The following is a 260,620-nucleotide window of genomic DNA, read 5'->3' on the forward strand; positions in this document are numbered from 1 at the left end:
GCTGCCCCTTCTCCTGCCCTGGGCCCCCAGGGCTTCCCGTTTACTAGACGTTATCTATCAAAACTATATTAACCCAGAAGCCTGTTTCCATCAGAGTCTCGATTCCAGGGACATTTCTAGATAAGCCTTATCTTGTTGCTGGTGCATTAGCCTCGTTGGTCGGGGGGCCTGCCAATCACAGCCGCCCCCTGCTCAGCCCGTGGCAGGGTGCCTGTCCATGACTTCATTCTCCATGGCCCCTGCCCCCACCCCACCCTGGGCCCAAAGCAGGGCCCCAGAGAGTACCTCTTCTCCAAGGACACACCAAGGCACTGGGGGGCGTGGGAGGCTCTAGAATCAGAGTCTGGGTTCAAATCCCAGTTCCACTCCACGGCCCCTGTGAAGTCGGCGCGTAACCCCCACCTGCACAGATATGGTGAGTTTATCCAGTGGCCGTCAGCTCCACCCACTGTGGCTCTCTTCCTAAACCATGGGTGCCCGGGGCTGCCCGGGTTCCCCAGGCGCCACCCTCAGGGCCCCAAGGGCCAGGCAAGGGGTCACACATATCCATGTCTCGGGCTCCCCTTCTGAGGCTGTGTGCCCCGGCCTGACCCTCCTAATGGGCGCTCGAATTTCCCCTGATGCCAGGCCCGATAGAACCTCTCCTGGAGCCGCCTCTCCTGGAAGGCTGCTGCGGCTGCTCCAGCCGCACTGGCGGGCCCTTGCTCCACACTCGGGGGACCTGCGAGCTCCTAAGAGACACGCAGGGGGTTGCCCTTCTGGGTGTCCCCTCTCCCCGAGCCTGCCTCCTTCCTGGGGATTTGGGGAGTGTTTTTAGGTGAGATGGAGAGAGGTGGGGGTTGACGTGCCTGGACAAACTGGCTGACATGGGCCTGCCTGTGTCTCCTCCTGAGGGCTGTAGGGGCCTCCAGATGCAGGGGGATGCAGGTGACACGGGGGCCAGCACTGTGCCTGGCAAGTCCCACGACCCCAGAACAGCCCCGTGGCTATTCCCATTTTATACACAGAGACAGTGAGGCACAGGGTTAGGGACTTGACCACGCTCACGTAGCTGGGCCAGTGGCCAGGACCTGAGCTCAGGCGGGGGCTCCCAAGTGTACTTTGTGTCTGCCCAGCCCTTTCTCCCCTTCGACACGTCAGCTCCCGCCCCCCACCCCGCTGTGCCCACCATAATGGCTCCCCAGGTCACACAACTGTACAGGGAGGACCTGTGACTGAGCCCAGGGCTACCTGATGTCCCACCTCCCAGGGACACTGAGAGGGTCAACGTCTCACCTGTTGGTCAGGGAGGATGTGGCCTGGAGGTTGGGGGAGACTGAGGTTACGGGTCGTGCCCCACACCGAGGATGCCAAGGGGCCGAGGTCCCCCCACCCAGCTCTCAGTGCTGCCTGCTACCCGGGTCTGGGCCAAGGTGGCCAACGGTGGCTGGGCCAGCTGCCATTGCTGGCCCTGGAAGTAGAGGGACGGGCTCTGTTGCTGGTGTATTTAATTAGGGGCCTCCTGGCTCCCCGGCCACCGCACACAGGGACGCTATGTTCCACGGCGGTGGCGCTCCCTTTTCCTCTCTGCCTTCGGCTCTGGGGCTTAACAGCCCCAAGTCATTTGATCGCAACCTGCCTCTGTTAATATTTTTAATGCCATTTTTGCAAATTAAAGCATAATGCACCGATTACCGGGATAAAAGGGAGGCCTCTGCGTCCGTCTGGAGGCCAAATAATGGAACGCCTGAACATCTGTTCACTGCACAAATGTCTTTAAAAGCTTTGATTTCCCCACAATCAGTCGGTTCCACCATTTCACCCTTTCTTGAGTGTCCACAGCCCCGAGCTGCTGGGTGGTCTGTGGGTACAGGTCAGGACAGAGGTGGACACGGGCAGGGCCCACGTTTCTGCTTCCTGCCCAGCAACTGGTTCTGCACTGGGCACTGCCACCAACCACCCTTGCCTCTGCCCCTTGGGGAATGTGTGTTCCCCGAACTTGAGAGAAGGGGCCCAGGGACTCCTGGTGTAGGGAGGAAGGAGCATTCTTCCACCTTACTCTGCCCTGGCTGGGAGCCCACTGGCCCCCAGCACCCACCCCAATTCTCCTTGGAGGCCCAGGATACCCCAGGAGCCACTTGGTTGAGTTGAGGAGCCCGATGCCCTGCAGACTCCAGTAGCTCCCTGGGGAGCTGGGGGCCCAGCCCTGCCCGCAGAAGCCCTGGCGACGCCTCTGACACCCCCTGGGAATAGACCTTGGGCAGGGCATGAAACCAGAGAGAGAGCAGCAGAGCAGGTGGGGCCACAGGACTTTTATTTGCAGCTGTCCAGTGCCTGTCCACAGACTCGGGCTGAGTCTGGCCCCAGATGGCCGACAGCTGGGACAGCCTGGGAGACAGACCTTGGCTGTCTCTGGCCAACGCCCTTTCCTAGCTGGGCCTGGCCGCTGTCCTGGGAGGAGGCTGTAAGCGTGCAGTGGCACAGCCTCCCAGCCCTGAACCAGTATCATTACTCCCCACAAGCCCTGGCTTCTCACTGGGGCCGAACACCAAGCCCAGGAGCTGAGGGAGGCTGAGGCACATCTGGTTGGGCATTTGGCACTGCAGCGTGGTGTGGGCCTCAGCAACGTGGCCCTAGGGGAGGTCACTGGGCACTCAGGGTGACTGCACCATGCGCTTGTGGGTGTCGAAGACGTAGCGCTTGAAAGACAGGCTGAGTGCCACGTGCTGCGTGGGCTCGGGCCGCTCGGCCGCCTCCTCCTGCGGGGCCGCCTCCCCACGGCCCGCCCGGCCCCGCTTCTTGACGGCAGCCGTCAGGATCTTCTTGCTCTCGGGGCTGAGGCCACCTGCGAGGCACAGAGGACACTCTGTCACTCCACCACCCCAAGCGAGCGCCAAGTGGTCCGAGTCCAGCCCCCCCAGCAACACCCCCACATCCCACCAGCCTGAGTGGGGACCGCAGGGCCAGAGCACACTGGTGGGCCTTATGTCAGCCAGACGGCGGGGCAAGTCATCCTGGCCACCCTTCCTTTCACAGGGGAGAAGTCAGAGGCACAATAAGGGCGGGGGACGGTGCAAGGCCCCACAGCAAGTCGGGAAGAGCCAGGATCTGAGCTCAGTCCTCACCCGATGGCAACTCTGGCTCCTGCCCTGCCCAACCTGCTGGGCCGGGGACTCTGATGACAGTGGCTCTGAGCCCTGGAGCTCTGGATGCTTGGGGAGGCTGGCCGCAGACCCCATTGCTCCAATGGCCTAGTCTCTCCCCGTGGGTGGAAGTGAGCGGCAGCGGCCGTCTCAGAGCTTCGGTCCCCTGGGAGGACGGGACCTGCTGCTGACACTGACAGAGCTCCAGGGGCCATCCTGCCCGCCTGTTGGGGGAGCAGGCGACATGGCGGGCCTGAGGGGCTGTAGGCAGGGGAAGGCGTCCTCCTGCAGGCAGTGCGCCCCTGTGGGGGCCCAGCAGCCTCGGGTCCACAGGCGTGGAGAGGGCCCTGTGCCAGTCCTCCTGAGCGGGTGCCAGGCCTGCAGGTATCTGAGTCCCTGAATCAGAGTCCCGGCCTTCCTTCTGCCAACAGAGAAGGTGGCTGGCACCAGACCCTGACAAATGGCCTGGGCGGCGTGTCTCCCTCTGGTGCCAGGAGGTCTGACGGCGCGTCTGGGAGACAGGCGTGGCCCAATCGGCGGTCCATCTCACCCGCGATGGCTCTCGTTACACACAATGCATACCTTGCACTGCCCAGAGCAGGCAGAGCCGGAAAATCTATCTGGCGCGGGTGACGATGTGGCCATTTAATTGCTCTTCTGGGATGGCCAGGTTGTTTACCTCTGCTCCATTCTGGGGTGGTCTGTAGCCATGCCCAGAAAGCCTGGCTGACATAGGGCCTGTGCACATGCTGCCTGGGCTACTGGGTGGGTGGCCAACGTCACCAGGAGCCGCTGCTCCCCCAGTGGCCTTTTTTAAAAAAAGTGAATGGTGAATGGGAGGAGGTGAAGAGCACACCATGGTGCCGGGAGCTGGGAGGTGGGAGCTGCTACCCACTCGACCAGACGTGGTAGTGCAGGGCCTGGGGTCACACCAGGGAGCACTGCAGGACAGGGAGACATGCGGTGGGGAGCACACAAGCCAGGGCCTGGCTCCTGTGCAGTTTGCTGGTCTAAAAAGCAGCAGGCATGGGTGCTTGGCAGCACAGTTGTGGCACTGCTTGGGACAACTACAACCCATACTGGAATGCCTGGGCTCAAGTTCTCACGCTGCTTCTGATTCCCGCTTCCTGCTAATGCAGACCTTGGGAGGCAGGAGGTGATGGCTCAAGGACTTGGGTCCCTGCCACCCATGTGGGAGACCCAGATGGAGTTTCAGGCTGTTGCGGGCATTTGAGGAGTGAACCAGTTAATGGAAGGTCTCCCTCTCTCTCTCTCTCTCTCTGCGTCTCTCTGCCTTTCAAATAAATTAAATCAAAATATAAATAAATAAAAAATGTAAAATTACACAAAGGAAGAAGGGGCAGACAGTAACCAAGTCAACGAGAGAACTTGGACGGCAAAAGTGCAAGCAAGGAGAGGACATCGCTCTCGCCGGCAGGGAAGGCGCTGCAGTGAGCTGCCCCCAGGGCCCCACTGAGAACAAACACAGGGAGCAGCCCCGGGGATCAGCCACAGGGTCTGAGCATGCCCTTGGGGGCCCACACGCTGGCTTTGCGGGAGCTGGGCTCTAACGCGGGGTCCCAGTGAGAGAGGGAGGCAGCAGGTGAGCCAAGCGCAGCCTGCCCGGCACCCACATCCTGGGCCTGCTCTGCTGCCCTCCATTCCCCTGGACCTTGTTCAGAATCATCCCAGGGAGCCCCACAGCATGCCGCTGGCCTCTCCCTCCACGCCGGCCTCCTGCAATGGGGCCTTTGTGTTCCCAGTCCACCGCCTGCGAGTCACTGTCCGAACGTCACCTCTCAGTGAGGCCATCATGACCACCTGCTTTAAAACCACACCTGGCAGGTCCCCGGCCCCTCTCCCCACTCTATTTACCACCTGTAACATCTGCGACAATTTCCTGATTTCCATGCTTGCTGTGACCCTGGTCAAGTGACCAGGGACTGCTATGGCCCTACCACCGGCAGCAACTTCTGTGAGTGAGCGAGTGGCCGAGCGGCAAACCTCTCTGGCCTCCCAGGAACTCACAGAGCAGGTGTTTAACTCCGGATGGTAAGAGCCCGAGAGGGACAAGCTCCCCAGTGTGAACTGAGAAATCCACCCCCAGGATGCGATCCAACAGCAGTCTGAGAGATGGCTAACAGTGTGCCCAGAGCGGCCAGTGCAGCACGGGGGACTAACCCTCCTATCACAGTGCTGAGAAACTGAGGCCCGGAAAGGTGAGCGGCTTGGCCGCGGTCCCAGGGCTGCTCCGAGGCTGAGGTGGAATGACTGATGCCGAGCGTATTCACGTGAGGGAGCCGCAGGGCTTGCCACACCCACCCAGTGTGCACACACAATCAGCTGTGCAAACAGTATGCACACACTCAGGTGTACTCTTACACACACACTCAGCTATGCTAACACACACATCCAGGCATATGCACACACACCCAGGCATGCTCACACACACACGGTGTGCATACACACTCAGCTGTGCACACACACACACTGTGCACACACTCAGACTCTCACACACCCAGCTAAGCTCACACACACATACAGGCATATGCGCACATAGCCAGGTATGCATACACACACACGGTGTGCATACATACTCAGCTGTGCACACACACACACACACTGTGCACACACTCAGACTCTCACACACCCAGCTAAGCTCACACACACATACAGGCGTATGCGCACATAGCCAGGTGTGCATACACACACAGTGTGCACACACTCAGGTGTACTCACACATATACACTCAGGTGTACTCTCACACACATCCAGGTATGCTCACAGTGTGCACACACACACTCAGGTATATTCATACATACACACTCAGATGTGTTCTCTCACACATCCAGTGTGTACATTCTTACACTGAGTTGTACTCACATATACACACTCCGGTGAACTCACTCTCACACACACCCCCAAGTCTCAGGTGTACTAACACATACACACTCAGGTCTGCTCTCTCATACACACATCCAGGTGTGCACACACACACATATACACTCAGGTGTGCTCTCACACATACACAATCTCAGGTATGCTCACATACACACCCAGGTGTGAATGACAGTCGAGGGAGGAAATAAACCGACAGAGCCCTTGCATCCAGGACAGGAAACCCCTGTCTGTGCGTGATGGCTCGGCTCAGACACCAGGCCGCCCCCGCCCCACCCCTGTGTCCATTATTCAATAGGTCCTTCTCTCCTCCCCAGCCCTGGGGTTCCTGGAGCTGCTATGCACCACTTCGAGTCTGGACCCCAGGATGCAATGGGGGAAGGCAGCCATGACCCTGGGGTGACATTGCTACTTGTGGCTTCCCCTGCAGACACTCTCCCAGGGCCAGGCTGGCCCTTTCTCCCTGAGTGCCAGCTCCACACCAAGGCATGACCGGCTGAAGGCTGCTCCGGCTTGGCCAAGGGTAATCAGGGAAGAATGTGGGAGACTCAACTGCTCCCCAAGCCCTGGTGGCGGCTGCCGCCCCAACACAGCCATCAAAGGCTGGCCAACTGCCTCCAACTGCAGGGGTGAGGCTAGAAGAGGGGCATCCACACAGGTGGGTGGCTGGCACCCCCCAGTGGACACTGAGCCTTTGCAAGCAGTGTGGGGTCACTGTTCTCGGAGGCCCACACAGTCCTTCCCTTGCTGAAAGCAGCTTTGGAAGGGCTGCAGGAGCTGGGCGGAAAGAGAGCCGGGGCAGGCAGCAGGAGGCCGCTTCCGGGCTCGGCGCCCTGCTGCGACTGTCAGGCTGCGGAACTCAGAGACACGCCTGGCAGCCGCGCTGGGGCAGACACCGAGGTGGCCAGGCTGGACGAGGGGCTGCAGAGCAGGTGGGGCCGCCTGGAGGAGGTGACCTCCCTCAGTCAGGTGGCGGCACAGTTAGCTGGTGGGCTCTAGGACTGAACACTCCCCTCCCCCAGGGTGAGGAGCTGCCCTGCACAGCCCACGGGTCTCAAGGTGTGCAGGCAGCAAAACATCCCTGTGAGGTCGCCATGGCGGATCTGGGGGCTTGCGGCAGCTGGGAGGAGCTGGGCCTGAGACCAGGGCCAGGCCGATGGGAAAGGGGGAGAGCTGACAAGGTGGGAGTGGCCCCACCTCACAGGTGACCACAGGGGCCCAGCAAGACGACCCTAGCGGGGCAGGAGAGAGACAGCTCCCTGCCCTCCTGGCCTCTGAGAACCTCTCTGTGAGCAGCCACAGTGCCTTCAGAATCTGCCCCAGCCTTTGTCAGGCGAGCGCTTCGGTGCTCATCCTGGGGAGCTGAAGCTTCTCCCGGGGCCCCTGCTAGCTGGGGCGGCTGCCTCCTGGCTCCTCCTCCTTCCTTCCCTGCTATGGATCCCATATGTAAACAAAGATGCAATTTGCTAGAAAAAGATAAGGTGATTAAGTTTTTATCAGACCTGGACTCCGCTGTCCCCGCAACAAAAGGAATTAGGGGAAGGCGGCGGCGGCACGGGCCCTTCCCGGCACCGCGGCTTTCCGAGGCTCTCCAGCGCACACTCGACGGGCGCACGCGGCCCCTTTGATTGGACGGAAGCGCAGGCAGCGGGCGCCCGGCACCCCCATTTTGATGTCTTAATGTTGCCTAATTCCTCCTTTAATTTGTATTAAGCTTCTTAGCAGCGATGATGAATTCTTCAAAAACAAAAAAGGGCCCTTTGCACAATCTCTCCCACCCCACGTAAATTGAAATTACCATGCAGCCAGAGCTGTGCAGACGGGGCTGTGCGGGGAGGGAGGGCCAGAGCACGCTGCCGAAGGAAGGATCCTTTTTTAAGGCAAAAAACAAAACCGCTCTGAAACAGGCAGGAAATGCCTTGGTCTTGAGAATCGCAGCGGGCTGAACTGTTGGAGAGAGGGGCGGTTGGGGCAGAGGCCAGGGGCAGCGCCACGGTCTCCTAGAGGGGTCTGAGCCACCCCAGGCTATGGTCTGCGCTGGCACCATGGCCGCCCAGAGGTGGCTGTGAGGACTCCACGAGGCACAATCCAGGGCGGCCAGGGTCTCACGGCCTCCCCTAGCCCTGCCTGGCAGGACGCGTGCCTGCTGGGCAGCTGGGCGCCCTGGAAACGGCCCAGAGGGAGGCTTGCTGCAGCTCCTGCCACAGGGCCAGCACTGGCCTCCTACACACAAGTGGCCAGGCTCCTCTCTTGTCATTTCCCCTTGGTGCTGCTGCCAGAGATCCTTCTAGAACAAAACCCCATCATTTATCCCAGTGCAACCACTTACAACCACTCAGGCAGGTGTCCAAACTCCTCCAAGGCACCCCTTATGGACAGACTGCCTACTGCAGACACTGGCCTGTGCCTCTAGCCTCCTCAGCCTGGCCCTCGCCTGGCTGCCAGCCTCCCACCTCATCCACACTGCTGGCTCACCCCTCTCTGGACTCTCAGCCAAAGGCTAACCATAGCATCTTAGGTGGGCCCCCTTGTCCAGGGGCAGAGGCCCTACCTTCAGACCCTCAGTCCTCAGAGACAGAGTCAGGGCCTGCAGCCCAGCGACTGCAGGAAGGGGCACTACAGCGGCCTCAGCCCCGGTGTTCTGTCTGATCTGCCTGGGCTGGCCCTGAGCTCCTGCTCTCTTCCTAGGGCCACGCTCCCTCTGCTGGGGTCCAAGCTCCCCTGCTCCCCACAGCACCGCAGCCTCATCAGAGCCCTGTGGGTCCCCAGAGGTAGGGCCGGGGGTCCAGGAATGCTCTCCTGTCAACATCTTTCCCTATGAGCAGCTGGCAGTGTCCACCCAGACCTGGAGGCCAGCCCCTCAGCCCCCGCCCCTCCCCATCAGACTCCTCATGCTCCCACCAGACTCCCAGGAGCTGGCTGCGCCCAACACCTGTGCCCACGAACATGAGATCCCTGTCCCCACAGACCAGGGCTTGGTGATGGCAGAGGCCTGACCTCACTCGACGCATGGGGAAGACTGGAAAACCATGTGCTAGGCTGCGAGGATGGTGGCGCAGGGGAACCTGCAGCCCAGTGGTGCAGAGACCCACCCAGGTCAGCGAGTGACACGGCAGACAACACAGATCCTTGCTACTGCCTGGGGAAGTCCAAGTTCCTCTCTGCAGGGGAGCACGGAAGCAGGGCGAGGCCTCTGCACACAGAGCTCATTGCCGCTTCTCTGCCCTCCTCTCCCTCGCACCCGAGGCACAGCGAGACGTGGATAGAGATCGCTCCTGATGGCAGTGACGAACACTGGGGAGAGGCATAGCTCACAGTGACCCCGGAGGATTCAGAGAAGGGTGGGGGAGGGAAAAACTGGCGTTGGGAAGATTTTCGTGGGAAAAGTGCCATTTTCCCTGAGCAGGACTGACGTGGGCAGTGTGGCCTCCCCGGAGCAGTGGGTGGAGCTAGGAGCAGACCCCAGCCTCCCTGCCAGGGTCCCGCTGCAGGGCTGGGTTGGGCCTCCTCACGGTGGGCTGGCTGGGCAACAGGTGCTGTTGTCTGCTGCAGCCACCTGGCCTTGCACTGCGTGGCCTCGCACAAGCCAAAGCCTCCCTCTGTTCACCTGTAGCTCAGGCACATGGTCTGCCCGACCCTGTCACGCTGCGAGGACAGCAGGAAGGCTCCGGAGTGGGAGACGGGGTCTGGTTTGGGAAAGACAGAACTCTAGGGACACAAGATGACAGGTGCGCCTGGCTGTCCGCAGGGAGGTCACCTCCCCTGTGCAGACAGCTGTGGAGATTCACCATGTGCTAGGAACTCCTGCAACCACGGGGTTTGGGGAGTGGCTGGTCTTTCCTTTCTCGCTGTCCCAAGCCTGATGGCTGAGTGAGCAGAGGGCCCTGCTCTGCCAGGGCTGCCGGGAGGTGGAGGAGGGCTGTACCAGGTCCCGTGCTCCCTCCTGAGAGCAAAGGCTCTGACCAGGGGCAAGGATGGGTCTCCTGCCGGTGGCCCCCTCCTCCCCAGGCAGCCCCTGCAGGCTGGCAGGCGGGGGCATGGCTGGCCCTGGGGGCTCCCTACGGAACACAGCCGCCTCCACCAAGGAGCTGAATCTTAATGCTCCAAACGCTCACTCCCTAAATGTGTACACTCTTTAACAGCAGTTAATCTTCAATTAAAATACCTAGAGCAGAAACTAAGATAACTGGTTTAAAAGGTAGAGCTTATTGACAATAAACGTCTTCTTCATATTGCTTTTCTTTAAAAAAAATTCCACATATTAAAAATGTCATTTTTATGACTTGGGGGAAAAAACTCATCCCGAATAATGAAGGCGAACAAAGGCCCAGGGAGCAGTCATTTTCCAGGGCCATATGTGGCGTCCTGATTACTGTATCAGAGCGTGGGGAGAAGCGGGCGGCACGGCCGTGGCTGTCCTCTCTGGCGACAGGGAAGGGCAGGGGAGGCACGGCCTCACCAGGCCCCAGCGAGCTCAGACACGTCCCTGAGTGGTAGAGGCATGCAGGCTGGGGGTACTGTCTGCGTCCATGCCAATGCCAGGGGCACGGGCATAGCTCTTAGGCCCAGGGGAACAGGCGACTGCCGATTGGGAAAGCTGGCACCTCGCTTTGCTGGCGCCCGGCACACCTGCCAACACTGGCTCACCCTTACAATAGACACGCACTGTGCGTCTGCCATGTGCCCGCCTCAACCTTCGTGTCTGCATGCTCCAGGAGGTCCCCAGTGCCTGGGCATGGCCTGGCACAGAGTGTGTGCCCGTAAGTGACCCTGCCTGGGCCCCCTCCCCCAGCACCTGTCCCCACTTCCTGCTCTGTGACTGCCTTGGCTCATGTCCACTACGCATAGCCCAGGCCCCCTGCAGCGTGAAGGAGGTCAGAATCCACAGAGGGGCCAGTGCTGTGGTATAGCAGGTAAAGCCGCCACCTGCAGTGCCAGCATCCCATATGGGCGCTGGTTTGAGTCTCAGCTGCTCCACTTCTGATCCAGCTCTCTGCTATGGCCTGGGAAAGCAGTAGAAGATGGCCCAAGTCCTTGGGCCCATGCACCTATGTGGGAGACCCAGAGGAAGCTCCTGGCTGCTGGCTCCTGGCTTCGGATTGGCCCAGTTACGACTGTTGTGGTCAACTGGGGAGTGAACCAGCAGATGGAAGATCTCAATCTCTCTCTCTGCAACTCTGACTTTCAAATAAATAAATCTTAAAAAAACAAACAAACAAACAAACAAAAAACACTTGCACAGAAATATGCCAATGGAGGACAGTCTCTGACAGGAGCTGGTGCTAAGAACCAAACCTGGAGAAGTGCTGCGAGTAGGGAGCATTCAGCCTGGTGGTGAAGGTACTGACATCCCATGTGGGAACATCTGAGTGTATTCCAGGCTCTGGCTCCTCACTCCAGCTTCCCACCACTGAAGGCCCCCGGAGGAAGCACCGATGGCTCAGGTATTTGGGTTCTTGTCACTCAAGCTACAGACCTGGATTGTATTCCCAGCTCTTGGCTCTGGCACTGCCCTAGTTCTGGCCATTGCAGGCATTTGGGGGAGTGCACGAATAATGGAAGTTCTCTGCCTCTTACAGAAATAATAATAATAAAATGAATAAAAAGTAAGTACTCTGGGAGAGAGGAGCCCGTCCTGGGGACAGTCGGAGAACAGGGGCTTGGTGGGTTCTGAAATAACTGACTCCTGCCAGGCCTGGGTCCCCCGATGCCTGAGGTGGCCCTGCCAGGGTACTGCCACAGCCAACAACCGGGGCTGGGTCCTCCCACCTTCCCAGGGCATCCTGCCCCATGCAGTCACCAGCCAGCGCCAGTTCCTCGAGGCTGGAGGCACTGTGGGGGTCACTTGGGGAGGCGACCACTGCACTTCTGACTGTTTGAAGCCGTGGAGAGGCTGCTGGGGGTCCTGCATCTGCTCACTCCTAACCACAACCCTGACTGAGCATCTGCTTTGGGCTGGGGGCTGTACTGGATGCTAAGGGGAATGGATACAGAACAGCAATGGCCTCCCTTGTCCAGACGCTGTAATCCAAACGCATGGAATTCTGGGGTGGGGGGCATGGTCATTTGACAAAGGTGACACACATCTGTCTCACCCCCTCTCTGGTAGACCAAGCTTGAACTCCCACTCTCCCTCCAGCCCCCCCCCAAATACAGTGGCCAAGGGGAGAGAGAGGTGCCAGGACCTCAGACAAGCAGCTGCAACATTTCTGGCCTTGCTCCAGTCCTGCCCCTCTCCTGTCCCGGCTGGCTGTCCCTGGCTCCTGGGCACTAGGGGCCAAGCCACAGCACTCAGGATCAACATTCATCCCTCCCACCCCCCAGTACCCGCCACTTCCCCAGGCCCTAGCCCCTCCCCATCTCACCCCAGAACCAGGGAGCAGGGAGGGGGTCATGCCTGCCCACCCAACACTTCAGGCCCCTTCACTGAATGACCCTAGAGAGCACACTTTTGTTTGAACCATGAGCTTGCATTGTTGAGAGGACATAAATCATATCTGAGAGTAAGAGCCCTAAGTCCATTTCCATCAGGAAGAGAACTTTGATGGGACAGGGATAAGTACACGTGAGGCTGGTTCAGGGCCTGTGCCCTCTGTTTGCAGCCAAACTATTTGGGGGGCAGCACACCTATACACCAGGCCCCCATCTCTGGGACCAAACCTGATCACACTGCACCTGTGCCCACCATACAGCTCCATACCCCACCTGCCTCTCAGCACAGGAAGGAAAAGTGGTGATACTGGATTCACACGGGGCCTGGCCACACCATGTGCTCTCTCTCAAGCTGTTCACCTGTTTTCTCATCTGTAAAAGAGTCACAGTCCCTGCTGGGATGGAAGATTTGAGGACAGTGTAAGAAGATTCGTAAGGCAATAGGCATGGCATCTGGGAGAAGCCACAGATGCTTGGCCGTCTTTCCCCTCTGGTGGCCACGTGGCCGTGGCTCTGTGAGAAGCCGAGTCAGGCTCCCTGGGATCTTGAGCTTGGGATGCCAGCCTGGCTTGTTGAGGCAGCTGATGAGACGCTGCTCTGGAGGCGCTGGCCAGGCACCTGCTCACACAAGGCGAGCCCCCAAGTCCTAGGTGGTGGTGCAGTGTCCTTGGGCCTGGGTCATGCTGGTATCTCCAGGCACTCCTTGCCGGTCCCCTGCGTGCTCTGCCAGCCTGCACTGCTGCGTGTGCTGTGGACCCAGCAGCCCCAGAGTCACACTAGACTGGAAGCAGCCTCTGGGGCCTGCCTTTCCCACTCCGGCTGCAGTGAGGGGCAGGCCCTAGTCCAGGCCCCGGCTCTACGTCAGCAGGGGACGAGGTCCTCAGGGTTAACCCAATGCCTCCCATTCTGCTGAGGCTGAGCATGCCACGCCCCTGTCAGGGCACGTCCGTGAAATCACCGTGTCAAATGAAAACCAAAACCCTCCCAGTCTTCCTGTAACTGGGCCATGTTTATAAACCAGGCTTCCTGTGGCCGGTCTGCCAACCCCATGCTGCCACCATGCAGGCTCTGGGATGCTTGGGGGCTGTCCCCAAGTGCCCAGGTTGGGCCCATCCCGGGGGGATAGAAATCTGGGCTCTGGGCCTGGCTTTGCACTACCTGCTATGTGGTGTGGAATGGTCAGGTGAGTTTCTGGGCTAATGACTCATCTGGCAACTGGGAGTACCATCCGGCTGAGACAATGCCAGGCAGATGGTGACCGGGATGTGCAGATCAGATGTGTCCCCTGCCCCTCTGGGCCTGTTCATACCACATCCAAAGTCCCTGCCAACATGGAGGACAAAGGTCGGTTTCTGGGTCTCTTTCTTCCACTAGATGGTGTAGTCCTGGGCCAAGTGTTAGCCCTCACCTCTCCAAGCCTTAGTCCTGCCTCCGTAGAGGGTTCCTCCTGATGGCTGGTCTTGGTCCAGCCCCCATCCTCACCACTATGGGCAGCTGGAAGAGCAACTCGAGCCGACTGCCCTGTCCTGGCTCTGCTAAGCTTGTGGGAGTCGGCACCCGATGAGGCACAGATGCAGGTGGGATCCTGAGCTCTCACCAGAGAGGAAGGTAGAGTTGGGGTGCTGGAGAGGGGCCCTGAAGGACCAGGTGCAGAGCAGCAGCTGGGGCCAGGGGGAGGTGACTCTGCACCTTTAACCAGGAAAGCAAAATGACACCTGCCCCTCCTGTTTCATGTCTTGGAGATGGAGTTTCAAAGCATGCACACTGAAAGGATGGCAAGGTTGTGGATGGACTGCCCTGGGGAGATGGGGTCCTCATGGGGCAGTGGCCCCCCAAAGCTCGGGGAGGCCTAGGCCAGGCTGGTTCCTTGCTGGAGAGCAGTGAGCCCATGGTGGGTACTGGGTTGGGTAAACACAGGGAGACACGTCCATCAGATTCTAGGTCCTGGGGGCCTGCTGAACTCCACCCAGTATGACATTAGGGCCTCATCCCTAGGCCAAGACCTCTGCTGGCTATTGAGGGCCAGTGACATACCACTCCTGAGAAGGATCATGGCCAGAGACAGACCCCAGAGAAACTGGGGGGCATCGAGGGGCCTGCAGATTGATACCAGGCAGAAGTGACGTGTGCCCTTCCTGGGCTCTGCTCCAGAGAGTGGGAGCCGGGCTAGGGCAAGCTGAGGAGAAGCCCATGGCCACCTCCTTGTCTAGCTTGGTACTTGCTCTCCTTGGCTGGGAAAGATGCTCTCACATGCCTCCCTACATGGCACTCTGAAGAGGATTTTACTTTTTCTATTTTTGTAAAAAGTAGCCAGGACAATGAGAACTGTCTGGGTACACATTATTTTTCCTGCTTTGTTACACTTTTTTTTTTTTTTGACAGGCAGAGTCAGACAGTGAGAGAGAGACACAGAGAAAGGTCTTCCTTCCGTTGGTTCACTCCCCTAATGGCCGCTACAGCCAGTGCTGCGCCGATCTGAAGCCAGGAGCCGGGTGCTTCCTCCTGGTCTCCCATGCAGGGACCCAAGCACTTGGGCCATCCTCCACTGCCTTCCCGGGCCACAGCAGAGAGCTGGACTGGAAGAGGAGCAACCGGGACAGAATCCAGTGCCCCAACTGGGACTAGAACCCGGGGTGCCGGCGCCACAGGCGGAGGATTAGCCAAGTGAGCCACAGTGCCGGCCAGGATTTCATTTTTTTAAATGGCTGAATAGTGCTCCAGTGTGTACATGTACCACATTTTCTTAATCCACTCAAGTGAGGATGGACACCTCGGCTGGTTCCACATCTTGGCTATTGTGAACAATGCTGTAATATACACGGCAGAGCAGGTGTCTCCTTAATACAATGACTTCATGCCTTTTGGGTATTTACCCAGTGGAGGGACTGCTGCATCAAACGTTCTAAATTTCAAAGAAATCCCCACACTGTTTTCTACAGTGACTGTACTAATGGATGAGAGCTCCCCTTCCTGCACATTCTTGCGGGATTTCCCACTTTTCTGTGCTTCAGGGTTCTTATCCAAGAATTACTGCCGATACCAATGTTGTGCAGTGTCTCCTCTGGGTATTCTAGCAATTTCACAGTTGCAGGCCTTCCGTTTAGGTCTTGGGTCCATCTCGAGTTGATTTCTGTATACGGTGAGAGGCAGGGATCGAATTTCATTCTTCGATATATGTATGGCCAATTTTACCAGCACCATTTATTAGAAAAACTATCTATTCCTGGCCGGCGCCGTGGCTTAACAGGCTAATCCTCCGCCTTGCAGTGCCGGCACACTGGGTTCTAGTCCCAGTTGGGGCGCCGGACTCTATCCCGGTTGCCCCTCTTCCAGGGCAGCTCTCTGCTATGGTCCGGGAAGGCAGTGGAGGATGGCCCAAGTGCTTGGGCCCTGCACCCACATGGGAGACCAAGAGAAGCACCTGGCTCCTGGCTTCAGATCAGCGAGATGCACCGTCCGCAGCGGCCATTGGAGGGTGAACCAATGGCAAAAAGGAAGACCTTCCTCTCTGTCTCTCTCACTATCCACTCTGCCTGTCAAAAAACAACAAAAAACAAAAAACAAAAACAAAAAAAAACAAAAACAAAAAACAACTATTCCTTCCATGTGTGCTCAGGACATTTTTGTCAAAACTCAGCTGACTGTAAGTATCAGGCAGGCATTTTATCGAAGGGAAATTCAAACATGCATGGGGAAGGGGCACCTGACCCAAGGGACAGCCACTGCTGCTCTAATGAGAGAGCAACCAGCTCCTGAGGCAAATCACCTTGGTGTTCTTGGCCGTGTGGCGGCTCAGCACTGGTGGGGGAGCCAGGGCTCAGGGGATTGGTCACCAAGGGCCACCAGGCCCATCCCCTTCCCTGGGTCCCCACAGGTGTGCACAGGCAGCTCCGGGCTTGGCCTACACACAGAGCACCTGGCAAGCCCCTGCTGCGAGGAGGCTGTGGAGGTGAGGGAAGTGGGCCTGGCCTCGCTGACCACAGCTCGAAAGGCTCTCTGCCTGCCTTCAGCCAGCAGGGCTGTCACCTGCTACCACGCGTGCCCTCCTGCCTGTCTCAGCTGCCACCCCGCGTTCCCCACTCAGGGCTGGAGGGCTGAAGGGAGCTGCAGGGGAGGTGTGGGGCATGACACAGCACCCTGCTTTTCAGAAAAACTGGTTGGGATTTTTACGCAAAAAGTCAAGCACACTGCACGGCCCAGGCAGCCAGTATGGTTCGCTCCCCAGGTAAATTTCACCCTCCAAAGGCCAAGTGAGTCCACTTCCCCTCACAACTCTCAGACGCATCCCCAGATGTCCCAGCCCTCCCCTCCGGGTTGCTGCTTCTGCCATTCCCACGGCTGCCACCCCTCTTAGTCATTAAGATTTCCCTGAATGAACTCACGGAACCCCATGAGTGAACACTGCATGCTGAGTGGAAGCCCAGGACCCTAGCTGTAAACAGAGCACATCTTTAAACTACCCACGCCACCACGAGCCCCCCACAGGTCTGCATTCCACCTGCAGCGTCTCTGCCTGCGTGGCCCCCAGGCTGCTCCCTCCTCAGCAGCAGGCCCCTTCGGGCCACCCCCAGCTTCAGCCTCTGGGGTGCCCCCGGGTGCCTGGAGGACGCTCCTGCCTCTTCAAGCTTGGCTAGGGCCAGCAGGGCACTGGGACTCAGACATCCACGGGGCCAGGCCTGTCAAACAGCCAGCGTGTGCCTGGCGCGCAGCCAATGCCAGCGGCCACTGCTGGCACCGTGGGGCTGATGCAGGGCAGGGCAGGGCTCTCTGAGCTGCATGCCGGTGGTAGGGAGGGGTGCCCTGCAACTCCAGGCCTGCAGCCATCACAGGGTGGCCTTGGGGACAAATCTACCTGCGATGTGTTTGGCTTGGCCCCGCAGATTGCTTTAAAACCAGGGATTAGTTGTCAAACCTTAAAACCGTGGCCCTGCATTCCCGGGTAGCGCAGGCCAGAGTGAGCACTAGCTGCCACCCTCACCTCCCCGACAGAGCTTGTGGTCTCCGCTGCCTGACCAGTCACAGGGAAGGCGGGCCTTGGCGCTGTTCTGGAGAGGAATCCGAGCTGGGGGTGGCCCTGGACGGGCCCCAGAGGAGGAGGGGCAGGGCAGGGCCAGAGGCGCCTGGCAGCTGTGCCCTCAGCACTCCCTGTCCAGGGCCATGGAGCCCAACAGCCGGGGCACCTGCTTCTCTGATGTGTGAGCTGGCGGTTTTGGAGAAATCGCCATGAAGGGTTAGGACGGCCTGCGTGCACTGTCTCCCACATGCCAGCCCAGGATGGCTGAGAGGTTCCCTGCCTTGTCAGTGCTGCACGCACCTCTCTGGCCCTCAGTTGTTTCCTCTGTGAAATGGGGATAACACTGCCTCCTCGAAGAGTCCGGGGGAGCTGGTCAGACGCTTGGGCAATGGCAGGGGACAGAAGAGGCTGAAGCTCCATTCTAGTGCTGCCTCTCCATAGGCTCTTGACCTTGGACATGGCCCCTCTCCAGCCTCAGCTGCATTCATGGGGTAGGGAAGCTACAGCTGCCCTGGAACCTGTACCTGTCCCTGACAACTGGAGCTCCTGTGTGTGTGTGTGTGTGCGTGCGCAGGTGTACTACTTATGCATGTACACGTGTGTATGTATGTGTATGCATGCTGGGGAAGACGGCGAGGGTGACACCAGCGCCCCCTCACAGGGCTGCTCTGAGGCCTCTCCCTGGCCCCAGGTCTGGTCATCTCTCACCACACCCCTCCACGCTGACCCTCAAAGTCCTCTCATTCCGCACCCTCCGGCCATGCAGCCCATGAGCCGTTCACAGGCTGCCAGGCTCCTGTTTATGGCTCTTCAGCAGACCTGCGGTCCCTCAGGGGAGCCCTGGCCTCTCAGCTGTCACTCGGTGCCCCCAGCTCAGTTCTTCGTTCTGTGCACAGCACACCCTTCTCAGGCCCTCTCCCCCACCTTTCTTCAAGATGGGCTCAGCACCACCTCTTCCAAGATGCCCTCCCAGCACAGCTGGCCTAGGAGGCTGCTGTGCTCTGTGCCTGGGCCTTCCTTCAGGGCTCACCACTCTCCCCAGAGACCAAAGAGGAAAACAGCAGACCGGCAGTGCAGCGCAGAGCACGTGCCAGTTCCGCCGTGCCCGACTGCTCGCTGACGGTGAGGACAGTGGCAAGCATTCTGGATTCCCAGGCTCATCGAAAGGCCAGAGGACACCCAGCCCTCCATGGCCCGACACTGGTTCCCCTCACTCCTGTCACCTGCTGGCTGCCTGAGTCACCGGAGTGTGAGCCCCTCCTGTCCCCAGCACTCCTGGCCAGGGCCTGGCACTAGGTCAAGGATGGTAGAGGCGCCCACCAAGTGCTGGGCGCCGTCTGCAGGGCAAATGCTTATCCCTGGCCAAGCCACCAGATCCATGCAGGCTGGGGCGGCCTGGAGCGGCACGAGCCCTTGTTCCCGTCCTCCTACAGGAAGTCTGCTGTCAGAGCTCAGGCTCCGTGCCCAGGTCCCTGGCCCTCAAACCCCGGCCTCTGCGTGCAGGTGCAAGACATCTCATGTGTCTGGGCCTCAGCCTCCTCACCTGGAAACTGGGCACGGCGGGACTTCATAGGGTGTGGAAGGCCCTTTTCAGTTAAGATGACCCAAAGTTAGAATGGCGTCTGGCACCAAGCAATGTCTTGCCAATGGTAACTCTTTCTTATCATTCTAGAATCACGTCCGCACTTGGGGTTTCTGCCACAGATCAGCCATTCAGCACACATGACCGAGATTCACTGAGGCCCTGGTCCAGCTGAGGAGGGCAGCAGCGCATGGGCTGTGCTGCCAAGGGGGCTTGCCGCAGGGAAGTCGGCAGGGCGCGTGCTCCTGGCAGTGGTGGGTGCTGCCAAGGGCGGCCTGGGGGGACCCTGTGGGAGCCTCAAGGACAGGAAGACCAGGGACAGGAGCCCAGATGGCCTCCTGCAGGGCCTGTGGCTCCCACCCCCACCGGCCATGGCAGCCTGCCCTGTCGGGGGCAGAAGGTGACTGTCCTGACCACTAGTGCTGGATGGAATTTCCCTGCGGGACAAGACCGGGGGGACAGCAGAGGGAAGAGCAGGCCTCCTTTTCCTTCCCAGCATGCCCGGGGACTGTGCGGGGAGAAAGGGCAGGAGTCGAGCGTGGTAGGGTTGAGTCATGAGCCCCGAGCGCAGGATGCCTTCGGCGGGGGTCGCAGAGGGGGCTCCCTTTGCCAAAACAATATTTAATTTTTTTAAAAGGCAGCTACAAAGCCACGATTAAGCTCAGGGCCCTAAAACAAGCCCATAAAATCGAACAATATTTATCTGGAAGGGTGGCAAGTCCAATAAAAGTTTTACAAATGCTTTACAACTGCCCTGTCAGGAAGCTGGCCTCTCACTCACCTCCCTCCTGCCGAAGAAACAACACACACAAGTGCACGCAGGCACACACGCACACACGCATACAGGTGGACACACACACACACACACTGTGTACACACGTGGAGGACGCCCACAGTGCCACCCACCAGTGAAGCCCACGCAGCTCCTGCCGTGCCACGGTGCCTGGCTGGGCAGGGAGGCTGCTATGGACACGAGCAGAGAGGGTGCCCTGTGTCTCTGCCATAAAATCTGCCCTTGCCCCAGCTCCACGCATGCGGCCCCTGCCACACAGCCTGGCCCACGGGGCAGGAAGTGGCACGGCCTCTGCCTGGGAGCTGGGAGGAAGTGTCTCTGATCGGTGCCCTTGGCAGCCCACAGGACTTAAGGGACGCCACTCTTCAAGACCACCTTGCGAGAGGGTGCTAGGACCCCCACTTCAGAGAGGAAAAATTGGAGACTCAGACAGGTGAGGGTCTAGCCTCAGGCTTCCCAGTGATGCGTACTCAGGCCTGGCTCCAGGGACTTCTCTGTCCTGAGGTTGGGGATAAAGTCACCCCCAGCCCAGGGCGCTTTAGCTCCCCCTAGCTCCCACTGGCTGCTCCAGCCCCAGGGCTCCCTGGTGCTCTCACTGGGCTCCTGGCCCCCCTCAGGGCCTGTGTCCAACCCTAGAGGCTTCCACGTCTGTCACCCGACCAATTATTCTAAGCAGTCAGCCATCACCCTTTCTGCCCAGGCGGAGGTGCGCAGGTTCTCCCTCCATGCTCTCACTCACCCCCCCCCCCATGGCAGCGCACAGCTGTGAAATGACGCCTGGAAGTGTCACTCGAACCCGAGGCTGTCTGACCCTAAGCTAGGGTTAGGATGCATCTTCTAGCAGGAAATCAGGGAAGAGCAACCCAGGGGCCAGGACCTCCAACTCGTCCCCCTGGCAAGAGCTGGCTAGAAGCCCCCCTCTGTAAAGGCCTGCCATCTTGGGCTGCTTCTGGGCTTCCCAAAACCAAGCTGAGCACCAGCTTCTGGGAGGAAGCCGCTCTGAGGCCCCGACGGCGGCACCCTCCACGGTCGCAAGAAGTGGCACGTCAGAGGGTGAGGGTGCAGGCAGGATTAGAGTCCAGAGAGCCTGCACCACCACCAGGCCGACCCCCATGCCTCCCGGGGAGTGCTGTGTGCAGTGAAGAGGGGATGACCCAGCTGTCCTTGCACAGTGGCAGGGTATGAACTGGTCTGTTCAGACCACGCGACGACAGAACACGCAACTAGAGTTCAGCAGAACTGTTGAGCCAACAGCCAGGTCTCACGAGAAGCAAAAGCACAAAACCTGCTCGAGGGAGACAGCGAGGGGCACCTGCAGGGAGGTGGTGGGGCGGGGCTTCTGCTGCGTCTGCACGGTTTACTTCTTTCAAGAGAAAGAGGGAGAGCGGTTTGAGGTTCACGTCTGTTGGAGCATGCCAGATACAGGGCTGAGCATTCTGCTCTGCGTGGGGAAAGCTTTTCACAGTTAACAACGTTCACTCCCCGCCCCACCCCGAGAATGGAATTCTGATTACAAAGCAGACAGGAGTACAGGACACAAAACATGTAGCCATCTTCCCGCGCTCCTGGGCAGGGCCTGGGGCGGCCATGATGCCAGCCTCAGAAGCTGCCACGGAAGCTGCTCCGGGTGCCTTGTACCCCAAGTGTCGGGTCCCGCTGGGCTCTGTGGTCAGGCCCTGCAGAAGCCACTTGCTACACGAGGCGTCATCTGCATCGTTCTCCTGGGCCATAGGTATCGGCCTGAGCAGGCACAGGCACCCAACACGCGGCACCGAGCAGCAGAGCTGTCCCCGAGAGAAGCTGCTGCGTGCCCCATCCACAGGAGGCCCTGGGTGGCAACCTCAGTGCTGTGGCTGTGGCTGTGGCTGGTTGGGGGGAGGGCAGTGGGTGCTTGGGGATGGCTGATGGGGGTGGGGGGCTCCCGGAGGAAGCACTGTGTCAGGCCTCAGTGGACTGTGCCCTTCTTTCAGACTGCATGGCTCTGTGGCTGGGGCACATGCCTGCCAGACGGCCTCTTCCTGGGGCCACAGCGAGAGCCCCTGGCACCAGCCTGTGAGGACGCATGGGCTCCTCCCCAGGGAGGTGGTCAGCAGATGGTTTCTGTCCACGGCGCTGTGTTTCTGTTAATTGCAGATATTTTTAACGTATTGTGTTACTCCATCCATCTTCGTGAACGGTCCGTCTTGTAAAATTCTTTTAATTATGTTATTTTTTTCTGGCCTATCTTCATCATCTACAATTATTTATAATATCATTGTCCTGGTTTCAAACGCTGGGTATAAACATTGTTGTAACAGTTCTTCGATGGGGTTCGTATAATTTTTACAATGGCTTTGAAATGCTTCGATGGCCAAAAGGGGAGGCAGCCGGCTGTCCCGGGAAAGAAGACACCCCGAGGTGCTCCCCTGCCTTGGTTAGGGGCCTCCTACGGCAGAGTGGCTCCCGGCAGAGGCTGCCCACGTGGGTGGGGGGCTGGCAGAGCCTGGGGCGGCTGGATTGGGTTTCAGAGCCGCAGTCCCCGAAGACACCAGGGCCAGATCCACAAAGGGCACCGTCGGGGTAAGACGCCGGGAGAAAGACGGATGGTTTGTTTTCATTTTTATAGGGATTTTCTGAAACCTCAACTTTCACCCCTCACCTCTCTTCAACCCTCTTCTCTCTCAATCGAGCTGTCTTCCAGCGCCTCCCTGGCTGGGCGCCGGCCATGCGGGATAGAACCCAGCAGAAGGCCTGCGGAGGCCACCCTCACTTTGGGGTCAGGGGTGCCCACGCTGTCCCCAGCAGGGCTGGTTTCGGGCCTCCCTGTGGGCTAGGGTGGGAGGAGTGGCCGGAGTCAGCATAGAGAGGGCACCTGTGCCTCTGTCCATGCTGGCTGTCCTGGATTTACCAAGGACTCTCGGGGGCAGCTCGGCATCCCCAGGGTGCGGCATCTACATGTCGACAAATGCCTCTCGGTGCTGGCCTCCTCCGCCACACAGCCTCGGGGCTCCCTGCAGCCTGGAGGCCCCTGTCCACTCTCCTCCCTCCTTCAGCGGTGGTCAGCCCAGAGGATGCAGTAGGCACAGACCTAACTCAGTCCCCGCCCTCTGGGACTCACAGGCCATCCTAGAGTCTAGCGGAGGGCAGCTCCACCCTGAGGGCTCCGAGAAGCTGCCCCACCACCCTGAGCCATGGCTGCCTTCTGCTGGGTCTCGGCTGAACCTCCCTCCATAGCCCGAGCATATGGGTGATGGAACTGCCTACCTGTGAGAGGGCCCAGCCTGGGGCTCTGGGTTCAGGGCCTGGCAGACAGCTTGGCACAGAGGGCTTTTGGCCCAGAGATACAGGTCCATGGAGAACAAAAGGTCACCTTGCTTGACATGGCTTTGGGCAATGAGTTGACACCCTTGGGATCTGTAGGTCAGACACGAAGAGGGCTCCTGATCCTGGGGTAGCGGCTGTGAGGTGGAGGATTTGGGCAGACAGAACGGTGCCAGCCTGTCAACTGTACCTCTTCTCCTCCTAGCTTCTTCTGGGTATCTCAGAGACATGCAAATGGCAAAACGGTTGGCTTTACTCAAGAAAAGCAAGTGAAGACATGGAGCTGCCACGTGCCAGGCATCCCCTACCTACCAAGGTAGGTGCCCCAGGGAAGCCCCTGCTGGTGAGGCGTCGAGTGCCAGCATAGTGCGAGGTGACATGGCACCTGGCCACAGACTCTCTAGAACTGTTTAAATTCCAGTGATTTTCTTTCTTTCTTTTTTTTTTTTACAGGCAGAGTGGACAGTGAGAGAGAGAGACAGAGAGAAAGGTCTTTCTTTGCCGTTGGTTCACCCTCCAATGGCCGCCGTGGGTGGTGCTCTGCAGCCGGTGCACCGTGCTGATCCGAAGCCAGGAGCCAGGTGCTTGTCCTGGTCTCCCATGGGGTGCAGGGCCCAAGCACTTGGGCCATCCTCCACTGCACTCCTGGGCCACAGCAGAGAGCTGGCCTGGCAGGGGACAACCGGGACAGAATCCGGCGCCCCGACCGGGACTAGAACCCAGTGTGCTGGCACGGCAGGTGGAGGATTAGCCTATTGAGCCGCAGTGCTGGCTTTTTTATTTTATTTTTTTCCCCAGTAGTATTTTCTAAAAATAGGCACAATTCAATTCCTCAGAATCCATCTTAAGAAAACACTATGCACATGAAGACAGAGACCAAGATGCTCCCAGCCGTGCCTTTTAGAGAGGGACACTTGGAACAGCTGAGCAGCCAGGTGTCACGGCCTTGGCATGGCTGTTACACTGCCACTAAGAATGAGGGCAGAGTGACAGCCGGCCCATCCACGGCTCTGTGTGTCACTGTGTGGCTTCATATTTTGTTCTACACATTCTTCCCATTTTACAGATGACAAAACTAAAGATGGCAGAGTTCCAGCTGCTCACCAGGGTATTATGGGTGTTAGGATTTGGACCAAGCTATGTCTGAGGCTAGAACTGAGCTGTTAACCTCCCCCACAACTACAGAATAAAATGGTAAAAGAACAAGAGAGCTTATATAATTATAGGAGGGGCCGACACTGTGGCATAGCGGGTAAAGCTGCTGTCTGCACTGCCAGCAACCCATATGGGCACCAGTTCGAGACCTGGCTGCTCCACTTCCAATCCAGCTCTCTGCCTGGGAAAGCAGTGGAAGATGGCCCAAGTCCTTGGGCCCCTGCACCTGTGTGGGAGACCCAGAAGAAGCTCCTGGCTCCTGGCTTTGGATCAGCCCAGCTCCAGCCATTATGGCCATTTGGGGAGTGAACCAGCAGGTGGAGGATCCCTCTTTCTCTGCCTATGCCTCTCTGTAACTGCCATTCAAATAAATAAACAAATCTTTTAAAAAATAATCATTGGGAAGTAGCAAAGCAAAGAACTGCATGCTACCTGCATAATCTGAACCACAAAAACAGAAGCCTTCGCAGAGAAATACAGAAGAAACTAAGTCAAAATAGCAGGGGTGGAGCTATGGGAGCCTCTCTGTGCTTTTCTTCACCCTGCAAACCTCCCCGAACGAGCTTTACTGTTACTTTTAGGCTGCAAAAAGACTGGTCTCTGATTTCTTTTTTAAACTGCCTAAAACATCTCAGTTGGAAACACAACCCCGGGGCCAGCAAGAGGCCTGGGGGCAGGTGCAGGGTGAGGGTCTCACACGTCCCTGGGTACAGGATGACCTGTCCCTGTCCAGTGACCTGTCCTGCTGCAGCTGCCTCAAAAACCCTCAAAACCACCTCTTTCCAGGTGGGGAAACCAAGGCTCAGCACGGCAGAAGCTCTAGCCAGGAACCCACTCGGGTCTGGCTGACTGTAGAGCTCCTGTTCTCCGCGGGTGCCCTGCCCCCAGCATCCCCACAGTGAGCCGATGCCCAGCAGGCATGGTGGTGTCCTGCCAACACTTTCAGTCCAAGCCAATTTGGTCCTGCAGGGCCCACTCTGAGGCAGCTGCTGAAGGACAGGTCCCAGGGGTGGCCTGAGAATTTGCAGTCGTGTGGCTGGGGGGCATGGTGGCAAGGGACGTATCTTAAACAAAAGGGAAACCAGTTTTGCCCCAGCCCCAGCCCCAGCCCCAGCCCCAGTGGGAGCACAGCCTGCTGGCCCAGTCTCCCGTTCACGGGAGCACGGCAACACACACAACCCGGGCATTCCCACGGAGACTGCGGCTCTCACCTGCAGGTACAGGAGTCCCCGCTGGGGCACAGTGGGCTGGGTGCTCGCGTGGCTCTCGGAGCCCGAGAACTGACCTGGGCATGTCCTTGGAGACACAATGAGCATATCCACAGGGTAGTGCCACCCCCACTTCCAGGGGCAATGGGATTGTCACTCATTGTAGACCCCAGCACATCACTTCCTCAGGAAGCTTCTCGATGCTGGACGTGGCCAGGGCCCTGCCACAGCTCCCATGGTGCCGTGCTCTTCCTGCACAGCATGGGTGTGTTGCCTGATGTCAAATGCTTGAGGGGTCATCTGTGTGACACCTGACTTCCCACCTGCTCCCAGCTCAGTGGTGTCTCCCATATTCACGTGCTGAAGTCCTAACCCTCAGTCCTTCGGTAAGGCCCTGTATTCTGAGGCAGGGTCTCTAAGAGGTAACTAAGGTGAATGAGTTGGTTAGAGTGGTGTGACCAGTGTCCTCCCGGGAAGAGATTACGAGAGAGACTTGCACAGAGCAAAGACCACAGGAAGAGAGATGCCAGACAGAGCAGCTTCAGAAGAAAGCACCCTGCCACACCTCATCTTGGATTTTCAGCTTCCAGAACTTCTGTGATATGCTCTTACGGCAGCCCAAGTTGACCAGCATGCCAACCAGGCCATGAGCTCTGTGAGAACAGGGGGCAGGCAGGCTCACTGTGGCTGCTCTAGAACCATGCACATAGCCGACATGCGGTGGGGCTAATGACCATCGTCAAGCAGATGAGGAATGGATTGGCTGGGTGCTCAGGTAGCAGCAACTGAGTCTTGAGCTGTACACCCAGAGCCTAGTGCGGCACCTGACGCCAGAAAAGCTACTTGCCACACAGCAGAGACTTGGTAGAGTGAGGCTGGCTAAGGGAAGGGGTCCTGATGGGCCGGGGAAAGCTCACAGGTGGCCGCATATGCCAGAACCTTCCTGCCTGCCGCTGACCTTGAAGGGCAGGAGCCACCACAGGGCTCAAGCTCAGCTCCTACTCCTCATGGGTGTCCTTATGCTGGCTGCCTGGACAGTGGGGCTGGCCTGGGTTCTCGTGCAGAATGTGGGTGAGGACAGCTGGCCAAGGGGGAGCAGTGGCTCACACTGGGCATCTGCCCAGCACAGGGTATGGGTCTGGAGCGGTAGCGGGCCGCGCCGCCTTCTCAGCCTTGGCCTTGCCCGCTCCCTCCCTCGTGCTCAGGCCAGCCCATGCAGACCCCAGTCCTTCTGGTCAGCAGCCAGATCAGCTTCAGACCAATAGCTGACCGCCTCTTCATACCCAAGTCTGCAGATCTGGGGACCTCACCGATGAGGAGAAAACTGGTCCCCTGAAACCAGAGCAGGAGTATTCCCAACTCCTGTAGCCCAGCCTGCACAAAATGGCCCATAATTCTAGCACCGAGAGCAGCAGGCGCTTAAGCCCTGCCAGGACTGCCACCTTGTGGACCTGGGCCTGTGGCCAGCAGAGGGGCTCAGACCCGGACTGAGCCAGAGCACCTGTTGCCCTGTCCTGCACCAGGCCTGGGGGAATGGTGGCCAATCACCAGCCCTGGCTGCATGGGGCATCGGGGAAACGGGGGTGATGTGCCTTCCCTTTAGTCAGGAGGGAAAGGTGCGATCCTTGCTTCTGACCAAATGCGAAGTGTCTTCCATGTGCAATAACTCAGAGGGGTCCTGGCGGCAGAGCCTGTCTCTGCTTGAAGGCTGGCTGTTTAATCTCCTGTGGAGCAGCCTGCCGTGAAGGCAGCATGGGCGGCTGGCATAATTTCCCACTGCTCTGCTGTGGGGGCAGGGCCTGTGTAGAGATCAGGACACAGGGCTCCTAGTGGACACCTGAGCTACCCGCTGAGAAGAGGGGCTGCCAGGCGAGGGGTGGCTACACACAACCCAAAATCCCAGCCACCATTACTAAGCCCTCACGGCTGGTCAGACATGGTGGGCAGCCCTGGACAGGGATTAAATGACTTAATCTTTACATCCTTCGTGAAGTCAGAGTTATTAGTCCTGTGGGAGGATTGAGGAAACTGAAGCTCAGTGGGAGGGGCCTGTCCTGATCAGAATGGAGCCTGGGCCAAGCCAGGAGGCCCTCTGTGTACACTGGACAATGGCCCATGGCCTTGGCCCGGCCTAATCTTTCTATGCTCCTCGTGGGCACACAGGAGTATTGCTTCCCTTCCATGTCCAGTGCTCAGGGAGCTGCCTCCTGCCCACACTCCATCCCTCTGATCCATCTCTAGAGCCTAGGCAGGCCTGGCACAGACAGAGGCTCAATCAACAGAGATGGAGGGAGGAGATGATGGACTCCACTGTTTCCGGGGACATGAGGGTGGTGCTGTGCCTGCTATCTTGGCACATGGTCTACAAGCTCGGGGAGAAAACCTAGCTAGCAGGGTTGCCGCCTGGGGGAATAGGTGCTCTGTGCCCACTCACTCTGCTGGTCACTCTGCTTAGTCTCCCTGAGGCCTGGAGAGGCAGCGGGAGACTCCTTAGGGCCCACTGGCATACTGACCGCATAGGCCTGAGCAAGGAGACCGACTTTTCACCTGTGGAATGGGGACGATGCCTCCATGCAGGCCATGGACGGCAGCAATAAAAGGCAGCGGAGGTGGTGGCCTGGGCTTGGGAGGTGTCCCCTGCCTTTCCGGTTCCAGCCTCCTGCCAGGATGGGGCCCAGGGGTCAGGGTTAGGGGCACAAGCAGCAGAAGAGGAAGGATGCTGAGAGGCCCTGACGAGGGGGAGAGACCGGAGCTCAGGGCAGGTATCCGGGCTGAGTTCTCCAATCCCGTGGTCTTTGCCTGCATCCTCTCCTCTCCCTGAGCCTTGACAGGCAGAGCCCGAGGCTCCAGTGAACACCAGCCCTCAGCTTCCAGGTGGTCTGCACAGGCTTCCTTCTCCCCACACCGCTCCTGCTGGGAATGCTGTCCCCACCTTTCCCTTGGCTGCTGTCCCCCAGCCCTGGCCACACAGCCACAGGCCACCGGCCACGACGACCTCTCTCACTGGTAAGCACCCGGGGGCAGGACTGTGACAGCGATCTTGGTGTCCCTGGCCCAGTGCCTCCACTGCAGTTTGCTGAGCTGGAGGGATGGGCACCCTTGCTTTAAAGAAAAGGGAGGCAAGACCCTCGAAGCTGTGAGCTGGGCAGTGGCCGCTCTGAGGGAGTCTGGCAATGCCAGTGCCTGCCTGCCTGGCTGAGTCCCTCGGGGCCCCGGCACAGGTGGCTGCAGAAACAGCACTGGCTACCCCCCACCAAGCTCCTCCACTCAGTCACACAAGCAACAGCTCCCCATGCAAGAAGAGTCCCCTCTCGCTTGGTTAACGTTACCAGATGGGGAATTCGGCAGTTACTGAACCCCTGTGAGAGGGCACAGGGTCAGGAGCTGAAGCCAGGAGGGGCCACAGACCCTCCTCAGAGCTGAGAAGAGTGGCCCTCCTAACTCCAGCCACGTTCCCAGGGGCCACAAGCAGAAGCACCGCACAACTCCCTTCTCCCACACACTCTGAGCAAGAAGCTGCACTTCCATGCCTCCCCTAGCCCTGTGCACGAGGATACCAGGCCCAGGGAGAACTGCCGATGGTTAGGAAGGGTCTGGGTTCGAATCCCAGCTCTGCCTCCAAGTCTCAGTCCCTCCACTGTAAAATGGGGAGCGGCTGGCGCCGTGGGCACACACGTTCCAGCCGGCCTTTTGGGGGGCTCACGGTCAGTGCCCTCTTGGGCGCTTGCTCCTCCTTATGAGTACGAAACAGAAGTTCCTCCTAGGTTCCTAGCCACGAGATGAGTCCACAAGTCTCTTTTCTTGTCTGCCTAGTCTATTCTGTCGTCATTAGCAGGAACCAAAAGGTTACTTGAAGGTCACCAAAAGCCGAAAGCCAAGTGAAAATGAGAGTCCTGAGAGCTGTCTGTCAGGGTTGGAGTGACAGTTCTGGCTACCACAATAAGACTGCTCCTGACAAGGCACTGGTTTTCTGGACCTGCCGACACGATGGCGCCAGGGCTGTGGCCTTTGTGGACACCGCGGCCGGTCTATTCATAGTGAGCGCTTGTGGCTTTGTGCCAGTGACAGCTGCATGGTTACCTAGCGAGGAGCCATGATGCGTGTGCACACGGGAGGTCCTAGGCATGGAGCATCCCCAGTGGCCAGGATGAAACTCCAAGTGTCCCCTACTGCTAGCGTAGACACATACTGGGCTCCCCAGTTGGCTAGTTTAGGAGCATGGGGGGAGACAGGCCACACCCAGTGACACTCCAGGACTGACACCACGTGCCCTCTTCCCACCTGGTGAAAGGACTCTGCTTCTCAGGGACCAGTCTCTTCATCTTCTCACCTGGCTCTCTAGTTGGAAGTCACCAAATAAGAACAGGGGGTTGGCGTGAACTGTGTCACCCCCACCATCCATCCAGGCTGCCTCTTAGTGCAGGCACCAGTGTCCAGGGAGAGGGTGGGGCTGGTAGGATGCCCCCTGGCCAAGGTGAAGATGGGACCACTGGGCTGCCCACTTCACAGGCATCCTGGGCATGGGCCCAACGCTTGGAGCTCTTTGAAGACATCGCTGCTCTGTAGGGGCACGAGGCCAGGGAGAAGTTATATACCCAGCTCCACTCTACAGCCCTTGCAAAGCACAAAGGATGCCGGGACAAACAGGCACCTCACCTATACCCAGGACCTTCCTCCCACCACACGCTATCAGTAGCAAAACTGCTGCGTGGCTCCCAGTGCTGCTCACCAGGCCTCCTGTTTGCTCAGGTCTCAGAGGGTGAGGTTTTGTAAATGTGGGGCTTTTCAATCTGGAGTTGGCCAGGCTCTGTGGGAAGGCTCCTCAGGCGTCAGGAGCACAGGGCTTCACCAGCCTTCCCATTCCCAAGGGTGTCTTCTGAGGAAGCCGTGGCCCCGGGGGCAGGACCCCAGCCTAAGGCCGGAGCCTGCAGCTCTAGGAACAGCTCAGCTTCCGTCTGAGCCTCAGGCCTGGGTAGCTCTCCTAAACGTCAAACGGGAGTTCAAGCTCAAGTCGCCAGCGGCTGAACCAGCCCCAAGGCAGGTTCTGTTTAGCTCAGTCCGACATTTTAGTTTTTTTTAGATCAGGGACTTTTACATAAAAGCCAAATGAGAAAAGAATGCGACCTGGGCCCACATTCTGATACAGTGAATCAGCAGGCCACCGAGACTGCACTCCGGTTCACCAAAGTCCCCGCCTCTCCCTACCAACGGCCACGCAGCCTTGGCCGCCACCAGACCTTGGAAGCCCAGGTGATGGGCTGCTGGGCCATGCTGCCCTGCAGAGCCAGCAGTGAAGCCTAAAGTCCCATCCACAAGCCAGGGCTGGGTCGGGCCCCCGAGACGCCCCTGCTGCACAGAGCTCTACTCCAGGAGCTGTCCCATGGCTAGCACGCGGGTCCCCATCGCCCCCTGGTGCTGCATGGCCCTGGCTTTCGGGAGAGTCTTTCACAACTGGGGCACTTCGGAAGGTTACAAGGGAGGCGCTGGAGGAGAGTGGGGCTGGGAGGCAGGGCGGGTGGGGGGTGGGATGAAGGAATCTGACCAGTGGTGTGTCATAAAGAACTGAAACGCCACAAACAGGAAGCAGCTGACTACGAGGCAACACTGACCTGACAGTGGAATGTGAACTCCGGGGGCCTGAGTGGAACACGCACCCCTCTGCCTCCCTAAGCAACTGGTGAGTGGTCAGTGTGGCTATGATTCTTGCCTCCCAGTGGCAGCCAGGGCCACCACCCCACCCCTTAGGAGACTCTCCCCAAGAAGCTATAACCCAGCACTGCCTTGCTCACCTGATCCAAACCTCCCCCTTGTCCCCCATCTCTCAGAGAATGAACCAGATCCCGGGGCTACACCAAAGTCAGTGACACAGTGATGTGAGGTCACGGCAGTGACAGGGGTCACGGTAAAGTTCTTCAATTGGGCTGTATGTTTGACAATTCTTGTAATACAACATGAGGGGCTGAGAGGTGGCAGATCATGGCGTGTTGACACGAACCCACACCTGGGAACCTCCCACACTGCCAGGCGCCTGTGGCGGGCTGGCTCATTCCCTGGCAGTGAACTCCTGCCAACACAGGCCTGCAGTGGCATAGGTAGCTCAAGGTCACCTCAGGGACTGTGTGAGTCCTCCCTGTTGGCTCTCCGCCAGGGTGTCAGGCTTCTTCTGCATCGTCCTGCCTCCCGAGTTCCTGTCCTGAGGACCCCACCCAGAGCAGCACACGCTGTGCCCATCTCCGGCCTGCACAGTGCCCACTGCCCTGATGGGCACGGATCCATTAGGTGGACTGCAGACCTCGTCCATGCCTGTGAGCCCCACAGCCCAGCACTGAGCACAAATGCAGGCTGAATGAAGGGATGACCGCATGGGCTGCAAGGCCATCTTCCAACAGTAAACGTACACTTCCGACCCAGCTGTGGGCAAGCGCGGAGCCCAGCAGTAGCTGCTGGACTACAGAAGGTGGCAACTCAGATTCCTGGAACCACCCCAGGTGACAGTGGGCCAGGCCCTTGTGCTTCCTCACCTCTCTTCCTCTAAACAGCCCATTTCTTTCTTTTTCTTTTTCTTTTTTTTTTTTTTTTTGACAGGCAGAGTGGACAGTGAGAGAGAGACAGAGAGAAAGGTCTTCCTTTTGCCGTTGGTTCACCCTCCAATGGCTGCCGCGGTAGGCGCGCTGCGGCCGGCGCACCGTGCTGATCCGATGGCAGGAGCCAGGTGCTTGTCCTGGTCTCCCATGGGGTGCAGGGCCCAAGCACTTGGGCCATCCTCCACTGCACTCCCGGGCCACAGCAGAGAGCTGGCCTGGAAGAGGGGCAACCGGGACAGGATCGGTGCCCCGACTGGGACTAGAACCCGGTGTGCCGGCGCCGCAAGGCGGAGGATTAGCCTAGTGAGCCGCGGCGCCGGCTTAAACAGCCCATTTCAATACTGCTATCCTACACAGAGAAGCCAAGGGGCTTGGCCAAGGTCACCTCCAGGTGGTCAGTGGTGGAATAGACACTCAACCCTGACCTTGGCCCTGCTCTGGCTCAGACTCTTGCTGGGACCCAGCCAGGGGCCGTGATCCATGATGCCACATGGGCTATGACACTCGGGTAACAGCAAAGCAGGATTGGGAGCCACAGCCAAGAAGCACAGCCTTGGCTCCACTTGTGCCACCTCTGCATCTTGCCTGGTGCCCCTTGGGTGCGAAGGGATAACTGCACTTACCAGGGATGTGGATCTTGAACTTGCCACTCTGGCCAAAGGCGCTGTCGATAACCCCCTGCTCCCCGGTGGACAGGTGCACCCTGAGTCCCACGAAGAGCTGAATGTTGGTCTCCTTTTTGAACAGGGAGCGTCCGATCACACTGTAGTCGTCCATTGCCTGTCCCCACACAACCAGCCAGAGAGAAAGGAAACATTAGTAGGGCACACTGAAAGGGCGGGCCCTGGGCCTGCTGGCTGCTGCACCCTCTGAGAACACTGAGGGGAACGGGCTGAAGGAACAGGAACAGGGCGGAAATCAGACTGGCAACAATCAGTCCTCAACGCAAGCCCACTTGGAGCAGCTCCCAGGGATGGCCATCGTAGCTCCCGTGCGACTCTGAGGGCTCCACTTCAAAGACGAGGAAATGGAGGCACAGCAGTGACGTCCGCTGGGCAAGGTCAAGCACTCACAGGACAGAGGAAGCCTGGAACCCAACCCCTACCCAGGGTACATGCCCGATAGCCAGTAGCCTTCTCCTTATTGAAAGTGTTCATGGCCGCTGTGGCCCAAGGAGGTGACATCCACTTCCTAAACCCTCACCCCAGCTCTGGATTCCCCCTAAGAGTCCCTGAGAACCAGCCTCTGCCTGCCCATCTGCACCCGAGACCCATCTTGCCTAAGGCCCAAGTTTGCCTGTGCCGTGTCCTGGCCTGGCCCACTCCTATTCCCCAGCCTGCTGCTCCCCTTCCTGTCCCCTGGCTTCTGGGGCCTGGGACAAGGCTGTGCTGTAGTACTCACATTCCCTGCTGGCCGCCGTGAGCACCTTGCTGTCTCAGCACCCCTTTGCCTCTTTGTGGGTGCCTGGGCTAAGCAGAGGGACACTCAGGAGCATGAAAACATCATCACCAGGAGCTGTGTTCACCTGGACCCTTCTTGCCAGGGCTTGACTGGACCGGAAGTGTGATTCCCTCCCTCCTGGGCCTCTAGCTGCTCTGGCCTAGGCTGTGCCTTCAGGAAGGGCAGCGAGGCCATGTGGCCTTCTCTGCCCTGCGCAGAGCCTCTCTTTGCCATCCCCACTCTGTAGATGTCGCCTCTATCAGCTAACACAGACATGATAAGGTGCACCTGCTAGGTTGGTGACTGCTGCTGAAACTACAAACGCACCCCTCTGACCCCTCGATACCACGTGCAGGAATGCACTCCACAGATGGGCCTGCCCAGGTGGGCACTACCGGAATGAACCTCAAAGTCCAGCCAAGTTCCACCAAGTGGCGTACAGCCCCTGGGGACTGCACTGTGACCACAGGGAGGAGCGGGCAGCTCTGTGGGGACACCAGCACCCTGGGGTGTCGTGTTCCATGTTAACATACAGAATGTGTGTAAGGCATGCTGCCATGAGCACAAACGGGAGGTGGGGTGATGATGGAAGCAATCAGAGAAACGGGAAGGGAGCAGGCGCCCGGAGCGCGTCTCACCTGGTACTCTTCCTACCCTTGCTGTGAGAATACGCAAATGTGCTTCCTATTCAAAAACAAACTCACAGAATATAAAACGTCACAGCAAACCAAGAGGTGCCTTCTACCCACACGTCAGGCAGGCCTTCCACTCCTGCTGGCACCCTCTCCAGAGACAGGGTTGCCTTGTTTTGTTTGGCCACTTTTTTTTTGGACAGGCAGAGTTAGACAGTGAGAGAGAGAGACAAAGGTCTTCCTTCCGTTGGTTTACTCCCCAAAATGGTCACTACGACCGGAGCTATGCCAATCCAAAGCCAGGAGCCAGGTGCTTCCCCCGGTCTCCCATGCGGGTGCAGGGCCCAATGACTTGGGCCATCCTCCACTGCCTTCCCGGGCCACAGCAGAGAGCTGGATTGGAGGAAGAGGAGCAACAGGGACAGAAGCGGTGCCCCAACTGGGACTAGAACCTGGGATGCCGGTGCCGTAGGTGGAGGATTAGCCTAGTGAGCCGCAGTGCCGGCCATGGCCACTTCTGATATATCACGGGCAACACCTATAGCCTCCACTCCCACCCACACAGCCCGTCTTGGGTCTCAACGCTCTTGGCTGAAGTGCAAATGCTCAGGCCTCTGTACCGTTGTTCACCCCCAACCCTACCCCAGTTGCCCTCTTTTCCCACTGCCACCTGATGGACTCCAACCCAGCTTCCAAAATCAAAGCCACAGGTGCTGTGGGCTCTTTCCTGGTGCAGCTGTGCCCACAGTGATAACCCTGTGCACATGCAGTGAGCGTTCTACAGCATGGGTCTAGACAAAATGATTTCTTCAGAGCAGGGGTTGGGTCTGCTTTATTTCCATTCATGAAAAACCTGGATTCACTGATGTGTTAGGCAGTCATTTACTGAACTCCAGAACGGGGCAGCGGGTATGATGCTTACAACATGGGCTCTGGAGCTGCAATGCCTGGCTTCAGACCTACTAGCCATGTGGCCCTGGGCAAGGTGTGCCTCGGTTTCTCCAGGAGGCAGTGTGAAGAGTAAGGTGTGAGGCACTCAAGCACTTGGGGAAGGGGCTGGCATTCAGCTGAGTGAGAGGCATGGGAAGAAAAAGCTGATGCAGACAGAGCCGCTCATGTGGCAAGGCAAGCTGATGCCCCGCAAGCAAACTCGTCCACCTGTGATGCACCTGACCAGGCAGGCTGAGTGCTGTGCACAGAAGCAGGCGCTGGGAGCCCAGGGATCACCGGCCCCTGGCTGCAGCAGTCAGAGGGCATCCCGAAGCCTGCCCCAGGCAGGACTGAGCTGGTCTTGCAGAGAGAGGACTAGTTCTGGCCAGTGGGGCAGGGATACAGCAGGGCCCCCAGAGGTGCTCTGTGGTCAAGGGTAAGTCTGCAGAGAGGCCACGCACAGCGAGCATGCTCGGCCTTGCAGACGTGCCCAGTCAGGCCCCAAATCTTCCTGCAGACCAGGGGAAGCTGTGGGGCCTTTTGGAGGAGCCGCATATCTGACCTCTGGCTTGAAACCCCTCGGGCTGCCACAGGAGAATGGCTCAGTGGGGGCAGGACCATATGTAAGAGAAGAGGGGACTCAGGCTGGAGAGCACAGGACAGAGCCTGCCAGGCTCCCTGCAGGTGCACCCAAGTAAGCGTCCCCCAGTGGCAGCTGTTACCTGCCCTCCTGAGTCCGGAAGGCCGTCCACCTATAAAAGGCTGATAGTGAGGGTCATGTCCTGGAGGAACATGAGGGTGGCCGGGCTCAGTTCACAGGGAGAAGGGGCTTGCAAGAGGGCACAGGGCCCTGAGGGCCACGCCCATACCACCCCTCACATGAAAGCCGTGAGGCTTCTGGCCAGAGTGTGCCCGCCCGACTTCAGAAACTCGTACTTCCTGCTTCACAGGAGCGTCCGTCGCAGGGTGCACTGAGCTAGTTTACACACAGTTCTCACGAAAGGCAATGCCCACTGCTGCTGCGAACAGAAACCAGTCACCACTGGCCACGGACAGCAGGTGGCCGGAGAGGAAACCCAGGAGAACAACAGCACGAAGGCCCCGTCCGTTCTGCTCACTGTGGTTTCCCTCCAAGGCCAGAGTCCCTGAGCAGGGAGGGGCTGTGCCTCGGGGGGAAGAAGAACAGGATGCACACATGTGCGTGTGTGTGTGTGTGTACATGTGTGTAGACTGGCTGTGCTCCTAGGTGACACCAGAAAGGCTGGCGGAGTCTCTGAGGCTCATGGCTGTTTCCCAGCAGGGCTGCGTCCTGCACACGGGCCAGGCAGAGTCGCTGCACCTCTGCTGGCACTCAAGGCTCTGGGTGAAGAGCTTCAGGGAGAACCGTGGTGGCCTCCCTGCAGTGGGCCTATGGCCCATGGTGGCAGCGTGGCCTCCACCCAGCTACCCCCCTCCTGGGGCCCCCTGGGGCACTGAACGCTCAGCCTCAGAAACATCTCGCTTCTACCCAAGGCGCCACGATTTGGCCAAGGGCCCCAGATGGATTGTTTTGAAAAGCAGAAACTGTCTCATTTACCCTAAAAACCTTTTGGAAAAACAGACCCTCTTCTATTTGATTCATAGCACTAGATAAAAGGTACTTGCATGCCTCCTCTCCCTGGTGATTGATGAATCGGATGCAAATAACGATAAGAATAATAATTTCCACTGGCGCAGCCTTTATAATTCACAAGCTTCGTTCGCACACATGAACTCCCCTCGTCCTTCAGGCCTCGGCTCCAGCGGGACTCCCCCAGGGCTGTCCCTGCCCCCCAGCCTGCTGCTGTCGGGGGTGCCCTGCCTCCCACTGTACTGTGCATCCAGAGAGGTCAGCTGAGGGACCTGAACAGAGGCGCTGCCTCGCACTGCTCAGGGAGGACACGGAGAGCCAGGGCAGGCGGACACCCTGGTCCGCAGTGGCACAGGAGGCCCTGGCTGCGTGCCCAGCCTTTGCCTGCTGCTTTCCAGGCAGAGAAGGACCCAGTGCGCCAGCCTGGCTGGGAGCCTGGGGCAGGGTCCACACCCACCCATGCTCTGCAGTGCAGCCTGGCACAGTGCACATCTGGATATGGCTCTGGCTGGTCCTTCCATGCTGCCCGTGACAGGGTGTGCAGCGCTGCCTGGCGTCCCATCTGCCCTGCAGCCTGGGCTGCCCAGGCATTACTGGGGTCCCTGGGGCTCTCCCACCACCCTTGTCTGCAAGGGGTTTTCATTTTTCCTCAAAGGGGACAGAGCTGAGGCTCAGAGACAGGATCTAGGGGAGCCGAGGTCACGCGTGGGTCAGCAGCCCAGCCAGAGCTCAGGTCCAAGCCTGCCAGCCCTTTGCAAAGCCAGTGCTGAGGTGCTCAAGAGCAAGACCGGCGGCTGACTGCGTCCAGGGGCCCTTTGGGCTGTAGGAGCTAGCCCCAGGCCTGGGCTAGGCCCTCAGGACAGAGCCCACCGAGACACAAGGCTTGTGATGAAAAAGGCACACAGTCCTTGGACCAAACGCTCTCAGCCACCTTAGCAAAGCACTTCACTGAGAGCATGACCGGGGCCAGCTGGCTAATCCAGGCCACTGCCCCAGCAGACAAGTTCTCAGCAAGCTGGTGTTACCACTTCTCCCCTCTGCGCTAAAGTGCACCCTGAGGGCTCACCACGTCCCCAGCGCGTGGCTGCAGACAACCCGAACCCCAGCGGGACATCACAGCTAGCATTCTCCCTCCAGCCCACAGCCTTTGGACTTCCCAGGGGCAGATGCTCGGGCCCCATCTCTGCGGCTCCCAGCTCCCTGTCCTCCAGCCCCTCTCCACCCGGCTCCAGAGTGCGGATTGCGACCTGACCTCCTACCACATGCTTGTGTCTTCCCTTGTTTACTGCTCCCAAGCCGGACACGAGCTCAGGAAGGCAGAGCTGTGTCCTTGTGTCCCACAGCGGCATTCTCTGCTCGTGACTCAGGGGCTGCTGACGACGCCCTGCATACCTGAGCCGGCGACTGACTGTGCCCACGGGCACACAGGCGCTGCTCACGCAGGCCCGTGGCCTTGCGTTTTTTAACAATTGCCCGAGACCAGACAACACACGACAAGGACAATTTACAGTCAGTAACTTGATAGCTCTAGGTATATGTAGGAGGGACCGTCAAAAGTACAGGGAAAATGCATCTCTTAACTCCATTCATCCATGCACTTACTTTCTTTTAAAATTTTTACTTCTTTATTTTCTTTTTCTTTTTTATTTTATTTTTGACAGGCAGAGTGGACAGTGAGAGAGACAGAGAGAAAGGTCTTCCTTTGCCGTTGGTTCACCCTCCAATGGCTGCTGTGGCTGGTGCGCTGCGGCCTGTGCACCGCACTGATCCGAAGGCAGGAGCCAGGTGCTTCTCCTGGTCTCCCATGGGGTGCAGGGCCCAAGCACTTGGGCCATCCTCCACTGCACTCCCTGGCCACAGTAGAGAGCTGGCCTGGAAGAGCGGCAACCGGGACAGAATCCGGTGCCCCAACCAGGACTAGAACCCGGTGTGCCGGCGCTGCAAGGCGGAGGATTAGCCTGTTGAGCCACGGCGCCGGCCCTACTTCTTTATTTTCATTTTATTTGAAAAGTAGACAAAGAGCTCTTTCACCCACTGGTTGACTCCCCAAATACCCACCAAAGCCAGCGCTGGGCCAGGCCAAAACCAGGAGCCTGGAACTCCATCTGGGTGTCCAACGTGGGTGGCACTGAGCCAAGCACTTGAGCCATCATCCGCTGCCTCCTAGGGTGTGTGTTAGCAGGAGGCTAGAGCAGAAACACCTGGGACTTGAACCCAGACACTCTGATAGGAGATGCAGGAATGTTGAGCAGTGTTTAAAGCACAGCACTGGATGCCCGCTTTGCCATGAACTTGCTGATGTGCCCTTGCCCAGACCTACGAAACCATCTCACCACCAACCTACTGCCTACGAAACCATCTACCGCTTGTGTCCATCACTAGCATGCTCCCTCCTGCCCCTCTGCCAGGCCTGGGAGTTTGGTGAGGAAAGGGTCTGTCTACACGTCATGTCTCACATGACCCAGATTTGGCCACGGTGTACCCATGCAGAACAGATGGGGACAATGGCACCTGTCCTGTACACAGTATCCCAGGGGAGAGACTGGCGAGGCAGTGGATCGCTGCAGGTAATAAGTCACTCGGGAAGATGTGTCCTGGGGAGCTGGTTCATTTGAGAATGAACCAACAGCCCGGCCTCAGGGGCTCCGGCGTCTTCATAGGAGGAAACACGGAGAGGCCCATCCAGGCCCCATGTGCCGACCGCTGCCTCTCGGGCTGTGGCCCGGCACCCAGAGCTTGCCTCCCAGCAGGCCTATGGGCTGGGCCTCCCGGCACTCAGAGCCTGGGGGTGGCAGGTGTGCAACCTATTCAAAAAAACTTCACTGCATCTTCTCCCCGCCCCCTCCCTTCTTTGGAGTAGAAAATATTCACTTAAAAAAGCTAAATGCCACAAAGACAGCGGAGGATCCATCTTTCCCCAAGCTGGGGTCTCGCGGCGAGGGCAGACTAATTTTATTAACTTCAGGGGAACTTCAAAAAGCTTCAGGGCTTTCATGGCAGACAGAGTCGACCCCGGAGTTAGCTTAAGTGCTACATAAACACGGGACAGGGCCGGGGGAAGCGGGGGCTCTGGGCTCTCGTCTGTGCTGTCCTCCGGCCCAGCGGACGGCGTGCGCTGACCTACACTACCACAATATTTTTCTAAGCATCCGGGATAAGGTGAGGAGCGGGTGGGCTTTTCTTGACCTCTGATGAGGGGCCTGCGGAGCTCCCTCTGGCTGGCCGTCGCTGAAGTCCCTCTTTCCAGGCTGCAGGGGCAGTTTAGAGAGGACTTCAAGTTCAAAGGGAGTTGTCTCTGTCACCCCTGTCCTCTTGTTTTATGGCTCTAACAAAAGACACAATAGCGCTGAGTGGGTAAAGACGGCCCCTCCCACTAACTCTGGCTTCAGCTCCATTTGTGGGGTCACGCACGGTGGGGTGGGGGAGCTGGACTTCAGCACGCTGCCAGGAATCCTGTGTGGTCTCCGGAATGCTGCTGTGCCCCCCGGGCCCTGCTGGCTTAGCTGGCCTGCACAGAAGATGGGGGGGGGGTGTCTCTGCATTGTGCCCATCTCATAGGGGAGGCTGAGGGTGACCCAGTCTGGGACTTCGGGGAGGGGAAGCCGGGGCTGCAGAGGGGGCCGGCAGGCAGACTCTATCTCCCTCAGACTCTGCTGGGCGGGCACCCTGCTCTCTACCCCCGCCTTGCAGCAGCTGAAAGAGGGTCCCAAGTTTCCAGCCATGGCACGGTGAGGGCCCCATGGCATTACGCCATCTTGGGAAGAGCTGAAAGACTAAATGACTTGCCCAAAGTCACACAGCCAGCGAGAGTGGCAACACCCCATTCCAACTCAGGGCCTGGCCCTGTCTGCCCTGTGTGAGGGCACCCCCTGCTACCGCAGCAGTGAACAGAGGGAAAGGGAAGGGGGCTGGGGGCTTGGCTAGAGGCAAAAGGCAAGAACAGACCAGAACAGTCACCCCACGTGGCTTCCAAAGATTGCACACAAGCAGATGCACATCCCAAGCAGGAAACAGAGAGCTCAGTTTGCAGGGTGTCTGCGAGCCTGGACCCTGGAGCCAGACCTCCCGGGTTCAGAGCCAAGGCTGCCAGTGGCCTAACTGCTGTGGGCATGGGCTTCTCCACTGTAATATGGGGAAACTGAATTGTTGCAGGTTTATGTGGACTGCAGGGGAGCACTGGCTGGCCACTCCCATGCGCCCCAGCCTCACTGGCATCTGGCTGGCCTGTGACAGCATTCCTCCCAGGGCTAGCCAGCTTCACATCGGGCAGGGGTCAGTGTCGGGGCTGACTGCTGAAACAAAGCCTCCATGCCAGCCTCAGCGTGCAGCAGCGCCCTGGCTGTGGCAGCCTCCTTAGTCAGAAGGGGCAGCCCTGCAAGGCAAGGAGCTAGCCTGATGCACACCTCTGCCTCTCCAAAACCTACCTCCCCACAGGAGTTCCCAATGTGTGTGCTGGGGTAGGGGGACACTCAGCAAATGTCTGCTGCAGGAAACCTTGTCTGATTCAAAGGCGGGGTGGTTCGGAAGAGCGTGGCAGACAGCCCTTGCTGCGGGAGCTTGTGAGCCTTGCACCCCGGAACAACTCAGGCAGACCCAGGTCAGCTGCCGGGGGGTTGCGGAGGTGAGGATCAGGAGACAAGGCTCTGCTGAACCCACTGCTACAGTGAGAGAGAGAGAAAACATGAATGAATGAGTGATAGCTGGGCGCTCCTCCAAACGATGGACTCTTCCAGTTAACGAAGAGAGACCTCAGCGATGAGACACCCACACAGAGAACACTCGGAGGGCTTCTTTTTGAAATCAATCACTGTGACATCAGCCAAAGGCGATGCATGTGGGATTTGCTCGGCAGGCCCTGTTCGGCAGGAACAATGCTGAACCACGGCCAGCAGTCACAATAGCTCCAAGTGGGGACTTTCGCTGTCTGCATGAGTAATTTGCTTCTTCTCTCAGCCTTCGCTTGCTGGAGGGACTCAGTTCCCAGAGAGCAGTCACTGGTGCACACGTAAGTTCAGGCTCACCTACATGCCAGGCGAGTCCCCATTGTCCCCGGCCTTGGAGCAGGGACTTGGCTGCCACCACACATAATTATGTCATTACATATGTGTCTCTCTGTTCCAGGACCCGGCTCCCATGATGAAGCTTGGGAAGTGCCCCAGGTCTGGAGCAACGGTCGGAATTCAAATCGGAGAAGTGGCACCAGGGGAGGGAAAGCAGCTGTGCAATGGAGCCCTGAGCCGGGCTCTGGGCCTGCTGGGATGGGGACCACATGCTCAGAGGGGAGAGAGGGCTTGGAAGGCCACGTGCTGACTCTATTCCTTCCTTGGAGCGTCCTGGTGCTGGGAGAGCATCTAAGACTTGGTAGCACACTGGCCACCGGAGGGAAAGGATCTGCATTAGCCAGTGCCAAGTGGAGATGCTAAAACACAGGCACCACTGGGGGTGGGCTCTTCTAAGAGAGTCGGAAACCACAAGACGCAGTCCCTAATCCGCTAAAGGCACCGTGCAGGCCTCTCCAGCGCTCTGATACCTGCCCCCAGGGCCTCTCAGAGGACAGGAACAAGTAGCCCTCTGGTCCAGTGAGGAGTAGGATGCCTGGGTCACGGCTGAGCCCTTATGTACGAGGCGCCAACGCCTCTGGTTCATGGGCAAGCCACTGAGACAGTGGACTCGCAAGAAGTCCTGGGTAAGGAGCTCATTCGAGGACCTTCACAGGTGGCTGGCCTCTTCCTCCTCTGCACAGGGCCTGGGCTGCAATGGTCTCATACGGTACAAGGAGCAGACTTCCAGCAACATCCCCTAGAATGGGCCCAGCCCCTGTGGGACCTGAGCCAGCCAACTCACTCTCCTGAGCCTCAGCACCTTTCCCACAAAACTGAGACAGACGTATGCACCCCCAGGCTGCTGGGAACACGACCGACTTCTGGCGGAAAAGCCTGTGTGGCTCTGGACCCAAGGAGAGGAGCCCCGGCTTCAGTTCATCTTACCACATCAACACACTCCCGAGGCCCAGGGCAGGCCGCCTGTGCACATCACAGAGGCACCAGGCCTGAGGCCGGCAAGCCTGCCCTGTGGCTCTCAGAGCTGAGAGCTCACAGGTGACGCAGGGTCACCTTCCACAAGACAGGGCCTGTCCACCTCACTCTGCCCCGCTGAGCCTCCCTCTCAGGTCCCTGAGCAGCTGTCGCCCAGGTAGCAACACAGGGAAGGTGATAAGGAGGATCCAAGGCACGACCCCCCAGAGGCAGCTGCATTTTCACGGAGCTGAGAGGAGAGGGGCGTTTCACTGAGCACTTACTACAAGCCAGGCCCTGGGCCTGGCTCTCTGCATACGTGGCCTCATGAACTCCCCACCACAGCTGCTCCTAAAGATGACACAGGCTCTGGGAGAGTCCTTGTTCATGCTGGCCGAGCCATGTCCGGTTCAGCCCACATCAAACTGCCCTGTCCCACATCTACAGATGAACAAAAACAGCCATTTGCCAAAAGAGGTGAACAGGGACTTCAGCAGCTGTGTGAGACCCCCAGCTATCAGCCTCTGACACAGGAAGCCAAAGGATGGCTGATGATTTGGGTTAGGGCCAGAATGCTAGGCCAGCCATTAAAAAAAGTTTGCTTGGTTTTTTAAATTTACTTTGTCTATTTGAGAGGCAGAGAGACCCAAACACACACACACACACACAGCACCCCTCCCAACACACACACACACACACAGCTCCTACCCCCTGGTTCACTCCCTAAACTCCTGCAATGGCTGCAGTTAGACTGGGCTGAAGACAGGAGACAGGAACTCCATCCAGATCTCTCATGAGGGTGGCAGGGATCCAACCACTTGAGCCATCACCGCTGCCTCCTGGGGTGTGCATTAGTAGGAAGCTGGAATCCAGAGTGGACTTAAATTAGGCACTCTGACAGAAGATGTGGGAGTTCCAACCAGCAGCTTAGCCGCCAGGCTGATCGCCACCAGAGGGTCTTCCCCAGGGCAGCAGATCTCCTTAACCTCTGCTTTGGAGAACCTGTTTGCTTGGTGGCCTGGGAGCCCACATGGCTTTCCACCTGCCACAAAGGGGCCCGCAGAAGGGAGTGAGCAGGAGCAGAAGAGGCCAAGCGGCTGGCTATACCAAAGCATGGCTTCCTCCAGGGGTTGGGGGCGCAGCAGCTGACCCACCGGGGGGCCTGTCAAGCCTGCTGGACTGCTCCAGGAGGGCAAGGAACCTGAGCTCTGCACCCCAGGCTAGCACGTTCCCCGGTGTCCTGGGCACATTTAACAAGCCATCAGCAGCAGAGCAGGGCACTGCCAGGAGCCAGAGGCAGCGCCACTTCAGACTTCAAAGCCGCCCAGCGCTCCTGGTGGCGTCTGGGTGTTTACACTTGATTGGGCCGATGCCGCAGGCTCCTGTGGCTCAGCCCTAAGGCAGTTCTTGACTGGCGCCAGCAGGTGCCAGACCCGAATTGGGTGGCACCCTGGCCTGACCCCTCCACAGTGGGGAGAGGGAGTGGGCAGCTTCCACTGCCTCCATTGGGAACCCAGGCATCTGTGCCACGAAGAAAGCCCAAGTCAATGGAACAATATTCACTGTCTGTGCCCAATGGAGCACTCGGCGTGCATTTCTTCCCTTTCTGTCTACCACGTAAGGCAGGGGGTATGGCCCTCATTATTCTAGTAAGGAAGCCATGGGGAAGTGACTTGCCCAAAGCCTTAGCCTGTGGGTGGCCTCAGGCTCCTGGAGCCCCAGCATGCAGCGCTGCTGTACTTGGTGCTCCCTCTGCTGGCTCTCACGGCAGGAGTCTGTCCTGCCCCACGTGCTCCTGCCATGTTTGGGACTCAACTCCCTAGCCAGTTAGCATGCTGTCTTCATCCTGTCGGCAAGGTGGACCTCAGAGAGGGCCGTGGAAAATAATTCAAGTGGGGTGGGGCTGTGCAAGTGGCTGGGGAAGGGAGGCTGCAGTGAGTCGCGGTGAGAAGGTAGGTGCCTGGGGCCAGCGAGGAGGGGCGTGAGTGACAGACCACAGGACCCAGCAAGTATTGCAAGCTCCTCCTGTCCTGGGACTGAGCCCCCACCTCCCAGCTCACAGCAGTGAGGGAGGTGTGATTTGTCAGACCCTGGACTCTGTGGCTCACAGGCAAACCACACAAACCAGGATGCCTGGGAGCCTCCAGGTAAGACTGGGAGGTCTGGAAAGGTTAGAGAGAGAGGCTGAGGCTGGGTCCTGCAGTGACACAGCCTTTCTGCCTCTCAGGCCCCCACCTGAAGCACTTCCCCTGCTCTAGGATCCAGGCCTGGTTTGGAGGGTTTTCCTTGCCTACCTCTTGCACACATCGCCCCTGCTCCCTGGCTGCTAGCTGTCTTCTGCTGCGGGGCCCTTTCCCGTATGGTCAGGCTACCCCCCCCCCCCCACCCCATGTCCAGGGAAGCGTCCAGGCCTTCAAAGCACAGCTCAAAGGTCACCACCTCCTTGTGCTTTTCCCTGCCCAGCCCACTTCCTCCCCCTAAGGCAGAATTCCTTACTCTCCTCCGTGCCCCTACAGTCTGAGGAGCAGCTGGCCTCAACATGAAGGTGGCTGAGGTGTAGCTGACCTCTTGGAGACACAGCCCGGTGGGTCTAGACTTCACTCTGCGCCATTTTTTTGGCCATCATTTGGCATACCTGTACTGTTAGTCACATGACATTTTCTCTCCATTTGCCTAAAAGGCAGCTTATGGAGCAAACAAGAGTCACTAGTCACACGCAGAGGAGGCTGATGGAAAGAGCCGACACATCCTGTTGCTGCTGGCCCTGTGCTCTGTTGCTAGAAGGTGGTTAGCGAGTCACAGGAGCAGGCGGGGCTAAACACATCTTTCAGCAAGCCTGAGACCTCTGTGATGGAGCAGAGGACAGAAAGAAAACCGAAGAGTAGAAAGTTACTACTAAGAGGCTAAAATCCTATAACAAACAGCGGGAGAATGGCCGTAACCAAGTGAAGAGCAGTTTACTGCTGGCCAGTGCCAAGTGGAGAACACACACACACGTGAGCAATGAACACACACACATGCACATGCACACGTGTGATGTCCTTACCAATGTGCATGGCTCTATGGACAGTCTTTCTAATTTTAATGCTTCATACTTTCTGTACTTTACAATCCATTAGGATGTTTTCTCTGTGGTCACAAGTGTAACTACAGTCTCTCTCTTAAAATAGCACATAAAATATATTCCACAACTATTGTTTTGAATGGTTACTGATGAATAGTCAGTTTCTGTAAATGTTCCAGAGACATGCAAAAAATGACTGTCTCTGTTTGAGGAATGGAGGCATTTACCTTCCTCTAAAATCATGTTTACTGATGGTCATGCCTCTTTGTCCTTAGCTGATGTCTAGTGGGCTGATTGATTCTGAAATACATATGCTAAAATGGCCCTCAATAATTATAAATCTACTTTCAAAATCAAGCTCTCCCTGGATTTCTAATAGGTTTTGTCTTCCTTTGTTTACTCCGTATAGTTTGTAACTGAATTTTTATCATCACACGACGTCCTCTTTACCTTGGTAGGGATTTTCAATCTTAAAAATGACCTTGTCTGATTTTAGTGTCACCACTCATGGTTTCCTTATGTTTGCAGGCACCCGACGTCTTTTGGTCCATCCTTTTAGTCTTCATCTTTGTTTACCATTTTAAGTGTGCTTTTTATTCACAGTATATAACTAGATTTTGCATTTTAAACCAATCTATCAATCTCCATATTTAGAATTCTTTTATAAATTTTATTTATTTTTATTTGCTTCAAAGGGAGAGAGAGAGAGAGAGAGAGAGAGAGAGAGATCTCAAGACCTTCTATCCAAATGCAATATTAGAGGCTAGGCCAGGCCAAAGCCAGGAACCCGGAACTCAGTCTGGGTCTCCCACGTAGGTGACAGGACCCCACTATTTGAGACAGCACTGCTGTCTCCCAGCATATGCATTAATAGGAAGCTGGTCTCAGAAGCAGAGCCGGCACTAACTCAAACACTATGATATGGGATGTGGGTATTTCAAGCAGTGTCTTAAATCATTTCCCCAAATGCCTGTCACTAGTCTCTGTATTTAAAGAGGAGAATTTAGCCATTCACATTTAGTGTACTTAATTTTGTTCTGTTTTTATTAATGTTGTTTTCCTTATTTTGTTCAATCAAATTCATTCCAGTCTTCTCTTTGGTTCATGTTTCATTCATACTTTCCTTCCCTTTCTGTGTTGAAAATCATGATTTCTGTATTTTCACCTACTACAGGATATCAGTGATTTCCATCACCACCATGTGCTCTGGCTCCCTTCTCCACATTCCTTCCCAGGCGTACCCTGTAGGCCGCCTGGCTGTATCTGGCAACTCAGGCTCCCTCTCCCACGTGCCCGTTCCTCAGCACTGTTCCAAGAGTGCTTGTCACTGCAGGTGATGATTTGAGTTTTCCCTGCAGGATGCTCACCTTATTGCAAGAACTCTACCATTTAGATCAAGGGTCAGCAAACAATAGCCAGAGGGTCAAATTCTGCCTGTTACCTGTTGTTACATGGCCCGAGAGCCAAGAATGACTTTCACATTTTCAAATGGGTTGAAAAACATCAAAGGAAGAATATTTGGTGATCTATGAAAACTATATGAAATCCAAGTTTTAGTGTTCCTTAAAAATGTTTATATTCATTTATATGTTGTCTGTGGCTGCTTCTGTGGCAAAGCAGCAGAGCTAAAACAGCACCTGTGAGGCACTTAGTGAGCTACAAATCATAACAGCCTCAACAGCAACTCACCTACCCACAATATTCTACTTATTTTTATTACCAGTACCTATCCATCAAGTCAAAATAAGAAAGTAAAAATAGACTTCAGGGGCCGGTGTGGTGGCGTACTAGGTTAATTCTCCACCTGCAACGCCAGCATCCCATATGGGCGCCGAGTTCTAGTCCCGGTTGCTCCTCTTCCAGTCCAGCTCTCTGTTGTGGCCTGGGAGGGCAGTGGAGGATGGCCCAAGTGCTTGTGCGCCTGCACCCGCATGGGAGACCAGGAAAGAAGCTCCTGGCACTTGGCTTTGGATCAGCATAGCTCCAGCAGTGGTGGCCATTTGGGGAGTGAACCAATGGAAGGAAGACCTTTCTCTCTGTCTCTCTTTCTCACTGTCTGTAACTCTATCTGTCAAATAAATAAATAAATAAAATCTTAAAAAAAAATAGACTTCAAATGTCACAGTTTTAAGACTTAGTGGGGGACCGGCACCGCGGCTCACTAGGCTAATCCTCCGCCTGTGGCGCCAGATTCTGTCCCGGTTGCTCCTCTTCCAGGCCAGCTCTCTGCTGTGGCCCAGGAAGGCAGTGGAGGATGGCCCACGTGCTTGGGCCCTGCACCAGCATGGGAGACCAGGAGGAAGCACCTGGCTCCTGGCTTCGGATCAGTGCGGCAAGCCAGTCATAGCAGCCATTTGGGGGGTAAACCAATGGAAGGAAGACCTTTCTCTCTGTCTCTCTCTCTCTCTCTCACTAACTCTGCCTGTCCAAAAAAAAAAAAAAAAAAAAAACTTAGTGGGGGAGCTGGCCCTGTGGACAGTGGGTAAAGCCACTGCCTGCAGTGCCGGCATCCCATATGGGTGCTGGCAGGTCTAGTCCTGGCTGCTCCTCTTCCAATCCAGCTCCCTGCTATGGCCTGGGAAAGCAATGGAGGATGGCCTAAGTCCTTGCACCCCTGCACCCATGTGGAAGACCCAGAAGAAGCTCCTGGTTCCTGGCTTCGGATCGGCACAGCTCCAGCCATTGTGGCCAACTGGGGAGTGAACCAGCAGATGAAAGACCTCTCTCTCTGCCTCTCCTCTCTGTATAATTCTGACTTTCAAATTAATTAATAAATCCTTAAAAACAACAGTTTGAAAAATGAGATTTAAAACAGTCCATCTCATCAACAGACACATGCACACACACATACAAACACACACAAACAGTAATGAAGCTACAATCAAAATAAGTTTCCAAATGGCTCATTTGTTAACCAAGTGAGAAAGGCCATTTGCCAATGGTAAATTGATTAAGTTGTGTCTGATCACAGAGCTGAGAAAAAGGATGTAGAGAAAATGAGCTTGCTTTAATATGATCATACTGTAGGCAAGAAGAGTTGCTCAGGCTTGGCCTCCAGGCCACAGTTTTCTCTATGCAGTACCACGAGGTGGACACCTGCGGGGGTACCTGACCAACCTTATGAGGGGCAAGGGAAGCAGGAAACAGAGGCAGAGTGAGCAGCTTCCGTGTGCCAAGCAGTGTTCACATCACTTTGTTGTTTTCCTCTTACACCCTAGCATTTATGGTCAGCTTCCCTGGTGAGGACAAGAAGGCCGCATCTCTCGTACCCCAGGGCCTGGCACACACTGACGACAGGAATCACTGATGCCTTTTACAGGCGGTGGGCTTGGGATCCCTCTGTGCCTTAGCTGCTGGCTGGCAGACAGCTAGGCCTTCTTTCCTGAGAACCTGGGGCAGCTCCGAGGTCCAAGCCGAGTCTCCCAGAAGCTGACTGTGCTTGGGGAGCAGAGGTGCGGAGCTCGCCCAGTGTCTCAGAGGGAGGGGAGCCACTGGCTGTGGCGGTGCAGGTCCCACCCAGATCATGTTAAACCTTTTCACCATGCGCTGACCGCCCCTCTGGACGGAGGCACAGGAAGCTCAGGGAGGCTGTAATGCACTCAGGAAGCATGGCCACATGGCCAGCGAAGACCTCTGTCTCTCCTCCTCTCTCTGTAACTCTGCCTTTAAAATAAATCTTTCAGAAAAATTAAAAATAGGGGCTGGCGCTGTGGCACGGCCAATAAAGGTGCAGCCTGCAGTGCCGGCATCCCATATAGGTGCTGGTTCGAGTCCTAGCTGCTCTACTTCCAAACCAGCTCTCTACTATGGCCTAGAAAAACAGTGCTTGGGCCCCTGCACCTGCATGGGAGACCTGGAAGAAGCTCCTGGCTCCTGGCTTTGGTTCAGCCCAGCCCTGGTCGTTGTAGCTATCTGGGGAGAGTCTTGCACCAAATGGAAGACTTCTCTCCCTCTCTGCCTCTCTGTAACTCTGCCTTTCAAATAAATACATATATCTTTAAAAAAATATGTGAAGTGGTATTAAATTTTAAAAAAAAATTGAAAACATTAATAATAAAACCATAAGCAGGAAGCAGGTGCCAAGCACTGGTCTTGGAAGCCTCTGTGTAATGCCTGGTTTCACCTACCACTGGCCCCATCGTGCAGAGCTGTGAAATCCCACTGGACAGGAAAGGAGACCCAGGTGAGGACAAAGACCCAGGACCTGCCCAGGTTTCCAGCCTGGGGAGGTGGGGACACTGAGGAAAGCCCAGGTCTGCACATTGCCCAGTCTGCACAGAGCCTCACCTGAGCCGAAGAATGCCTGGGCCACCTGGGGCCCGCTCACCGCAGCAGGGCTGCCACTTAGAACACAGCCAGGCTGCTATCCTAGCTGCACAGGGAGGCTGCCTGTGCTTCCTGTGAGTGAGAGTCAGCTCTAAACAACTCTGAGCTCGAGACTGTCTGCCCTCCACACGAATGAACAAATGGAGACAGTTACTATAGGGCCGGGAGAGTCCGTGTCAGGCCCAGCGCCTTACCAAGTGCTCCAGGGAGAAAGTCTCCAGACACACCGGGCAAGAGCCTCTCCAGTACAGTGGAAAGATCCCAGTCCCATGCTGGTCCGCCCCGGGTTTGAATCCTGACTTTAAAGGCACGTGACCTTGGGCAAGTCACTTCCCATCCCTCAAGCTGGTTCAGTCTGGCTGCCCCACGCTGGGGAGGAGCCTGGTGGCCTGGGTTCAGAATAGGAAGAAAATTGACTCTAAGTCACTTTTTGATCTATCCAGATTTTTCTTGACGAGTGCATAAATAGTTACATGTGATTTAGGAGGTAGTAAGTGATCTACTTAATTATAAAAAACCGCATCAAAACAAAAATAATCACCACCACTGAGAGTCATTTGAAGGCTTCAGAATAATGGAGGCATCTAGGGAAGGCACACAGCAGATGCTGTAGTTGGGTGGGGAAGGGGTGGAGGGAAGCGGGCTTATTCCTGCCCCTGGGCCCAGGGGGAGCAAGCGTCATGGCAACTCAGTCTGCAGCTAGCCCTTGGCGTCAGGACGGGTACCCGTTCAGTGATAGCCTTGAGGAGCTGGGAGTGGTGGGGGCTGGTCCCAGCTGGGCACCAACTCCTTTCCTTCTTACAGGGGCTTTGGGAAAACCCTCTTCAAAAGCCTTGGCTCCCAGGACCCCCTCCACACACCCACAGTCCCTCCATGAAGCTGGCGGCAGGAAGACTGTGACGACTCAGGGTCGTGCAGCTGGGGTTTGGACTCAGACTTGCGTGGACTGTAAGTCTAGGGAGCTTGTGGCTCCACTTCCAGCCTCCCTGGACTGAGCAGGCTAAGGCTGGTGGCCGGAGGACACTGCACATGTCTGTGGCCCCTCCCTGGTGCCCTGCGGAGGCCTGAGTCACTTTGCCAGTTTGCTACTTGCTGCTCACAGCTCACTCAGGCTCACGGGAAGTGAAGGCTGCGCCACAGTAGACGGGCCTGCGAGGGAGCAATCAGAGGCAGCGGCCGTACCAAGCGGGCAGACATTTTACTACAGAATAATTATACTCCATAATGCTACTAATAAATCAAGCCAGACAAACGAGCGACACACACTTTATCACCTTCAGCTCCAATCAGCATCCCAGGCTGGATGCAGGCTGCTGGAGCCCCTGAGCAGGCCCCAAGGCCTCACAAGGCCCAGGACCCTGCGTTCTGGGTGTGGGAGAGGGCAATGAAGGGAACCAAGGGGCAGCTTCTCATGTCCCCGGCTGAGGGCAGGTCTGGGTCTGGGGACAGGAGAGGCACAGGGACAGGACGTGAGCACTAGGACGAGTCCCTGAGTGGAGGAGGGGGGTAAGAGTCTGCAATGATGGCGCGTTCCAGAGAAGAAACTTCCTGAGTCTGGAAGAAGGGAGGGCGAGCTATGGAAACCGACATAGCCTGCCACCCTGATTCTGCCCCCACAGCACCCACTCCACACGGCCACACGCTGTGCTGACGTCCACTCCAAGACTGGGGCCAGGGGATGGCAGCCACCGCCATGCTACGGTGAGGAACTGCGGCGCTGGCTCAAAGTCTCAGCACAGACCCTGCTAGGGGCCTGGCCCCGACCCTGAGCTCTCCAGTGCCCCGTGCTCAGTCAGGTAAAGCCCAGGCAAGGGCCACCAGAGCCACATCTGCACACCTGACAGGTTTGAAAGCAAACCCAGGGGTCAGCCGTGAGGGACAGTGAGGTCTGGCTGCCCATCTAACCAGCCTTCAAGGCCCAGTGGATGCGGGTTCCCGCTCATAGCGGCATGGATGGACGGTGGGGGCAGTGTCATATGGGAGAGGTGATTCCAGGACTCGCAGCAGACCTGCATGTTCTGTCCACTCTAGTGATAGGCACATGAGTTAAGCTGGCCTACCCACGTGTCTAAGATCTATGCCCAGTGACAATGAACTTGAGGCACCCTACAAGGTCAGTGGCTGGACCCTCCCATGCCCAGTGTCGTTTCCTGTGCTTTCCCTCTTCTACCTCCATGAGTCCCTTTTCCTACCCTGCAAGGTAGGACAGACCTGGCCTGTACTGAACCAATGGACACTGCTCCCTTCTGGACACGGAAAGCCTGGGGTGGACACACGGGGGCACTCAGTCTGATGAAGGCGCACTGCCCACTGAGGGCAGGAGAGCCAGGGCCCGGCTGAGTGAGGGGTGACAGGACTCAGGAGGCCAGTACTAATGCTGCTGTCTGATGCTGGCACGGGGGAGCCAGGTCTGCTTGGATCTACTGGGGTGACTTGCACCACATGAATGAGAAGGCTGGGGGCCTGGTTGTGACTGGCTGGCCCACAGAACTTGGGCTCCTTCCTTGTCTAGATACCAGAGGCTGGGGCCCAAATGTCTCTGAGGGCCACCAGGGAGGAAGGGGCAATGGCAGGGGGCAAGATGCTCACCCGCTCCACGAGGCCGTGCTTGTGCTTCAGCTTGAACACCTTCAGCGTGGGCAGGAAGCTCTCGGCATAGTCCTTGGCCTCCAGCCCGTGCAGCAGGGTGCCGTGGAAGGCCAGCCGGCATGTGTTGGCATGAATGTCCGTATCGAGCCTGGAGCCGATCACAAGGCACAGCCGGGGACAGGTGACGGGCTTCTCAAACTCCACGAGGGCCCACTGCTGCCGAGGGCAGCGGCTCTCTGCGGCCGGGCCCTCCTTCTTGTCGGCCTCCTCCCTGTCCGTCATGGGACCTGCTGAATCCTTGCAAAGGTACTGCTCCTGGAAGAGGTATTCCCGGGAGAAGTCGAAGGAGTCCAGCACAGGCTCGTTGTCAAAAGCATCAGGCGCAGGGCTGAAGAACATCAGGCGGCCCATGACTGTCTCGTGGCCCACTGTGATGTGGAACTTGGCCTTGGTCTGCAGAGCCCCCCGGAAATACGGGATCTTTTCCACGGAGATGATGGCCGCATGGACAGTGTGCAGGGACTCAGGGGCACACACCAGCCCACGCTCCAGCAGCTTAGGGTCAAACTGCGTGACACAGATGCCCAGCCGGTCTCCCTGCATGGCCGAGGTCACGGGCATGTGGAACATCTGCATGGACTTCACCTTCTTCACCACCTGATCAGGAGCAAGAGAGAGCGCATGAGACCAACACACATCGAGGGGCGAGAAGAGGCCCCAGCCAGAGAAACGCCTGCCCTGGGCTCACTAACACCTGCTGTGCTCTGGCACAGACAGCACCAGCCAGGGCAGGTTCTCTTGGACCAGGGAAGGCACCCCTCTGTGAACTGCATGCCCAGAGCTGCCAGGCAAAGCCGGGCCAGGCCTCACTCTCTGAGTCTTTCCCCATTCCAAGACTGAGGGCAGGACTCACGGCAGCCGACTCCGGGACCACCGCAGTTCCTTCTACCCGAGGCGGTGTCCTTCCAGGTTATTCCTGTTTCATCAACCATCCTGGTACTTCCAGCTCTCTGGAAAGGCTTGCCCTCGGCTTCTACCTGCCATGGCCCAGTTCCTTAGCCTGCCATGCCATGCCCATCTGCCCTTCAAATCCCAGACCAGGCACCATGGCTCTGGAAAATTTGCCCAGATCCCGGGTGGGCAGGCTTGTCCCTGTCTCTGCGGTGACACTCCAGTCTCTGAGCTCTCCCAGCCCGCTGCCTGTCACTATCTACTCTGTCCTCGTCTACCTACTGGGGGCCTTCTCCAGGGCAGGGCCTCTCTTTAGCCATCTGACATATAGTTCCTGAGTACCTACTGTGTGCCAGGCTTTATTCGGGGTTGGGGGGGGAGCAATAGGGTAAGTTGTGTTTTCAAAGAGTTTGATATCTAGAAGCAACACCACAATTATATATACTGGGAAATTCTACATAATATTATATCCTAATATTAACTCAAGTTATATATCCATATAGATGAAATTAACACACAGAATGACATGCATGCAAATACATAATCTAATAGAATGAGACAGTGCGCTCTTAAGTACTACCTACAGCACGTGCTACAGACACCACCTGTGGTGACTGGGGCGGGCAGTCAGGGAAGGCGTCCCTGCAGAGGTGCCTGAGCGCAGACCCCAGCACAGAGGCAGAGCCCACGGCCTGCAGACAGAAGCAGCTTGGAGAGTCTGAGTTGGAGAAATAAACAAAGAAGCAGGAAGGCTTGCTGCAAGGGGAGGGCAGGGAGAAAGGGCAGGGGAGCGAGGTCAGGGCTTGGCCCCATGCGGTGTCGTGCAGGGCCCGGAAGTCACCCCAGGAGCTGAGCTACAGGAGTAACCCGATCTTATCTCGGCTTCTGAAGGCTCACACGGACTCCTGCACGGGCGGATTTCTGCTTCCACAGTTTGTAAATCAGGAACAGACACGGACAGGTCCTACTAACGTTCACGACCTGGACAAACGTTCCTACTGTGATCACTGAGATGAGATGAGATCGTGCTCACGGCTTTCCCTTTAATGAAACAGAAACGTACAAGGCATTTCAGAAAGCTGCCGTCAGAAACTGCAAACTGCAGAGGTTCTGACAGTGAGGGGCCGGCGTCCCCGTCCTTCTCCCGGGACAGAGGGCAAATGCTGTGCTCACAGCACACGAGCCCAGGACCCTTCCTGGAGAGCCCTCATGGCAAGTGTTTGTTTAAAGATCATTAACTACCTAACCAAGGGGTCAGCGGGCAGAGAAAGTGAGAAGGCCGGTGTCAGAAGCCACAGCCAAGATCAATCAAAAAGAAACATAAAACATCACTGAGACTGTCTGCAAGGCAATGGGAAAATAAGATGTCCAGGAATGTGACTGAGAGAAAGTGGAGACGATCAGCTTACACGAGGCACTGTCTACAAGCAGAGTCGGGCCCGAGTGGCCAGCCTGCCTTCCTAGCTGCCCGCAGCAGCCCGGGGAGCTGGCGTGTTGCCGCTACCCACCCCCAGTCACCTCCCTCCTCCAGGGCAGCTCGGTACAATGCACGTCTAATGATGCATGTCGTTGTCACCAACTTCCATACAGGCTCCTATCTTCCACTTCATGACACTCACCCCCTCCAGTCACAGCTGCTATGAGCTATGAGACTGCCTCCTGGCTTGCCCCCTGCTGCACCAGCAAGCGCTCTGCTGAAAAGCCCCCAGCTGAAGTCCCACTCCCAGGCCAGGCCTTCAGCTCAGCGTAGAACTTTCTGTCCCACATGCTCACTAACCCATGAGGCCACCAGCAGTGCACCCACACCCAGTGGCTCTGATCACCTCCTTCTGTGTCCTGGGGGCTTCTCCCTGGGATTCCTCCCATCTGGCAAATTCCGTTCATCCTTTACCTGCTGCTTGAGGAAGGACTTCCCGGGCCGCTCCAGACAGCACTGGCCAGCCCACCTCTGCCTCCGTGTAGGAGGGTTTCAAACTGGAGCGTGAGAAGCAATCAAGGGCCCAGCACCCACTCGCTTACCACGCATGCTATCCGGTGCTCCTGGCGCAGAGCTCCCCTGCCAGCCCAGGGATGGAGAGCCACGACCTTGAACGTAGCATGCTGTGTTCTCTTTCTCAAAACATGTACACGTGGATGACCGCAGAGGCCTACTCCACAGACTGCACGCTTGCCTCGACAATGATTCACTCCACTATGTGAGTCTCTGAGCCCGACGGAAGGAGCGCACCACCAGTTCTGATGCTAAAAATCCATGCACACGGGGCCTGCCCGAGCTCACCCACTGCTGGTGGTGTCCACACAGTGCACTGAGCACACCTCGAGCACCTAGCAGGGAGCACCCAGGAGTCTGCAGCTTTTGCTGAAAAATACTTCGATCAATTCCTTCTCTCAAGAGAGTCCTGCCTGGGCCCACATGCCAGGAGCTCTGCAGGATGCAGGCTCCAGAGAAAAACTACACACTCAGAAAGGGAGTGAGTGCTCAACTTTGCTAGCCAAATCAGTGAACGCTCACCAACAGCGTGTAAGACACCTAAGGGACGCACATCTTTCCCGCCGTTCGGCATTATCAGATTCCTTAACTTCTGTCACTAGATTTGTGTCTCTCGCCCTGGGAATCCAGAGGGCCCCTGCCTCCCACGGTACCCACACGCTTGGCACAGGGGCTTCTGAGGAACCCCGTGTAGGATGGGCCCAGTTAATGCCCGGCCCACAGGAAGAGAATGACCGCATCAGATTCGGGAGAGAAAAGCCCCTCCTGGCAAAGCACCAAGGCAAGGTTCCAGACCTGGTGGGGCCTGAGCCACATCTCCAGTTTATGAGCCTGGCTGTGACGGGGCGGCCGGCACGGCGGACGCCAGGCCGGCTTGATTCCAAGCGTATTCTCTTTTCAGTGGGGCCTGTGTTCTCGGGGCCGAGAGCACCGAGGCCGCCTCGTGAGGGCACTGTGAAGAGCAGAAAGACAAATAACTGTGCAAATCGAGATTTTAAGGGCCTAGACAGGAAATTGTGAAGCAGATAGAGAAGGGCACAGGGCGCATGCAGGCGGCGACGCTGCACAGCCACACACCACGAGGGCCGCTTGGAGAAGAGAACAGCACAAACACAGAGAAGCGGATCATCCTGCCCACCTAAGAACGGGCACACAGGCTTTCTCTGTGGCCATTCATTTTCTAGGCAACTCTGAGAGGCCTCTATCCACCTCCTTAACAACTCACCTCAACAGTTTCTCCCAGCCACACAGACAGGCTAAGCCCATGCACTTGCAGCTGCTCAGAACGAACTCTGTCATGCGTTAGGTCTACCACCGGAATGACATGGGGACATACAGAATTGAAAAGTCTTTTTTTTTTTTTTTTAATTGAAAGGTAGAGTTATAGACAGAGAGAGAGAGACAGAGAGAAAGGTCTTCCTTCCATTGGTTCACTCCCCAAATGGCCGCTACAAACAGCACTGCGCCGATCCGAAGCCAGGAGCCAGGTGTTTCTTCTTCAATGCAGATGCAGGGCCCAAGCACTTGGGGCCATCCTCCCGGCCACAGCAGAGAGCTGGACTGGAAGAGGAGCGACCGGGACTAGAACCCGGTGCCTACATGGGATGCCGGTGCCGCAGCTGGAGGATTAACCAAGTGAGCCATGGCACTGGCCCCCAAATTGAAAAGACTTATTCCTGTCACTTAGTGCAGTGCCAGATACTATGAACTCATCAAGTAGGAAACAGAGAATTACAAAATCATGGGGAGGTGTGAGGAGGAAGACTAGGGTGCTATGACTGAATGGCTGGGGCACCCAATTCATGCTGGGTGGTCAGGAAGGACTTCCCTGAGGACGTGGCATTGGAGCTGAGACCACAGGGTGAGGAGAAAGCACCACAGGTTCCAGCCAGAGGGGAGAGCCGAGCCCAAGGCCCTAAGTGGGGCCAGAACCAGGGCCTGCCTGGGGTGGGGCAGACAGGGGAAGGTGTGATGTCGGCTGCATACCCAGGCCAGCTACCTTCACCATAGCAAGGGGCTGAGCAGAGCCAACACCACCCCAGCTGGCATTTTTATAAAGAAATAAGAAAACTTGGGCTATGGCATGGACGGAGGGAAACTGGAGGAGCGGCGCCTGCATCCCACACCTGAGTGCTTGCGCCAGCCTCAGCTTCTCTGCTTCTGATCCCGCTCCCTGCTAATGTGCCTGGGAAGCAGGAGGTGACGGCTTGGTCTTAAGATGGCAACACTGGGTTTCCAGATGCTTGGGTGGAGGGCCCTGCTGTCGTCATATCCCAGGCCCCAGGAGACCTACTCGGCTTCACCGTCCAAACAGGCCAGGGTCTGACCCTTCCTGTTTCTCCCTCCCCTGCAGGCTTTCTCCAGAGAGCACTGACACAGACAACACACCACTGCTCCTCCAGCGCCTGCAAAGCCTCCCACTTCATCTTATAAAAGCAAAGTCCTCACCAGGACTCACAGGCACAATGATCACTTTATTAGTTGTGACTGGCCCCTGCCCCTCGAGTCCTGCAGGTACCTTCCTGCCTCCTGGCCCCAACATGCTCTACCTCAGGGCCTTTGCACTGGCCTGGTCCTCCAAGCGGGAGGATCTTCCCTCAGATGCCCACAGGTCTCTGCTCCATGCCACCTCACCAGGGGCCATCCCCATCACCAGTAAAGGAGCACTCATGTCCCCCTCTCCACCTTGTTGCCCTGGTCTCACCTGCTCCTCTCAGCACTCGCCACTCCTGCCTGTCTCTCCTGAACGGGAAAGCAGCCTCTCTGTGAGGACGGGGCTTTGCTTACTTCTACCTCCAGTGTCCAGCACAAGCCTGGTGTACAGGAGTCCTCAACAACAACTGTGCAGTACGCAGAAGGATCCATGAGTAGATCCGTGCTGTCCGTCTCCTCAGGGAGGTCCAGCCTGGACCCGGAGACACCGAAGCAGCTGCAGGGCTGGGGCCGGTGGGCGAGGGTGCCCTCGGGTTCCCTGGCAGAGTGAGTAGTGAGGCGGCACTGCCAGGTGCTGAGTGGAGCCCGCGGGGAGGCCCCTTCCTGGAGCTGGGCTTGCCTCCTGACCTCTCCATCGCTCCAGCACCAGGCGCTGCTGGGGAACAGAGTGGGAAGGAATACATCAAGCAAGCAAACACTTTTTAAAGCTCAAGTTCATGCTTGCTAAGCAGTTTGGTCCTTTCTGACTAACAAAGAAGCTTTACCATCATCTGGGTCAGTTATTCTTCATAAAAACCCTACGAGGCGGGTCAATATTTTTACATTCAATTTTATGGATGAAGAAACAGAGGTTTTTGATGTCTCCAAGGTCACAAAGCAAACAGGCTGAGACTTGGGACAATAAATGCTGGGACTGCCAGGCAGGCCTGACTTTCCACAGCCTTGTCCCCGGCCAGCTGAGCACAAACCATGCCCTAGGCTGGCTGCAGCTGGGTACAGGCCACCTGCTCTGCCCGGCCCCAGGAGCTTACGTGGTCCGGGCACTGCCTACAAATCACCATTTGACAATGTGGTGCTCACAGCACGAGCCCAGCAAGAGGGCTCCAGAAGACTCCACAGTACCCCGGTGACTTCTCACGCCAATGCTGGGGACCAAGTGTAATGAGCCCCCCTTCTCAGGTGAGGAGCTGAAGCCCAGGTAAGTCGGGCTGGCCTCGAGACACCAGTGTGGCAGAGGCCAGATGAGCCGGGGGCTGTCTCCCTCTGAAGCCCAGGTGCCCGGGCTGCCCCGACATAGCACAGAAACCACCTCCTGCTGGCCATGCACAGGGACAGTTTTACACCCGACTTCCCGCTGTGCGGCTCCCTCCCAGCACCGCTGCATTCTGGCTTTGGGTAGCACAGACGTCCGGTTTGCTGATGAGACAGTGAGAGAACACTGCCCTCTGATTACTCCTAGGCCTGCCACACTCAGACACCCCTGGTCTTTCAAGTGACTGCCATGGTCTCTTGGTGCTCTGAGGACTCTGTGTGATGCTCTGTCCACAGCAGTGGGGTGTCTCTTCGATGTGTGATTTATTTTTTGAAAAGACCGATCTATTTATTTGAAAGGTATTGTTACAGAGAGAGGCAGGGAGACAGAGAGCTTTCATCTGTTGGTTCACTCTCCAAACGGCCACAATGGCCAGGGCTGGTCCAGGCTGAAGTGGAGCCTGGAACTCCATCCGGGTCTCCCATATGGGTGGCAGGGACCCAAGCATTTTGGCCAGCACCAGACAGGTGGACCCAAAGTGGAGTCGCCAGGACTTGAACCAGTGCTCATATGGGATGCTGGCGTTGCGGGTGGCGGTGTAACCCACTGTACCACGACACCAGCCCCAGTGTGTGCTTTCTGAGGCTACTGACAGCCTCCAGTGGGAGTGGCCCAAAGGGAGAAACACCCTGCATTCAGCTCCACTCTCCACGGTCCCTCGTGATTGTGAACTGGTTGGCACCCAACTGATGTTCACATCGATGGTGTTATTTTACTGTGGGGGCAGTAGAGAAGGTCAAGGGAAGAGAAACCCAGCACTCCTTGGGTGCCTGCGATGGGGGAAGTGCCACACAGCTGCATCCCACCCTCAGCACAGCTTTTAAGGAGCCCAGTGAGGATCCACTGCACACACAAGGAGAGCGAGGCCCCAGGAGAGAAGACATTTATCCAAGGCATTCAGACCCAATGCCACTAGGCACATATTCCTTTACTCCGGCATGGAGGTCCATGGTGAAACACAGTGAACGCATGGACTGCATGGATGTGGAGCAAGTTCAGGGTCAGCCTTCCCTCTGTTGGGTGCGAAACGGATAGCCCAGCTCCATCACAACCAACTGTCAAGGACAGCAGCAGTGGTCAGGGCCTGCTCAACAAATGCTGGACCGCAGAAGGCAGTGGCCTTGCGCTCAGCAGGCTTCCTAATGGTGGCACCAGCTGCCAGGAGACTGCACTGCCATGATCCAGTTTTGTTCCACTGATGAGGCTAGAAGCTCCTGGCTGTGCCAAAGGCCAGGGTGGGGACCTTGCAACTTCATCATTACTTAATAAAATGTAAATCAGAGAGGAAAAGAAACACACGACGTTTGACACTAATAAGCTTACAGCAGGATCAGTTACTTCAATTCAAAGAGGTTCAGACTGGAAGGGAAAAAATGAAATAAGCTTTTAAAGCTCAGTCTAGGTTTGGCTCCATCAGACCTAACCAATTTTGTTTAATGAGGTTTCAATTTGGCCGCTCTTACTTCTCCCTCTTTGAGTGAGGCCGTGTACAGATAAGACATTTCCCCTGCCTAATGCATTTAATCGCATCTCATCCACAAAAAGTCAGGCCCAGGGCTCTGCACCAGGAGATACATGTGGGCCCAGGGGCTGCCAGTGCCTCCCTGCTGGGTCAGGTCTGCGGGAGGGAAGTGTGCATCAGCCTTGGGGACTCAATGCCACCTGCTTTCAGAGAAATGAAAACCATCCAGAAAGGTACACAGAATCCAATCAAATAATAACCACCTGTGCCCCATCACCGGGAACTGATGCAGATTTTGTCACACATACTTCAAGTCTTGACATGGCACTGAAGACCCCAAACCCTATGCCCCGCTCTTGACCCCCTGGAGCCCTTTCTTCAGGGGCCCTTCACGTGTCCTGCTGTTTCATCACGTTACACCCACGGTGGATCCCCAGACGGTATACACATTTGCTGGCACACACTATGGTGCCACAGCCATGTCTAATTCCACACTTGCCTCCTTCCTTCCATGTTGTACTTCTCACATCTATTCATGTGGGAATGTATATGAGGATTTAGATGGACACAGACACATACACCTGCTTGTGAAATTAGCTTATCTATTTTTGGCTACCTATAGTAATTCTTTATATGAAAACTCCACCTGTCACTCATCCATGTCCTTATTGATGGGCTTAACTGCTGCCTGCCACTGTAGACAACGTGGCAGTGACCACCTGTACATAGCACCTCACAGAATACAGTGCAGGTGTGGGATGGGAGATGGAGTGCTGGGGCCATGGCTTTCCCACTGTGGCAGCCTGAGGGATCTGGCACAGCAGCCCATTGTTGCTGCCTTAACCTGTGTCCTGATTACCGGGGACAAGGCCTCTTGGGAGGGCTCTCTAGAGTCCCTGTGGCCCCCGGTCTGTTGCATCCCAGTTTCTACGGTGACAAGGCGTATACACTTCACCTACTTTGGGAGCCCGGTGCTTGGTGGACACATTCCTGAGCTGCACGCAGCTCTTGTGGGAGGGGCCATGCACTAAGGAAAGGTCAGGGATGTAGTGGGGGAGGTCTGGGCAGCCCTCCGTCACCTGGCTCTCCTCCTGGACCCAGCTACCCCTAGGCACCATGCCTAGGAACAGGTTTCTGGTAGCCCTGGAGACTCCGACCCCACAACTGCCCTGGTGCCCCTTCTCCTTGGCCACTCCTTGGGGTGGGGAGCCATGTGGACTGCCCAGGAGGGGTCTGTCCTGTGACCAATTCCAACAGCCTCAGACAAAAGGCCATCTGTCTGGTGGAGAGAGCCAGGGACCCCAATCCTAGGAACCCCTGCAGAGACATAAGATCGGAGATGGGGAGGAGCTCTGCCTGTCCCTTTGCCCCCGCCTCCCGCCTCCCACCTCCCACTTGACAAGGTGAGCACAGGCTCCCAGCCAGTCAGTGCTTGGACACAGCACAGCTGTCGTTATCCCAGGGCTCCCTACAAACTCCACTTCCTGCCTGGCTCTAGCCCCCTTACTCCTGTAACCCAGCTAAATCCTGCTTGCTCTCGGATCTCCGGGGTCCCGAGAGCACTCAGCAGTATTCATCCCAGGGCTCTTAAGCCCTCGTCTTCCTGCTTTCCAGTATGTGTCTGTGTGTTCAGTTGCCTCCTGGGGTCTCCCACAGAGGGGAAGCCCCGGGGGCAGGCTGCGTGGATTCTGCTCACCACTGAGGCCCAGCACAGTGTCCGTCACATGTTAGGCACTTGGGCCAGGTTCCTACGGGCTTTTGGTGAAGGTCTCTGTCCCTCCATGCTGACCTCATGAACAGACCCCCAGAGACTGGAGACCCGTAAAAGTGACAGAGCCTGCCAGGAAGCTTTATGCCCCCTCCCAACCACCCAGCAGGCATTTGTCATCCCATAAAACTGTAACTTGAATTACGCCAATGCTGGATTCTTCTGGTCTCCATACACGGGGCTTTCATTGTTTTTAACGATGTCTCTGGGCCTTCTGCAGGGTAGGGACTCCTTGGGAGGCAAGCCAAGGGAGCTGGCGTGTCCTCAGAGCTGGGCCCAGAAAAGCTGTCCTAGTGGAGCAGTAAACATGGCCATGCCTGCAGGTAGGGGCCTCAGCAAGGGACCCAGGAGAGTCTAAATCTCAAGGGGATGGGGCCCGGTGGGCACAAAGGCCCCCACACTTCTGGGGCTACCCTTACCTGAGACAGGCCTGTCACCCTCCTGCACAAAGCTCCTTCCAGGCCCTCAGTGCAGGCTTCTCAGTGGGCACTTGAGACCTTTTGCCATCTGGTCAGCTCCAAAGCACTTGCATCACTGTCCCTAGCACCCACACTCTGCCAAGTGAAACCCACTGGTGTCTGGGCCCTGTGCCCTGGCACAGCCAGGCCTGTTATCCTCACTCCACGCATCTTCCTCATCCTTTAAGCCTTACTCCAGCCCGAGGAAGCCACGCTGCCTGCCCTCCTGGGCACTCACAGTTCCTGCCACTCGAGCCTTGGCTCCAGCAGGAACACATGCTGTGGAGCCCTCCCTTCAGCCCTAGCCTCCCTGTGTAGACAGAGGCAGAGGCTGGTGGGGGTGGGGAGCTCCCTTTTGTCTCTGCAAGGAGGAAGCGCCCATTAATGTCCTACAGATTCAGCTTTGGGCCCCCACTTCCAGTCCAGCAGGACAGGGCCAATCCCCTCTGCACTCACACCCTACAGCTGTCAGTAAACCTGTAGCTACAGCACCTGGGCCCCAGCAAAGCTGCACAAGGCAGAGAAGGGAGCCCCTAGTGGTTTCCGGCAGCTGCACCCACACTTCCCTCTGCCTCTGTGGGTCCTGGAAAGGCAGTGGTAAAGGGCACCGGGGCTCATGCTCATAAGCTCCTATTTATTAGCAGCAGGAGGAGGAGGATGAGAACCTGGTGAGCATGGTGGTGAGAGAAGAAACGCGGGGCTGGAGATGAGCTCCCAGGATGGGTCAGAATGGGCCCCCAGGGAGGGGCCACCGCTTGGGGCTTCTAAGACACACAGTCACCGGCTCAGGGCCAAATCCCAGGGATGGGGGTCCCGGGCAGGGAGATTCACAGGTTGAGGGTGCAGTTTCAATTCAGCAGTTCCTTGAGGTGGATCAAAGACAGAGAGTGCCATCTCCATGGCTGACATTGTGGGACAGGGGGCGCTACCCTCCCAGCAAAGAGCGGTGGCCATGATGGGCTGATGGACACCCAGCCTTGGTGGGCCAGCCTCACCCCCACAGGCAGCTCCCCATGTGACACCAATGTGGTCCTGAACTCATTTGCATTTAGACAGATGGGAAGCAAGGGCATTGTGAGAACTGACTCTCTCCACAGGCTCATTCTCCTACACTCAGAATTCCTACTTACTACCACCATGCCTGGCAGCCAAAAACGGAAACGTCTCACGACACCCTGCTGCTCCTCGTACAGTACGCTGGAGCGGCACACGGCCCAGGGCGCGACAGGCTACCTGACCGTCACCCCTCCTCACCCCCACTGCTGCCAGAACCTTGTGCCTCTGCATCTTGCCATCTGGGCAGCATGGTGGCTTGAGCTCAGGCTCCTTCCCTGTCACAGGACGGCTCTCAGCCATGGCAATGACCAGCCTTGCTCCCACTCCAGCCCTGCCCCACTCCTGTGAGCCCCACTGGTCTACGTGCTGAACACAGAAGACTTGGGCCAGACCCACTGGGGTTAGAATAGTGGCTCCAGCTCTGAGCTTTGGCGAGTTCCAGAACTTTCCCAAGCCTCAGTATCCTCACTGGGAGAATGGGAACCCCAGGACCCAGTCACAGGAATTTTGTGAAGATTTAGGGAGGCAGCATGTCCTAGCATCTCACTGAGCCTTGTGAATGGCAGGTCCCCAGTAAACCTGGTAGCTCTTGGTCAGTCCCCACTTGGGGTCTAAACCTCAGCCTTTGGTGCCCAGCCCAGCAGCCAGACAGAAGAAGGGGCAGCCAGCCCCAGGCCAGGCGCAAGAGACCGAAAGATCCTCAAATGTTTCCTGTTACTGACTAGACCAACCCTAACCCCACAGGGGAGCCCAATGGCATGTGTGGGTTCCTCACTGCACTCACCAAGGCCAAAGACAAAACCCCATTCCTAGCCCCTCCACACACACTTTACCTTCCAGCCCCACCTCAAGGTCACACCGGTCCAGCTTTTCCAGAAAGCTCTCATCATTTCCGCACCCTATGCCGGAATCCCACATCTAGGAAACACTCCAAGAGGCAAGCACAGGTCACAGCAGTGCTCACCTGGCAGTTACCTATGACAGCCAAGAAATGAGACAAGCCCACTGCCCAACAGCAGAGGGATGAATAAGTAGAATGGTGGGCGAGGAGTCATGTGGTAAAATACATGAAGCTATTGCATCTGCAAGGAAAATTCTTTCCCTGCTACAGTGAACAAGTTCAAGGTATAAAAGTGTATTTAAAATAAAACCCTACTACCTACAGTAGTGCCTGCAGGTGACAGGCTTCTTGGTGAGTTTTGTTGGTGTGAAGATTCATTCATTTACTTGAAAGGCAGAAGGAATCTATGTGCTGGTTCCTCCCCAAATGGCCATAATGGCTACCCAGGCCTAGGCCAAAGCCAGAAGCTAGGATCTCCATCCAGGTCGCTCCCATGGTTGACAGGGGCTCAAATACTTGGGCCATCTTCTACTGCTTTCTCAAGTGCATTAACAGGAGTGGAACAGCCAGAGCTTGAACTGGTACTCAGATAGGGATGCTGGTATTACAAGCGGCAACTTAACCCAATGAGCCAGAACATCAGCCCCCTCTTACTGAGTTTTGTCTTTCCAGTTTCTTCATAGTTCATGAAAATTTCTAAGCTAATCATGTATTTTGTTTTTAAATATGGGAGAAAGGTTAAAAAAAAAAAAAAACAACACTCTGGGGCCGATGTTGTGGTGTAGTGGGCAAAGCTACTGCCTGCGATGCTGGCATTCTATATGGGTGCTGATTTGAGTCCCGGCTGCTACACTTCTGATCCAGTTCCCTAAGAATGCACCTAGGAAAACAGTGGAAGATGTTCCAAGTGCCTGGGCCCCTGTATCCATGTGATGGACCCAGAAGAAGCTCCTGGCTTCAGCCTGAGCTCAGCCCTGGTCATTGTGGCCATTTGGGGAGTGAGTCAGCTGATGGAAGACCTCTCCCTCTGTCTCTTTTTCTGCCTTTAAATTTAAAAAATATTAAAAAATAAAAAAATTCTAAATTAAAAGAAAAAGACTACCCAATCAGGCTGCAGCAGTGCACTGTCCCCGTCCCTTAAGGATCCTTCTCCAGTCTCCGCCTTTTCCAGGGAGCGTGCTGTGGGCCAGGCACTCCGGTCAGCTGCCCAGGGGGCAGTACACTCCCCACCACTGCACAGATGAGGACATTAGAGTCAGGACCTGGAGTAAGGCCACTCAGTTGGTGGGTGGTGACACTCAGACTCAAGGCTGACCAGGCCAGCTGCGAAGTCAGAGCTGAGTCACGAAAGCGCTGGCTGTGGCCGAGGTGCAGGGGCACAGCTTGAAGTCTACAATGCAGTGAGGAGGCTGGCACCACACTGCTTGGATGTCATCCGCAGGGCTCACAATTTCTGGCCCCAGAAGAGAGAAAAGGGGTAGGCCTTCCTGTTCTGTCTTCCCAGGACCGAAAGGCCGATGGGTCTGCAGACATTGAGGAGGGGGCCCAGTGCAGGGCTGCAGAATCCTGTTCTGTGGGCAGAGAGGGACCAGCAAGCAGGAGTAGGGGTGTCGCCCTTCCTGTGGGAAGAGCAAACACATCTGACTGGCTTCTATCTCTGTTTGTTAAGAAGTTTCTTTTTTCTTTTTCTAAAGATTTACTTATTTATTTGAAAGTCTGAGTTACACAGACACACACACACACAGAGGTCTTCCATCCGATGGTTCACTCCCCAGATGGCAACAACAGGTGGAGCTGCGCCGATCCAAAGCCAGGAGCCAAGAGCTTCTTCCAGGTCTCCCATGCGGGTGCAGGGGCCCAAGGACTTGGGCCATCTTCTACTGCTTTCCCAGGCCACAGCAGAGAGCAGGATCGGAAGAGGAACAGCTGGGACTAGAACTGGTGCCCATATGGGATGCCAGCGCTTCAGGCCTGGGTATTAACCTGCTGTGCCATAGCGCCGGCCCAAAGAAGCTTCTTTTTGATGGTAAAATAGAAATCAAAGCAAGGTCTGTCCAGGGAAGAGAGGCAGCCTTTGGTTTGAGTTCTTGAAACAGCAATGGAAAGGGGAGTGGGTGCTATGGATTGCTTTATTCTTCTGTATTTTACAGGTTTAGCTTTTAGTATTCACATTTCAGTATGAAAAAACAAAGAACCTAACAAGACAATATTCAGGGTATCAACACTAAACTCAATACATTCCACCAACAAGGATCAAGGGCCTACTATGTGCCCTTTAAGCCCCGGGGCCTACTGTGGGCAGTAAGGGGCAGGCAGGGGACTGGGAGCTCACCCTGTACTGGAGCAGAATGGGAGTGGTGGGAAGGTGGGTCTCAGAAAACACATGGGAGACCTAGATTGAGTTCCTGGCTCCAGGCTTCAGCCTGGTCCACCTCCAGCCATTGTAGGTATTTGGGAACTGTGGTACTGCACAGACCCCTGCATGTGCTCACTCTCTCTCTCAAATAAATAATTTTAAAAATATAGCAGTGGTCCCCAAGGGAGAGGAATTAAATGCACTGTCCCATTCCGCCACTTCCCACAGCTTTGTGGGGAGAATTAAAAGCAACGTAAGGTTAGGGAGAGAATCAGAAGCAATGTAAAAGAATTAAAAGGCCAAGCACAACACCTAATACTTGGGGACTGATTGTTTTTATGACTGCGGGGAAGTCACTGCCTTAGGGTGGCCGGGGAAGGCGCCCAAGCTCAGCAGGATCTGACCCTCAAGAAGACCACATGGAGAAGATGCCAGGAACCCAGGTGACCAGATGCCCTCAGGAGGAGCTCAGCCCCTGCCTGTACTTTCCATGTCCACATGTGAGGGAGCTCCCCAAAGACACAAGCAAGGCTTAGGGCTTTCTGGAGAGGTTAGCTAATGTGCTCTATCTCTAGGTGCAGACAACCAACACACACCTTTAATGTGGGGCTGAGGGACACTCTTCCCAAAAGTTGTCTCCAATCTGTAAGTCCTTACCCCAAAATACCAGGTTAGCACATCAATATCAAATATTATCTTAGGGCTGGGAATTGTTACAGAGGATTAAGTCATCACTTGGGACACCTGTATCTCACATCTGAATGCCTGTTTGAGTTTTGGCTGCTCTGCTTCTGAGCCATCTCTTGGTTAATGCACCGGGAAGCAGCAGGTGATGGCACCCATGTGAGAGACTAGAAAGGTGCTCCTGGCTTTGGCCTAGCCTAGCCCTGGCAGTTGTGGCCATTTGGAGAGTGAACCAGCAAGATCTTTCTTTCTCTTTTCCTCTCTCTGTCACTCTCCATCTCTCTGCAACTCTGTCTTTCAAGTAAAGAAAGAAATAAATCTTTTATTAAAAATTATCTAAAAGTTGAAGAGTGGTTAAGGCTAGGAGAAACTGCTTCAGGCATGTTAAGCAGACTCTGGGAAGCCACAGGTGGAAAGGCAGCCCCCCATCAGCCTGGGGGGCTACATGCTTCCCTTCCCTTCCAAGACACAGCTGGAGGTCTTTCAAGGCAGGAATGGCAGATGGTCAGCGCAGGCAAAGTGCCCTGCCAGCTCCTGCCGCCCCTACACCCTGGCACATCCTGCCCTGGCTCCAAGTCCTTAAATGGGCCTGGTAAAATCCACTATTTTTTCATTTTAAAATATTTATTTTAAATGAAGGGGAAGGGAGGGAGGGAGGAAGAGAGGGAGGGAGGGAAGGGCGAGGGAGAGGGGCTGGGCCAGGCAAAGCCAGGAGCCTAGAACTCCATCCAAGTCTTCCACGTGGGTGGCAGGGGCCCAAGTATCTGGGCCTTTTTCCGCTGCTTTCTCAGGCATATTAGCAGGGAGTTGGATGAGAAGTGGAGCACCCAGGACTTGAACTAGTGCTTCAATATGGGATGCAGGCATTGCAGGTGGCAGCTCAGCCGTTGTATCACAATGCTGCTGCCAAGATCCACCCTTGAATCTGGGGCTGGTCAGCTTGGCTGTTGTTTTGTGTTTGAATGGTGCACGAGCTGCACACATCCTGGGTTAGCAATGGGGCCGCTGGCCATGCTGGGCCCACTCAGGCCACTGATGTCCGAAGCTGATGAGTACTCTTAGTGTCGTCAGGTTCCCCAGGCCCAGGAGCAGAACCTCTTGACCCCATGAGGCTGTCAGCCTTGCTTCCTGTGCGGGCAATGCCTCCCTTACAGGCAGCTGGTGACGACAACAGTGATGTCAGCTGCAATGACTACAGCAGCAGCAACACTCCCTGAGCCCTTACCCCGGGCCCAGCGCTGAGCTGAGAAGTTCCTACGCAGAACACAGTCCTCTCTTTCCCAGGATGGAAAGCAGGTGATGTGGCCACACTGGCTGCCTCCCATCACCCAGCTGGCAGGGGTGCAGATGACATTTGAACCTGCACTGGCCATCATCATGGCTGTCAGGGCACAGAACCAGGACAGAGGAATGTGAGCTCCTTGACACATGTGCCGAAAGCTGGACCACAGGGACTCCTAACTGAAAGGGAAGTAGCTCCTGTTCATGGCGGGGTTCCTGGACAAAGGAGAAGCAGCAGAGTGCTAGCCAATCCAGGGGGACATGGGAGGCGGCACAGTGAGAGCGGGAGCTGAGGTCCCTGCTCCTCTCTCCTTGCCAGCTCTCATGACTTCCCACCTCTCCTGCAAAGGGAACCTGTGCTCTCTCATGGACCTCTCCACCAAGGTACCTCTCACCATTCGCAGTCACAGGAATTGACCCAGGACGTGTTGTTTGTTACAGGGCATCTCCTGCCTGGTGGCAGACATTCCACCAGGCAGCACAGTGGCCTCCAAGGACTGAATGGAATCAATGTTGCAAGGCCCTTGCTGGGCGGAGTGTGGACAGGGGAGCAGAGCAGGCAGGGACATAAGCCCCGGGCTGGTACTGCAGGCCAGCAGCCTGGAACCTTGGCGGTGTGGCTGCAGGGGCACCCGCAGGGGCAGGCTGGGAGTGCTGTGGACTGCGCAGGCCACAGGGGCTATAAGGAGGACAGTGTAAGGAGGACTGTGTCCTGATGAGCAGGATGCGTTCGCAGTGAGTCAGCCAGAGATGCCCCAGGGGAGGGAAGAAGGGACAGGACAGGTCACCCAGTCCTCTCTGGGCTCTTCCCCCTCCACCTGCCATGGCTGCCTACTGACTGCCACCTCACGGAGGCAGAACTTGGCAGTATCTAAGGCAGCTCTGCTTCCATCTCAGAGCAAGGGTGTGGGCACACGGCAGCAACTGTCCTGCCAGAAATCCACAGGGGAGGCCAATCCCAAGCAGCAGTGCCAGCACAGCTCCCCGGCCTACCCTGCCCCAGCGGCCTTCCTCTGCCTGTCCACTTCCTCCTCCCTCAGGCTCCTGGCTCTGCCTGGTCACCCCTATGACTCTCACACTCCGCTGAAGCTCGACTGCCTCTGGGCAGCCTTCCAAGCCTGCCTGTCGCTCCCAGGGCCTCCTGTCCCTGTTTCTGTCATCATCACCACTGCACCACCCCAGCCCTGCCCGGCTCCTGCTGCTGCTATTATTCCCAGGCAGCGCTCTAGCGAGCTCACACAAATCCACTGCTTAACTCTCACAAAAACCCTAAGAGGTAAGTGCCATTACGGTCCACTGTGCAGGTGGCCACTCTGGGCCTGGCTCACAAGTGCAGACTCTGCCAGAGGCCCTGGGCCAAGACATGGAAGGCAGAGTGGTTGCTGCCTGGCTTGCCTGTCCCACAGGGACCTTCTCCAGGTGAGCCACCTGGCTCACCGTGCTATCTGCTGCACCTGGAAGGGGTCTGGCACATTCCTGGGTGCAAATAACTCAACAGATGAGCAAGCAACTGACGGCAAGTGACTGTTCTCCTTTGAACGCAGCATTAGGAAAACAGGTTCTACAGTTAGGCTTCCTGGGTTGAGCTTGTATGTATTAGCTTTGTGACTGTGGGCAAGGAATTTTGCTTAAGTTTCCAGACATGGAAACTACACCTACCTCACTGAGCATCTGTGAGATTACGAGATAATCCACACAAAATCCTTCGTGTGGCATCTTAAGAAATAGACATTCTTTAATAAAGATTAGCAATTAGAACTACTACTGTGAATATTTTCTCTTAGATTAAAAAGGAGATGAGCATCCCAGCTTCATCAGGATGTAGTAACCATGGAATCAAAGAGGGAAGACACGTGTGGCAGCCAGCTTGACGCTCAGCAGGAGGGATGGACAGGAAGGAGTGGCCTGAATGAGGGCACTTGCTCCGAGTGCCCTTAAAGCCTATGGACAGGGGGTGGTGAGCTCCCCAACAGACGGCGCTATCAGGAGCCTGCTTGCAGCCGTGCAGCCCAGAGGTACAACTACACGACTCCATCATCGCAGCACTACATTTACAAAGACCTGGCAGGCTGCACTCGGCTCACTCCTGCTGCATGCAGAGGCCCTGCGACAGACTCTGGCCAGCACAACACACACAGGCAGCCAGGCACACACAGGCCCGACCTAGTGGCAGGGCTGGGCCAGTGCTGCTGGGTGCTGCCCACACCCAGGCGGCGGTGGCAGAGCTAGTTCCTCACTCCGCAGCCACTTGCTAGGCACCTACCATGTTCTAGGCACGCAGGCCAGACTGCAACGCCACTGCTGCAGTTGAGGGGATGATGGCATGTGGGGGAAGATGGGGCAGAACGTGGTGTCAATCCTGATCCGGTCTCCTCATCTGTAACCTGGGCCTGAGAATAATGCCCACTTCCTGCATGGCAGAGGGGCAGCGTGAGGGAGCTGGGCTGGTGGCTGGTGTACTTATTATTCCAACCTGTCTCCCGGGAAGCAGGAGAGGGCAATCCACTTGAGATGACTTTCAGAAGCTTAAGGGCACAGGCTTTGTGCAAAGTCTGTTTGGGGTAGGATGCGTAGCACACAGGCCAACGTGAGTCATGCTGTATCGCAAATAAAAATCGGCCCATGAATATACATAATCCCCAGGTAATTCTCCCAATCTTGGAGCGGTAATGGAGCCACCCTCGCTCACTGAGGCATGAATATTTACCGTCCTCTGGCTTTACTGCTCTCGATCTGGGTTCAATTTTGCAAATTAAAATGAGGGCCGTGTGGATAGAGAGATTACAGGAGAGCCTCCGAGCCTGCTGTCCCCGGCAAGGCGGCTGGGCTGTATAAGCTGGCTCCTGCCCACTGGCCTGGTCTCTCTGCCTTCAGAGTCAGGAGCTACAGGAAATAGGACAAGGGGTCACAGGGGGGTCAGGACCTCGGAAACCACACAGCAGAAAGATGAATGGCATTAACATGGAAATGTGCTCCAGGCAGGAACGTGTGGAACCCCAGGGCAGCTTCTGAGCAGCCAAAGAGCCGGCACGTTACACTCAGACATGCTGGTTCTGGCCTCGTCCAGGACTTGAACTGGGGGGCGTGTCACTGCTTCTTCATCCCTAGGATAGGGATAAGTACTGATGTGAGAATATAGGAGATGCTTACATGCAAGTGCCTGGCTCAGGGCATGCCGTTGGCAGTGGTGATGACCTGTCACCCAGCTCTCGTCCACACGTCAATCATCTGCTACCTGGCCACACATGCACCATGCAGGAAGGGGGATGGGACACAACCTGTGACCATAGGCAGAGATCAGAAAGGTCCGCAGGGGCAGTGATGCAGGCCAGGGGGTTATATTGACTCATGCAGTCAGGCTGCACTCAAGTGTGCCCAAGGTGAGGTACAGGAGGGCTTGACATTTCTAACTGGATCTCTGCTGGCAAGGAGTGAGAACCAAGTGCCCTGTCCCTTCCTCCACCCTGGGTGGGAGGAGGAGCGGAGTAAAAAATCAAGTGCAGAGCACGCCCAGGGCACTCTGACAGGTAGCTTCCAAGCAGACCTGCACATCTGTCTGCCCACACGCAATCCGGCTCCTGAGGTGGGAGGAGCCACTTCACCGGCAGCAGCTAAAGCAGCCGGAGCAAAGCCACGGGAAACCTGGGCCAGCACACCTTTGCAGAGGGCAGCATCGGCCACCTGTGGAGCAATGATTGCGTCCCAGGCCTCCGCTGAGGCCCTTCTCGAGGCTGACCTGCACCCACACGGCTCCCTGTGGGAGACTTCCACGTGGGCCTCACCACTGCAAAGCCCAAGGCTCAGCTGCGCGGCCTCGAGTGCAGGGGCCAGGCTGGCTGGATACACAGCCTGGCTTTCCATCCTCTGCTCCACAGAGCCTGTTGTGTGCCCTGCCTTAAGCCATATCTAGGGAGACAAGAGGAGCTGGACATCCCTGCACCCCAACCAGCCTGGAGCTTCCAGCTACCTAACAACACGGTCTGTGCATGCGGAGGCAAGGCTGTCCTTCAGTGGCGGTGGAGGTGGTTGGGGGAGCCTGGAGGAAGGAGCCACAGTCAGCACGCGTCAGAAGGGGTGGCTTCTGTGCTGGGCTTGCAGAGAGGACAGCTCATGCAGCGTGCGCAGAGGAGCAAAGGCCTAGGGGTCTGGGGAGGGCAGAGAGCACAGGTCAAATGTCCACAGCTGAGGCTGAAGTCAGAGGTGAAGCTCTCCCCTGCTGGCAGGCGGAAGGCCACGCAACAGTGGGGTGTGATGAGGTGCCCAAGTCAGAGCGACCTTTTGCCTGGTTGGGAAAAGGGACTGCAGGTGAGCAGAGCAAACGGGAGAACACAGCAATGGGCAGGCAGCTCCGGAGGGCAGGGCCCTCGCACCACCGCGGAGTCAACAGGCAGTGTCCACAGCAGGTACCAGGCCAGTGGTGAGGGACGGGGGGCCTCATGAAGCTAGGAGCCCAAGTCTGGGGGAGCCAACTGCACGAGGGCACATGGTGTGTCCAGACAGGAGATGCAGGGTTTCTCCTGCCTGGCTGGGGTGCCAGGCCCATGTCCCGGAGCCTGCTGGGCTCGCGCTGCACCAGTGAGGCCTGGTACCAAAGGGTTACTGGCTGTGCGCAGAAAGCCCTAACCCCAGCCTGACGAAACGTCTCCTATTTTTCTTTCTGCTTTCTTTAAGACCCCAGATGTGTTCTTGCACATCAAAAGAGAGCAACTTATAAAGTTAAACTAAATCAAGGGCTTTTGTTCTGAGGCATCGTTGCTGAACTAATTATTCCTGTATGTTGTTTAATGAAATAGTGGTGCCATATATTAAACCAGTTAACAGGATGAGCACATGAGTTACAAGGAAGGTCGGGGCTGGGATTATAAATTTAACTTTTTCTTAAGAAGAGATGAAACAAACCACTCAACTCCCCGCTGTCGTATGTCATGGGAGGGGAAAATGATGGCACCGAGCAGCACAGAGGGAGGGCTGGGTCCCGGTGCTCGGATGCTGGCGGCACCGAGCGGACATGGGCCCCAGCCTGCTGGCTCCCTGCCCTGGGCCCTCTGTGCCCAGGCCCCAGGCAGGCCCAGGCCTGGCTCCATAGCCCCTGCAGGCCTTCAGTCCCCAGACCTCCAGACCCACATGAGAGCCCTTCTGAAAGTCAGACCTGGAGCTAAACTGTGCTGCACAGGCAGGGCCGCTGGGTGGGAGCTTCCCATGGCTAGAAACACTGACACGGCCTGTGTGTCGGTCACCAGGGGCTGGGGCAACAGAAGACAGGGGAGTGACAGCTGGAGGTATCCACCGGTGAAGACTCGAAAATACCACCACAACAGTGTGTACGGGAGAAGCCGTTGTGTTGCTTTACTCCTAAGTGTGTGCAGATGTGGGTTCACATGTTGGATTCACACATTAACAAATATCCTGCAAGGACAGGTAGCATACCCCCGAAACCGGTTCTCTCTCTAGGGAGAATTTTAGGCAGCTTTAGCTTTTTTTAAAAAAATTTATTGCAAGGCAGAGTTATAGAGAGAGAAGGAGAGACAGAAAGAGATCTTCTATCTACTGGTTCACTCTGCAAATGGCCAGAATGGCTGGGACTAGGCTAGGCCAAAGCCAGGAGCTAGGAGTTTCATCCGTTCTCATCTGTGGGTGCAGGGACCCAAGCACTTGGGCCATCTTCCACTGCTTTCTCACGTACATTAACAGGGAGCTGGCCTGGAAGTGGAGCAGCTGATACTCGAACCGGCACCCATATGGATGTCGGCATTGTAGGCAATGACTTAACCAGCTGTGCCACAGGAATTTTAACTTTTACCTTTAGATAATAGTATATTAAATTTTCACAAGCATGCATTTCTATTACACTTGAATGAAGTGATAATAATAGCATACTCTTTGGGTGGGGGAACCAAAATCAGCATTAGCACATGCCAGAAACTAAAAGTAGGACAGTGGTCAGGAAGAACCTGACTTTTCCTGGCAATGCATGAAGTAGTACAATGTAAATGTAATTCACCTATTACTTGCATGGTTACAATTGAAAAAATTTTAATAAAGAAAACATTTAACATAAAGATAACATGCGACCAACTAAATGGCAACTAGCTAGGAGCTGTCAAAGGTAAGAGGACACGTCAAACACTGGCACTAGGATCTATTGGAAACAATGAAGTGACACTAATGACGATGACATACAGTGATCTCCACTATGAAGAAACACACAGAGTTACAACAGAGAGGAATAAGAGAGAGCCACAGAAAAGCAGCCATTAGAACCAAAGTTAATCTGCCCACAAATCCTCTCCTGGATTTTCCCCATGAGGGGGGTATCCAGGGCTCTCACAATCAGAAAAAAGATGCCAAGAAGGAAGAAGAAAAGTCTGAAGTATGTCCATCTCAGAGCCCACAAGTGCAGGTCCCCGGCTGTGGCAGGAGAAGACTGGGCCACAACGGGCCCGGGGGTGGGGGGATCTGGTTTGGGGTAACCCTGCCAACCCCCTGGCAAGTGTGCAGGTTTCCAGACATGGAGCCCCATCCTCCACACTGACACTGCACAGGGACCTGGAGCCGACGAGGGCTCTGACAAATGATTTACTGGCTGCGACACACAGTGCCACCCGCAGACTGACTCCTTGCCTCTCTTCTCATCCTCCCCAGCAGCCCAGCTCCTGCTTTCTGTGTGTACAAAGGTGGGGGGTGGCAGCAGCCTGGGCGCGGCCTTCGTGCTCACCCTCTGCTCCTCCTGGAGCTATGAGCAGGGGCGTCCTCTCCAAGCCTCCATTTCCCGAGTGTAAACGCGATGAAGATCCCTACGCCCACAAATGCAGGCAGATTTAAGTGCAAATCATCAGTTCAAAGCTCCCAGCACACAGGGGGAGCTCACAGCTACTCTCTTTTTCTGTTAATAACAGTGAGATCTGACACAAAGCAAGTACCTGGCCCTGTGCTAAGTGCTTTACCTCCACTTAACTCAATCCCCATAGTCAACAAGTAGGAACAATTATTATGCTCATTTTACAGCTAAGAAAAATGAGTCCCAGGAGAAGTACTTTTTTAAAAAATTTATTTATTTACTTGAAAGGCAGAGAGGCAGAGGCAGAGGCAGAGTGAGAGAGCGAGAGAGCAAGAGTCTTCCATCCACTAGGTTCACTCCCTAAATGGCCGCAATGGCCAGAGCTGAGCCAGTCCAAAGTCAGGAGCCAGGAGCTTCTTTCGAGACTCACACACTCATGCAGGGGCCCAAGGACTTTCCTCCACTGCTTTCCCAGGCCATAGCGAAGAGCTGGATCAGAAGTGGAGCAGTGGAGACTTGAACTGGCGACCATGTGGGATGCCGGCACTGCAGATGGCAGCTCTACCTGCTATACCACAGTGCTGGCCACAGAAGTAGGTATTTTGCCCCAACTCCACAGCTAGGAAATGTTGGCAATGAGAAGTCTGGCTTCATGACCTCTCCACTGTACTCCACATTATACTGCCTTGTGCTTCTCTGATGTGACAGAGTGTGTGTGTGTGTGTGTGTGTTCCTAGCCTTGCAAAGCTACCCTGGGGAGCAGTCCCTGAAGGGCACACGGTGTGGGTGGCCTGTCCCCTGTCCTTCTAGCTGCAGGTTTCCCCAAAACAGAATCCCAGTGCTGAGCATTGGTGCCCCTCCCTGCCCAGCTCTTCCAAATCTCACCAGAACCAGAGTCCTCAGCCTGGCCTGATTTGTCCCTGGTCCTGGGGAAACATGGAAATGTCTGGACCTGGACATGTTTCTGTTTGTTATGGGGGTGGAGGCGGGGGTAGAAGGTACTTCTGACAACCAGTACAGCCAGGGGGTGCTCCTGAACATCCTACAACCTCAGGACAGCTCTCACCACAAAGAACAGGTACAAAATTTCTATGGTGGGGCTGGCGCTGTGGCACAGCAGATAAAGCTACTGCCTGTGATGCTGGCATCCCATTTGGGCACCAGTTTGAGTCCTGGTTGCTCCACTTCTGATCCCGCTCTCTGTTTATGTGCCTGGGAAAGCAGTGGAAGATGGCCAAAGTGCCTGGGCCCCTGCACCCGCATGGGAGACCCAGAAGAAGCTCCTGGCTCCTGGCTTTGGACTGGCTCAGCTCTGGCCATTGCAGCCACTTGGGGAGCAAACCAGCAGATGGAAGACCTCTCTGTCTCTCTCTGTAACTCTGCCTCTCAAGTAAATAAACATTTTAAAAAATACATAAAAATAATTTATAATAGACTCTAACATAGATTTTTTTTAGAGGCTGGCCACACTGTAGGGGCGGGAGCCCTGCTTCAGCTGAGGGATTTACACTACACTGTAGAAAAGTAGGCGCCACCACTTACAAGCCCCGTGATCTTAAATGACATGGGATGAAGATGAAGCTCCTGGCTCCTAGCTGCAGATTAGCACATTGGGAAATGAACCAACAGAGGGAAGATTCTCTCTCTCTTTCTCTGTAACTTTGCCTTCCAAATAAATAAAGATCTTTTTAAAAAACTTCTCTCAGGGATCTTGAGCCAAAGAAATCTCAAGGCAGACAGGATACATACAATAGCTGGCTGAGAATAACTGAACATCAACTGTACCCTAACAAGAGAGACAGAATGGTGTGTCCTCGCAGTCAATTCTTATGTGGTGGGTGAAGGGATGGGACATGCAACAGCTTCAAATCCAGACTGGAAGGTGACTGAAGGCATGAAACGCTGGAGAAACCGAGCAGAGAGAGAGGCACAAGCTTGCATCTGCACTCAAGGACTGCCTCTAGGAGACACGCCCACAGTGGCGACCACAGGCATCTGGAGAGAAGGATAGGGACCCAGAGGGGAGGGGACAGGAGAGTTACTCTAAACACTGCATAGACTCTGGGACCCCTTTACCTTTCCAAAACAAAAAGATGCAGGACACCGGTGAGGGTCTATGCCAGGGGCTTATATGCGTGAGCTGAACAACTTCTCTGTGCTTCCCAGGTTAAAAAGGCTCCCTGAGGGGCCGGTGCTGTGGCGCAGTAGGTTAATTCTCCACCTGCAGCACCGGCATCCCATATGGGTGCCGGTTCTAGTCCCAGTTGCTCCTCTTCCCATCCAGCTCTCTGCAATGGCCTGGGAAAGCAGTGGAAGATGGCCCAAGTCCTTGGGCCCCTGCACCCGCGTGGGAGACTGGGAGGAAGCTCCTGGCTCCTGATCGGCGCAGCTCCAGCCGTTGCAGCCATTTGGGGAGTGAACCAGCAGACGGAAGACCTTTCTCTCTGTCTCTACCTCTCACTGTCTGTAACTCTACCTCTCAAATAAATAAATAAGCCTTAAAAAAAAAAAAAAGGCTCCATGAAAGACAGAGACCCCAAAGCTGACTCAGCAAGGCCCTGCTTCCTGACAGTGGTGAAGTCAGGGTTCCGAAGCAGACCTGGCTCCGGGGACCCAAGGGGGCCTGCATGGGCTGTGGGCGCAGTGCGCCTCTGTGCCCAGGCTGGTCTGCTGATGAGCAGCTTAGATGGTGAGAAGGAACGTGGGCCCTGGAGGCACAGTCCGTCCTCTGTCTGAGTGCAGCACACCCCTCAGGCTCCCGAGAGCATGGGAAGGAAGACGCAAAGCCCAAAGCTGTCTTCTGTACCTTTATGCCCCATGGCAGGGGACCAAACCCTTCCCCGAATCTCTGTCCTCACCTTGTCCTTGATTTCCACAGATGGTCACCAGGTAGACCACTGCCCTCAGACTGCGCTGTCCCAGGACTCCTGCACGTGGGTAGTGACAAAAGACACGAGCCTGCCTATCGGGCAGAGACATGCCAACACCTGGCTGGGTCACCACGGCAGGCAACTTTTCCCAAGAGCTAGCAGGCAAACGAGAAAGTAGCTCTGATCTGGATCCTACAGTGTGCCAGGAGCTTGTGCGGTGATCCTCAGAGCAACGCTGTGACAGGGACGTCTTCCCAGATAAGCGGATGAGGCACACAGAGGCTACAAGCCTGGGCCAAGCTCGCAGGGCTAAGGAATGGTAACCCAGAGATTTCCACCTGGGTTGTGCTGAGTGCAGACCTAATGCTCACGCCCCAGCCACGCCACCTCCCTGGGAGCTATCACTCTGCACAGATGTGTAGAATCTTCTGTACATGGCAGCCAAGGAAAACCATCTTCCAGGGGCTCTTCTACAACTAAACAGTAAAGAGAGAAGAGGGGAGAGCAGAGAAAATGTAAGCAGCCTTCTACGCCGCTGCAGCCTGGGTCGCCCAGCTGGTGCCTCTGCCGTGCGAGCCGGCCAGAGGGAGCCACCCTGCTACAGCCTCGCCTGTCACCTACACGTTGACAAGCAGGTCAGGACGCCAGGCCTGCCACAAGGATGGTGGCCTAGCTGTCTCTCAACTGCTTCTCATTAGCTGGAACATTCCACCTTTCAACAACCAAGGACGCCTCCTTGGAGAGTAAGGGCGGACCCTCTCCTGAACACTGCTGGGTGCTCACACCAGACAAAGGCCCCCTGTCCCAGTGCAGTCTGGTGACACAGAGGCAGCAGCACCCCTGCATGCCATCCTGGGTATGTGGAAGTAGCCAGCAGACGGACAGGGCCAGGAGTCCCGAGAAAGGGAGCTGGCCTAGGTCCAGGGGCCCAGGGACAGTGAGGAGGGTGCCTGTTTGTCTGAGTCCAGTGATGCCCACTGCTGAGGTGGAATGTGGGTGCTCCAGCCCTTCATCTCGGGGACAGATCTCAACAGCACCTACTTCACACAACCGTCTAGGGATAAGTCCGTATCTGTCTCGGAACCTTCTCCAGAGCACAGCTGCCGCAGCAGAGGTGGGAGTGGATGGCACCTTTCTGCACCACACCTCTGAATTCTTCCAGGGCAAATGAACACTGATGAGCGCGGACTGCGGGGCCAGCATCACGTGGGTGCTGCAGCTTCCAAGACAGAGACTTCAGCAGCACGAAGTGAAGCAGGATGTGGAACGGGGCCTGAATGGGTCCACAGCACAGACCCAGCCCCAGGACAGAAGGGGAGAACTGGGTCTGGAAGAAGAACAGTGTTTCCATGTCCAGCATCCCAAGAAAAGTCGCCCCACTCCAGAGCACCTGCTCCAGGCATGCTAGCAATCAGCTTAATCTCAGAACCAGTGGAAAAGGGGAAGCAAGCACGGAAAGAGGAAGTCCTTAAGCCAAGGTGTCACCAAAGTCCAGAGGAACGTGGTAGACAGGGAAACAGGCTAGCTCCACAGCCTGGACCTTCCTCTCATGCAGGGCTTGGAGTGCGACAAGCTGTCAGCTCTGGAGCTTCAGGCTGTGTCCCGAGGGTCCCAGCACCAGCGTGGGGCTGTGAGCAGGCCATGGAGGGCTTGCTGCATTAGCTGGTGCTCCCAGCATGGCTGTGGAGTTAGAGCACTCTTTCCTGGCCCTGCAAGAGCCTGGCTGCCCACCCCTGACATGCCCACGCCCTCCTGACCGCCCTTCCTGTTCTCCACACTGTGGCAAAACAGCAGACCCTGAGCAGGCTTGGGGTGAAGCAGCAGAGGTAATATTGCCTATGTGTCCACTTTTGAAAACTGCACCAAGGCCACAATTTCTGCAGAAATAACTACTTTTCCAACAAACTCAGGGACCGTGCAATTAGAGGAATCGCCTGGCTGATCCTTTCTAAAACACACCATCACCTCTCATGAGTCTCTGGTCTGAACCCAGACTTTAATTCCATCTTTCTTAGAGGACTACCTCTCACACTAGCAACACTCTCCTGTTGCCTGATTTCTGCCGTGGGCTCCCAGCACTATGCAGTTGCTTCCTTACCCAGACTCCTTCAAAGACAAAAGAGATTTATCAAGGGGGCTTCCCCCACAGACGGGGGCTTTTACAGGAGGTCTCTTGCTACCCTACAGTGTCACTGTCACACAGAGCAGGCACTGCCGAGGCCACGGAGGGGGCAGAAGCCTCCAGCCCTGCATACTGGGGACAGGGACATGTAGCAAGGAGCACAGAGGCTGCCCCGAGCCCAGGCTCTCCCATTCTCTAGAGAGCTGACAGTCCAGTGGGCCCAAACCAAGTGTCTTGCTTTTATGTGAAAGGTGACAGGAGACATCGAACAGAGGTCAAAGAAATCAGGAGGTGGAAATGCTGTGTTGTGAAGTCTGTCTCTGTGGGGCTGCATGCCAGGTCATGGTGCAAATCCGCCTCTCCTGTGGGTTACAGGGGAAGGTTGGAGCCAGCACTGTGTGTGCTTACAGAGAAAACAGTGGTGCTCCTGTTCCTCTGCACCTCTGGGGCAGGGGAGCTGGGGTCGGGGCGAGGCCATTGGCAGGAGCCTGCTCAGGACTCTCTGACCTCGTATATGCGTACAAACTCCCAAGCAGTCACAAGTACAAGGCCGAGTGGAGCCACAACCCCCAGAGTCTAGTCAGAGGGGTGGCAGCAGCCAGGCCCACACCCTACCTCTCCAAGTACACGTCGGGGCCGCGGATCGACGCAGCTCCTCACTCATGGGGGAAAGGATGGAGAGCAGGAAGCCCCGTGGCTTCTTCCCAGCTTGAATTAAACAGACAACCAGGCTGAGCTCCAGTTTCCTCACCTTGCAGGCTGGCTCAGCACAGGCTAGGCCACAGGAATATTCTTGGCCGTGCCTTGGAGGTCTACAAAAGCTGGCCAGAGGATATGCAGGTGATAAAGTGCTACTTGCTTTTCTCCTTGAAACACAGACATGTGCCTGCCTTTAGTTCCACTAGACCTTCATTAATGGCACAGGTGTGAGACGGGAAAAACAACCGATTTTCATGCTGTTTTTCGATCTCCTTCTCTAAATGCGTCTATTTTAAATAGGGCAATGGGTGGCAAAGCCAGGGAAAGACGACACGTGAGTAAGATCCCAGAACGTGGTGTCTTATATCTCGGTACGCCCAGCCGGGAGAGGCGGGAAGAGGAGGGAACGGGGCTGAGACCAGCGGTGGACGGCGTGGGGGGCTCCCCACCTGGAGGAGGAGGGCTTCTCTGGCTGGGGGCAGGCTCTCAGGTGGTTCTCATTCGTACCTCACAGCTCAGGCAACTAGCCTTCCCAGGTGTCTGTCAGGCCCCGGCCTGGGTCCTCTAACTGGAACACCACAGCTAAAATCACGACGACTTAGGGTCTTTTGGCAGCTTTTAAAATGCAGGTTTGAATCCCACTTCTGCCACTTACTACATGTATGATCCCGGGGAAGTTTCTGTGAATGTCAGTTTCCCCATCTGCAAAACGGAAGCAATAGGTCGGCTGGACAGCTGCGTGGACGCGGGAGGCTGTCGGCTGAGGGCAGGGAGTGCTCTCCTCTGGCTCCTCTCCCTACCCTCTGGGTCGGCCCCTCTCCTCTCCCAAGGTCCTTGTCCTGGTCTTCTTGCCTCGGGAACTCTAACATGCTTCTCTCCACTCCAGGTTCCAGCTGGGCGCTTGCCAACTCTGGCCCCTGCTTGCCCGTTTCCTACCTGCTCAGGCCCCACCAGGCACAGAGCTCTGTCATGTCAGCTCTTCTCCAGTTCTACCGCTTGGAATTCAGGCTCTCTCCACACCTTGTGCCGCCACTACCTTGAGGGTAACGACCACTGCTCCACCATCCTCCCAGGATAAGTCCAGGAATCGAGTAAACAAATGCTCACTGCCAGGCTCTGGATCTCAGGCAGAGGCGCTCTGGCCAGATGAGCCCAGGTGTGCGGGCCACAAGCTGACTACCTGGCCACCAGGAGGTCCTCAAACACTGCTAACTGGAACATCTCAATATCTAGCTCAAGCCAACAGAACAGAAACCTCACGCCTCACTGACCCCCAGCAGCCCATAAGCCAGGCATCAACAGGACCATTTTACAGACTGGTTCTGTGCACCTGCAGATAGCAGGGCCCTGTCCCAGGTCCTCCCACACACAGCCCTGGGGCACGGGAACACCATTTCCACACTGGATTCTGGGGAGCCCTGTGTTCTGGGAGTGATGAGGGCTGGAAAAGCAGGGCCCAGGTCTTACTCGCACTTCACCTGGACTGGCTCCCCTCTCACAGGCTGCTTGCTTTTCTGTTTACAATTTCACCTGATAGTCATTGGCTTCAGCTAAAAACGTGTGTTCCACTGGCAACATTTAGACTCTGGGGAGACTCTGGTTTCCCCCTGCTCTGACACCTGAGGATGGCAGATTAGAATGCAAAGAGCCTAGCTCAGCACATGGCACACAGTAGGCACTCACAAAAAGCTCTTTTTCTTCTGGTTCAGCCTGGCACACACACCACGCCCACTGTGAATGCTGTCTTGTGAAGGACCGAGGTCACAGTCTGGCCTCCTCCAGGATGGCCTGGCAAAAACCGAGAACCCTGGGCACCATGCAACAAGAGCAGAGCTGCGCCAAACAGGGCATCTGGCCCTCTTCTCCTAAGGCCAGCATCAGTCTTCGAAAGGCAGAGACCTGGGCTCACTGCTGAGAGAGCCACTCTTCAACTGTGCTTATCCACAGGTGCAGAGTGAGCCGCAAGCTGCTACAAATTCAAACTACTTGGCCCACTCAACCTGAGCCACATGGCTCAATTGGTGCGCTCAGGGTACCACTGAGCCACACTCTGTCCCAGCCTGGGGACGGACAAAACTGCTAGTCTCTGCACTCCTTCCTACCACGTAGCTCAGGAGATGTGTGCAGGCAGAGGGTGAAATGGGAACCTCCTTCCTCATCGCTGAAAACAGAACAAGTGCAAGGACGAGCCCCACCCTCAGCCCCACTTCTGCTTACCAAGAAGTCCCCCAAGAGACCATGTGAGGGCCTCGCTCACACAGCTGAGGTGGTGACTTTTCTAAATGTCACCGCCAGGTGCCCCAGCACCCAGTCTAAACACTCCTCCCTGCCCTGTTGCATACTAGGCAGGTGAGCAACTCCTTGCCTAGGTCACGCAGCCAACAGCCACTGCATGCCTCAGGGAGCAGGCTCTACGGTGACCAAGTGGACAGAGGCTCTCCCTGAAGACATGGGAAAGGCCCATCGGCACCACCCAGGCCTATGAGTCCGGCTGTGAGCCCCAGGAGCTTTTCATCTCAGCTGCCCCCAACCTGAGACTCTCCTTCTTGCTGACCCCCAAAACATGACCATCACAAGGAAAGGGTCCCAGAAAATCCCCTGTTAATCTCCATCCCACTCTACCACGAACCAAGCTGGTCTCTCCACATTCAACTCTAGGTCTTGGCCCCAGGAGCCGTGGCCTCTGGGCTGGGTGGCCTTTTTCTCCGAGTCTCTGGCTCCATCTGCTGTCTCTGAACGTCACACGGAGTTGAGGTTGGAAACCATGTCCAGAAGGTGCCTGTGAGCCTGCAGGGGAACTTGGGGAGGGCAGGGCAGGCCCCGTGTGTGTGTGGCCGGCCCCCACACCCACAGCAAAGCAGCCCTCCACTCTGGGGGGGATGAGGAGGGGTGGGCGGTGCTCACCAGCAGACTGTTTGCTTGACCCCTGAGCCCACTGCAGCCTGGTTCCAATTAAGTACAAAAATGAGCCTAGTTACCAGGTTACCCTACTTGCCACAACTCGTCTTGAAAGCCAGAAATCATTTCACGCAGAGTGACCTGGGGCTTCATCCAGGGGGTGAGAGCTGCTGTAGGAGCTAAGTAGAAAGAATAAGGATTTGGGAATTAGAAAGCCCTGGATTAGGGATCAATCACAGCTCAACCAATTACAGTGTCAATTGTGTGATCTTAGAAAAGTCACCTTCCTCAGTTGTAGTTTTCTCATCTGTCAAACGGAATACAAACGGCCTTGAAAGGACAGCACTGTGTACATTAAGTGAGATAATGTGCATAGAGTGACACAAACCCCGTCTTCTCCAGCACTCATGTTACAGATGGGCAGACGGGGGTTCAGCGAGTTTTGTGGGACTTTAACAATTCATTTCAGTTTAAACAAAGCTACTGTGTACTGCAAACAAGAGCTGGTCTCAAACAGGATGGCTTGGAAAGGCGAAAAATAAAAAAGGGTAACGATTAGTATGTTAACAAAAGAAAACTGATTGCCAAAATTAAGCCCAACAAGCTGAATTTTGGGCAGAGGAGGACACACGAGTCGCAGGGCCACGAGTGACGGATGAAGGCTTCGTTCCCAGCGAGGACGTGAGCAGTGAATGTCTGCACGCCAGCAAGCAGAGCCACAGAACACGGGGCACCAGGCCAGGCAAACACAATGCACAGAACACGAGTCCTCCGTGTTCAAGACGGGCGTGTGCATCTCAGACTTCACATCCACACAACAGAGGCTCCTCGAGGACCCTCTGCAACAATGACAGATTCATATATTAGGCCGTGAAGGGAAACTCCAGAAACGCCATACAATGACATAACACAGACTGCACCGTTCAGTAACAACTCCCAGTGCATAACAAAACTAGGAGGAAAAACCCAGCAACTTGGCAATGAAAATTTTCTCATCAAACAACTTGAGTCAAAGAAGGATGCAAGGCCGGCGCCGTGGCTTAACAGGCTAATCCTCCGCCTGCGGCGCCGGCACACCGGGTTCTAGTCCCGGTTGGGGCACCGGATTCTATCCCGGTTGCCCCTCTTCCAAGCCAGCTCTCTGCTATGGCCCGGGAAGGAAGTGGAGGATGGCCCAAGTGCTTGGGCCCTGCACCCACATGGGAGACCAGGAGAAGCACCTGGCTCCTGGCTTCGGATCAGCGAGATGTGCCGGCAGCAGCGGCCATTGGAGGGTGAACCAGCGGCAAAAAGGAAGACCTTTCTCTCTGTCTCTCTCTCACTATCTACTCTGCCTGTCAAAAAAAAAAAAAAAAAAAAAAAAAGAAGAAGGATGCAAAGTGGAAGCTGCCGACTATCTGGAAAGTGACAATACACCGTGGACTGTCACCAACCACTGCTCAGAGGGTACACACAACCTTAGGCTATCTGGACAACTGTATATAGTTAACTGTACAACAATGTGTTTAGTCTCACGGTCAGGAAGCTTCGGATCATCAGAATTACCCAATGAAGAAAATACACGTACAAAAAGCACAGATTACTGAATTAGAAAATAACAGAACTGATACATAATAATAAAGCACAAACACACAAAGTTAGAAGTACATAGGAAATCGCTAAATTTCCTGAAAAATTTAAGCTTACTTTGCAAGACTCAATGTGGATAAATTCAAAAATGTGACTTAACAGGGGTGGGCTTTCGGCCTGGTGGTTAAGATGTTTGCTTCCCATAATGAAACACCTGGGCTTCAGCCTTCGCTCTGATCCCAATTCCAACTTCCTGCTAACATGCACATGTTAGACTTGGATTCAGCTCCTGGTTCCTGACTTCAGGTTAACCCCACCTGAGACCTCGCAGGCATTTGAGGAATGAATCAGAGGATGGGGTAGTATTTTCCCTATCTTTCTGTTTCTCATAAAAATGTTAAAAACAAATCTTAATGACTTAGTAGACAGTTTTCTGTGAAAGTGTTAGCCAAAATGTTCCTAGCAGAGACAAAAATAAAAAAAAAAAATACAAAGGAAAAAAAAATTGAGTTTTCAAATGTTACCCTCTCACAAAATACCAAGTCCCTTCAACCTTCTAATGAACACATAACTGTTTACTAGAATAAAGGAAAACTTCCAAATTCCTTCTGTGAAGGTAGCATATTAATATCAAGATGACAGGACAAATATAGCCAAAACACTACAATGATGAACATTACAATACAAAAAAATCTTAGCTAAGATATTTACAATTATGATTAAGTGGTATATTAAAATAACATGGGGCTGGTGCTATGGTGCAGCGGGTTAAAGCCCCGGCCTGAAGTGCCGGCATACCATATGGGCACCAGTTCAAGTCCCAGCTCTCCAATTCAGCTCTCTGCTATGGCCTGGGAAAGCAGTAGAAGATGGCCCAAGTCCTTGGGCCCCGGCACCCATGTGGGAGAATAGGAGGAGGCTCCTGGCTCCTGGCTTTGGATTGGCTCAGCTTTGGCTATTTGTAGTCATCTGGGGAGTGAACCAGTGGATGGAAGACTCCCTCCCTCCCTCTCTCTCTGTAATCCATCTTTCAAAAAAAATAAAAACAAAAAGATAAAAAAATAAAAGAATAACATACAACTAAGTATACTATGCTCAGAACTTAATAGAACATCCATTAATATAACACAGCATACTAACAGGTAAAAGACAAAAACCATAAATTACTCCAAAAGATGCTAGATAAAATTCATTAAAAAGGAATTTTTTAATCTTAAAAAAGATTTACTTATTTACTTGAAATTCAGAGAGAGATAGAGAGATATCTTCCATCCACTGGTTCATTACCCAAATGACTGCAATGGTTGGGGCTGGGCCAGGCCAAAACCAGGAGCCAGGAACTCCATCCAGGTCTCACATGGGTGGCAGGGGCCGAGGTATTTGAATTCATCTTCTGCTGCCTTCCCAGGTGCATTAGCAGGGAGCTGAGTCAGAAGTAGAGCAGCTAGAACTTGAACTGGTCCTTATATGGGATGTTGGCATTGTAGGCAGCTGTGCCACAATGCTGGCCCCATCAGCAATAATTGATATTAAAAAAAATAGGAATGGGGTAGGGGTTTGGAGCAATAGTCAATATGGCGCTTGGGACGCCCACATCCTAGGTGGGAGAGCTTGTGTTCAAGTCCCAGTGCTGCTCCTGATTCCAGCTTCCTCCAGTGGACATCCGAGGAGGCCGTAGGTGATGCCCCCTCCCACTCACGAGAGACCCAGATGGAGTTCCTGGTTCCTGGCTTCAGCCTGGCCCAGTCCACACTGTGGCAGACATCTGGGGAGTGAATGAGGGGATGGGAAGTTTCTCCTCCCATCCCCACTCCTCCCTGACTTTCAAGTAAATAAAAACAAACAACAAAAATTTAATGTCCTTTAAAAAATAGGAATAAATGGGTATTTCCTTATTCTGACCAAAAAAAGATAAATAAGCCCAAAAGCTAGTATCTTGCTTAATGAAAACCATTCACCACATACTCATTAAAATGACAACAACAAGAAGATGTCTGCCATTTAACACCATCCTAAGCTACTGTGCGATGTAATAAGACAAGAGAAATAAACTGGAGGTCTAAATAATTAAAAAGATGAACGGAATCATCGTTGATTCAAAAGATGCAATTATATACCTAGAAAACACAAGGGAACCAATGGGAAGACATTAGAAATAACACTGAGGCCTGCTTTGGTTGGAGGCAAGTTAAAAAACTAAAATTTAAAATCAACAATTTTTTACACAAAGATAAATTTAAAAAATTTAAACCCCATTTATGATAGCAACCAGGAAGACTAAATGCTTATGGGAAATACTTCTGAAGAAACTCAAAAAAACTCTGTGTAAACAGAAACATATACAATGCTTTCAAATAGGAAGACTAGGAATTATAAACAATGTACAGCCTCTTTGAATTAATCTATATTCAAATCAATGATAATAACAAAATTACTTTATGGCAATTGAAGATAATTATTATTAAAGTTCATCTGAAAAATAAACATGCAAAAATACTTCCAAAGATAGTAAAAAACAGAGATATGGTGGAAATGAAGGGTAAAGGAGAGGCAGGGATGAGCATTTTCAAAAAGTAAACAAATAAATAATAAAAATAACATTATGAAGCTATAAGTCAAAAAGAAAATAAAAGCAACAGTTTGGTATGAGGGGGTAAAATCAACAGATCAGTAGGTCAACAGTAACAAAAAAGCTCAGAGATAGATTGATATCGCTCACTAAGAAGGTACCAGGGGTAAAAGGAGCATTATCAGCAAATTAGCTAACTGATGGAAAAATAAAGTGAGATACTTTTCTCTTCATGCCAAAATAAAGAGAAAGACTAAATGCCAATCAAAGAATGAAAAACATTACAGGAGGAATCATAAGTGAATCTGTAATCTTGGAGGCCATATCAGGCAGGACAGAAAACACAGAAGTCATACCAGACTGACAACTAGACTACATAGTATGCAAAACTTCTAGACCAAGTCCCAAGAGTACTGAGAAAAGGGACAGTAGTTATTTACGACTCAACTGACACAGGACTAATTTCCTCACTTTACAGCTTCATACTAATTAATGAGAAGGAGACAACCTGGTACAAAAATCAGCAAAGGCTATAAACAGGTAATTCACAGACAACGAGACACAAAGAGCCAATAAACATATGTAAAGACAAGCTCATTCATAAATTAAAGGCCAATGGAACAGCAAGGAAATATTCCCTTGTTTTACCCATCGAAGTCAGGTAAAAATGGAAATGACTGATAATATATTTAACTTTGGCAGAAGTCTGGGGACGGGGTAACCTGACATGTTCCCATAGGAACATCACTTGATGCCACCTTTCTGGAGGGAAATCAGGCAGTACTTATGAAAACTAGCAGTGCAGAGCCATTGGACTCTGCACTCACATTGCTAGCAGAGATGCGCTCACATGAGTCCATCAAGACATGAAATAAGATGTTTATGCAGCATCAACTCTAACTTAAAAAAGGCCACAATCCATCAGCAGCTCTTGGGTTAAAGAAAACAGCACGGCTACATAACAGGGAGTCAGGAACCAGCTGATGTGATGACGCATGCTGATCAACAGCTTCCAATTATACCGCATAAAAAGCCATCGGGGGTTTCCTCTTAGTATTATGTTAGAGGATTTTCCATATATACACCATCTTATATGTACAAACATGCTGGCATTGTGCTTCTCACACAATTCAGAACACGGCTCTATGTGGTTAGAAGGAAAGGGGATGGGGTGGAAGAGGCTTTCTCACTTTTAAGTTCCTAACTTTACTGCGTGAATTTTCTAATGATGTACATGATTTAGTGCTATAACTCACCCATTGGGGCCAGCTGTGGCAGAGTGGGCTAAACCTCTGGCCTGCAGTACTAGCTCCCATATGGGTGCCGGTTCGAATCCTGGCTGCTCCACTTCCGATCCAGCTCTCTGCTATGGCCTGGGAAAGCAGTGGAAGATGGCCCAAGTCCTTGGGCCCCTGCACCCGTGTGGGAGACTTGGAAGACCTGGCTCCTGGCTTCAGATCAGCTCAGCTCTGGCTGTTGTGGCCAACTGGGGAGAGAACCAGCAGATGGAAGACTTCTCTCACTCTGCCTCTCCTTTCTGTGTGTGACTCTGACTTTCAAATAAATAAATAAATATTTAAAAAAAATTTAAATGTTTTTGATATAATGTGGTGGAATGAGAAGGCCATGCCAAGATAGCCGCTGGCAACGGAAACTGCCTGGCAACAAGCTGTGATTGGATGGCTTCGGAAACCACATGACAACGGAGCCTGACTGGCCACAGGCTGTGATTGGATGGCTTCGGAAACTGCCTGGCAACAGGCTGTGATTGGTTAGGGCATAGACTGCCCCTTGACCGGACTGGCTGCCTTGGCTATTTAAGCTGCTGTACCAACTGAAATAAACGAGTCTGCAGGCTGCTCGCCTCTGGCCTGCTTTCATCAGACTCCTGGGGTCTGTGTGGTGACGCCGCACCTCTTACCCCCACCACACTCCTCCTCTCAGAAAGAATCCACAGCAACAATATTTTGCTTATAAGCCCAACATTTTTCCAAAAACTAGTTATTTTAGGGTATGCATGTTTCCCACAGAACCTAGGCTGGAAATCAGGGCACTGATTTTAGTCAGTCTGCCTGCAGGGTCTACCATCCCTCTAATCAGAATCCCCAGGCACAGGGCCATGACCCAGGGCCCCTCCACCCGCCTTCAGGAATACGGCCAGTTTTTGTCCTGCTCTGAATCCAGGCATGCAGGTGCAGCTGAGTGCACACTAAGCTGTAGGTGGTAATAAGAATTCTTATTAAATTTTTAAAAAACCGTCTTTCTGTCACAAAGGGAGCAGGGCCCTATCACCCTGCCTGTTACCTTCCTGCCCTCCTCTGCCCCTCCCCCCACCTTTGCACCAGGATGATAAATGTCATGCCAAGAAAGTTATCATTATAAGCAATCCAGTAGGAAGTAGAGGAAAAATGATTTAATTTTGACAACTAAATGAACTTTGACAAATGACTTAACTAATGCTCTAACCAACTTGCCCTGATAATAATCAGGCAGTTTCTTTACTTCTATGAGAAAAATTCATCTTTGCTCTTTTCCATGAATATGAGCAGCTACCCAGGTCCCTATGGACGCTGACCACACAGTCTGCGGGCATCACCCCATAGGCCTCCTGCCCCCAGCCCTGGCCTTTCTCCCAGGGACCACTGTGGTCTGTTTGCTCACCCTCTCCTCATTAAACAACTGAACAACTCTAAGTCCATTTGGGTACTAGTGCCTCCTCCTGCCCAGTTCCCACCTCACTGAGCCCTTCTCCCCTCTGTGGAGAAGGCTAGGATGCCACTGCCTTGAGGGACCTGTAGGGATGCAGAGCAGGGAGAGGGGCCTGAAGAGCACACAGGCCAGGTGTGGGAGAGCAGGGTGAAGGGAGGTTCTGAGAGCAGGGTCATCAGGCCAGGGACCAACAGCTACCTCTCTCCAGCACCACCTTCCAAAGGCCAGGGCCAGGACTTGGAATCCCATGCCTTGCAAGAGTGACGCCCCGCCCAATCCTTCACCTCACATCTCAGTTATGCACGGACCCCGTGTCTCACCTATGTGCTGAGCCCAAGGTCTAGAGAAGCTCTCAGCCTGGGTGGGATCAGACTTTCGGGAAGTGAAAGGAGCTCCAATCCCTCTCCAGGCAGAGGGCAGACATGGGACAGGTGTGCACACCTGAGGACCAGTGCATGTACAGGTGCATCTGGGAGCCAGGGCACGTGACAGAGATGTGAGCTGGGGACTGTCCAGCTCACACCCTTTCACCTGGTTGGCAGTCCCCCAGGCTTCCCTGGCTGCTTTAACTAAGGAAAGTCTCTGTGGACACCACACTTGCCACATCCCCCAGCCTGGGCCGCACGGTAGTAAGCAAGCATGCTGCCACCTGTGTTGAAAGAACCTTGCACTTCTCTATCCATGAAGTCAGTCTGAAGGAACCAAGTACATGAGTTTACATTGATACATATTTAAGCATAACAATCAAATACAAAACCCTGAAATCAGCTTAAATATCTAACAGGAGAAAACAATTTATAGTGCCTGTAATAAGTAAAGGGGAAAAAAAGCCCAGGTACAGAGCAATAAGTACAGTATAGTCCTACTTGTTTTTTAAGAATTATATATCTATTTATGTTTATATATGCATAGGACATTCCCGGAAGAGCAAAATTTCAAATCATCAAGCTTCTTGGAAAAAGGTACTGAGAGGGGCTTTTTACTTTTCATATGGTATTAGGATTATTTTTTCAGTGCACACAGCCTGTACATGTGTATGTGTTTTTGCTTTTCTAAAAATTTTCATTTACTTATTTTATTTATTTGAGAGGCAGAGAGATCAGGCAGACAGAACTCCCACCCACCATCCATTGGTCCCCCTCCAAGATACCCACAATGGCCAGGGCTAGGGTCAACAGGAACTCAATCCAGGTGTCCCTTACTGTGTGACTGGGACCCAACCACTGGAGCACCACCTGCTGCTTCCCAGGGTCTACATATGCAGGCGGCTGGAATCTAGAGCCAGTACACCGGCACAGATACTGCAATACGGGATGTGGGCATCAAGTGGCATCTCAACAGCTACACCAGCTAAATCAGTGGAACCAAAACCTTAGTGTTCATTTATTACAGAAATGGCAGCAGGAAACTAACATGACCGCCATTAACAACATAGAAACAGCAGCCAGCATTGTGGCACAGTGGGTTAAACCACTGCTTGCAACACTAGTTCCCATATCAGAGTGCCAGTTTACGTCCTGGCTATTTTGCTTCTGATGCAGCTTCCTGCTGAAGTACCTGGGGAGGCAGGTGAAAACGGCCTAAGCTCTTGGGCCCTTGCTATCCAAGTGGGAGGCCTGGATGGAGTTCCTGGCTCCTGGCTTCAGCCTGGTCCAGATCTGGCTGCTAAAGTCATCTGGGGAATACATGAGCAGACGGAAAATACTTTTTTTTTTTTTCTCTCTCTCTCTCTGGCTGTATCTTTCAAATACTAAAAACATATATAGATAGATACACAGATAGTATCTATACATGTATTTCATCTCATTGCTGTTTTACCACCATGACAGCCTATCATGATTCAGGGCTGAGATAAAAAGCCAGATTCCTGCATATGGTGCTGGAGTCACTAGAAGACAGACAAAAGCTAAGCTGGGGGCATATTCCAGGACAAGGAGGAAGGCAGCTGGGAAGCAGCCAGAACAGCTATCCTGGTCTCCAGCACACCTGAACTTAGAGAGACAACTTGGTGTTTTTCCAAGCTGGGGGTCTACTCTGCCAGGGCACTGAGCGTCACGTGGGGAAGGGAACCCCCACTGGGCAGACATGTTGGGAGAAGGTACAGGGCCACAGTCCCAGCCCCCATCAGCAGCTGATGGGAACCACCACAGGGCTCAGATCACATCTGAAAAGTGCAATAAGGAGGTTCTCCACTTTCACCTTTTCTGATGTAATCCTCACAGTAACTCTAGGAAAGGGAAAAGGACAAAGGTTTATCAAGAATGTGGTTATCTCTGGGAGTTCCACAGGCATTACTTATAATCCCCATCTTAGGAATGAGGGAAGCAGAGCTCACAGGTCCCGGCACACAGAGAGTTGGTTGCTGGGCCCAGAACTGCATCCAGGCCTGTGCTCCTGGCTTCTGCTGCCCTCCAGGCCGGCCTAGGAGTGGCAGGGGGTGGTGATGATGGTGGTCACAGACATCATAAGCTGTCTTTGCAGGCTCTCAACCAATAGCTCCTGAGCACATACTACATGACTCAGACTGGCATGAAGGAGCAAGAGGAGCCAATTCAGGCACATGCACCACCTGTCCCAAGGGTAACAGGTGATCTTAGGAAGTCTGTGTGAGCACACCCCTGCACAAGGCATACGTGATGCACCCTCCCTGGTTGTTCAGTGCCTACTGACCCAGCCCGTAAGCATCTGCAAAGCGGAAAGAAAACAGCAGTGTTGGCAGGAGCTTGTAGGACCACAGTTTCCAGTGAAATTGAGACAGGTACTTGATCTGAACCCAAACCTGCAGACAGGGAGGAGTAGCTTCACAGAGTTTGTCAGCAAGCACCTAAATTTACAACATGGAAGAGTCACAGGAAACAAGGCTCACGACCTGAGCCCAGAACTCCAGGGCAAGACTTACAGCCTCATAGGGGTCCTCCTAGGAGGCCATCAGAAGACGAAGGATGAGGCAGGAAGCTGCACAGAGTGATGGCAAAGCCCAGTGACCTTTGGGAGTCTGCGGGAGGGTGGGCCCTCTGGTTCTGCAACGAGACATGGCCCTCATGGCCACTCTCAGGCTCAGCTTCCTAACAGGAGCTACTTTCCTGCCCACGGTGTCTCTGAGAAGGGACAATCTAGAAGGCCTTTTACTCTCTCTTCCCATGAAGAGAACCAGAACGGTGAGGGTCAGGAGCTCAACCCAGAAGCAGGGGCACTGGTAGAGCCAGTTCTCCAGAAAGTCATCAGACTTGACAGTACTTGGGAGAAGGAATGCTCCTGTCCTGAGGAACTGCTTGATGCGAGGTTTCCAAAGTGTTGTCTCAGGGAACCAGCAGGCCTGTCCCCTCATCAGGGACCAGGGTCTTCACTGGTGCGCCTCTCCTTGTCTCCTGGTCATCCCTCATTCTTGTGTGCTGCTCCTTGACTGGTGTGTGCCTCTGGTCTCCCAGGGGCACAGAGGCCGGTGCCGTGCTGCTAACTCACCCGTGGGCTGCCACCACCTTCTTATTTACTCTTTTTTTTTTTTTTTAAGATTTTATTTATTTGAAAGTCAGAGTTACACAGAGAGAGGAGAGACAGTGAGAGAGAGAGAGAGAAAGAGAGAGAGAGAGAGGCCTTTCATCCACTGGTCCACCCCTCAGATGGCCACAACGGCTGAAGTTGTGCCGATCCAAAGCCAGGAGCCAGGAGCTTCTTCTGGGCCTCCCACGCGGATACAGGGGCCCAAGGACTTGGGCCATCTTCTATTGCTTGCCCAGGCCATAGCAGAGAGCTGGATCTGAAGAGGAGCAGCCGGGACTAGAACCGGCACCCATGTGGGATGCCAGCGCTTCAGGCCAGGGCTTTAACTCACTGTGCCACAGCGCTGGCCCCCTTATTTACTCTTTATTTTTATTTATTTATTTATTTTTTGACAGGCAGAGTTAGACAGTGAGAGAGAGAGAGAAAGGTCAGGTCCTCCTTTTTCCGTTGGTTCACCCCCCAAGTGGCCGCTACAGCCAGCGTGTTGCGGCCAGTGCGCTGCGCTGATCTGAAGCCAGGAACCAGGTGATTCCTCCCGGTCGGGTGCAGGGCCCAAGCACCTGGGCCATCCTCCACTGCCTTCCTGGGCCACAGCAGAAAGCTGGACTGGAAGAGGAGCAACTGGGACAGAATCTGGAGCCCCGACCGGGACTAGAACCCAGGATGCCGGCGCCGCAGGCGGAGGATTAGCCAAATGAGCCGTGGTGCCGGCCTTCCCTTATTTACTCTTAACAGAAAGGAATGCAGCTGCTTTCTAAACCCCTGGGTCTCTGGAGGCCCTCCCCTGTGTGATGCAGGGGAACCCCATTCAGCTTTGGTGACGATTAGCACTGGAGAGGTTCCAATTCCCCTACCCTACCCCAAGGTCACAGCCATTTAACCAACACCAGGGGACTCTCCCATACATACTGACAGAGTGCTGTACGCCAGGCCTGCAGCAGCAGAAACAACTCCAGCCCTTTCTCTCAGGCCCACGTAGGGGGCATGAAGTGCCTTGGAGAATCACAGCCAGGTAGCAATGGCTGTCAGATGCCAGAGGTGTGTGGGTCAGAGGGGGCAGTAAGGTCAAATAAGGAGGTGGGTCTGGGGCTGCTGGCTGAGGGCCTGTATGGAGGCACAGGCCCCAGAGGCCAGGTGTGGCTGGGAAAGCAGATAGGTGCTTTGATCTGCAAGTGTCCACAAGGTCTGCAAGGCTGCCCTTTGTGGACAGGCAGAGGAGACAAGGAAGGTCAGTGGACAGGCAGGATGGGGGTGGGTCAGAGTGCACATGGTGGTTCTGACTGTATGGGACAGTCAATTCAGGCTCCTTCCTTCCCTGCCTCCACCCCGCCTTCCTCCCTGCTATCCTGCAGGGTAGATTCTGAGATCCTAGGTAGATGACATTCTCCAGGGGTAGAGGCTTGCGGGGAGAGGGTAGGCCCAGCATATTACACCCCAGTGTGACCTGCTAGGCCCAGACTCTGAGTGATAACAGCTCAGGTTCTGCCAGGGCTCTCTCCCACCAAAGGCAGCCAGGCAGGCTCAGCCCTAGGTGTCAGGATCAACATCATCTCTTGCTTGCTCTTTCCTCTTCTTCGGCTAACGGGGTGATTTCTGGACATGGTAGTGGGGTGCTCCGGCAGGGGAAAAGGCCAAGCTCCTGCAGGGAAGGCACTCCTCTGGCTGCTACTCCCACTCGCCACCTGCTGTGGGGACTCTAGGCAGAAGGATGGCTGAGCTGAGACCTTGTTGGGTTCCCACATGCTACTGAGATCCTAACTTAAGTGGGAGTAGGATCTGGGGACAAGCTTCCACTTGACCATGGTTCCTGCCACATGCAGAGCATCTGGCTCTCCAGCTGACTGCTGGGTCAGCTGCACGGATTCTGCCAGGAAGCAGGCATGGGACCATGAGACTTCTCCCAAGCCTGGGTCCCTCTCCATTTTTTTTTTTTTTTTAAAGGAGTAGCAACTGTTGGAAGACGATGTTATGCAGTTTGGAACTGTTTATTTTGTAAACAAACCAATGGCAATAAATTATGCTGAACTTTTAATAAGACACACATCATATTAGGCCTGTATTTTTGCCAGAAACAAACAAAAGAAGGTAGGGGAAGTAGAGAGAGAAAAATGCCTTGAAGTAAAGATCACAAAAGGGGTTTCCTGTTATGAGATACGGATGCAATTCCTTGACCAAAAACAGACTGATCAAAATGCCAAATCAGAAATTAGGAAAACTACAAACACGTGGCAGATTTGAACTTGCTTTCTTCACTGCCTAGACCTCAGGAGGCAGCTGGAGTCGAGTCCACCCCTATGGCTGGCCATCACCAAGGGCAGCACGGATGGGGATGGCACTGCCACCAGCGCTGGGTAGAGAGTGTCCAGGGGTGCCGTGGCTCTGCTGGTGCCGTCTGGATCGGCACCTCTGTGTCACTGGCATCTGGATAACCAGAGAGTCCCAGCTGAGCACACTCACACACTGGACAAACAATATGCACAGCAAGCTAGCCAAATGCCCTGTGCCAGTCTGGCTGGCACAAACACTGCCATTCTCCTGGGCATGCTGGGGACAGCATTTTCAGAGACTGTGGGGTACACGCAAGGGGCCGATTCTTCATCAAAGATGGCAACATGGGGCTGACGTTGTGGTGTAGTGGGTTAAGCCACTGCCTGCAAGGCTGGCATCAGATATGGGTCCAGTAAGCGTCCTGGCCGCTCCACTGCTGAGCTGGCTCTCTGCTAAGGTGCCTGGGAAAGCAGCAGAAGATGCCCAAGTGCTTGGGCCCCTGCCATCCACATCAGAGACCAGGATGCAGCTCCTGGCTTTGGCCTGGCCCAGTCCTGACTGTTGTGGCCATTTGGAGAGTGAACCAGTAGATGGTTCATCTCTCCCTCTCTAACTCTGTCTTTCAAATAAATATAAAATAAATCTTTTAAAAAAATGAGCACACATATTGAAGGGATCTCATGCTTCTGTTTCTGTTTTATAAAAATTATGATTCAACCAACAAGGCCAAATATCTCAGAGCAGTCTTTGCTATGCCATTCTTTTGGGGCTTTGCACATGTTGTTCTCTGTGACGGGACCGCCCTTCCTTCAGCTTTTTCACTGACAAACTGCTTTTGGGCTCTGAACGTGGTACTTATCCACCCTTGTTCCTGTTGTGGGGTCCCACTCCATTCCACCTGCTCACAGCCGCAGGTGCTCAATTCCTTACTTCTCTCTCCCAGAGATGCTGAGCTCTGATGGCACAGCCAGTGTCTGACTTAGCTCTAGGTCCCTGCCATTCAGTCCAGGGGAACTCAGCATGACTGCTGAAGAGTTAACGTCATTTCTAGAGGCCCAACAGTGGACATTTTAAAAAAATTGGCTTAATTTACTTTTCCCCTCTGAGATTCCCTTCCTGGAACAAAGGTCCAGGAAAACGCAGGTGCTCCTGTGTCCACTTCAAACTTCAGCCCCTGCAAGGGACAGAAAACTCCATTCCCAGCGATCACAGGTGTGGGAGGAACAGAAGGTCCTCTTGCCTGGCCCTGGGGGCCCCACAGGAAAGAGGACTGTCAGGTGTCAGGGCTGAGGCTCTCATCCATGCCACCCCTGTAAGAGCGACAGCACACCGATCCACAGAAGCCCTGACTCTGGACTGCCACCATCTGTGGGCCCTAGCAGTCAAGGGCACAGCCTCCTCACCACCAGCAGAGCAAGTGCCCCAGACTCCCACCCGGATGGGAGAAGCAGCTACTTGTATGTATAAACTTTTCTAGATTCTCTGCATACTACAACTATTAAAAAGAATCTGCGATTCATAAAGCCAAGAACTGTGAAAGGCACTTGCACATTTCTCTAAGGGAAGGTACTCCCATCACCATTTTTGAAAAATTAATGAGGATCAGACAGGCGAAGCCACCTGCCCAAGCAGCACGGGTGGTTTTCTAAGCTCACTGTGTGCTCTGACGCCCCAGTTGTTAAGGGAACCCTGTAGCAGAGGGAGCAAATGCAGGTGTCCAGAAGCACATGGACACAGACCCAGAGGAGGAACTTGCAGGAAGCATCTCCAGTCTGACCTGGTTCTCTATGGAGCCACAGCTCCTCTCACCTAAGCCACCACGACCTGCGAGCTCCTGAGGACCTCATTTCCAGAGTCATCCCACTGATCTGTACTTTGGCCAAAATCCAAAGGCTGGACCATGAAACAATTATCAACAAACTTCAGATGACTGAAACCACAAAAAGTATATTCTCTGACCACAGCGGAATGAAAGTATAAATCAACAACAAAAAATTAACTAGAAAATCCTCAAATGATTATAAGCGAAGTAACACATTAATAAATGGGCCAAAGAAGGAACTATAATAAAATTTTTGAAATAGTTTAATCAAATTATAAGAAAAAAAAATACAACACATCAAGGGGATGAAGCCAAAGCAGTAGATAGAAGGGAGAGTCAATGGACAACAGAAAAATACCAAAAAGCCCAAAACTAGTTATTTGGAAAGATAAATAAAGCTGATAAACACCTAATAAGACTAATCGAAAAAGTGAATATACCATTTACCAGCATTAGAAAATAGTGACATCACTACAGATTTTTTTAGAAAAATAAAAAGAGTACATATCATTAACTTTATGCCACAAAATAGGTAAAATAGACTAATTCCTTATACAAACACAACAAAACAGATAGAAACCAGAATCTGAATAAACACACACACAAATGTAATTAAATTCATCATGAAATGCTTCCTCGTGAAGGAAATTACAGGCTCTCATAGACTCACTGGTGAATTACTAGAAACTTTTAAACAAGAAACTGTGTCAACCTTATAGAATTATTCCAGAGAAGAAAAAAGAGAAGAAACTTCTCAACTCTTTTTGTAAGGCCACAGTGATGGGGATGCTAAAATACAGCACAGACGTCCTAAGAAAGGGCAACTGGAGAGCAATCTACCTCCTTAATGCAGACACGAAAACACTAACTCAACGTTAACTAACACAACCCAGCAACATATAAACAGGGCAATATTTCCCAACCAAAACAAGGATTAATCCTAGAAATGCAAGGGAGGTCTGACATTCAAAAATAAATGAAACTCACCATATGACAGAATAAAGGAGGTAAAATATATGATCATTTCAATAGAGACAAAAGAAGCATTTCACAAAGCGCAACGCCCATTTATGATTAAAAAAAAAAAAAGCACTTTAGCAAAGCAGAAATATAAAGGAACTTCCTCAACCTGAAAAAGAATAAGCACGAAAAACCCACAACTAACATAATATTCAATGATGAAAAGGTAAACGCTTTCCTTCTCACATAAGGGATACACAGCCAAGGTATCTGTTCCTACCACTTCTGTTGGATGCTATAATGGAGTTCCTAGCAAGCAAATTAAAGCAAGGGGAAAAAGGCAAAAAGGGTCGAAAGAGTTTTTATTTCCAAATGACATGAATGTTTAAAGGAAATGTAAAGAATCCACAAAATCACAACTAGATCTAGTAAGTAGTTTTAGCCAGGTTGCAGGAAGTGTTTCTGAGTCCATATTGTGCTGCCGTAACAGAATACCTCAGACTGGGTAAGAAACAGAAATGTATTGACTTCAAGTTCTCCAGGCCGGGAAGTTCAATATGAAGATGCCAGCATCCGGTACTCTTGCTGTACTGTAACAGGGCAGGAGGAAAAAGAGACAGAGAGCGGGAGAAAGAGAGACTGTGCAAGAGGGGGGTGAAGCCAATCCTCGATAAGAATTTATTCCCACAGCAGCTTCATACATTCACTCATGAGGGTAGAGTTGTCATGATCTAAACAACTCCTGGTTTTTTAAATTTTTTTTTATTTATTTAAAGTCAGAATTAGGGTGGGGAGGAGAATCTTCCATCTGCTGGTTCATTCCCCAAATGGCCGCAACAACCAGGGCTGGGCCAGGCCACAGCCGGGAGGCAGGAGCTTCATCTGGGTCTCCCACATGGGTGCAGGTGCCCAACACTTGCTCCATCTTTTGCTGCTTTCTCAGGTGCATTAGCAGGGAAAGAAGGAGATCAGAAGTGGAGCAGCCAGGACTCAAACCAGCACTGCAGATGGCAGCTTAACTTCCTATGCCACAGCACCATCCCTCTAAACACCTCCCAAAGGTCCTACCTCTTCCTACAGTTCTAATGGCAACTAAATATAAACATTGGTGTGGATGGGACAAACATTCAAACCAGAGCAAAACAAAATTAAAATAGATAATTGTATTCTATACACTAGCAACAAATAACTAGAAAATATTTCCAATAATATCAAATAATAAAATGCTTTTAAATGTAATTAGTGATGTACTCAAAATCACAAAACTATACTTAGAACTACAAAAACTACTGAAAGAAACTAAAAATATAAATCATTGGAAAGATACACCATGCTCATGGATTGCAATACTCAACATTGGTTAGATACCAATTATCCCCAAAATGTTCTACAAATTCCACACAATGCCAATCAAATCTGAACACCTTTTTGAGGAAAGAAGTTAATTTCAAATTCCCAACACCATTTTAAGAAAAGAAGTTAAGTTGATTGGGAAATTTTTATGTATGCCAAGACAATAGAATAGCCAAAATAACATCTAAAAAAAGTGAACAAAGTAGACTCATTACTTCATTTCCAAATTTACTATACGGCAACAGTAATCACCACAGCATGTGATTAGAATAAAAGGAGACAGAGTCTAGAAATAACCCTTCACATATTCAGTCACTTGGGTTTTTTCTTAGAAATATACTAGGGCAATTCAAAGGGGAAGGGAAAAATCTTTTCAATAAAAGGTGCTGAAACAATTGCAAAAATAAATAAAAAGCATTCAATTCTTTCTTAATAGTATAAAACGTTTAGTTTGGTACAAGACACAGATCTAGACATAAAGGCTAAAGTTTGGTTTCCAGAAGAAACATAGGAGAAAATCTTAACAACCCCAGGGTAAACAAAGATTTCTTTTTTCTTTTCTTTTTTTAATTTGACAGGTAGAATTATAGACAGTGAATAGACAGTGACAGAGAGAGAGAGAGAGAAAGGTCTTCCTTCCATTGGTTCACCCCGCAAATGGCTGCTACGGCCAGCGCACTGCACCAATCCGATGCCAGGAGCTAGGTGCTTCCTCCTGGTCTCCCATGTGGGTGCAGGGGCCAATCACTTGGGCCATCCTCCACTGCCTTCCCAGGCCACAGCAGAGAGCTGGACTGGAAGAGGAGCAACCAGGACAGAATCTGGCGCCCCAACCAGGACTAGAACCTGGGGTGCCGGCGCTGCAGGCGGAGAGCCAAGTGAGCTGCGGTGCCAGTCTCTCTCCCTCTCTCTCTTAAAGATTTATTTTATTTATTTGAGACAGAGTTACAGAGAGCGAGGTAGAGATGGAAGGAGGTCTTCCATCTGCTGGTTCACTCCCCAAATGGCTGTGACGGTTGTAGCTGAGCTGATCCGAAGCCAGGAACTTTTTCCAGGTCTCCCACATGGGTGCAGGTACCCAAGCACTCGGGCCATCCTCTGAGGCTTTCCCAAGTGCATTAGCAGGGAGCTGGATTGGAAGTAGAGCAGCTGTGACTCAAATAGGCACCCATATGGGATTGCTGGTGCTGCAGGTAACCCACTGCACCACAGTGCTGGCCCCTGAAAGATCTTTCTCTCTGAGTCTCTCCCTCTTTCTTTTTCAAATATATAAATAATTTTTTTAAACATTAAAAACATTTACATTTAAAAGACACCATAAAGAAAATGAAACGGCAAACTGCAGGCTGGGAGAAATAATCTCAACAAATACTATCTGACAAAGGACTTGTGCCCTAGTTATTCTTACAAATCAACAATAAGACAATGACCCAAAATAAAAATGTGTAAAAGAACTGAGCCATCATTTCAAAACACAGATCTCTGCAGGGCAAGCAGCACATTAAAAGGTGGGCATCCTGCTCCCACCCTGCCACACTGGCAGCCCCTGAAGGGGAGAGCAGCTTGTAGCTCTGTCCAGAGGAAGCCCCTCCCCCCCCAAACAGGACAGGAAGCCCCTGGAGAAAGAAGGCTGGTGGGGTGGTGCCAAAGAGTTGAGCAAAGGTCTCAAAGGCGACCTAAGTTGTTACAAAAAGCCTGGAGCCTGGCTTACAAAATGGGACATTTCACTAGACACCAGATTTCCAGTGTTTCTTCACAAGGGCTGGCTCTGGCTGTGCCAGCTCTGGGGTCTTCGGCACCCTGGGCCTCCCTCACTCACACAGTGCATGGTGGAGCCATTCTTGCTCTGTGCTGCTTCCTTCCACCTGCTCCACCAGATCCAGGGCCTCCGAGTTTGTGATCCAGCCCCACAGCCTGCACCTCGGAAGGCAGCCTCCAGGTCTCTTCAAGCTGGTTCTGGGGGTGGGGGACATCTGAATTCAGAATTGGTTGGGAATGGCATTTAGGCTGCTGGGAGAAGTTCTGTGGAGCTGAGAAAAAATGGCCGCACTGCTGCCCTGGGAGTGAGAGGTGGGACAGGAACTGAGGAGCGTCTGTCTCACACTGGTGAAGATACCGGCTGGATCCCGTGCTGCTGCCCAGTGCCAATGCTGACCAAGGACAGTCTCTCCTCCGAGCCTTAGGTCACTGTCCCTGAGGGCCACACAACCAGGCACAAATGAATCCAGAAGGAGATGCACGTGTTTTCAAGTGTGTTTCCTTGGAGAGAAAGCAACGTAATCAGCTCTGGACAGCGCAGATGCTATTGGCATTCAAGCTGCCCTTGTCCAGGAGTGCTGCCTAAACTACACCAAAGTGGCACAATAGTTCTACCTGGAGATTTCCTGGTGGTGACAAAACACGCTCACCAGAGCAGCAGGAAGCACAGCCTCCACTCCAATCCCAAGGCTCCAGCAGATCACCAGGTCCCAGGGGCCACAGTGGCTATGAAGCCCCAGGACTGGAGCCTGACCCTACACAGAGGTCCCAGAGCTGAGTCACGTCAATAACAACCCCACCCACAGCCCCCTGTTCAGAAAAGGCAGGTACACAGTCTTGCTCTGGCATCTGTGACGTGCACGTGAATTTACATGTGGAGTAGGAGATCCTGATCCAAGTTCCCATTTGGTACCTCTATGACCTTGAGCAAAACAAATGATTCATCAGAGTCTTAATTTTTCTTTGGAGCAATTGCCAAACCCACTTCTGCGGGATCCTGTTAAAGTGTTCTGAAAACCAGAAATCAGTCACTCAAAACAAGCAAAAGAAGCACCTGTACCATACGTTACTCTGTAAGACAAGACACAAAGAAGTTAAGAACAGATTGGAGGGCTGGCGCTGTGGCATAGTGGGTAGGGCCTGCAGGAGTTGGGTGGGGGTGGAGAGACCTAAGGTAGGAGACTAAATGTATTATGGTATCGTTCATACGAGGTAAAACAGGCTAGGTGTGTAAGCACATAGACAGCCTGATGTGCACAGACCACTGCTGGAGAGAAACCAGCAATGGTACTAGGGTGGGAAGCACACTTTATACCTTTCCTATCATTTGGATTGCTTCTTCTATCATGAAAATGCATTATCTATTTTTTTTTTTTACCAGTTAAAAATTAAAGTTACAGTTACATGCTGTAGTGGCTGTGACCCAGGAGGAAACTTGTTCTCACTGCCTTTGATGCCGCGAGCCCATGGCTTTCCCAGAGAGCAGTCTTCCAGCCGAACCCCAGGGGAGCGGGCCTCCGGGGTTTTCTCACACTACAGCTCAGCATTCTTCCTCTTTTTGTCCAGGGCTAGCCCTGCTTTCCCAATTAGTAATCCCAGGACTGGGGTGCGTTAAGCCATTGCTTAGGACACCCACATCCCATATCGGAGTACCTGGGATCAAGAGCTCCTCCACTTCTGATCCAGCTTCCTGCTAGTGCACCTGAGAAGCAGGAGTACTTGGGTCCCTGCTGCCCGTGTGGGAGACAGAAAAGTTCTCGGCTCTGGGCTTCAGCCTGGCTCAGCCCCAGCTGTTTTGGGCATTTGGGGAGTGAATCGGTGGATGGAAGATCTCTTGATCTCTCTCTCTCTCTTTCTCTCTCTCTTTTTCTCACTCTCCCTCCCTCCCTCCCTCCCCTTTCTGTTTTTCAAATAATTAAGTAGAACTTAGTTTTTTTTTTAAATTCCAGTGCATGTTGAGAGCTTGCACCAAGGCTGGTAGGAAGAGAGGTGCAGCTGATAAGTAACTTCCACCCCGCCCTAGATTCCTCATCTGAATAGTGAAATTCGTTACACTAGGACCCTGCTTCCCAGATTCCATTTCGGATCTTCCTTTCTCATCTGTGCACTGTCCCAGGCACCCTTCCCCAGAAGCACAGGCTGCCCAAGTCCACCTGCCCCCGTGAGTGGCATCACTCTGAGCCCGTCTCCTCCTCAGTCTGCTGGCAGAAGGGTCACCGATTCAGGCTCCAAGGCCAAGGGGGACATCAAATCATTTATTTTGCCAGATGAGCTCTCTGGGTTCACTTTTCCCAATGTCTGAATGGCAATGTCACTGATCCCAGAGACTAGGGGCTCTGGAACCTGCAGGCAGCCACAGTCAGCAACAGTCCCTGAGGGCAAGGTTAGCAACCCTCTAACAGTTGTAAGTAAATGGTTGGTGGTGACAGGAGCCAAGCTTCTCACTACAGGAGGGGAGGTCCCAGACAAGCGAGGAGGGAAGACTAGAATGAGCCCTGTGGCACTGGGTTACAGTCAGAGACATCAGTGTGAACCATGTTCAGCTGTATATACATACAGAGGAGGAGACATAACTGTATCTGCAGTTATACATGCACCTATGGGTTACCGTACATATGTACATTTCCCAGCTCCATCTGCTAACAAGGCCTGGAAATAATGACGCCAGCCACAAGGGGCATCCGCAGCGCCCCTCTCTTGGTTTCTGTCACCATTCTTCAGTCAAAGGAACCAGGCTCCTTGGAGAAATGGCTGATTCCAGATCTGGTGTGGGGGAAAATACAAGCTGAGCCTGGAGCTCCTTGTGTCACAAAGTCAGGAAGTGCTCACAAACACAAGGATGTGCAGGAGCCAGCGCTGTGGCATAGCGTGTGTAAGGCTGCTGCTTGCGATGCCAGCACCCTATATGGGCACCAGTGTGAGTCCCAGCTGCTTCACTTCTGATCCAGCTCCCTGTTAATGTGCCTGGGAAAGCAGTGGAAGATGGTGCAAGTCCTTGGACCCCTGCACCCATGCAGGAGACTTGGATGAAGCTCCTGCCCTCAGCCCGGCTCAGTCCTTGCCATTGTGGCACTTGGGGAGTAGACTAGCAGATGGAAGATCTCTCTCTGTCTCTCCCTCTCTCTTTGTAACTCTTTCAAGTAAATAAATAAATCTTAAAACACACACACACACACACAAGGATGGGCAATGTCAAGGCACACAGGAAGTGGCCTGAGAACAGTGATGTGAGGCTGGAATCATCTGAGTGGCAAAGTAATGCAGTATTGGATTATAAACCAAGTATAAAACACATGGCCATGGTCCACACTAATAAAAATATATGACTGCATTCATAAATGAGGAATCTCCCATGGGGAAGAATTCAAATAATTTACATAGAAGCTCCTCCCTCAAGGAAATGGGGCTTAAACCAACCCCCCCCTCCCCATCAAGCTCTACCTGCAAAGGGATTCCAGGGTCCAGCAGGGGCAGACACAGAACAGATGACAGTGTGTGTGCAGGAGCCACAAACAGAACAGCTCAAAATGCCCTGGGAATGCCCACCAAGAAAGAAATGAACAAATGAATCCCAGATGGGGCACAGAATGGAGCACCACACAGCAGTGAAAACCCAGAGACTAAGTCTGCACACAGCAGCAACGATGCCCTGAATTCACAGTGCTGAGCTGGGGAGACTGAGCTTGGAGGGGCACACACTCAGACAGCGAGTGCTGCCATTCACACACAGCTCTGAACATATTAAACAACGTGCTATGTATTTATGACCACAAACACATGTGGCAGAAGTATTTATATCACATTCCAGATAAAAAAAAATGTAACTAGCAGAGCAAAACCATGAGATCACAGATATTATCAAGTTCTATTCCTAAAGAAATCCAAAACTCTAGGGAAGAATATTGGTGAAAAGCCTCCTATGAAGTGCACGACAGTACAGGTAATGCATGGAAGTGCTGCCCAGACTCGGGCACGGCCAGGAAAGGCCGGCACGCAAATGCATGCCAGCCTCTCCAGCGCCGTGGGAGCTAGCCCCAAGGCCCACAGGAGCAGGGTGAGGGATGCCTGCTGAAAAAGCTGGATCAGTGGCCCCAGTAGTAGTGCAAGAAAGGAGTTCATGGCCAAAATTGGGCCATGGGAAAGAGCGGATAAGCAAGGGGGTGAGGAGAGGGCACCCCCAGCGCAGCTGACCTTGCAGGCTGCAACGGAGTTCGTGGACACAGCACGGTTGGAGACGAGGAGGAGGAGAACAGCAGCATCAGGACCTGTTCTCCTCCCTGTCCTCTGGCCTTGCCAGCCAACCCTCTTGCACAGGCGTGTCCTCCTCTGCCCAGCCATCCTGTGCCGTCTTGACTCTTCAACCCTCCAGCTGGGGTGTGGGGCCCCCATGTCAGTGACCGAGTGCTGAGACGAATGGCTATGGATATGCCGGAGCAGTGGCCTCTCCATCTACACCTAAGGCCCTGCGACACAGCCACTACCACACCATGGTCCTCCTGTGCCTGTCATCATCTCTTCACCAGCACCACTCCCCTCCAACCTCCCCCAGGTCCGTATGTCACAAAGCCTCAGGCATCTCTCCAGTCCAACTGCCTCTTCCCTCCCAACTTCACCCCAGACCAAACCATCATCAGCCCTTCGCCTGGACCCAGCCAGCTGCCCACACCCAGGTGAGCCCCCTCCAACAGGCCTGCACTTAGCCAGGGACCCAGACTCCCTACTCTCTTCCCAACTGAACTTCGTTAGTCTCTTGCTGTCAGGCAGGAGGCAAGTGGGGAGGGACTTTCTTCTTCACCAGAAAACCCTACCAGAACCCCAGAGACCCAGAGCCCATGCGGGCCCTCTACTCACATCCTGGCCTCTTGCATACCTCAGGAAGGGGCTCAATGGCCTGCACAGTACCAGGACGCCCCCCGACTGGAAGGCCACCAAGCCCTCCAAGGCAGTCTGCATGGAGCCCTGAATGGAGGAGCAGACAGATCACACGTTTCCACAGCCCCACCCCATCAACACAAGCTTAGTCATCAAGAAGAGATGAAATTCTATGCAGCATCCTAGGAAGAACTGTGGTGTTTGAGGAAATGGGGGGTACAAAATACATTTTAGAAAGATGCCCAAACTCAGATAAAACAGGATGACTTTTGTGCTTCACAGTTGGCTTCCTGATCACATAACCTCTCCCTGCTGGAGAGGAAAGACATCCAGGAGGTGAGGGTGCAGCGTCACTGGCTGCACGGGGCAGCCCTCTGAGGCCATGTTGATGTGATCCCCAGAGCTACAGGAGTCGGTGTGGGGGAGCTGGCACCCGGCCCCTGCTCTCCAGGGGCAAGCATGGCTGTAGCACATTTATACATGCTTTTCAGTAGGGCTGAAATTTTAGTGATAAGCATTGTTTTCAAAATCTGATAAAAATGTTTAAATGTGAGTGTCCCTTTACCATTTGGGATGGGGGAGCAGGTGAAGTGTCCCTCAAGTCTCCCAGTGCAAGCAGCTTTCTTTATTGGTCCATGACTGGAAATGGAATAGGGGTTCCTCTTATAGGTGCGCATCACATGACTGTGCAAGGTCACACAGATGTCACCAGGCACAAGGGCGCCCAGTGCTGCCAAGGTGCAGACTGCCCATGTGATCCAGCACAGCCCACACGTGCCAGTGGGCCAGGCCTCTGAGGTGGCACCGGACTCCTGGAGGAGACGGTGCTGGACGTGCCCCAGCCGACTGCACCCAGCACAAGACTGCATCCCAGCACTTCCGCAGCATCACTGGGCAGGAGAAGCTGAACGCAAGCCCAGAGAAGGCTGGTCTCGAGCTGCCTGGGGTTGCCTGGGGGTGCGGCCACACAAGAGGAAGTCACAGACAGCACTGAGTCCGACAGCCTCCAGTCCCTGCTCGAAACAGGCGTACCCTGACTTCTCAGTGATGGAAGCACACACATTCCCTTTTTGCTTATGCCCACCTGACTCAGTTTCTCACACTCGTCATCAGCACCAGGCAGTTAACACAGCATCCCTCTGGGTACAGAGCTCCCTGCCCAGTGAGACCCAGGCTGAATCTGCGCCTCAAGCTTCCTGCTGGGCAGGCCGCGGATAGAAAAGAGGCCAAGCTGTAGCTACCAGTTCCACGGTGGAACCAGCAAGAGTCAGCTCCAGGCAGGGCTCCTTGAGCAGCCGCTTACACAGCAGTCCTGGTGGAGAGAGAGGGGTTTTCAGAAGAAAGCCACTGCCGGTCTCCTGGCAGGGAGCACCCAATCATGACCCCAAGAAAAGGCCAGTCACTTAAAAGGGAGGCCCGGCTGTATGGAGCCCAGCATTCCACTCCAAGGCCAGCCCTGTTTACGTTCCCAAAGGCTGTCAGCCCCAGCCTAGCACGGTGCTCAGAGAAGGAGGCCTAGGTGCAAAGAAGGCGGGGAGCAGGGGCAGCCCAGACTAGCCAGGATGTCTCTCCTCAGAGACTGCAGGCTCTAGTGCCCCCTCACCTGAAATTCTGCCACCACCTAGAGAATGGAGACTTCAAGCTTCAAGTTCCCAGTGCCAGAGGGACTACCCCAAGCCTACGCCTAAGCCAAGCACATGCCGGGGCTCTGGCCGATTCTCCCACACATTCTGCGCGTGTGCGTGTGTGCGTGTGCCTTGGCGAGCAGCTCCAGTGCGTGTCAACATGTGCGTCTGCTTTCAATTGCGCTGGAACAATTCTACCTGATAAACAAAAACAGATCCAAAATAACCTTTGGCAAGCAGCATATTTTTAAAAGAAAGAGAAGGTCCGAATGCACTGGCAAGAGTAATGCTTAAGCAAACAAACTTGGTCAAGCCAAACATCCATGGTGCACATCAAAAAGGCCCTCAAAGGCTCCCTGTGAACCGCAGCCGGCAGCGGGAAGGACGCTGGAGCTCATGCACTCCGGGCCTGGAACGGATGGGCCACCCGCTTCCCGTCACCGGCCACTGGCGTTTCATGTGGGTCACAGGGTCAGATCACAACTTGGGTCCGGGAGGAGAGGGCAGTGGCACAGTGGGCACAGGCACAGCAGCCCGGGGAGTCAGAGTCCCCAGGGTGCATGGAGCAGCCTCAGCTTCTCTTATCAGAAGTCCACTCGGGGCAGGCGTTTGGCGCAGCCCCACTTGGGATGCCCACATCCCTTAGCAGAGTGCCTGGGTTCATGTCCTAGCTCCATTCCTGTTCCGGCTTCCTGCTCATCTGCACCCTGGCAGACAGCAGATGATGGCTCAAGGATTTAGGTCTCTGCTACCTACATGGGAGACTGAGTTCTGACCCCCGGCTTCAACCTGACCCAACCCAACCTGCTGCAGGCATTTGGAGAATGAACCAACATATAGGCAATCTCTCTGTATCTCGCCCTGTCTTTCAAATAAAATAAAATAAGTAAATAAAGTCCATTCAGGCCTCAGGGTCAACACAGAATTGGAAACACAATCGCCTGCCTTGAATCCCACTGCTTGTCAATCCGTTGCTAGTCCATTAACTCACAGCTTCGCACCTACCCTGAATGTCAAAACAGCTAAGGAACTGACAGCCAAAGTCACTGGCCCCATGGCCAGAAATAACACACAAGGCCTTGGCCAGTAGCCCACAGGGGACACCTACCTGTCTGGTCCAATGGCTACGCACCTGTCCTGAGCACAGCTTTCCAGCCCCCGTGGAGCTCCAGAGCACGGGGCTCTGGGTTACTGACCAGAACAGGCTCCCTGTCTGCCTTTCCCAGTCCATTTAGGAAGACACAGTCACACCCACTCCAACACCCCTGTCCATCACGGAATTTCCACAGCAGAACTCCCTAAGGGCTTCTTGCTGTGAAGTCCAAACTCCTTCCTGCCTGGCTACCTGGGGTCAGAGCCTCTGAGAGGCCAGTCTCTTCACTTCTCATGCCCCCACTGGCGCCACTCCCAACACGTGTGGCCAGGTTTCTGGAACACAGTGTTACCTGGAGTGGGTGGGAGGTGCCTGCACCACACAGACTCCTCCACTCTCAAGGGCCCAGGTCTTGCTAAGATAGAGGGGAACCATGGGGGCTAACGGAACCCAGGGCCAGGCACTCCGGCAGGGCAAGGTCTCTCCAAGGAGTCCTGAAGTGGCGGGAGATGGAGGGAGCTCCGAGGAGACTATAAACCATCACACACTCATAGGAGAGGCCCAAGGCCAGGGTCAGTCACACAAGTGTTAGAGCCAGATCCATGTTTAAAACGAGTGACTTAACTTCTCTAGGCCTTGGTGTCTCCTCACCTGCTAAATGGGGTTGTGAGGAAGTGAGCAAGAAGAACAGGGTATGGTGCTGGGGACGCCACACTTCTGATGAACAGCAGCTTCCCACTGCCACCCCCACGCCAGACCCACCTGCCCAGGCAGAGGCAGCAATGTCAGCAAAGACGGCAGCCTCTATCCAAGGGACAGAAATGTTTGCTGATGCTAATGTGCAGGCAGCATGGGCAGTGGGGAACAGACCACCAAGCAGGGGAGCCTTCTGTGCCTCTCTGAGGAGGAGAGAGGAGGGAGACAGGAGAGGGCACAGAGAGAAAGGGCTGGAAGCTGGAGAGAAAGCAGTGAGAGCTGCTGGAAGGAATGGAGGCAGCACCACAGGGGTTGGGGAAGGGGGAAGGCCCATGTACACAGCCTCCTTCCCCAAACAGCGGCCCCCAGCACAGCCGGTAGGGACAGGAGGGACGGCCACGTTCAGGTGGGCACAGTCAAGGGGTGGCGAGGAGCAGTGCTGAGGCCCACCCACAGGGCAAGAAGGAGGTGGCCTGCATGCAGCACCACGCCCTCCCCAGCCGAGAAGGCTTTCCAGGACCGATGCTGGGTGAGGGCACAAGGGAGGCGAGGGCACAGCACTGGGGACGAGAACAGAAGTCACTCTTTCTCAGTTTCTTTATGTTTTTTCTTTCGTAAGAGCCACACAAGAATCAAACAAATACCAGTTCGTTACAGAAGATCTGAACATCAATTACATAGACTAAAACATGAAAGCTCCCTTTCAGCCCCCTAAATTCCACTGTCTCTTACTCCCCCAAGATGTAGCCACTGTTCAGATTGCTGTCTGGTTCCAGAACTTTTTGGACGCACTTACTCACAAAGAGATGTATGTAGGTACAGTTTTCCTATATAAGTGGACCCAACTCACATTGTTCTGAGACTTGCTTCTGTACTTGGCATTGTGTCTATTCTGGTTACTCAGAAAATGTTTCATAGGGCCCAGGAGTGAGACTGGAAAAGCGTTTGCCGGCATGGATCTGAGGCTGCCAGCAGCGCCTCCCCACACAGATCTGTGTTGCATTTGTGATGTGTACGAGGGTGCAGTGTTTATCACAACAGCCCCTGCTGCTGGACCCTGGGCTTGTTGTCTCTGCTTGCACACAACAGGAACAACTCTGTGCTGACCAGCCCTGTGCACTTGTGTCCTTGGGCTTTGCCCTCTGAGTAGGCAGGGGAAATAGGACGTAGTAATCAGTCCCCAGGATACAAGCAACGAGTAGGCTCTGCTGGGGAGCAGAGAGGAGGAGTGGCGAGCAATGCTGAACCTGAGTTCCGGCTCCCAGTGCTCCCAAATCTTGGCTGCCCTCTCTCTCCAACGGCTGCCAGTGGCATGAGCAGCCAACCCATACATGCATAGGCCTGGGCAACACTCCTCCCATGGGCCGGGCCCAGGCAAGGCCGCAGTTTGGGAAAACCCTTTCTCTAGGCCACTGGTTCTCCACCGGGATAATTCACCCCACAGACATGCAGAGTGCCTGGAGACAGTCTGGGTCAGTGCTACAGTGGGGAGTGGCACGTCATCCTGCAGTGTCCAGGGCAGAGATGTGGGGCCTAAACAGCAGTGTGCTGAGCTGGGGAGGCCCCGCTGGTGGCTCAGCAGCTGAAGGGTTAAGTGGCTATACTGCCCAGGCCGCCTTCCTGCCCGGCGGCCCGCAAGGACTGCATTAAGCCAGGCCGGGAGATGGGCCGCTGCCGCCCGCCCGCCGCCCGTATGGTTCGCATTAGCGGCGCTCTGCTTGGCACCGTTCCCTCTGGCGGCCTGCCTTCCCTCCCTGCCCCACCACTCTCCGCCCCAACTCAAAGAAAATACCAGGATCCACATATAAAACCAGCGCACTCCCCTCCTGTCTCTTACCCCAGTCTTGAATCAAACAAGCTCTTAAACTCCTGACCTTCCGCCCAGTCACCCCGGTTTGTTTCTCGGCTGCAGCAGCAGCAGCGGCGGCGGCAACGGCAGCAGCGGGGAGGCTGGGGGAGTGGGGTGCTGCCCTCTCCATTACCCGGAGGATCCACAGCCCAGCACTGGCCCCCGGAAGGCCAGGACAGCTTCTCACAATGTCTCCAGAGACATCCTCCTCTCCTAAAATGCCAAAGCCTGAGCCACTCAGCCCCTCACCTCCCAGAACTAGGAAGACTCCCAAGCCAAGAACAAAGAGAGGGTATGGGGATTTCAGCATCAGAAGCATGGCCTTCGATGGAACCGCTGAGCCTTGCTTTTTCACTTAGCTTCTCTAGTTAGAAGTCCCAACTGCTAAGGCTGGATCCGTCAACAGCCGCAAAGCAATGTCTCACCCCAAACGGCCTAGAGCTTCTGAGCCTTAAATCGGTTTGCCTCCGAGATCTCTCCAAGTGGAGGTCCCTAACATTACCAATGTATTAAAAGCCAAGCCACTGGTGCAGCGCTATAGTGTAGAAGGTTAAGCCACCACCTGCAGTGCTGGTATCCCGTACAGGCACTGTTTTGAGTCCTGGCTGCTCCACTTCCGATCAAACTTCCAGCTAATGTGCCTGGGAAAACAGTGGAAGACAGTCTAAGTCCTTGAGCCCCTGTGCCCATGTGGAAGACCTAAAAGCTCCTGGCTCCTGGCTTCAGCCTGGCCCATTGCTGGCTGTTCGGCTATTTGGGGAGAGAACCAGCAGACGGAAAGCTCCATCTCTGTAACTATGACTTCCAAATAAATTAACTACGCTTAAAAAAAAAAAAAAAAAAAAAAAAAAAGGCCACGCCATGCTCTGGCTTCCGTGTCTCCCTCACCTCCAGATCTTGCAAGGTCCCCTCTCAACCATGGCTGCACACCTGGCCTGTTACTCAAAAGATCTGGGATCATCTATGGCATGCCTCTCCCTTCACCATCCTCCTGCCCCCAGCCCATCACCAAGCCTTTCTCACTAAGTATCCCCAAAGCCTGCTGGATTGTCACCAGCTTGGTCCAAGCTGTCTCAGTCTGCCTGGACCACTGCATAACCTCCCCCAGGAGTTTCAAGGAAGGGATAAGCTCCCTTTGAATCTGTTCTTCACACCACCTATCTGTCCCGCAAACACACAGATAAACCCACGTGGCACCCTGCAAAGCCATCTGCATTATTAGAACAGACTGAACTCCAACTGCCCAGAAGGCCTGGCAGAGTCTGGGTCCTCCTTCTCCTACGGCACCTCTCACCCTAGCTCAATGTCTAGGCTCCAGACAAGGTGCCCGTCTTTTAGGTCTTCAGCCTCACTCAGCTACCTCCCACCACAGGGCCTCTGCACATGCCTGAAACACTCTGACCCGTGTCTCAGCTCATATTTCCTAGGAAGTCCCTTTCCTCTCAGACCACTGAAGCCTGCTCCGACTGCAGCCTAGGTGGAGAAGCAGCAGGCCAGGAGCAAGACACAAGGACATGGGCTGAGGACCTGCCCTCATCAGAGCTCCCTTGTCTGATGTCCCAAGCACAGGAGGTGGCCGTGCTGCCGGGCGGGGCGCAGGGCTGCAGCTGGGTCCTACGGACAGCTCAGTGTCGTGTAAAAGCTGGCTCAGACTCCAAACTACCCTTGCCTAAAACCATCTCATTTAAATGCTTTTGAAAAGACCAACACCACCACCAAAACTCTGAATGGCTGGAATTTATTTTCAAACAAGGACATGTTATAATGAAGCATTTCAGCAAAACTTCAAACAAAAGCAGGCAAGTGTCTTTATTTTAATAAGGCATCTCACTTGCCTTTCCCCGTGATTATTACAAGCCAAAGCCTGTGAACAATTAAAGCAATGTTTATGGTATTTTTATTATTGTTTTATTTCTTAAAAGAAAGAATTATAAATATTCGGTTTAAGTGGTGTGTCGGTTTTACACACACTCAGGAAACACTCAGTTTTCCTTTAACAAGAAAAGCCGAAACAAAGAGGTCACGGCAGAGATCCAGAACCAAGCCAGAGCAGTGAGAGCTGGCACAGGCTGCAGGTGTGGCCCTGCCTCTCTTGGAGGTGCCAGGGGCTGGGCGACGTCCAGCCAGCGGGCACTGCTTCCTTAAGGCAAGCGTAAATCACAGCCTGTGTTCAGTCCAGGCAGATGCCTGGTCTGGCCAAACATGCCCAGTTTGCCCCAGGCTTTCTCCCTCCAGATCTCTGAATGGTTGGATTTTTTTTTTTTTCCTTTAAGATTTTCAATCTCACATCAGAACTCCTTATTCTCAATCACTTTACCATAGGGGAAACACAGCAATTTATCTCTTCAGCCCCTACTACGAGAAGGTAAGTTCTGCAGGAACAGCAAGGTGGCCTGGCTGGAGGCTGGCAAACAGTAGGTGATCACAGTATATGTTCAAAGAATATGCTGCACCCTTTATGCAAATCTGCTATTTCCTTTCACTTTCCACAATAACCCTAGAAAGCAGGCACTGTTATTAACATTTCCTCATTGTGCAGGTGATGCTGCTGAGGCTCAGAGAGGTCAAGTCACCAAGGCCACACAGCAAGAGGCAGATCAAGGCTGTCCAACTCCAGAGCTCAAGAATTCACGGGGATGATCTGCCTGTTACAGCATTAACTCCCTGGTTCCTGCTGACTGGAATTCAGGGGCTGGGGTGGAACCAGGAATTCCAACAAGCCTCCTAAGTGATTCTCACAAGCCCACTCACCCCTAGCTGAGGCTAAGACACAATGGGCTGGACCCTGAATCCCACCATCAAGGGGAAGAAGGCCAGGAGCTGCAGCTGCTTGTAGGACTCACATACCCACTGGGTAAGGACAGGGACCCGAGCCTGAGAAGTGGACCTGAGGGTGTGCAGAACCAAGATAGGAGCTGGGGAAAGGCTGGGGCAACAGGGGGCAGGACACTGGGACCCATGGGCTGGCTAGGCACGGGCAGCAAGCAAGGGGCTGTGGTGTCTGGAAACTCAAGACCCCATGTGACCCCTGAAAGAGCTCTCTTTCAGTCCTGGGGTACTGCAGCGGCTCCCCAACAGGAGGAAGCCTGCTTTCAGGGTTCAGAGGACGTGGCCTAAAGGATGTGACTGCCCTTCCATCCCCATAACACTGTCTTTCTGCAGGACCCCAAAACCACTTACCAGCCACCCGCTTCCTGGACCCCACTGGCAGAAACTTTGTGTTTCCACACATATCCCAGCCATGCCCTCCCCTCTGGGCTGTAGCACATATGACACTTGTTGCTCCTGCTGTCAACACCCTTGTCTAAGAAGCAGGGCTAGGTGTGCTCTTGGGGGCTCCCATAGAAGTATTCTCACCCAGCACCTTCCACACAGGACAGGAGGCAGGGGCAGCTGCTGTCTGCTTGCCCAGCCCTGCTGCAGGCTCTATAATCCCCAGTATGAGCCATGGGGAAGCTATAGGCAGGCTGGCTTGCTGGTACATGCCCTGAGTGGTCACACAGGCCCCACGGTCACATGTCCCATTTGAATCAGAGCTTGACTCTGATGAACAAAGGCAGCCACGGACAGCAGATAGGGTCAAAGCCTAAATGCCCCTTTGTGGAGCCAAGTGGCACCCACACTTGCATTGGGCACAGCCTAGCACCAGTCAACTGCCTGCCAATGGGGCATCTGCTGTACCAAGGCCACTTCCAACGGGTCCCCTCACCCTGGTCAGGCACCCACTTCCTGACAGAGGAACCCCCACCAGCTCATGTTCTCCAGACTGCTCCATGGCATACATGTCACATTTCAAAGGGAGGAAATGACAGCACTCCCCAGGTATCGACGTTTTGGTAAGACTTGCATTCATTTCACCCGCGCCGCACAGAACCGACAATGCCACGGGACCTGAGTCAGTTTCCCCTCGAACCTTCCCTGAGCACTGAAGGGAAATGAGGCTGTAAAAGCAAATTCCCTTGGGAGGAACACTCCTACCTGAAGATTGTTCCCAATTACTCATGGAGGTAGCCTAGCTGGACACAGGGGTGGGGCTTACCATGGTCACACAGCAAGGCGTGCACACCTGGGACCCCAAACCCTGTGCTCCTGCAGGGAATGGAGGACAGCAACCTTCCGGCACGGTGCCCAGGGCATGTCACAGAGTTCCATCAAGGTTCTGTGAAGCAAATCACCACCTCACCCTAGAAACTGTAACGCGGCTTTACTTCCATTCAAAAGCTTTCCTGAGTCGGAGGGGTTTTCACACAAAGACTTGCAGAGTGTTAGTTACTCTGGGAATCCTGTGAGGTTATCCGTGCCAGAACCCGACCCAGGTCACCCCAGTGTGTGGCTTTCACAGGGGATGTCTGGAAGCCGGCCACACTCCCCACCTGCCCCAGCCCTGCCACTTCCGTGTCTGCTCTCTGTCCAGCAATCTCTGGGAGCTGACTGCCAGGGCTCCACCTCTCCTGCTCTCGGGAGAAGAGTTGGGTTAGGCTGGGGCAGGGTTTTATTTGAGGTCTGAGCACTACAGCCCATAAAAGGGATGGAGGTGTTGCAGTGAACTTGGACCAAGGGGGACTCCTGAAGCCCACACAGGGTTGGGCACAAGGCCTGATCACAAGTCTGAGCTGGCAGAGGCTCGCTTCTGCAGTGGGGGCTGCACTGCTTCTGTCCCCCTGAAGAAGACACACAGTGCAGTGACCATGTCTCCCACACTCTGACCCTGTCTGGGCCATCCAGGATCACCCCTGCAGAGGGAGGGCTGTGTGAAAGGCTGAGGTCCTGCACCTGGACCACTGTCACAGGTACAGGCCTCTGTCAGCCCAGGACAGCCGGCCACAGGTGCCCCCAGGGCACCATGACCAGCCAGCCTCTTAATGACGCTCCGTGAAGCCACGAAGGACAGAGCTGAACGAAGCGGCAGCTAAAACCAGCTCCTGTGCCTTCATGTCTCAGGGGACCTGAACGCCCACAGCAGCTTCATGCCATGTGAGGGGCAGGCCCTGGGGGCCCAGCGGTTTGCTCACACCTGACTCCTGCTGCCTCACATGGAGTTGGTTCAGGGTCCTTCACTAATTAGCTTGGGTCTCAGTTTCATCCCCCTGTGAAACAGGGGACAAAACACCCTCTCAGAGAGTTGCTGAAAGCCCAGAGTGACATGGGTCACAGAACAGGATCTGCACAAAGTTGGCACAATAAACAAATTTCAAAAAAAACCCTCAGCCATTACCCACTCCTGGGTTCTGTCCCCAGGCCATGCCAATCCCTTGCTCCATTTCAGAATTCCTTGCCTCTAGAAGGCACAGAACATTAAGCTAAGAGAGAAGGAGAGCCCACAAGGCTGGCCATGCCTCTTCACTTGCCCACCCGCGTCTGAGCACTCGGGCCGTGCAGGTTCCACATGTCACTGCCATCTCTGTAGCTGCACACAGCAGCGTAGAAAGCCAGCCTCGGAAACAAACAGGGACCCACACGGCAAGAACGAAGGGAAGCAGGTCTTCTGGAAGCATGAGTTGGCACCAGCACGTCCAGCGGCAGCAGGCTCCCGGGGACTGATACAAAAGGGCATGATACTAGTTTGGGGCCGAGGGGTGAGAACAAGGAATTCCACAGGAAGCTCTGTGCAAAGCAGCGTCCTGTGATCTGCTAGGTCTTCAGCACACTGAACACGATCTCTGACAGCAGCACCTACAGGGAGAAGCCTTCCCGAGCGCCTGCCTCCTCTGAAATCAATCTTCCATCCTCACCTGTCGACTGTCCTTCCTCCGCGGTGCCGGTTAGGGAGACAACAGGATATTACACCTTGGCTGCAGATGTGACTCACATCCTCAAGCCAGAAGAAGGGCAAGACAGAGGCAAGGGTCTGCAGAGCCACAGGGGTCCGGGTGCACAGGGCATGCAAGATGCAGCCACTCCATCCCCCAGCTGCCGCATTCCACTGGCCAAGTAGAAAGGCACACTCAGTGGGGAAAGGAGAGAGACGCAGAGCTGGAAGTGATGACGATGAAGGCAAGGCAGCCACACAGGCAGCCCCTACTGCCCGCACAGTCTGTGGGGCTCGTCAAATCCTCATGGCTACCCCAGGAAGAAACTAAGAAGAGACTGCCCCAGCGAGCAAGTGATGGACAGGGACTCCACTTCAGCCCGTCTGTGTTCAGGATCTGAGCTCTGCAGGCACGGGCACTCAAGGGCAGAACGCAAGTGCACACCCTTCCTGTTTGCCTGCCCCACATCTCTGCATCTTGTGGTGACGGCACCCAGACTCCCATGCCCAGTCCACCAGCGCCAGGGGTGGATGTGTAACAGAGCCTGGTCAACAGCAGCTCCTGCAGAGCCAGGCCAAGGAGATCCCACTCCTGCACTGAGTTCACAGTAAGTGGGAAGAGAAGCCTTTTCACTCGTATTATTTATGACGCCTTGGCTGCAGGTAGCAGTGGCCCTGACAGAAATGCTACAGAAAGAGTCGCTCCCCAAACACAAAGATCTGAGCTACGGCAGATCCTGCAGTGGCCCTTGCTGCTCGGGTTCTTCTCTGTGCCACTGTTCTCTCACCTCCTCCTGCTCTGGCAACAGATGGCTGCTCACCACCGCCACTGCTGCCACCGCCCCGCATCCAGGCACGAGATCTTTCCTAGCAACATCCAGTGGAGGACAAGGGTCGTCTCTTCCTGCGTTAAGCCCCTAGAAGCAGGAAAACCTTCCTGCAAACCTCCAGGGGACTTCCCTTCACACCTCGCTGCGAGACCTGGGTGACCAGTCACTGCTGGGGAGGTGTTCCCACTGACTGCATCTGTCTTCGGGGACACAGTGAGTGTCCACAAGGAGTGCCGAGTACCTCTTGGAGTTGAAGTGGAGAAAACAGAAAGCCAGAGCTGTGGGGACTGCCGTGGACAGTGAAGACACAAAACAAGGCAGTTTTTGTCGAAATGACACCTCTGAACCTCCCAGCCTCCTGTCTGAGTTGGGTTTCTGTTGCTTGTAACCAGAGTCCTGCCTGACACACTGAGAGCAGCAGGTGCTCTTGTGGGGCTCTGGGACAGGTGACAAAGAAGAGCTCAGGACCTGCTTCTGCGCCATGCAAAGCACTCTTGACTTTATTCTGAGGACAATGAGGATCCGCACACAAATGCACAGGACAGCTGCAGGGATGCAACCTAGTCTACAAGGCTGTCTGTCAGCTGGACTGGGCAGGCTGGACTCAGGTAGACACTGCAGGCAGGGACAGGAGCAGGGTGCTAGGGCAGTGAACCTTGTGGGGACCTGAGATGGCTGACCCCAAGCAGTGGCCACGGGGCTTGGAGTACAAGGCCAGGCATGAGCTGCCCCTCCTGAAACCAGCAGCCAAGGAAGGGCTGATCTGCTCCAAGGGCCACACCAGGACTCCCCAAACATCCCTGACTTTCTCCACTGCCCTCCCCAGTTCCCTTCTTCCCCTCAGCTCTGTGGGCTCCACCCAAGCTTGGGCATCAGGCACCAAGAACAGACTCCCCTGAGGTCCTACTGGCACAGGCCCAAGAACCATAAAAACACTGACATCACAAAAATCCTGCTTTCCTGCAGGTGTCTTAAAACTGGAAAGAGTTAAGGCTGAAGGTCACTCTTCATTTTCAATGAAAAGAAAAACTCATAGAAGAAGAGGAACTCGGAGAGCTGAATTCCATGGGTAGCTTGGAAGACAGCTCTGGAGTCCTGGCGCTTGATTTACAATCACTACTCCCAGAACAAGGCTGCACTGCGACAGACAGTACACCTCCACTACTGCTCACTGGTGACACAGACACAGCCCCAAAAAGGGGACAGGCCTCAGCAGGACGCAGTAAAACACCCAGCACTGGGTTTCTGTAGCTGGGCTCAAGGTGGGCAACTGCTCCCAACACAGCCCTCCAACGTCACGCACCCATTTCCAGTCTAAAATTTTCTAAACAGCAAGTTGTTTATTTGCTTCATTGGCTTCCTTCTATTCTACTCGTCAAATATTGTCTGGGGCCCACCCAAGATGCATAGCGACAACACACAGATGGCCAGGTGGGAGACATGGCAGCAGGCCAGTGTGCCTGTGACACCAGGGCGAGCACGGAATCGAGTGAGCAGCCCTCTCCGACAGGCAGGGAGACCCGTGCAGCGTCCGGAAGGTGCAGAGAAGTGCTCAGGTGCAGGACAAGGCTCTGGGTGAGACCACGCAGCGTGCCTCTGGGAAGGGCAGCCAAGGAGGGTTCCAGAGCAGGAGGAAGCGCAGGTCTGGAAGAGGCTCCGCTGCTGGACTCTTTCCAGATGGCACAAGCTTATCTCACTCTTATGATCAGCTTCCAGGAGCAGAGGAAGTGGGAAAATCAACAACACTCAGTAGTCTTAGGATTTTCTTTTTTCCTTTCCTGGGCATTTTCAATATAGAAGAAAATAAATCTGAATACAAACTCAATTTAGAGGTATATGCTAATAAATTCTGAACATTTCTCTAAATGTTGTAATCAAGTAAGTATCCACATACATCTATAAACGACGTCATTGTCTTCGCAACTGGATATTGACTGAAGTCACGGTGGCACTCAGGGGCTGCAGGGTGTATTTCCATTGCAGTAACTTATGTGGCAGCCCTGGAATGAGCTGTTTCCTTACACACAGGAATTCCCTTCCATTTCCTACTTCTGCAGCCCACAAGAACTGCACATGAATAATCCTGAACGGCAACAATAAAGATGGTAAGGGACCAGCTAAGACTCACTGCACATCTCCCAGGTGTTGGGGGCTGGACATCACCCCCCCTCGCTCACACCATGCCTGCCTTCCAGAGCCAAGCACACGGGGGCTGTTCTACATTTGCGCTGAATTAGTTAGGCACAGACAGGCTGAGTGACTTGCCAGTGCCCACAGAGCTCACAAACGCCTGACTTGGGTCCCTTGAATTCCTGGCCCTGCTGTCTTTCTCTGTAGACCGTGACTTTGACAGCTTCCGCTATCACAGCCCTTACAGCCAAGCAGCCCTAGGAACATCGCCAGCCTGAAAGTCCACAGTCAAACCTTATGAAGGGACTTCCCAGACCAAAGATCAAGAGAGCCAAAGAGCCTGAGCCCAAAGCTAGTGGGTCGCAGGGTACTAGGCAGTGAAGCCATTCTGGGGTCTAAATGGTTTTTTCCATCTTTCATTCCCTGCTCCCCAACATTTCCTCACTCAGCTAATCGGCCCCAGCTGGGAACGGACGTGGGCAGGAGAAACAGGGGCCAGGGCATGGCAGGCTCAGGCAAGCCAGCCGGGCTGGGAGGGGAATGCGACTGTTTATTTGGAATGGCTGTGCCCTGACGCAGAGGGAGTTCAAGCGGTCACACGTGTCCAAGTCTATTAGTGCAATCTGACAGGGATGTCACCGTATTTGGGAAGAGGGCCAGGGCCTGCAATGTCCCAGTGCCCGATAGGCACCAGCCACCAATCATGGCTAGCGGAGGGCAGGGGCGAGAGGAGGTCAGGAGTTCTGTACCTCAGGCTCTTCCGAAAAGGGCTGGGGAAGAGGAGAGGAAACACTGCTGAGAGACCCCTCCCTGCAGGGGCTCCTGAGGCAGCAGGGTGCAGTGGACATGGCCCCGCCTTTGGAGCTGGACGCCTGACTTCGAATCCTGACTCTGCTGTCTGGCTCCTTGTCGCCCCTGAGCCCAGGTTCCCTCACCTGCTGGGTAAGAATAACAGGAAAGAAAGGAAAGAGCAGAGCAAGCCATGGTTGGATGCTAACGTGCATGCCCCTCCTGTTAGAAAATCAAAGCCAGTGGGGCTAAGAGACTTGCTTCAGGCCACAGAGGACTCCGGGAGGTTCTGGAATCCAGCCCTTTCTGTGGAAACTCCATATTGGCGGGGCCAGTGCAGTGGCGTAGTGGGTTAAGTCACTGCCTATGACGCTAGCATCTGTATGGACACCGGCTCCAGTTCCAGCTGCTCCACTTCCTATCCAGCTCCCTGCTAACGTGCCTGGGAAAGCAGTGTGGATAAATTTATACAGACTGATAATAGAAATTAGGGAAGTGTAACAGCAAATACCCTTTTGGGGGGCCTGAAGTCTTCAACACAAGAATTAAAAGGTATAAAATACAACAATCGATATACTTGACTAAATTCTTAACTCAGATCTTAAATAATAATTCAATTAAGAGGTTACAAATAAATTAGGAGGTAACAGAAATCAGGATTGTTATTCCTGGAGATAGAGTACTGATTGAGAATCTTCTGGAACAGTGTTCTATGGCTTGATTTGTGTGGAAGATGGCCCAAGTGCTTGGGTCCCTGCACCCACATGGGAGACCTGCATGAAGTTTCTGGCTCCTGGTTCTGACCTGGCCCAATCCTGCCTGTTGTAGGCATGTGTGGAATGAACCAGAGGATAGGGATATCTCTCTCGTTCTCCCTGCCTCTCTCTGTAATTCTGCCTTTCAAACAAATAAATAAAAACAAAAAAATCTCCATATTGGCTTCCTAAGGCCACTATTCCATGGGCGAAAAACCTGGCAGCTTAAAGCAGCAGAGATTTCTGGAAGCCCAGCAACCTGGAGCAGGGCTGGTTCCCCAGGAGGCCCTGGAGGAGAATCTGTTCCACACCTCTCTCCTGGCCTCTTGTGTGTGCCATCACCCCTGGGGCTCCTGGGCGGGGCTGCACAGCTCCATCTTGGACTCCACATGTACTACTTTCTTGTGAACCTTGGTGCCGTCTGCTTGTCAGTCTCTTATGAGAACACTTGCTATTGGATGTAGTGGCCTTCCCACATCAAGAGGCCTTGTCATGAGATCTTCACAGTAATCACACCTGCAAAGGCCCTAATTCCACAAAGGTCATACGCTGAGGTAGTGGAGGTCACAGTTCAACACTGTACAGTCCGCTCTCTGATCTCCAAAACTTCATGCCCATCCCACATGCAAAATATATTCATCCCATCCCAACATTCCACCAAATATCATCCCATTAAATCATCAATTCTAAGCCCCAAATCTCATCTAAATACATACCACAAGGCTGGCGCCGCGGCTCAATAGGCTAATCCTCCGCCTGCGGTGCTGGCACACCAAGTTCTAGTCCCGGTCTAGGCACTGGATTCTGTCCTGGTTGCCCCTCTTCCAGAACAGCTCTCTGCTGTGGCCCGGGAAGGCAGTGGAGGATGGCCCAAGTGCTTGGGCCCTGCACCACATGGGAGACCAGGAGAGGCACCTGGCTCCTGGCTTCAGATCAGCGTGGTGCGCCGGCCACAGCAGCCATTGGAGGGTGAACCAATGGTAAAAGGAAGATCTTTCTCCCTGTCTCTCTCTCTCACTGTCAACTCTGCCTGTTAAAAAAAAAAAAAATACATACCATGACCTCACAAAGCCCTGAGCCTCTTCTACATCACCTAATCATAATGGGTGATGCTGGGTATGACCCATCCTGGGGCAAACTGCCTCTCCATCAATTGACCTGCTCTGTAATGCAGTGGTGAGGCAGACATAGGACAGACATTCCATCCTAACAAGCAGAAACGGAAGGAACGCAGGGGCCACTGGTGCTGAGCAAGTCTGAAACCCAGCAGGACAAACCCAGCAGTTTCACGACCTGAGACTGACCCTCTGTGGCCTGATCCTCGCCCTCTGGGCCACTTCTCTGGCCTCTGCTTCTGTGTCCACAGCTCTGCCCTGGTTCCATTCTCCTTGTTTTGGAAGGGCATCATGAGCTTGTGGCTGAGTAGTTCCATTAGCTCACTGCCTGACTGCAGAATCCCAGGAGTCCAACAGCTTTTTTCTTTTTTCCCCATCTTTTCGAGTCTCTCTATCCCTTTTAGTCTAGGTTTTTTTTTTTGTTTGTTTGTTTGTTTGTTTTTTGACAGGCAGAGTGGATAGTGAGAGAGAGAGAGACAGAGAGAAAGGTCTTCCTTTTTGCCGTTGGTTCACCCTCCAATGGCCACTGCAGCCGGTGCATCTCGCTGATCCGAAGCCAGGAGCCAGGTGCTTTTCCTGGTCTTCCATGCGGGTGCAGGGCCCAAGCACTTGGGCCATCCTCCACTGCCTTCCCGGGCCATAGCAGAGAGCTGGCCTGGAAGAGGGGCAACCGGGATAGAATCCGGCGCCCCAACCGGGACTAGAACCTGGTGTGCCGGTGCCGCAAGGCGGAGGATTAGCCTGTTAAGCCACGGCGCCGGCCTAGTCTAGGGTTTTTACTGCCATAATATTATCGAAAACCTTGCTATTCTCAGACATTTCAAGAACAAGAGACTAAGTTAGTTCCTCTTCACTGCTCACCTCTGCTGAAATGCGTGATTCAGTCCATCGATCACATACCTGACTTCCCCAATGAAACGGGGTCCAGTCTCACCCTCGGCACTCTCTCCAGAGCATGCCTTCTCAACAGTCAGTTTCCTAACCTTAGCATCCTTCCCAATCTGGAGGGAGCCAGAACGGCCCCCTGCTCCCCGCACCCCTCCACAAACCATCATCAAGCGCTGGCTCCTCCCCACTAGCATCCCTTCCTCCATCCATCCTTTCCCTCACAGTTTACTGCGAGCAGCAAAGGAGAAACAAAGTCATATTTTCCACACTTGGCCTGGAAACCTCTTCAGCCAATTATCCAAGGCTAAGCGGACTTTTGCTGACAAGTTCTGCTTTTCCTGCTAATAAACCAGAGAGTCAGGGGTAGGTTCCGTGACACAGCGGGTTAAACTACCACTTGTGAAGTTGGCCTCCCACACTGGAGGGCTGGTTCAAGTCCTCGCTACTCTGCTTCCAATTCCGTTCACTGCTAATGCACCTGGGAGACAGCAGATGACAGCCCAAGTACTCGGGCCCCTGACACTCACTTGGGAGACCAGGATGGAGTTCTTGGCTCCTGGCTTGGGTCCGATCCAGCACTTGCTACTGCACCCATTTGGTGAGTAAATTAGTAGATGGAAGGTCTCTCTCTCTCTCTCTCTTTCCTCCCCTCTCCCTCTCTTTCTTTGTCTTTCAAATACATACATTTAAAAAAAAATAAATTTGAGAATTAGATAGTAGGTAACAAAAGGGCTGAAAAGTAGGCTGGGGAAAAAAATGTACACGATCAAAATGGAGTCACTGTGACAACCCTGGCAAAGATAAATAAATAAAGCAGGGATATTATGAAAGCAGGGTTCTTATACATGGTTGACTGAAAATAACCCTCACAGAGGTCCACCAGAACCACAACCTTACTCAGGGGCCACTTCTGCAGGACAACTGCCAATTCCACCTCGGACTGATGGCCACCTTGGTATTAAAGATACTGTTTCAAGGCCGGCGCCGCGGCTCACTAGGCTAATCCTCCGCCTTGTGGTGCTGGCACACCGGGTTCTAGTCCCAGTTGGGGCACCGGATTCTATCCTGGTTGCCCCTCTTCCAGGCCAGCTCTCTGCTGTGGCCAGGGAGTGCAGTGGAGGATGGCCCAAGTGCTTGGGCCCTGCACCCCATGGGAGACCAGGAGAAGCACCTGGCTCCTGCCATCGGATCGGTGCGGTGCGCCGGCTGCAGTGCGCCAGCCGCGGCGGCCATAGGAGGGTGAACCAACAGCAAAAGGAAGACCTTTCTCTCTGTCTCTCTCTCTCACTGTCCACTCTGCCTGTCAAAAAAAAAAAAGATACTTTTTCAAAATATCTGACCTGATTTTCATCTTTGCCTTTGAAAGCGTCCCCTTGCTGCAACCTCTATAAACAGACCCAGAGTTTCCTATGGCATGTGTTTCCAAGGCAATGCTCTGTGGCCCTCACTGTAACGCTATTCCCAAACAAAACTCCATTTTGCTTTGATTTTAATGGCTTTGTGTTTTTCTCAGTGGACAAAGAATAAAATTTGTATCTGCCATGCACCTGCCATGATCAGGAAGCGGGTTCCTAACAGGCAAGTTCCACCTTTACAAGGATGAAAAGGGTGGTCAAAGACCTCAGAATCCGCCCCCACTTAAACAGCCCTTCCTGCTGACCATGGCTGACACTCTCTGCCTCGCCCCCCTGCATGTCCTTGGGCCAAGCGGCACAGCCACTGGCCCTGATAGCAATACTTTTTCCTCCCTCAGAGCCTCAGGGACCCCAAATTCTCAGTCTCCCCCGACAGAGCCTTCTTCTAACACCTCCCCTACTCCCAGCTCATCTCTGCCCTAGCTGCAAATGTCTTTTCCCAGGGTGGAAGGGAGGCCTTGGGAGCACAGGGACTGGGAAGAAATTTCGTGTTGATACATTTGCTATTCCAGCTAAGAATTGTATTCTCAAGTTTGTTATATATCATTGAGTTTATTCTCATAGTTTTAGGCTTTGTTTTCCAAGGTTGGGTCTCTTAGTGCCTTGGCTAAAGTGCATTTGAGGTAAGTGGTCTGTCACTGGAACTAGGGGTTTTCAGAGGAGGCTCTACAAGAGCAGGTAGAAGAGAAAGCATTGTTGTCCACTTTGTCCAGGAGAGGTTGTAACACCCAGGAAAGGCCAGGGCCTTGTCTGACTCCCATATCCAAATGCAAGGAGCTCTGGGACTTGGCCAGAGCCAATACCACCCTTTTGGTTTTTCCTCCCTGAACAGGAGAATCTCCCCTAAAACCTCGAGTTCTAGGAAGAAGTAACAGTCACACCACCACAAAATGTAACCTGGGGTGGGCCGGCACTGAGGCATACTGGGTAAAGCTGCCGCCTGCAATGCCAGCATCCCATATGGGCGCTGGTTCAAGTCCCGGCTACTCTACTTCTGATCCAGCTCTCTGCTATAGCCTGGGAAAGCAGTACAAGATGGCCCAAGTCCTTGGACCCCTGCACCCACATGGGAGACCCAGAAGAAGCTCCTGGCTCCTGGCTTCGGATCAGCACAGCTCCAGCCGTTACAGCTAACTGGGGAGTGAACCAGTGTATGGAACACCTCTCTCTCTCTCTCTGTCTCTGTCTCTGCCTTTCCATCTCTCTATGTAACTCTGGCTTTCAAATAATTAAATAAATCTTTAAAAAAAAAAAAAGTAACCCTGGATTTCCTTCCCCTGGGGGTGCTCTGCACATTCCTGCTCCCATGCAACTCCCCTTCCCTAAGTCCCACCATGCTGCCAGGTGCAGCACACGAGGCGTGGGTGCCAGAGCACCCCTTCTCTCCCTTCACTTGGGGCAGGAGTCACTACTGTGGTTCTTTCACCTGGCGACAAGGGGCTTTTTATGTGTCAATTTGGCTGCACTGTAATGGCCAGATACACGCCAAACACTATTCTGGGGATTTCTGTGAGAGTGTATTTGGCCGAGACTCCTGTTTGCAGACTGCTCCACACTACAGTGGGTCTCATGGGATCAGTGGGAGGCTCAAGGAGAACAGAGAGACTGAGTGAGCCACAGGCAGCCTTTGAGCCACACTCTCCCGTAGCCACCTAGACTTGGGACTCGCCAGGCTTTATGCTCACGTGAGCCAATTCCTTAAATACATGTTATCTACACACATGTCTAAGTACACTGGTCCTCAGAGAACCCTGGTACCACTGGTGAGTCAGACAGCTTCAAAACCAGCCTGGGCATAGCACTCCAGGAAGTCACTCCCAATAAGCATGCAAAAGGAATCCATTCACCCAGGGCTGGAGTGCATCCAAGCCTCTCCTGCAGCCAGCTGAAGCCACAGGGCTGAGTGGGCGCCTCTGCTTCCCTGCACCCTGGACGCCTCTGAGGACCGGAGAACGGCCTTGGCCCCAGCATCCCTGGAAGGCCGTCAGCTGGTTCTCACCATTACTCCCGCTGCAAGGAAACGGCAGTCCTCGAGGACATAAGGTTGTCTTGTCCAGGAAAGCAGAACTCTAAGAAACGCCCTCTGAACAAAGGGAATGTCAAGGCCACTGGGCAGCTCTGGAGTCAGAGCCAGGCCATAGTATCAGCAGGGGGGAGACACGGGGGGACCCCAGGTCTTCAGGGGATAATACAGCACCTGCCAATGGCCACCACAAGCATGAAACCAGCCCGGATTTCTACCAGATTATGGCTCTGAGCACCACAAGATCCAATTTGTGCTCAATTTAAAATTCTTGGATTCTTGGGGCTAAGACAAAGGTCCCTAGAAACAGCCCCACACATCTTTGCGGTCCTGAGGCAGTAAAGGCTCGGAGAAAGGCAGGGTCTGTGGCCCTCACTTGCTGACCGCACGATCTCACGCCCACCTGACCTTCAGGGTCCACATTTTCTATATTTACAAAGAACAACTACCTGGGAGCCCCTCATCCCGGACCATCACGGGCACCAAGAAGCAGGTGCTGCCCTGAGGACTGGGAGAGCAGTAGCTCTAGAACGTGAGGGGAGGGCAACGTGGAGCCGGGCAGGTAGGGCAGCCCGGAGAGAGGCTGGGCAGGGCAGCGGCAGGGCCAGCCCGGGCAGCAGGAGGAACATGAGGCGGGCCCGGTGGGCTCAGCAGCTGTGCAGCACAGGGACCGCCCCTCTTGCTGCTAGACAGGGAGGCCAAAAGGAAGGACAAGTGAGACTGACCTTGAGGGCAGGAATCTCCACACTGTCGCCGAGGCTGATGGAGCCTGAGAGGATGGTCCCCGTCATCACAGTGCCTTGGCCTTTGATGGAGAAGCAGTGATCCACGGACATGAGGAATGGCCCCGAGGGGTCTCTTGTTGGAATGGAAATCTGGGATGTCAGGAGCTAGAAAAGAGACGCTGCTGCCACAGCCTGTCGTACCGGGGCAGATGGGGCAGGGCAGGGGAGGACAAGGGCGAGGCCGGCCAGTGCTCAGGGAGGCTAACAAGGCAAGCCAGAGCTGAAAGACCCGTGTCCTGGCCAGCCGGGCTGCGAGTTCAGATGGCCAACTCCCAGACCGCTCTGTAAGCTACTGAGGAAAAGGGCCCGTGGAGAAGCCTGCTCTAGCCTTTCGTCAGGATGACCTCGTGGTCTCCGCAGAGGCAGCTGCTAGGGAGCACCTGGACCTCACCGCTTCCCCAGGCTTGGGGTTTAAGGTTCCTCATCCTCCAGCCCGAGGAGCCACCCAGGTCTCGTCTTGCCCCGGCGCTAGCGCTGGCAGGCCTGGCCTCTCGGCAGGCTTGGCCTCACCTTTGGAAGGGCTTTACTCCCCCAGTCACCATAGCTAACACACTGTTGTGATCATCTGTTTATTTGTCCCCCCACGGGGAGTGGGGACTTCCAAGTGTCTCTGGCAGCTGGCATGGCGCCTGAGAGAATGACAAGTGAATGAAGCAAACACAAAGGGGATTCAGGGAGGGAGGAGGGGCAGGGCTGCTCCCAGGGCAGCTACCAGGGTGTGGCACGGGCAGTCCAGGGACTGGGGAGCCCTGGACAGGAGCTACACAGAGCGACGCAGAGCCTTTCAGGCCCGGCCCAGGGGCTTCCCCAGGCAAGTGGGCCCCCGCGGCCTGCCTGCTGCTCCTCCATTTCTGCTGGCCCTCGCCACACTTCACCCTAAGCAGCCCACGTTCCCCATGCCATCCATGCGCTCGGAGATGTTGTCACAGCTAATCACCAATAAACAAATGAAAATAAAGCCTGCATTATTCCTTTTCTTAGGCTATTTTCTGATTTCATAAGGGAACAGGCTGTCAAAAAAGTATTTGGTAGTGCGTGTTCCAAAGCCCGAGTCTTGGGACAATAATTCTTTTGGAAAAGGACGAGAGATTCAAACCAGGCTTGGTGGGAGACTTATGTGGAAGCCTCTTAAAGGCATATACAAACATCCTTCATAGCCACATTTCTGTGGATTTTGCTTTAACAAAAACAACTGTCCCAGGCTCCCTGACCAGTCTCACTAGAGTGGATGGAAAAGTAACAAAGCCTCACTCAGAAAGCGTTTCTGTGTGAGGTCAGCGAGATCAGCCCAGTGTGAATCGCAGGCACAGAGGGAGTGCCCACACTCCAACTTGATCTGTGCTCTGTAGGCATGGGGGGACCCCAATGCCAAACTCAACGACCACGGTAGGTCTGAATCCCGGTTGTGAGACCTTGGGCAAGTAACTCAGCCTCTCAGAATCTCAGACTTCTCCTTCATAAGATGGGATTTTAAACCTCCCAGGTTGTTGTGAATGCTAATAGTCATATATGTGAAGCACTGAGCACAGTGCGTGGTACATAAAATTCAACAGCATGGTCATGTCAAGCACCAGTGTAGTACTGTTTTGAGCATATTAACCAATCATCTAGCCCTCACAGCAACTGCACATGGCAAGTGCCAGAAAGAGGCAAAAGAGATGATGTCACCTGGCTATGGTGGCAGCATAGTGGAGGGGCCAATGCTGGGTCAAGGCACTCCGCCACGCCACCCACGAGCTGCTCCACGTGTGCCACAGGGGAACCCTGCAGGCCCCACTCTCAGCACTGTCTGCCTCAGGACCCTCCCACCACACACACGACCCTCCTCACCTGCTGCCCTGAGCACCCTGCTGGACAACTGGGCTCCCTCCCTCTGTCCACTACCACTGAGTGTGGAGAACGGCCTGGGCCTCAGGCCCATGGCTCCGAAAGGTGAAGGCCTCCATCTCTTGGGACAGAGCTGTGCTGCCTGTGCTGTAGGCACCAACTCCTTCACCCGGCCGCATGGTGCCTGGTTCAGGGGGAGACACTGAAGGGATTCATGCAACTGGAAGGAGTGGAACAGATGACATGGCCCAGGGTTCCAGACGGGCAGGTGCTGCTTCACCTGAGTGGAACGTATAAAAGGGAAGAAGAGGCCCTGGGCCGGAGGGAAGGCTGTGTGGAGGCCGGAGGGGTCAGAGTCTGTCTTTCTGAGAGCAGAAGGGACACAAGGGGGCCTGCCTGAGCAGGACAGGGTCTGCAGGACAACCTGGGATCAAGCCAACAGTACCTCAATGAGCTCTGAGATGCCCTGTGGAGCTTCAGTTTCAGGGGCCTCTGGTCCCCCAGGCTTGGCGGCCACAGGTATAATGGGTGCCCCTCGGAACCTGAGATGGAAAAACAAGCAGCACCGTTAGAGACCATGAGCGTGACGTGAGGTGCACTCCTGGAACAGCTGGCCAGGGATCTCCTGTCCCTCCCTCAACGCAGCAGACAGGACAACAGAGGCCCCAAGGGGACATGCCTTGTGTGGGCCATCAGAATTAAGAAGGGCCCTCCTAGTTTTAACTCCAGCTTCAGAACCCTCCCTGAGGAGGCAGCAGTGGCCCCACGGCTCCCGGGGCCTCTGAATGAAAGAGCCCCTTGAAGAAGATGATGAACACCCAGCCTCCTGGAGACTCAGGCAATGCGATGACCAGGAGCCTCAGGAGCCCCACCTCGGCAGCCCAGGGCCTAACAGGGAGGGGTAGTGCTCTGCCAGGACCCTGCCAGAAAAGCCCTGCCCGCTTCAGGTGAATCTACTTGTTCTACTAAAAACACAAAGCACCAAACACTGTCAGAAAAAAGGGGAAAAGAAAATAAACAGCCCATAATCCCATCATTGTGATGTATTTTCTTCTAACCATGGTTTCCCCATGTTTCGCCAAAGGAAATTTTCTCACATTTTGGCTATCATACACATGTAATTTCCCATCCTGTTTGTACATGAACCACTATATCATCAGAATTTTCTGTTGAGTGACAGCAACATCAAAGACAGTAACTCTCTGGTCTGAGTCAAGTATTCAACAGAGATGATTTTACTTAAACCTCACAAAACCACTGTGGACTTGTCACCATATTATAATAGATAAGAAAATGAGACTTAGAGAAGTGAATTAATTTGCTCCAAGTCATTGGTAATAAAACCTCAGCAACAAACTCACACGTAGTCCATCTGAGCCTGGAACCAGAGTTTGCAACCTCTCTGTCACGGGTCCCCTCTTCATTGTCATTGCATAAAGAGCAAGCACAATTTACATGCTTGTTCCTCCAGACACTCGTTCACAACATTTCACATCTTCTGCTCTTATAAAAATTTCATGGTGATAAACATGTCGGGGGGCACGACTAATACCTCAAGGGTTTTCGTTGCTTTAGCTTTGGGATACTTACAAGGTGTTAATCTAAGGCTGAACCTACATAGGAAGATCACCGACAATGGTGGAGTAAGAACATCCTCAAACCCCTCCCCCATAACAACAAGAACACTGGCAAAAACTGTCACAATCAACTTTTTCAAAATTCTGGAAATCAGGCAAAGGCTTGAGCAATCTTTGGAGTGTTGATTCAAGACAAAATGGCTAAGGGGCTGGCACTGTGGTGCAGCGGATGAAGCTGCCACGTATAACACCAGCATCCCACAAGAGCGCTGATTCTAGTTGTGGCTGCTACATTTCCAAGTCAACTCCCAGCTAATGCACCTGGGAAAGCAGCAGAGGACAGCCCAAGTACTTGGGCCCCTGCCACTCATGTGGGAGATCCAGATGGAATTTCAGGCCCCTGGCTTTGTCCTGGCCCGGTCCCAGCTGATTTGGCCACTGGGGGAGTAAACCAGTAGATGAAAGATTTCTCTGTCTCTCCCTCTCTCTGTAACTCTGGCTGGGTCTTGGTAAGAACAAGTGGGACTTGTGACATGTGAATGTACCCTATTTCCATCTACCGCTCCAAAACTTGGAGATAACCTTGAAAACCAATTGTCGCAACCACGTAGACATCCAGTAGCCTGTCAAGCACTAACAGGGACAACATGGGTCTCGGCCCCTTCACAGCCCCTGGCCCAGAGAACTGCCATTATTTTTCTGGCTCTTGATTCTATAAAGATCCCAACAGCAAGGTTGTTGGGCCTGCTTTGGAGCTTCCCCAGTGCAAACAGTTTTTTTCTCTGGGGGTATTTGTAGAAAATAATCACACACAATTGTTTAACATCATAGCTACCTAAGGCAGAAGGTAACCACTTAGGCAAACATTAGGCTGACAAAAAGTTAGAAGCAAAATCTCCACAGGGAACTTGGAAAAGCTCTGGGAATCTAAAAGGACCACTCTCAGGCACAGAGGTGTGAGTATACCCAAGGCTCTGCGTATGCTCATGAAAAACCTGAGACACTCTCATCTCTGGCTGACCTTGAGGCTCTGTGCAAGCAAAGAAGTGAAGGCTAAGGCAGAGTTGTAGCTGCCAGACCAAGCATTGAAAGCATGGCCCAACGTGCATGGAGCTCCTTGGCAAAGACGGGAGACTGAATGATTCCAGGCATTTGGGGAAATCTCTGTCTAGTCATGAGCTGCCCACTAAGCTAACTGAACACAGACCACAACGGTCAATCACGTATGACAAGGAACACATAGAATTAGTTCAGAAAAGTCAATACAATAACTAATAACAAACTACGGGGAACAGAAATCTGATTTCCAGAATTCTCACTTCATATTGTTCTAGACGTTTAGTTTTCAATAAAAATTTACAATGTATGCAAACAAACAAGAGTATGATCTATGTACAACAAGACAAGAGAAACTGTTCCTGAGAACACTCTCCTGCAAGGACTTTAAACCAATTATTTTAAGAATATTCAAACATATACAGGAAACTAAGACAAAAAAAAAAAAAAAACTAAAGGAGGGGCCTGGTGCTGTGGCTTAGTGGGTAAAGCTGCTGCCTACAGTGCTGGTATCTCAGAAGGATGCTGGTTCAAGTCCCAGCTGCTCCACTTCTGATCCAGCTCTCCGTTACAGCCTGGAAAAGCAGTAGAAGATGGCCCTAGTCCTTAGGCCCCTGCATCCACATGGGAGACCCGGAAGAAGCTTCTAGCTCTTGGCTTTGGATCGGCGCAGCTCTGGCCATTGTGGTCATCTGGAGAGTGAACCAGCGGATGGAGGACCTGTCTGTCTGTCTGTCTCTCTCTCTCTCTCTCTGCCTCTCCTCTCTCTGTGTAACTCTGACTTTCAAATAAATAAATAAATCTTTAAAAAAAAACTAAATAAGAAAAATAAAGTTAGAAATCAGTCTTAAAGAAAAAAAAAAAAACAAGCAAATTCTAAACTTGAAAAGTGTAGTAACTGAAATGAAAAATCTACCAAAGGAGTTCAACAGCAGATTTGAACAGGAAGAAAAAAAAAGAATGAACAAGCTTGAAAAATGAGATTATTCAGTCTGAGGAGAAGGAAGACAGCACAGCCTTCAAATCAATTTTAAAAAACTAAGAATGAAATGTTTAAAGAGAGGGAGAGGGCTGGTGCTGTGGCTCAATAGGCTAATCCTCTGCTTGCGGTGCCAGCACACCAGGTTCTAGTCCCGGTTGGGGCGCCGGATTCTGTCCCGGTTGCTCCTCTTCCAGTCCAGCTCTCTGCTGTGGCCTGGGAGTGCAGTGGAGGATGGCCTAAGTGCTTGGGCCCTGCACCCGCATGGGAGACTAGGAGGAAGCACCTGGCTCCTGGCTTCAGGTCAGCGCAGTGCGCCAGATGCAGTGCACTGGCCGCAGCAGCCACTGGGGGGTGAACCAATGGAATAAGGAAGACCTTTCTCTCTGTCTCTCTCTCTCTGTCCACTCTGCCTGTCAAAAAAAAGGTAAAGATAAACAGAGGGAGAAAAAGAAAAACCATAGCCTCAGAGACATGTCAGACACCTTCAGCATAGAAACAAATATCTCATGGGAGTTTCTGAAGGAAAGGAGTGACAGAGACAGAAAAGATGTGTGAAGAAATAAAACTTCTCAAATCTGATGAAAAATATTAATCTGTATTTCCAAAAGAAGCTCAGCAAATTCCCAGTAGGATAAACTCAGAGAGACCCACACTTCGACACATTATAAACTGTAAAAAACAAGGACAAGGGGAGAATTTTGAAAGCACCAAGAGGGAAGTGACTCATTAGTGTACAGGGGTCTACAATAAGATCAACAGTTGGCTTCTCAGGACAAACTAGGAGCCAGAAGGCAGCAGGATGACATACTCAAGGAGCTGAGAACTAGGGGGCAAAGTCTGGTACCCAAGAGTCCTATATCCAGCAAGAAATACGCTTCAAATATAAAGAACGCAGAATCATCACTTGATTAGCAATTCCACTCTTAGATATATATACCCAAAAGAACTGAAAACAGTACTTAAATAAATACATGTCCAAGCATGTTCACAGCAGCACTATTTGTGATAGGCAAATAGTAGAAACAGTTCGAGTGTTCATCAACTGATGAGTAGATACACAGACTGTGGTATATACACACAACGGACTAGTATTCAATCATAAAAGGGAATGAAGTAAAAGCAGACGTGTAAGGGTAGATGAAACTCAAAAACATGCCGAGGGAAAGAAGCCTGACACAAAAGTACACACAGTGTACTCCACTCATAGGAAATACGCAGGGTTGGTAAACCCACAGAGGCAGAAAGCAGATGGCAGCTCCCAGACCGTTTGCTAGGGAGAATGGAGAGGTGCTGGGTTGATGATACAGGGTTTTCTGTTGGGATAATGAAAACATTTTGAAATTAAATGTCGGAGACAGCAAGTACTTTTTTTTTTTTTTTAAAGATTTATTTATTTCAGAGGCAGAGTTACAGACAGAGAGAGGGAGAGACAGAAAGAGAGGTCTTGCAACCGCTGGTTCACTCCCCAAATGGCCCTAGTGGCCAGAACTGGGCTGATCTGAAACCAGGAGCCAGGAGCTTTTTCTGGGTCTCCCATTTGGGTGCAGGGGCCCAAGCACTTGGGTCATCTTCTACTGCTTTACCAGGCCATCAGCAGCGAGCTGGATCAGAACTAGAGCACCCGGGACTTGAACCATTGCGCAAATGGGATGCAGGCACTGCTTAACCTGCTATGCCACAGCACTGGCCCTCAGCAGGTACATCTTTACATACTGAAAAGGTGACTTTTATGTATGTGAATTACATCTTCATTAAGAGGAAAAAACGTAGATTGAAAGATTTAATACCATGAACATCTGAGATGACTATTTCACTGTACAATACCAAAACAGGCAATCACTTTTTTTGGTTATTTTAAATATATTTTATTTTCATTTGTATTTCCTTAATAAGCCATATAATGTTAGACCACTTCTACTTATTTATTAAATGCATTTTCAGGAGACATTTCTTTACCGCTTATTTTTAAATTATTTCTTAATTTATTCATTTATTGTGAGAAGCTAATGGGCAGAGAGAGAGAGAGAGAGAGAGAGAGAGAGACTGATCTTCCTTCTACTGGTTCACTCCCAAAATGGCCACAACAACCAGGGCTGAGCGAAGGCCACAGCTGGGAACCAGGAACTCCATCCAGGGAGACAGGAACCCAGTGACTTTAGCTATCACCACTGCATTAGAAACTTTCCAGTGTCTGCATTATCAAGATGCTGGAGTCAGCCAGGTGTCAAACCCAAGGACTCCGATGGGGTTGCAGGCATCTCAGCTTGTCTCCTAACCCCCGGCCCCTTCGGTACCCCTTCTACTCCTGGACTTTGCTTCCTCCACCAACCACCACCCTTAGCTTCTCAACTCTAAAACCTGCTAGTCGGGCCTTTCTGCGTGTATGTAGTCTAATGCTCAACACGGCGGGAGTGAGCTAAGGACAGGGTCCTCCATGGAACACCTGCAGTTCCAGCAATGACCTGCGGGGCTTTCACTGCCCGTTTCCTCATCCCCAGCCCGGCAACGCTGTTACTCCTCCTGCCCCTATTTGACAGAAGAGCGTTCTGAAGCCTGGCCAGCTCACACAGCCAACACAGACTTCCCTTCCACCCTGAGAAGGTCCCAACAATGATGCTCCAGGTAGGCCGGGCAGACAGGTGTGCGTCTCAAGTTCACAGAAGATTCGCAACATGGCTGATCTCCAAACACCAGGGAACATAGAGTTAGTCCTGTCACCAGGACTGAATGCATTAACAAAACCTGTGCCTTCTAGTAGTTTTAGTTCTCAAACCAGTGACAGAATTATATGATAACTGTAATTACAGCAGCCAATATTCTGACAGTTTGTTATCACTTTCAAATTACAGTCATAAATTTGCAAGATCTTTAACAACCCTATGAGATAGGAAGAACTGTCATTATCATTCCCACATTCAGAATCACTCACTTGTTCGCAAATAACAGTGGCGCACACACTGTACACACGGCACCTGGCTAGATTCATGCGTTCACAGTGCCCTAAGTAATCCTCACAACGTGTCACAGATTACATCACCATTTTAGAGATGAGGAACAGCGAGGCTGAGTGACTACTATGGGGTCACATGGGAAGCAGATGACAGAAGCCAGGAGAAGCCTCGAGTCTGGTACTCTGGTCTCAAAAGTCCTACTATGCTGGACTCCCCAGGACCCAGGGATGCCTGCCCCGCTGTCAGGTGGCACCTCTGGTCTTCCTACACAGAAGACGGAGCCCAGAGCCAACCCCAGCCCTCGGCCCAGGCACAGGGAGGGGAGAAGAGCATCGTGGCTGTCCTGGTCCCTGTATCCCTGCTCCTCTGCGCTCAGGCCACTGGTCCCAACCTGAGTTACTACTGGCTCTAGTTTTTTCTTTAAAAGAATTCATGTTCTTAAAAAAAAAAAAATGGGGTGGGGGGCGGCGCCGTGGTTCACTGGGTTAATCCTCCACCTGTGGGGCTGGCATCCCAAGTTCTTTAAAAAAAAAAAAACGGGGTGGGGGGCGGCACCGTGGTTCACTGGGTTAATCCTCCACCTGTGGGGCTGGCATCCCAAAAGAGCGCCGGGTTCTAGTCCCGGTTGCTCCTCTTCCAGTCCAGCTCTCTGCTGTGGCCCAGGAAGGCAGTGGAGGATGGCCCAAGTGCTTGGGCACCTGCACCCGCGTGGGACACCTGGAGGAAGCTCCTGGCTCCTGGCTTCAGATTGGCATAGCTCTGGCTGTGGTGGCCATTTAGGGGGTGAACCAATGGAAGGAAGACCTTTTTCTCTGTCTCTCTCACTGTCTAACTCTAGCTGTCGAAAAAAAAAAAAAGAATTCATGTTCTTATTTAAATATATTTCTTCTTAAAGGCAATGTTATATCACCATCTAACTGGAAAAACCAATTGTCTGCCACAAATAAAAGATAGAGTAGAAGCCCTCCCCCACCTGCCACTGCTAGGGCATCCTTGACCAACGAACTGCATTCCCTGTGCCAAACCTGAGCCTAGTGCCTGGCACAATGAATGTCCACACTGAGGACACAGCCTGAGGCTTAAGGCCACACTTGAGAGGCCAGTATTCCTACACCTTTGTCCCCACCAGCTGACCCTGAAGCTGAACAACAGACATTCTGGTTATGTCCTAACCTTGGTAATGCCAGGTACCGTGTTACTGTAAGAACATAATTTAACTCAGTGTCATGAAACAACAGCATGGTAATAGCTATTTCTTAAACTGAATGCTCTGAAAAGATGTGTTAGGGAAGATCTCTTTAAAATGTGGTGTTAAATTAGGTGTATATCAAAAAACAGAGAGGACATGAGAAGAGGGTATGGAAAAGTTCTGCACTCACACTGCTTTGCAATTCTTGCTTCACCTTAAAGAACGCGACAGTGCGTTAGGCAGTGGCTTAGAGATGAAAGGCATCTTGGAGTACCAGCCAGTGGGCTCATCCTGGGAGAAAAGACAGGCTGGGCGGCTTGTCTGCCAGCCAGTGCCAGAACAGAGTCAGGGAGTCCCTGGGGAGGGCACCAGGACAACAAAAAGCGAAAAATCTCACAACGGGCATGGTCATTTACTGAGCTTTTCTCCAGAAAGTCACTGTGGTAAACATCTCTACAACACGGTCAAAGTGCAGGACTTAGCCAGGAGAAACAACTGCATACAAAGGAAAGAGTGCACACAGTAGAACAACAGCAGGGGCCAGCATTGTGGCACTAGGGGAGTTAAGCCACCACCTGCAATGCTGGCATCCCATATGGGTTCCAGTTCAAGTCCTGACTACTCCATTTCTGACCCAGCTCCCTGCTAACGTGCCTAGGAAAGCAGTGGCAGATATCCCAGGTACTTGGACCCCTGTCACAGGTGTGCAGAGCCAGATGGAATTCCTGCCTCTTAGCTTCAGAGCCACGTTGGAGAGAGAGATCTTCCATCCACTGGTTCACTCCCCAAATGATCACAACATTCAGGGCTGGGCCAGGCCACAGTCAGGAGCAAGGAACTCCATCTGGGTCTCCCATGTGAGTGGTAGAGGCCCAAGTACTTGGGCCATCTTCTACTGCTTTCCCAGGCACATTAGCAGGAAAATAGATTGGAAATGGAGCAGCTGCAACATGAACCCATGCAGAAATGGGATGCTGAGGCTTCAGGAGCCAGCTTAACCTGCTACACCACAACACTGGCCCCATAAATAAGTCTTAAAAATAAAAAAAGAGCCAGATGCTAACAGTGGCAGCCTGCAGCAACTACGGAACCACAAACTACAACTTTTCATTATTGCAAATCAACAAACCCTAGAACTTCTGAAAATGCAAATTCTAACCAAGCAAGAAAAAATATAAAACGTAGTTGACTTCCTAGAATTCAGGAGAATTAAAGAAAATATATAGATTATAAGTAATCATTTTTGAAAAGTTGAAGCCATAAATGATGTAGAAACCAGAACCACCTCAAAGAAACAAAAAGAAGAGGAGATGGACCTAACTCAGGACACAAAACTGCTCACCTGGCTGAGCTGCCCCAGACCAACCTGGACGGACAACCAATACTGGGGAGCTGCTGGAGAGAGGTGCAGTGTGTAAATGTGGTATTTCCTCTGTGCCAACTCACAAAGTTGGTTTTTCAAAGAAATATGCATATAGATGTTTTAAGTTAAAATAGCACAGTTAAGGTACGAATATCACTTTTTTTATGATTCCCTGGGTTGGTTTTTTTTTTTAAGGACTTATTTATTTATTTATTTGAAAGTCAGAGTTACCCAAAGAGAAGAGGCAGAGAGACAGAGAGAGAGGTCTTCCATCCAATGGTTCACTCCCCGGTTGGCCGCAACGGCCAGAGCTGCACTGATCCTAAGCCAGGAGCCAGGAGCCTCCTCCTGGTCTCCCACATGGGTGCAGGGGCCCAAGGACTTGGCCATCTTCTACTGCTTTCCCAAGCCATAGCAAAGAGCTGGACTGGAAAAGCAGTAGCCGGGACTAGTGCCGGCGCCCATATGGGATGCCAGTGCTTCAGGCCATGGCTTTCACCCACTGCACCACAGCACCGGCCCCAATTCCCTGTTTTAAGGAACTTTTTTGAATAACCAAAATCCAATCTCAGGGGACAAGAAATCTACTGTAGCTACAAAAATAAACACAAAGAAAACAAAACAGAGGGAAAATTCTGCCTAGATACAATTGCCTGCTGAAGCCACTGAGCCTGGTTAAAATGCTGGGGAAATCTTGAAGACACTATGCACCAATTGGAGACACTCATCTGAACTTAACAAAAAGACTGAAAGATCACTGAAAAAGAATTAGCTTCCTCCCACAGCTCACTGCCCTTGTGCCACAGCTAAGTCCAGACCCAGACGGACATCGCCTGCCATGCATGTGAGGCCTGCGCTCTGGGTAACACCTGACCCGGGCCTGTTGGTTCATTCCCCAGTGGTGCTGCCCCAAGGGAAGCAGAGGGGGAAGCCAGCCTTGGGGTTGGCAACTGAACCGGAAGGAGTGCGACAAGGAATGCCCTGCACCAGGGCCACTAGGACAGCTACAGGACCCTTCCTGGAATCCCCTCTGACCACGCCACCCCTAGGCGATCTTCACACGCCCGCGCCAGGCTCTTCTCTGCATTGGTGCCTGCTGCCTTTTATTGGTCCCAGATTTCTCTTCTCCGTAGGGAGAAAGTGACCCTCACAGCAGCCCGCCTCTTCCATTTGACACTTAATTTCTCTTTCTATTCACATTTCAAAACGAACACAGCACCTGCTTACTCTCTACAGCATACGTCTGATTTTCTTACAACATCACCTGTGACTTCTTCCTTTCAAGCCAGGGACATGTACTACGCACTCCTCTGTGCCAGGCTCGGTGGAGAGTGCACACCAATCAACAAAGCCTGGAGCAGTGGGTGCGGGCACAGATGGCGCTATCGACTCTGTGCCGGGGCCGGGGGCCAGGCAGCGATCAAGGCCTGGACCCTGTGTGATGGGGTGGGGCTGCAGCACAGAACCAAGTTCCAGCAGCTCCCCAGCAGTCAAGGTCCCCAAGCTCTTCCCTCAGACTTGCTTCCCTCTGTGACATCTAACTCAGATCCCAGCCACCCAGCCGTCTCCACAGCCCCTCACCCACAACCCCAAACCCTCACTCCCTCGATTGACTACCCCGGCCTCTTCTCCTCAGGAGCTCCCTGCGCCCTGACAGCCTGAGCCACAGCTCCACCGTGGACAATTCCCAAGTCTGTGCCTCAATCTAGTCCCACCCGGCTGTATGCCACCAAGCTGCTTCCTGGATTCTGACCTGGGATGGCAGTGCCCTGGTCTCTGAGTTCCGCATCTTTCAGAAGTTACCGCAACGGGTCGCTGCTTCATCTTATGGCTCCAGCCATGCACTGATTTCACTCTTACCCAGTCACAACTTGGGGCAGATCCCTACCACCCTGGCCACCCGACTGCTCTCTTTTTTTTTTAAACAGGTAGAGTTACAGACAGTGAGAGAGAGACAGAGAGAAAGGTCTTCCTTCTGTTGGTTTACTCCCCAAATGGCCGCAATGGCTGGAGCTACGCTGATCTGAAGCCAGGAGCCAGGTGCTTCCTCCTGGTCTCCCATGCGGGTGCATGGCCCAAGCACTCGAGCCATCCTCTACTGCCTTCCCAGGCCACAGCAGAGAGCTGGACCGGAAGAGGAGCAACCAGGACTAGAACCGGCGCCCATATGGGATGCCAACGCCGCAGGCGGAGGATTAACCCAGTGCACCACAGTGCCAACTACTCTTAAAAGTCTGTGTGCATCCTTATACCAGGCACCAGCTGTACTGGGAGAAACTTCCAGGAGCACCATCTGGAGGCATGAGCCTTCCCCCTCCCTACTCTCAGGGGCTCTGGGGTCAGCTCAAGATGGAGCCCACACCCTGGGCTGGTGCACAAGGTCCTCTGTGATGTGCCCCAGCCCCTGCACAGTGACTCACTCAGCCCAACCTCTGCATAATGGGTAAAAATCTCCAGCCTGGCCCAGTGCCAACGTCAGGTCACACTGCAGCCACACCTCCTGCCCCTCTGCTGTGGAGGCAACGGGCAGCCTGGGGCAGGAACCAGGCACTGGTTTTCCATCTACAACTGGCTGAAGTGAGCTCTTCTTACTCAGCCTCCATTTCCTTGTCCACCAGTTAATGGCCTGGCCTGTGCTACAGGCCATCTCCCAGGCCACAGGAGTTAGTGTGCACAAGGTGCCAGGAGGACCAGGGCTGCCACCAGCACCTGCACCAGCACATGGTGGTGGGTGCCCTGGCCTGACCTTCGCCCCTGCTTAGTTACCACTTGCCCTTCCAGAACAGGTTCAAATCCTCCTTTCCCAGTAGCTCCCCACTGCTCAGAAGAGCCACTTCAGCTCAGGTTCCCATCTTCAGCATCCACTCTTTTTTTCTGCCCAACTAGACAGCAAGCTCTTTGGCAGGGAGGAGCTCCACTGGGTTGTCTGATCCTCACCACACAGCCCTGGCCTTCGTGGGAGCAAACCCTTAAAGAAAATCAGCTTTGTTGTTGTTGTTGTTGTTTAAGATGAAAAGAACCTGGAGTTCCCTACAGAGCAACTTAAACAATCTCAGGAGCCACCAGGGGCCCCAATGGTGAGTGTGACAAGGCGACGACCGTTCAGGAGGACAGCGATGCCTGATAACTCGCTCGCCTACCAATCCCAGGACAGCTCAGACAGGCCCTGTTGCCCCGCAGAGAGGAGCTGCCTCAGGAAGGCAGTGCCAGACAGAGACAGGAAGGTGCAGGGAGGGCAGAGGCAAGGAAAAAGAATCTTAATAAAGAAACAGTGAGAAGATGGAAGGGAAGAATGGAAACAAGATGGAAGGGAGGCAGGAAAGTGGAAACACAGGGAAAAGCCAGGGAACTGGCAGGCACCGAGTGGGCACATCTCCGAGGCCTGCTCTGTGCCGGGCCCTGGGCCAAGCACACCCATGACCACAGCACCCAATGAGTGGGGCTCACGTGGCCATTCCAGGGAAGCCGGAGACTGGCCCAGGATGCGGGGGGCCCAGGGAGAAAGTGGCCGGGCTGCAGCAGCCCAGAGAACAGGCCTCTCTGGTGGAGGAGGCGAGGGCTGAGAGGAAGAGCTGTCGGCAAAGCCTGAGCCAGGACCCAGCCCACGCGCACTGGCTGCTTCCACGCCCTGAGTCTGAGGCCCAGAGGGACGGAGAGGGTAAGAACCTGCACGGAGAATTCCAGCGATTAACCATAAAGCTTTCGGAAATTCAATTATTTTTATCCAAGCGCTTTTGGGCAATGTATTATAACAAAACATAAAGTCACGTTAGGCCAGCTGTCTGGCCCTTTCCCAGGCTCAAGAGAAGCTGGCCTTGCTGGTTTCCTGAATGTGTTGCGCACTGGGGCACCCTGGTTTCTGGCTGCAGAAGGCAGACCTGGTCCCATGGAGCCCCCAAAAAGAGAGCCCAGACATCCCTGGGCAGGTGTTGAGTTCTGGGAACACAAAAGGCTCCAGCCCGAGACAGCAGCTCTGCAGCTAAGGCGGCATGGCAGGAGCTAACCTGGAGCACACCCAGTGCGCCTCCTGCCTGCCCCTCCCCCCCCCTCGCAGCTGCAGAGCATCATGGGGGCTGGGTCCAGATGTGCTGACTGTGCATGCAGGCTGACCTTTGCCAGCACTCAAAAATTAGTCTCAGAGGAGTAAAAGTAAGATATTTATGTGTGTATAATCATACATACACACACACATGGAAATGTATCACCCATATAAAAGAAATACAAACAAATAAAATACCAGTTTTGGGTTTGATACAGAATTTATATTGCCAACATTTCACAAGTCTTATTTTAGTCAGCAGTCAAACCAGAAGCAAAACCTACCTCTGGCCTAACTGTAAAGATCTTAGTCAATGAGCTGTGTGGGAAATCCCTAGCACAGGGCCAAGTACACAGTGGGCACCTCATACGTTACAGCTGTGATGCCAGGCTCCGTGTCAAACACTCCCTCACCATGAAGCACATTAGCCTTTACAGAGAACAAACAGCAACTCAGAGAGCTTAAGTGACTTGCCCAAGACCACACAGCTAGCACGGACGGAATGTATGCCTTTAAAACTTTGCACATGATGGGGCCAGTGCTGTGGCGTAGCCAGTAAAGCCACCGCCTGGAGTGCCAGCATCCCACACGGGTGCTGGTTCAAGTCCCAGCTACTCTTCCTCCAATCCAGCTCTCTGCTATGACCTGGGAAAGCAGTAGAAGATGGCCCAAATCCTTGGGCCCCTGCACCTGCATGGGAGATTTGGAAGAAGATCCTGGCTCCTGGCTTTGGATCAGCCCAGCTCCAGATGTTGTGGCCATTTGGGGAATGAACCAGTGGATTGAAGACCTCTCTCTCTCTCTCTCTCTCTCTCTCTCTCTCTCTCTGCCACTTCCTCTTTGTAACTCTGCCTTTAAAATAAATAAATCTTAAAAAAAAAAAAGAGTCTGCATAGAGGCAGACAAATCCCTTGAGACTGGCATTTACCCCAAGACCAGGCAGGGAAGCAGGACCAGTGGAGCCCCAGGTGGGCTCTCAGCAGAGGGCCTGGGCTAAAACAGAAAGAAAGAAATAAAAAGTATTCATGGAGCAGGAGAAACACAGCAGGAGTCTAGGGGAAAGATATATCAAGGATGCTGTCAGATGATAACATTTAGTGGAGAAATAAACAGAAAAGCCTAGAACACAGAACAGTGTCAATGTTGTGATAACAACTCCCTCAAATTATGTACAGGTGGGAAAGACTGACAGGGATCCTGCGGAAAAAACACTTTAATTTGATGCATTGGGAAGATTGTGGGTACATTTTTATCTTCTATTTTTATTTCTGTTAGCATTGATAAATGCTTATGCAACAGTAATTTTAAATGCTTTCAGAGATAAAGAAATCACAAAGAAAACAATCAAAGAGTCTGACTACATAAAAATTAGAAACGTCTGCATGTCAAAAAAGAACTAAAATGGAAAGACAAATGCTGATGACTTATTTGAAGCAAATGTAATAGGCAAAGAGTTAACAGCAATATCTTTTTTAATATTAAACATGCTTGAAAATCAAGAAGAAAGCATTAAAATCACAAGAGGCAAACAGACAAAACATGAGCATAACTCATATACATATAAGCACAACTGCTTAATACACTTAAGGAAAAAGGCTCAACTTCATCAGTAATTAAAAACTCCATATTAAAAAAACAGTAAAATATCATTTCTAGCCAACCATGTTTCAAATGTACTTTAAAACAAAAATAAATATAATATTTTGAAATAATGATAAATTAATGTTAGCTATTGACACCTGTGTAAAATGGTAGAACACTTTTGGGAAATAATACAGCAATGTATAACAAAACGTTTCAAACATTTGTGCCCTTCGATTCAGTAATCACAAAGCTGGGAATTCATTAGGGCTAAGAAACTGAAAGGGGGGGGGGGGAGAGCTGTGGTGCAGCATGTTAAAGCCCTGACCTGAAGTGCCGGCATCCCATTTGGGCACCGGTTCTATTTCCAGCTACTCCTCTTCCGATCCAGCTCTCTGCTATGGCCTGGGAAAGCAGTGTAAGATGGCCCAAGTCCTGCGGCCCCTGCACCCACGTAGGAGACCCAGAAGAAGCTCCTGGCTCCTGGCTTCGAATGGGCACAGCTCTGGCCACTGTGGCCATCTGGGGAGTGAACCATCAGATGGAAGACCTCTCTCTCTGTCTCCACCTCTCTCTCTAACTCTGTCTTTCAAATAAATAAAATAAATCTTAAAAAAGAGAGAAAAAAAAAAAAGAAACTGAAAGGGGCCAGCGCTCTGCAGTAGTAGGTTAAGCATCCACCTGTGGTTCCAGCACCCCATATGGGATCCAGCTCCCTGCTGATGGCCTGGGAAAACAGTAGAAGAGGGCCCAAGTGCTTGGGCCCCTGCACCCATGTGGGAGACCTAGAGAAAACTCCTGGCTCCTGGCTTTGGACCGGCTCAGCTCTGGCCGTTGTGGGGTGAACCAGCAGATGGAAGACCTCTCTCTATCTCTTCCTCTGTCTGTAACTCTGCCTCTAGAGTAAATAAACAAATATTTAAAAAAAAAAAAAAAGAAAGAAAGAAACAAAGTACAAAGGTTAATGAATACACAAAGATGTTCACTCTGGGCTACGTATTCTTTTTTTCTTTTTTTTAAGATTTAATTATTTGAAAGGCAGAGTTAAAGAGAGGCAGAGGTAAAGAGAGAGAGGGGTCTTCCATCTGCTGGTTCAGTCCCCAGATGGCCACAAGGGCTCAAGTCAGAGCTCAATGGGATGCCAGCACTGCAGGCAGTGCCTTTTACCTGCTATGCCACAATGCTGGCCCCCTGGCTGTAATCTGTAAGAAGAAAAACTTAAGTCTTCCTAAAGCTAACAACATAGTGATATGTTATATGAGGAACTACTATATAAAATGTCAAGTAATAAAAACAAAAATAAAAAATGTAAGCACCTTATGAATGCAGGTGTATGTTAGAAATGGGGGAGCTCAAATTTAGCCAAGTTGCAGGTGACATGATCAACACCCAAAAATTAGCTTTGTCTCCATGTGCCAGCAGTGAACAATCCAAACAGGAAATTTAGAAAGCAGTTCCTGGGCTGGCGCTGTGGTGTAGTGGATAAAGTCGCTGCCTGTAGTGCCAGCATCCCATATGGGTGCCAGCTGGAGACCGGGCTGCTCTAATTCCGATCCACCTCTCTGCTATTGCCCAAGTCCTTGGGCCTCTGCACTCACATGGGAGACCTGGAAGAAGCTCCTGGCTCCCAGCTTCAGATCAGCGCAGCTCTGGCTGTTGCAGCCAATTGGGGAGTGAACCAGCACATGGAAGACCTCTCTCTCTGTCTTTCCTTCTCTCTGTGTGTAACTCTGACTTTCAAATAAATAAATAAATCTTTAAAAAAAAAAAAAAAGCAGTTCTATTTATAATAGCATCTCAAAGAATTAACTACTCACGCTACATCTGAACAATGAAGCAAAACACTTACTGAAAACTATAAAACATTGCTAAAAGAAATTAAAGATATAAATCAGGGCTGGCGCTGTGGCACAGCAGGTTAATGCCCTGGCCTGAAGTGCTGGCATCTCACATGAGCGCTGGTTCGAGACCCGGCTGCCCCACTTCCAATCCATCTCTCTGCAATGGCCTGGGAAAGCAGTAGAAGATGGCCCAAGTCCTTGGGCCCCTGCACTCACGTGAGAGACCCGAAAGAAGCTCCTGGCTCCTGGCTTTGGATCGGCACAACTCCGGCAGTTGAGGGGTGAACCAGCAGATGGAAGACCCCTCTCTCTCTCCTCTCTCTGTGTAACTCTGACTTGCAAGTAAATAAATAAATATTTTTTAAAAAATTAAAGATATAAATAAACAGAAAGACATCCCTCGTTCATGGACAGGAGGAGCAAATACTGTTAAGATATCAAAGCTACCCAAAGAGATCTACAGATTCTATATAATCCCTATCAAAATTCTAAGCCTTTTCACAGAGATGGAAATGTAGCTCCTCAAATTCACATGGACTTATAAGAGATCCCAAACAGCCAGAGCATTTTGAAAAAGAATAAAGCTGGCGGACTCATACTTCAAATTTTGAAATTTACTAAGCTGCAGCCATCATACACTGTAACATGGGATAATGACACAGAGACCAATGAAATAGACTAGAGAGCCTAGAATAAACCCACACATGTGGGCATAAGGTTAAGTGATTTTTTACAAACTTAAAAGGGGAAACAATATTTTTTTTCATCAACCAGTGTTGGGAAAACTAGGTATCCACATGCACAAAAATGGAGTGGGGTGGGCATTTGGCCTAAGAGTTGCGATGTTCACATCCCACAGCAGAGTGCTGGCTCTGTTCCTAATTCCAGTTTCTGGCTAAGGCATATCCTAGGAAGTAGCTGAGTCCCTGCCACCCACACAGGAGACCCAGGCTGAGTCCCCAGCTCCATCTTTGTACTGAGCTGCCATGCTATTGCAGGCATTTGGTGAGTGAACAAGAGGATATGAGATTTCTTGTTCTGCCTGCCTGCCTATACCTGTCTCGGCATCTCAAATTAATAAAAGTTTTACAAAGAATGACATCAAATTCTTATACCATACACAAAAATTAACTCAAAATGGATCAAAGACCTAAACTTAAGAACTAAAACTATAAAATTCTGAGACAAAACATTGGGGCAAATCTTTCTGACAATGGATCTGAAAATGATTTCATGCATGTAACTCTTAAAGCACAGGGAACAAAAGAAAACTAAATTAGATTTCAACAAAATTAAGAGCTTTGTCACCAAAGGACACTATCAAGAAAGCAAAACAAAACAAAACAAAAACAACCTACAGAATAGGAGAAAATATTTGCAAATCACATCTCTGTCAAAGCATTAATGTTCAGAATATACGAAGAGGGGCTGGTATCATGGCAAAGAGTTAAGCAACTGCTTCCAATGCCAGCATCCAGTATCAGAGCTGCAGTTCAAGTCCTGGCTACTTCACTTCTGATCCAGCTTCCTGCTAACGCACCTGGGGAGGCAGTGAAAGATGGCCCACTCTCTGCCACCCAATGGGAGACCAGGACACAGGTCCTGGTTCGTGGCTTCAGCCTAGCCCACACCTGGCTGTGGCAGCCATTTGGAGAATGAACTAGTGAACAGAAGAGCTCCTTTATACACACACTCTCTCTCTCTCTCTTACTCTGCTTTTTAAATAAATAAATCTTTAATATATATATATATATTAATATATATATATATATAAACCATTCTTCCAACCCAACAATAACAAAAGCAACCCAATTAAAAAAGGAGCAAAAGATTTGAATAAATAATTTTTCAAACAAATGGTCAATAAACATATGGAAAGATGATTCAGCCTCACTAGTCATTAGGCAAATACAAATCAAAAATCACAATGAGATACCACGTCACACCTACTATAATGGCTGTGGGAGAATAACAAGTGTTGGTGAGAATGGAGAAACTGGAATCCTCAAGCACTGCTTCTGGGAATTTAAAGTGGTGTAGCCACTGTGGAAAACAGACTGGCAATTCTTTAAAAGTTAAACACAGAAGTATCATTACAAACCAACAATTCCACCCCTCAGTATGTAGGAGTAGATATTCAATGGAATTGAAAGCAGTGCTTTGGACAGACACCTCACATCCGACATCAGAGTGTCTGGATTGAGTCCTGGATACTCCAGCTTTCTTCAAGAGCACCTAAGAGGTAATGGATGGTGGCCCAAGCACTTGAGTTCCTGCCACCCATGTAGGAGACCAGGAAGGAGTTCAATACTAGTGGCATCAGCCTGGCCCAGCCCTGGCTACTGCATACATTTGGGAAGTGAACCAGTAGATGGAACATTTCTTCCCCTTCCCCTCACCCCTGCCCCCACCTCTCTCTCTCTGTCAATATCCCATTCAAATAAACAAATCTTGAAGAAGAAGAAAAAACTTTTTTTGTTTTCTACATTTTCATTCAACTACTCTTTGGATGAAAAAAGAAATTTATGTTTTAAACCCTTTTCAGGGGTCAAGATGTACATGGTCCATCAGTAAAAATTTTTCCTCTCTAGGTAGGAAGTCTTGTGCATTTGGACCAGCACTGACAAAGGATTTACTCACCAAGGGCTCCTTGGTGAAAAGATCACTTACAATGATTTTTTTTTTTTTTTTTTGACAGGCAGAGTGGACAGTGAGAGACAGAGACAGAGAGAAAGGTCTTCCTTTGCCGTTGGTTCACCCTCCAATGGCCGCTGCGGCCGGCGCACTGCAGCCGGCGCAGCACGCTGATCCAAAGGCAGGAGCCAGGTGCTTCTCCTGGTCTCCCATGGGGTGCAGGGCCCAAGCACTTGGGCCATCCTGCACTGCACTCCCAGGCCTGGAAGAGGGGCAACCAGGACAGAATCCGGTGCCCCGACCGGGACTAGAACCCGGTGTGCCAGTGCCGCAGGCGGAGGATTAGCCTATTGAGCCGCAGCACCAGCCCACTTACAATGATTTAAAGAAGTTCTCTGCCACCCAGCAAAGCTGACACTCTCTACCAGGCAAGCCAGCCTAGCCTGCCAGAGGCCCACAGACCGCAGCCCTTGTGAGTGACAACCTCTCCTTCTCTGCCAGTCCTCTGGGTGCTGGACGAGCTGGGTAGGGGCTGCCAGGGCCCCTCCAAGGCACAACTTCCTCTGGATGTGTGAGAAAGCCCCCAATTTGACCTTCAACCAACAAATTAAAATAGGAATAGCAACTCAGACATGCAAGTGAGAATTTTCCTTCAATTTCATTAATCAAAATTGTTACTATGAATTTACCCACACAAGTACCCTAAGAGCTCCCCAGGGGGTCCAGTCTGCTTGGTGAATAACACTGACACTGAATTGGGTTTTTAAGCAGGACCCAAAAGACCTGTTCTCCCCTTCCTGACAAGTAAATAAAACGGCAGGGAGATCAAATAACTCACTAAAAAGAAGATATAATTTTTTATCTTCCTTTTTACAGTCTCATATCCACTTCCGTTGGGAATAACAAAGTCTGAATTCTTATGCAACACTTATCTAAATGTGTCCATTTTATCGGATTGATGAATTTTGCTAACAAAAGGCTGTGCCAGGAAATCTTTTATGACATATTTGGCCCATTCACAGGGCTGGAGCTTTAATTTAACCAACTTGAGAATTCTGAGGGAGAGCTGCAGGTGTTGGATCTGAAAAAAGAAATCATAAATGGGAAGGCATATCAATCTTTATGACAGGGAAACAAAAACACTCTCCACTCGCTTGCCCTCCGCAGGCAGGAGAAGGAGAGGTGGAAGGAGCAGGATATTGTCTCGGGCTGCATAGCAAAGAGGAAGCAGCCCCGTCTCCCAGTGACCGCTGTTTAGTATTGATCAAAAGGGACCGGCCCAGAGAGGAAGAGAGAAATTGATAAAACAATGAGGTTTGCCAACACCGTGTGCTCAACAAGCACATTTTCCCATTTTCTTGACTGCATCAGAATTAGTCATTCCTGCGCCAGGTGCCTTTTGGTCCCACAGGCCCCCTGCCTCCCACCCCTCCCACCCGCCCAGGAGCACCTCTACCCTTCAGCCTCCTGCTCCCCGACTAATCAGAGCAGACTGCTTGACAAGGTGTGTGCACTCTCCTGTTAGAGATCTCTCCTGGCAGCCCTCCCTCCTGCACTGCCTCAACTCAGCCACACCTTCACTTCCTGGGAAACCACCACAGCCCATCTCCTCCTCCTCCTCCCCCCATTCTCACCCTTCTCCCCCCTCCTCCATTTTCCTGCTATCTCCTGGGCCCTTGACTGCCAAGCCAGCCTTCCACCTGCAGCCAGTGGTCTCCTGATTGGAAAGCTCACTCAGCCTGGCACAAACATTTGTCAATGAATTCCTACTCCGTCAGACAAAAATCATAGCCTGCAGAGACCCTCTGTGCTATGGCACTCCCCCAGCTGGCCTCCAGCCACCACCCACTCTGCGGCAGACATTTCCCCTCCACCCTCAACTTCTCACCCTAAGAAATGAGTTGCAGATCAGCTGCAACTTTCCTTATGCTCCTGTATTTTTCAGCCTCTTTTCACACAGCACCTCAGCCTTTTCCAGGTGTAACGCAAGTCTGATGCTGAGCAAGCATCAGGTGAGAGTCGGCTCCCTGGGATGGAAGCAGACACCTGCCAGCCCCATCCAGGCCCCCGAGCCTCCAGCTTACGTAAGCATCCCTCCGTTAGCAAACCTACTTGGTGTTCTCTAGGGTTTTCTGCATCTTCTTGGTCATTTTGTCAATCGCTGCCTGTCTCTTCCCCTCTGCCAAGAGGTCTATCTTGTTGAGCACCACGACCAGCTTTTGGCAGGCGATCTGGCCAATGACCAGGCATTCTGCTGACTGGGTCTGCATTCCCTTGGTCACGTCGATGACCAGCATCATCAGATCAATGATCTGGGCCCCTGGGGGGAGAGAACACACAGTTAGAAAGGGGAAATGGGAGTTAAGGCCCCAGGTCAGGCAAAACATTGTGCTAAAATGGGCAACGTGGAAGGAATGGTGACCCCACACCTCCTGGCTCCGACCTGTGCAAGGTGCTTACACACGCAGGATCTCACCGACACCTCAGAACCACCTTAAGAGACAAAGCGGAAAGCGAAGCCCACAAAACGTGGAGCTCGTCCAAGGGTGCGCAGCTGACATGAGCAGCAAGGCTGAGATTAGGGGAAGGCTGGTCTGACTCTGAAGCACTAATCCTATCGCTTTCATTCCAACAACACAGGGAGACATGTCCCAGCAAGGAAAGCTCCCACTGTGTGCTGGTCCGCAGATGTTGAGATGGGCACTCACTACGCATGAGGAGAGACAGACAGAAAAAGTAAGGGGAAGAGGGACTGAACAGCGTCTTCTCGCAATACTGTGGCTCACTTAGGATCACGCCATGCATGGCGAGTGCTATCTACCCACTTCCTATTCTGTTTGGGAGGCTCTAGTTCCTTCTGGAAGGCAAGGGATACTCACAGCTCAGCTACATAACCTCTGAGCAGAATGTGTTTGTACACGCACGTATGCACATGGCTGAAAGCGTCACCTTCATGGAAGGTACCCAGAGCCAAACAGCAGCAGGAGGAAAGATTACAGAGCCGTCAATGAGGGGACACTGCCAGAAGCCAATGAGACCGTGCCCTTTATAATGGGAGATGGAGTCGTTTCCAAAAACAAACATATAGGCCGGCGACGTGGCTCACTTGGCTAATCCTCCGCCTGCAGCGCCAGTACCCCGGGTTCTAGTCCTGGTTGGGGCACCAGGTACTAGTCCCAGTTGCTCCTCTTCCAGTCCAGTTCTCTGCTGTGGCCCGGGAAGCCAGTGGAGGATGGCCCAAGTGCTTGGGTCCCTGCACCCGCATGGGAGACCAGGAGGAAGCACCTGGCTCCTGGCTTTGGATCCGCATAGCGCCAGCTGTAGCGGCCATTAGGGGAGTGAACCAACGGAAGCAAGACCTTTCTCTCTGTCTCTGTCTCACTGTCTGTAACTCTGTCTCTCTCTCTCTCTCTCTAACTAGTTCTGCCTGGCAAAAAAAAAAAAAAAAAAAAAATATATATATATATATATATATATATACACACACACACACACACACACCAGTGTGCTTCTGCAAAAGCAGAAAAACACAAATATTTTCTACATTGAAGCAAATGGTGACTCCGTTGTGAGTCTACGAGAGAGTGCCCATCAGGGTAATCAGGGTATTTTCAGGACCAAATGACGGGGAGCAGAGGAAGACGGCTACGTACACGACCCTGGTGCCCCACCTGCTGGGGCTGAGGAGAGGACCTGGTCTGTCTGTGGGCACAGTGACTGCATGTACCACTGCCGCTCCCTCCCCCCATCAGCCTGCTGTCCTCAGATGCAGAAAGGGAGACTCAGAGACAGGAGGTCACCTGCTCCGGATCACACAGCAACTGGAAACAAAGGGCGGTAAAAACCCGGGGTCCTGGACGGCGCCGTGGCTCAATGGGCTAATCCTCCGCCTTGCGGCGCCAGCACACCGGGTTCTAGTCCCGGTCAGGGCACCAATCCCGTCCCGGTTGCCCCGCTTCCAGGCCAGCTCTCTGCTGTGGCCAGGGAGTGCAGTGGAGGATGGCCCAAGTCCTTGGGCCCTGCACCCCATGGGAGACCAGGAGAAGCACCTGGCTCCTGCCATTGGAACAACGCGGTGTGCCAGCCGCAGCGCGCCTACCGCGGTGGCCACTGGAGGGTGAACCAACGGCAAAAAGGAAGACCTTTCTCTCTGTCTCCCTCTACTGTCCACTCTGCCTGTCAAAAAACAAAAAAACAAAAAAACAAAAAAACAAAAAAACAAAAAACGGGGTCCTGACGCCACTACTGCAGAACTCTCCCCTGCTGGAGCCCTCTGGCCTCCCCAAGGAGACACGGTGTGTGTCTCTGACTCCAGGCAGGCCTACGGACACCCCAACTCTCTTCCCTCTCTGGTCTCACGCCCCACCTCATCTTGTCAGCCAGGGACATGGTCCCCAAGGGTCAGCAGGGCAGCCAGGCTGAGCACACAAAACAGCAGTGGCAGCATCTGCCCAGTCCAGGCACTGAGTGGGGGAGCCCAGGTCTCAGCTAGAGACTGGGGGTCACTGCCTCCATCATCCACTATGAACATGACAAATTACTTACCCAGATGAGACTTTTTTTTTAAGAATTGAGGCCTACACGACCTCACCATCTGGCAGAATCCTTCTTGTATCTTCTGAATCACCAACTCGCCTCTGCCCCAGCTCCAGCCCCCAAAGCCACATGAGGCTCGGCTGTTCCCTAACTGGCCGCTTCACTTCCAACTTGTTCCACTAAAATCCATGCTCCTAATAACCTCCCCAAGGGAATTTTCTAAAAATATGAAACTGTTGGGGGAGGGGGAGTTCAAACTGGAAGACTTCTATGAAGTCCAACTTGGAAGCAGCTACCAAGGCGCACAGCATCTCGCACAGAACCCAGCTGGGTACATGTGACATGTCCCTGTGCGTGTTTGCAGGAAAGCACGTCGACATCCCTAAGGGAGGACAGGTCAGCAACAAACAAATGATGCTACTCTCAGGCAAAAGAATACTATACACCCATTAAAAAGAATGAGGAAGGCCCTCCTCTACCACCATGGAACGATCTCCAGGGCAGAGTGAGAGGGAAAAGCAAGGGGCACACCAGTGCAGAGTGCTAAAAACAGGGAAAAGGGTGGGGATGCGTGCGTGTACGCGTGTGTGCATGTGTGTGTCTGTTGAGTACTTGCCCCTCCGTGTATAAAATCTCTCTGAAGGAATATAAAGAAACCAACTCCTTTGTTGTCCAATGGGGACAGAGAGAAAACGGGGCAGGAAGAGAATTCTCCCCTGCACATTCTTCTTTTCACTTTAAATAGAGCTTTGCAGAATCCATTTTGATAACCATACGATGATCATTTAAGTGCAGAAATAAATAACTAAGCAAATAAAGCACAGACCTGGTCATGCCGTTCTCTTGCCAAGTCCTCTGAATAAAATCACCCTGACCCTGGCTCCGGAGTTCCTTCCCTGTTAACTACGTGCTGGTTCACATCTGTGCCAGGCACCATGCCGTGGGCTGCATAAAACCCCCTTACCTGGTGCCCCATGATGCTCGCACTTCCCCCCCCATGAGGTGAGACTGATGACATCCTACCCAAACAATGCATCCAACCACCTCCCTGTTCCTCCCAGCCACCGGCCACCCTGGGGACTGGTCACAGGGCTATGAAGTGGGCTCTGAGGATGGATGGGATGAAGCCTGCAGGTTCACCTGGGGATCCCAGGCTGCGTGCTGTTCTCTGTGAAGACTTGACAGCCATCTTTTGCAAAAGGGTCCCAGCACCTGGTGCAGTGGGCCTCCAGCTCTGGTAGGCAGAGCTGTGTCCTCAGAGCTAAGGTTACCTCACAAGCTTCTGAAGGGCTTTTCAGGAGTCACCAGATGACCAGCTGCCCAGTCCCTCATTACAGATGAGGGGCTCACACTTTTGGAGATGTGAGGTGCTTGCCCAAGGTTACACAGCACACAGGAGGCAGAGAAGAGAGCTGACCTCCAGTGCCCAGGCTACAGTGCCCCCGTCCTTCCCAGTGGAGACCCCAGCTTTGTGCCAGCCTTGTCCCTCTGCTCTACTTCCCGCCACACAGCCCTCCCCGCCTGGCCTCGGCTCCTGCTCTGCCTGGAACATCTGCTCAAGCTTCACTCTCCCTGGCCTCTGCCCCTCTGCCCACTCGACTCCAGAGAGCTCAGAACCGAGCCTCAGTTTGCAATCTGTATTCACAGCACAGGGCCCAGCTTGGGCCCAGCTTAATAAATCTTTGTTGGGCTGAAATGAGCAAATGTTAGCTCTCCCCGCCTCCTCCACTTTATTTACCAGGAGCCTGTTCCTTTTCTTCAAGATTCAATTTCCTATTGGTATATACACCCTCGAGGGGTGCCTCGCCTCACCCCGCTGGCAGCAGGGGAAGCACTCCCGTGTCAGGCCCTCTCGCCTCGCATGCCTGTCGGGATCGTGGGGATGGGAAATGAAACTGACCGACAGACCCAGGAAGCCGACTGTGGACAGAACCCACACACCCAGCTACAAGCCGCCTTTGTTCCAGTGAGCACACAGCGCTGCTCTAAAGCCAGGCTCTCGAGGAGACCCCTCTGCGGCGCGGCCAGTGCCAGGGACTTGTAAGGAGACCAGAGGTCACGGCAGCTTGACTGGCCGCGCTGGGAAGCAGGGCACCGCCGCGAAGCGGGGTCAGCACCAGGCAGGGGCTGCTGCCCGGCAGCAGCTCTCAGTTCCTCTCATTTCTCCATCAAACTTTTGATCAGACGGCAGGAAGTGACACAACTGGCCTGTCCTGTCTTTTCAAAATCCCTGGTATTGCCACAGAATGAATCAAACAGTGTCCTCCCGATTCCCACGGACCCAGGGTAGGAAATCATTGTGAGACCAGAGGGACAGAGCGAGCGAGTGGGTGGGAAACACAAGACAGAAAACTCGAGCCTTATAAATGGCCCTCTATACTGCCCAATCCGTCAGAGCTTTTCATCCGGCCGTGCTGACTGCGGGACCCTTGAAAGGCCTGCAGAGTAATTACTACAGGGTTAAAGTTGCTCCTACTACAAAAAATGACAATTTCCAACTCTAGATTATATATCTGAATCATCTCAAAACTAAAAATAATGAAAAGCTTACAAAGGTCAGCATTTAGCAAAGTATAAATTCTCTGAGAAGTCATTTTCCTTAAGCAAAAACTCTTCAGAAAAATGTTTCAGTGGAGAAATTGAATACCAAATTGTAAGCATTTTTTTAGCAATTTAAAAATCAGATTTTTTAAAAATCAAAAGCTGTGGTCATTGTAAGAAGAAAAAATAACATTAAAGAAAAATTTGTTTTCAACTGGTGGTTGTTTTTTTTGTTTTGTTTTGTTTTTGTTTTTTTGTTTTTGACAGGCAGAGTGGACAGTGAGAGAGAGAGACAGAGAGAAAGGTCTTCTTTTTGCCGTTGGTTCACCCTCCAGTGGCCGCCGCGGTAGCGCGCTGTGGCCGGCGCACCGCGCTGATCCGATGGCAGGAGCCATGTGCTTCTCCTGGTCTCCCATGGGGTGCAGGGCCCAAGGACTTGGGCCATCCTCCACTGCACTCCCGGGCCACAGCAGAGAGCTGGCCTGGAAGCGGGGCAACCGGGACAGGATCGGTGCCCCGACTGGGACTAGAACCCGGTGTGCTGGCGCCGCAAGGCGGAGGATTAGCCTAGTGAGCCGCGGCGCCGGCCCTGGTGGTTGTTTTTTAAGAAAGATTTATTTATATGAAAGGTAGAGTGAGAGAGAGAGAGAGACAAAGAGACAGAGAGACAGAGAGAGAGAGAGAGAGAACAGGGAGATCTTCCATTGCTGGTTCATTCCCCAAATTGCCATAAAGGCCAGGGCTATGCCAAGTTGAAGCCAGGAGCTTCTTCTGGTCTGCCACATGGGTGCAGGGGCCCAGGGACTTGGGTCATCTTCCATTGCTTTCCCAGAAGCAATAGCAGGGAGCTGGATAGGAAGTGGAGCAGACGGGACTTGAACCAGTATTCATATGAGATGCTGGCACTGCACGCTGAAGTTTAATATGCTGCACCACAGCACCGGCCCCTCAACTGGTGACTTTTTAAATATCCAATGAACATTGTAAATACAAGAATACTTTGAAATGTTCATAGAAAACGAATTAAAAGTATGAGTCTAGGGGACGGCACTGTGGCGTAGTGGGTAAAGCCGCCCCCAGAGGTAATAGCATCCCATATGGGTGCCGGTTCTAGTCCTGGCTACTCCATTTCTGATGTAGCTCTCTGCTATGGACTGGGAAAGCAGTGGACAATGGCCCAAGTCCTTGGGCCCCTGCACCAGCATGGGAGACACAGAAGAGGCTCCTGGCTCCTGCCTTCGGATCAGCGCAGCTCTGGCCACTGTGGCCAACTAGGGTGTGCACCAGCAGATGGAAGACCTCTCTCTCTCAGCCTCTGACTCTCTGCAACTCTGCCTGTCAAGCAAATAAATAAATCTTTAAAAAAAAGTATGACTTCATTTTGATACAAAAATTTTTTGAAATTCATGCAGTCTTTTCATAACAAGCATTTCCATGTATTATGAAAAAAATTTCAGGACCAAAGTAAGTTCATAATTTAAAATTTTAAAAAATGTTTATTTATTTGAGAGGCAGAGAGAGTTGATTCACTTCTCAAATGCCTGTGGGGGAGGGGAGGGAGGCGTACAAAGCCAAGAGTCAGGAACTCAGTCCAGGTCTGTCTCGTGGGTGGCAGGACTGCGTTACTGGAGCCTTACTGTTGCCTCCCAGGGTCTCCATTAGCAGAAAGCTCGGATGTGGACACCCGAAGCATTGTCTTAGCCACCACACCAAACACCTGCCCCATACAGTCATCCTTTCAATTCTGTTTTTGCAAGAACTTTTTGAAGTATCTGTGCACACTGTTGTCAGCCCCTTGGCTGCAGCAGCAATTTACCACATGCCAAACCCATGAGCTCTCCCTGGGCCTCAGCCTCCTCGCTGAGGGCCTGAGGGGAGTTCAGTGCCACCTCCCAGGACTGCAGTGAGGTGAGGGGAGATGAACCCAGGTGAGACCAGGTTTGGAGCAGCACCTGGACGTGAGGACTCCGCGACGCTGGCTGCTGCCATGGCTTTCCTGCTGCGCCTGTGACACGCGGTGTGCGGATTTACACGTCTACATCTCCTTGCAGCGGCCTCTCAGCCCCAGCGTGGCTCCACAGGTGAGTGACAAGCGGCAGGGACTAAGAGAGATTTGAGCTCGGCCCACAGAGCTGTCTGCACGACAGTACCTGCGTCCCTGAGCAGCCAGACCTTATGTCTAGATAAATGTGTGGCTCGACACGGGCGGGGTGCAGGGGCACGAGGCCCCTGTGGTGCCCCAGGACACAGGAGGCAGATTTCCGCTCCTCGGAGCCCAGGGTCGGAGGAGGTGTCCTGGCCCGACAATTCTAGGGCGTGACCATCATTGCTGCTATTTTGATTATTTTTCAATGTATTACCTGTCTCTCCACTTAGAGACGAGAAGACTAAGGCATCAACAACCCCATCTCTGTGTTTTACCATAATGGTGTCTGCCACCCTAACTAGAAATCCCAGGTGTCTGGGAAAACAGCCAGGAGGGAGAGCAAACTCCTACCCGGGGCCTTCGGCAGGGACTCCATGGAGACGGAGCTGCCATTCCGGGGAAGAACAGGAGGCAACAGAGAAGCCCACCTGAGTCCCGAAGCAGGCATGCTCAGTGACAGGGAGGCCAGGAGGCAGAGGGGAAGCAGCACCCACCCACTCCTACCCCTGCCACCTGAGCAGCCTCGGGCAATCCAAGCCTCCTCCTTTGTGGAGTGGGGATGCCGGAGACAAGAGCTTCAGGTGCGGGAGGGTGCCTAGGCCAGCACTTGCTGCATGTTCAGTGCAGCGTTGATTTTTGTGTCACAAAGCCGAGCATACTAAGAGCTCAAGAAGTAGCCAGCTCCTCATGACTCATGTGTGCACAGAAGGCCCTGTGCACTCCAATGAGGAAGAGGAAGAGAACTAACAGCAGTGCAGTTAGCGCCTCCAACCCCAGCAGCACCAGCAACAGGCCCTCATGAGGGTTGGTGGAGGGCCCCTGCCAACAGCCTGGAGCACCATGTCCACCATGGGGCAGGAAAGCTTTACTGCTGGAATTAATCCGCAAAGCTGGGCTACTCCACAAACATCCTGTTGGGACCACCAGACCAGCAGGTAGACAGACTCCTAGTATGGAAAAGTGGGGCAGCCAGGGCTGGCCATGTCCCCTAAGTCTTCAGATCCCCAGCTTTCTGTTCTCAAGGTAAGGATGCACCATACGACATGGACCACAGGAACAAGTATCAGGCGTCCCAAGTCCTGGAAATAAGAGGTGGGAGCAGGGCACCAGGTCTCACCCACAAGCAGCCTGAAAGGAGTGGCCATTGCCTAAAGCGCAGCCCCTGCAGCCTGAGAGCTGGACGGGAGCCCAGCCCTCAGCTCGGGACTTCACACCACTGGCTGTAAACTGACCACCTGAAGACGCACCGGGCTCTGGAATGAGCCTTTTCTAGCCTATCCAGCACTTGCGGGAATACGAACGCATCGCCAACAGTTGCAGTCTAAGAGACAACACATGAAAATCCACAGACGATCAGATGTGGAGAGGCTGCGCCTGTGTCCGGCTCGGCTGAGGAGCAGCTGTCCCTCTGAGAACAGCTGTATACTCCCAGTTCTGCCCTGGTCCCCCCAACTCTTTGCTGCCTCATACCCCGCCACTGACACAGCCAGAATTTGGCTGTGACTTCTGCACTAGCTCAGATCCCCACCGCAGCCCGGTAAGAAGAAGATGCTCTCATTTTCGGAAGGAGTGATCTGAGGGCTGCTTACACAACAGTCAGCAGCAGAGCAGGGCTGGGACCACAGGCCGCTGACTCCAGAAGTTCTGCTTCTTCTGCTGCCAGCTGCCTCTTGGCCAGAGTCCCGCATTCCTGAGTCCTCTGGGAAGCCCCAGGCATCCCGAAGAGCAGGTGGGCAAGGCCTCGCGGGTGGAGGCAAAGGCAGGGCGGCCCACGTGCGCAGGCAGCCTGCCAGGGTCCTCCAGGACACACACACCACCTGAGGCTGGCGCTGCAGGAGGGAGTGGGAGCAGACATTCATCACCACCTCAGGAGCCTCGGAGGAGAACAATGAGAGCCATGTCAGCGGTGGGGGAACAGGAGAAGCAACAAAGAGAGGCCGTGTAAGAGATCAAGGGGAAAAATAAACAGCCGCAGACAAGATAGCAGACAAATAGAGGTGCTGGATCCCTGCCAAAAGGAAGGAAAGCCAAAAAAACAATAAATGCTGGAGACCGCGGCCAAACACCCAGAGAGCTGCGACAGGGCAGCGTGCAGGCTGCGAGCACATTTGCTGCCATGAAATCATGGATGTGTCGCTCTCCCTCTCTGAGCCTCATGGTGCACATCTCCAGAGGGGGACAACCATGCTTGGGACATGGGAACGATGGGTAGCCATCTAGATAACAGTGAAACAGTGCACCAAAATAAATCCCCAATGGAGCCAAGTTTCTACATAAAACCAAAAAGCACTGTAAGAAAACATGTAAACATCTTTTCAATAATCTTTAAAGTAAAAAATACTTAGGCGACATACGAAATTCAAAAACATAAAAGAGGGGCCGGTTCTGTGGCGCAGTAGGTTAATCCTCCACCTGCAGCGCCAGCATCCCATATGGGCACCGGTTCTAGTCCCAGCTGCTCCTCTTCCAATCCTGCTCTCTGCTGTGGCCTGGGAAAGCAGTGGAGGATGGCCCAAGTGCTTGGGCCCCTGCACCCATGTGGGAGACCGGGAAGAAGCACCTGGCTCTTGGCTTCGGATCTGCACAGCTCTGGCCATTGCGGCCATCTGGGGAGTGAACCAGCAGAGGGAAGACATTTCTCTCTGTCTCTTCCTCTCACTGTCTGTAACTCTGCCTCTTAAATAAATAAATAAAATATTTTTAAAAAAATAAAAGAAACAAAGCAAAGATTGACAGATTCAGCAACATAAAAATCAAACATTTCTGCATGGAAAAAATATGACAAAGTCCAAAAGACTACTCTTCTGACTACGTCACACTAATGACAAAACCAGCAAGAATCCGCTCAGAAACGAAAGCATGATCGACAGCTAGCAGCGCATTCACTGAGCACGCCCATGTGCTGGGCCCAGGGCTGGTGCCTGAGGGTCAGCCAGCCAGCCCAAGCCAGGGCTAGTGCTAGCCAGAGGAAGTGAAGTCACAATGAGAGACAGAAGCAGGCTCAGGAACGTCTAGGAGTGGCCTCAGGGGAAAGGAGGCGAGACGTCTGCCGAAGTCCCGGCAATGTTCTTGTGTCTCTCCTTCAAGTTTCACATGATCTCCAAACAAAAAGTTTAAAAATCGGTAGGAAAAAAGAGAGATGACTCCAGGTCAGGGAGCTGAGAAAGGAGGAAAGAGAACTCACACTTACTGAATACTGTCCTGTGCACGTACCAAGCACAGTGATTGAATTCATTTTCACAGTGTCCCAGGAAGTGCTTACTACTTACCTCACAGACAAAGAAACTGACACATGGAGAGATGTGAAGAGACTTGCCTACAGCCACACGGCTAGCAAACTGGAGGAGGGGTTTCAAACGGCTATCTGTGTGTCAGCACAGCCTACTCTCTGGCGTCCTTGGGCCCGCGAGCACACCGAGCACACCAGGAGGATGAGGGAAGACGTTGAGGTCAAGGTCAGAGGTTAGGACCGAGCACACCACGAGGATGAGGGAAGACGTTGAGGTCAAGGTCAGAGGTTAGGACCAGATGTTCCCCACCTAAACAAAGCGTGAGAGGAAGTGATCTTCCATGGAAGCGTGAAGGCGCACAGGGGTATCTCTAGGGGAACTTCCCCAGAGGAGGGGCTGACAGAGACACGGATGAACGCAGGGGACAGGATTAAGGCACTCTTTGGCTGGCAGTCTTCAGATGCTGCGGGAATAAACCCAGCGCTCCCAGTCCACACGCCACTTCCATGACTTCTGCTGTGTCCACGGGTACTAGCTCTACTATGATGTACTTCTGTGTGTTTAAATCATCATTTTTTGAATTCAACTGTGTTTATACTAAAATGCTTACATGATATTACATGCAACATAAAAAGCTTGCCACAAGCAGAAATTAACGTATACGTAAGTAGAATAGAAAAACAAAGCAATGTGACTAAACATTAGATGCTTCCTGGAGGGTATGAGCTAGTGAAAAACCTGGAGCTCAGGGCCACCCTCTCTGTTAAACAGGGGTCAGCGTGAGCCACAGAAAGGCACGCTGGCCCTAGAGGGATGGGACAAACTACAGCAGGCATGACCTCCCAGAGGGTCACAGCTGTGCCAGGGTCACCGCATCCCAGCTCCTGGTGGCCTGCAGTGAGGGACACACTCTCCGGGGGCACTGCAGTGGCTGCCGCCTCTCACCGCTCCGTTTTCTCAGGAGGCCACAGGCAGAGAGAGTCACACCACGTACACGGAGCAGAGTCTTCCAAGCTCCCGTCGGGGCTGGAGTGGGTGACAGTCGCTGACACTTCCTTCCCAGATGGAAACAGACACGCGGGCTCTGCGGGGCCGCAGCACTCTCAGCCTCACCAGGGCGTTTGCCTTTCTGCCTCTCTAAGCTACTGTGTCATCGTCTATCTGGGGTAATCTTTTTAGCTGACTTTGCACAACAGTACAACTCCTGTTCAAGAGCAGTGAAAAGGAGCAGAAAATGGAATTTGAAATGTAGAAATAAAATAATTGTGGGCCCTGAGCTATAATTTGATTTCATGCTTTACAAGGAAATGAAAGAAGGCTTCCTTAAAATGTAGGGTTTCTGCTCTCTCTCCCCCCTCTCGAGCCCCCCCTCCCTTTAACCATTTTAGGATTTCCTCTAGCACCGAAGAGAAAATAGGATTGTGGAAAATGTTCAGTTCTCAAGTGTCACCACCACTCAGGGCAAGCTCGATTCTAATGTGAACTTCCCATTCTGGGTAAGAGGAAATTCTTCAATTAATAAACCGGGTGTGCGGAGGCCAGTCTTTTAGGTTTAATCAATTTCATCTGTACTTAGGATAAAAAGACTGACTATTCTACTTTTTTCCTCGTTTTCCTTCTTTAAAAAAATAATAAAATGAATGTTTTATTTTAAATTCTTTGAGGTTCGTATCTCCTGTTTCAGGAAATATTGTCTATTTCATGCAGCGAGTATGAAAACTACCCCCCCGCACCCCAACACACACTTTTTTTTTTTTTTTACTTCTGCTTCTGCTAAGAATCTTTATTCAAAAATAACTAAATTATCCTCTGCCCTCATATACTATAACAGCTTGGGAGATGATACAAATTGTACAGGATTTTGGCAGGCACCTTGAGAGGCTGGGGGAAGGGAGGGAAACAGACAAATTGCCAAATATGGATGCAAGAGCTACTTCTGGACAAAACAGCAAGAGGTGCACGCATGGGAATGGGAAGAAAACCCATGCTGGACAGCCCGAGCAAACAAGTGGTGCTGCAGACCCCAACACATACCCTGTGTCACTGTGTCACACAAGGGGCTGCCCCAGCAGGGAGTTCTCCCTGTGGTACTGAACAGCCACACTGAATACTGACCAGCCAGGAGCCTCAGGACCTACAGGGGACAGAGAGTCCCTGAGCCTCTGTTCCTTGGTCATTGCACTCGCCGAATCTTCCTCAGGTCCTGTGGTAGGAGTTGTGTCCAGGCCCTGCAGGAGAGAGCTGAGCACACAGCTCTGGGGAGGGTCACTGCAAGCAAGTCCAAATGCCTGCCCCATTTGGCAGCTGTGTGGTTTTTCACAAAATGCCTAAACTCTCTGGGCTATTTCTTCACCTGTAAGATGGAGACAAGACCATGACTAACCTTTTGGGGAGCTGCATAATGCACTTAGCAACAGAGCTTGGGACAAAAAAGGCACCTGTCCCACAGAAAGAGAGGGCCCAGAGCTAGGGAGACTGCACATTCACTGTGACCTCCTGTCTTCCCACGCCTTCAGCAAGGTGCCGGGGGGTGGGGGTGTCTGTTCTTTTTTCAGTCATTATTTTTCACGGAAATTCTAACTCTGCGGTCTTATCCTTGTGATTTCCACTGTGAAAATGAGAAAGTCTCATGACTTTTTTTTTTTTTTTAAATTTATTTGACAGGTAGAGTTATAGTCAGTGAGAGAGAGAGACAGAGAAAGGTCTTCCTTCCATTGGTTCACTACCCTAATGGCCGCTACGGCCAGTGCTGCACCGATCTGAAGCCAGGAGCCAGGTGCCTCTTCCTGGTCTCCCATGCGGGTGCAGAGGCCCAAGCACTTGGGCCATCTTCCACTGCCCTCCCGGGCCACAGCAGAGAGTTGGACTGGAAGAGGAGCGACTGGGACTAGAACCTGGTGCCCACATGGGATGCCGGCACCGCAGGTGGAGGAGTAACCAAGTGAGCTACGGCGCCAGCCCCAGTCTCATCACTCTTAACAGAAGCTACCAATGATCGAGGTTGCCACAGGGCAAGGCAAGAACACATCAGGTACCAGAATCTGAGGCTCAGAAAAGCTGGAAACAGCTCAGCACACAGTAAGTTCTAATCACTAGGTGAGGGGGAGGAGGACAAGCAGAGGGGAGAGAGGGAAGGAGGGAGCGAGAGGAGGGGCTAGAGCAATCTTACAGCTGCAGTGTGGTGCAGCCAGCAGTCAAACCCAGCTCTGCCTGATCCAAGGCCCATTCAAATCCACCAGTCAACTCCACGGAGTGCCACCAAAGGCGATTTATCTTGAAGGCAGCACCCTGTGACCCTCAAGGGACATGGAAGGAAATTCCACCCAGTGTCCAGGGTGTACCTGCAGGTGTGCAGCCACCATGAGAGCGAGGGTGGGGGTGGAGGTGGGGGAGACGGGCTTTGAAGGAACATGCTGGATTTCACTTCAGCATCCCCTTTCGGCACGCCCAGTGAGAACTGTCCAAGGGCCTTTACCTCTCTGAGCCTCAGTTTGCCCCATGTGCAAAATGGGGATTTCCAGGGGTGTGAGGCTGACACAGAGCCTGAAGGCCTCATCCAGGGCCTGAGTCCTCTGACAAGTTCTAACATAAAAAAAAAAAAAAAAAAAAAAAACCTGTCTTGAAGCAAAATAGAAGCAGTAGTTCCAAACATGAAGAGGCTCTGTATTACCTATTCCTAAAAAAGTTTTATCTATTTGAAAGGTAGAGTAACAGAAAGAACAGAAAGAGAGATATTTCACCTGCTGGTTCATTCCTCAAATGCCCACCAACAGCCAGGGCTGTGCCAGGCCAAAGCCAGGAACTCTATTCAGATCTCCCACATGCACAGAGCCCAAGCATTTGGGCCATTGCCTGCTGTCTCCCAGGCAGGTAAGCAGGAAGATGGACTGGAAGCAGAGGCGGAACCTGATCCCAGGCACTCTGACATAAGATGCAGTGTCCCACGTGGTGGCTTAACCCATTCTGCTACAGTACCCATGTCTGCATTATCTTTTAATTCCATTTTCCATGGACTTCTAAAAGCCCCCTCATAAAAGTCTCCTGGGGCTAGCATTGTGGTGCAGTGACTTAAGCCACTGACTGTGAAGCCAGCATCCCAAATAGGAGTGCCATTTGGATCTGAGCTGCTCTGCTTCCAACCCAGCTCCCTGCTAATGAGCATCCTGGGAAGCACAAGGTGATGGTCCAAAACTTGGGTGCCTGCTATCCATGAGGGGGATCTGGATGTAGTTCCCAGATCCTGGCTTTGGCCTGGTCCAGCAACCATGGCTGTTGCAGCCATCAGGGGAGTGAACCAGCTGATGTAAAATTCTCTCTCTCTCTCTCTCCATCTCTCTGTCTCTGTCTCTCTATTTCACTCTCTTCCTCTCTCACTGATACTCTTTCAAACAAATAAATCTTAAAAAGCAAAAGCCCTCCAGCGCTGCTAGGTACCTCACATGAGCAATGTGGCTGAGTATCAGTTAAGGTGTGAACCTACAGGACAGGGAGACCTCCCTCGCCCCATCCTGGGGTAGAAGGAGGAGGGGACAGTCTTTCCTGAGGTCCAGCCCCTCATGGTCAGACAGGAATGTAGGCCTGGAGTTGCCAGATCTTCTGAGTTTTCAAGAGAAGCCAAAAATCTGGACTATTGTATGAAATTTGCCAATTTTTAAATGTTGACAACCAATTCAGAAAAATGTTTAAACTGTATGGCCCAAACAAAACATGTCCATGAGCCAAGCCTGGCCTTCAGCTCCCCAGTGTGAGATCTCTGCAGTGAGTTTTCTCTAGAAAGGAAAGTTGGAAGAAAAGGAATAAACACTCAGCTTCTTTGGTCTGTACCTATTTCAGAAAAGCACTCAAGAATCTCTGCTGAGCCCAGAGCAAGGCAGCCTTGCCAGCCCAGCCCTTCCTGCTCCTAGGAGCCACATCTTGTCCTTAATGGGGGTGGGGCTAAACTGGCAGGAAAGAGCAGTGCACTCTTTGGCATCACAGGCTTGGGGGTGGGCATCACAGCTCAGACCTCAGCCCCTCCAGCTGGGCCCTCTTCCCTTCCTGGCCTCAGCTTCATCCGAGGCTGATGAGGAGGCAGCGCTAGGCTACCCACCACAATCACTCTACTCTGTGCATCCCGACACTCTGGGCCAAGGCCCCACAGCCAGCATGACAACATCATATAAAAACAGGGACAATCAAAGCAGTGCCTCCCTCACAGGGTTCTCACGGGAGTGACGGGGTTAACCACGTGCAGCTCCCACTGGGGTCTGACACTTCTCTCTGGTGAGGTTTTCTTCATGGATTTTCATACAGAGTCTCAGTCTAACACTGGTAGGTGGAATATGCAAGGCAATGATTTGCCTGGTCGAATGAAGCAGGAAAACCTCAGAGACAACAGCCTGGACACCCTCCAGGACAGAAGCCATCCTCACCAAGTCTGTGCCATCAGCCTCTTCCACGAGAAAGCAGAGCTGACGGCAGAGCTGACACATAATGAATGCGGTGCGCACTGCAAGCCAGGCACCATTCGGCATCCCTGCAGGAACTGGCTCATTTAATGCCATCTTAGGCCAAGGCTACTCCCGACAAGACCCGTTTTGCAGATGAGTACATCAAGGCCCAGGGAAGTTACATCAATGGCCCAAAGTCACAGAGCTAGTGACTGGCAGGGAAGGGACAGGACTGAACCCTAGGGACTCTGAGCCCAGAGTCTGGTTTCTAAAAGCACTATGTCATCCTCTTTGGAGAAGAGAGTGAAGACCAAAGCAGGACAAGGTCAGGGCTCCCCCTACAGCCCACAGCTGCATACCCCAGCCTCACGCCCGGCACTCGCGGTCTCCGCAGACTCTTATCCGGGGCAGCTAAGCTCCTCTGAGCTGTTTTCTCAGCCATACTCACGATCACCCCAGGACCTTGGCACGTGCACAAGAGCCTGAGACAATCCTCCACCTTCTCCCCTCTCCTTTGGCCTTCACACCACAGCTGAGACATCACCTCCCCAGTCTTTTCCAGGCTTTTTCTTCGGGGTCCCACAGCCCCAACAATGCCCTGACAGTCCTGTGGTATCCCCAGAGCCCCCCATAGCCTCATAGGCTGGCACAGAGAGGTCCCAAAGAATCCCTAACACCCAACAGCACACAGTAGGTGCTCAACAAATATTTATGGAGTCAATGAGAAGCACAGAGGGGCTGGAGAAGGTGGGCCTTTCACTGACAGGAACACGTCATCATGTGGCGATCAGAGCGCACGTGCACGCACCCACACAGTGTCACCCACTGTATACCCACGCCAGGCATAATCTCATGGGACTACAGAGCAGGCACCACTGTGCTTAGCATGTCCCCTCCCATAGAGATTATTTACTTCCTCTCTCTTCCTCAGGGGCGCCATACTAGTAACATTTCAAAAACGTATGCACGCTTGTTTAGAAACAGAAAAAAAGGAGCAGTTTTTGCCGAGCCCTGAGGCGGACAGGCCAGGGGCGGGGTCATGCACTGGGAGACCAGGGAGCCCAGGCTTGTAGACAGAGGACCCAGGGGCCACTGAGGGCTGCACCCACCTCCAAAGACCCCAAGCGAACCCGAACGAGGGCAAGGATGGGTCCTCACATGTCACCTTTACAGAGGAAGAAAGTGTGACTCGGAGCAGTCAGGAACCTCTCGCCCAGGCCACACTGCCAGCCAAGATGGAGCCGGGACTCAGGCTCAGTCTCAACTCCTCCCCAGTCCGACTCCTGTCCCGCCTCATAGAAGCAAGGTTCACCCTCCTCGACTCTCACAATGCTCTGAGGAACAACAGTTGTCACTGTGGCCTCAACATAAACCAGCCCCAGAGAGCCCCTATCTGAAGCAGAGAAACCACGGCAGCACATTCGTGATGGAGCCCAAGCCAAAGGGGCTGGCAGGGCAAGGCCTAACGCACACCCATCAGGAGCTCCGCCGAGCAGAGCGTCCTCAGGGTGCAGGGTCACAATACCAGAGGCAGCGGACCTGAGACAGTGGACCTCAGAAGCTGCTTGCTGGGAGAACAGGAGACAAAAAAAAAGGGGGGTAGGGGCCTTCCATAAAAAGTCAGTAAAATCAGCAGAATTCCTTCATGAAAAGGGTGGAATTAGCATATGGCCTCAGCTGCCAAGTGAGACCATTGAAGCAAGCAATGTAAATGAGTTCAAGACACAATTAGACATTTTTCTGGACGGAGACACAGGGACTGAAGAAGGCATGGCAGGTCACATTTCAGAAGGAGCAGCAGGAGCACATTTCACTGTGAAGCCATCTGTGGAGCCCACCACGTCCCGAGAGCCCCGAGCATCAACCAGAGACAGGATGGCATCAGAGCGGTGCCAGGAGCAGGGAGACTCCCTGAAGGAGGAGACAGGCGGCCCAGCCTGGTGTCCCAGGCAAGCATCCCCACCTCGGAGTACTGTCCTTTCCTACTGTTAAGTTCCCAGGATGCCTCACACAGTCCCTGCCAACCAGCTTGCGAGGGACCAGACTGGCATCAGGCACTGACCTTAAGTCTGTTCTGCTCCGTGCCACTCAGCTGCACTGGGTGCCAGACTGCAGAGACAAATGACGCCCAGTCCCTACCCCTCGAAGGGTTCACGGCGCACTGGGGAAGGGACCTACACAGACAGTATCCACACGGTACGGCGAGTAAATGCAAGCTGAGAAGTTTCTGTCACACAAGCCCAGCCATGGGGATTTAGTGAGTGGAAAGAGAGAGGAGAGCAGAGAGCTGAGGAAAGAGGCCGTTCCGGGTGGGGGACACAGCAGAAGGCTACGGAAGCCCCAGCTGCCAGCCGCGCGCGGGGGATGCTGAGCCTGCAGTTCCCCAGGATCTTTGGGGAGACGGCCAGATCACCTCGAGCTTTGAGAAAAAAGGACGGAATGACCAGAGGCGCCAACCGCGGGCCCGTGGGCCAGATATGACTCAACAGCAACAAGCCGGGCCAGCTGTTCCCAATCTTCTCGAGAGCACAGCACATGTGGCCCACCCAAGGAACAGAAACACGGGGCCTTGGGACGGACACATTTATTAGGCCCTCTCGAACCCAATTGGTTCTGATGTCCTTCTTTGTGTGGCTCACTACAGGGGCTGTCTGGCTTCGTCAAGCCCCTGGGCCCTGGGCCTCTCCCTGGAACACTCATTTCCTTCAAGGTGAAGGCAATGTTTACTTCCAGTGCCTCTAAAAGGACTGCAAACATTTCCTTTGTGCTCTCGGCACACTCGCTGGCAATGGGCATTCCCACGGCCCAGGAGCCCACCCCACTCTGAGCGGGGCTCCGACCGCCTGCCTGTCCTGTGTCAGAGGCATCTTCTGCATCCATACACCAAGTGTCTGCGCCAGCAACTAGAAAACACTGCTGGCGTCTGAGGAGACGAGACACATTACTCTCTGCCAGCACCTGGGTCTCCAATGCGGCCTCAAACCAGCCCTGTGCCCTGAGTGACGCACGACATGGCCAAGTGAAAGGGGCTCCTTCCTACTTCTCGCAAAGCCTGCAGGCACTCAGAGATGCCACCCGCAGCTCAGAAGCCCCACCTTGTGAAGTCTGGATGCCCGGCCACCCAGCAGGGAGGAAGGGAGGGATGTGGGAGACAGGGAGGGTGGCCGGTGATTTCTGACCTCAGGGCTCTGTCCTCCTCCCAAGTAGAGAAAGGACACCAAGCTCGCTCTGTTGACAGCCACACATGTGGGCACTGTGCTGACGATGCTCAAACTCGTGGTCACGGTATCTCTGCAACCACCTGGAAGGGAAGCAGTGTAGTTCCGCCCTCTAAATGTGGAACGCAGTCAGAGAGGTCAGTTCACAGGCCCAAAACACACAGCAAGGGCTGGGATCCCAAAGACCACGAATGCCCCTCCCTGACCCTTCCAAACCCCCTGTATCCAGGGATCCTCATTTTAGGAGGCCTTGCCACTGTCCCTGTCCCTGAAGAGTGTCCTGAAGAATACACACAAAACCAACAAAGAAACCACACCGGCCCCGGCCACTGGCCTTGCCCTGCCTGACCTCCAGCTTAGTGTTCAAGACAAGTGCCTTCTATGCTGGCTCTGCAGGGCCTGCTCATCCTGCCATGTGCCTCTCGAAGCCTCCGCACCTGCACATGTGGGGTGCAGCTGTAGGCTCAGGGCAGACGCTTCACCCTGCACAGCTAAGAATGCCCAGGCAGCCGGGCGTCATGCCCAGAACACGGACCTCTCTACAGGAGGCATCGTTTCTAATCCCAGCTCTGGAGTCTGACCTGAGGAAGCCGTTACCGCTCTGAGTGTGGGGGTTCTCACTGATATTAAGAACTAGGAAAATGTGTTCTCATATCCCTTGGTGTAGGGAACTGGGCAATTACATGTGAAGGAACATTCAAATGAAAATTCTGAACATGCGTGGAGTAATCGATACTAAGAAATGATGATGACAATGACATTGACTTGTGCAAGAAAATGCTTGCTTATATTTGAAATTGTTTCATCAAAAATAAACACAGCTCTCCACAAAGACAGATCTAATGACAAAGAGGTGAATCCAACTATGAACTTGGGAAAGGGGAAGCATGCCCCAAAAGATCTGAAGGGATGGCAGAAACCACTGAAATTCATAATTATGGAACTGGCACTGTGGCATAGTGGGTAAAGCTACCACCTGCGGTGCCACATGGGTGCCGGTTCAAATCCCAGCTGCTCCACTTCTGAGATCCAGTTCCCTGCTAATGAATTTGGGAAGGCAATGGAAGATGGCCCAAGTTTTTGGGTCCCTGCACCCACATGGGAGACTGGAAAAAGCTCTTGGCTCCCAGCTTTGGATTGGCCCAGCTCTAGCTGTTGCAGCCATCTGAGGAGTGAACCAGCAGATGGAAGATATTCTCTCTCTCTCTCTCTCTAACTCTGCCTTTCAAATAAATAAATAAATAAATAAATCTTTTTTAAAAATACAGATTTAAACCCAAAGAAGGTGATATTTATTCTTTCATTAAATTATATGCCTCTTGGGGCCAGTGCTGAGGCACAGTGAGTTAAAGCCTGGCGACTAGGCCCATATGGGTGCAGGTTGGAGTCCCGGCGAGAGTCTTGGCTGCTCCACTTTCAATCCAGGTACCTGCTAATGTACCTGGAAAGGCGGCAGAGGATGGCCCAAGTCCTTAGGTCCCTGTACTCATGTGGGAGACCCAGAAGAAGCTCCTGGATTCAGAACGGCTCAGCTCCGGCCATTGTGGCCATTTGGGGAGTGAACCAGCGGATAGAAAATCTCTCTTTCTTAAATTAAAAAAAAAAAAAAAGCGTCTCTTACATATTCATTGATTATCACTCTAGAAAGAAGAAATACATACTACAAAAATGATTTCACTAAAACTGGCTGAGGAAAAATGCCAGAGCAGAACAAGCTAAGACCAGGAGATAAGGTGTCACAGAGGGCTACATCCTCAAGTCCTCGTTCTCAAATCTGCAGCTGGGAAACGCGAGGCCCACACAGCCTTGGAAGAGATTTCAAAGTGAACCTTGGTAGAACCATTATTAGCTCTACAGTGAAAACAAAACAAAAAAACTGTAGATTGACACTAATTAAAAGAGTACTAGTGGGGCCGTTGCTGTGGCACAGCAGGTAAAGGTGCTACCTGCGGTGCCAGCATCCCACATGGGTAATGGTTTGAGTCCCAGTTGATCTTCTACTGATCCAGCTCTCTGCTATGCCCTGGGAAAGCAGTAGAAGATGGCCCAAGTCCTTGGGCCCCTGCACCTACATGGGAGACACGGAAGAAGCTGCTGGCTTCAGATGGGTCCAGCTCTGGCCATTGTGGCTGTTTGGGGAGTGAACCAGCAGATGGAAGACTTCTCTCTCTGTCTCTCTATCTCTCCCTCTCCCCCTGCCTCTCTGTAATTCTGCCTTTCAAATAAATAAATAAAACTTTAAAAAAAAAAAAAAAGAATATGAGTCAGAGAAGATACTATAGAAAAATAACAACAAATAGATCAAGGAAGCAGAGAACATTTTTAAAGCATTGACCATAATGACAAAAGGCTAAATATATAATAATAAATATAAAAGGGAAAAACAAACCTATTAAAATAATGAGGCTTTCAAAATATCAAATATAATGCTATTCTGGTCTTATTTCATTTCAAACAATTTCTTCTTTCTCTTAGCTGTATGTTCTGATTTTCCCACAATGTTTACATAGTGTACACAGAGTGACATTTCATGACTGCTTTCTGTGGACCAGGGGCCTGCCTAAGTACTTTATAAAGACAATCACTCAGCAATCCTGTGTTACTGTTATTAAATCTTCCCTTTCACAGAGGAGGAAACCAAGGCCCACAGAGGTCCTGGCTACTTAACTGTTAACTGATAACTGTGTAGCTTCATATGTAAACTGTAACTGTAATATGTATCACAAATTGTGGGGGCCAACACCGTGGCTCACTTGGTTAATCCTCCACCTGTGATGCCGGCATCCCACTTGGGCACCGGTTCTAGTCCCAGTTGCTCCTCTTCTAGTCCAGCTCTCTGCTGTGGCCAAGGAGGGCAGTGGAGGATGGCCCAAGTGCTTAGATTCCTGTACCCACATGGGAGACCAGGAGGAAGCACCTGGCTCCTGGCTTCAGATCGGCACAGCGCCATCTGTTGTGGTCATTTGGGGGGTGAACCAACAGAAGGAAGACCTTACTCTATCTCTCTCTATAACTCTATCTATCAAAAAAAAAAAAAAAAAAAAAAAAGAACAAATTGTGTAATGTTACTAACTTTGAATTTAACCACCTGGAGCTTGCGTCAGACTCCCGAAGTTAAAGAGTACAATCCCCGGCAAGACTGCTTTCACTTCAGACACCAGTCACAAGTTCAGGGGTCCTCGGGCCACCTGCACTTTTCATCAGATGGCTGTAAACAGGGGGTGGTGGCAGGGGTTCCACAACCTCCATAGGTTAAATAATTCACCAGAACAGCTCACTGAAAGCTCTATACTTAGGATTTCAGTTTTACTATAAAGATACAAATCAGGACCAGCCAAATGAAGAGACACATGGGGGGAGGCCTGAGAAGGTCCTGGCTGCAGAGCTCCTGTGCCTTCTCAGCATGGAATCACGGTGTGTCACTCTCTGGTCACATGGACGCCTTCACCGATCAGGAAGCTCCAGTGTTTTCACTGGGGTTTCATTATATAGATATAATTGACTGAATTACCAGCCATGAGACTGAATTCAATCTCCAACTCCTTCCCTTCCCCAGAGGCCAAGGGTAGGCTGGTACCACATAGCCCCAAAGCTCAACTTTCTAATCCCTGATCAGTCTTCTAGGCGTGCCAGCTCCCATGCTGAGTCATGTCCTCAGCAGAGACTCAGGTGTGGTCCCAGACCCACCATGAACAACAGGGACATTCCTGTCACTAAGGAAATTCCTATGAGTTTAGAAGTTCCATCCTGGAACACATAAGGCAAAGACTAGACAAATTCTTCACCACGTAATAATCAGGCTAAAATAGTTCACATACCCCATCCCCTCAAAACAAAAATGCCCATCCATCAATGAAGCCATCTCATTTCTGGTGATCTGCTCTAAGGAATAATCTGAAATGCAAACAGATGCTCATCACACTGCTGTTCCAGTGAGCAATACTGAATGCAGTGCACATATTCAGCAACAGGAACAGATAAACAAAGTATGGCAGAGCAAGACAACGGAGGACTCTGAAGCCACCACGTTCCCAAGGAATACTCAACAATGATACAGAATAAGCCTCATGGTTCAAAATTTCTTTAAATCAAGACCTACAATTTTATATCTAGTAGAATCTGTATTAGAAAAAACCGGTCAAAATATTAAGAGCTACCCTCAGTAACAGGCTGATAGATTATTATTTCTTCTTCATATTTTCCTCCATTTCCCAGGTTTTTAATACATACAAATTACTTTCAAAACCAGAATAAAAATTTTTTTAAATAACACACAATGAATAAAACTCTTAAACTAGTTCCCACTAAGCATTAATGAGATAGTTGATCTGAAAGTATATGACAAATATGATGATGGCTGGATTTTTAATATCTAGAATTTCTTCTGGAGTCTTTTTCAAATTGACCTACTATTTTTCATAATGTCTTCATCTCCCTATAGTTTTTATTCATTCATTTGTTTTTCAAACATTATTTTAAAGTCCCTTCCAGATGTTCTTATGGTTTCTAGGATGAGCCAGTCCTCACCTCACGCCCCCGGGGGAGTGGAAGGTGGCCAGACTCAGCTCTGCGAGGGACGCTGTGCTATTTTCTGCTTCCTGGGCTCTCTGAGGAGCCCCTTCAAGTGACAATGAAGACATGTTCTCTATGACTGCTGGGATTCCTGCATCGGTGACAGCACTGTCCACATTCACCAGCCACACCACAGAGGACTCGGTAGCGGGAAGTAACTGCCACTATTCCCATTTCCACCAGACACATCCTCGGCAGGAACTCGGCCCCTGTGCATGGGGATCCATACCGTGGAGCCTGGACGCCGGGAGTCTAATCTCAACTCCCCCACTTATCAAGCTGATGACTTCATTAAGTTATTACCCTCTCTGTCCCTCAGTTTCCACCATGGTCAGAAAGCCATGTTACCGTACTCAAGTGTGTGGAGGAGAGCTGTCCCAGTAAGTGCTAAGTAAGCACTACACATATCCTGCCTAGTTGTGCTAGTTAGCAATAATACTACAGCCCCTGCATACAACTAAAGGTACTACTGGCCAATTTTTTCACTAACTGACTTCAGAAGCGGGGCAGTGCTGGGCCTCAGGAACACACCAGAAGGGCACGCCTTCAAGGATCACTAAGTCAGTAAAACTTCAGAGTGCTACGTGCCAAACACTACTCTTACGGAAGGCAGCAGTTTAGCAAAACAAACCAGGCCCCGTCCTCTTGGAATCAACATTTCAGTATGAGCTATGTAACAAATACTTCCTGCAAACAGGCCTATGGGACAGAATGGCAGGGTGCCATGGGGATATTATTCTTAAAAGGGTAGTCAGGAAGGTTCCCTTGGAAGATCAAAGAGAAGAGTGTGCTAAGCAGAGGGACCAGCAGATGAGCAGCCTAGCAAGAAATGAAGTCCAAGGCAGAGCAGGAAGGCAGCATGGCGGGACAGTCAGCCCAGGGGCCAGTGGGGCCAGGTCACAGGGAGCCTCGCAGGCCCAGTGGGGAGCCTGGATCACACTCTCCTGGGAACACAAGGCCACGGTGGCAATGCTAAGCAGGGGAGTGATGTAATACCATGACGCATGGTTTTTAAAGTTTACTCTGGTCACTGTGTAGACCATGGGTTTTGGAAAGCAAGAACACAAACACAGAGGCCACTTGAGAAGTTGCTGCCATTGTCTCATTGTGAGAGGATGGTGGCTGGGGTTAGGAGACAGTGGGGAGATGTCATGTGCCAGAATGAACCAGCGTGGCCACAGAGGGTGACAAAGGCCATCAGCCCCACCCCTTGCTTGTATCCTGGCACAGAACCTCAGCTCCTCCATCACACCTCGGCTCAGTCCTCTCTCACCTCCAGACTCTCTGGGCTGGGAGGTTCCCGACAGTAGGCATGGGCATTACGTGCACAGCACAACTCTTCCCAAGTGTTTTTGAACAGCTGAGGGAATGCCCAGCTACAACTGAAGGAGGAAATGGGGAAAAAAGAGCTCTTCCATGCAGCAGTCTACCGAGAATATCTAGACCAGAAAGAAGCCCAAGAAATAGGTTTTAAAGGTTATAGTAAAACAGTCCGAGGGTTACCTCTGGGACAGGGAGAGCCAATGTTCCCATTGCTTTCTCTCGTGTGGCTTCTCCATGGGAGTCTAAGTTCCTGCTCGTCCTCTGCATTAGCCCAGTGCCTGGCACACAGTGCACATCCTCTTCACTGAAACAGTGAGGGCACAAACAAAGGAACAAGTGAATACCCTGTCCAGGGTCACCCCTGTAAGGTCCAAACCCAAGCCTCTGGAACCGCACCAAAACAATGCCTAGAGCACATCTAGAGCAGGAATGAGTGCTGAATCAAGGGAGCCGCACCGCTCACAGAGCCCCCTCTAAGACACGGCATCTGCTTAAAGCAACTAAAACAAAAATTGTTTTAAGTTACAGCTGGTGTCTGGGCCACTTTATCAAGCACTTAAGATATAGAGCTGATTATTTTTCTGGCAATGTAGAAAAAAGAGGCTGAGAGGACGGTGTCCTGTTACCAGCTGTTTCCGGAGTGGATCCTGCAATCCCCGTCTATGGCAGGGCCAGAGCCAGCCAGAGAGCTCTGCATAGGCAGCTTGTTGTGGTTTGTACTTTTTTCCTTTCAATTCTCCCCATGCGTTTCACTGACTAGAATCACAAAGAGTACAAGCCCTTGGAGAGCATTGCTGTGTGCTCTCAATGCTATTTCCAAAAAGCCCCTTAAAGGGGACTCAAAATACTGAGAAAAGAAACATGTGTCTACCGTGTTCTCCAGCCCTTGGCCTTAGTCCATGTACTTGGATCTGGATTCCCACACAGGCTCTCTACTGCCCTGCCACATGGCCTAGAGCAAACCCCTCCACCCGCTGACAAACCGAGCTGATCAAATGCACCTGAGAGAGTTGCTGGTCTAGAGAAGAAGACATTTGCAGCATGCAAACACAGAAGGTGTTCAATGACACAGGCCAATGGTTTTCATCATCACACCACCCCTCTCCCTACGCAGCTGAGGTTCCGCCAAGGGCAGTCTCAAGGACAATGATCACAGGGAGAGTGATTAAGCCCAGAGCCCAAGCGACATGTGCACGTGCGGTGGGGAAGAAGGAGTGGGCACTATACCACTTCCCCCAGACGCTCAGGTAGTCATGTAACTGAAACATCTCCATGGCCCTGGAGCCAGACGGGCAGTCCCAGGGTGCCACGGCCAAGGACCTCAGAGGCAAGGTTCAAGTGTCAATGTTACGGGCTCTTACTAGACAAGCCTCAAGCCCCTTGCTGGGAGGGGAAGGGAGGCAAGACGCTATCTTTTGATATATGGCAGCCTTGGATGAGGGACAGGACACCAATTCCACCCAGCTCTACTTTACTCTGGGATACCGGACAGGACCCAGGTAGCACACGGTTGACCCTTGGACAACACATAAGCCGGGCAATAGGTGTACTTTCACACCCCTGACCCACTACCATCACAGACCTGACTGCTGGTCCCCAGCAGAGATGGGCATGGCTATAGTGTTCCCCCTCTAAGAAAGTCCTACAAACTTTGTTAACAGAGGCAGCTGGAGGAGTAAAAGCTACAAAAGCATCAGCCACTGTCAACAACATCCGTGGAGGTGGGATTGTGGGAAACTTCCATTTTCTCCTTTCTATGTTAATTTCCAATTGAATGAGATAGGAGTTACTTTGTGACCAATATAAGCGTTTTATAATAAAAAGACTTGGACCCCATCTCTTTGAGCCCATCCCAGGATGCAAGGGACATCCGTGGTCCAAGTCAGGCCTCAGAACACAGTTCTCAGGAGCATATCAAAGATAATGAGCAAAGACTACCCTTGCCTGCCTTCCTTTCCCAGAGGACACTGTATTCCAGTGTCCCCATTGCTCTCAGTCAGTAACAACCACATTGGGTCTTCCCAAAAGCGGCTTACCCAGAAACTAGCCAGTGACCTATATGATCCCTGGGAGAAGTGCCCACAAGGTTCCCCAGGAATGAATGTTATGGTTAATTCCCCATGAGGTGGGGCCAGAGAGCAGGACACTGCAGCAAAGTGCAGGCATCAGTAGATCCATCATGGGGTGGGGGGCAGGTGGGTGGGCCTCACAGGAACAGCACTGTGGCTGCCTGGTTTGGCCAGCCACCTGCTCCAACTTGGGCTTAAGAGTGCTCAGCTCAAGTACAGCTCCGCCTCTCCCCAACAAATCCTTTGATGAGAGCTGCCTTGAGCAAGTTTCTGCTTCCTACAACCAATGGAGCCCAAACTAAAACTGCCCTGGACCTGTGAGAGGACACGAAACCACCCCAGTGGAAACTGAGCTTGGTGGCTGGCCAAGCTTTGAAGTTCCTCCATTCCACAACTGGCCAGAGTCGCAGACTTGTTTATTTTTCCTGTATAACTTTTGCAATGTTTCAACTAAACAGGACAGTTTTTATCAACAATTTCCAAGGCAAGAAAAATTGCAGAACGCTTGGTTTTTAATGAAGACTGGTGGATGTACTCAGCTACATAGTGACCAAGAACAGCTCCTGCGTACAGGGATGTGGAAACCTGTGTATGAGCTCCACGTCCCTGCTGTTATGCACATCCAGAGCCCCTCCCCTGGTCTCAGAGCTTCTCTTCTTCATTGGGATCACCTCTTCCCCCTTCTCGGTCCCTAATGTTGAAGGGGTAGGAATTCTAATCCCAGCTCCATCACTGTCACAATCAACATCATTGCATCCAAAGTCATGCAGGTAGGAGGTCGTGGAGCCAGGATCCAAACACAGGTCCTCTGAATCCAACACCCCTGGCCTTTGCCCCAAGGAAGGCCGTGCTGTCTTTGTGCGCTCCATCTCACCCGAAGCACAGGCAGAGACCCAAGAGAAGCACATGCCTCAGCCCTAACATCCAAGTGCTTGTGATTGCCTTGAAATGAGACGTGTCCATGACCCAGTTAGGGACGCTGAAAAACCACAGTATACTTGAGATTCCAAGTGTGTGGTCTGGGAACCATTCACATCGCAGAAAAAATGGGGAGGCAGAGACTACATTTCAGAGCTGAATGTTGGCATATCATCTCAGCAACATGGTCACAACCACAATAAGGAAACACCACTTCTTCTAATTCAGTTCTTTGCCAGCCACCTCCATCTCCAACAAAGGTTTCCTGTGTGGTGTGGTTCTTCTGCTACACACTCCTCCCCAGGCTGCAGAGGCAGGACCTGCCCATCTGTATGCTAGGAGGAACACAGATCACAGCCATCAACCACTGCCTACCACCTTCTTCAAAAGTGCCTTAATTAGAGCTTTCAGCTGGCACAGACAGAGATAATTTCCAGTTTCCCTCCTGGAAATAGAGATCCAGGGTAATTCTATAATCCTACATTACATCATTAATATTCTAGTGTTAACTGATGGCCTCTGGGTCTGTACTAGGTCATTTTCTATTGAATAAGTATCTTTACTGGTGGCTGCAAATACAGGTACTGAATGAAATCTGCCTCAATGATTGAGACAAAATTTTTAATTTAGCCATCTCATTTTATATAACTGAGAAAACTGAATTTTTTATCTCATATCATATTTTCTAACCAACTTACATTATATTAGTGATGTGTCACTGAATGATTTTTCTTAGGTCGAAATTTTTTCTTATCAAATTATAATATAATATTAAAGATATGTCCCAGAAATGAAAAGTCAGCAAAGATCCCAAAAGGAATTGAAGGGAAATCTCACAGCACAGTGGATCTCAAATGTCGGTCCTTACTGTGCGACCATCATGAAATAGCTCAAAGAGCAGAGTAATGAACTCGGAATGCTCCCCACCACCTGCTCCCAAGGACTACTAGTGTGCCATATGTGTGTGCACCCACCCCCATGTGCATGCTCTCTCCACGTATGTGCACATTTACTCACACATAGTAGTGTTCTATATACGTGGGTCCCAAGCCATTCTCAAGTAGGCTGCAGACACGATGACACCTGAGCCCTTCAGAAACAGGACATTCTCCTCACCCACGAAATTTAACAGGGACACCACAGTGTCACTGAGGTCTCTCCCAGGAGTCCCCATTACATCTTTCAGACTCGCTCTTCCTCTTTTCCAGTTCTGGTCTCTTCAGTTTCCTTTAATCCAGCCGTGGCACCTGCCCTTTGTGGTTGGGGGTGGCGGCAAGGGGCTTCTTTCAGGACTTTGACATTCCTAAAGAGTTTTGCCTGGTTTATTATTTACTTAGATTTTTAAAAATTTGACATGCTACCAGCAGGCACTGGCACAGCAGTAAAGATGCTACTTTTTGGGACACTCACATCCCGTACCGCAGTGCTTGATTCCAGGTTCCTGCTAGTGTGCACCCTGGGAGGCAGCAGGTGATGCCACAAGGACTTGGGTTCCTGCCACCCATCCAGGAGACCTGGATTAAATTCTTGGCTCCTTGTTTTGGCCTGACCTAGCCCCACCTACTGAGGGCCTCCAGGGAGTGAACCAGTAGATGAGAACTCTCTATGTCTGTCTCTTGGCTTTTCAAATACATGAAAATAATCTAGAAACTTAAAAATAAAAAATAAAATTAACACACTTTGCCATACTGAAAAAGGAAATGAAGTCAGAAAGAAAGCAAAAGTTTCTGTAAAAATTACAGGTATGACAGAATTTTGGGTGACACTGGCGAAGCAGGGTGAATGGGAGATGGAAGGCTCTAGAATCCCAGACATGATACGTGACAGTCAATTTGGTTACTTGGCTTTTTTTCTTCAATACAATTGAATACAATTTGGAGGTAAAGTCTCTACTCTTTCTGAGATAGCAGAATCCAGGGTGGAACTCTGAAGTATAAGTGTCTGTCTGCTGACCCTCGCAGCATGAACCTGGACAGCACTGTTGTTGAGAAGCAACCTCCGCCCAGACCTGGGCCTCAGCCTGGCTCCTCTCCTGGAAGAATCTCCGCCCACCAGCCCCACAGCTCCTGGCATGTTATAGGAGAGGTATCCGGAAATGAGGCAGCTGCACAGCCTGCAGGTAACAGAGTGGCTATCACCACTCAAGTCTCAGATCAAGTCTCCTACTCACCCTGCCCAGCCAGGGTTCTCATGGGAGAAACACATCTGGGGACAATGAAGTGTGATGAGCAGCCAAAGCTCTCCTTAGGGTCAGTGTCTGCTTACCAGAATGGCAATGGTATTCCAGATGCATGCTACCCTGGCTCTCGAAGGGACAATGGCCCTGTGAACAGCTGGTTAATGTGGCAGCACCAGCCCACTGCTGAGTGGGACAGCTGATAGCCAGAGAGTGGCAACACTCCTTCCATTCATGCCTCTTTCGTTTCATTCTGACAGCTTTGGCTTTGTTTAAGTTCACAGAATCATCTAAACCTGGATTCTGCTATCTCAGAAAGAGTAGAGACTTTACCTTCAAATCAGCTTCTTGTCTTCTCACAAGTCACTTCCAAAACATAACTCGAAGTTGAAACAGAAGCCCTCAGCTTGTAAACCAGATCTGTCTCCATGTCAACCCAGCTCTGAACCAACGCTCTTAGGAGGATGTGATTGCTCCAACAGCTACAAATCCTTCTCCCAGGAGGCCCTCATGTCATTACTGTACGCACTCATACCACGAGTGGGACCACAGGCCAAGGCTTCAAGTGCAACAAAAGCCCCAGAAGTCCTTCTCACTGGGTGCTCCTGTAACCACAGACCCATGACTCACGAGCCGAGCTGCAGGCATGGAGTTGGTCTCTGACCATAGGTGCAGAATTGGAAGGAACAAGTGCATGCAACTGACTCCAATATGGAAGGACAGTGGCAGGACACCTCAGATGAAGTCAGGGTCAGCCTACTGACACCTCCCTGGGTCTTCCACAGCCTCAGAAAAGGTCACAGATATCTTTCGAAGTCCCACTCCCCACCAACATTCTCTGTGTGGAAAGAAGCAACTGTATTTCTTTGTGATCAGTTGAAAATTTTACCTGCTATATTGTCAAATAACAGAGCATTAGCTTGCATGCTTCCTATTAGCAGTCTGTGAGCTGGGAAATCGTCTACTACAAGGAAATTCACACATGACTGCTGATGCCCCTAGCACACACCTGTCCCTAAGCCAGCTCTCTACATGCATGATCTGTGACCCTCCCAAGCACTCTGTAGAATGGGTACTACTAGCCTTGGTTTGCAAATGACAATGGAGAGACTCAAGTAAGAGCCACTGCCCAAGCTTGCAGCCAGTGAGGGACAGAGGCCGACTGACTGCCACACTCTGGCTTCGCCCTATGCTCCTTTCCAGGCCATGTGGCAGCTGGCGGAGTCCCTCTAGCAGACTGGCAGGGCCCTGTCATTCCTGCCACTTACAAAAAGCAGACAGAAAAGGGCAGAACCAACGCCAGTGCCGCCCAGCTGGCCTGAGACCTGAGCTTCACAACTCCAGCACCAAGGACCTTCTTCCCAGAAGACAAAGGTCAGCAAGCAGCTCCTCCACACCAAGATGTCCACCAAACCCAAGCATGCCCAATGTCTTGACACAAACGAATAAATGCTTCACTCCAGGGGGAATATACACGGATTGGAGGTTTTAAAGCTAGCTTTCTCCAAAAAATTCCAAGATGTAACTGGGAAACTAGGAGGCAGCTTAAAATAAACATTACTGATTTCTGGGTATCCACTCTGAGTCAGAGCTAACCCAGGTACTCTATCCCCCAGTAATAAGGCTCCCACTAGTCCTGAAACACAGGCGTGCAATTTTTACTGTCCAAAGAAAAAAAGCAGGGTTCCAGAGGCAAACGGGGTGGGGGAGCCATGAGTCAAGGTCAGATTTACCTGGTTCTAACCTCTACTGCTGCTTTCATCGCCAGAGAAATCTAGGTACAGACGAGCATGTAGATCAGACATTCTGCAGAAGCATACAAAGACAGTGTGCCTCCACCTTCCCCTGCACTCACCTCTCTGCTGACTGCCAGCCTCACCTGGGGCCACTCTGACTACCCAGGAGACTAAGCCAGCTGTGGAAAACCCCTCTCCAGCTACTGTTCTCAGATTCTGCTAAATAACCAAACAGTCCTCCCTCCCAGGTTATGGACACACAGCTCCAAAGCTCAGAGCTCTGCATTTTCCCCCTGGTCTTCTTTAGCCTTCCTGCCTCCCATCTTGGCCACTCCAAACCGCTCTCTGTGAAACTGCACAGACTGGCTCTAAGGTACAGACAGTGCCCCTGCCTAAAAATTCTCATTTTGTCCAGAGCAATGTTTTCAAAGTGGGTGATAATCTTGGTGGTGCACCAGTCTGGAATTAAACTGCAAGATGGTTATTCATTTTTTGGTTCTCTTTCAATCTCTCTGACTGAACAATGAATATGGCCCAATTGGAGGCAAAATCTACTTTATGTCTCTAAAATGTTCAAATTTCCCTTTAGAACAAAGGCAGATCATAGCCCAAATTCACAGTACGTTGGAGGCTAGCATTTGACAACTGTTCAGCTTTCAGTGTGTGTGTGCATGTGTGTTTATTCAACTTACGAAAAATAAGTTTTCCATTTGCCTCAATGAGACAAAATTTCTCAGTGAGAAAAATATTTCGTACTATCCTTATTTCTTAAGTGAGAAAAATAAATGGGTTTTCCATTTGCCTTAGCGAGACAAAATTTCCTTACAATTATCTGAAACTTTAAAATTGGATTATAAAAATCTATTAAGTCAGAACACAGGTGGCACTGAGCCAGGACAGAGATCATGCAGATGGCTTAAAAATGACTACAGTTTGTGAAAGGCGCGACTGCTCATCTGAACCAGCACCTCAAGCGCTTCTCAAAAGCTGGCCTGCACCCTCCAAGTCCTTTCTACTGCCCTTCCCGCAAACACCCCTCCACCCACACACACAAACCCACTTTCTTAAGTCAGCCACACTTTTCTAGCCTTCGTGCCTCTGCACATGCTGTCTGCTGTGCTAAATCAGGTCTCCAAGACAAGTGTCCAAAACGCAAACACTAGCCTGCTCTGTAAGATTCGTAACACGCAACAACGTATTCAAAATTAAAGGCTAGGCCGGTGCCGTGGCTCAATAGGCTAATTCTCCGCCTTGCGGCACCAGCATACCGGGTTCTAGTCCCCGTCGGGGCACCGGTCCTGTCCCGGTTGCCCCTCTTCCAGGCCAGCTCTCTGCTGTGGCCAGGGAGTGCAGTGGAGGATGGCCCAAGTACTTGGGCCCTGCACCCCATGGGAGACCAGGAGAAGCACCTGGCTCCTGCCATCGGATCAGCGCGGTGCGCCGGCCACAGTGCGCCAGCCGCGGCGGCCATTAGAGGGTGAACCAACGGCAACGGAAGACCTTTCTCTCTGTTTCTCTCACTGTCCACTCTGCCTGTAAAAAAATAAATAAATAAATAAATAAATGACCAAAAAAAAATTAAAGGCTGAACAGTAACCAGCATTTCTCAAATAACTGACCCTCATCTATCCCTATGATGTATATTAACACCCTAGAACAAACATTCTACAAAGTATGCTTTGGGAAACACTGGCCTAGAATATTTTCCCCTTCCCAGTGTGATCGAATTCCACTCCTAGCTTATACTTCAAGAACTTACTTACTTAAATGCCTTAGTTTTGAGAGTGTTCCCTGCCTCCCTGCACAGAATCAGCTGTTCTTGCTCATCTATTTTCCCTTGAGACTTTATGCAGTGACATCACACCTGCATTTAACTTACAGGAACCCAAATGTAAGCAAAGGAGAGAGAGAAAAGTATGGCTGTCCACTACCCCATTTAACAAGCTCATATGCCAATGTGACTCCTGAACTGTCTCAGTGCTCATGTTCTCCCACGCAGGTGAGCTGTAATTCTAACGTCTCAAATAAAGACACTTGCCACACAGCACAGCTCCTCAACATCAGCCAACTGCTCTCTTGTGCTCCACCAGACACAAGAAAACATTAGATGCTAGGGAAAATCCCCCCCTCCCTCCGGAGCTAAGTGGAAATGGGAAGTTCCCCTTCAACAAGCCTCTCACAGAGGATTCTCCAGGGTAAGTCGGATGCTCCTTGGGCACTAACACTAGACCTCAATGCTCTCAGTTGCACTGTGCTCCCAGACCACTTCCTGGATATAGCTAGTCCGTAGCTGCCTGGTTCCCTCCCTCTGGACTGTGAGTCCCACAAAAGCAGAACACCTTTGCCATCCTGTCTGTCCCTGACTCAGAGTCGGCATCGAATAGCTATGAGATGACGGACAAAGGGAAGAGAAACTGTGAAGCTCAGGTGACTTTGGCTTCTATTGGACTGGAATCTGCAACAGGCCCTGAGTGCTAAAGGCTGCCGTCCAACCACGTGGCTACAGGCCAAGTCGCGTCTAGCCTTTGCTGGAGAGTCTCTGAAGCAAGCTCCCCTCCCCCACCACAATGGCCATCCACTCCACAGAAAGGACATCCCTATTTGGACTGAGCCGAAATCCAGCTGCCTGCAGTTCCCCAGTGGTGTCCACTCGGCTCCCAGGACAGAAAGCCTCCCTAGAGTGGGGACAAGACATCTGGCATTTACCAAAAGGGACAAACAATCTTGCCAGGTGATTCCAATGCTACCACCAGCCTGGCACCCCTTGTCAGGACTGAAGTCTGCAGATGCCAGAAACAATAAGCCCTGAAGTCTGCGGCCCAGAAGTTTACTTGGCAGCCAGATGAACAGGGAGGCTCCCTGCAGCACCTTTCAGAGATACCCAGGAGAGGCTGGCGATTACGGCCATCTTCTCACCCAGAATTGTATTAAGCTCTCCACTCAGTATCAGTTCCAGATCAGTCAACTCTAAGTGCAAATTCTTTTTTTTTTTTTTTAAGAGCAATGCTATTTTTTAAAAAGATTTATTTGAAAGGCAGAGACACAGAGACAACCACTGGTTCACTCTTCAAATGGCTGCAATAGCCAGGTCTGCACCAGGCCAAAACCAGAATCCAGGAACCATCTGGGTCTCCCACATGGGTGGCAGGGGCCCAAGGACCTGGTCCATCTTTCACTATGTTCCCAGGCACATTAGCAGGAAGTTGGATAGAAAACAGAACAACCAGGGCTCAAACCTGCAGCCGGGACTCAAAACGCCAGTGTCAAAAGTGATAGCTTAACCCACTGAGCAACAACACTACTCACTAAATGTAAATTCTTAACAACAAAGGGAAAAATCTTTGTCAGATAGCATCCTGCGTTCTAATGTCAAGCGCCAACATGGAGCTCAATGTGGCAATGAAAACATAGTGAGTCAAGAGAAAGGCCCAATTTATCTTTATTTTGCTTAAACTAGGGCGAGTCTATGTATGTGCATGTGCAGTGTGTGGACAGGATGTGTCTGAGGGAGAGCGAGAAGGCTTTAGAAAGGATGCCATGGGATTGTGACCCAATTTTTCAGATCTCCAAAGTGGACCAAAAGTGTCCCAGTCTCCCTGGCAATTTATAAACATCTGAATGTTAAAAACAAACAAGACTGTCCCTCTTCCTAGTTGACAGTTCAAATAAATCTACAGTTGGGGGGGGTGGGGAGGGGTACAAAGGCAGCACCCTCCAGAGAGCTGCTTCCACAGAACCAAGGGGAAGTGAAGTCAGAGGAAAAATGGGAGCGAGATGGGGGCATGAACACAGGCAGGGAGGGGCCAGACCATTTTAAATACCGTTTTATGATACTCTTACCCAAGTGAAACTAAGTTTGATGCTTTAAAATGAAGGAGCCCTGAATCACAGCAGTAAATGTACTCCTTTCTAATATTTAAAGATGCAATTTCCTGGGACCAGAGCTTTGGAGGGGCCACTTCTCTGGGCCTGGAGAGCAAAGCCCCTGCTTGAAGCAAGCTCCCGGTCATGCACCCACCGCCCTCCTCTGTCCTCAGCTGCTCCCCACCACAGCTGGGCTTAGTCTGTCTCCTGGCTGCCATGAGAAGTCAGCCGTGCAGCAAAAGTAACATGGAGTCCCCGTTCCAGCTGTGGACTCTCTGTGCCTCAATGTCCTCATTTGTCAGACAGAGACAAGACCACCTACCTTACAGGTCAATGTGAGGATAAGAAATAATCTATGTTGAGCAATCAACTTTCGTAGACAACAAAGGTGACAGCTGTATCTCTCTTTTCATAATAAAAGGTTTCTCTCGGCAACAGACAACCGGCCAGGAAGAGAAACTACAGGCAGTAGCCTGTTTCACACAGCTGTTTAAGTGCCATACCGGCACCATCCTTTCTAGGTGGGTCCAGTTTACGAAACAGATGTGCACTCCTGCAGACAGCAGTGACTGCTTTGCTCCAAGCCAAGTTAATTCCTACAGCAGAGATGGAAGCTTCCCCATCACCCTTTCCTCTAGTGCTTGGATTCAAGTCCAAAAACGTGCCTGATAAAGACATTGACACTAATGGCTGGCCAAATGCCTCCAAGCAAGCCAACCACAATGAGAAATGCCTGCCTCCTCCTGGACACCTAGGAGAATTCTAACATAGAGCTGTTTTCAAAGAAAGAAGAGAGACCCTGCCTAAGACCAAGGAACTATGCTCTCTGGACAGTCTCCTCCCAGCAAGGTATTCCTAACTGCATGGACCTCCCACAATCCAGCTCCACTCACTGCAGTCATTCACAGTTCCACATCCCTACAGGAACACAGGACACAAAACAAAATACCAGGACGATCTACGGACTGCACTTTCTCCCCTGACTAGCAGAGGTTCTGAAACCAACACTACAGTGCAGTGGAAGATACAGAATCATGCTTTCACTTGAAAAAGGAGGACAAAGATGGAATCCAAACAAATTGGTGCACTTGGGACACCCCATTCCCAGAGTGGTGCACTGTCAACGGCTCTTTACAAGAAGAGTCACTTTTAACAAGCTTATAATTAGAATGCGCCCAAGAATTCCTCAGCAGGCTGGGGCCTCCTGAAGTTATCTAGCCCATCTCGTGGCTCCAGGAAAACCCTCCCTTCCAGACAGTGACCCAGCCACGAAAAGCAAGCCAGATCTGTGGGATGAGGGTTTAGGATAAATTAGGTCAAAAAATAAGCCTCTGGAAAAGCAAGAGTTTTCATAAAAATGGGAAGTGTATGCTCAGCCTTCTCAGGCATTAGTAAATGTGGGAGAGAAGGCAACCTAATGGTCTCATAAAATGTTTACAGGGCGAAGGATTCTTACAAATACTGCCTGAGATCAGCAAACCCTCGGCGAGGGCTGGGGGTCCTCTGTGTATGCAGACTCCACTGGGATGGCACCACTACCCTCCTGACCCAGGCGATCCCTCCTCCCGCACCAGCCCCCGCCCCGCCCCCAGGCAGGAATCCAGTCTGAGTTCCACTTGACACGCTCCTTCCCTTGCATTTCCGCCCTGCTCAGTGGCAATGGAAAGGGACGTCTGTGTCTGTCTCCTCACTAGACCGGGGCATCCAGAGGACAGAAGTCTTGCTGAAGATATCTGGGTCCCCAGGCTCAGGGCAGGGCCTGTGTGGCCAGAGGAGGGTGAAGAGAAGAGCAAGCAAGCCAATGAACAACTCAACAGATGACCAAACAAGGGGACGAGGAGTGACATTCCTCATTTTAATACGTTTTAACTTGTTTCTTCAACTCACACGTGTAAGTGCTGACTCTGTACCGTGGCCTACAGAATTAGTAAACAATGAACCCAGTCTGACAATCTACAGCTTCAAGCTGAAAAACCTTCTGGTGAAGTCCCTCACTAAGCACACAAAAATCCCTAATGCAGAAGTATGGCAACTGTGGGTTCCTCTCTTTTCATTATCACCAGATTAATAAGTCTTTTATATTAAGTCTTGATTTGTTACCGAATCAGGCAAAACAGGACTGGGTGTGTTTCTCACTGAGCCTGGTGGGGAGCCAGCACACACCCTGCCACCGGCGCCCTGGTGGTGGGCAGCCCTGCTTTGAAAGCATGCACCACCACGCAGATGATCCCAAGGGGGAGCGGTAGGGGCAGTGTGTTTGCTAACAGCAGATGCTGAGTCACAGGAGTGCCCCAGGCAGGCCACGTGACCCAGAGCAGTGAGGTGCTGTGACAAACCACAACTGTAGAGGTCTTGGCCACCTCAGACATGGACAGGGAGGAGAATACCCAGCTTAGGATAAGAAAAAACAAGCAGGAAGTTCTGCCAAAAATTGACAACTAAGTATCATAATTATACTCACTGCAAGTAATTGGTCATCATAATAATAGTATAGTATTTATTGATAGTTGACTGTTCACCAGGCCTCATTTCAAGCACGCAACATGTGAAGTCATTAATCCTCACGTTCTAAGTACATGCACTATGATTATTCCTATTTTACAGGTGAGCAAATCTGGGCATGAGGTGGTTAAGCCACTAGTGCAACATCACAGAACAAGCAAGTGACAGAGCCACACTTCAGAGCCTGGCTGTATGGTGCTAAAGTGTCTTCTCTTAATATTCCTGCTCTACTACATTGTCCAGAATCTTCTAAGTTCCTTCCTTATAAAAGTTATCACTATCTGTGAAGGACTTCTTGCTTTATAATCCATCACTTAATTTTATAATATGGAAGTCGCTGAGAAAATAAGTCTCTCTTCACAGATCTGTCTCGAAACCTATTTAGAGAACCCTACCTCTAAATCAACATGCCCACAAATAATTCTGATGTTTCACTTACATTTGTTAAATGTGTTTCATGCTAAAGACTCCTGCGATTACTAATGTATTCTTAAAAAAAAATGTTTTCCAATCTCTGTGAGGGAGATTTCAGTGGAAAGAAGGGGCCATCAAAGAAGGAGGTACCTTTCTCTGACGGGAGAGAGAACTTCCACTTTGATTATGACCTTGTCTAAATAAGATCGGAGTTTGTGAACTCAAGAGGCTTCCATAGCCTTGGCAGCTCATGACAAGAGCCTTGGGTGATTACTGATGTCATAAATAAGAGTGTAAATTGTTAAATCAACAACAGGAGTCACTGTGCACTTGCTCCCCATGTAGGACCTCTGTTCTTAATGTGTTGTACTGTGAGAATTAACAGTAAAACTATTCTTCAAACAGTACTTTATACTTTGTGTGTCTGTGTGGGTGCAAATTGTTGAAATCTTTACTCAGTATAGAGTTGATCTTCTGTATATAAAGATAACTAAAAATGAATCTTAATGAAAAATGGGATGGGAGAAGGAGTAGGAGATGGGATGGTTTGCGGGTGGGAGGGTGGTTATGGGGGGAAAGCACCACTATAATCCAAAAGTTGTATTTTTGAAATTTATATTTATTAAATAAAAGTTTTCTATTAAAAAAAAAAAAAACATGTTTTCCTACCTAATAGTACACCAAGCTTGACATTCAACAGGTCAAGTACAACAGTTATCAACTCATAGACTAACCTGGAACTTCTATTATAGTTTTATTCCTAAAGCTGAAAGAGTTACTCCAAGGACAGGTGTTGTGGCACAGCGGATTAAGTCACTGCTTGGGGCACCTGCATCCCATATCTGAATGCCTGGGAATGAGTTCCGCCTCCACTTCCAATTCCAGCTTCTTGCTGATATGCCTGGGAGGCAGCACAGGACAGCCCAAGTGCTTGGGTTCCTGCCAAAATGTGGGAAACCTGGTTGAAGTTCCTAGCTCCTGGCTTTCGCCTGGCCCTGCCCCAGCTGTTATGGGCATTTGGGGAGTAAGCCAGCAGATGGAAATCTTTCTGTCTTCCCCCCTCTCCCACTTCAAATAAACAAATCTTAAAAAAAAAAAAAAGGCTCATTTCTAAATTCACATTTTCTCAGATTAGAGGATACAAAGTACACTATACACGGGTAAAGTCCACCAGCTTTGGAGACTGCTGACCCTGGGCTCCAAGACTGTTTCTATCACTACTTATATCACCTAAGCAAATAATATAATTCTTACAGCTGCCCCAACACACAGGCTTTTGAAAGGATTACATTTAAAAAGGTATAAAGATTAGAAAGGCAAAGGCAAATGAAAAACCATCTTTATTCACATGTAACATGATTATTTATGTAAAAAATCCTATAAAACAACCATTAGACTAATAAGAGAGTTTAGTGAGGTTATAAGATACATGATTAATATATATAAATTGTTAATATATTAGTAATAAATAAAAATATCATTTATAACAGCATCAAAGTCATAAAACATTTAGGAATACATTTAAGAAACCAGGTACAAGATTTCTGTACTAAAAACCATAAAATACTGCTTAAACAAGACCTAAGTAAGTAAGGAACAGATACACCAAGTTCAAAGATTGAAAAACTCAGTATTGCTAAAAGTAATTCCTCCCCAGATTGTGCTATAGATTTAATGATCACAAGTTTTAGGGGTTTTTTTTTTTTTTTTGGTAGAAATTGAACACTTGTGTCTAATATTTATATGGAAATGTAAAGTGGAGGAGTTACACTACTTGACTTCAAAGCTTACTTTATAATGTTGTTTAATACATAATTGATATTGGTCTAATAATGGACAAACAGATCAATGAAATAAAATGGAGTCCAGAAATAGATCACATGGTTATATGATTTTCAACAAAAGCAAAAAAACAATGCAATGGACAAAGGACAGACTTTCTCACAAATGATGAACTGGAACAACTGGCTAGCCATATGGGGGAAAAAAATCAACTCTGACCCCCATTTCAAACCATATACAAAAATTAATTCAATATGGATCACAGATCAAAACAGTAGAATAGCCTTATGACTCAGTGGTAGACAAAGGATTCTTAGGACATCAAAAGTGAAATCAAAATATAAAGATGAAAATTACTAGACTTCATCAAATTTAAAGTCATCTCCTATCAAAAGATACCACCAAGAGAGCAAATGGATAAGCCACAAATTCTGAGGAAATATTTGGAAAATACATATCTGACAAAGGACTGGTAAACAGGTGAAAGAACTCCTATAATTCAACGGTAAAATAATTTTTTAAACCAAGTAAAAATGAGCAAAAGATCTGAAAGATAAAAGGAAGATAAACAGAAAGCCCATAAACACACTAAAAAGTATTCAACATTATTAGTCATCTCGGAAATGCAAATTAAAAATCACAATGAGATACTACCACATACTTACCAGAATTTTAAGTCAAAACATCATATACTGCCAAGGATATGTTGCAACAGGAACTCTCCTACATGCTGGCAGGAGGTAAAATGTGAAAACACTCGGGGGGGAAGTCTGGTAGTGTGTCATAAATCTAAGCACACACCTACCCTACAACCCAGCAATCCCACTCCTAGGAATTTACCCAAGAGAGATGAAAACACATGTCTGCAAAAAGACAAGCACAAGAATGTGCACAGCTTTACTAAAACACCAGCACAAGCTGGAACAACCAGGTGTCAATCAGAGGGAGAACACATCAATAAATCGTGGCATATCCTACTGGCCTGAATGACACATGCAATGCAGAAAAATCTCACACAGAGCCAAAGAAGCCTTACACCAGAGTACATCCTGTCTGACTGCACTCCTACAAACTCCTAGAATAGGAAAAGCTCACCCATGGTGGGGAAAAAATCCCAACAGTGACTATTCCTGGGGGACCGGGAGTGGGGTAGGGACATGGAGGCACTTTGTGAAGCAGTGGTTCCCAGACTTGTCTGCAGGCTAGAATCATCTAGGAAGCTGTTTAAAAGTGCCATGGCACAAGCCCCAAGTCCCAGGCACAGCGACCAGACCAAAGAGATCATCTTGAGGTGAGACTTTGTCACCAGTCTTTTCAGAAGCTCCCCAGCTGATCAGGGTTGCAGATAGTTTTAGGAACCGCTCTTTGAGCTAACAATAATGTTTCACATCATGGCAGATTTGGGTTACACAGGTAGGAGTTTGTCAAAACTCAACAGGTTATACAGTTAAGATCTGTATGTTTCATTCTATTTACATTTTATGTACAGTAAAACCTCAAAAGAAAAAACACAGAAGAAAATAAAAGGCATCTCCCATCCCTGCCCCACATCTGCCAGAATGTGGCCCCCAGCCCTGGGACAGAAAGCGGGGACAAAGCAATTATAGCAACTTGGTGTCATCCAAAGGGTAGGGCACAGCCCATCGGATCTTAGGGGCACACACAGTTTTCATTGCAGTGGTTTTATATTTCTTTTAATATGCACTGTAAGAAAATGGAACAGGAAGTTTAACAAAACCCATACCTTCAAGAATATTACTTAGAAGAAGTTGAAGTACAAGAAATGAGTCCATTTAAGTTTGGAAAAGGTGAATCACAACAGTGGGCCGTGACCAACTCCAGTCCGGGATCATCAGTAGCACAGATCACCAGCAGGTAACGGAACGAGCAGCAGCAAACTGTCCCACCCCAAGGCTGTGAGTGACTTTTACCTTCTCTCATCGCTGAGCCTTCCACTTGACCCTACAGTGCCATGTTCACCCAAGTGACCACACTTGTCCTGAAAAAGACATCCCAGTGGACAGCCTGGGTGATACAAAGACCAGGACTCTGAAGGCCAAGAACAAAGGTTTATCCCTCAGCAGTGACAGGGCTGCTCTGTAGGAAATCTGCATTAAAGGCATTTTTTCATGATTCCATGCGTCGAACTTAATTCTCCCCCGGTTCTAATATGCTTTCTCCATCTGCCTAAGGCATGCTGGGAAGCTGGAAAAGCATGGACACAAAGAGTCATGTTAGAATTCAGACAGAGAACGTTCCCCCCCCCCCTTTTTTTTTAATCACAAAATCGGAGGTCTGGTATGCAGTAGGCACACAAAAAATGTAAACGATGAATGGTAGCTGATCAACATTAAGGCTGAGTTTTTCAAATTCAACTTTGCAAACCCAAATGTATAAGATGGCATGTCAGGACACAGAGTCATAGAATAAATGCAGTCCTGGTATTTTAGACAATGCTTTAATTTTCACGGATGGTAACTCACTTAAAATGTGATTTTTATAAAACAAATATAGTCAGTGTGACCTTTTGGCAGAGGGGTTACTTGGCAGTATCTATTCAAATGCAGCTGCACCAACAACTGCCACTTAGAAGACAGAAACGCCCAGGAAACACTTTCAACAAGGTGCATAGACATGTATCACCCAGCAAAAGACCAAAGATACCCAAAATGTCACCTACTAAAACACTGGCCAAACAGTACATGGACACAAGGGAATATCCTGCAGCTACTAAATGTGCATGAATTTGAACTCTGAACTACGTCAAAAGTTCTGCAAGACACTGCTAAGTGGAAGGAAAACAAAGGGCAATACAGCAGGTGCAGTACAGGCCCCACTGTGAATTTTCTAAACAAATATTAAAATGAAAATGCTAATGCATTGACATAAGTGCAAATATAAGTGTATACAAAGTCAGATGAATACATACCAACCCGCCTGTCAAACCCACTGTAAAGGAGTGGGAAGCCTCTTGGTTTTTCTGAAAGCATTTTTGAAATGCTGGAATGGTACGGGAAATTTGAAACTGAGGGTGTTCCATGTAAAACCACACACATTAAAAAAAAAAAAAAAAGACACAAGGAAAACATCTCCTTCCCATGGGCCTGGCCTGCAGACCTGGACCTCCATCCGCCCAGGTTATGGACCCACTTAGCAAGCACTGTGGGCCCCTGGAGAAAAATGCCAGCAGCATTCAGAGACTAAAGAGCAGCTCCATTTGTCAGCAGGGAGCCTTCTTTGGGCAGGGATGTCACCTGTGTACCCGCAAGGGCGAGAACAGCAGCCCATGCTCCCTGTCGGGGTTCATGGCTCGTCTCTGGTTTTCACATCCAGCTTTCTAGCCAGCGCTTGCAGAAGGCACTGCAGACCCAAGTGCCCTGCCAGAAGGTGCCCTGTCCGAACGGGAAGACCCTTCTGCGTGTTGAACTTCCTGGCTGTATTTTAAGGAACTCGGAGCTGTTACTACAGATTCTTTCTTGGGATTTTTGCTTTTTATTTATTTTATATACATAATTCAACCACAAGAACCTTTTCCTGAAAGGAAATGGTAAGAGGCCACTGGAAGACATGAGCTGTATCACAACCAAGCAGCTCAGAGGCAGAGCCTGTCTTCCAAATTTGAAAATGGGAAGAGAATGGAGTGGAGACACTTCTCTCCAGAGCTATGTAAAAACAAATACTTTTTGCAAAGTCAAAACGATCGCTGCAGGCAAGGAGAGCTGGCCTCTGGTTTTCTCCTTCCCTCTCATCCGCATCCTCCCCCCTTGCCTACCCTGAAATAACATGGCTCAGGGCTACAACCATCTGTAGCTGCCAGGGAAAGGCACAATACATTCAGAAACTCTTGGACCCACTTATCCTGGAGCTCAGAACTGCACAAACAAAAGGTTAGGGGAAGGGGGATGGGGAAAAGGGAATAAAGGCTTAAAGATTAAAGTCACAGGCAGAGACAGACGGCTCCGTTTTTTAATAACTGAAAACACGAGTTGGGTCTGAATGTGTCCATTGTTTAGCGGAGGGGGCAGTCTACGCAGGCAGGACTGGCTGGCGACAGAACTGCCTTCCCATCAGAAATAAGATTTACCAAAAGGGGGGGAGGCTGAGGCAGACCTCAGCCGTGAGCTCCGCTTACTGGTGATGACGTCGAGCCACGGCAGCCAGGTGAGAATGTGATCGCTGCTGCCCTGGGAAGCCAGGGCGGGAAGCAGAGCTGCAGAGGGAAACGCTTACTCACATGGACATCAAGAAGTAGGTGACACTGGTTCCCTCTCGGACAGCTGCTGCCAGGACTGTAGCCTGCGGAACCTCTGAGAAGCACTCTGGCTGGGCAAGGTCAGAGGCATGAAAACACATAGGCCCCCTGGCCCTGTAATTCCACTTCCAGGATTCTAGCCCTGGGAAATAATCCAGCCCAGGAGAGACCTTGATGCACAAAGATATTCCACGCAGCATTATTTACAATAGCAAAGAATCGGAAGTAACCCAAATGTCCAATGCTAGAGGGAAGAGTTAGTGTTTATTTATTTATCATCTGCCTTACTGCAAAAAGGATGTAAAGCAGCTTACAAAAATACACAGAACAAAGAGGGGAAAGGCGAGAGAAGGAGTCAGAGCAGCAGGAGGGACAATAAGAAGTATTCATTTAAAAAATAAGGCTACAGCGGGGCTGCAAATTCTTAAGACAGTGTGAGCGCCCAAACTCTCTGCAGAGGGGCCCCAAGATAAGACGGCCGCTGCTGCCAGCAGTAACAGCAGCAGCTACTATCTGCAGAGTACATGCTGGTGCTCCTCCCCATGCGAGGTTCTGGGGGGTCTCAGGAACCTGACCAGTTATTACACAAAGACACTTCTGCTCCAGAGACCCCTCCCAGCCACTGAGTGACAGAAGCAGGTTTGGAACACAGCTTATATGCTTTCCACGCCACTGCATGCTTAAGCAAATTGTGTAATCAGACAATGGGACCCCTGCAGGCACAAAAAAGATCCTGTTTACTAAAGTGAAAAATGCTCACAGTTTTACAGCGTTAAAATTTAAAAGCAGCAGAAAAAAATTACATGAAATGTATAATTTCAACTATACAAACCAGATGATTATTACGTTCTTCCTTAGAGTTTTGCTTACTACCCAACATTTCCAAAATAGTCTCTATTAGGTTTATAATCAGAAAAAAAAAATGACTCTGTATTTTAAAAACACAAAACTGGTTACTGTGCCCCTATATCACAACACACATCCCCCCAGACGCACAACAGTTCATTTTAGTTTAAAGTCTAACATAAGTTGTAGAACCACAAAACATACCGACCAAGACTTGAGCAAAGAGAAGCCTTGTGCTTACGCCCATCATCCTGTTGATCAGAAATGAACAATCTCATTTGGCTAGAACCTTGTCTTTATAGTTATTTGGGGCAACATGTGACAGAAAAAAAAACTGTTATAGATAAGTTTCATTCTTTTTCATTTTTCTCTTCAGACAGAAACTCACACAAACAAAAAAGTGGAGAGTCACAGACGTATGTTCTCAGGCCAGCCTCCTGGTTAAGCACACTCCCATCTGCAGGCCCCACGGAGCCACAATGAGGGCAAGCCCCACCAGGTCACTCACTGCCAGGTCTAGCCAGGCCACACTTCTCCTGGGCAAGCAGGGCTTCGCCCGAGACAACCAGCCCCTGAACAAAGTTATGCACTTTCTGCTGGGAGAAGAGCCAGGTTTGCCCAACCTCTCAAGGGCTCTCTAACCACTAATCTAGACACACGAGTCTCAGCCTTACCAGGACATGTGGGACAAATCCCTTGGCTTTCCCATCTTGATCCCATGCTCAATCTGCAGCCTATCTTCCAAAGACCCCAGGAAGGTTTGGCAACAGAGAGCCACCCCGGGGAAATGCTGACTGGGTGCAATGTGGGAATGGAGGTGCTGCTGGACCCCCTGTGGAGATGAGGAGACCAAGGTGCAGAAGAGCTGGCGCAGCCAGGATCCACCAAGGTCTCTGAGCTCCTGCACACCCTTCCAGTTGGCTTTGGAGTGTTCTTGTTTCTAAGGGTCACCGAATACCATGCTCAGCTCCAAGACACAGGCTTGATTTTCTATTATGAGGCAAAAGAGCAACACTTGACCGAGAGTTATTTAATGACTTCTTTAAAACTGGCTCTCTCCATGACCATGGAGTTAATTACACACATTGGGAGCTGGCTTCCAGCACCGCACAGCAAATGGAAAATCAGCTACATTTGCGTTATCTAAAAGAAGGGAAAAAACATATTTTAAATGCCTTAATATTTAAACAAATAGAAAGAAGCCACAGAACAGCCTGACACCTAAGCTTTAAAATGCATTTAGGTTAAAGGAAGTATCTCAAATTGCCAAGAGATGTGGGGCAGAGTGTGCAGCCATTCATCACAACGCCGTGGCCAGTCCTGCCCCAGCGCTGCGGGCAGGGCTGCGAGGGAGAAGAGGAGCTGCAGGGCCAGTGGCTGCACCCGCTCACCTCTGGGAAGAGGACTGCCGGCCAGAGCTGCGTTTGGATTTTTATGTGAGCACGGAGGGTGGCTATTACACTAACAATGCTCATTGTAGAAATGCTGGAAAAGAACACTGGGAAAAATAACTTAAAAAAAAAAAAAAAAAAAAGGCCCAGCCACTGTTAACATCTGGTATCTGTCTTTGCAGTCTCTTTCTCAAGCTGGTGTATTTTTGAACATTACTGGATTAAGCTGAGATGGAATTCTGTGCTTTTTCACCAAGCATTATATTTAATGTGACTTTTCATGTTTTCAAGATTTTTTTCATAAATACCACTTTAAGGAAGGACTGCACAGAGTATCTGAATTTGCATTATATTTAGGTGGCTCTCAATTTTTTTGCTTGTCTAAGAAAGGCATGAAGAACATCTTCGTGCATAAAGCTCTGGCTCACTGCAGATTAGTTCCTAGGAGAGGAATTATGAAATAACTAAGTAGGACTTATTTAAGGATCCAGATAAATTTTCCACAATTAGTCACTGAAGGGCTGGGCCAAACCCAAGCTTTCTAATACACTTACTGTTTAAACAAACACCTCACTCCTCCCCAGCCACCGCTGGCCCTGCAACCCTAAGGGTATCTGATCCACCACGGCCTTTTCTGTCCTGGGCCGGCAAAGTGAACAGCAGCCCCGGACCAGGCAAACTCTAACCCAGCGGGAGTCAGCACCGGGCCGCTGGGGAGGTGGTGATGTCCCAGTTCTTGAGGAAGTCCCAAGAGGCTCAGCCACTGCCGGCCTGGTTTCTGTTTCCACTAGCAACACCATGAGGATGCCCTGCGTATTTTTGCAAACTGGAAAGATTCCTCATCCCAAGAAGGAAGAGAAGGGGGAGGGGGTGCAATATGCGAGCGCTATACCAGGAAGAACGCATGGGAGCAGCCGCTGTGGAGGCTCCAGCCTGCTGTGTTGTTTGTGGTTGGCTTTTTTCCTCTTCTAAAAGCCCTTTCCAAGAGCAGATTCCACTTGTCTAGAAAGCAGCTACTCGGTATTCACGACTCATTCTCACTTGGTCTCTTGCCCTCTGTCCTCCCATCCCAGAGGAGAAACTTATCTGCTTGGCACTAAATCTCTTCGTCCTTTGGACAAGGGGAGGCCAAGAGAAATGGCTTTAGAGGTGGACAAGCTGTGTCCAAGTCCTGCCTGGCGGTGAATGTAGGACCTGCAGCAGGGGGTGAGGATGTGACCCTTACAACATCAGGGTGGGGCTCTTGGGGAGGCACTACTGTCACACACAGAGGGATGCTCAGTGGCTGGTGGCACGGAACAAACTGAATTCATTTTTAATATTTTAAAATCCTTATTGTCATGTAAATGCCAGGCATCATCAGAGCAGAGGGAAATCAGAGCAGAGGGAAATGACATAAGTGAATAAATGAATGAACACAGGGAAGAGACTTGCGCCAACAGCCTGACCAGGCCACCGCACCTCCCGCCACAGCACCAGCCCCAGAAACCAACTCCGAATTGGCCCAAGACCAGCACCTTTCAGGCACACCCCGCCAGCATTGGGAACTGAACTGCTTGCCTGTCTGCTTGTCTTTGGAGGCTGACCTGGAGGAGCTTGCTCTCTAGGGGGTTCGTAGTGGCAGGCCCCATGCTGGGCCTCACTAGCGTTGGGCGCCACGATGCCCCCGCAGACTGACAGGAGGACACCAGTAACCACCTGAGTGAGGTCTGGGGAAGACACATGATCACTGGCAGCCAGCGAGGGCCTCCTGAGGAACCCTGTCCTGCCAGTCTCTTCACAGGAGCCACCTGCTTCAACCTTCACCTCGGCACCGAGAGCCACGGTGCCACTCCCATGTCGTGTAAGACCATGGGGCTGGTAAGTGATGATGCCTATTTTTCTACAATGTTGTGTAAATCGGGCTCCCGGCCCTATAGCGTGGTTGGCCTCTAAAAAAAAAAATAATTATAAATTATTTTTTATGTATTTTTTAAAACATTTATTTACTTGAGGGGCAGAGTTATAGACAGAGAGAGAATCAGAGAGGTCTTGCATCTGCTGGTTCACTCCCCAAATGGCTGCAATGGCCAGAGCTGGGCTTATATGAAGCCAGAAGCCAGGAGCTTCTTCTGGGTCTCCCACATGGTTGCAGGGACCCAAGCATTTGGACCATCTTCCACAGCTCTCCCAGGCACATTAGCAGGGAGCTGGATCAGAAGTGGAGCAGCCGGGATTCAAAGTGGTGCCCAAATGGGATGCCAGCACTGCAGGCGATGGCTTCACCTGATATGCCACAGTTTCGGCCCCAGTCCATTATAAATTACTGCTACATCTACCATTCCAAGGATTTTTTTTTTTTTTTTTTTTTTTTTGGACAGGCAGAGTTAGACAGTGAGAGAGTGAGAGAGAGAGAGACAGAGAGAAAGGTCTTCCTTTTGCCGTTGATTCACCCTCCCAAGTGGCCGTTATGGCCAGCACGTTGCAGCCAGTGCGCTGCGCCGATCCGAAGCCAGGAGCCAGGTGCTTCCTCCTGGTCTCCCATGTGGGTGCAGGGCCCAAGCACTTGGGCCATCCTCCACTGCACTCCTGGGCCACAGCAGAGAGCTGGCCTGGAAGAGGGGCAACCGGGACAGAATCCGGCGCCCTGACTGGGACTAGAACCTGGGATGCCAGCGCCGCAGGCAGAGGATTAGCCTAGTGAGCCGTGGCGCCAGTGGATTTCTTTTTTTCTACACAGGATGGGATGTGTCTTCTACATTTTACGTGAGCCCCTCTGCAAGAACACACACTCCTCCCAGAACCAAGGTACACAATTAATAATGTGGAAAGAGTTAATCAATTAATTAAATGACAAGAGTCAAAAGATGCAGGAGGAGCAGCACTGTGGGGTGTAATAAGTTAAGCTGCCTCTTGTGATGCCGGCATCCGAGATCAGAGTCCTGGTTTGAGGCCCAGCTGCTCCACTTGCCATCCAGCTCCCTGCTAATGCTGCTGGGAAGGCAGCAGATGATGGCCCAAGTGCTTGGACTCCTGCCCAAGATTCAGGTGGAGTTCCAGGTTCCTGGCTTCAGCCTGGCCCCGTTCTGTCAGGGGAATAAACCAGCAGATGGAATATCTCTCTTGGTCTCTCCCTCTCTCCATCGCTCTGCTTTGCAAATACATGAATCTTTTTTTTTTTTTTTTTTTTTAAGATAAAGGAATAAGAAAACAAGAGACAGATAAAATTGGCACTAGGGTCCAGGGCTATAAATGTACCTGTTAGGTCCAAGGAGACTGACTTTCAGAGTCTGCTCCAGGAGGGAGAGGTGAAGGGGGTGGGGTGCGACTGGGGGAGGCTTGGGCTGCAGAGTCAAGAACACCACAGGCACACCCTTGACTGAGCTCAAGGAGAGCAGGCTCAGGCCACTGCAGCAACCACAGTCTCCAACAGGGCAGGAATCAGGTACATGGCACCCACAGCGAGAACCACCAGGCTTCTCACTCACAGCAACCCACAGAGAAATGAGGCAGCAGCCGCATTTCACAGAGAACCCGCTGGCACCTGGGGGTGAGGTAATGGCCCAGGGCCTCACGGGCAACAGCTACAATTCAGCCAGGCTGGTTAGACATCGTACTCCAGCTGTCACTCCAAGGCCAGTTCCATCATTTCTGTTCTACCACGATGTCACTCTCATTGTTGCTTAAGATTTTTCTTTAAAAAACTAATTTTGCCTTGTTCTTTAAAGCCATGTTTTTCCCTAAAAGAAAAATTTATACACTTTATCCAGCAATCCACCACTGGGTACATACCTAAAGAAATTAAAAAATGTGGACTTGAACAGACAATTTGTATGGCAAAGTTCACGAAAGCATCATTTACAACAAGCAAAAGGATGGGAACAACCCAAGTGTCCATCAAGTCAGGAATGGATAAACAGAAGGTGATCTATCCATACCTCCTCCAGAACCTTATTCAGCCATAAAAAGGAAGGAAATTCTTACATGTGCTACAACATGGATGAACTTTAAGGAAATAACAATGAAGTAAGTCTACTGCAAAAGGAAAAGCAATATATGATTCCACTTACATGAGGTCCCTACAAGTATCAAACTCAAACAGACTGAAAGTATCAGCAAGTGTGAGGCAGAGTGGTTAGGACGCCAGTTGGGACACCTGCACCAATGAACATCTGGGTCTGAGTCCCGGCTCTACTCCTGATTCCAGCTTCCTGCTGATGGGAACTCTGAAAGACCAGAAGTGATGGCTCAGGTGGGAGACTTGGATTGAGTTCCTGGATCCTGGCTTTGGGCTGACCCAACCCCAGTCATTTTGGGCACCTGACAACTGAGTCTACAGATGGGAGTTCTGTCTTTCTCTCTCTGCCTCCCAAATTGGGAGGGAAAAAAAAAAAAAGGAGAAGAAGAAAGCAGAGGTAAGCGGTGCAGTGGTTAAGGATCCCTCTTGAAATGCCTGCATCCTTGGGCCTTGCCATCCAGATGAGAGACTCAGAGTTCCTGGCTCCAGGCTAATAATCCTGACTGCTATGGGCATTTGGGGAATAAACCAACAAATTGAAGATTTCTTTCTGTCTTTTTTTTTTTTTTTTTTTTGACAGGCAGAATGGACAGTGAGAGAGAGACAGAGAGAAAGGTCTTCCTTTTTGCTGTTGGTTCACCCTCCAATGGCCGCCGCGGTAGGCGCGGTGCGGCCGGCGCACCGCGCTGATCCGATGGCAGGAGGCAGGTGCTTCTCCTGGACTCCCATGGGGTGCAGGGCCCAAGCACTTGGGCCATCCTCCACTGCACTCCCTGGCCACAGCAGAGAGCTGGCCTGGAAGCAGGGCAACCGGGACAGGATCGGTGCCCCGACCGGGACTAGAACCCGGTGTGCCGGTGCCACAAGGCGGAGGATTAGCCTGTTGAGCCGTGGTGCCGGCCATCTCTTTCTGTCTTTCAAACAAAATGAAATATATGTTTAAAAGAATAAAAAAGAAAGTAAAATGCTGGATTCTAGGGGCTGAGGGGGCAATGGGGCTTATTGAGTACAGAGTTTAAGATTGGGGAGATGGAAAAATTTTAGAAAAAATGATGATAGTTGCTAAGCAATGTGAACAGACTCAATGCCACTGAATTGTACACTTAACCATGGTTAAAATGGTAAATTTTATGTTCTATATATTTTACCATAACAACAACAACAAAAAAAAAAATCCCAAAGGAAACTGTATACAGCTGCCACAAATGAAACTGTGGTATGCCAAAATTGGAAGGTGCCCAGAGAAATGACAAAGCAACTCTGGCAGCTCCGCCTTCTGTGAGGTGCCCACCCTAGCCAAGGAGGGAGGTAAGCAATGCTCAGGGCATCAGCACTTCCAAGGCTCTCTCCTTGCATGGTCACAGTGACCACAGAGGACTGAGAAGGGAAGGACTTGCTGAGTAAGTGACTCAGTGTCACCTGGCCTGGCACCCCCTAAAACCAGCACCTGTCTCACCGTGGCAGGGGTATCCAACTTTGGAAGCCCTCCCCCCAAAGGCAAGGCTCTGGGCAACAAGCCTGGGCTCCATCTTGCCTGTGAGGCTCATTCCACCTGCTGAGCCTCCTAGAGGCCCCTGCTGAGAGAAAGGACAGTCCTAGGGCTGAGCCATGTCTTGCACTCAACAGCCACTCTAGGGAACTCCAGGGTGAGGAGAGCCAGATGGAAAGCAGGTGAGCAGGCTGGGAGGGACCCAGCACGAGCCACAGGGCTCCCAGGAGCCCTGGGAAAGGGTGGTGTCAGCCGACTCTGCAGATGAGGCAGGCCCAGCAAAGCCGTGTTGCTGGCACCCACCTTGCTAGTGCAGGCAAGACGTACAAGGACGTTTAGAAACACTCAATTAGACGTGATACTGTGGAATAATAATACCAAAGGTCCCGAGTGGAACGCATTAGCTATGCATTCCAAATACCTGATTCCAGGGCCCGTTCTGCAAGGCAGATACTTCCCCCATCTAGTACAAAGGGTCAACAATACCAAGGCCGTCAAACTTCCGCCTGGGGCAGCATGGCAGCTAGCCAGGAATCCAAAAGCTGCACCTGATTGGCATAAAACAAAGTCGAATGGAGCCCCTTTCATCTACCCCACAAAAGAGGGGCCCGGAGGCTGCTGGCCTGCCTGCCCTCCCCTGCCCTGCCTGCCTGCCAGGCCTCACTGTGATGGTGATGCTGATGGCAGCAGAGGCCTTACCCATCTCCACATACCCACATCTCACAGAATTGTCTAAGCATCCTTTCTCCTTCCTCTGTCCTGCAATGGCGGCTCCCAGTTTGGTCAGTTTATTTGGATTCCCTACTTCCTTCCTTTCCATCCCTCCCTTGGCACCCTGCCCTCAGATGCCAGTCCCCCCAAATGGTCTCCTGGCCTCTCTTCCCTTCACCCCACTGAGGTGTGAAACCACAGATCTTCACCTCTCTGCTTAAAGGTCTTCAAAGGAACAAGTACTTGAGAACAAAGTCTAATAACTGTCGGGCCCGCAATGCAGGTCTTTCTCCACCTGCTCCTAACCTGCTGCACGACTCACCACTGAGACCTTAGCACACAAGTCTTCTTGGGGCATCCTAACCCACTGACGTCTTTCACACAACTGAGCCTCTGTGTAGACAGGGCCCATTTCCTGAAGCTCCCAATCCCTCATATGCCACCAGGCAGACTCCAATTCACCCACCAGGACCCCAGACAAATGCTATTGCCTCTGTGAAGGCTTCCCTGTCTCCTACCTCTGAACCCCTATGATGCATTTTATGGTCCTTGACTAGGGCAAATCTAGGGCACATTTCTCAAGGGTAAAAAAAGAGAAAGAAAAAAAGAGACGTTTCTCTATCACCATGTGGACCTGTTCACTAATGGAAGGATTTATTTTTCTTCTCACAAGCAACAGAAACGAACTTCAGCAAAAAGGAGACTTCCCAGGAAGGATCTGGAGTACTTCACAGACACTTTGGGAAAGTCCTGAGCAGCACAGCTCTTGGGACCTCACCAGCCTCGCCTCTGGTCTCCCATTTCTATCAACATGCCAAATTCTGAGACTCCCCATTTCTCTACCTTTTCTTGCTAGGCTTCAAGTTCCCAGGGCAAAACATCTCTGACCTTCCCAGTTGGTTTCTCCAACATCTCATATTCAGGCTTTGGATTCTAAAGGCAATGGCATGGTTGTGCTGAGATACAGTGCTCATGCTCCTACCATGCCTATGGGCACGAGTTTCAGCACCACCCGCAAGCTCCCTCGCGTGAGCCCTGGAGCTGGCAGGTACAACAGGCAGGACAGGTGTGTTCAGTGGCGTCTGAGGAACCAGAGCAACAGTGCCCTCCCCAGGGCTCAAGAGCAGTCTACTGTTACAACCTAGCCCCTGAAACTCTGGAACAGAACTCAAAGACGGGAAGGAGACTCTCAGATCTGCAGTCTATCTGATTTCTGACACGACTCCCAAGACAGACCAATGGAGGAAAGAACAAGTTTTTCAACACACCCTGCTAGGCCAGCCAGATGTCTACAAACAAAGGAATTAGGCTAGACATCTACCTCACACTACGTATGAAAATTAACTCTAAATAGATCAAAGACCTAAATGTCAGAGATGAAACTATAAAACTCCTAGAATAAAACAGGCATAAATCTTCATGACCTTTGATATGGAACGGCTTCTCCGCTTTTAGTTACTATAACACAGTGCCTGAGGCAACTAACATGTATAGAGAAAAGGTTTACAGAGCTCACAGTTCTGAAGGCTCACAGTCCAAGATCACGCAGGGCCCAGGAGTTCAGCTTCTGGTGATGGTATCTTTGCTGGCCGAGTCCTGAAGTGACAGAGAGCATCACATGGCAAGACAGAGAGTAAGCATGTCTGTCAATGCCAGCGTGGTCTCTGATGAAGTCATCAGGACATCATCATGGGGTGCCACCCTAAAAACTCAATCCAACCTAATGCCTTGCCAAAGGTCCCACCTCTAAACACCTTCTTACACCATTAACATAAGACTTCGCAGATAAAAGCCTCAAGTCTAGATGGATAAATATTCAAATCACAGCAGACACCAAAGGCAAAAACAAGAGCAAGTGTTAAACCTAGCTGTTAAGATGTCTGTGCTCCACATCAGAGGGCCTAGGTGCAGGGGCTGACTTAGCTCCTGACTCCAGTTTCCAGCAAAACAGACCCTGGGAAGCAGTGATGATGGCTCAATTAACTGGGTTCCTGCCACCCACATGGGAGACCTGGATTCAGCTCCAAACTCTGGGCTCCTAGCCCAGCCTTAACCATCATGGGCATCTGGGGAGTGAACCAGTGGAGAGAAGTGCGCTTTCTCTCTTCCTCTCTCTCTTTGGGTCTATCTGTGTGTGTGTATGTCTCAAATAAAACAATAACAACAACAATAGCACAAGCTAAAAAAGAAAAAACTAGACTTCCTGAAATTAAAAACTTTTGTGCTTCTAAGGATATTATCAAGGAAATTTTTTTAAAAAGGGGGGTGGCACTGTGGCGCAACAGGTTAACGCCCTGGCCTGAAAAGCACTGGCATCCCATATGGGCGACGGTTCGAGACCCGGCTGCTCCACTTCCGATCTAGCTCTCTGCTATGGCCTGGGATAGCAGAAGATGGCCCAAGTCCTTGGCCCCCTGCATCCACTTGGGAGACCCGGAAGAAGCTCCTGGCTCCTGGCTGCGGATCAGCGCAGCTCCAGCCGTTGCAGCCATCTGGGGAGTGAACCAGCGGATGGAAGATCTCTCTCTCTCTCTCTCTCTCTCTGTCTCTACCTCTCCCTGTAACTCTGTTTTTCAAATAAATAGAATAAATCTTCAAAAAAGAAAAAAAAATAGATTATTTTTACAAAAAAATGAAATTATTTCACTTGCAGCAACAAGGATAAGCTGGAAGTACCTTATGTTAAGTGAAATAAGACAGGCATGGACTGACAAATACATGTTCTCACTTACATGTGGGAGTTAAAAGGTTGTTTTCACAGAAGGCAGTTACCAGTGGCTAGGGGTTGGGTGAGGGGGATTAAGAGAGGCTGGTTATATATGTTTAAGGTGATGGACACGCCAAATACTCTAATCTGATCAGTACACATTGTATACACATATCAAATATCACACTTTAACCCCAAAATATAATTATTATATTCAATGTAAAGAAGGTGCCTTTTTAATTTCTTCTGCTATTTTTAATTTTTTAAAAGGTGCTTTCATGTTTAAAAACAAACAAAATGAGGCCAGCGCCGTGGCTTAACAGGCTAATCCTCTGCCTTGCAGCGCCGGCACACCGGGTTCTAGTCCCGGTCAGGGCGCTGGATTCTGTCCTGGTTGCCCCTCTTCCAGATCAGCTCTCTGCTGTGGCCCAGGAGTGCAGTGGAGGATGGCCCAATCCTTGGGCCCTGCACCCGCATGGGAGACCAGGAGAAGCACCTGGCTCCTGGCTTCGGATCAGCGAGATGCGCCAGCCACAGCGGCCATTGGAGGGTGAACCAATGGCAAAAAGGAAGACCTTTCTCTCTGTCTCTCTCTCTCACTATCCACTCTGCCTGTCAAAAAAAAAAAAGAAAAGAAAAAAAGAAAAACAACTCACAGATGCCCACATCCCACATCACAGCACCCAGGTTTGAGTCCTGGCTTTGCTTCCAACTTCCTGCTAATGTGCACACTGGAAGGCAGCAGATAATGGCTCAGTACTTGGGTCCCTGAGACCCACATGAGAGATCCAGATTGAGTTCCAGCCTCTTGGCTTAAGCCTGGCCCAGATCTGACTATTGTATGCTTTTTGAAATCAATCAGTAGGTGGAAGAATTCTCTTTTTCAAATAAAAATGTATGTTTTTTAAAAACTACAAAATAGGAGAAAATATTTTCAAGTAATGTATCTGATAAGGGACTATTTATAATATATTTTAAACTCTTACATTTCAACAGTAAAAAGACAAATTTAAAATCTTTTAAATGTGCAGAGAGCTCAATAAGCATTTTCCCAGAGAAGATACACGAATGAGAACAGGCATATGGCACAGTAGTTTAAGCACCACTTGGGACACCTGCATCCCATATCAAGTCCCAGCTACTCTGCACTTCCAATCAAGCTTTCCGCTAATGCACCTAGGAAGGCATCAGTTGATGCCCCAAGTACTTGGGTCCCTGCCACCCACATGGGAGACCCGGATGGAGTACCTGGCTTCTGGCTTCAGCTTGACCCAGCCGCAACTACTGTCAGCATCTGAGGAGTAAACCAGTGAACGGAAGATCTCTCTCTCTCTCTCTCGCTCTCTCTCTGTCACTCTGTCTTTCAAATAAATAAATATCTTAAAAAATATATTAATAGCCACATGAAAAGATGCTCAATATCACTAGCCCTCAGAGAAATAAATGCAAATCAAAATCAAAGTGAGATAGCACCTCACACCTACTAGAATGGGTGTAATCAAAACTACAGACATCAATATATGTTTGTGGGGCCGGCACTGTGCCATAGCAGGTAGAACCAAAGACTGCAGTGCCGGCATCCGACATGGGTGCTGGTTCAAGTCTCGGCTGCTCCACTTCTGATCCAGCTCTCTATTATGGCCTGGAAAAGCAGTGAAAGATGACCTAAGTCCTTGGGCCCCTGTACCCACATGGGACACCTGGAAGAAGCTCCTGGCTCCTGGCTTCGGATTGGCACAGCTCTGGCCATTGCAGCCATTTGGAGAATGAACCAGCACATGGAAGACATTCTCTCTCTCTCTCTCTCTCCCTCCCTCCCTCTCTCTTTGTGCCTCTCTGTAACTCTGCCTTTCAAATAAATAGATATATTTTTATATCTATATAGATATAAAGATATACATATGTTTGCAAGCATGTGAAGCAACTAGAACTTTTACACATTGTTGATGGGAACATAAAACCGTGCAACTGCTCTGGAAAACAGTTCGGCAGTCCTCACAAAGTAAACAGACTTGCTCTATGACCCAGCAATTCCACCACAGGACGAAAATCAGGAGAACTGAAAACATAGTCACACAAAAACATATATACAACTGTTCACAGCATTATTCATAATAGTCAAAAACTGGAAAGCATCTAAATGCTTATCAACTGATAAATGGAATTTTATTGTGTACATACATTCAGTGGAATATCATTCAGCCTTAAAAAGGAATGAAATACAGGGGCCGTATTTGTTGTGCCACACTAGGTGAAGCTGCCACTTGCAACGCCGGCATCCTGTATGGGTGCCAGTTCGTACCCTGGCTGTTCTATTTCCCATCCAGCTCCCTGCTCCCTGGGAAAAACAGCAGCAGATGGCCCAAGTGTTTGGGCCCCTGCCACCTGGATGAAGTTCCTGGCTCCAGCTCTGGCTGTTGCAGCCATCTGAGGAGTGAACCAGCAGATGAAAGATTTTCTCTTTCTCTCTCTCTGACTTTCAAAGTAAATAAATAAAAACCTTTTTTTAAAAAAAGGGCTAAAATACAGACTGATGCTACAATACTGATGAAGCCTGATGAAAACACTATGCTAAATGAATAAAACCAAGTATAATAGGACATTTATTGAATACAATTCTATTCATATGAAATGTCTAGAACTGGCAAATCTCTAGAGACTGAGAGGAGACTAGAGGTTGACTTGGGCAAGTGAAAAGGAGAAGATGGGGTGTGACTACTATCAGGTTTGGGGTTTTCTTTTGGAGTAATGAAAGTATTCTAAAATTATTGATTATGGGGATGGTTGTACAGCTCTATGAAAATACTAAAAGCCAATGAACTGACACTTTATATGGGTGAACTGTATAGTATGTGACTTATATCTCAATAAAATGGTTATATTAAGTTTTCTAAAAATATGATGCAGTGGGGCAGGCATTGTGGTACAGTGGGTTAAGCTGATGCTTGGAATGTCCATATCCCATACTAAAGTGCCCATTCAAGTCTTGGCTACTCCACTTCCAATGGACCTAGGAATCAGCAGATGATGGCCCAAGTAGCTGGGCTCTGGCCATCCATGTGAGATACCCAGATGGAGTTCCTGGTTCCTGCCTTCAGCCTGGCCCAGCCCTGGCTGTTGTGGGCATTTGGGGAATAAATCAGTGAATGGAAGATCTCTCTCTCCCACTGCCTCTCCCTCTCTGTTATTCTGCCTTTCAAGTAAATAAATAAGACTTCTAAAAAATCTTGGAAGAATAAATATATAGATACACATACACACAAAAAATGGAATATTAGTCTTAAAAATAAATGAAATCTACATGCTTCAACTTGGATGAACTTGAGGACACTATGCAAAGTGAAAGAAGCCAGACACAGAATTTAAAAGAGATAGAAAGCGGAAAGGCTGGGAGGGAGGGATGAGAAATTGTTGTTTAACAGGGGTAGTTTTAGTTTAGGAAGATGAGAAAGTTCTGGGATGGTGGAGATGATCGCAAAACCATATGAATGTACTTAAAGCCAATGAGGCCGGCGCCGCAGCTCACTAGGCTAATCCTCCACCTTGCGGCGCCGGCACACCGGGTTCTTGTCCCAGTCAGGGCGCTGGATTCTTCCAGACCAGCTCTCTGATGTGGCCCGGGAGTGCAGTGGAGGATGGCCCAGGTCCTTGGGCCCTGCACCCATATGGGAGACCAGGAGAAGCACCTGGCTCCTGGCTTCGGATCAGCGCGATGCACCGGCCGCAGTGCGCCAGCCGCGGCAGCCATTAGAGGGTGAACCAACAGCAAAAGGAAGACCTTTCTCTCTGTCTCTCTCTCACTGTCCACTCTGCCTGTCAAGAAAATAAATAAATAAATAAAGCCAATGAACTGTGCACCTAAAAAGGATTAAAAAGGAAAATTTTATGTTAAGTATATTTTACCACAGTTTTTTCTAAAATTTATATTTCTGGGACAGGTGTTTGGTGCAGTGGTTATGACACCACTTGGGAGACCGGTGCTGTGGCGTAACGGGTTAAGCCGCCATCTGCAGTGCCGGTGTCCCAAATGCCATCCTCCACTGCTTTCCCAGGCATCCTAGCAGGGAGCTGGATCAGAAGCAGAGCAGCTGGGTTTCATAGTGGTGCTCCGGTAGGGATGCTGGTGTTGCAAGTGATAGTTTAACCCCTGTGCCACGAGGCCAGTCCCAGGGACCCAATTTTTTTTTTTTTTTTTTTTTTTTATTTTTGACAGGCAGAGTGGACAGTGAGAGAGAGAGACAGAGAGAAAGGTCTTCCTTTGCCGTTGGTTCACCCTCCCAATGGCCGCCGCGGTAGGCGCGCTGCGGCCGGCGCACTGCGCTGTTCCGATGGCAGGAGCCAGGTGCTTCTCCTGGTCTCCCATGGGGTGCAGGGCCCAAGGACTTGGGCCATCCTCCACTGCACTCCCTGGCCACAGCAGATAGCTGGCCTGGAAGAGGGGCAACCGGGACAGGATCGGTGCCCCAACCGGGACTAGAACCCGGTGTGCCGGCGCCGCAAGGCGGAGGATTAGCCTACTGAGCCACGGCGCCGGCCGGGACCCAATTTTTTTAGATTTCAAGTCATGTAGATGAGAAGAACAGGAACCTTTGACTCGTTAGGAACGTATCGGGAGTAAATGAGATAATGCAGGTTACAGGATTTCAGATGGGGCCTGACTCAGTCGAAGTTCAATAACCCTAACTACTAGAAGAATGAGCAATAGCGCTGTACTTATTCTACATTCTCAGAGCGCCTTTGACAAGTAGGCATAATGAGTACCATTTTTACCTAGGATAAGCCTGAAGTTCAGACAGGTTTACAAGTTACCTAACATCATTCAGCTAATAGAAAATGGTAGAACTAGAATTCAAGTCTAGGTCAATGATGTTCCAAAGAAGAACAATATCATGGAGTGCACAAAGAGGGTAAATTGAAAAGAAACACTCTTCTTCCTTCTCTCCAGCAACCTTACTCAACCAAGACCATCCCCACCTCAGTGGCTGGCTGGAAGCAGGCCAAGAGCCAAAGCAGTTGTCACCAGGTCTAGTGGGAGCCCTCCTGCCTCTCTAGGCAGGGACAGCAACAGTGACCTCGACTGAGAAGAGAGGCCAACAGTGCCTGCACAGTCCTGGCAGTGAGGGCAATCAGGCTCCAGGGCGCTCTGTCTCCAGGAGCTGACTTGACAATGTATGCACACAACTACACAGAAAGAATAACCACGCCCTTCCAAGCCACAGTGTTGAGTGGGAAAAGGCACAGGATTATCCTAGGGGGATGGAATAGTATAATGTCATTAAAAAGAATGAGGTGGGGCAGGCACTGTTTTGCCCTTGGGACACCTGCATCCCACACTGGAGGGCTGGTTCATCCTAGCTTCACTGTTCTGATTCAGCTTCCTGCTGATGTACCTGGGAAGGTGGCAAAAGATGGCCTAAATACGTGGGCCCTACCACCCATGTGGGAGACCCAGATAGAGTTCCTGGCTCCTGGTTTCAGCCTGGTCTAGCCCCAGCTGTTGCAGACATTTGGGGGAGTGAACTAGCAGATGGAATCAACCAATCTCTCTCTCTCTGTCTCTGTATCTGTCTCTGTCTCTCTCTCTCTCTTTCCCCCTCTTTCCCTCTCTCTGTCACTCTTTCAAAATAAATAAATTGATCTTTTTTTTTAAAAAATGAGGTGAAGCTATTATACACTGAAAGAAACACCTCTCCAAAATACATCCATAACTCCAAGCTGACATACAATGTCGGCAGTGCGGAGAATTAGCAGACAAGGGGTCAGAGACAGGAGGAAGACATACTTCTCCCAACATATTCCCTAGTACAAGGGTACACTGTGGAAAACAGAATGAAAAATACCTATTAAAAAGACTATGCATGGGGCCGGAGCTGTGGCGCAACAGGTTAATACCCTGGCCTGAAGCGCCGTCATCCCATATGGGTACCGGTTCGAGTCCTGGCTGCTCCTCTTCCAGTCCAGCTCTCTGCTAACGGTCTGGAAAAGCAGTAGAGGATGGCCCAAGTCCTTGGGCCTCTGCACCCACATGGGAGACCCAGAGGAAGCTCCTGGCTTCGGATTGGCACAGTTCCAGCCGTTGCAGCCAATTGGGGAGTGAACCATCGCATGGAAGATCTCTCTCTCTCTGCCTCTTCTCTCTTTGTGTAACTCTGACTTTCAAGTAAAATAAATAAATCTTAAAAAAAAAAAAAAAGACTATGCACAGATACAAAAAAAAAAATTTACACCAAGTCAGATTTATGTTTTAATAACAATATTTGCACAAATTTTTGAAGTATTCTCGTAAGATTTGAAATTTCTACCATAGATGAATGCATGGTGAGTACAGATGTATAAAATCTAATAAAAAATAATACTTTTTAAAAGAAATCTAGTTTGATCATCTCTCTACTGTAGAGTGACTTTTGGGCAGTTACTTAACCTGTACAAGTCATTTTTTCTTCATTTATTCAAAAAACAAAAACAAAACTCTCCTCCAGACTTCTTGGAGGGTTTAAATAAAATGATACAGAGTAACAGGCACTTAAACACAGAGCTTTCTTAGTTTTAGCTGCCATCCACAGTCTTCACATGGGTCCCTTCTCCCATTAAGGTGGGGGGTGGGGGTAGATTTAACAACAGTAACCGTGCCTTGCTCATATCTCCTGTCTTACTCCTCAGGACAATTCTGAAGCTGAAGACCCCGGCCCAAGTGTGACAAGGAGCCCACCCCATGCGTTTGGCTGGGGCACCCGCAAGGCCAAGTACTTCTCCAACAAGAAACACGTTTCAGAGGAAAGACACTTCAAACTCCTTATCTCCATTGCCACTCGTCACTGCCAAGTTCTACTTCCATTTTCTACTGAGATTTCTTTTTTGCTGTTGTTTTTTTCTAAATCTGGAATCGGGATGGAGGCTGGCAGCATCCCTTGAGAACTAAGGACCACAGCAGCAAACACACAAAGTGCTCAGAATGCCCGCCCGTTTGCCAGGCGCATGTGATCTGCCGGGAAGAATGCCGGCCCTGGCTGTGGGTCTTGATGGGAGGACGGTAAACAGACTGACACGCTCAGAATGCTGTCCACACACAGAGAAGGACTGCGGAATGGGAACAATGAAAGTTATTCTTCCAAGCATTTTATCCTTCATCTAAAATAGAAAGGCTGCCACACTGCATGGAGAAGGCGGGGCCCCTAGGAAACCCTGGAAGCCCTTCACCAGGGAGCCAGCCACCCACCCACGCACGCCCAGGCTGAGTCTCCATGTCACCTGCCACAGGGCCCGGTCAGTTGGCCACGGGTTCCCAGGCCATGTCCTGGGGTGCCCACGCCCTGGCAAAAGGGCAGCCTGCTTCACAGAGGTGATCTCCTCCCGAGTGACTGAGGCCCCCAAATTTCAAAAAATCAGACAGATGAGCAATTCAAAGCATCTAGAAGGACAGAGTCAGCAGAGAAGACACAGAAATAAAGGCCTTTGCCACGCCAGGCGCTGCTTTTGTAGTTTTCATTTGGAGTCACATCTGATTTTCAAAGCCTAAGCTCTCCTGCTGTGCCAGGGAGTCTCCTGAAATGAAGCCACAATTCCCAGATCTCAGCAGTGTGGTGCTCCCCAGCCCCTGCAGCTCCTCTCTGCTGGCCCCACCACAGCCTGGTGTCCTCACTCACTGACAGCACAGGAAGTAGCTCTCGCTCTCCCGGCGCTCACAACTGTTATTGGGCTCCTCTTTCTACAGCTGTTGTCTCACTCTGTACCCTCAACTCTTTAAGACTGGCTGGCCTGCCTTTGCCCATTTTTAAGAAGAAATAGCGCCAAGCACTCCCCCATCCCAGAGGGGGGACTCATGCAAAGCTGAGTGTCACACAATAAAAATGCGAGGGTACCTCAAAGTGTTCATGAAAAATGGAATGGAAAGATAGGTAGGTTCACTCTGGCACAAAAATGTTTGAAAACCATACATATGAAAGGTCTTCAAAACATGTATTATGAAAAAAAAAAAAAAAAAAAAAACCTGTACGGATTCACAGTGCTTCTGCACCAAAATAAAATTATCTTTTTCTTCAGTCTTCCACAGACTTCTTCAGTCTACTTGTACATGTCACGCCTTCAAATGCTGCCTGCCAGGTAGGAGAAATAACAGGTGTAGAAGGTTCCTGCCAGGTCCCTGCGGTCTACAGACCACACAGCACTTCAGATGGAGCCTGTCTGGGGGTACAGGACACACGAGGGTCTGGCCATGTATCGCAGCCCTGTTCAGCTTTGTCTTTTTAAGTACTCAATCTGACGGGATAAAAACAACTTCACGTGCTTCGATCAGTTCAGTGAATTATTTTCTCAACAAAGAAAAATGAAATTTCCTCCCAACCTACACGAGCAAGAAAGAAATTGGGGGAAAAAAAAACACGACAAAAGAAGCTGCGGTCTCCTCTATGCTGAGCGAAACGCAAGTAACAGACCCAAGTTTTTTTTTAAAATGCAATTATACTCTTGTGTGTTTTGGTGGTTAAATCTGGCAATTTGGGGTATTCATTCTCAAACACGTATCTCAAACAATGGGTTTTTATCTACCTCCAAAAAGTATGGATCTCGAGGTAAGAATTTTTTTTTTACTCTGATAAGACAATAATCTCCTACCTTGCTGACTCAAACGTACTTGCATATTAATTGCTTCAGACCCCAAAATCCCTGCTGAACTAGCTAAACTGTGGGCCAAATTCAATAATCTAGCAACCTCCCATTCAATGCCTCACCAAGATAACTTTGCATGTTTAATTTAAAAGTACCGATCGCTTTTCAATGAAATGCTAACGCAAGCCCCCGTGCCAGCCCACGCCAAGGCTGCATCTCTGACGGACAAGCTCCAAATCAGAGAGCTGAGACTCCAGTTAGAGCCGCGTCTGGACAATGAGGTAAACGCCGCTTGCCATCTTTCTCCCAAACGGCATCTGTGTCCCCAAACGAAACTTTACAAATGTGTCCCTTTAGGTTAACTTCCCTGATATAGAGGCAATGAGATAGAGTTGCAGATACTCAAATATTATCTGTCCCAATTGTATCTGATTAGCAAGAAATACATAACCCTCTGGCCGACGTGAATGCCTGCGCTATTCTAGCTGAACTGACCTAAGGCATTTTTTCCTTTCTCTTTTGCAACTGTGTTCCATGTTTGACCCCTCAAATTTATTTTAAGTAGTTTTGCAAACAGCTTCCTCTCCCCCTTCCTCCCCCATGCAGCCTGCATCTCACATTTCTTGCACACAGAACATGTTTTGTCCACCTAGGGAAGTGGCACTTGGGGGGAACGGAGAGACGCCTGCCTTCGGTACAATCGGAATCAGAAATAGGTCCCATTCATTCAAGAGCTTTACACAGTATCAAGGGCTAATTTTTAACACAACAAGGCGGAACTAAAGCTGTAATTCCCAAGTGTTCAAATTCACAGCAAACTCCCCAGCTCGAAGAATCTTACTCCTCGCCATCACAGTATAAATGCCCTAGAAATACATGCATAAAATCCCTGCACCGAGTCTCTGCTCAGTCACACACACGCCCTCATCACCGGGACCAAAACACTTGACTGAATCGTTTTCAACCTAGACAGCTAAAGCTTGTTTGATAACAGTAACAGCAATGATTATTACAAGAAAAATAACAATTACCATAATAATAACAACAGGAATTTGGAGATTAACAGACTAAGGGACAGCCGACGGTGAGAAGCTTTTAGGTCTGCGGTAAAGTGGAAGGGCTCTGATCGACCGTACAGGAAAAGAACAGTATGGCAACCTGAATTCACTGAAAGTTGTGGGCTTCTGGAATCACAGAGGTCCCCTTGTAAAGTTTCAGTATGACTTTTTGAGATGAGCTCAACAGGAAAAAAAAAAGTGCCATTTTGACCTTGGATTTCAAGCCTGACTCCTACCAATTTGCCTGCTCAAAAGGGAACCAACCTTTAGGAAGTTTCCTTTAGACATCTCGCTGCTAAACTGAATCTGAATCACAATACAGTGCCAGCAATGTTGGGTGACCGCTGCAAAGCAGCCACGTGGGGTTCCATCTGGGTGCTGCTGACCCCAGGAAGAGCGGCCTCCTAGGGCAGAATTTGCCAGTGTTTCTCCTTGGTCCCTCAGTGCAAGTTACTTTATCAAAACTACTTCCAGTTTCACTTTATATGCTGGAAATGTTTGTAAGAAAAAAAAAAAAAGAGAGACATTTAAACGGTTCATGTAAAATAAGATGATCTTTGTTTCTCTAATCTACCTGAAGAAAGTGCTCTGGGACAATTAAAAAGACCTGGTTCCAAAACAACAGAATCTTTTTTGGAACAAAGAGGAGCTTGGCTCCGAGCTAGGATGTGTTGCCATACCTGCACTGATGATGCTATCCTACTTCGCCATGCGTTTCCACACGGGTGCCAATGCGCACATAAGTTAATCAATGCCCTGACGTTCACCTTGGAGTCCAGTGTGTTTGTGTCAGTTGGCATTTTTCCAGAACCAGATGGCCTACCCATTTACATAAAGAATGTCTCCCCATCCTTCATGGCTGTGATTTCTCCAATCAGACTCTAATGTGTTATCTCTTGTCTGTTACTCTTCACTCATCGCTTTGCAGCTCAATTTTCCCATTCACAAAAACAAATTTGAGCCCACTCTTCTAAGACAAATTTGACAAAAATGAGTATATCTACATTAAAAAAAAGTCTCAATTTCCCACTTGGTTTAAGCAATGTAGGCTGTATAGTAAAAGAGAAAATGAAAGGAGGTGGGAGGTTCTTTGGAGTTCGATGAACTCCTGATGCGAAGCTCTTGACCATCCCTAGACAGACATGTCTTCCAGATCTGCGAGAGATGTCAGGTTTCCAGAAATTTACCCCTGAAGTGTGGAGAAACTGAACGTCATCAAGAATTGTTAAAGCTGCTATAAAAGTCTACTGCTTTACTGACAGCATTAAAACTTGAAAATATGTCATATATATTTGATGTATTTGGAAATCAGCATTGCCTAAAATATAAACACTGAGTTCAGGGGCAAAAATTATTTCCCCAAGTAAAAGGAAGACACTCCCGACAAGTCTTTAGAAACAGTGAATTCTCTGAACGTGTCCCTCTCCAGGCCTCCCCAGACTCTGAAAACATGAAGCTATCATGGGCTTTTTCAGTCCTGGTTTTTAAATAAGGAATCAACAAAAAAGAGCTTTCCAAAACGTAGTCACATAAATTCATTTATAAGCCTCTCCAGGACTCTGAGTGAACGACCGAACACGTTCACTTACACTGCAGGGAAAGCGAGCACTTCGGGGAAGCCTGTGTTTATAGCTGGCCAGGCCGAGCCGCGAGAGGCTGGAGCCTTTATTATCAGTAGTAAAAGCAGTGGTAATAACAGTAACGATGTTTATTAAATGCTTATCATGTACCAGATATATTTCTTCTAATCCTTAAAACGTTCCTTCTGACTCCGCAGACCAGGAAGTTGAGGCCCCAAAAGGTTAAATAATCTACCCAAGATAATACAGCTCACAAATACTGAAGCTACGACTCAAATTCAGCTTCTCAGACTCTAAACCCCAAGCGTTTTCAATTGTATCGTGTTTGCATTTATGCTGTTTTGTGGGTTTTTTCTTTAATACTAATGCTTAAATTGGCTCAGGAAAAGTTAAGTTCCTTTCATCCCTTATTCTTGGGTACATTTGCATTTGGCAATGATTGGCACCTACTGGCTCCCAAACACACACAAAACAGTCCATGCTTCCTGCAGAATGATCTCTCCTGGTAGACAAAACACGTGGCTTTCTGATACACCATCCACGTTTCTCTTGTGCTTTATGGCCTTCTGCTTAACTCGCTTTTTTTCCTGTCATGGCCTACCTCTTCTCAGCTTCGACAGAGCTACAACTTCATAGCCAGAGTGACACGATTCAGCACTTACACTCTGACGTCTCCAACTGTGTTAATTTAGCTGCTCCCCAACTAAATTATCAACAATTTAAAATCAGAGGCGACAATCACATATTACATATTGTTATCTGATACCATCTATGTAGCCTGCTCTTCCAATCAAAAACAGGGAAAGTGAATTTCTGACAAATGATTCATTTTTATGTAAACAGCATTATAAACATTAAAAAATTAAATCACACTTAATGATGACGCCAACAGCTAATGCCCATTGCTGAGCACTTTACAGGCCCCACTCACTGAGATGAGCACTATATACATAGTTTATCTCATGGAGTGTCACACAAAATTTGCAAGACTATTCTCCCATTCTGAAGATGAGAAAACTGAGTCTCAGAGCAGTGCATCCTCACAAGCTAATCCCAGGGATGCAGCTCAAACTTGGGCCAGCGTGCTAAGCTCTAGTTCCTTCCATGACTCCTTGCAACAAAGCGCAGCTACAAGTATAACAGACCAGTGTCAAAAAAAGGACAGGACGCAGAGCCAGGCTTAACTGCATACCTAGCGGGCAGCTCAGCACCGAACCCACACTCCCCCTCCTCAAACACAGGCCTGAGAAGCTTCTCCCGCACTGAGCACTGCCCACAGCAGAGAGCATATCCTTTTCATTCAGGCTTCCCTAAGCTAGCACTGTGTCAGGCTAGCATGGCACATGAGCCTGGGACTCATTAATGGTGAAGTGATGTGGAAGTTTATCAGCCACTCCCAGAGAACTTCCCCCAGCGTCTCCAGGCTGCTGCGGCCGGGAAACCCAGGCCAGCTTTCCCCAGAGAGCAGTCCGCCTCGTTCCATCACAGCCCCTGCTCCCTCCTAAGTCACTGTCACCGCCCCACTCCGGCTGGGGAACACTCGGGCCCCATGAGGGCACACTGAGAGAGCTGAACAGAAGTCCTCACAGGCCCAACTAGCCACAGCATCAGCTCCTGGCACCTCCCTCTGAAACAACAGGAAATGCTGGAGAAGAGACCAAAGACCACAAAAGAACTAGCTCCTGGCTTCAGATCATCTCCAGAGCATCACATTTAATCCTAGGCTCAGGACCTGGCACGGACTTGGAGAAAAGCGGAGTTTCGCTGCAGTACTAGCAGGAGGAGGAGGGGGAGACCAAGGGGGAAGTGGAAGAGGAGAAAGAAGAGAAAAAAGGAGGAGGAGATGGGGGGAGGAGAGAAAGAAGAGAAAGAAAGAACGCCGATGATGACATTAGACAGGAGAGAGGCCAGCTTTGTCCTGCATCGGTTGAATAGCCAAGTAAAACAATGAATCTATTTTTCCCCTCCTCTTCTTTGCCTTACAAAAATTCAAGAATTTCATTTTCTTCTTTGAAACATAGTTCTTGCATAATTTCATTGCTTCCCTGCTGTCCGCAATGCTGAGAGAAGAAGACATTTGAATGCTTCAAGAAGCTCAGAAGCGCACACATGCCAGTGCCCAGCCCTGTAACACATCAGTCCGCAGGCGACCTCGGCATGGAGGGCCACTTCTCTTTCCTGGGCATCTCCCACACAGCCAGAGTGACTCCACTACAGCTCACTCGAACAGCAAACTGGGAGGTAGGCACTACTCCAGAGTGTGTGTGTGTGTGTGTGTGTGTCTCTTTCTCTCTCTCTCCCCTTTTGTTAAACAAGCGAGGAAACCGAGGACCAGGTTGGCGACATGTCCACAGTCACCCAGGAAGCAGCAGCAAAGCCAAGATTCCTTCTCAAACCTCCCTGACTCTGCAGCCCGGGACCCCTGCACCGCAGCTTCCTAGCTCTCCGGGCAGTCCTACCCAGCCAAGTCTGAGCCTCCTCTGTGTTCCCAGAGGCAGCTGTTAATTAGGCACGACAAGCAAAGCACCAGAGCTTACAGAGTTTGCAAACATAAAAACATTTTACTGGCTCCAAAGTACAAATAGAAAACTGCAGAAACAGATTACTCCAAGTTGAACTAAATGCCTACGAACACGGGAGAGAATGCCACCTCGTACCCTGGGAGCCAACTCTGAAGTAAGCATCAAAAAACCGTGTCTCGTGGGGCAGGGTAGCACATTTTATCACTGTAGTCTGCTTTCCAGCCTGCGGGGGGGGCTTCAGGCCCACTAAGGCCTCAAACCAGTCTGGTTTCACCAGCCCTTGTCACCAAAGGGCACCATCCTCGGCCACGGCCACCAGCAAGTCAGCCAGAACCTAAAGAAATGGGGCATGGCAGGCGCCGCGGCTCAATAGGCTAATCCTCTGCCTTGCGGCACCGGCACCCCGTGTTCTAGTCCCAGTTGGGGCGCCAGATTCTGTCCCGGTTGCCCCTCTTCCAGGCCAGCTCTCTGCTGTGGCCCGGGAGTGCAGTGGAGGATGGCCCAAGTCCTTGGGCCCTGCACCCCATGGGAGACCAGGAGGAAGCACCTGGCTCCCGGCTTCAGATCAGCGCGGTGCGCCGGCCGCAGTGGCCATTGGAGGGTGAACCAACGGTAAAGGAAGACCTTTGTCTCTCTCTCTCTCTCACTGTCCACTCTGCCTGTCAAAAATAAAAAAAATAATAATAATAAATTTTAAAAATTAAAAAATAAAAAAATAAATGGGGCAGGCATGTCGGAGAGCGGCAGGCAGAACGCGTGTTCGTACACAAGGGCGGCAGGAAGAGCTTTCCCAGCCCTGTTGCAGCACTGAGCCCAGGAGATCACCCACAGTTCCCCACATCCACCTGGGAGAGACTGAAAAGAAAGCTGGAACCAGGCAGACAGGCTGTCCAGGCGGCCCTCTGTTGCCTCTGTCGTGACACATGTGGCCTTACATGACCACTCCCTACCCTCTTCATTTGGGGACACCGTTCTCTGCAATGTTCCTCCATGCCCAACACTTCCCTAGTATTGGTAAATATTGATAATTACCTCCAAATGTAAAAGCGAGGCAGCAGCCTGTGTTTTGAAATGCGGATCATAATTCAAACTGGAAGCTGACACTAATCATTTGATGTTCACTTGAAAAGACCAGATAGGCTATGCAGGAACATTTCAGTAGAGAGGCCGATAAGGAGAAGGGAAATAAAAATTATTGGTATTTACTTAGCCCGCAATGCTTGTGGAAGGAAACTCTTTTAAAAGGGGAGCACTTCAGAATGGTTATTCAATCTGAATTTTACAGATAGCACGGGAAATGTTTTCTCACAGAATGCACTCTATCTCTGCCATCATATCTCGCCGGTGCGCCGCTCACGTCCTTCATTGCAGGAATTCTCACTCAATTTTGCTCCATTATGAGCCGACGGTGACCCAGAGTATACAAGGCATTCAAGAATCTGACTGGAAATTACTACCAGCGAGCACTGGGCCCATTCCCCGCTTCTCAGCTCTGCCTTAGGGAGGATGGAAAAGGACCCAGCATCCACTCACAGACACAACTTTTCATCCTGTTCACAAATTAGGCTCCTCTGCAAATGGAGGGTTCCGGTATTTTTCAGAAATTATGTTCTTGGAAAAACACGGCGTGAGCTTCTCTCGAAAGCCTGAAGCTCAAAAGTCTTCCTTTCCTACGCAGACCCTTCTAATAAAATCCAGGACAGGAGCTGCAGGGGGAAGCAAGCCAGAAGGCCACCCAGGTCTCCCCTCATGCAGTGCAGTTGAAGGCAAACGCTGTATTAAATGCCACTGATCAATTCAAAGACTAGGGGTGTCCCGCGTCCTGATGGACTCCAAAGCTCAGGTGGCATCTGTCTCACAGACACAGTCCTGTTGGCAGATTCGTGTTGTGATTCCTGAAGATCAGGAGACGACATCTGATTTCATACAGGGCTCAGCCTCAGGACGAGGCTCTTCTCCTCGATGGCTATCAGAGGATCCAGGCGGCAGCCTGGCTCCTTCCACCTAGATTTTACCATGCTCTGCTGTGAGGCTCAGAAAGGCCAAGCAATGGCCATGCTCAATGAATCAACGTAACAAGCAATCTAGAAAACTGGTGTCTCCAATCACCAATCAGTGTCTAGTATCTCTAGCCTCACATTCAACAGCAGCCTACTACCTCATATGCTTATAATCAGTCAGGGACCAGGGGGACCATCACGATGGCCACTCCCTGCTCTGTGCAGCCACCTGTGCTTGAGGTGAGCAGAGGCCAGGTAGCACTGCCACTGGAATGCCAAAGCGAAGCCAGACCCTTCCCTCACATGGGTTCCTTCAATCTCACCAGCACACCCCCCCCCCCAGCAGATCCTCAGTGTGCTGGGCCTCGCTACTGCTATCATTTTCTGGTAAACTCTCCTGTGTGCTGATGTCCTGGAATCACATGAAATCAGCAGTTCCAGGCTACCAGGGAGGGGATCTGAGATCCTAAGTCTGGCACAGGCTGGAGTCCAGTGGGACAAGAGCTGCATACTAATATGTGTCTTTCGGGTAGATCTCTATGGAAAAATGCCACAGCAGGGTTGAAAACAGGTAATTCTTCATACATTAGCAGATATAGGCACAGGCATTTAGCCTAGCAGTTAAGAAGCTCACATCCCACATCAGAGTATCAGATTCCATTCCCAGTGCTAGCTCCTGACTCCAGTGTCCTGCTAATGTGCCCTAGGAAGCAACAATAATGGCTCAAGTTTGGGTTTCTGCCATACAAGTAGGAGACTTGGATTGAGCTCCTGGCTTTGGCCTCATCCCAGCCCTAGCTGTTACAGACATTTGGGGCAAGAACCAGATGATGGGAGCTCTCTCTCACTCTCGCTCTCTCTCTTCCTTCCCCCCAGTCTTTTTGTGCCTCTCCAAAAGACAGACACTGCCTATTCCAAACAGAACATTGTGCCTCTGAAACACAGAGAGATCACTTTTTTCTTCCTTCTGGAAATTCCCTGCTTTCGGTTAATACCATGAACTTGCAGAAAAAGAAAACTGAGTGTAGAAGAGTCGATGACTGAAGCCCACATCTTCAACTGCTTTAAAAGTTAAGTCACATAATCTTTACATTGATGTGAAAGGGGGAGAACATACATTTGACCCCTTGCTTCAAACGAAAACCTTTCCATCTGGTTTTTAATTAGAAAGCAGTTGTTTTGCTTTTGCAACACTTTTTAACCTCTGCCATTGTAGGTACAAGCCTGCAAACCTTATTTTCATTGATTAAAAAAAATTAAAAATAAACGTTGAAAGAAACAATATTTTTCTTTTTAAGGGAAAAAGATAGCAAGCAGCAATGTTTTCAGAGAGGTCAGGCACTTAAGGGCATATGCGGGAAGCCATCATGGCCACGGCTTTACAGTTTATTTTGTCTTAAAAAAGTCCGAGGTCATTTTAACTATGCTGACCCGTGGACCTCCACACTAATCATCCCGATCCAAGACTGTAAGCAAACACTGCCCTCTTGTGCACTGAGCGGTTCTGGAGCCGGCACGGAGCTGGTCTCCCCTCCGCCCTGTGGCCGGCCTGCGAAGGTACAGCTGGGTCTCGGGGCCTGCAGTCGTGTCAGGGGAGGATGACACACATCTGTTACCAGAGTGCTCGCTGAAGTGTCCCCAGATTGCCTTCAGAGACCGATCTGGAGATAAGACTCAGGGGGAAGATTCACTTGAAGAAATCAGACCAAACATAACTGACTCTTATCTTTCCTAGAAAATATTCATTCTTCGAAAAGACATTTTATTGGTTGTCATGGGAAGTTTTCTTGTTATGGTCTTTTAAAAACTTTCAGAAACAATTAATGGATCCACAATGAGAAAGTAGTACGTCTTTTTATACAGAAAACCTCTGCCAGGAAAAGACGCGTTCCACTTAACTCTGAAGGAAGCCAACGGCAGGAGGTGGAGGACCAGAGTCTGTTTCTCAGACACATCCCCTACAGCCTGGCCCCAGGCTCTTCCCCTCCTGAGAGCGCGAGGGGACTTAAAAACCGTCCCTAACCTGCAGCCAGGGTTCTGCCCTAAGACCCACACTGGCACAGGAAAGCCTTAAAGGCCCAGCCCTGGCCGTTGCGGTCATTTGGGGAGTGAACCTGCAGATGGGAAGATCTCTCTGTCTCTCCCTCTGTGTCTGCCTTTTAAATAAATAATTTTTAGGCCGGCGCCACGGCTCACTAGGCTAATCCTCCGCCTTGCGGCGCCGGCAAACCGGGTTCTATTCCCAGTCGGGGCGCCGGATTCTGTCCCAGTTGCCCCTCTTCCGGACCAGCTCTCTGCTATGGCCCAGGAGTGCAGTGGAGGATGGCCCAAGTGCTTGGGCCCTGCACCCCATGGGAGACCAGGAGAAGCACCTGGCTCCTGCCTTCGGATCAGCGCAGTGCACCGGCTGCAGCACACCGGCCGCGACGGCCATTGAAGGGTGAACCAACGGCAAAAGGAAGACCTTTCTCTCTGTCTCTCTCTCTCACTGTCCACTCTGCCTGTCCAAAAAATAAATAAATAATTTTAAAAGATGATTTATTTATTTATTTATTTACAGACAGTGAAAGGGAGAGACAGAAAGGTCTTCCATCTGCTGGTTCACTCCCCAAATGGCCGTAATGGCCAGAGCTGCGCTGATCCGAAGTCAGGAACCAGGAGCTTCTTCCAGGTCTCCCACACAGGTGCAGGGGCCCAAGGACTTGGGCCACCTTCTACTGCTTTCCCAGGCCATTGCAGAGAGCTGGATGGGAAGAGGAGCAGCTGGGACTAGAACCGGCCCATATGGGATGCTGGCACCACAGGCGGAGAATTAACCCACTGCGCTACAGCGCCAGCCCCTCAAATAAATAATGTTTGGAAAGATCTCCACAGTCCAAGGCCAGCTCGGGGCTGTTCAGCAGGAATCTCTGAAACGATTCCAGTCTGGTCCTGAGGCACAGTCACCCATTCCTTTACCCTCCTAGCACAACCACGGACTGATCCAAACGCAGGGGGAGACAGAGAAGGCAAAAATCTGTGTGCAGTGCATCTCCTCCAACCCAGGGGGAGCCCAGAAGGAAAGGGGCTGATGGCGGGGACTGCTAAAAAGCATGCGCCCCGCTCGCTGGGCAGGGAGAGCTCTGAGCAGGGGTCACTCCAGCCACCGTCCCACTCATCAGACCCCTCACCCAGCACCTCTGCCCAGCTGCAGCCTCGCTGGCGCAGGGCTGTTTCCTTCAGCTCCACGTGGCCTGTGAAGCCAAGTAGCCAGTGGGCCGCGGTCTGGCGGCCAAACATAATCAGACAGCAGTGGAAAACGTCTAACTCACTTGACTCTGGGAATACCTGCCAACCCCTGTATTCCTACCTCAGAAGACGGGGCTGCAGACTGACGGCCATGGCCAAGATGATGAGGCTGAGGCCAGACACCTCAGAAGGCTGAACGGTCCCCTCACAGCACAGCCACAAGACCTGTCATCATTTGTGCTCCGGCCAAGGCAGGGACTGACAGCAAATCTAGACTTAGGTTTTGTCTAAATAAACCTATAATAGCCCAATACCAGGTCTCTTTTTGTGGAAACTGGCTCTATGGGTCCCAAGGTAACTCCTGCCCCAGGGCCCTCACAAGTGCTTTTCCTTCTGGCTGGAACACCCTCCCCTCCCAGCATACCCATGCCTGGGCCCTGGTCCTCCTTCAGACTTTAGCTTCAATTTCACTGCCCCAAAAAGGTCTCTCTGGACATCCTGTATTGTCCTTCCTGGTACTTAGCACAATCTTAATTTTATATCTTCTTGTTTACTTCGATAGCATCTGCCTCCACTTTACAAAGTGAGCTGCAAGTAAACAGGAGTCAGCTCCGCCTTGCTAGCCACTGGAAATCCAACCTTGGCACGTGGCTCAGGGTTTGTGGAATGGATTACAGTAATGGCCTCCTTTCCTTCTACACTGGGCTTAAGGAACAAGGTCACCATGCCAAATCTTAAGGATACTACAAATCTTAGTGAGGGAGTGGACATTCAGCCTAGTAGTTAAAACACCCACATCCCAATTCAACCTTCTTGAGTTTGATAACTGGTTCTAGCTCCTGACATCAGCTTCCCACCAATGAGATGTTTGGGGGCAATGGTGATGGTTCAAGTAATTGGGTTCCTACTACCCACATGGCAAACCTGGATTCTGTCCCTGGCTCCTGGCTTCAGCCCCAGCACATTCCTAATCAATGCAGGCATTTGGGGAGTGAACCAGCAGATGAAAGCGTTCTCTCACGCACATGCTTTCTCTCTTTCTGTCTCTTTCTGTGTGTCCTCAAAGAAATAAACTAAACTCGGAGTGGGCTCTGTGGCGTGGTGGGTAAAGCTGCTGCCTGCAGTGCCGACATCAAGACCCAGATGCTCCACTTCCGATGTAGCTCTCTGCTATGGCCTAGAGAAACAGTAGAAGATGGCCCAAGTCCTTGGACCCCTGCACCCGCGTGGAAACCCAGAAGAAGCTCCTGGCTTTGGATCGGTGCAGCTCTGGCAGTTGTGGCCAACTGGGGAGTGAACCAGCGGATGGAAGACCTCTCTCTCTCTGCCTCTCCTTCTCTCTCTGTGTAACTCTTTCAAATAAATAAATAAATCTTTAAAAAATAAAAATAAAAAAATGCTGGGGGAAAAAAGAATGAAAGCCAAGGAATTAGGTCAGGTACTCTTCTTTCAAATGTTTATCTTATCTATTTATAAGTCAATTACAGAGAGAGAATATCTTCCATCCCTGGTCCACTCCCCAAATAGCTGCCACGGCCAGCAGGGGCTGCGCCGGGCTGAAGTCAGGAGCTCCCACGTGGGTGTAGGGGCCCAAGCACTGCTTTACCAGGCAAATTAGCAAGCAGTTGGATCAGAAGCAGAGCAGCCGGGACTTGAACAGGTGCCCATGAGATGCTGGTGCTGCAGTACCACAGCGCTGTAGGCCAGGTACCTAACTAGTCCCCAACCGGCCTTACACAGCAGGAGAGCAAACAGTGAGGGCTGCCTGGAGAGATCCTGGAATCCCAGTCTCAAACACCTGTGACATCAGCCCCAAGCCTGTGAGGGCCTGTGACCGTGACATCACACACAGGTAAGTGTTTCTGGGCTTCCCCCGAGAAAACCCAGGAGGAACTCAGAGAGAACTGAGGCAAGTCAGAGGGGCGCTCACCCAGAAAGTCTCTGGGCAGGGCCAGGACAGCAGCAGCAAGGCGCCCTCCCTCTGCCTCAAGGAGCCTTCCTCCCTTTCCTCAGGAACCTCTGTAAGGGCGTAGCCCCCAGTTCACCTCCAGCCTCCCAGGTTTCTAAAGAACTGTGCTCCAGGACTTTTGCATTCAGGAGGAACTCTGGAGGCCTCTTTCTGTCACCTTGTCCAACAAGACACAGGGAAAGCTGAGGTCCCCACTGGACACCTGGGCTGCAGAATCTGCCTTTGGAAGGGTCCCCTTGCCCTTCACCTTCACAGGTTATTTGCAGAACAATCGCAGGCATCAGCCACAGGCTTGCATTATGCTCATTTCCCCATGCCCAAGCTCTGGGGCAAGTTTAAAAGTCCTCGTCCTGTCTCGGAATCAGGTCTGAATTAATACCCTTCCTCCAAAGAACTCCAGTAGCAAAGTGAAAACAGACGTACTAGACAATGCCCTTTGAAAGCCCCAGCAGGGACAACTGGTGACAATGCAGCCCCTGGCTCTGAAAGAAACCTTAAGGTTAAAGGTTCACAGAGGCAGAAGAATTACCAAAGTACAAGTTTGTTCAAATTTCCTCCGGCAGATTTAAACAGCCAGGGTCAAGCTGAAGATTGCCGACAAAAACCTGTGAGACAACTCAGCCCCTTTGAACTGTGTGAAGAAAGGAAAATATACGGTCTGGGAGGGATCTATGTTATAGTTTTTAAAAACGCTCTTGAAAGGGTCACCGCTGTTACCTCCAGATCAGCCTGTTGAACGATGTTTGGATACTGCTGCTCTGCAACAACAGGGCCGCCGGGCCCTCACCGTGTGCGGTGGGCTGCGCTGAGGTCGCCGTGTTCCCGGCATTAGTGTGCTGACCCTCTGTAGCCCATGAAATTAACCATCAGCACGGCAGAAATCTGCTATGAGTTAAACTACTTTGCTACGCAAAGTGGCCTGAAAATGAAATATGAGGATTGAATTTCCATTGAAAGATTAACTTGTCTAACCTCAAGGCAGGCTTCCTCCAGTGCTGAACTCTGCATCTGGCCAGTTGTTTACAGCACCACAAGACAGTGGGTAATTGGTGCAAGCAGTGGGAAATGACCTCTTCATTCACATACTCAATCATTCATTCATTCAGGCTCAAATGGTTCCTCTGTGTCAAGCCCTGTCCTGCACCAGAGGAAGCTGAAGAAGAAGAGGTTCTGGCCTCTAAGGAGATCTCCTCCCCAGCGGAGACTGGCCTCTAGAGGGTCAACAGGAGGCAGCCCTGGGTGAGGAGAAAAGCAGATGCCAGGGACACAGATAGGATGTTCTAGGCCCTCAAGGGACAGCCACCTAATCCAGACCAGGGAGTGCGGGCCATGAAGCCTCCCAGCCAGCAGGTGCAGCCGGAAGAGCCTGGTCTGTCTGTCAGGGACCTGCAGGCAGTTCAGCAGGCCCGGAGACCTGAGACAGAAAGGGGGACCAAGCCATCAGGAAGGGCCTCATGAGCCAACCAAGAGCAACTGAAGACTCTGAAACAGGGGAGTAAAATAACCGTACCAGCGACGTGAAAGGTGATCTCGCACACAGAGGAGGCTGGATCGGGGGTGTGTGTGAGGGAGTGTCTACTCATCTCGTCAGGAGCTAAGGGAGTCAGCACAGTGGCAGAACCAGGAGGGATGAGGCTTGGAGGCCATGTCACACCAAGGGAAAGGCAGAGGCCAGGCTGAGCATCACTTCCAGAGCTGTGCTTTGGGAAAAGGAAGGAGAGGAAGTGAGAGGAGGGCCTCACAGGCGTCCTACAGGGCCCTGTCTCAGGGACCACACGGGTCACTAGCACGGAACCAATTCTAGGGAAGGCCAGGCACCTCAGGAAGATTTCATTTAGCTCAAACCCGAATTCACAGTAGGAAGCAGGACCCAGCCCTTAGTCCATTCAGTCCTACACCATCAAACAGGACAGCTAGACAGTGCTTATTTGAGTTTAAATTAGTCACAATTAAACCAAATGAAAATTTTGGTTGTTCTGGTGCACTAGCCAGGACGCAAGGACACAAGTGCTCAAACTGCCACAGGGGGACCCTGGCTACCACTGGACCTGCAGCTACAGAACGTGCCCATCACTGCGCAAACTTCCCTCGGGAAGGGCTCACCAACTGTCCCCACCCACAGAGGCCCTTAGGCCATGTGCCTCTCTGCCCTTCCTCCCCAGAGCTGAACACAGCGCCAAACACCTTGGGCTCCCCTCTCCCACCTGCCTGCGGGTGCTTCCCCTGCAGTCTTCGTTCTTCAGAACCAGAATGCGGGAGACCATCCCAGGTCACCATTTTAAAGAGACAATGCTGAGAACACACACAAGACAGTCTGCCCTGGCAAAAGTTCCTGAAATTCATCCGGAAATGACAACATTTTTTAAAGTGCCACACTGCAACCTAACTGTCAGATGACCAAGGACAAGCCATTGACCCTGCTGGAGCTTTGAGCAACCCAAATAAATCTATGGTAAAGGATGAAGCCACAAGGCCAAGTAAGGCAGGTTCGCGAGGCCAGGCAGGGCAATGCTAGCAAATTTCAAGCACTAATTTTAAAAGAAAAAAAGTCAGGTTTATCTGTAGGTAGCACCTGTGCATGCCACCAAATAAATATCCTCAGGAAGTAGGTTAGAGACAAAGGAAATTATTTTAGTCTTCCTGACGGCCCCAAGACAAGAGAGGCATCATCACAACACAAGAGATATGGAAAGAGGGAAAGTCAACTTCTCTCTCAACAGCAAAAGTTGTTTTTTCTCCTGCCAAGACAGGATCACCCACATTAACTGAGTCCTCCCTACCCACGTGACAGAGGCCACTTCAAAGCAGCAGGAGCCTAATCGCACAGCACAAGGAAATAAAAGACCCAATTAACAAAAATAAAACTCCAATAATCCAGAAGAGAATGGAAGCTGAAATCTCTATTTTTGACAATTTGATCCACTATGTACACAAACTGCTCCCCAGGAGCTGCAATTTTCTCCCAGGTCTGAGAGCAGCTCAAAGCCAGGGCCACTGAAACCAGAGGCCGAGTCAAAGCCCCAGCACTTGCCCGGCAAACTGCGTGGCCTGCAGCAAGCTGCTCCCCCCATGCTGGCAGCCTCCCTCTCATGAGCTGCACAGTGTAAAGGAAACACCTGCCTTCCAGACTGGCTGCCAGGACAGAGAGCGAGCCCAGCAGCCACGGCCTCCCTCTGGCCCCCTGCAAGGCAGAATGCTCCTTAGCTCCGCTCGGCACCCCCACATCTGCATCTCCTACTTTCCCTCCTGCTGAAATGTGGTGCTCCTCTTCCATCTGGGTCACACAGTTGTGGCCACTGTCCCAGGCCCTCAACTCAGACTCAGGGGGGGACTCACTAAAAGCCGCCAGCAGGATATCCCGGCTTAAAACCTCTTGGTTTACCCTCCTGTGCTCTCATCTGGCAGCCTGGCAGCGCAGCCTCACACCCTGCGCCACACCCTCTGTGAACTTCACCCTCCAGCCCTGCCTTAGTCTCTGTCTCTGTCCACTCAGGGCCCCTGCCTGCGATGTCTCCAATCTCCGCAAGCAAATTCTCAACCATCCTTCAAAATCCCAGCAAGACAGCCCCATATCCAAGAAGCCTACCTGGCAAGCCTGTGACCTCACCAGCCCAGCCTCACCTCCTATCATTTCCCACATGTCCAAGTGCCAGCCACCCTGACCAGGTCCTCCTCCAGCCAGGGCCACCCTCACACCTCTGGACTTTGCTGAGGCTCTTCTCTGGCTCTGCTCTGCCAGCAATCTCCAGGACTTGGGTCAGGCACAGCCCCACAGCCCCTCAGTGGGACACCCTTCCTGCCTGGTCCAGGCAGGCATTCACGTCCCTGGGCTCCTCCACATCAACAGCCCTTACCATTCCTCACCCTATCTTACCTGGCTGGAAGACAGACATGGCTGCCTACCTGCCGCCGGGTTGAGAAGAAGCCCACGCAGCACGTGTAGAACCTCTGAGTGAGTGAAAACACCGAGCAGCAGCCCCATCTGATCCTTTCCCACCAAACAGTCTGCCTTCAAACCACAGGCCCAGGAGTCTCCATGAGCCAGGCATCTAACAGAAAGAAGGGGCAACCTGCAGCATGCATACCACTGCACTGTACACATACACATGGTTAAGCTGCTAAATCCTGGGGACTGGCATTGTAGCCCAGAGAGCTAAGCCTGCAGTGCTGGCAGCCACCATTGTGGACATTTGGAGAGTGAACCAGTGGATGGAAGACGTCTCTCTCTCTCTCTCCTTGAAATAAATAAAAATTTTTTAAAAAGATGCTAAATCCTACATATATTTTATCACAACTAGAAATAAAGATTTTTTAAAAGATTTATTTACTTATTTATTTGAAGGGCAGAGTTACAGAAAGAAAAAGAGAGAGAGAGAGAGCAGCCTTCTATCCACTGGTTCACTCCCCAAATAGCCACAGTGGCTGGAGCTGCGCCCATACAAAGCCAGGAGCCAGGAGCTTCCTCCAGGTCTCCCATGCTGTTGCAGGGGCCAAGGACTGGGGCCATCTTCTACTGCTTTCGCAGGCCATAGCAGAGAGCTGGATTGGAAGTGGAACAGCCAGGACTCGAACCAGTACCCATATGGGATGCCAGTGCTGCAGTGGGCGGCTTTACCTGCTATGCCATAGTACTAAGACAAGATCATTTTTTTTAAAAGCAGAAAGTAATGAAATATAGGTTCATGTAGTAATGTGGATGAACTTTAAAAGTATATGCTAAGTAAAAGAAGCCAGACACAAAAGGTCATGGAGCCGGCTTTGTGACACAAAGTTCCCACTTTACTTCTAATTCAGTTTCCTTCTAATGCACACCCTGGGAGCAGCAGGCACCTACTAGCCATGTGGGAGCCCAGATGAAGTTCTAGGCTCCTGGCTTCAGCCTTGCCCAATTCCAGCTGTTTTGGGTATTTGGGAAATAAATCAGCAAATAGAAGATCTACCTGTCTCTCTTTCTATGTTGCTCTGCCTTTCAAATCAACAACAACAACAAAAATCAATAAAAAATGTTATTTATGACGCCATTTATATGAAATGTTCAGAAAAGGCAAATCTATAGGGATACTTGGTAGATTAGTGGGATTAGTGGTTACTTAGGCCTGCAGTTGGGGGGCTGGGGAAAGACAGGGTCTCTTTACAGAAATGACAAAAATGTTCTGAACTTAGATGGCGGCAACTCCAGGAATATACTGAAAACCACTGAGTGTACAGCTGAAATGGGTACATCTTATGGTATGCAAATTATATGTCAAATAAAAATGCTTTAAAATACTGGCTACTATATGCCAGGCCCCAGGCTGGCCCTGGAGTTACCAAGATGGTTCAGACATTGTCTCCAACCATGATATCTCCAGGCGTAGGGAAAATAGAGACATGGACGCAGTCATTACAGCAGGGTGATACTCTAACAACACGCAAGCCAAGGCCAGACCCTACAAGGAAGGCTCATTCTCCTGCTCCCTGTCCCCCCATGAGGCTGCCTCAGAAATACCTGGCTTCTGGCACCACGGCTCACTTGGCTAATCCTCCACCTTGTGGCGCCGGCACACCGGGTTCTGGTCCCAGTCAGGGCGCTGGATTCTGTCCCGGTTGCCCCTCTTCCAGGCCAGCTCTCTGCTGTGGCCCGGGAGTGCAGTGGAGGATGGCCCAGGTCCTTGGGCCCTGCACCCGCATGGGAGACCAGGAGGAAGCACCTGGCTCCTGGCTTCAGATCAGCGCAGCGTGCCGGCTGCAGTGCACTGGCCGTGGCGGCCACTTGGGGGGTGAACCAATGGAAAAAAGAATCCCTTTCTCTCTGTCTCTCTCTCTCTCATCGTCTAACTCTGCCTGTCAAAAAAATAAATAAATAAAAGAAATAAAAAAAAAAAAAAAAGAAATGCCCGGCCTCATGCTCCCCAGGACTGGGGCCTGTGGGATACCCAGGGAAAGGAGAGACGGCCTGGCTGGGGCCTCACCCAGCAAAAGAACAACAGAGAGGAGAATACGTCTTGGGGCTTAATTTACGGGTTGTTTCCTGGGATGCCTGCCCAAATCTTATTCCACCCCGGACAGAGTGATTTTGAAGAATAACCTGAGACATGCTGATAGAAAACAAAGGAGATGCTTAGTGAAAAGCTTAAAAGCAAGTGATTTTAAATGATTACAGCTTTACCAAAGCCATGGCTGTGAGTTCCTTCTGACTTTGATTATGACCTTCTAGCAAAATATTTGCCTCAAGAAGGCAAAGTCTTTGCATTATTTTCTATTCCTAGCATGACTACAAAAATATTCTTTGATTTAACATTTGATATGTTTTGTTCTCAAGGGCAAGCCCCATGAGAAGAAAAATGTACCCCAACAGAATGAAATATGACTACCTGCTTCCATTTTTCTTTCCTGTTGGTTCCTGCTCAAATATTCTGCATTAATTTAAACTCAACGCTGTGTCTCTGATGTTGTGCTGCCTCACACTGTCACCCACACCAAAGCAAAGTCACCCGCTGTCCAGCACCAAGAGACAGTGCTGCAGACAAAGCTCAACTTGAGAGTCTCCTGCAGACAGTGAAAGGCACTCCAGCTTGGAAGGAGACCAGGTCAGAGTGCGATAAGGTACCAGGCAAAACAGAAAAACCTGGGCGGGAATAGAGCACACTTTGTACTCCGGGCGGCAGACTTCCTACTGGACAGGAGGCTTTGAAGCCAGAGAGGGCAGGACTGCAGCATCAGCCCCAGCCTCCCTGGACGGGGAGGATGGACTCTCCCAGGTGCGCTGTGGCTCTCTGCCTGAAGAACAGCGCTGTCGCTGCGGGGGCACAAGGGAACAGGGAACCAAGGCCTGACAGCTACCGGGAGCTCAAGAAATTAAGGAGAAAGTGTTTCCACTTAAAACAGCTCCTTTAAATATGCTTCAATATTTTAGGACAAACATAATTGCCACAACTTAGCTAAATAAATTCCTCTGTGGAATCCTTAAAAACACTAAATTTAGGGGCAAAGAAAATCAAAAGAGGTTCTTTGTTTGGTTACACAGTAGAATGACACCCAAATTCCTCGTGGCTGCCAAGGCCTGCATGGCCAAGCCCCCAATTTGTTATCTCTGCTTGTACCATGCTGCTTTCTGGGCGTATGTGCAGATGCCTGAAGGCTAACATAAAAATCAAGTTGAAAACACACATTCATTCACAGCCACGAGCCCCCTGCTTCATTCATGAGCCCAAGGAGAGCAGCATCTCGGACCAACCGCAGGACGAGCGGATGCACACTTAACGAAAACAAAGCAAAGGCACAGGAGCTTGCTCCGCATTGGCACTAAGAGCACAGAAAGCTGGAAAAACAGAAAAGGCAAAGCGGCTGCAGAGACAAAACTCTCCCAGACTTACTTGTTGACAACAACCTGAGTGGGACTTACAAGATCCTGCTGCTGTCATTAGCACTGGGCAGGTAGGACCCGGGACAGCCCGAGCCACACAGGAGGCGCCACTTAAACAGTGGGTACAGGAGGCCAGAGATCGAGGCAGCAAGTCCCGGCAGAGGAGCTGCTGTTCATTAACCACCCGCACAAAAGACCAGGAGACAATACACTGTTAATCCTCGCAGCCACCAGAGGACTATAAATTGCCAAGCCGGGATACCCGCATTTTTCAGCCCTCCTCTTCCCTGCCAGAGAGAGATTGAGGATGAGGCCAAGTCCCTCACCCCCACCCAAGTCTTTAAAACATACATTACTGAATCTTTCTGAAGTTCGGACCCGGAAAGATATATACTCTAAAATGGATTTGAAAAAATACCACCCTGAAACACTACCACGAGGGCCCAGAGTGGCCGGGTGCATTTCTTCACTTACATGGAGAACGCCAAAGCCTGGGCTGCAAAGTCAGATCAACACGGGTTCAAACCCGGCTCTGACCTCTCTCAGCCACAGGGTTTTCACCTATACAATGGTAATGCCTCCTCTTCCCTGCCAGGACTGCAGAGGGCTAATGGATGGGAAACAACAACAAACCAGCCTAAGGACAGCACTCAACGGACACTAAGCACCGCTGTCACTGTTAAACTGCTCTGTGTCCCTCAGGTGGTGCATGGGTCAGGGGACATAAACCCCAATTTTCTCCAAGTTAGGAAAGAATTTGCGTGTGTGCCTATGTATGTATGTGAAAGTACTTTGGAAGGAGCAGTGGAATTAGGGAGAACCAGCTTTAAAACATATTAAACTGTAAAGATACATTTGAAGAATGTAATTCAGACAATCACTCTAATTTTCTTTTCTTGGAGACACCACATTTTACAAGAGGTCTAAGTCAATCACCTAAGCCAAGAGTTCTAACAGGAGCCCAGTCCCCCAGGATCCCAGGTGCAGGTGCATCTAGGGAAAATTACACCTGCTGCCAGAGGGCGTCCCCACCCAGCACTCCCACATCTTCCTACCTAACAGTCTATCCACGATTGCATCACAACTTGATTTAAAAGCCTCCCAAGAGGCTGGTGTTATGGCACAGTGGGTTAAGCCATGGCTTGTGACACTGGCAACTTGTAGGTGAATGCTAGCTCAAGTCCTGGTTGGTCTGCTTCTTATCTGGCTTTCAGCTAACACGCCTGGGGAAATAGTAGAAGATGGCCCAAGTACTTGGGGCCCTGGCACCCATGTCAGAAACCAGGATGTAGTTCCTGGCTCCTGGCTTTGGGCCTGAGCCAGACCTCACTGCTGTACTGTTGTGTGTTGTGGATGGATAGATGGCTTTTGTGGGTAATACTGTGGGAAGATTCCCCACCCCCACGGGTCACTCTGCCTTTCAAACAAATAAATCTTTAAATAAATGCCTTCCAAGGTGCTCCCAGGCCCTTAGAGGAAACCTAAACTAAGGACCACTATCTGGGGTTCTGGCCCCACCAACTCTCTACCTTCATCTTGGGCACACCTCCGGCTCACCTCCTGATGCCCAGGGTGCCTCAATGTTGGCGGTTAGCTTTAATGCAGACACAATAGTGCGTCTCTGTATCACAGCTCTCCCTGGGTAGCTCCCTCCCCTAGGAAAGCTCTTCTTCCCTTTGTACCCTATACCCCACCCCACAGCAAAGTGAGTCATTCCTGTTTATACACTGTGTGCAAAGGATGCCAGGAGGTCACCTTACACACAGTCCAGTGTCCTTTCCCAGGTTCTGCTGTAGGCCCCTGGGAAAAAGGGAAGAGAACCAGCATACATGATGTACCTCCAGCAGGCCAGGTCGTATGCTAATTGCCTTCTGTTTACTAACCCACAAAGAAGGTTCTCTGCTCACTATAACTGTGGGTGAACCTGTGCCTGGCTGGGAGACTGCCTGCCTAGCCCATGCAGCAGGTTAGCAGGGTGTGGCACACCATGCCTCCCGGGATGGCCTGACTGCTGGCAGCTGCTCCCTGTTGAAGGGTCTTGTAGTTGCCAATCACGTAAACAGCTCCCGGCTGTGGCCCAGACCCATCAGGACCACCTAGAAAGCTACTAGGCTACGTGACCTCCAAGCTGATTGGAGAAGCATAGTCTGGCAATGGGCCTAGGTCAGAGCATGCATTTATATGGCAGCAGCCTCCTCTTCAAAAGAAAAAAAAAGTCTACTCTCCTCATTTCCCTGAAAAAGGAGACTCTAATCTGTTCAGGGAGAATGGTAGCAGCCTGAAGATCCCCACTCCAATGTGCTCAGGCCACATTTTACCGCCCAGGAGGTGAAAGAAAAGAACAATGGTGCACGTACAAGAGTAGAAAAACCTCTGTTCTGCTGGGATTTTATCATCTACACCAAGGATTTGCCAAATTCTTTGGGGCATGAGGATTTGGTTACAGAGGATCAGGCTAGTGCTGACATTTGGTCATATGAAGAGTTTCTCTATAAATGTATATACTGGAAGGGAGCAGGAAGAGGATCAGTGACCTCGAAAGCATGGGGAGGACCCTGGCTGTGGAGTTAGGCCATCCTGGACTGGGCCACAACCTAGCTGCCTCCCTAAGTTCTAACTTCAGCAACTGATAAACGGTAACCACCACATTCCTAGCAAGGTATGCTGGAAAGCAGCAAATATGCAAGAAAAACCAAGCCAATGAGTCGCTATGCAGTTACCATTATTTGCCAACATGTGTAAAGTTCAGAACTAGGTTCAAAGGTCACACTGCTAGTGAGAGAGAAAGCCAGGCTCCATGCCCAGCTCTTCTGTCTTAACTCCAAACATGTCCTAAACCATTCACCTACACTACAAATGCTCCTCAGCTTAAAACTGAGTGTACCACCCTGATAAGCCCATCATAACCTGAACATATCCTAAGTCGAAAAAGCCTTCAACCCACCTCCCCGCCGATCGTCACAGCTCAGCTGCAAGCACACTGCAGGGTGCCGCTGTCTCCCCTTGTGGCTGCGGGTCTGCCTGGCAGCTGCACGCACTACCAGAGACATACTCCTAGTATTATTGTATCATCACTCTAAAAAAAAAGCAAGTTTTAAAGCCCTGCCCTTGGCCGGCGCCGCGGCTCAATAGGCTAATCCTCTGCCTGCAGCGCCGGCACATGGGGTTCTAGTCCCGGTTGCCCCTCGTCCATGCCAGCTCTCTGCTATGGCCCAGGAGTGCAGTGCAGGATGGCCCAAGTGCTTGGGCCCTGCACCCCATGGGAGACCAGGAGAAGCACCTGGCTCCTGGCTTTGGATCAGCGCGATGCGCCGGCCACAGCAGCCATTTGGGGGTGAACCAACGACAAAAGGAAAACCTTTCTCTCTCTCTCTGTCCACTCTGCCTGTCAAAATTAATTAATTAATTTAAAAAAAAAAAAAGCCCTGCCCACAGATTTAAGAGTTACCTGGGTTTGGAAAAGTAGCCACAAGGTTGGCACAGGGTGAGCATCCCTAACCTGAAAACACAGAATCCAAACTGCTCCAAAGTAAGAAACGTTTTGAGCACTAGCATGACACCCCAAGTGCAAAATTCCACGCCTGGCTTACTGTCACAAGTTGCAGTCAGAACACAAGCGCACTAAAAACACTATAAAATTATCTTCAGGGTATCTGTATGACTTGTGTATGAAATATAAACAAATTTCATGTTTAGACTTGGGACCTATCCCCAAGATATCCCATTAGGCATATGCAATTATTCCAAATCGGGAAAAAAAAAAAATCTGCAGCACTTCTGTCCTCAAGCATTTTGGGAATGGTTTCATCTGGAGAGATGGGAGAGGCCCGGAACTGAGAACAGGGCTTAAGTGTACGGACTTTCTCCTCACTCATGAAGTTCTATTTGTTCACAAGTGACATACATTCATGCACTATCTGTAAAATTAAAAATTAATCAAAGGGCCAGCATTGTGGCATAGTGGATAAAGCTGATGCCTTCAATGCTGGCATCCCACACGGGCACTATTTGTGTCTCGGCTGCTCCACTTCCAATCCAGCTCCCTGTTGATGGCCTGGGAAAACAACAGAGGACGGCCCAAGTAGTTGGGCCCTGCCACCCACCCGGAAGACCTGGATGAAGGTGGCCGTTGCAGAAAATTGGGGAGCGAACCAGTGGATGCAGGTCTCTCTCCCTCTCCCTCTCTATGTGACTCTGACTTTCAAATAAACAATTAAATAAATCTTTTCTAAAACTTAATCAAGTGAGACAACATCTTGGGAGGGCATTTCGGAGGCACCTGTCATGACTGAAAATTCACAGCGCCAGCTCAGGTCTAGGCGCTTACCCTAAGGTTTTACTAACACACATTTCCAAGACGCATGTTCTAGAATATTCACTCCAGCGTATTTAGGAAACACTGCAGACAACATAAAGGTCCATCGTTAAGAGATTAGTCAGGAAAATGTTGGTCTATGTGAGCCTGAAACAGAATCGAGCTTTAAAGGGACAAATACAGAGCGCTCTGCAGCCAGTGTTGAGGGCCATTTGCATATACAAAGATATGCTTGTATTTCTGCGCGATTTTTCTGAAATGACACTGGGAACAGTGACTGACTCTCAGAGTGGGAACCGGGGGACCGCAGGGTAAGGCAAGTAGAGTCCTTTTTTGGGGGGAGGGGAGGAATTCGTTGCATATACCCTTTTCCTAGCTTGCTCGAGTATTGCGGGCACATTTTATGGCGGGAAAACGGAAAGCACCTTGCCGCTCAGGTGTGAGGGACGGGAAAGCGTCCGCCTCAGCTGGCCGCGAGTTCGAGCCCCGAGGCCTCCCATCACGTGCTGCGGCGCGTTGCGGGCGTCACGCACGCCTCCGGGGCCGCAGGGACCCCGCGAGGGAAGTGGGGCGCTCTCCCTTCGGACCCCGAGCCCGACTCTCGCCCCGGCCCGCGCTCACCGCCAATGATGGTCCGGATGAGGGAGGCGTGCCCGGGGCAGTCGACCAGCGTGACCTGAAGCAGCGGCTCGCCGGGCTCGGACCCGGGCCCGGGCGCCGGCAGTGCCGGGCGCAGGCGCGGCGGCAGCGGCACCGAGAAGCACGAGAAGCCCAAGTCGAGCGTGATGCCGCGCTCGCGGCTCTGCGGCTGCTTGTCGAAGGCTGCTGTGGAGGCCGTGGTGCTCAGCGCCCTGGCCAGCGCCGTCTTGCCGCTGTCGATGTGGCCCAGCACGCCCACGTTCACGTTCACCCGCTGCCCTGCCATAGCGCCGCCGGCTCGGACACTCGCCCGGCCCGCCTCTCTCCTCGCGCGGGGGCCGCTGCGGTCCGGCCCGTTAAGCTGCCCCCCCCGCAACCCGCGCGCCGGGCGCGCCCGTTCCGGCCCCGAAGCTTCCGCCCGCCTGGAGCCCGAGGGTTCGGTCCCGCTCCGGGCGCCAAGTGGGTGCCCCAGGGACGGGGCTTGACCTAAGCCACCGACTTCAGGGCTGCTCGCTCGCCTGGTTGTTCCCACCTGAAGCCCTGGGGAGTCTGAGATTGGGGATCTTTACATCTACTTATTTATTCATTTCAGTAAGTTCTTATTAAGTGCCTACTGGATACCGGGCACTGTCTGTTCCTGGCACTGGGATGCAGTGTCCCCTGTCGGACAACACACAGGTGAACTAGTGATTGGACCAGATCATTACAAAGAGTGAGAAAGCCTCTATGGAAAGTAAAATGAGCGATGAAGAGAGGAATAGCTTCCGAATAATGGATTGGAGGAAAGAGCTCACAGAGCTGCTGTGTGGTGAGGCTGCAATGTTGAGAAGGAGCCATGGGAAAATCTGGGAAAGTCTTAGAAGACGGGAGAAGGTGATGTTATCACTGAGTCAGGAATGCTCACCCCGGGGTCTGTAGCCTGGCCCTAGGAGGAACCACAAAACTCCCAGTCCTGGTGAGATGTGCACGTGCATGAGAGTCCAGTGTTTAGGACCACAAAAACATCAACCAGGGGCCACAAACCTGAGTATCTGCTGTGACCAAGCAGGTACCTGAAAGGAGAGACATTAACTGGGAGTGGTGAGACCATGGAACTGAAGAGCACTGGTCCTGTATAAGGAGGAAAGCCTTGGAGAAAAAAAAAAAAAAAAGAAGAAGAAGAAGAAGAAGAGGAGGAGGAGGAGAAGGAGGAGGAAGAGGAAGAAGAGGAGGGGAGGGGGATGGGAGGGGGAGGAGGAGGATTTAAAATGCACTGACTTTGAACAGCCTTGTCTCCACTCCTGAGGACCAGTTTTGGTTTTGTGTGTGTGTGTGTGTGCAAAATTGTTGAACTCTTTACTCAGTATAGAGTTGGTCTTCTTTGTGTGAAGTTAATTGAAAATGGATCTTAGTGGAAAATAGGACTGGGAATGGGAGAGGGAGGAGGAGGAGGGGTGGGAAGGCAAGCATGGTGGGAAGAATCCCTATATGCCTAAAGTTGTACTTATAAAATGCATGAAGTTTGTATTCTTTAAGTAAAAGTTTTCTTTCGGAGGAAAAAAAAAAGAGAGAGAGAGAGAGAGAGGAAAGCCTTGGCTCAGCCTCAGCCAATGGATACCAGGCAGCAGTGCTGCTACCCCAGGAACCCAGCACCCGCCCGCCTCGCCCCCGCCCAGGGCCCAGTCTTTCCATTTCTCAAGAGAAGAGAGGATTTCTGCATGAAATCTGACTTCCACACACCAGCAACTAATTTGGCTCATAATTTTAAGACTGCTGTGGCCAAGCACAAAATTCACTGGAGCCTTCGGGGAAGCCGATCTGTGCTCTGTGCCGAGCTGTGCCATGCACAGGTGTATCACTGCCCTTCCGGAAAGTGCTACCTGATGCCTTCTGCACTCCTGACTCTGCAGTCAGAAAATGGTCCTGGCTGTGGACTGAACGTTGTCCCTCCTCCCCAGGTCCCCTCCCCTTCACCAAAGTCATGTGATGAAGCCCTAACTCCCAGTGTGATGGGAGTGGGAGATGGGGCCTCTGGAAGGTAATTAAGGTGAGGTGAGGCCATGAGAGTGGGGGCCTTATGGTGGGATTAATGCCCTCTTACTAAGACACCAGAGTTTGTCTTCATTTTCCCATCCTGCAAATAGGGAGCATGAAAAATTTGTCTTCCGTTTTTAAAAACACATTGGTAAAAGCAACATTTTTAAAGGAGAGTCTTGGCCGGCACCGCAGCTCAATAGGCTAATCCTCCGCCTGCGGCACCGGCACCCCGGGTTCTAGTCCTAGTCGGGGTGCCAGATTCTGTCCTGGTTGCCCCTCTTCCAGGCCAGCTCTCTGCTGTGGCCCGGGAGTGCAGTGCAGTGCAGGATGGCCCAAGTGCTTAGGCCCTGCACCCACATGGGAGACCAGGAGAAGCTCCTGGCTTTGGATCAGCACGATGCGCCGGCCACAGCGGCCATTGGAGGGTGAACCAACGGCAAAAAGGAAGACTTTTCTCTCTGTCTCTCTCTCACTGTCCACTCTGCCTGTCAAAAAAAAATTAAAGGAGAGTCTTAATAAATAGGTAGTAATAGTTCAGAGGCTCTTGCGTGCCTGTGAAGAATATTTCGATGAACAAAATGTTCTGAACAGGAACTGACTTCAAATAATCCCTCTTTCTTGCCTCTGCTCTACACAGAATGCTGATAAATGGCGATGAAATGAGAAGAAGTGTTCTGTTTTGTAACTTTAATGTTGTGGTATTGGCCTCACAGACTTCATAATGGTGTGTCGACTTCAAAAGTATGATCGAAAGTTGGAACAATGTTGGGCTGCAAGATACGCAATTTGCACCCTGGAGATGCTAACAGGACTACAGGGAGGTGCAGGTCTTGAGTGGGAGTGAGCTGTGAGCAGGAAGATGTGCCATCAAAAAGGTAGGTGGAAGGTCTGTCTACCTCTCAAATAAGTAAATTTTTAGATTTATTTATTTCACAAGCAGAGTAACAGAGAAAGAGGGAGAAACACAGAGAAAGGTCTGTCATCCGCTGGTTCACTCCTCAAATCGCCACATCATTTGGGTCTGGGCCAGGCCAAAGCCAGGAGCCAGAATTTTTTTTTTTTTTTTTGACAGGCAAAGTAGATAGTGAGAGAGAGAGAGAGACAGAGAGAAAGGTCTTCCTTTTTGCTGTTGGTTCACCCTCCAATGGCCGCTGAGGCCGGCGCATCACGCTGATCTGAAGCCAGGAGCCAGGTGCTTCTCCTGGTCTCCCATGCGGGTGCAGGGCCCAAGCACTTGGGCCATCCTCCACTGCCTTCCCGGGCCATAGCAGAGAGCTGGCCTGGAAGAGGGGCAACCGGGATAGAATCCGGCACCCCAACCGGGACTAGAACCTGGTGTACCGGCACCGCAAGGCGGAGGATTAGCCTGTTAAGCCACAGTGCCGGCCAGGAGCCAGAAATTCTATCGGAGTCTTCCATGTGGCTGGCAGGGTCCCAACTACATAGGCCATCCTCTGCTGCCTTCCTAAACACATTATCAGGAAGCTGGATTAGAAGTGGAGCACGTGGTCGGCGCTATGGCATAGCAGATAAAGCCACTGCCTATAGCGCCAGCATCCCATATGGGTACCAGTTTGGGTCCCAGCTGCTCCAGTTCCAATCCAGCTCTCTGCTATGGCCTGGGAAAGCAATGGAGGATGGCCTAAGTCCTTGGGCCCCTGCACCCATGTGAGAGACCCAGAGGAATCCACTGGCTCCTGGCTTTTTATCGGCCCAGCTCCAGTCATTGCAGCCATTTGAGGGGTGAACCAGTGGATGGAAGGCCTCTCTCTCTCTCTCTGCCTCTGCCTCTCTGTAAATCTGCCTTTCAAATAAATAAATAAATTTTTAAAAAAATAAAAGAAGAAGAAGAAAAAGAAGTGGAGCACCTGGAACTCACACTGGTACTCTGACATGGGATGGCAGTGTTGCAAACAGCTTAACCGACAGCACCAAAATGCTGGCACCTGCATAAATAAAATCATTCCCTTATTATGTTATTCATTTTTGCTCCCCCTCAACTGTTTGAACTTGGGCTACTTCTGTATCCCAAGAGTCTAGCACAGCGTCTGTGGGTAGTGTGCAAAAATGATGTCTCCAGGGAGGACGAATTGTTTGGTTTTAGGAGAGGCAGAAATTTTACTTGAAACACATTGATAATTTTTTAATTTTAAATCACATTTTTCTAATCATTCAAAACAAAGCCCTAAAGACAACAGTGGAACTAAGAGTCTTTGGTTTGCAGTCCCCACTGGGAAGAGAGGTAAGAAATTTATCTCTGTGGTCTGTGAAGAGACTGTCACCCCAGCCCACCTCTGTCCTCTCTCTTGCTCTTCCTACTCTTGTTGATCTGGAACCTGCGAGTCCATGCCACTCTAACGCACTTTCCTACGGCTGGTTCCTTTGCCTGGCACTCTTTCTGGAAGCATCCTCTGCTCTCCTGGGCCTGGATGGGCTACCTCCATGTCATGTCTTGCACAGTCACAGCTTTTGAGGGCAAATGACAGAAACTCTCCATGAAACTGAGGGGAGCAAAAAGGGAATGCACTGAGCCGTGGTGTGGTGGCAGCAAAGACGCTGGTGGCCACCTGTTAGCTTTCAAACCCTGCCTCCACCAGCTGAGAGCTGTGAGGCCTCAGACAAGTTCCAAACTGTTTTGAGCCTCCGTTTCTTCATCTGTAAAGTGGGAGAATAAAATAGTTCCGAATTTACAGAATTCTGATTTGGCATTTCCATAACCAATTTGGTGTTTCTATAGCACTTAGAGCAATACCTAATGCATTATAAGCACTGTATCAGTATTTGTTAAGTTAGATAAATAAACTGAAAAGTCTAGAGAGCTTGTTTCATCCATGCTCAGAGAATGGCTTGAAGGCACCAACTTTGCTCCTCTCTCTGTACGTCTTTCCTCTGAGTTTCGTCCATTGCCAGGCATGCTCTCTCCTCCTAGGGAGAAGACAGCTGCTATCAGCTCCAAACTTAGGCACTCGGCACTCCCACAAGATCCCAAGCTTGAGTCTCTGTTCCCTGTGAAGTTGTGTGCCTCTGCGCTGAGATGGAAACACAAGGACAGTGCCCATAGAGTGGGAAACGCAGAGCTGCCCTTAGCCAGGTGTAAGATGTGTCATGCCTCCTGCTATGTCCCTCGTCTCTGTCCTAGCACCTCTCGCAGTGAGTGTGGTTAGCGTGAGACCAGGCCAGTGCTCTGGTGCTCTCCCCCATCCTAGCCTGCTGAGGGTGACTTGAGAGCAGGGCCCTCACCTTCCACATCTTTGATTGCCTGGGGGCCTGACACATGCTACTGCTCCATTGCTGCTTCTTGAACGGACTCACCCCTAAAACCTGTAGCCCAGGAAGACATCCCCCGCTCTGGCAGACTCCCTGGGTTCCGTGCAGTTCCACTGGTTGGGCACAGTCCCTGGGAAAATAATTGATGGGACACAGCCTGCAGAACTGTGATTATTTGGGATTTGTTCTTAATGTTAATGTGATGCTGGTTCCTTTCTGTTTCTTTAATGCCATTTTGTACTAAGGTAGTTCAAACTTCTTTTCAAACAGCCAGTAATTAATTCAACTTCATTAAGGCCAATTAATCCAGGATTAATTATAAATTTGCCCAGAGGAAGTTATTATACTTTGCTCTTTGATTTGAGTTTTGGCTTTAAAGATTCTTTCAGGAGTGAAATGGAAATTTCCCTTTTCTTGAGGGTATCTGCCTTGCCAGTGATTATGTTAACCATGCGCCTTGCAATAGGTCCCATACTAAGCTCAGAGGAGGCTGCCAACCAGGCCACCAACTTGGCATTCCCAACACTAAATAGATGGGCCAATACCGCATTTAGAGGAGGTCAAGGTAGCAAGGACTCATCCCAAGTGGGCTCCACTTCATGGCGGCTATGTGGCACCACCATTTTTTCCACGGTATTTATAAAATCACTACGGTCTGCAGTGGTCACCACCTAGTCCCTCTTCTGTAAGAGCACCTCGGCTCTCCTTGGAGGCTCTTCATCTTCTTTCCCCCAGGTCACTGCAGGGCCGACCACACCCCAGCTCCCAAGGTGGGCTTGAGATTTCTAGTCTAAGCAGGTAGCATAGATCATCCCACTGGCCATAGCCATGAGTTTGGTGGTGATCATGTGATCCAAGTTGGCCCCATTAGGAGCAAATCCTGAAATAAAAAGTGTGCTCTTTGCTGCTGGACCAAGACCTGGGGAGTGCAGGTTTGGGCTGTGATGGGACCCCAGGAGGGGAACCTGGCCATGACAGGTGTATTAGTTGGATTTTTATTACTACAACTAGAATAAATTAAAGCAACTCAACAAAGGAAGAAGGTTTATTTCGACCTTCTTGGCCTGCCCCATCTGAATCTTTTTCTTTTCTTTTTAAGATTTTTTTTTTTATTTATTTGAGAGGCAGAGTTATAGACAGTGAGAGGGAGAGACAGAGAGAAAGGTTTCTATTGGTTCACTCTGCAAACGGCCGTGATCGGCCAGAGCTGCGTGGATCTGAAGCCAGGAGCCAGGAGCTTCTTCCGGGTCTCCCACTGGGAGCAGTGGCCTGAGGACTTGGACCATCTTTACTGCTTTGGAGTAAAGCTTTACTTTTTGGAGGTTCACAGGGCACGGTTGGGTGTGCCCCATGGATCTGGAGTCCAGTGAAGGTGGAAGATGGCAGAACATGTGTAGAGAGAAGAGCACACGGTGATCCAGGAAGCAGAGAGAGGGAGCGTTCTCTTCTATGTGGTCTCTCCTTTTGAAGCTACCATACTTTGGGGCAGCGCTGTGGCACAGCAGGTTTACGCCCTGGCCTGAAGCGCCGGGATCCCATATGGGCGCCGGTTTGAGTCCCAGCTGCTCCACTTCTGATCCAGCTCTTTGCTATGGCCTGGGAAAGCAGTAAAGATGGTCCAAGTCCTTGGGCCACTGCTCCCAGTGGGAAACCTGGAAGAAGCTCCTGGCTCCTGGCTCCTGGCTTCAGATCCACACAGCTCTGGCCGATTGTGGCTGTTTGGGGAGTGAATCAACAGAGACCTTTCTCTCTGTCTCTCCCTCTCACTGTCTATAACTCTACCTCTCAAATAAATTTTTTAAAAAATCTTAAAAAGAAAAGAAAAAGACACAGGTGGGGCAGGCGCTGTGGCGTAGCAGGTAAAGTTTCCTCCTGCGGTGCCAGCATCCTATATGGGCGCCGGTTCAAGTACTGGCTACTCCACTTCCAATCCAATTCTCTGCTATGGCCTGGGAAAGCAGCGGAAGACAGTCCAGGTCCTTAGGCACCTGCATCATTGTGAGAGACCCGGAAGAAGCTCCTGGCTCCTGGTTTTGGATCGGCATAGATCCGGCCATTGCGGTCAATTGGGGAGTGAACCATTGGATAGAAGACCTCTCTCTATCTCTACCTCTGCTTCTGTAACTCTGCCTTTCAAATAAATAAATAAATTTTTAAGAACTTTCTACTGGAAGTCAGCAAATGTCACCAGGTCATTCCATCATGGTGGGATGAGCTGCTGGAATGGAAAAACCATTAGACAGGACAGGACTTGGCAGTTGGAGGCAGAGTCTTTATCCTCCTTACCCTGACCTGTTTCCAGCCCGACTCGCTACATCTGGGCTCTAAAGCATTTCCTCTGAATGGTCAGGGGTACTGTTTCTATTCAAAAAGCATGAGAAAAATAGCCACGAAGGCAAGGCACACACAGAGTAGGCCAATATTAATGGAAAATAAGCCATATCTTTGTACTCCAAGGCCCCGATACCATATTCTACTCACTATTCACTCTTCTTTCTCCCTTTCCAGCAGCAACCTCAATTGGGTTTTTGGGAAGGGGTGTGCTCAGGTAAAAACACCGTCACATTTCCAGCTTCCTTTGCAATTGGAGAGGCCTACATGACCCTGCTTTAGAGAGTGAGGTGTGAGCAACACTGATCGGGTTTCCTAGAAGGCTATTTAAAGGGGACAGTTTCTGCTGGCCAGAGTCCTCATCATCTCACTGGTGGCTCTTCTTCTTCCTTGTTTTTCCTGCCTGGCATGTGGAAGTGATGTCTAGATGCTTAGCAGCCACCTTTGAAGCATGAGAACCAAAGCCTTGCCCTAAGGGTGGGGAACCAGGAAGAAAGATTTAGACCGTGCAAATGACTTGTTCTTCATGTTGCATGACACATGATTCCCTTTTTTTTTTTTTTTTTTTTTCAAAAACTACTGGGTCTGGTTTTGTGTGGCTTGAAGACAAAAGTATTTCTAAACTGACAACCAAAGGTGGGTGAGAGTTTCCAGAATGGCGGGTGGTTGGTAGTGCGAAATGTTGCACAACGAGAAATGTCTCCCATGCCCTGGACCACTCCCCAAATGCCTGCCACAGCCACTGCAATAGCTGGGCCTGGGCCAGACGCCATCTGGGTCTCCCACATGGATGGCAGGGACCTGATTTCTCAAACCACACCTGCTGCTCTGGGAGTACACATTAGCAGGAAGCTTGAGCTGGGACTCAAACCCAGACACGTTTGTGTTGGTTGGAGGCATCTGAAGCAACATCTTAACTGTTGTACCAAACACTCACCTCTGGTAGTGTCCTTTGATGGACAAAAGTTTTTCATTTTGGTCAAGTATACAACTTAGTTAATTTTTCTTTTTTTGCTTGTGCCTTTGGTGCCATATTTAAAAAAAAAAAAATTGCAAACACAAGGTCAAGAACATTTGCCCCTGTGATTTCTTCTGAGAGTTTTACAGTTTAAGCTCTTTAATAGAGGGATTTTAATAAATCCATTTTTTTCGGTCAGTTCATGTATTTTTTTTTTTTTGACAGGTAGAGTGGACAGTGAGAGAGAGAGACAGAGAGAAAGGTTTTCCTTTGCCGTTGGTTCACCCTCCAATGGCTGCTGCGGCTGGCGCGCTGTGGCCAGCACACCGCGCTGATCCGATGGCAGGAGCCAGGTGCTTCTCCTGGTCTCCCATGCAGGTGCAGGGCCCAAAGACTTGGGCCATCCTCCACTGCCTTCCTGGGCCATAGTAGAGAGCTGGCCTGGAAGAGGGGCAACCGGGACAGAATCCGGTGCCCTGACCAGGACTAGAACCTGGTGTGCCAGCGCCGCAAGGTGGAGGATTAGCCTAGTCAGCCACGGTGCCGGCCAGTTCATGTCTTTTATTACCTCATATACAACCACTTGTCGTCTGGCTTGTTGAAGCAATAAGACAGAAAACATTGAATTCAATAACGTCTGTCAAAGTGGGTGCCATAAAAACTCCAGCACTACATTCATCTGAAGGGCTTTGGCTGGTGCCGCAGCTCACTAGGCTAATCCTCCACCTGCGGCGCCAGCACCCCGGGGTTCTAGTCCCTGTCGGGGCGCCAGAGTCTGTTCCGGCTGCTCCTCTTCCAGTCCAGCTCTCTGCTGTGGCCCGGGAGTGCAGTGGAGGATGGCCCAAGTGCTTGGGCCCTGCACCCCATGGAAGACCAGGAGAAGCACCTGGCTCCTGGCTTCAGATCGGCACAGAGTGCTGGCCGTGGCGGCCATTTGGGGGATGAAGCAATGGAAGGAAGACCTTTCTCTCTCTCTCTCTCTCACTGTTTAACTCTGCCTGTCAAAAAAACAAACAAACAAACAAAAAAACAAAACTCCAGCACTACTTTCATCTGAAGGGCTTTGATGACGAAGTCAACTAATTTTGCCTTTCTCATCTACCTTTTATGTCATGACAGCCAGCTTGCCTTTCTTCCTATTTTTTTTTCTTAAAGATGTATTTATTTCAAAGTCAGTTTTACAGAGAGAGCGAGGGAAAGACAATGATTTTCCATCTGCTGGTTTACTCCCTAGATGGTTGCCGTGGTCAGGGTTGGGCCAGGCTGAAGCCAGGAGCCAGGAGCTCCTTCTGGGTTTTCCACGTGTGTGCAGGGGCTCAAGTACTTGGCCCATTCTCTGCTGCTTTCCCAGGCCATTAGCAGGTAGCCGGATTGGAAGTGAAGAAGCCAGGACATGAAATGGTGCTCATAGGGGATGCTGGCATCACACACAGCGGCTTTACCTGCTATGCCACAATGCCAGCCCTACATTTCTTACTCTTGTGCTCATTCGTCGTGGTGTCATATAAGATGTCTTCCTTTCAGCACCAGCACAAAGACTCAACAAAGAGCAGACTTCTTTTGAATGTTGTAGTCAGTTGCTTGCCAGCAAAGATCAGTTTTGGCTGATCAAGAGGAATTCCTTCCTGATCTTGGATCTCGGCCTTTGAATTTTCTATTGTAGTGGAGGATTCAGCCCTGAGAACAGTGGCCTTTCCCATAAGGGTCTTCATGGAAATCTGCATGTTGGCAGCAGCACTACAGAGGCAGATTGGAAAGGTTTTAAAATCCATTGTGAGTTAACTTCTGTATTTGATGTAATGTAACGGTTCAACTTTATTCTTTTGTAGACAGACACCCAATTATCCCAGCAGCACTTGTTGGACAGGCTGCCTCTTCCCTCAATGAATGGCTTTAGCACCCTGTCAGAAATAAGCATGACTGTATATGCGAAGGCGTATTTGTGGACTCTCTCTCCTATCCTGCTGGTCTATGTCTGTCTTCACACTTGATCTTAGCCAAAAGGCCGAGAAGCGATCTATGTCTGTCTTAATGCAAACATCAAACATTTGGATTGTAGGTTTGCACTAAGTTTTGAAGTCAGGAATTGTGTCTTCCAACTTCATTCTTGTTTTTCAAGAATTTTTTTTTGGCTATTTGGGGTCCCTTACAATTTCATATGCATTTTAGGATGGGCTTTTCTGTTTCTTCAAAGTCTTATGACACTTAGATATTGACAGGAAGTATTCAGTCTTTTGGTTCCTGTAGATAGTATTATCATCTTAACAATATTAAGTCTTTTAATCCATGAATCTAGAATGTCTTTATATTTACAGTATTTAAGTCTTTAATTTCCTTGAAGAGTGTTTTGTTTGTATTTCCTTTGGTGTAGAAGCATTGAATCCCCTTAAATTTATTCCTATTTTATTCTTTTTGATATTATTATAATTATTTCCAGTATATAGAAATACAACTGATTTTTGTGTGGTTTTGTATCCTCAGTTTTGCTGAATTTATTAGATGTCTGTGTGTGTGATTCTTTGGAGTTTTCTATATATACATGTAGGATTATATCATATCAGAATGTAGGTACTTTTATTTCTTCCTTTCCAATTTGCCAGACTTTCATTTTTTTTTTCTTACCTAACTGCTCTGTGTAGAACTTCCAATACTACATTGAATAGAAGTGGAAAAAGTGGGCATACTTGTTTATTCTGGATCTTAGGGGAATGTTTCAGTAGTTTAGAATTGAGTAGCACACTAAGCTGTAGGGTTTTAAAATATGAAGGTAACTTTATAATTTTGTGGAAGACACAGACATCATCCAAAGATAAAAGCCACCACAGCAAAAAACAAACAAACAAAAACAAAGAAGACACAAATGAGGATTTCCACAAATGCTGAATAATAAATGCACCAATTCAAGAAACAAGAATAAGGATCACAACATGATGCCCCCAAAAGAATACAACACTTCAATAGTAGATTGTGAAGATGAAGAGTTTGAAGAAATGCCAGAAATAGAATTCAAAAAATTGATCATAAGATTACATAGAAGTAATCAGAAGCAAATGCATGAACTAATGAAATCCATACATGACATGAAAGAAAATTTTGTCCCCAAAATTTAGATCTTAAAGAGAAAGCAAAATGAAATATTCAATAGAACAAGTAAAAAATGCAGTGGAAAGCCTTAGCAACAGAATCAGTGAAGCAGAAGAAAGAATATCTGACTTAGAAGACAAATCGCAGGAAATTATGTAGTCAGACAAAAAGCAAGAGGAGGAAATTAGAAAATGAAAAAACACTGTTGGGAATCTACAGGATACTATCAAATGACCCAACACACCAGTTCTAGGAGTTCCTGAAGGTGTGGAAAGAGAAAGGATTAGAAGGCGTTTTTAGTGAAGTAGTAACAGAAAACTCCCCTAATTTGGAGAAAGAAAGGGACATCGAAGTACAGGAAGCACATAGAACTCCTAATAGACATGACCAGGAAAGATCTTCCATGACACATTTTCTTCTTCTTCTTCTCCTTTTTTTTTTTTTTTTTTTTGACAGGCAGAGTTAGACAGTGAGAGAGAGAGAGATACAGAGAGAAAGGTCTTCCATTGGTTCACCTTCCAAATGGCTGCTATGGCTGGTACGCTGCACCAATCTGAAGCCAGGAGCCAGGTGCTTCCTCCTGGTCTCCCATGTGGGTGCAGGGCCCAAAGACTTGGGCCATCCTCCACTGTCCTCTTGGGCTATCCTCCACTGCCCTCCTGGGCCACAGCAGAGAGCTGGATTGGAAGACAAGCAACCGCCAGCCACTGTGGAGAGTTCGAAAATGTGTCATGGTGGGGTTGGTGCCACGGCTCAGTAGGCTAATCCGCCTTCAGTGCTGGCATCCAGGGTTCTAGTCCTGGTTGGGGCACCAGTTCTGTCCCGGTTGTTCCTCTTCCAGTCCAGCTCTCCACTCCTGGGAGTGCAGAGAAGGATGGTCCAAGTGCTTGGGCCCCTGCACCTACATGGGAGACCAGGAGGAAGCACCTGGCTCCTGGCTTTGGATCGGCCCAGTGCACCAGCCGTGGCGGCCATTTGGGGGGTGAACCAACGGAAGGAAGATCTCTCTCTCTCTCTCTCTCTCTCTCACTGTCTAACTCTGCTTGACAAAAAAAAAAAAAACTCTCCACAGTAAAACATAAAGAAAAGATTCTAAAACGTGCACAGAGAAATGACAGATTACTTTCAGAGGATCTCTAATTAGACTCACACCTGACTTCTCATCAAAAACCCTACAGGCTAGGAGAGAATGGCAAGATATATTCTAAATATTAAGAAAAAAACCTGTCAACCTAGAATACTGTACCCTGAAAAGCTCTCATTTATGAAAGAAGGTGAAATAAAGACTTTCCACAACAAACAGAAATTGGAAGAATTTGTCACTACCCATCCAACCCTGCAGAAGATGTTTAAGGATGTGCTACACAATGAAACACAGAAATATGGCCATCACTGCAAAAGATGGTAGAGGAATAAAATATCCCAGTAAAAGTACAAAGGAAATCCAAAGCAAAAAATAAAAAAATATTTATGGAAAAATGACAGGGCAAAGTCGTTACTTATCAATAGTCACCTTGAATGTAGATGGCCTCAACTCTCCTGTTAAAAGACACAGACTGGCTGAATGGATTAAAAAACAAATCCCATCTATTTGCTGCCCACAAGAAACATATCTCACCAACAAATATGCATACAGGCTGAGAGTGAAACAATGGAAAAAGATATGCCATGATAATAGAAACCAAAGAACAGCTGATGTAGCCATCCTAATATCAGACAAAATAGACTTTAACACAAAATCTGTAAAAAGAGAGAAAGAAAGGCACTATGTAATGATTAAGAGATCAATTAAACAGGAAGATGTTAGTATTATAAACATATATACATCTAATTACAGGGCACCTGACTATTAAAAAAATGTTAAAGGATCTAAAGGGAGACATAGACTCCAATACAATAGCAATGGGAGACTTTTATTGCAAGAATTCATGGAAGGAACTACAGCTTAGCACGCTGGCCCAAGTTTGAGCTGCATCCCTGGGATTAGCTTGTGAGGATGCACTGCTCTGAGACTCAGTTTTCTCATCTTCAGAATGGGAGAACAGTCTTGCAAATTTTGTGTGACACTCCATGAGATAAACTATGTATATAGTGCTCATCTCAGTGAGTGGGGCCTGTAAAGTGCTCAGCTACTGGCGTCATCATTAAGTGTGATTTAATTTTTTAATGTTTATAATACTGTTTACATAAAAATGAATCATTTGTCAGAAATTCACTTTCCCTGTTTTTGATTGGAAGACAGACTACATGGATGGTATAAGATAACCATATGTAATATATGATTGTTGCCTTAATTCCTAAACCTGAAAAAGATACAACAGAGAAAGAGAACTACAGACCAAATTCCCTGATGAAGATAGAAGCAAAAATCCTCAACAAGATACTGGCCAATTAAATCCAACAACACATCAGAAAGATCATTGATCCAGACCAAGTGGGATTTATCCCTGGTATGTAGGGATGGTTCAACATTTGCAAATCAATCAAGGTGATACATCACATTAACAAACTGAACTGGGAGAGTGGGTGGGAGGTCAAGTATGGTGGAAAGAATCACTATATTCCTAATGTTGTACTTATGAAACTCATGAAGTCTGTATTCCTTAAATAAAAGGTTTCTTTGGAGGGGGGATAAATAAAAAAATTTTTAAAAAGTTTGTGGAAATAGGGCCGGCGCCACGGCTCACTAGGCTAATCCTCCGCCTTGCAGCGCCGGCACACCGGGTTCTAGTCCCGGTCGGGGCACCGATCCTGTCCCGGTTGCCCCTCTTCCAGGCCAGCTCTCTGCTGTGGCCAGGGAGTGCAGTGGAGGATGGCCCAAGTCCTTGGGCCCTGCACTTCATGGGAGACCAGGAGAAGCACCTGGCTCCTGCCATCGGATCAGTGTGGTGCGCCGGCCGCAGCGCGCTACCGCGGCGGCCATTGGAGGGTGAACCAACGGCAAAAAGGAAGACCTTTCTCTCTGTCTCTCTCTCACTGTCCACTCTGCCGGTCAAAAAAAAAAAAAAAGTTTGTGGAAATAGAAATAAATTTTACTGTGGTGCTTTTTTTTTTTTTTTTTTGACAGGCAGAGTGGACAGTGAGAGAGAGAGAGAGAGAGACAAAGGTCTTCCTTTTGCTGTTGGTTCACCCTCCAATGGCTGCCGCGGCCAGCACACCGTGCTGATCCAAAGGCAGGAGCCAGGTGCTTCTCCTGGTCTCCCATGGGGTGCAGGGCCTAAGCACTTGGGCCATCCTCCACTGCCTTCCCGGGCCACAGCAGAGAGCTGGCCTGGAAGAGGGGCAACCAGGAAAGAATCCAGCGCCCCAACCAGGACTAGAACCTAGTGTGCTGGTGCCGCTAGGCAGAGGATTAGCCTGTTGAGCCACGGCGCCGGCTTGCAATTTTTTTTTGAAATCCATGCATACAAGAGGTCTTCAAAAACTTTCAAGGAAAACGCATACTATGAAAAAACTGTGCATGGGGGCCGGCACCATGGCTCACTTGGTTAGTCCTCTGCCTGTGGTGTCGGCATTCCATATGGGCACCGGTTCTGGTCCCAGCTGTTCCTTTTCTGGTCTAGCTCTCTGCTGTGGCTTGGGAGGGCAGTGGAGGATGGCCCAGGTGCTTGGGCTCCTGCACCCATATGGGAGATCAGGAGGAGACATCTGGCTCCTGGCTTTGGATCGGCACAGCACCGGCCTTAGCGACCATTTGAGGAGTGAACCAATGGAGGGAAGGCTTTCTGTCTGTCTCTTTCACACTAACTCTATCTGTCAAATAAATTAAAAAAGAAAGAAAAAACCATGCATGAATTTGTACCAAAAGAAACTTATTTTTTTAAATACATGGACTTTATTCCTATTTAATTTTAATCACAAAAAGGTGTTGGATTTTGCCATCACGTGGAGGTCTTTATTCTATCAATCTTGTGTATTACATTGATGGATGTTTGTCTCTTAATCTACCTTTGCATTCCTAGGAAAAACTCTATTTGTTTTATCCTTTCAACATGCTGCTGAATTTGGTTTGCTAGCATTTTGAGGATTTTTATATTTATGAATGTATTCACAAGGGATATTGATCTGGTTTTTATTTTCTTGTCATGTCTTTCTCTGACTTCATTATCAGAGTAATGCTGACCTCACAGACTGAACTAGAAAGTGTTCCATCCTCTTTACCGTTTCAATGAGTTTGAGAAGCATTGGTGTTAGTTCTTTAGGGCTTTGGTAGAACTCACCAGTCAAGCCGTCTGGTTCTGGGCTTTCCTTGTTAGGAGCACGTTAGTGTTTTAGTTATTTATTTATTTAAAAGGCAGAGTGACAGAAAGAGAAGGACAAAGAAACAGAGAGAGAGAATCTTCCATCTGCTGGTTTCCAATTATTGATTCCAACTCCTTACTTGGTAACAAGTATGATTTTCTACTTTTTCTTGACTCAGTTATATTCCTTTTTATTTCTGTACAGTTTTCAGTAATATTCCACTTTCATTTCTCCCTTTAGCAATTTGAATAATCTCTTTTTTTTCTTAATCTAGCTAAAGGCTTGTTAATTTTTTCAAAGAACCAACTGTCGGCTTTGTTGACTTTCTCTTCTCTATCTGCATTCTACCTTTTAAAAATTGTGGTAAATTACACAGCAAAAAAAAAAAAATCTTAAACTATCTTAATTGTACAGTCCAGTGACATTAGTGACATTCAAGTTGTTGTGTAACCATCACCACCATCCGTCTCCACACCTTTTCTACTTGCCCAAATGGAAACGCTGCACCCATTAAGCTACCCATTCTTCCCTCACCCCCAGTCTCTGGCAATCCCATTCCAGTTTCTTTCTTTCTTTCTTTCTTTTTTTTTAAAGGTCCCATTGCACTTTACATCTCTGTGAATTTGACTGCTCTAGGAACCTCATGTAAGTGAAATCAAGCAGTGTTTACGCTTTTGTGACTGGTTCATTTTATTTACCATAAGGTCTCAAGGTCCATCCATATTGCCATGTGTGAGAATCTCCTTTATAAAGGCTGGGTTTTATGTATACGGACACCCCACATTTAAAAAAATTCATTCATCTGTCAATAGGCATTTGTGTTGCGTCCACCTGTCGGCTATTGTGAATAATGCTAACCTCTATTCTAATTTCTACTGTTTCTTTCCTTTTGTTACTTTTGGATTTAGTTTGCTCTTTTTTCCTGGTCCCTTAAGGTGTACACTTATGACATTAATTGGAGTTCTCTTTTTATTATTGTAGGTGTTCACACCTATATATTTTCTAACACAACTTATATTGCATCCCTTAAGTTTTGGCATGTTGTATTTTTGCTTTTATGTATCTCAAGGTATTTTCTTATTTTTCTTGTGATTTCTTCTTTGACCACTTGTTTGAGTGTATGATTTAATTTCCACACTTTTTTTTTTTTTTTTTTGGACAGGCGGAGTTAGTGAGAGACAGAGAGAAAGGTCTTCCTTCTGTTGGTTCACTCCCCCAAATGGTCGCTATGGCCCGCATGCTGCACGGATCTGAAACCAGGAGCCAGTCTCCCATGTGGGTGCAGGGCCCAAGGACTAGGGCCATTCTCCATTGCCTTCCCGGGCCACAGCAGAGAGCTGGACTGGAAGAGGAGCAATCGGGACAGAATCCAGCACCCTGACTGGGACTAGAACCCGGTGTGCTGGCGCCGCAGGAGGAGGATTAGCCTATTGAGCCGTGGCACCGGCTCAATTTTTAAATTTTCCTTCTCAAGCATAGTCCCCATGAAGTGGCAAACACCAGCCTGAAAACCAACAACCCAAGTTCTTTCCTGTAAATTGTCAGGCGTGTCACTGTATGGATGAACTAATCACCATGTCTTGAAGGATGAACTACTGACAGGCCAGGTCAGGCCAAGGTCACGTGCTCACCACTGAAACAAAGGTAGGGGTTGTGGTCAGTCGACTCAACCATTTGGATGCAAAAAGATCAGGGTAAAGGAAATCAGACTGATGGTGGCCAGAAGCGGCAGGGATGCTGAGCAGGCAGAAATAGCTCACGCCCTCCACTGTGGGACTCACCTGTCCTATTTTCACCTTGTGTATCTTGGACACTGGCCCACCACATCATCCTCTGGTGACGTGAAAACTGCCTGACTCTAAAACTAGGCCTGGCACCTGTTCATGATGGACCTGTGCCAAGCATTTGCTCAATTTGTAACCTTGGCCAAATCCTCTCCTCTCCTGCGGCCTCGGTTTGCTCACCTCTAACATGGAAATGCTAGGATGGAGCAGTGACTTTTGACCAGGTCAACAGCATAAACAAAACAAAGCAGCTCTGGTGGAAGCAAGGAGTGGGGGCTGGGGTATAATGGAGGTAGTGTCCTAAATTCTCAGCCTTCTCCTTCACTACCCATTCTGGCCACAAAATGATTCTAGAACTCCAGCCACTGGACCAAGTGGTCCAGGGGATTCCTCTGAGCCCTAAAAACCTCTGCATCCTCCCCTTCTTCTGGCTGCCACGAAATTCTTCTCTTTGCTCAGTACCAAAAGAGAGGAGTTTGAGGGCTTAAAATAATAAGTGTAAAACAGGCCTTTCCTCCCCATTGGACAACACACAGGTTGTTGCTACAGAGCACCTCACTTTGATATTCGCTGGTGGAAAGCCTTCCTTCCACACCCTGAAAGGAGCTGTTCTTTATGCAACACTTATGACCAGGCCTAAGTCAATGATATGCTGAGCATCTCTGGGTGTCCTGAGGGGGTGTCTTTAGGTCTGATTAATCATACACTACCACTAACAACTTTAGCCTTTCAAGACCTGGCCCCTGTCCTTCGGGGCTCTGAAGAATGTCAGAAGATTCCATCCAGGGGGTGCTGAATCCATTGCGAAGCCGACAGGACGGTCTTTTCTGAGGTGCTGGGATGGGCTGAGGGTTAGGCGGGCGGGCTCTGCAGCGTGTCTCCCCTAGGGTTTCCCGTTCTGCTGATCGCCGTGTGTTCCAGCGCAGGTCACTGGACCTTTTTCTTCATGAGCCTTTTTATCTGCGTTAGGCATTATACCACCTTACAGGACTGTGCAATGCTATTCGCAGGCAAC

General features: G+C 51.3%; 1 protein-coding gene across 2 annotated transcripts; it reads right to left on the reverse strand.

The window, feature by feature from the left end:
* Positions 1-1,624: 1,624 nt before the first annotated feature.
* Positions 1,625-242,250, reverse strand: EEFSEC (eukaryotic elongation factor, selenocysteine-tRNA specific). 2 transcript variants are annotated; one of them, XM_062200567.1, is made up of 7 exons: positions 241,906-242,250; positions 152,927-153,134; positions 132,047-132,143; positions 129,715-129,879; positions 52,693-53,349; positions 32,712-32,868; positions 1,625-2,824 (listed from the first exon to the last, which is right to left on the reverse strand). In XM_062200567.1, the coding sequence occupies exons 1-7, from the start codon at positions 242,207-242,209 to the stop codon at positions 2,634-2,636; spliced, it is 1,779 nt and encodes a 592-aa protein (XP_062056551.1). In that variant the 5' UTR covers positions 242,210-242,250; the 3' UTR covers positions 1,625-2,633. The 2 variants fall into 2 exon arrangements, with proteins under 2 accessions (XP_062056551.1, XP_062056552.1); XM_062200568.1 differs by lacking the exon at positions 1,625-2,824 and adding an exon at positions 23,098-23,234.
* Between the last annotated feature and the right edge of the window lie 18,370 nt (positions 242,251-260,620).

The sequence above is a fragment of the Lepus europaeus genome, chromosome 9 (assembly GCF_033115175.1).
Source record: "Lepus europaeus isolate LE1 chromosome 9, mLepTim1.pri, whole genome shotgun sequence".
In the NCBI taxonomy this organism is placed as follows: domain Eukaryota; kingdom Metazoa; phylum Chordata; class Mammalia; order Lagomorpha; family Leporidae; genus Lepus; species Lepus europaeus.

Bases quoted from the DNA above. Each gene is read 5' to 3' on its own strand.
- EEFSEC (XM_062200567.1), bottom strand. From the start codon at position 242,209: ATGGCAGGGCAGCGGGTGAACGTGAACGTGGGCGTGCTGGGCCACATC. The intron at 153,135-241,905 runs GTGAGCGCGGGC...CTCTCCCCCCAG, and splicing joins CATCCGGACCATCATTGGCG to GGGCCCAGATCATTGATCTG. The intron at 32,869-52,692 runs GTGAGCATCTTG...GTGTGGGGACAG, and splicing joins AGCACGGCCTCGTGGAGCGG to GCAATGGACGACTACAGTGT.